This window comes from Xiphophorus maculatus, chromosome 7 (genome assembly GCF_002775205.1).
Source record: "Xiphophorus maculatus strain JP 163 A chromosome 7, X_maculatus-5.0-male, whole genome shotgun sequence".
Classification (NCBI taxonomy): domain Eukaryota; kingdom Metazoa; phylum Chordata; class Actinopteri; order Cyprinodontiformes; family Poeciliidae; genus Xiphophorus; species Xiphophorus maculatus.
Window position 1 is genome coordinate 17953356 of NC_036449.1, and position 228309 is coordinate 18181664.

The 228309-nt window shown below is 37.3% G+C and overlaps 7 protein-coding genes across 11 annotated transcripts; 4 read left to right on the top strand and 3 right to left on the bottom strand.

The window, feature by feature from the left end:
- Positions 1-2481: 2481 nt before the first annotated feature.
- On the bottom strand, positions 2482-12440 carry tank (TRAF family member associated NFKB activator). The gene is made up of 8 exons (XM_005805340.3): positions 12269-12440; positions 11352-11483; positions 9499-9607; positions 9296-9366; positions 7130-7188; positions 6912-7030; positions 4046-4437; positions 2482-3481 (listed from the first exon to the last, which is right to left on the bottom strand). The coding sequence occupies exons 2-8, from the start codon at positions 11448-11450 to the stop codon at positions 3314-3316; spliced, it is 1017 nt and encodes a 338-aa protein (XP_005805397.1). The 5' UTR covers positions 11451-11483; positions 12269-12440; the 3' UTR covers positions 2482-3313.
- Positions 12441-25235: 12795 nt separating this feature from the next.
- LOC102236851 (RNA-binding motif, single-stranded-interacting protein 1-like) lies at positions 25236-45839 on the top strand. The gene is made up of 13 exons (XM_005805339.2): positions 25236-25577; positions 29229-29407; positions 32631-32689; positions 34277-34368; positions 37830-37987; positions 39365-39438; positions 39969-40084; positions 40843-40892; positions 40997-41084; positions 41345-41395; positions 41978-42088; positions 42934-43014; positions 43085-45839. The coding sequence occupies exons 1-13, from the start codon at positions 25527-25529 to the stop codon at positions 43154-43156; spliced, it is 1182 nt and encodes a 393-aa protein (XP_005805396.1). The 5' UTR covers positions 25236-25526; the 3' UTR covers positions 43157-45839.
- Positions 45840-47674: 1835 nt separating this feature from the next.
- Positions 47675-55453, top strand: cd302 (CD302 molecule). Its single transcript, XM_005805321.2, has 6 exons — positions 47675-47856; positions 51355-51480; positions 51585-51698; positions 52018-52200; positions 53628-53648; positions 53754-55453. Exons 1-6 carry the CDS (start codon positions 47757-47759, stop codon positions 53954-53956), a joined length of 747 nt encoding a protein of 248 aa, XP_005805378.1. The 5' UTR covers positions 47675-47756; the 3' UTR covers positions 53957-55453.
- A 6358-nt stretch (positions 55454-61811) lies between these two features.
- On the top strand, positions 61812-95809 carry LOC102236591 (bromodomain adjacent to zinc finger domain protein 2B-like). 2 transcript variants are annotated; one of them, XM_023336362.1, is made up of 37 exons: positions 61812-61924; positions 72799-72960; positions 74334-74489; positions 75220-75351; positions 75569-75729; positions 75821-76000; positions 78312-78373; positions 78864-79291; positions 79423-79623; positions 80703-80763; positions 81045-81153; positions 81284-81385; positions 82330-82534; positions 83092-83184; positions 83267-83328; positions 83531-83596; positions 84762-84827; positions 85207-85251; positions 85440-85466; positions 85925-85990; positions 86392-86532; positions 86836-87090; positions 87510-87733; positions 88727-88801; positions 88899-89121; positions 89216-89278; positions 89682-89820; positions 89906-90498; positions 91489-91654; positions 91795-91950; positions 92919-93076; positions 93169-93374; positions 93546-93681; positions 94002-94139; positions 94238-94506; positions 94629-94772; positions 95463-95809. In XM_023336362.1, the coding sequence occupies exons 2-37, from the start codon at positions 72801-72803 to the stop codon at positions 95608-95610; spliced, it is 5616 nt and encodes a 1871-aa protein (XP_023192130.1). In that variant the 5' UTR covers positions 61812-61924; positions 72799-72800; the 3' UTR covers positions 95611-95809. The 2 variants fall into 2 exon arrangements, with proteins under 2 accessions (XP_023192130.1, XP_023192131.1); XM_023336363.1 differs by having other exon boundaries at positions 94005-94139.
- An 805-nt stretch (positions 95810-96614) lies between these two features.
- On the top strand, positions 96615-112762 carry LOC102232112 (WD repeat, SAM and U-box domain-containing protein 1-like). Of its 2 annotated transcripts, none has more exons than XM_023337222.1 (11): positions 96615-97177; positions 98796-98983; positions 99658-99744; positions 101703-101796; positions 102553-102586; positions 102731-102771; positions 103116-103240; positions 103679-103708; positions 105600-105776; positions 110005-110139; positions 110252-112762. In XM_023337222.1, exons 1-11 carry the CDS (start codon positions 96780-96782, stop codon positions 110401-110403), a joined length of 1461 nt encoding a protein of 486 aa, XP_023192990.1. In that variant the 5' UTR covers positions 96615-96779; the 3' UTR covers positions 110404-112762. The 2 variants fall into 2 exon arrangements, with proteins under 2 accessions (XP_023192990.1, XP_023192991.1); XM_023337223.1 differs by having other exon boundaries at positions 103116-103225.
- A 1315-nt stretch (positions 112763-114077) lies between these two features.
- Positions 114078-218905, bottom strand: tanc1 (tetratricopeptide repeat, ankyrin repeat and coiled-coil containing 1). 3 transcript variants are annotated; one of them, XM_023336942.1, is made up of 27 exons: positions 218799-218905; positions 207554-207647; positions 185333-185539; positions 173303-173407; positions 161902-162035; positions 158719-158908; positions 153421-153753; positions 144999-145121; positions 142094-142375; positions 141624-141778; positions 139278-139509; positions 138611-138777; positions 135165-135772; positions 132882-132990; positions 132386-132508; positions 130660-130896; positions 129200-129385; positions 128727-128805; positions 120942-121075; positions 120601-120724; positions 120338-120513; positions 119540-119672; positions 118898-118927; positions 118698-118789; positions 118108-118254; positions 116476-116576; positions 114078-116395 (listed from the first exon to the last, which is right to left on the bottom strand). In XM_023336942.1, exons 2-27 carry the CDS (start codon positions 207612-207614, stop codon positions 114883-114885), a joined length of 5781 nt encoding a protein of 1926 aa, XP_023192710.1. In that variant the 5' UTR covers positions 207615-207647; positions 218799-218905; the 3' UTR covers positions 114078-114882. The 3 variants fall into 3 exon arrangements, with proteins under 3 accessions (XP_023192710.1, XP_023192711.1, XP_023192713.1); XM_023336943.1 differs by lacking the exon at positions 118898-118927; XM_023336945.1 differs by lacking the exons at positions 161902-162035; positions 173303-173407; positions 185333-185539; positions 207554-207647; positions 218799-218905 and adding an exon at positions 161648-161747.
- Positions 218906-223928: 5023 nt separating this feature from the next.
- dapl1 (death associated protein like 1) lies at positions 223929-225780 on the bottom strand. The gene is made up of 4 exons (XM_005805319.3): positions 225637-225780; positions 224732-224813; positions 224541-224607; positions 223929-224427 (listed from the first exon to the last, which is right to left on the bottom strand). Exons 1-4 carry the CDS (start codon positions 225704-225706, stop codon positions 224311-224313), a joined length of 336 nt encoding a protein of 111 aa, XP_005805376.1. The 5' UTR covers positions 225707-225780; the 3' UTR covers positions 223929-224310.
- Positions 225781-228309: the final 2529 nt, after the last annotated feature.

Here is a 228309-nt window from a genome sequence, read left to right on the forward strand (position 1 = left end):
TGTATACAAAAATAGGTGAATGTGGTGTGCGGAAATACACACAAGCCCACAAAAATAATCTAGCTGTCAGTATGAGTTTCCTCTTCCAAATAACAACGGATGACAACATAATTATGAGCAAGCAGCTGTTCATGATCCCAGAGAGAAAAGCATGCAGGCGGCACAGTGTTCGGCTGTTCACAGATTAAGGAGACAGGATCATTAGGGATATGTATTTGCCAAAAAAAAAAAAAAACAACAATCTATCTATCTATCTATCTATCTATCTATCTATCTATCTATCTATCTATCTATCTATCTATCTATCTATCTATCTATCTATCTATCTATCTATCTATCTATCTATCTATCTATCTATCTATCTATCTATCTATCTATCTATCTATCTATCTATCTATCTATCTATCTATCTATCTATCTATCTGTCTGTCTGTCTGTCTGTCTGTCTGTCTGTCTGTCTGTCTGTCTGTCTGTCTAATTATTTTTACTCTATTGTGTTTTGTGGATTATGTGTCTCAATCAAATTAGACTTTTTAATGACTCATTAATTGGGAATGGCTGATAGAATGAAAACACTTTTTTTAAAGATGCTAAGAGAAAAGGTCACTGTACGATAGATGGATGGATGGATGGATGGATGGATGGATGGATGGATGGATGGATGGATGGATGGATGGATGGATGGATGGATGGACGGACGGACAGATGGATGGATGTGTTACCTTTCCTTCTGAAAAGAAGCATTCCCACAGCATTATGCTGCCACCAATATCTTTACTTACAGTTTTTCCAAATGTAAACATTTAGTCTGGATTTTAGAATCAGAAACATAAAAGGTATAACATTTATGAACGTATAGACATTTGTTGTAACTTGCGCATCAATGTTTCCTCAACCATTCTCAAACTGCATGGTAAGTGGTTCATGCAAACATTTTTAGTCAGCTATGCCAGACATCTAATTGAGAAGTTAAAAAAAGCATACCATTTTAATTGCTTTTTATTTGTAGTACAGCTTTATACTCTTGTATAACTATGTCAAGCTAATTCTATCTTTTAAACTGGAAGCTAAAATCTGTTTAATTGTTTTTTTTCTTAATTTATTCCTGCTTCATATCTTCTCATTTTCTTGTTTCAGTGACTTGACTTAATTTTGTTGTACAGCACTTCAGCCTACAGTTTGTGGTTTCAGAATTTAAATATTGTTTATTATCTATTTCTGTATTAGTTTTGTCTTGCTTTTGTTTTTTGGTTTTCTAGCAGTTTGTGTTTTTGACGTGTATATGAAAAGGTTAAAAAGATCAAAGTAAATAATTTTGGTACGTGTTTGGTTTTAAATGCACTTTATGAATTAGTTGACTTAATTATCAACCCCAATAACCCAAAGAAATTAAAGTATGTTCGGTTAGGTACAGCGATAAAGCAGCTTAAACGTTTTAAATATAGTCTCCTCCCCATTTATTGTCACTCTGAGAATTATGCATAAAAAAGACTTAGGACAAGTCCATCTTTCATTGCAATAGTATAATCGCACACTGCAAGTTTCATGCAGATCTCTAAGCTTTGAAGATGTCTTCTTTTTTTTTTTCTTTTTTTTAGCGTCCTCCTCACTGTGCGTGGTTGCAAAATAAACATGGGTCCTCTTCCAGCCTTGCTTGTCACAGTTTCACTTGTAAACTTTTTAATTATTGCTCTGACTGTACATATGGGCAAGTTTAACTATTTTTATTTAGCTATGTTCTAACTTATGAATATCCACACGGTAGCCTATATTGAATTGAAGGTTTTCTCACCTTTCCCATTTTGAAGAGTGGATAAAAAAAATTGGCTTCTAGAATATGTCCTATTTGTGCCCCAGGGAAATAGGAACATTTTGAATATGAACAAAATGTGTTTAGGTAGTGAAAAGCAATGTATACGGTAAAAAAAACTACACTTTTGGTTACATTTACATAATAATGTGTTAACATGATTTTTTTTCTTATTGTGACAAAATAATTGCACTAAAAATTTTTTGGGGGATTTTTCTTATTTTTTGTGAGAAGTTAAGCTAATGCCAAAAAATTCATGTTTCAGTGTCATTCTGAACATGTCCTTATTCACTTCAGTGACTTTAACTGTATCACATAATTTTTAGTTCATCAATCAGATTTTAATTTCATAGACTGATAACTCGAGTATATGCAAAAGGTAGTGTTCAAATTATATCATTTTTAAGATAAAAATACTATCAAAACTAACCTGGTTCAATGTGCAAAAAGTGCTGCCAAAACCCAATAACTGATTGTATCTCCCTTGGTGGCAACAAGAAGCTGCTACGGAGGTATTTTTGCCTACTCTTCTTTACAGAATTGTTATAATTGGACACCATTGGAGGGTTTTTTCAACCAGGAACATTGTGGTAAATGCCATGCAGTAGCATCTCAATCAGACTTAGCTCTGTAAGACATGGGTGTCCAGACACAAGCCAGCAGAATGGAAATCAGTTTTCCAAAAATTTAATTTAACAAGTAGAACCATCATTGGAAAACTACCAATCGTTACTTAGTCAGGTTATTGTTGTATCACTTTAAAATCTGATTGTTAATGTGAAACATGTAAGTATAACAACAGAGTAGGAATACAGAAAAAAAACATGTTAAAGGGAATAAATACTTCCATACAAAATACAGCTGAAAATGTAAAAATGCAAAATTGGTTTGAGCTGCCACTTCATGAAGACGTGGTATGAAATAGTTTAAACTGATCTCAAAGATTTCTCATTACTGATAAAAATTAATCGTTTATCAGGATTGAGTAGGATGGGATAAAACCATCCAGGAAAAGCTTAACTGGTCGAGATAATCATGTGATTTGTTGTGTACTCTAAAATATTTCTGAAACAAAGCACATGATCCAAAATGAAAAAGAAGAAAATTATTGCAAGTTGTTGACAGTTAGTGGTTCTTTAGCATGACATTCTGTAAGTTACTATATGTTGAACATATGTTATATAATCAAATTTCACATCTGGATGTTGAAAACAAGTCAAAGTATAACAACAATCAAGAGTAAATATATTGTTTATTTCCTCATATATACCATATGCGTCACTGTAAATTCTCAGTGTGATATTAGAAAATCAGTATGGACAAGAAAGTGTACCATTAAATTCTTCAGTATTAAATAAATGAATTCAAGTCTTATAGCAGTGTAATTTTCAAATCCTGTACAGCGCTTTGGAGTTCATGGCAAGCAGACTCACGCCTGCAAAGACCATAAAAACAGTCAAAAGTTCTTGAAGTAAGTTCAGACCTTTGCCTGTCAGTCTGCTGTCAATTCTCTGCTTCCTTCTTTGGCAAGAAGTGCAAGTAAAGATGGCTTGTCATGAGGTTCTGGGGAACTAAATCGGGACAGAATGCGCATTCAACGGGACAGCTGCTCAGAGGCTCCTGGTTGGCTCCCATGTCAACGGCGTCACACAGCTCGGGGGTCCACAGGGGCTGCAGGGTGGGATAAATAAAAGGAAATTAGGGTATTTTTACACCTCACTGAAGTAATAACAAGCTGTGTAAGGTATAACTTCCTGCTGCATTAGAGAGAAAACATGAACAGCAGCGGCAAAGAAAAGCAACATAATTCTCAAGTGTTTAATTATCTCCCTCTTTGTCTGAACTAACAAAAACAGCTATTTCTATCTTACATGTATTTGTAGGAGTAGTGGTTGGAAAAAAAATTAACTTTTAGATCTTACTGTACATAATTCACAATTACGTTTTAAGCATTTACACACATCAGCAATAAAACCCAACAAACCATCATACTTGATCTAAACTGCTTCCATCTGGCTCTCAATTTCAAACCAACATGCCAATTATAAGCAGAGCATCCATGCTCAAGTTAAAAAAAAAAAAAAAAAAGAGGAATCGGCACACATCGCACGGTAATATGTTTAGCCAGGGAGATATTTTTGGGCTTCTCACTGTTTTACTCCTCCATTAGCAGAGACCAATCAGAAACTGATAATTTGCTACTACTTTTCTCAGACCTTCCTCTCTGTTTCTCACCTGCTCGGGTCCCCGCACGCTCTCATGGGAGGGCGAGGAGGATGACGAGTGGGAGGGGGACGTGGGATAGATAAAAGGCAAGGGCAGTTCCACGGGCTCCTCCTCTGGCAGCGTGGAGGAGCCGAGGGGCGGCTTTCGAGCCACTGGCAGGCCGATGTTCCTCTCCGGAGCACTGTTCAGGAAGTCGTATTCACTGTCCGTGGGGGGCGGGAATTTGACACTGAGTTTGGTGAGAGAGTCTACCAAGTCTCTGTCCTCCTGGCTGGTGCCACGAGAAGCCAAGGGTGCAGGCAGGTGAGGGACATCCGCAGTTAACCTCAGAGGTGTAGGAAAGGGCCTCTCTGCTTCTACGGTTCCATCCGTGCACTGGATCGGCATGGAGAAGCGCTGGTCTGGGAGGTGGTGGGAAAGCAAGAGATGTTGAGCGTTTCTTTTTAAGTCAGCATGTTGGTAAATTTTGAAATAGGAATTTGAAAATATTTAGAGTACACAAAAATGTTTTAAAAATTTAACACTAAATACATTTTAGGCTGCTATTAGTTTTAGATTTGTTGCATCGACTATTTTGAACAACCATGTTGAATTATCCAACAAATCATCCAGCCTAACCTCCCCCCGGTCAGTTGGCTTAAAATTTAAATGTATTACTTGTTTTTACTCTTATTCGATTTGCTTGTCTTACCAGTGCCCTGTTTTCTGGTTTAACTGTTCCATATGGTTGGAATGATATAAAAACTAAATCTAAGTGGAAATGACATTTTATATCAGCCAGTGCTCACTGGATTACACTCACCTGTTTTATTTGTTTTGCAAAAATATTCAAACCCACTGAACTTTCAATTTTTACTTTGCAGCATTATCACAAACTAAAACCTATAAACATAAGGAGGAAAGAAAATGACATGTAGTTTTCAAATTTGGTTACAAATATAAATCAAACATGTTTTCAGCTCCCTTTTCTCTGATACACCTCGCCAAATTCCAGTACAGCCACACATGCAGGAGCACTCTAATTAATAAATAAAGTCATTCTGTGTAAGGTCAGTATAACTCCAGCTGTTTTGTGAAAACCTCAGAGGCTTGTAAAAGAACATTAGTGAGCAAACGGCATAAGAAAACCAATAAGTACAACAAACAGGTCAGGGAGAAAGTTGTGAAGTAGTTTAAAGCTAAGTTAGGTTATAACATCTCATGGAGTCCTCTTCAAGCCATCATCTGACAAAGGCAGAACCTAACAAAACGTCTATGTGCAACAAATAGCAAGCACTTACACTCCAAACAGATGGACCAGAAAGGTAGGCATTAAAGACAGAAACAGGTCTATTGGAACTGTTTAGTTGCTGCAAAGATCCACATCACCCTGAATAAAGAGTCCCTACAGTGAAGCACAGTAGTGTCAGCATCCTGCTGCAAGGATGCTTTTCTTCATAGGGACAACGAACCTGATCAGACTTGATGGGAAAAGACAGGATAGATGAAGCTAAAGACGAACCTTCCATTAGATGATGTAAAAGACTTGAAACAAAGGTTGAGATTCACCTTTTAACAGGTAGGAACAGGTGAAAAGTCCCAACTTAAATCCAAATCTGTCGCAAAACCTAATAGATGCCTTCCATCCCGTCTGACTGAGCTTGAGGTATTTCACAAATACCAATGGGCAGAAATTTTAGTCTCTAGATGATAGATGTAGCTCTACAAAGTCTTGTCAAAAAAATAATAATAACAAGATTGGGAATAGTCTGAAAAAAAGTACCACACTGTTCAAACTTTTTTCAAAAGTTTTCATATATATAAATAATTTGCATAATTGTGAAGTTCCCTGCTTTATAATTATTCAAAATTTTGTGTTGGTCACATTCAATCCCAACAAAATGTTAAAATTTGTAGTGGTAACATAAAATGCCATAAGTCCAAGATGTATACTGCTCAATGGCAGTGAGCTTGAGGTATTTCATTATACGTGCTGTCTGCTTTAAGAAGCAACCGTTTGAGGAGATTCACTGTGATTTTACATTCAATAACTATTATTACAGGAGTGAATAGATTAGAAAAAAAAACAATTGAGAATTTTCTGCCAAAAAATGTTTTGTTTTGTAATTAGGTCAAAAAATTACAATATTTGTTTTTCCAAAATCCCCCCTCCTTGAAATAAGCTGAGATTTTAAATTGGCCCATAATTTAGCAACAGTGACTGAAAAAGTGAACGTGTCTGCTAGGTCCGAAGCAGCAGACAAAAGGGTGCTCAGAGCATGAATTAGCGTCAGCTGAGCAGAGTCAAGAGTGTGTGAACGAAAGGAAAAAAGCTGTGGCATCCAAGCAAATGGAGGAGATAGAGGCGGATAAATGACATTTTAAGAAGGTTGTATTTATTTAAAAAAGGGGAAATAGTTTGACATTACATTTTGGACAGCTTTGGGCATTTAATAATATTTAATGAGAAAAAAAAATTAATTTATGTTTAATTTATTAAAAACTAAGTTTGAAAAGTTTATAAAATACTTTTCAAAACACTTAAATATCACCATCTTTAGTAATAATGTAAAAGAAGACACTTGTCAGTGTGATTAAAAATAACCAAACAGTCACAATTCAAAGAAAAGTGCCACCATTTCTCCCTGGATTGATTAGATTTGTTTTTCCATACCATCTTTGAGGAGTAATCAGCCATTTATAGTTAAAGAGTTTTTTGGGGTTTTTTAAAGAGAGCAAAAGCTAATACACTCATCAGTTGATGTGACATTTACAAACAAAATTATTTTATGACCTATACAACCCAATTCACAATCGCATCCGTTGCAGCTAATTAAGATAAAATTCCAAGAACAGCATTTCAGCTTAGACTGTGCAAAACTACTGTCAAATTTACCGTTTGAGTTGTCGTAACTTCCGTGGAACCTTTTCAGATGATGTTTCTGTTTTGTAGTCAGGGTCTGGATCTGTCGGAATTTGCCCTGAATTGCTTCAAATGCCGCCAACATGTCCTGACTGACCCCAAGAAATACATAAATACATAAGACATAAAAAAATACATTTGTCAGCTCAGTTACAGAAAAAAGAGACATTTTTAGGAGGAGAGGCACGTACTAGTCAGAGCTGCTGTTGACTGTCAAATTTGAGGCACCAGCAACGGTGGCCACATTCCCCTGAAAAAAAAAAAAAACACATTAAATTTTTTTTAGTCATCATTAACAACAATTATCCAAAGGGCAGGCTGTTGATGCATGTGCCGTTTTATTTATGCATCATGAGTGTGATGAGTCTGTTTCCTGGCTTACTGAAGACCAAGCAAAGATGGAGCTGCTGCAATGAGCAGCGATATTATCCTCTAGCACCATCTGGTGAAGTAAAACCAGACAGACACAGCAGGACACATGCAAACACTGGATGGGAAAATAAGTCACTTGCAGTGCTGTGAAAAAGTATTTATCCCCATACGGATTTCTTCAGTTTTTGCTGTATTGTTTAAGATCATAAAACAAATTTTAATATCACACAAATATAACATAAGTACATAAAAACAGCCGTTTTCAATCAATTTTTTCATCTAGCTAAAACAAACTGGTCATATGTGAAAAGAGAGATTAGCCTTTCTTTGTCAAGCTATAAGTTTACTGTGATTAACCAAATTCTCTGACTAGCCGATGACAATTTCACTAGCCACACCTAGACCTGAATAATACCAGACCTGCAAGAAATTATTTAATTACAATCTGCCTGACAAAATGAAGTAGGCCGAAAGATTTCATACTTAAGGATCTGGACAACTAGACAAAATAAGCTCCATAACCATTGGATTAGCCTTGGCAGAGCTCAAACCTTTACCGAACTGAGATGCTATGGCATGACCTCTAACATGGTCAAAAACTCTCAAATATGACTGAATCAAAAACAATCCTGCAAAGAAGAGTGGGTCAAATTTCCTACACAGTGTTGCAATGCTGCCAATGGATGGCACAATTAGGTTTAGGGACTATTTTTTCCCACATGACCAGATTGATTAGATTGTTTTTTTATAAATGCAATCCTCATTGGCAGTCTTTCTTACTTTTTTGTATTGTAAATTTTTCTGACATTAAAATTAGCCTAGAGATCTGAAAAATGTAAATAAGTCAAAGAAAGACATTGAAGAAAATCTGCAAGCGAGCAAATACTTCTCCACAGCACTGTAAGCATTGCAAAGATGCAGAAAACAGCCAGATATGTTTGTTAATTTGATATGTAGCAGCAATTGTTGAACTCCTGGTAAATTTTCTAATAGTAACAACTCCTGATTCTGCACAGTAAATGTAAATTCTTCTTGCTTCCTGTTGTACTATCCAGGTAATATCATTGAGATGCAATTTGTCTATCTCTATCCCAGAGCTCCGCAACCTCTGACCTTTTAGCCCCTCCACAGACACTCTGTCTTATAAAAAAAAGTAAAGATTATATTGTCTTTATAATTTAGAAATAACTCTCATCATTGTTCTGAACTGTAAAAACAATAAGAGAGCTTTTCGTAGCATTTCTGTATGTTTGTGTGATATCTGAAAAGAAATTGTAGAGCAGAATGGCTCTGTTACAAGGGATTTGTCAGTCATTTTACAGCACCTAGCTACAAACTGTGTTTTATCCGTTTAAGTAAATTTTTCTTAACTGCTCTACCAAATACAGTGAATATATTCACTAATCTTCTATCTTGTTTTCCCAAAGAGCAAAAAGGTTTTGCATCTCAACATAAATTTTATTTAATGTAGTTTAGTACCAAGGATGTTCTGCATCCACTAAAGGTAAAATGATAAGTATACTAATAAAACAATAAGTATTCCATGACTACCTTTTGATACATTTATACACATTTGATCTAAATTGTAATAATACTGAAAAACGTGTGTACACAATAATCATGAAAGAATTTGGGTTTTTTTATCTTTACGGCAAAAATTTCTGTTTTTTTCTGTTAAAAACATGAACAATTTAGTGGCTTTTAAAGACTATGGTGGTACACATAGCTATAAAGGAAGGTACACCACCTTCTTTTACCATCTGGATCATTTGCTAACTTTATTTTACACATCCTGCAAATGATGCTGTATATTGCAGGTACAATTTCCTTCTCTAGAATTATTCTGCACAAAAGAAGATGGAATTTAAGTAGAGTGCCTTTAAACTCTGCACACAGAGAGGAAGCTGTGAGCTACAGGATGCATATCCTTAATTTTACAAACAGAAGAGGTAGGAAGAACTATAAAGTTGTGGCTGTGAACATACCCGGTACTGTGTCTTCCTACTAGAGGCAGCCGCTTTGAGAAGATGGTTGCGAGGCTCACATTTCATCTCTCCTAAGAGTCACATGAAAATGATCAGTGCAACAAAGTACTGGGTGGAAAAGAATAAAGTTGATTCCTTCACAGTTTGTGAATGTAGCTCCAAAATATAACACAATTCAAAGGTAAATGGTCACAGAGACTAACCTGAGGGTTGCCTTGTTGCCGACAACTCAGTTTCAAGATCAGAAATCAAACGTTGCTGGTCTTCTATCTGCTTTATAAGTTCTTGAGTGTACTGCTCATAATGTTCCTTCTGTAAACACATGGGGGTCTGTTATTTCCTCAGACTGCAAACACACACTGTGGCAGCTTTTGCATAAATAAAGCCCTGGTTGAACCCCTCCTTCTGTGCCCTCGGCCCAACCCCTTTCCCTCTCAATTCTTAGCAACAAGCAGATCAGTGGGAGGTGCCTACTCACCACTCACTGGAAGGTCTATAAGCTGTATAAAACTTAATTTAGGGAAGCAAAACACAAAACTCTCTCAGCCCACCCTCGGAAGAGTTGGTGTTGTCCTCAACGCAAACCTTAGCAGTGAGCCATTTCATCAATATTAAAAACCATCATTTCAAACACAAAACACAACAACAATACAGTAGTTATCAGAGTTCTACATCTTCTTCTTCAACCTCTATTTAACCAGGATAAAACTCCTCGACATCAAAGATCTCTTTTACAAGAGAATCCTGACAATCATACACATTCCCATTAACAATACCAGGTTTTTATGACATAAAGAAACGTTAAACATTTTCAATCTTTAGTGTGACATATATCCTGTCCAACCTGACCGAAAAACAACAAAAAAATAATACTTCTAGTTTATGTGTAGTTTAATTTATTTAGATTTTAAAAACTAGTTCAGTCCTACGTAAATTAACTCCAGATCTAGATGTTGCTCTCCCCATGTTTTACACATTCTCCCACTAACCTATTTATTTTAGCCAGGTCTGGACAATTTCTTGTCTTTTTCATTAATTTTGGCGAAACATCGAGTTTTACTAATGTTACTGTTGCTGTATACAGTATTTCTCAAACTACTTACACCGGTCTTTACTGTACCATTGAATAAACAACTCGGCCCAAATCTTTCAAATCCCTGGCAGATATAGATTAAAAATTGTTTTCATTCCACCAAGACATTTGTTTATGACAGGAAATAAAAGTGAAATTTCTGAAGAAAACAAAACATTGGAAATAGAGAATTGATTTTCAAAATAATGTGTCCTTTTGTATTTTACAAAAAGATATATTATGTTTAAAATTATCATATCATTTTCAACAGTCAGTGGAAAAATCGGCTTTAGTATCCCAGCAATAAAATCCCTGTTATAATTACAAACCATTTTTTTTGCATGTTTCCCCTCATATTTGGACACTGCTTGGTGATAAGCTCCAAGTCTTTTGAGGTTGGAAGGCCTCTTTGCTATCACTCTAATTTTTATCTCCCTCTGTAGACTCTTTATAAGAAGTATGAAAGTTTTTATACTCTACTAATAATGAAAACTTTTTGGGGGGGTTTTCTGACACATTTTTACAATGAGCACTATTTGATCATTTGTCCAAATTCCTAAAGAGGATAACTTCGAAGTTTATCAGGTACATCAAATTCATCATAGTTTGTGCTAGATGTGTATCTAACAAGATTAAATGCACAAATCAGATCAAAAGATACATGAACAAAATATTTGTTTGACGCTGTCCAGTTTAACAGAACTATCATCCTTTTGTACATATTTTCTCTTGTTAGATTAGTTGTTTCGTTTTTGTTTTTCAGTTGAATTGCGCAAAATATGCCCTATTAAATAAAAGGTTTTAAACTTATTTATAATTAACTCTTTTTTTCTTTTTTCAACACAAAAACCTGGAAATTTGGCAGGGCTGTGAGCCTCATTTAAATCCACAACATTACAAAGTCTCTCTGACATAATGTTCTTTTAATGCAACACTTGCGCTGCAGCGGCAAAGACCAGCCCATTTGACCAAACATTTGCTTACCATTTTTTGCAACTCCTTTTGAGCATTGTCCTTTTCGATGGAGACCTGGCGATAAGCTTCAAAAGCTTTGTTTAGCTGGTCTCCAATATTCCTGTCCATGCCTTGTCATCACTGTCACGGCAGGCATGAGCCCTACATAATTGAAAACAACTGCTTATAAACATTTTCACAAGTAAAATCTGCAGATTGAGTAGCATTTTCCTGCTTTGTGATGGTTTAGTTTGCATTTGTACACGTTGAAATAACAGAACAATGGGGGAATTAACCTCAAAAGCGTTGCCTAATGTATTGGCAGGCTAAAATAAGCTAAATGTTGCAATAATAAAAAGTCTACCAACCCTGATTGAGTAATCTTACTATCTCCTTACAACTATGTTAACTTGGTCAAATGTGAAACAGTTAAAGAATGAATGTAACAGATATTGATTAACAGAGCCTCAACAAACTAATGATAAATAATTGATACCACTAATTGTGTAAATACACAGTTTTTACATTGTTTTCTTTTCTTCTTATCAACAATTATCGCACGTTTAATCGACTTTGAGACAAATACAGCTCGAAATGTGCAGCTGCGGACTCAAAAACTGGTAATAATGTGAGAGATCTGTATAATTTATTGATCAGTCTCCAGTTAAAACTGCCTATCAGTGACACTCCATACAAACAGTTCCAGGAGTACCTACTGCAACTTGAATGAGAAATAGACAACAAAACTTACGCTAAAACCATCCGGGATACATGTCCAACTGGTCACAAAGTGACATTTAAAGAGTGCTTTGCATAGTTCCGTATTCTTTTAACTGGATCTGCATTACCCGGTGTTTTCAGTAAGGCGACCGAGCAACAGCTCGGCAGATCCATCCGCCTCTCCGCCGGTGTGAGTGTGTTTGCGTGCGAGAGAGCGTCCTCCTTACCTTCACTTGAGTCCCCTATTATTTAAGTCGTATTTGTTGTTTTGACACCACCGCAGCATCGTCGCCCTAATCTTCAGATGCAAAGTTACGACGCGCTGGAGAGGATATGGCGCTGTATGTTTTACATAGCCCCAGTTTGAGTTGGGAACTTCCCTCGGGGAATCCCCCTGCTCTGTAGACTTCCGCCTTGACTCGGCCCGGACCAATCACAGAGTGGTTAACAAGCTGAGGGTTCTTCCAACCTACGCGTCTGCAAACCGACTATTGTGCATGTGAAAATTGGCCCCAAAGTCTACTTGTGCTTTAACTTTGCCTAAAAATTCACTGTCCAGTTTATAACTGCGTATTCAGCACGATTTTTCAATAGAATAACAAGCGTTTTAATAATGCTAATGGATTTACAACAGACATGAACTGTTTTAAGCTTGGAGCTGTTTAATATCTTATGAATGTTCCCAGTTCAACTGTGGAAATACTCATTGTTTGGTATGAGTAACGCATGCTTTAAATCTTCTACATCTATAAATCTTCATCGGAAGTTGTTAAATATCGCGATAAAGCCAATTATTATAAAAATTACAACACATCTATTCAATAAAATCCAGCACATAAAAAAGCCCTAACCCTATACAGTCTGCATTACAAGAGTCCAGAGTCTTTTAACGAAAACTTCTCTTGTTTTTACTTTCACGTTTTGATTGGGCAGCTAATTGAACTACTTACATCAAGCTGAATTTGTTCATGCAGCAATGAAAACGGGTCATGCATTTTCAGTATGATGGAAAAAGTTTTAATTCCTCCTGAGCATTTTCATGTTTTGTTAAGTTACAACCACAAAAGCTGATGTATTTCATGGGGGTTTATGTGAGATACAGATCACCACTGTGTAGTGCAGTTATGTGAAGGGGGAGGGTTTTCAAAATTCCTCACAAATAGAAAGCTGAAAAGCATACAACAGAATTCAGTTAGTATTTTGTAGGACCACATTTTACTGCATTTCCAGCTGTAAATCTTAAAAGCATATGTCTTTATACACTTTCCAAAAGTAAGCCACTTAATATGTCGTATTGGTCTATAACACAAAATCCATGCCATATCAAATTCCAATAAAATAGTGATATTCTTGGTTCCGATATGACAAAATGGGAAAAATGCAAAGGGAATCAATACTTTAGACTGATCTTAAAATACAACTATTTTTGAGGGAATTTTACCTTATAAAGCATAGAGACCACTGAGGTCATAGTGCCCTAAGCCAGGGGTGGGCACTCCTGGTCCTCGAGGGCCGGTGTCCTGCAACTCTTAGATGTCTCCCTGGTCCAACACACCTGAATCCAACAGCTGAATCTCCTCCTAAGTGCAGTCAAGTTCTCCAGAGTCCTGTTAACGACCTCATTATTTGACTCAGGTGTGTTGAAGTAGAGATGCATCTAAAAGTTGCAGGACACCGGCCCTCGAGGACCAGGAGTGCCCACCCCTGCCCTAAGCAGTTGCAAACTTTGAGTGACACTCAAACTTTGCAACTGCTTAGGGCAGACTCTAGGCTGACATTGAGTTAAATCCAACTTCATTATCAGGCATATTGGTTTTAGCTTTGAATTTAATACGGGATGGTGAAAATTATAAAAATCCTTACAGCTTTTAGTCTACAAAGAACCCTTATTGCATATTTTTAGAAGTTTGTTATCCTTCTGCCCTGAGAAACATAATTTAGATGCTTAAGATGTACAAAGAATCCTTTCTTTAGTAGGAAGTTGCGCAATTTGTGTGGACACTTTTGAGAGCAGATTTGTTTTTGCAAGAACATACATTGAGAGAGTATAGATCTCTGCTGACACTAACAATGTTCTCACTTCCAACTCTCTTATAAACCCCAACTGTTTTAAGTGAGTGGGCATGTTTTAGATGATTTATTGCTCTGGTCTGTTTCATTTCTTGAGGAAAAGCCAACCTGCTCTTGACTTTTCAAACTAAGTCAAGAAACAGTCAAGAAACCTAAAGTATAACCAGCAGATGGCAGCTAAGAGTGACTTTTGGAGGAGTAGTAACTAAGAGTAGTCAGAGTTGGTGATCCCATGTAGCTAAGAATTATTTTTCTTTTTATTATATATATATATATATATACATAATATACATTAAAAAATATGTATATATATATATATATATATATATATATATATATATATATATATATATATATATATATATATATATATATATATATATATATATATATATTTTTTTTTTTTTTTTTTTTTTTTTTTTTTTTTTTGCAGGTGCTTTAAAAGAAATGACACATAACTTTTTGAATTATCTGTTGCCATAATGTGTAGCTTTATGAAGTCTGTGACTTTTTCTCTGGTGTGAAAATATCACGTTTTGTGTTTGATCTCGCAGAAATAAACATGTTTTTTCTCCACCTCAGGACACATAATTTTTCTCCAGAAGGATCCATGAATAACAACGTAGAAAGAATAAATGAGGATTTCTTTTCTCCCCTTTTGTCCTGAATTAGTTGAGAACTTCTTGTGACCTGTTCATCTCTGTGCGGCTCCAGAGAACAGGAGTCATTTCCTCGAGTCCTGTTCCAGAGGTTTCCATCTCTGATCTGACCCCGCTGACATTCCAACCTCAACCTCTCCTCCGGCTGAGAATGACTTACAGACCCAGAGCACCACAAACAACCCCAAAACTTCAGAACTTCACCAAGAGCAGCGGGACATCTCCAGGGTTTCACATAAATATTCTCAAGGTCGCTTTGAACTTGCGGCAATCTGACATAACCGTAGCCTTGTGGTTCTGGTATAGAAAAATGTCACTCAGGCTGTGGTGTACTGATAAGCTGTGATGTTACAGCTAAACACTGAGCCAGGCAAATGAGTCATTTCATTGACCACACAATCATTCACCTCAATTACCATTTTTTCTCTCCATCTCTGTTTAGTTCACAATTCTCCCTTTGTTCATACATCCTGAAAAGGAAATTATATTACTCAGCTGGCTACACAGTACGCCATATGTTTCAAAGGGTTATGAAAAAATGCTTCCTGTCTTTGTAGCAATATTTAGGGGTGCGTAGCTGTTTAAGTTAAAGACCAGTTGACGAGATGGGGACCAAATGCAATTCCATTTTCAAACGTGTCATGCTAAATTATTATTATCATTTAAACTTTTTTAAACCTGTTAATATTTCAATAAACTTTATTACATTTCATTGGGATTTTTTTTGGAATAGACCAACATAAAACAACAAACACATTTGAAGGAAGATGGTGCAGGCTGTTAAATAGTTTTACGAATGAACATTTGAAAAGTATGATGTTCTTTTGTAATCATTTTTCCTGAGTCATTGTTTTGTAGGACTACCCTTCAAGGACTACCTCCTTCAATGAACGAGGGCCTGTAACCAGCAATTTTTACATCACATCACTAATTCTCATTTGGATTTAGGTCTGTATTTGACTGGGCCATTCTAAAGAAGTCAAATTTTGATCTCGACTGACACCAAGGACACTACCCCTGTGTGGCAAAACTGTAACCTTAAATGGCTTTGTTTCAAAAGTGGCTTTCTTCGGCTTTCTTCTTGCCTCTACTCCAATAGAGGTCGGATTTGTGGAGTGTACAACTACAAGATGCCTTGGCAACAGATTCTCACACCTGAGCTGTGAATCTGCTGCTCCAAAGTTACTAATGGCAACTGATGCTTCCTTCATTAATGTTCTCCCTGTCAAAGTTGCAGTGTATTCGATGTCTTTCTAGGTTTGTAGTTGTGCCATATGCTTTCATTTTCTGTTGAAACATGGAATATTGTTTTATAACCTAATTCTGCTTTATACTTCTCCACAATTTTATTCCTGACATATTTGTGGTGTTCCTTGGTTTTTATGATGTTTGTTCACCAAGGTTCACTAAATACTTCTGGGGTATTCACAGAGTATTTATACTTAGATTAAAGTACACATACATTTACTAATTAGGTTGCCTTTATTTGAAACTTTTATTTTACAAGGATAAAAAAACAAACAAACAAAAAAAAACAATACCTTTTTTTCAAGGGAGTCCAGCCCAAGAGACAGTTGGTTGTACTGGGTTATATTTAGGGTTTTGAAACTGCTTGAAGTTTGTGGGTACAACATTTGTAAACATTTAAAGAAAACGTAATGACTCTTGTACCTTATATTTCTTTTCAAAGCTTGCTAAGTTTTTGTAAGATAGAAAGTTAAAGTGAAAATGTAAAATTATTGGTAAAGTTAAAGTAAAAGCTTATTTTCCTCGGCAAATGAAGTTGTGATGGTGTCTATACAGTTACTTTATTTAAGTGGATCAGACACACACACACATACACACCCACCCCCACGCACAGATAGGTGGGTGAGTGCACACACACACACACACACACACACACACACACACACACACACACCCACACACGCATGCGCACGAACGCACACACACATACATTTATATATATATATATATATATATATATATATATATATATATATATATATATATATATATATATATATATATATCCTTGTCCTTTGAGTGTCCTTTGAGGTGACTAGTTTTTGAAAATGACACTAAACCTCCTGTAAGAAAGGGCTCTATTCCAAATATACATCCCACTGAAGTGTGGCTCAGCACTAAATCTCGAAGCCAATGAAGGGCACATCCGTGTTTCCTCCATGTCTAGCAAAATAAACAATTCGCTGTAGGTCTGCAGAAACTTGAAATCTGACAGAGGGCAGAGCTGAGGGCTCTGGCATGCACATGGGAGGAGGGGAGAGGAAGAATGCACTGTGAAACGCACAGATCGGATTTCAGGAGCCCGGAGGGAGGTGAAGCAGAATGAAAGCAAAACTGGCTTGTAAAAGGTATGCAAAGTAAATTAATAGCACCATTCATATAATGCCAAAATAATAAAGAATGTATTATGTTTTCAGTAAGGGGATGTACTCATGCATCATTTCTTAATCAACTTGTATTTTGAAAATATTTATCCTAATCAAATGATACAATGTATTTTTATTTATTTTTTTTTTTATGAATCAGTGAAACAACAGTGGTGAGATTCATCTGAAGCCAAAGCTGCAGACAATGCTTTTGGCCACAGCTCTAGCCTCAGGGTCCGTTTGAAGCCTTTTAAAGAGGGCGGTATGAAGCAAGGGGCTTATTATGCCAAAAACTCAAGGGCAGAATCAACAGATCAGAGAATTTCTTACCACCAGTAGAAATATTTACAGATTCTTTTCTAAGTGTTCAGCCTGAAAGTTAGACTTACAATTGCCTGATATAGGAATATTTAATATTTTCAACACCAAAGCCTTCTTACATTTTCCATTAGCTTTTCTAAGATTAACAAACTTTCCAATACAAATTTACTAAAACAAAACTTGGAATTTGGTTGGTTGCGATTTCCATACACAAAGTGATTGAGTATGCATTCAAGTACTATAAAATCTGCTTGTGTTCCAATACTGATATTTTATAGTCATAGAGATAAAATAAAACTTTTCTTTTACTTTATCTACAGATCTACATGTTGAACTTTTGGCTAATTTTATTTTATACTGGTATTCATTTTACACATGAACGATCCACACAAGCCAGCAGCTTTGCAAAGATTTCCAATTCATCAGTGTAAATACCTGAGGCTGGGGCAGAGATTTTCCTTTTACCAGCTGGAAAATGACTCCAAAGAGCTAAAGTTATTTTGGAATCTAATCTATAGCGTTTTGTTTCAGAGGGACTGAATGCAAAGATCTGCCACACTTTTTAGATTATTTTCTATAAAACATTTACAAAGGAATATTTTAGTTTAAATCACCTCAAAATGATGTGTGTTGGTAAATAAAATATATTGAAGTTAGTAATTAAGATGCAAAAAAAAAAAAGAAGCTATTATCAAAGTATACACAAGCAGTGTGATACATTATGAATTTCCAGTTAATCTGAGAAGGAAATGTTTGTATTTTTGTCCAGTTCAAAAGAAATGTTTAACTCACATTTGCGGAAAAATGCAAATGTAACTTTTCTGGGTTTATGCATTAATTGACAATATTAACTTAGATCCTTTTTCTGTTCCAATTTTTACTCTTGACCATCCCACATGTATAGATTTCATATGTATGGATGTAATCGTTCACACTTAAAATAACAAACCTTAACATTGAAAATCAAATGACTGCACTCTCAAAGTGTCAAAATATCTGATTTGTTGGTATTTTACTGCTGGGCCCTTTCAAATCTTAACCTATGTGAAATAATAAATTGATTCTGTATTAGTAACATTTATAAGGTGTGCATTTCTTAACAAGGTTTTAAAGGGATAGAAATAATCAATATGTATTCTACTAAGCCAGAGGTAAAGACAGGCTGCATGAGGCTTGCCAAGTTTGGAAAGTCCCTTGGTTTTTAAGAGCATACTGTTTTAGTTATACAACAGCAACAGCAGTCAAATTCTATCCATGTGATTCTCAGTAAATAAAGCTTGGCATCCAACTTTACAGATTATGACTTGTTTAAAAATCTGTGTTTCTGGCCTTAGGGTTGTGTTTTAGAACATATAAAACAAAATGAAAAAAAAAATGCCTGAAAGTTTAGAAGCTGTAAACTGATCTGCCAAACATATAGTGATGCCTAGGTTGCCGTCTGATGGCATGTGATCAATGGTATGTTAGATTTTCAATATGTTTCTAATCAAACATATCTTATTAAATGATACTATAAAGTTATTTTTTTCCAGGACCACCCACGCTTGTCTCATTAGAATTTAGCTTTGTTGTGAGAACACTTAGGAGGTCAGTGTTGTAAACTGTTCCCAAGAAAACTTTATTTATCAGACTAGGGTGTCAGGTGAATTTCCTGCTGTAGGGACCATGTACACAATGGCATTATGCTAAGCCTGAACTGCGCCATACAATGTTTACAATAAAGTCTGGAGAGTTGCCAGGCAGCAAAATCTACACAATGAGACAACCCTCAGGGGGAGCTGCTTAATGTGGACGTTTCAATCCCGAGAGAACTACCTTTGTGTCTGTATTAATCTTGTGGGACATTTGACATTTGCAAAATGACATTTAGACATAACATGCCACCATTTTCTCTAATAAAGTTGAATCAATTTAAATAGATTTAATTCATCAGCAGATACGTGCCTAGAAATCCCAATCACAGATGCAAATTAAAAAACAAACATCTACCTTCAAATTTAGATTTCCAAAATAAATTTAACAGTTGATTTTATATATTTAGCTGACAGTCTTAAAGTGCTATGTTGTCGCTTTAATGGGATCCTAAGCAAAATAACTGCTTTCCAAAAGATTTGTTTGGTTTGTCTTGTTTTACAAGATTATCTTCGTGTTAAAATATGCATAGGCTAATACTGAGAGAAGCAGAACAAGGGTCTCAAGTGTCTATTTTTCATTGCTATTTGAGCCCTAATACTTGCAGCAATGTTGATATAAAGCTCACATGATCTACCGCATAATTTAATAAAACCTTACTGATTTAATGGCATCCTCCAACAAGAAAATAACAATTTCAGCCAAAACTTTGATCTGCTACAGTTGAGTCAGCATGACATTATCACAATATAACTTTCAGTAAAAATATCCCAGTTGTTGTTGTTGAAATTTACCTAAAAGACTACATAACACATCTGCTTCTATTTAAACCAGAAAAAAACAGCAATTCAATTCAAATGCCCATGTATTTTACTCATTATTAGTTCAGTTAACATGAACAAAAATGTTCAATTATTTTATTAGTAATTGTCAAATGCCACATGTGTCATACTCAGAAATACTTCGGAAGCAGGCGGAGGAGGGGCTGAAATATCACTATATGCTCGGTCAGCCTGGCCTTTTCTCTGACATCTGTTAAATAGGACTTTAAACCACAACCACAGTGGAACAGAACATTTTGAAATTGTAGTTGTCTTTGAACTGTAGTACACCTTGCCAGTGTTAACTGCCTTAACCACAACCAACACTTTAACAGAAGACCACAGAGAACATCCTCACTGAAAAGCATCATTGCTGAGAATGCCTTTGTTATGAAGGGAACAGGTAAGTGTTAATTTTATTTCTTTCCTTTTGGTCTTATTTTATTTTTTGCAACTTATTGTATGATTCTTCTTATGAACTCATAATGAGCTTTACTGTCTATCCAAAACAGACTCTTACTTTTATCCAGGGAAATCGTGAAATAATATACTTAAAAAGTAAACATGACCTCCAATTGGATAAAACCAACATAGTGTGGGACAATTGCCAAAATTACAACTCTTTTACTTATTTCTTGGCAAAGAAAAAATGCATTGGGCAAATAAATAAGAACATTTTTGGCCATTGTTCAATTCAGACCTCACAATAACTATAAACAAACAAATAACCAACAATAGGTGAGATAAAGAGATCCATGTGACTACTTGAGAATTATGGGTATATTTGCCCTTTATTCTCTGCACCAGATGTTTGGCAAATTTTTAATAAATATACAAAGCTGTGGGGAGTTAAATGTTATGGGCTCTTTGCACCTCAGCTTCCGCATTCGGGGAAAAGCGGCTCAATCTTTTCCGATCTATTGAAAAAGGCACTTTACACTGGGTGTTTGCAGGGCTTGTCCAAGGTAACAATTAATGATGTACATCGAGCCGAAGCCCCGACAAATAAGCTGGAGAAAAGGTTTTAAGATGTTCGCCTCCTTATACATAGATATGAAGGTGAGTTTTACTTTCTTTAAACTTTGTGGCAAACATTAGCTTTAGCTTATGCTAGACATTTTTCTTGTAAAAATGTGCTATTTAAGTATATAAACATTTTTCATCCATTCTAACGGACAATGTTTTTACCTTGTTTTCAAGTATATTACCTGCGTTTATTGTCGTTAGTGTCAGAGACCAAGTAACGGGGATTTTACGTTCAGGCTTTTTGCTTCTGTAGCCTGAGGAACAACAAGCCCATAGCTTAACAGTAGAGCAGCTCTGGTGTCTGAGTTCTAGTTCAGCTGACTGTTCAGGTTCAAAGTTGTTGCTTTTAGAAAAATATAACCGTGTTCCTTAAGGTCTCCGTGTTACTTCACTTTATTAGTTTTGCATGCTTCTTGTGAAGCAGGACGGTTTTTACAGTAGTGTGTAAAGGCGGATCAGTTGCTCGGCTGTCTGGCTCTGGTCTGCTCTCTCGTTCCCATAAACTCTCTTTCAGGCTGAATACAGAAGTGATTCCATGGAAATAACACAGGAGGCTCCTTTACCTTCTTCTTTAGGCTGAAGAAGTTGATCCGGAGTGAAGTGAAGGCTGTAAACTTTGCTGTGCGGCCTTAGCTTTAACTGGTAGCCACGAATATTTACAAGCCACCGTCTTCTTAATTCAGGACCGCTTGGAAATCCATGAAAACTTAAAAGCCCATTATATTAGGAAGACAGCAATGTTCATAGTATTGTTTTGTTTGCGTCTGAAATAAGACTTTGTCTTTTCTAGCTGTCATGGTAACTCAAAGCGGAAAAAAGAGAGCAGCATTTGCGCATGCGGTTGTGACGTCAGCCCGGCAGGTGCAAAGAGCCCATTCTTAAGGCCTTCTTATAACATATTCAAGGTAGCCTTTCCTGCATTAAAAAAGAGGTGGTCACTAATTTACTTGCAAAGGTCAAACCTCCTGAACTCTTGCATTCAGGCATGAAGGCTTTTATTTACAACTTCCTGTAGCAATTAGTGCTAGTTGCCTTGATTCATCAACAGAGAGAGGCTGAGGGAAAATCTTTGGTGCTGATCTGACTGAACTACAGAATCAAGCCCCAAAATTCTCAAGATCTCTGCTAGATTTAGATTTAGAGCCACTTTCATTTATCTAAGAAGTTTATTTCTGATAAGAAATAGCCCTCACATGTCCTGAAGGATATTTAGACAAAATGCAAGTAAGGGTATAATTTTCATTGTTTGAGTATATTTGAACAATAAATGGCATGCCAAAAATTAGTTATACTTTTCTCAATAATCAAGGGAAAAGCCTTGTCTGGCATTACAGATATCACACACTTCTCATAATTGCTGAAATGTTTAAGCAGGTATTTTTGGCCATTTATCTTTTGCATGTCTTTGAAGTTACAAGCCCCTTTTTTTATCACCATAATCTTTCCTTCTCCCCCCCCAGATCCTCTATCAAATTTAAGTCAGGACTGTGGTTAAGCCATTCCAACAAATTAAGGAGAAACATGTTAGTAAAAGTTAAATCAACTAGGAACATGATTATTTTGGTTCCAACCCTAAATGCTGACACACACTGTGAGAAAGGCCCTTTTTTCACATACTTGTTTGCTGTTTTATGAGATCAAGGAAGAGCGAGTACAAGTAGCAAAGCAGCACAGTGTCTTAAAATAACCTCACAATTATTTCCCTTGGAAATACCCAGTGTGTATATGACAGTATGAGTGCGTGTATCTTTGTGTGTGTACTGACTTGTGATTTTTGATCTTGTAATCTCTGAAATTATGCAGGTGTGTGCCTGTTTAAGTAATTATCCCAGCACAATCTTAACTTGCGTAAACATATGTACAGATCTCCTCTGGAGCAAATGCATATTCGAATATTTTCCCCACTGCTTCTAAGTCTGTTATTATAAGCACATCTGTTAAAGCGGTCATCAGCTGGCAATATTTTTTTATGGGTAGGCTCTACTATACAGGTACAAATGCTTGTTTGAGATAACCTTTTCTTTCATGCTTTCATAAAAGGTGGTTCAATCGCCTCTCTGTCTACACTAAGCCCTCCACACCCTCTGCATCCTGGGCAGAATGCTGAATCAGAACTCACTCCCTTTCCTCTAATGCCCGACCTATTGGCTCTGGTTGGCCTAATGAACTTCTCTACAAGATCTTTTGTTTCATTTAGAGTGACTTCCCACACATCAGAATGACCTGGGCTGCTCATTACATGGATACTGATGTCACACTGGACTCCAAATGGCTGTTTCTATGACTTATTTTACAGCCAGCTCTTAGCAAATCTTCTATTGTATGACACTTTTGTGGTTGGATTGCTTAGTGAGACAGAATAACATGCACACAAGAACAACTGACCTGGTCTTAAATTAAGAAGATTAAGGAATGTGACTTAGGCCTTGTGTGGAGCTAAAAGAAAATTGGGTTTCTAATCAGGAGGTGTTAAATTGCATTTGATGGTCCATGTCCATTGAAGCAACACTTGCACTTATTTTACCCTCAGAGTCAACCATCAATCCTAGTCATGCCATGAGGGGGCAAATCTGCAGCAGAAGCAAACCTCTTTGCTTCTGCTGCAGATTTCTACTGTGCTGAAAAAAGGACCAGTTCACAAACAAGTACGACATAACATTTTTCCCCAACTTCCCTGATAAGTGTCTATTTCCAGGGGTTGTGCTGTGTACAGCATAGTTTTGTCTCCACCCAAACAATAAGGAAGTGGAAGTTTTAGTCTGGCAAGTTAAAAGCATAACAAATTAGAGAAAACAACGGCACAGTCACTAATAATTGTAAAATAATTTGAAGTAAATAATAGATGCAATAATTGTTACTTTACTTTTAGTAGTGGATAGATAGAGGCAAAAGCTCTCACTATCTAGTTTCTGTGTCAATATATAGTAAGCTGCTGAATATAGCATTGAGCTAATAAGCAGAGCAACGTTGGATGTAACATGTGAAGTAAAAATGTATTGCAACTTGATTTGGTTTCCACTTTTTCAAATAATGTGTGACATTCAAATAAATAAATAGTTACTAATGCTATAAAAGGCCACTTTTAAGACCTCATTTTGGTATTATTTAGTTCATAGTTAAGAAAAGCTTGGCTCAGTCATGCCTTTAAATGTGCTGCTGTTTTAGCCCAACAACGTACTGGAGGACTGAATGCAAAGAACTTTATTCACATTTTATTCACATTTCTTGTTTATTCTGAATGATCCTGCATATTCTTTTAAATCCTGTACTTTAAATCCTTAGCTTGTAGACGCAGTTGAGGGCAGATTCTGAGCTGTCTGGTGCTACTGGAGATTTTTTTTCTATGAAATGTGAGTTTTACCCTTGTCTGTCCTTTCCGAGATAAAAATTGGATTCAATCAACCTGACATGTGTGGTAGATTAAATTGAATATGACTGAATCTAACAGATTTTTGTTCTGAACATTTTCTTAAGCAATAACCTTCGACCTCTTGGTGTTGCATGATTGACTAAATTTAAATGAGTGAATTTATAAATAGGTTAAACTAAACTTGGCAACTGAATTTTATTTTGAATTAATTGTAATAAAACAATGCATAGAGATAAACTAATTTGAAATAAGTTGGTTTGAACTAGGGTGAACCAGCTGAAACTTTAGGTTTTAAGTTGTTCACTTTTTTTTTTTTTAAACAAAAGAAAAAGAAACACAGCTTGGCATTGTATGATTTACTGAGTCTGACTGTATGAGTAGAGTTTGAGTATTTGTTACTGGGTTTTTCTGAATAAGATTGAACTGTATAAAAATGAACTGGATCGAACTGAATTAATCTGGGTTAAAATTTAGTCTCTAAGCGGTTACTTTCTTGTAAATTGACAATAAATATAACTAAACTAAATGTCATTGAACTAAACTGGGCATTTTTAAACACACAACTTAAATTTTAGGTGCCAAATACTACACTACTCTTCTAAAGTATTACAAATACACGAAAATAACTCCAGGACCACCTTAGACATATTGGAACGATTGGTATGCATCCTTCCATAAATAAACAACACCAGAGGTAGAAGCTCTGTTTTGTAGAAATAGCTTGAGCAAATAATAATAGTAAATTAAGTATTAACATTTTATTTCTTATTTCTGGTATAACATAACATCTAATCTCACACGGATTACACAAAATATATAGCATTTTCTCATATGTTTAGACTACCTTTCCAAAAGGTTCCCCCCTACAGCAAAAACCGAAATGGTTTCTTCCACCGTGGAAGCCTCGTCTCGGTCCAGCACAGCGGTGACTGCAAATCAATGAATCCGCCTGAGATTACTAGGACACGGACCGAAGTTTGGATCATTTACCGAGGGGGATTCGTTAAAATCCGCACACTTGACAACAGGGACATGTATACAGCAAGTATGGACAAAAACTTATTTTCGTCTCCTTTAGCGGACTAGAGAGGACGCATTTTCTTTTTTTCAACCAATATTCAACTCAAAAGTGGAGTTTGGTGCATTTTTGCTAACTAAACGTAACTAAAAGTAACTCCTTGTTCAGACTGAGAATGATTTTTGCAAATACTGGAAACCCACTAAGGACTCCGTATCGCAAACAGGTAAGCGCACTCAGTCTGCCTTTTTAATAAGAAACTCCCGACTCCTCTAAACTGCCTCTAAGTTAAAGTCGCAAAATTAGTCTCGCAATTTGAGAGCTCTAATTGGGAGCTTTAAAGTCGTATTGGTGGACGGTGGTTAATTGTAATTGCTGCGTTGTGTTCTTGCTAATCATTTGACATGAACTACGAATAATGAAAATCCCATTTTCTCTGGCAGTAGACCAGGATACGGGACACAAACAGTCGGGGCACATAGTTACGTAAAACACCAGTCTCTAAAAGCCTCTCATCATTTAATTTGTTTGGCATTTCTTTAGAGCAAATTAACTCTTTAAAATGCATAAATAATCATACTTTGGACTAGTTGGTATAACTAAGGCATACGTTTCTTTAAAATCTATTGTTTCCAGATGTTTACATTGTACAAATCATACATTACAAATCATACATTCATATTATCTCCATTGGTTATTATCTCACACTGTGCACGACTAATAAACTCATGTTCTCCAGTTTCCTTTTGTTTCTTTAAGATGTTTTTATTGGACGCATATACTCTGCATTGCTCAGGGTGTTTTATCCGGTGGCTGGAGCTTCATGGGCGAGGCCTGTTACTGGAAACCCTGTGTATATTTCCGGCGAGCCCATGACGGCCCTGCTGGTCTGGAGCTGGCTGATAAGATGCCATCCTCTCCCTCCCACCACCACCGCCATCCAAGCACTGCTGCTTCTGAGCTGTCTGGCAGCTGTATGAAAACAAAAATTCCCTTGCAGTTTCACAGGAAAAGGGGATGTTGTAATTCCCGAATCACAGGCAGGGAAAAATAAGGCTCAGGTTTCTTCGGTTCCTCCCTTTTTTTACGACTGCTTTGGCTTGGGTATTTGTACATTTGCTATAAACTGTGTAACAGCCATAACTGTGTGGTGTCTCTTTTAGATACTTTAGTACTGCTTTAATTCCACACATTTATTTTGGTTATTTAGTGTCTGTTGATATATCTACAGCTCGCTAAGGCTGCTTTCACAATAGGCCGTATACAAAAACATACATAAGAAACGTTCAACAAGGATTTTTTGCTTTAGTTTTTTTTTAATGTGTAGTTAATTGCATTGTCAGGACACAATATACTCAATATCCCATGATGTTCAGCTTTATTTAGCTTTTTTATGTGCTGGATTTTATTGAATAGACTAAGAAAATATGTTGTGATTTTTACAATAATTAGCCTTACGACTATATTTAACAATTTCTGATGAAGATTTAAAGCATGCAGCATCATTGTTACTCATAACAACCAATGAGTATTTCCACAGTTGAACTGGGAACATTCATAAGACATTAGTTTGTCAGGCTTGTTTCATGCTCAAAGGCATGTGAGGCAATTGACCAGTCAGTCACAATAAAAGGTCCTCTGGGCTGTAGTCTCGACTTAGGTTGCTCAAACCCAAGTCCCCACCTCATGCATGGGATTCCATGAGCTTCCTCTCGGCTTGGGATTCCTCAGAGAATGGTGGGGGTTGTAGGGTTGGAGATAATCAGTATCAGATAGTAAGGAGGAGGACAGATCCCTAAAGGCGAAAAGTTCCGCCAGACTAGGACATCTGGATTTTGTAAACAGAAAGGACAAAGTTGTGCAATTATAGCCCTCTCATCTGAATGGAAGAAATGCCCAAAATACATTCCGGAGACTTTGAAAAAATCTTGATGTATACAGCTGAAACCAGATATTTAGATACACAGTATATAAAGACACTCTTGTCTATGGTTCGTCATTGTCTGACATTAAATCAGACTAAACATTTCCTGTTTTAGCATGACTCAAATTATTTTGACGTGGTAAGTGCCAGAATGATGGGCAGAATTTTTCTGTTGCTTTCTTCATATGGGCAGTTTACTTGCATTTTCTCAATATTTGTTAGAATTGACTTTTATACTATATATCTCGTTACAAGCTAGGCACAAAGTTTTGTTGGAATTTGCCCCATTCTTCTTCCCGACACAACTGGCAAAGAATGGGGACAGGTTTGAAGGCCACCTTGTTTTCACTACTTCTTTTCAGCTCTGCACACATATTTTCTATGGGACTGAGATCACCGTTTTATAGTTACCGTTTCAAAACACTTTCTTCCCTCTAACCTTTAGGTTGACGTCTTGAGAGGTTGCGTCAGTATTTCCATATTAGGTTCTTTCCTCATGATTCCATTTTGTGAATTGCCCCAGTGGCTCCAGCAGCAAAATATACTAATAAATATACTAGTCACTATGGTTAAACACTTCAATTTTAGTTTCATCAAATCACAGGACATGTCTCCAAATATTAAGGTTTTTACCACTGAGAGTAATTTGACTTTTCATTTTGCTCTTTGAGTGATGGTTTTCTTCTTCATTGAATGGCCTTTCAACTAGTACTGAACTAAAATGTGAACTAAAATGCGAATATCAGTCTTGCCAGTTTCTGCCAACATCTTCACAAGTTCTTTTGTTCTCTGGGACACAGAAGCCATCTTTCTTTTTGAACAGTATGGTGGTTGGAGATTCTCATGCTGTTTATACTTGTGCATAGCTGAACAAAAGAACATCTCTTTCTGATATCCATATGCTCCTATTTGATTTTCTTTGATAATGTCACACAGCAAAGCAGTGTGTTTGGGATATTTCCTTAACACATTGTCAGGTGTGCCTCCATTTAACTGAAGTATAACATTGATTTCTCACAATTTTCTACCATTTTGTCAGATGATTAAAAATATTTATATCATCCTATTTGACCTAGAACAAAAAGAATTTAGTGTGATTTGTTGTTTTGCAATGAGAAAAATGGTTATGTATATTTATTATGCACTGTATATTAAAGATTGCTTTCAACAGTTGCTTTTTGAACTCAAATATTCTGAGATTAAAAACTATAAAGCAGTCTAGCTCTAAAATAAAGGAGAAAAGTCAGCCATTCTCAATAAGCAACTATTTGAACCTGCATTGAGAAGTTAGTGTAACACTTTTATATGTGCTGCAGGATCCTGTGGACCTGTTCTGTGACTATAGAGGTGTGATCAGAACCGCTCTGAGCATTTCTGCTCACTGAAACATTACCTAGCTTTACTCTAACGCAGGGGTCTGCAAACTTTACAATGCAAAGAACCATTTTTTTCTCCCTCAGTTTACCTAAATAAAATTAATTTAGCAAATTATATGTTTCATTACCATCAGAAAAATGACAACTTATAATTTTGATGCATATCTAGTGTAGGAAATTTGTTGTAATAAAAACCCTCACCATTTAATGTATAGGTTTTAAAATAGAGAAAAACATAAAACTTTTGCAAAAATAAAAAAAAGGGTGCATAAGGCATGTTGATAATCCTGGAGAATTTTATTTAAAAAAAAAAAAAGCAAATTGTTTCCAGTTTTTAAAAATTTACACTGCTAGCACTTTAGGTGTTCTTCGGTTGTTCAAATACTTGTGGCTCCGGAGCCACAGTGATTTTTATCTTTTCCATATCTGCTACAGTAGAACAGCAACTGAGTAACGTCATATTCTCATTTTAACCTTGGTAAATCTCTCACTGTATTTATCACCTAAATGTACAGCACAGTTGGTTTTTTTATGCGGATTAAATGTCGAGCTGTTATTGTATGTTTTCACTCTTCAGCCACCTGTTGCCTCATTGTCCCACCCCATGGCTCCACCCAGCCCAAGCACCAACAGCAGCACCAACAACAACAGCAGCAGTAGTTCAGGAGGCTGGGAACATCTCAGCAAAACAAACCTCTACATCCGAGGCTTGTCCCCTTCAACCACAGACCATGACCTGGTCAAGCTCTGTCAGCCGTGAGTACTACACTTCCTCTCTCTGTTAGCTCTCATTGATTAGTTATTGATTTTCTTTTTCTTCCTAAGCCAGCTTCAATTTGCAGTGGTTATCACTTATTGACATAAATTGGTAGAAATGGAAGAAAGTGAAAAGGTTAAATGGTAGATGTATTAGCTTTTCTGTGAGGATTGTGAAGTGCACAGATGTTAAAATGTATTGTAGAGCACTATAGTAAGAACACCAACTAACATTTATAATAAATTGTAGCCTTTTCCACAGAAAGCTTTTTAAATATGTCCCAGGTTCTATTGTTGAGATGTGTTGAAGCTGATGGGTCTCTATATGCTTAAAACAAAAGTAACTTCAATTGGAGTTGGTATGTTCAGTCAACCTTCTCTTACCAAATGATACTATTATAACTGAGCTAATTCTGCAATGTTGGATTAGTCTATCTAAGTTCATAAAGGCATTTCAAAATAAACTTAGACCACACTGTCGTCATTTTCACAGAAACCGTTTTAAAATCTGCCATTGTCAAAACGTGCTGCAACTGATGCTGTTAAAAAGTAGTGATGGTGAGATGAAGCCTCATGAGGCATTGAACCACATGAGCCAACTGGTTCGAGAAAGGGTTCATTTCTTGATGCTTCATGTGCACACGAAACCACCTACTGGCCAGGTGTATAATCACAGCCAGCTGTATCTTAACACGTGTGATGCATTGAATTTTTGTCTATTATGGCTCTTGGGAATGACGTCACAAAAGGTGTAGGACAAAATCATTTGTCTACATAAATTATGTATACACATATGTGTATAATAAAATATTGTTTGTGTGTAATTATTCCCAAAATAGTAGTGTCATGTGATATGGCATGTTGTGTAATAATGTTTTTCTGTGACTCTAGAAAAATGGCATGGGCAAAATCAGGCAGAGGACAGTGAAAGTGCTTGTGGAACTAGGGAGGGGGTAGTGAATAGGCTAATGCTTGTGTAACTTGGATGATTTCATGCATTTTTTTATTAAGAAACAACAATTTCTCCACAGTTTTTGGTTTCAAACGATTTCTCTTTTTTGACACTACATGGATGAGGTGTTATTATTGTACCCCAACTCCTTGGAGCACAATAAACACCTCACCTTTACAGAAAATAAGAAACAGTGAAAAATACAGTTCCTCATAAGCAAACCTAATGCATCTGCAAATGTTCAGTTCACCTTACCTTGTTAGGGCTTATCAAATCGAAATGTTCCCACATAGGAGAAATCCTCCTCTTTCTCGCCAGCTCCATCCTACTCCTATCCTGTCCTCGTGCTCCTAAATCTATCTATCTATCTATCTATCTCTCTCTCTCTCTCTCTCTCTCTCCCCCTCCCCTAAACTCACCAAACTAACTGTCTCAAACTAAATAACCACTATCCAAACTTTGCTATCAAAACTCTATCCACTCTCTCAACTGACCGCAACTCGCCTACAACAACCCACATTTTGAATGGAGTCTGTGGGGTTTCTAAAGCTGTCAAACCCCGCACCAAACTCTGAGCCACTTCCCGAAGCAGTCACGTGGTACAGCCGGGCAGCGAGGCTTCGGATGTCATCGTTTTCGGCTCCTCCCCTAAATGAAGCAAGCCTCGATACGCGCTTTACGGAAACGCCGCCTCCGTTACTCGACACACGCCTCGAAGCCTCGGCACATCACGTAACATCACTATCAAAAAGAAAAACAGATAAAGTTGGGTGGAAGTGAACAAAAGCTGACAGAAATTAGAATGAGTAATTATTGAATGAGTAAAATCAGAGATGACTGTGGTGGCCTGCAAATATTTTTGAAATAAAAGGACGTTGAGACTCCTTTTATTTATTTATTTTGAAATAAAAGGAAGTGTCAATCTCAATCAACTCTGTTTGGTATTTGGCAATTACCAGGAATCAACAAAAGTTGAGGTTGGATAGAACTTAAACAATGAGCGATAACCGCAGATAAGTCAGTGTTGCGATTCTCTGCAAAACAGGTTTACGGTGATCTTGTCTGATTTGTACTTGGGAACTAATGTAGAGAAAAAGGACACATTAGAAAGTGTGTTTTTTAAGGCTAATAAGCCCCTGTTTACATTTAAAAAGGGGAATAGATGGCATTAGATTTACCTTACATTTGAATTTGACAGGAAACAGGAAACAAAGAAGATATGTCAGTGCTGAGCCGATCTCCAAATCTGCTCAATGTAGGAGAGAAGTTTCAAAGTGAACATCAATTTCAGTTTAGGGTTATTATTGCATGTAAGCAAAAAAATATTAGACTTTATAAAGCGTTTCTACTTAGATTCTTTTAAGTTTATCTTATTGTAGATAGTAAATCTGAAGCGATGTCAAAACAATGTTATGTACCCTACACATAAATGTACTGCAATATTCTGTTTAGGGCACTGCAATGGCAAACATACTGCCATTATAAGTTAAGAGATTGTAGTTCACAAGACAGAAAGGTCAGCAGTTCATGCTCTTTCACCTGGTTTGGATCCACTATGATTATTTGCTAAAGTGTCCTTCTGACTGATTGCTGAGTGCATTGTGTCTCCTATCAGCAGTACCTGCATCTGTTTTAAGACAAAAGGCAGACTTTCTCTTTAGATTACCCTAATCTTTTTTGACATTTTAATCCACAACCTAAAATATGTTATCTTTTGAGATTAAAGTCTTTGACGTACCTTGCGAGCTCTGAAAAGCTGTTGTACAAAGCATGTTCTATGAGTATCACTTACATTATAAAGTTTACTAAAAGAAATGCTAATCAGTGGCTGCATCATGCATAAAATATCCTTAAAATGACATTGGTGCTCCTTTAGATGGTATCATCAATACCCTCCTTTGTTCTGCAAGCAGCCAATAACAGGTTTGAAACTGTGGCATAAAATAGTCTTTGATCACCCCAAAGTGCAGGGGCTTTACCAGGATGATACCAAAGTAAGCCGGCTCCGACTGACAGAGGTTTTGTTTGAAGAAGCTAGATAAGATCGGTGTAGTTTGGCATGAGAAAAAAAGGGACAAGTTGAGATTAGTGTTTTGCACACATGCTGGGGTTTTCAGCACCACATGGAAACCACTTCCTGTTTCTCATATTTTTGCAGTGATGTCATGGATTGTTGCTCAATCCTCCCTCTGTGTGAGTTTTATATAACTGTCTGCTTCTGGTGTATGGGCCTGCTAACTAAAGGCCTCATTTCTATTCCTCCTTTTTTAGGTACGGTAAAATAGTATCAACCAAAGCCATCTTGGACAAAACTACAAACAAGTGCAAAGGTGTGTGAAGTTTTAATTGTTCCTTTTTTTCTTCTCAAAGAAAATATAAATTGACTTTCTTTGAAGTCCCCAACATTATAGATACCCAATGTGAGGAATTTACCAGAGCATCAGGGCTGTGGTTTTAGGTGATGTGGCCGGTTCAGGAAACAGACTACCAAGCTGTTAATGCTGCCTACCAGCTCAAGTTATTTTCAAACACAGCTCTGGTGTGTGTGGATTACGGTTGTTGCCTGCTTCCTGGGAAGAATTGACCACATTTCCTTCTTCCTGCTGAGTGGCATGGTTGGTCTTTGTCCAGTTCTGGTAGATTGCTAGGCAAACTAAAAATTACATAGTGATTGCTTTGTCAGTCTTCCTTGGGATTATATAGGCAATCGGCACCCAATGGCTTTTAGCAGAAATTCACATTATTAGACTTTTTTATACACATTAGAAATATCTTAGTAAATTAGTGTGGCTTTTAATTTACCTAAATTCCCCACTATGGTAATAGCTTTCATGATTTTGTATTAACCAAAACAAAACATTTGAGTAAAGCGCTTTGAAATAGTCTGACCTCTGTCTAAGCTGGGAGTGCATTTCTCACAATTGATTTTTATTAAGGTTAAATATAACAAATGCAGAGGAAGACAAAGCGTGTAGGTGCACCCTGTTTGTACCCCACAGGACAAAGAGCTGACCTGAGCCAGCAGTATCTGCATCCTCAGCTGTTTTTTTTCTTTCAACCAAATGAACACAACAGGGTCACACACACTCACACACAGCTGGGATGTAGGGGGGCGTGTGTGTGTTTATAAATATACATAAGTATATAGCGAGAGAGGCAGAGAACGAAATATTTGGTCATTCTTCTATCTGTAATAGCTCAACCACAGTCAAACTGGATGAACGGTGTCTGGGAACGGAAATTTTCAGATTTTGCTTCAGAATCTCAGTTGAGTTATGATTTGTGCTTTCACTGGGGAATTCTAAGTCATGAATATGCCTTTCCATTGGGGCTCCACCTGAATGTATATAAGCCCGTTGTCCTGCTGGAAGGTGAACTTCCATCCCCACTCTCAAATCTTTTGCAGCCACTATTCATCCAGTTTTTAGCTCCATCAAATATCACATCAACTTTGAACAGCTTGTTTGTCTATGAAAAGCATCCCCTCTGCATGATGCTGTCACTACCTTGTTTCACTGTGAGCTCAGTGTGTTCAAAGTGTTAATTTTCCACCATGCATAGCACATTGCATAAAATGTATTGGTTCTTAAAAGCTATCTATTTACAAGTGATACTAATACTTCTGAAAGCAGTTGGTTACACTGGATTTTATATGAATATATCTGAGGGAAAAGAGCTAAATATCCTGCAGAATACACCTTCTATATCTTTTTTTTATATATAAAAGTAGGAAAATTGTGTATACTTCCAATTTTTAGGATTCACATCCTACTTTGTTTTAACCTTTTACAGAGAATTGCAATAAAATACATTGAGGTTTGTGTCATGACAAAATTTTAAATATCTGGGAACATTTTGCAGGACATTTGCAATAAAAAATGGAAATTTAACACCACCCTAACTGCTGATCCCCTCAGGATACGGTTTTGTGGACTTTGATAATCCTGCTGCAGCCCAGAAGGCCGTGGCTGCCCTAAAGACTTCTGGTGTCCAGGCTCAGATGGCCAAGGTAAGAGCTTTTGGCAGACTAATCTAGGTATCTGACATAGACACAGTAATGCTGCTGTCCTCCACACGATCAGGGACTCTCTGTGGGGAAAAACAGCAGCACATGATTTCTCAACTGTATGTTTTGTATGTCCTGTGCTCAAACGGTTTGTCTTTAAACTTGTCATCATGGTGTCAGAGTTGAACCATGAAGGGAAATGATGTACTGTGTTATTTGTGCATGTGTTGCATGACTTAGCAGCTGTATTTAATTTGCCGAGGGCTATCTTTATTAAGACATGGACAGTTATCCCTTTGAAAACCCAAATAAGTTCCACATTTATTGCAGCTGACATGTTTCAGCATAGATTTTGAGAGTTAGTCTGATACACTGGAAGCAAAGGAATTAAGACAGTCGAAAACTCTTGAACTGTGTTGTCACTCTTCTCTGTGTATCTAAATATGTTCTAGTTGTGGAGTTGTTCTAGCCTGCATGTGAGGAGGATTTCAGACAAAAAGTAAAAATATGACAAAAATTTTAGTTTTTGTGTGTTTTTCAAAGATTTTAAATTATATTAATGACAAAGTGGGATTAAAAGGCTATAAAATCAGAACTTGCAAAGAGAACCTTTGAACTTCTGAAAGCAGAATAGGAAGTAAATATATTTGTGTTTATAGCAACAGGAACTAGTAGGGGGAAATGAGTTCCCTTCATAGCACTAACCAAAAAATAACCTCATTTCGCCCTCTGTAGATCTCTCAAGTTACATGGGACGTCATTGTTTAAATTTTAATATGAAAAATAATCTATATTAAATATATAACATTTGAGCTTGTCCTGGATGATATTTTGATCTAACAAGTCATCCTTCAGTAGTGTTACTATTTCAGATGTAGGTAGTTAGTGTCTGTGAGTCCGTCCATGTAGTGTCTACACCTAGGATAATATCTGTCGCGTTTAACAAATATCCACTGTAGTTTAGCTCTCTGTTGTAGCAGCCTAAAATATCATCCTGGATATCTCTATAGAAAATAGTTTTCTTTTCAATAATTTCCCTTGTATTTTGCACTCTCTGACCTCATTTCCAAACATGTCAGTAACACTGAATACAGCTAGCCTTTCCTTCCCACAGTAACAACTTCTATGTTGAAGAGTGCTGCTGTTAGTTGGTAGCACTTAGAAAAAGATTGCGTTTCAAGCTTATGTCTTTCTGAAAGTTGGTTTCCAGGAGCAAAGGGGGAAAAAATTACCTTTCTGTTTTTGAAGATTCACCAGTTTCCCCATGGAGGTTTTATGTAGGTAAATCTAGGCTGTATTAATAGTACTGTCAATGTTAATTCCTTAATTAAGGCCAATTTGTTTCAATGTTGTCAATTTTTTACTTTCAATAAACGCACAGGGTTCTGTACTTTTTGGACCTCGCCTGCACTGCAATGGATTATTAATCCCTTTTCTGGTTCAGCTGTTTTTCTATGGGGCTAATCTACCTTTTCTTTAAAAAATTGTTTCTCCTCCTACTTGGCACCGTTTTGTCCTGTGTGAGAGCACTCAGAGCAGCTGTCGGCGCTGCTCAGTTATGGCTGAAAGGAAGAGAAACGGGAAGAACACAGGAATTATTTTACTGTTATAGACAAAAATAATTTATCATGCAATTGTTCACTACCGAAGCAACACTGAACTTGTATGAACAAATGAAAAATAATAAATACAAAAGAAACAAAGACATAAGAAACTGTCAGTCTGTTACGTCTGTCCTGCTTCAAAAGGGATTATATTGATTCCAGGTTCATTGTTGTTTTGTCCCTTAGTCTCTTTCTTTCACTAGATCAGCCTTTATCAGTTTTACTTTAATTAGAACTTTCTTAGTGATTCTAGAAATGACTAGTAGAATAACTAAGACAATCGCTGTTCTATTTAGTTCTTGTGTCTAGTTATTCCAAGTTATTCTAGTTTTATGTTCCTTATGTCTACTCATTCTTTAATGTTAGATTTATTTCCTAGTCCCCTTTGTACTCTCCCTCACCCGCTGTGGCACTCGCTCTCTTTTTCTCCCTCTCTCTCTCACCTCAGTCTGCCTTCTGCTCTCTGCCCTCACACCTGCAGTCAGTTAGCTAATCAGCCCCTGTCCATTGTTCCAGCATTCGCTCTTTCAGTATTTAAGCACTTCTGCTGTCACTCCTCACTGCTGGCTCCTGTCATATCACTGTTAATTCCTGGCTATTGTTTTTACCTGGATTTTGCTCTGACTCCCTGTGATTTTTGTTTATCTATTTTTTTTTTTATTAAACATTCTTCATCCATTTGCTGCCTCTGCCTTTCTGCATTTGGGTCCAACGCAACCACAGCACACCAGTGCATAAGTTAATTAAGGATTTCTGCTTTTAATAAGCTCCTCCTAATGAATCTTCCTCGGGAAAACAAAACGTGTCATAATTATACAGGTCAGTTTTTTTTTTTGAAAAGTCAGACCTTTCTGTTTTTATTAGAGGTTTGCATCAAACAAACGCAACACGGGAAAACAGCATGATAATAAGTATTCTTCTAGCAGCACTTTATAGGATAAGGCCCAATTCTGTCATACTCCTCAATGTCAGATATCAGTCTTTGGACTCTGTTTCTTTTTTGTAATCATTTGTAAAATCTGTTAGTTTTCCTCCATGATAGGTAAAATGAATTTATCTTGCTTGAGGATATTCTGCATAAGAGTACTTCTGGCATATTGATGCAATTATAATAAACATATATTTGCATAAAAGAAGTATATTTGTCCATCCCCAATGATTATAAGAATATTTTAAACATAAAAACCGTTCTGTTGCAGTACACTTAAGAACATTTGAAAAAAATCTACAATTAATTAGTGATTACATGGTTTAGTCAGGTGACAGCTTGAATTAATAGCTTTAGGGTATTGGTGTTATATTTTTTCAATTAACCATTTGTATGTGTGTCTACAAACATATAGAGAATCACAAATGTCATGCTTTTAGTGACTAATTCTTCCTATCAAACTTGTTAGTTACTTCACATCTCTAATGTAGTTTTCTATTATGTTTATTTTGTGATTAAAAAAAAACAATCCTGTCCAAATCCAAGTGTCACTGATGAATATTAATGACTTGACTTCTACACAAGGGCTCATGGCTGTGTCTCAAGTTTCTGCTGACTGTGTTAAAACACAGCAGGAAGTCAGCTGAACAAAACCTCGTGCCACAGTGGGCTGCATGTACAGATCTCCTTGCCCAGTGACATTTCTTACATAACCCTCCACCCCACTTCTCCCCCCTATCCCAATTAAAACTGGGAACAGCATAAGATGATCAACACATGAAATACCCCAAACGGAGAAGTAAATTAAATGTAAAATCTTTCAAATTTGATTCAATTCTCATTTTATGACCTGTTGTCTGACACATCATTAATACCAGTTTTACACACTTTATTTTAGTGACTTTAATTTTCCCTCTTTTGTCATCATGCAGCAACAGGAACAGGACCCAACAAACCTATACATCTCCAACTTGCCTTTGTCTATGGACGAGCAGGAGCTGGAGAATATGTTGAAACATTTTGGCCAAGTTATATCCACGCGCATTTTGAGGGACCCCAGCGGAGTCAGCAGAGGAGTGGGCTTTGCCAGGTTGGATTCTTGTCGTCTGTCTAATATTATATGTTAAATGTAAACATAGCTTCTGCAAACATGTCAGAAAGGTTTGGTGTCTATATATATATATATATACAGTACAGACCAAAAGTTTGGACAAACTTTCTAATTGAATTCAATGAGAAGGTGTGTCCAAACATTTGGTCTGTACTGTATATATAAATATCCATCCCCGTTTTATCTTATACCCCAAATTAAAATCCAGAAGATTGTATTCAGAAGTCACAGAATTTGTGTATTTGATCCCAGTAAAATCCAGCTGTTTTCTGAAAACCTGAGAAGTTTTTTTAGAGAACAGTAGGGAATAAACAGTATCATGTTGACCAAGGAACACACAAGATAGGCCAGGCCAGGTGTGCTAAATTCAGATACAAGCCACACTTTTCAGATCTTTATATGTATAATATTTTGAAAACAATTTATTTTTCTTCACTGCACAATTTTTCTTTACCTTGTGTTGATTTGCAGCAAATATTAGCAACAAAATGCATTGAAATGTGTTTTTGTATCCTGAAAAAATGACTTAAAGGTTGTAAATGCTTCAGCAGGGCACTGTATCTATCTTTATTACGGATTCTTTTTCCATCACTTGATTTGCATCTCAGAATTTCCACCTAATATATTTGACATTTTTTTAAGGTCAGAAGTTCTTTTACCAGTAAACAGGAAGAGATCAGTGCAGCAGATGCAGATCTTGAACCAGGAAAAGAGACAAGTAGGAGTCTCGCCTTCACAAAACTTTAAAGCAGAAAACAAGACCAGGATAATTTTGTATTAATCTTAACTTACCTCAAACTATACCACTCACTGATATAAAGTCAGCTACTAAGGCAGTTAGCTGTTTTAAAGTTTAAAGTAATGTAGTAATTATCAAGAAAAAAAATACTGGAAAAAAGACAGTAAAATTTAGACAAATGAGAAGGTGCCTTACATGCGTGTACAGATAGAAATTCACTAAGAATTGTTTCAGAATGAGTGTAAGATTTAATTACTGTCTGTAATTTCTGGTTTCCACCAGTCGTACTTGTACAACCTGACATTTGAATGCCCTCGCAGACAAAGCCTGCATTACAACTGCAAAAGCAAAACTCATTGGGTGTTGTTGGGTGGAATGGTGTGTACCTGGGTGTGTTCCTATAGGTGTGTTTGGATAAAATATGTAAGACTATGCGTTTCTGCCCTCCACAAGTTACGGTTTGCATTGTAGGGACAAGACCGATAAAATCTTTTATGGTGCAGCGGCACTTCCACCAAGCTGCACAGGAAGCTGGTTCAGGAAAGCACCTGAGTTGCTCTTGTTGCTGGAGTTATTTGCTGATATGGTTATGGTCTGTTTGTCTTCTTTATGCGCAGGATGGAGTCAACTGAAAAATGTGAAGCAGTCATTTCTCACTTTAATGGAAAGTTCATCAAAACACCAACAGGTGGTAAGAAGTTAATAAAGGATCATTTCAGACTTGGACTGGTAGTAAATGTTATAGTTTAGATGTCATGCTGTTAAAAATGTATCTAAAAGTAAAGAAGGTTTCATCTGCCATAGTTATAGTCTGTGCCGTCTAAATGGGTGGAATGAATGTCAGGGGAACCACGTGGTTAAGTCACATGATTAATGCATCCAAAAGGAGTCAGAGAGTCTGGTGGTGAAGAGCTCATAAGCACTCAGCTTGGAGTGGCAGACCAAAGACAAGAGTGAAAGCAGCTACCACTCCCTCTCTAAGCTTTTTAATTGGATTATTAGACCGAAATAGTCTTTGCTGGCCTAGCCTCCTTCAGGAAGGGGAGGGGATTACAGCTCCACAGCTGCTAAATTAAATGTATAAGTTCCCAGGCTGCTTAATAAAACTGCAATCCCTTGCTTCATGGGTTAAAAGGCTGAATAGAAAGGACTGACACCAACATGTTGTGTTTTTAAAAACAGTTCTCTCACAATATGTCCTCTACATCTCTCTTTCTTTAGCGGCATCTGAACCTCTGCTGTGCAAGTTTGCTGATGGAGGACAGAAAAAGAGACAAAATCATCATAAATTTGGCCAGAATGGTCGAGGCTGGGGGAGGGACATGGATTCCAGATTGGTGAGTGGGGCCCAGAAAACATAATGGGCAAAGCTAAAATGGTGAGATGTTGCGTTATGAATAATAAAAAAAATACATATTACATGAGCCAGCTTTAAGAATAAGTGTTTATTAAAACAGCTTGAAAACCTCTTAAAAAGGACAAACTTAAGAGTGTAATTTTGTAGCTTTAGTTTAATGTTCGCCACAGTAGCCATTTACCTCCATGCAAATGCAAAGAATTTATGAGGCTCTGATAACCAAATCTTGTTCCTGGCCTCAGTATGTAACCTTTACATATCTGTTAAGTCCGATTAACCAAAGGCATGTAGTCAAACAAGTCACATTTCCGGTAATATGCGTTCAGCCCAGTCAGCAGGCGTTTGCTTTTACTGTTCTCATTCCTGCTAGACTGCCTGACTCAGGACAGTTCTTTAACATCTTTTGATCTAAGTGTTATTTTGGCCTTCTATTATTGAAGGCTATTAACTATACCAACAGGCTCCTGACTGGTTCAGCCATCTACACTAAAGGCCACCACTTCTCAAGTTTGAATGCTGTAAATTCACAAATGTTGACGCTTTCTTCAGAGGAACTTGGTGTTGGACTTTGATTTAAGTAATTTTCAGGTTGGGATAAATATGGAATAGAACATTTAAGTATGAATATTTTTTATTTAGTAAAAGCCTTGAATTCTGAAAGGCGAATTTCTGTAGGAACCATTTTTGTTGCTACAAGCTAGTGTGAATGTGCTAATCTTGGAATGTCTTTTGTCTCAGGCTGGAATGACGCTGACATATGACCCCAGCGCAGCTGCTATGCAAAATGGGTAAAGCTACTTTAAAACACACACCAGTACCGTTGCAATTATCACCACCGACTAATGCCCGCCTTACCATTTCAGAAAACATTTTCTCAATTCTCTGCTCACAGATTTTTTCCAGCTCCATACAGTATTTCTAGCAGGATGATAGCTCAGACATCCATGTCTCCGTTCATGTCTCCAGTTTCAACATATCAGGTTCGGGTCTTTCCCTTTCGTTAATAATACTTGCAGTTCTTGATCAACATTTTTATTACAGAAGCTATTTTGGCAACTTCAGTGTGAGTGGATCAGGTGTGAGACATTGAACAATGTGACCTCATATCCTTCCATATTGTTTACAGTGACATGTAATCACATCACATGTTTGTTTATTTACTTTTGTGATGTGTTGTAAGCACATCACATATTTATTTATTTACTGTTACGATGTGTTTACTGGGTGTGTAATTTTCCAGGTGCAAAATCCCTCCTGGATGTCCCATCAACCCTACATCATGCAGCACCCTGTAAGAGCAACACATCTCCATGCATTCTGTGTCAGTTTTCTCTGTTCTTTACCATTCTCCCGATCACTCTCCTGAAGCATCTCCCTCTGTGGATGTAGCAGAACCGAAACATTTCTCTGTAAACAGACACGGACGATTATGCACAAGGTGAAGCTAAAAGACTAAACCGTCTGTGCAGGAATGTGAAAACAACTTCCTTTGGAGAGTCTTGATAAATAAGTGCATTTAATGACAGATGCTTAATATTTTACAACAGATGGCTCTAAATTGAGAGAAGAGCCTTTTTCCAGTTTTGGTAATTAGCCAGCAGATGAGAAAACACTGTCTAAGGCATCAGGCCAGCCAAGATGCTCACAGATAGCTGTCAGCTGCAGGCATGGGAGAACCCAGATTCCATTTTCGTGTATTCACTCCTACAAAACTCAGATGTGACGTGCAGTGTTAAAACAATATATGAGAGGATTTTTCATGACAGGTTAGTCATTATAGTCGAGGCTTGTCTTTTAGATATAGATTAAACTTGTCCTTTTATGGCATTTTGTGAATTTGTACACCTTCCTCTCCTATCTTCTGTTATTGCAGGGTGCAGTGATATCGCCATCTATAGACCCATCTGTGTCACTGCAGCCTACTTCAATGATGGCCCCGCTCACTCAGCAGATGGGTCACCTGTCTATGGGCGGTACAGGAACGGTGAGAGATGGGTTCGAATACCTTGGGAACCCCTTTCTACTAAACATGCTTGCAACAAATGTTTGTTTTGTGAACCCTCACTGTATTTAAAACTCTACCTTTATAAGATATTTTAGCTTAAACATGGTTTCATGATCTTCCTGTCCTTTAAATAAAGTGCATTTAGTAAACACACTAAATAAAGTGAACTGAAAGAAACTGAAAATAAACTTAGGTAAAACCTGCAGACATTTGAAGTGCCTAGAAATAGGGCCCAAAACAATTAGTTTTCTTCAAATATGAATGTATGTTCTCATCAGTATTACTTTGTCTTCAATAACATTCTGCCTGTGTTTAGAGGCTGTTCCATATATGTGCAGTATTATTCCCTGCCCAGGATGACATTGTTGCTGCAAAACCACAAGGAAAAAAAATAGTTATATATGGCTCTTACTTATTTTGTGCAAAGTGTGGGCACTGTAAAATACGGCAGCACACCTTGCCTGGTAAGAATAGATTAGGGAGTAAACTTGAACTGTATTCATTTTATGATGCATAAAACTTAATGTCGAACAGATTGATATTTTTAGTCCCTAGTGGTTCTGATGTACGACACAAAGTTCCTGTTTTTTACAGAATTACCTTTCTTGGGGGGTTGTCCACAAGTGGCCACATTCTGTGGTAATATCATATTTTGCATGGAAGTATATTGTGAAGAAACGTCCAGTTTCACAAATCTGGTCACGTTTTCCAGATCACAAAAATCTTAAGGCCCTACAAAATAGTTTTTGGGCTTGCTGACTGCTGTTGGTCCATTTAAACCAAGAATATATTCTGCATGTTTATCTGCTTCTTTTCTCTTGCAGTTCATGGCCGCCAACACAGCTATGCAAGGCGCATATATCCCGCAGTACGCGCACATGCAGACTGCAGCTGCCCCTGCTGAGGTGAGTTAATGCAATTTTCTTATTTAAGACAAAAAGTCAAGGCTTAGATTGATATCATGCTCTCTTCCAGGAAAATGGTGTCCAGGCTCAAGTGGACTCAACTGGCAGTCACTCCCCTTATTCCTACCATCAGACCAAGTAGTGGTCTGCTGGTGTTTGGACAACAACAAAAACTATCTATAAATCCAGTGGACGCTAAGGAACTTTTAACTGTTTTTCACATGTTTCGTTAAATAAGAGGGTTTTTTTTTCTTGATATGATTTCAGAGTTTCTCTGAGATCAACAAATAATTCATATTCTATTAAAAAAAAAGAGTTTTATTTTCATACAAAAAGTTTTTTTTGTTTTGTTTTTTTTTACAGCAGTTTCTCACAATATGCACGAGAATCTTGTGACCACTTGTGCAAAGTCAAAGGTTGTAAATATGTATTTTGTTGTTGGGATTTTTTTCTTTTTCGATTTTTCCCTATTTTTCTGGCAGACATTTTGAAAATGTTTTGTGCTTGCTGTGTGAGTATTGCTAAACTGAAGTGTTCAGTGTTTTCTTCTCTTTGAAATAACTTGTCATTACATTTTCCTACATCGCTTTGACACAGCTACCAAGAGAAAAACGGAGCTGTAGATGTGGAGAGATGAACAGCACAAAACATTTTAATTATGAAAATATAATAAAGTGCTCTTCCCACTTAAGCCCAAATGGGGAAGTAGAAAAAAATGTCCAAACAAATGGCTTGAATCAACTGACTACATGTAATTATATTATTGAAATTAATATTTATTTTTTTAGCTTGAGGCCTTACATTTGTATGGATGTACCATCACATTTTCCCACTTTTTTAAAATCATTGTATTTTAGGGTAATTTAAATTAAACTTGTCGGGGTAAAAATTTGAACAGAACAAATCTACTTTGCTCATTATTTTTTTTTTTTTTTAGTTTTTTAGGTGATATTAATTGTTAATTTGGTAGTATGTTTTTTTTTTTTATTTAATTGAAAACAACTAAGGAAAACACAGACGTAGGATTGTGGGGGAAAAAACAATCAAAGCCTTATGGAAAACCACTACACATCAATTTTATCTGGGTATTAAATTAGACTTAAAAGGCCTCACTCTCTGTCAGGAAACAAACTTGGCACTTTTAAGGTTAGTTTTCTTTCATCAAAGACTGTAACATTTGTCTCTTTAACCAGGGTTTTAGGGCTTCAACAAAATAGAGTGCTGTTTGGACTCTGTGCCTTTTTTCACATTTAGTTGTCGTGTTAAGAGTTTGGACCTTTATGAACATGAATTAGTGTACCAGTAAGTGCCACACAGAGCTTTCATTACAGAAATAACTAGAAAATGTTTCATTATAAGAAAAAAAAAAAACAGCTGCAATTAAAATAAACACAACATTGTGCTTTAAAACGAAAGGGTTGGATTTAAAGACAAAAACTAAACAGTGGATTTAAGCGAGTGTTCTGCTTAAGGTTTCCTCCTATAAGTCTGTGATTTGAGCTGGTCACCTGCCGGACCAGTTATCTACCTCAGAGTTTGTTTTCTCCTCTGTATTCGGTCGGGTTAGCAGGTCCAGCCCGTCCTTCCAGACCAAACGCCACCCTTAGGAGCTGGCCGCAGATTTTTACTTTTGCCTCCGTTATTTTTGAATAATGCAAAGTTATAGTCAAAAAAGGGGAAAACTGCAACAACAGATAGAGTCCTAGGGTTGATTTGGGACAGTCCACCATTCTTGCTGCTCCTGGTAAAAGTGTGTAATATCTCCTTTGAATAAATTACTCCTTTTTTGCAGTGATATATTCTGACACTGATTTTTAAAAAAACATTTTAAACAACATTGCCACTGCCAGAATTATTGACTTCCCTCAGTGTGACTGAGAACTCTTAATAAGTTTGTGATGAGTGTTTCTCTCAGGCAGACTATTTTTTGCAACTTCTTTCAGCAATTCATCACAATGGGAAAGACAAGCCAGTTAAAGTATGGTGAATTTCTCTTATTGTTTATAAATAACTGGAAATTATTAATAAAATGTAGCTACATTCTCACATTTACACCTAGAGGAATAATGAAGTTTAAAATCTGGAATTAGGAAAAAAAAAAAACAAGGGTGGAGACGTTCCTACACCTTACCGTTTGGGAACTGCAGCAGAGTAACTTCTTGGGATCATCAAGAGTTCAATGCGACAATTTTTTTCAAGGCTTTTGTAGGCATCTTTATTTTGGTGTGTAATTCTCAAGGACATTAGAAACTCTTTGAAACCTACAGAAACAAAGTATTGTGGTGGTAAAAAAAAACAAAAAAAAACTTTTGTCTTTTTTAATATAAAGGAGTGTTTTCCCCTGTAATTTGCTGGTATTTAAAATAAATGTCAAGGGCCAACTATGGTTATACTTGAGATTTCTATGTAATGCCTAAGACCTGAGGAGTAATACTGTCTTAGTGAGGTTTATGCTGCTAGTGGTGTCTGAATCAAGTGCCATAGTCTGGGTTAAGAGCTAAAGAGGTGCTTAAGAGAAAAAAGCTCATATTAGTAACCACCATATTGAACATTCATTAAGTTATATGAAATTGTTCTAACTTATGAAGAGTTTTGTACAGACAGATTGAGGAAATATGAGATTTTCATAGAGCTGTTTAAAGGTTGCTTTTTTATTTGTGCCACTATTACCAAAGGTAACATGTATGAATGAATTTCTTTGTTTTTGTTTTACTAAGTTTGTTCATGGCAACAAGTTCTTTTTTCTTCCTTTAGATTGTTGCCCATTGTGTCTCCTGTTAATGTTTTTGAACTTCTTTGAATAAAAAAAAACAAATTTGCTTTTAATTTTGTCTGATTTTATAGCACTGATAAGCCCCATTAATTTTTGCAAATGTGCATGAATCAGTTAGTACATTATACCATACACTAATTTGAGAGGAGAGGAATGTGATAGAAATTCAAAATATAGTATCTATCTCTTTATTTATTTTGCCTAAGATACTAAGTTTGTGATCTTTTTGAGCCAAACTTAGAATGCAAAGCTCTAGTCTTAAATAATAGTTCAAAAATATATAATAATTTAAGAGTTTTTTAAAATTTAATTTAATATTTTTATTAAATATGCTAAGTAAAAAATAAAACTGGAAGAAAAAAAGACACCTGTTACCATTTCTGTTAGTGTGGCAGCTGTCTAACGTCATCTCATCCTCAATTTTTTCCAAATAAAAAAAAATGAGAGTCTTTAATCTACCTGGCACATTAAGTTATTCAGACTTTATCACAAAGAGAATTACTTAGAAGATGTTCTGCAGGTGGCTAAAAATGTATCAATTGTGAGGGCCTTTTGGTATAAAAGGAATAGGATAGAATGTGCCTTTTAAATGTAGTCTTCAGATATTAATCAGAAGCTGAACTCAGCTTTGTCTTGATAAGTTAAAGAAATTCAACAAACCCATTCTTTGAGCAAAATCTAAACCAGCTTGCATGTTGAAATTGAATAAAAATGTTTATGATCCCCTTTGCTTTCAACCCAGAAGGTGAAGACCTGGTAAGTACTTTATCAACACTGTCACATTTGATTGGTGACAACATGCATGGCCTGGACGGGGGTGGGATTGGGTATCAGGAGGGTACGGCATTGGTGGGTGCACGGAGGCACTAATTGCTTGGACGTACCCGACTGTGAGCAGGCCTCTCCATGGCAGATGGGTCCCCCCACAGTAGCCCGCAGAGTGTTGTGCCACCCTACGGGAAGCCACAAGCTCCAGACGAGGAGCAAAACTCACGCTCCAGCTGTCTGTGTTTGTGCTACATGCGTCTACAAGCAGTGAAGTTGAAACCCCTTTTTTTCCACTAAATAGCAAGCTTCCGTGCCTCCATTATACACTCAATAGGAAGGCAGCAGACATACTTTTTTAAAGCCTAAGTTACCTCTGAGGCCCTTCATTTAGCCAGCACTGTAATAGCACAATGTGATAAATTATATAAATGGGTACAATAACGCCACATGAATAATCTGACTTTATTTTGGACACTGATTAATTCTGTAATTCAAGTCTCTGTATAGGGTATGAATATTTTTTATGAGGAGATAGACAACAGCAAGTAGCAATATTGGATATTATGCATGGCTAGAAAGTGACAAAATGCAATTAAGTTCTTGACTGTTTGAACAAGGCCCCTTGTGTTTATTTTAGCATTTATTCTAACCTAATTATGCTGTGGTAGATTGTAAACAACTTTCGAGATGCAGCCCATTAAACTCCCTAATGCAAATCATTTTCAGCCTGAATTTAGAAAATACACTTTAAAGTGGTTATTTTATGTTGATCGCTGTGCCTGCAGCGCCATCTACAGATTGAACCGTGCAAAATCGCTTTGTATGTGCAAAAATCTTATTCTGGATCATCGATTTTTTTTTTATAACAATAAATGACTTTTTTTTTTTATTTATCACAAATTTGCACATATATTTTACTTAATTACTTAGCCTAAATGTTAGAAATCAGAAAATGCTTCTTCTAGTTCTGTTTACACGCTCAACACTAAACATTGCACATCAGCACAGATTAAACATTTTGGATGTGGGCCGTAGTAACGTGTGCGGTGTGTCGTGAAGCGCTAAGGCCGTGTTCGCGGACCGCCTGTGTCGTGTGGAGGTGGGTCGTGGGTGGGATTTCAGCTCGCGTTATTGTCGACGCGAGAGCAACAGTCGGGGAAAACTCTGGAGGTGCTGCTGGTGCAGGGTTGGTGGAGCTGCCATGGAGCCACGGAAGAAAAGTGACCGTCGTCCCCAGTCGCTGTTTCTCAGCTGCTTGGCTTTCGCCCTGTGTGTTCACTTGAGGACGGTTTCAGCTGGAGGTGAGAGGGTGAAATCTCAGTAAACGCCGCTGCTGTTGAAAGACGCTGCTTCCTTCCGAATATTCAAACCGACTAGGCCTGTTTTTTTTTTTTTTTAAAGGGTGTTAAACTTTGTTGCGTGCTGTGGGGATTTCAGTCGATAGGACGCGTTAGAACACATTATCGCAGGGAGGCACGTAAATATACTGTTCGCTCTCCAACTTTCCTGACTGTTGACATTGTTGTTGTTTTCCTTAAACGTGACCCCGCACGTATTCAGGACGCAGAATGTTGTCTATGTCGTGTTGCGAAACTCGTTGGAGCTACACTAAACCAATCTGAGCCATTTGTTTAAAAGTGTATCTTCAAAGACGAAGTCAATATAAAACATACACGACGATAACCGTTTTTTTTATAGTTATGGCACTGTTTTCTGCACACAAGGACTGAAAAGGGGAACAATAGTCACAAATTGAAACTGACGACTCAGAAGTTGTCAGCTTCCTATAAATATGCTTGTGGAAAAATGTTAGGGTGTATTTCTATCTCTTTAATTCAAGTAATTGCAAAGGGAAGATACAACCCATAACTAGTGTGAGTTTTGTATTTATTCTTCTGGTTAATATTGAATAATTGACAGAAGCAGGTGTAGAGTTTTAACTTAAAAGGTTATGTAAGCTATGAAAGCACTGTTACAGGCCTGATTTGTAGAGCTCATATTGCATATGTTCATGGACCTCCAAACAACCTCCAACTTTCTTTTCAGTGTTCTATTTAAGGGCTTTTGATATATTTTGGCAAAATAGTATCATTTAAAAAAATCCAGTGATGTTGCAGCTTTTGGATTTTATTTAATTCTGATTTTTGTGGCTGTTGTCTTGGCCAGGTCTATAATTTTATAGATTCTGATCTCAAAAGGACTTCTTGGATAAATAAAAATATAATAATAATATTGGAAAAGGCATGAAAGTGACTCATCTGTACTAGATGTCTTCCACAAAAAATTAATTTTTAGTCTGAATCTACAATCTGGACACTTTTAAGGAAACTAGTGTTGTATAGGGTGTCCTTTCCTCTGCGTCTTCCGTTTTACACACAGGAACCAGGCCAAGGGCTGAAAAGTTGCAAAACAGTTGTGAGATCTCCTGATGTCCTGCATTTCTGCATTCCTGGTATTATGTTTGTATATTTTTCTCAGTCATCACAGCAACTCTTGCAGCAGTTTCAAGGTTATTCAAGCACTAAAATGTCAAATGTCTGCAGCCTGTTTGAAGCTTTAACAGTGCTGGAGTGATGTGTAGATATATTTCCAAACACTTGTGCCATTTATTTATTTTGCGCATGGCTGCTTGTTGCCTGACATTTTGACATTTTCTTTCATGTATTTCAATAAAACTTTAGCACATATTTCAGACCAGAGAAACGTGGATTATTTAAGGACCTTCTCTTAGATTTGTTGTGTAAAAAGCAGTGTTGGTTTCATATAGTTGCATGCATAACTGGCACACCTCCAAACTTTCAGTGCTGAATCCTGTGGATTGCTCCATTGCATTGTTTAAGGTACCAAACATCAACATCATCTTGATAATTCTCCTGAACTCTCGCCTCTGGTTTGTGAAAATTGCCCTAAATAAATAACTGAACAACTAAAGTTCTTTTCTCTCCCTTTGTCCCCAAAGTCCACAGTGCGCACAGTGGCACAGAAACGTGTCTAACCATTTCTGATAGCCAGTTTATAATTTGTCATTGAATGTGACTTGCAGGAAGTTATCTAACATACCAGTGAAAAATACGGTATTTATTCAATGACTTCTAGGGCTTACAGTTTGTATGACATGTTTATACTTAAACACACCTACATGCTATTTTATGTAAGAATGGAGCTGTGTGATGTGGAAAACCTTTCTCCTTCTGTTGTCCAAAGTAAATTAATGTACATGTCTGTTTACTTTTGTTTCAGAGTCCAGCTTTGCAATATTCAGCTGCACTGCCATGTTCTGTACATGGCCGTGCAGAACATGACAGAGTATTTTATTTGCTGATGACCTTTTAGAAAAGTTATGCAAAAGTTTGTTGGGGGTTTTTTGACATAGTTTTGCTGTCACATATTTTAGTAATTAACAAGTTGAGCTCTGTTGCGCCTGAGAAGCAAATCCTGGGATTTTTCCAGTTTTCTGTTCATTGCCAGTCTGACTTGATGGTGAACTTGCAGTAATGTCCACCCATGAGAAGATTGGCAGCTGTCTAGAAGGTTTTACACTTCTACCTACAACCTTTCGCAGACTGATGGGCAGCCACAGTTGCTTTTTTTTTAAGTTTACTGCAGATGTCTTTTCTCTTGATCATTGCGTCAGCATCCACCTACATGCATTAGACCATTGAACCACCAAAATTTCCGCCTCTGTAGAGGTGCCCGCCCCTGGTGACAACTATTTCATCAAGTGCATTGGCAGCTCACTGAATTAACTACTGTCTCTTTCAAAAGTAGTTATTCCCCTTGAACCTTTTCACATTTTGTCACATTGGAGCTTCAAACTTGGATGTAATTTAATCAAACTTTATGTGATAGACTTAAGCTACATGATATGAGAACACATAGTTGCTGAATGTTGCAGTGATTACACTGATTGATTAACCTACATCTACCCGACTCTTTTTAAGGCAAAAATATGATGGGCATAGTACTTGAATTATGATATCCTACTAAATATTGCATTCAAACATTAATATTGCAGTGACTATTGCAATTAGAAATATTTCGCAGCTGTATGATTAGTGAACAGAGAGTAGTGCATAGAATGTATTTGAGCATCAATCTGTGAGTGTTGCCACATATGTGCAGTTGGTTGTAGATTCTGAATTTGAATAGGCTATTCTGAAAATAATTATACTTTGATCTAAACATTTCTTTGTAGCTCTGGCTGTGTGTTTTTGGTCTTTGTTCTGAATCTTCACTCTTGTGTCAAATGTGTTTTGTTCTTGTTTTTTGCAGCCACTAAGGGATGTTATTCCATCATTCTCCTGTATTTACAGTGCAACGCTAAATTACACAACGCAAGGGCTTTTTTTTTATCTATTTGAACAAACATTGGAAATACAAAATAATTTATAGCTTTTATGTAGTCAATAAAAACCTTTACTGGCATTACAGCAATCAGCCTCTTCTTGTAATTTCAAGACAAAATTGTAAGTCAATCCAAAGTTTTAATATTACTTTCCAGTCAGATGAAATGTGTTGGCAAAATTAAAATGTCAATTTAAACCTAAATCTGTGAGTGATGTGAAACATCTATGGCTTAACTGTAGCTCCCTAAATCTGCTCATATCACTTTTCTGTCCTTACTGAAGAAAAAAAAAACATGATACTGCCATTACCATGTTTCACCATGAGGGTGACTTTGTTCTTGCTTCCCCAGTTTGTTTGAACTCTTAAGAGTTGGTATTCAAGTGGAAAACCCATTTCAAATTTAATCAACTAAACAATAGTTTGTTTTTTTTCTTTTTTGTTTTGTTTTTCAGAATGCCCAGCTGACGGACGCACTTGGGTTCCCTTTGGAGATAGATGTTACCATTTTGTCCATGGAGAAGAAGACAAAATTAAAAGCTACACATTTGAAGCAGCACTTTCTCACTGCATAGGATTTGGTACTTCTGATGATATCAGTTATTTCACTGCTTATCACCAAGAAAATGGGATACATTCTATTAATGTCTGTGATTATGATGCCATAATTGTGCTTTTTTTGTAGGCCTTTTGACAATCCACAGTGCCGAAGAAAATGATTTTGTCATGAGATATAGTCCTGAAGTGTGGAAAGGTGGCGATGTCAACATTTGGCTGGGAATTGAGTATGACATAGACGGTACGGGTCATGTAAAAAGACGCTGGTTGGTGTGGGGGTTTTTTATGTTATTCAAAAGTATCCAAGCCAAGACTTGTTTAGAGTTTGTCTTTGGTGTTGGACAATATTTGATCCAACAGATTTAAACTGCTTAGTTTAAAAAAATACCAGGAAATCCTTGTTGTTTTTGCTTTTAAGATATTCGAAAGACACACATCAGGTGACACATAACAACCAGGCCTACTGAAATGCATTTTCTCCCATTTCCAAATGAAACTTTTAGAAAATAAAAGACTTCCAGAAATGACAGAAACAAGTGCTGACTGTTGTATCTTTTCAGATGATGTCATGAAGTGGTCAAACAACAGGTCTGTAACCTTCACCAACTGGGAGTACAGCCCTTATCCTGCTGACATCCCACGGGGGGATATCTGTGTGGCTCTGCACAGCATCTCAGGAAGGTGGGAAAATGTGAGCTGCCAGGATGACGTGGAGAACGGAGTGGTCTGTGAAACAGCTCAGAGTGAGTCGATTTTCTGTGCAACTAAAAGTTAAAAATATTTTACATCTGTGAATATTTCTGCCTTTGTCATGTAGATGTTTTTATAGTTAATGAACAGAATTTGTTCCCCATTTTGTCACATTAGAACCACAAAGTGGATTTTTCTATAATTGTGAAGGGAAAGAAATTATAACAGATTTTCACATTTTCCATTATATCAGGAAAACTTGTTAATGGTTGTGTTGGTAAATGTTACAATGACAAGGTCATCTGGTTTTTTTTGGGTTTTTTTTTGCAAACTTAGGCCACATTCACGCAGCAGGCAAATGCAACCCATATCTGACTTTTTCATCGCAGTCTGAGCACAGTTCTGATCTTTTCTCCCCCTAAAATCTCTAAAATTTGTGCCTAAATCAGACACATATCCAATTCTTTTCAAAGCATGTGCAGTCAGAAAGGTCATGTTGCATCTTATCCAACTTCCTCTGTGTATATGTGTATTCGGGTCGTAAACTGTTCACACTACAGTCTAATTGCAGTCTCATTAAATTAGTAGCATAAACAACCATGCAAAAAAAAAAATCTGATGTCTGCAAAACATTGAATTGAGCATCAACACCTGAGCCTTAGACTCCACACAGGGAATAGTGTGTATATCCAGAAAAAGAAAAATGTTATTTTTCTTCTAATGCTGTTTCATTGAAGATATCACATCTTGCTATATCTACTGTTTTGTCAATAAAAATTAGTTGCAATTGCTTATTTTTCCTGAACATCAATCATAAGCTATTTTCTGCTACATTAAACAAGCATCACCAAATGTTCGAATCTTGATTGCTTGGAGCTTACATGGCTCACCAACATTTGTTTTAGGGCAAGCAGTTATTATGCAGTTAAACTTCAGACCTACCAAGACATGGTAGACCACAGTAGTTGACAGGCTGGGCAAGGGTGCCATTTACTAGAAACCTCCATCTCCTCCAGACATATCTGTAGGAGCTGGAGAGTTCCACTGCTCAGGTGAGAGAACTTTATAGTGTATTGGTTTCAGTTTGCAACAAGCCATGTAGGTCACATAAGCAAATATGTGGAAGCCGTTGAGACCAAACTTGAACTTTTTGGTGTACAACCAAACACTATATCACAAAGGTAACATGTTACATTTTACTGCAATCTCTTTCTTTACTGTTTCAATTTCTTTTTGCAAAAAACTTTTGAAATCATATTGTATTTATTTATTTACAATTTTTATTTTTTAGAAAAGATTGTGCTACCTTGTTATGGACTATCACCTAAAGTCCAAATGAAGTTAATAAAGCTTAACTGATTGCACATACTTTTATAAACTACTGTAATATTATATGCACTCAGTGTGTGAGCTTTGAAGCTATAGTATTTGTTTCATTGTCTCACCTCACTTTCTTTCTTTTTTTTTTGTGCTGTTTCAGAAGCGGAGCAGCCCAGACCCAGTAAGTAAACCTTTGAGCTTTCTGTTGTTGTTTCTCTGTGTATTCCTCTGTGATCTTTGTCTTCTAAGCTGAGACCTTCCCTGCATTGTTTCTTCTCCTACTCAGAATCCAGTGCAATGGTCTCAGCTCTGGTCATTCTCAGCGTGGTGGCTGTTGTGGGAGTCTCTGCTGTGATTTGGTTTCTGCACCAGAAGCACAGCTTCGGTTCAACTATGATCACAGCATTCGAGTACCACCCCCCGTTCCGAGTCCTGGATTCGGACCAGTCTTGCCTGGTGGAGGCTGAGGAAACTGACACTGTTCCTTGAGAGAACGTTCTCCCTTTTATCCAGAATTACTGGCTGTGTGCTTTATGCAACGATATGTCCACTCTAAAATCAGGTTAAGTAATTTGGATTAACATGTCACTGACCTGGACCCAGAACAATGTGTTCTCATTGGAAGAATACTGGTGCCAAGCTACTAACAACCTCGCTCAGTCATACAGAATTATCTGCTTTTTTTAATGATCAGCTCTAATTTTTGTTATATTTTGTTAAACTGTTAGTGTTAACCACAGATCTTTGAATCAGATGTCTCTAAACAACAAAATGCTTAGCTATTTTGGGGATTACAATTTCTCTGTCAGTTATAAGCTTACTTTTATATCTCCCCAGAATTAGCATTTCTACAAAAGGAACAAAATTTTTGAACTATTCATGTCTGTTTATTCCTGTTAATCGATTTTTAGAGGGCTTTGCACATTAGTACATTCTAAATATCTACAACACAAAACTAAAGGAAGTCAACGAGGGTCATTTTTGCCACCAAAACAGATATATAGATATATTAATATCAAATAAAAGTGCAGTTGCTGTAGGTAAACTGCCTTTATTTCCTCCCTCACAGTCACTGACTCTGCTGCGTCAAAGCATCCAGGCTACCTGTTGCACATTTGAATACTGTTTTTTTTTAATTTTTTTTTTTTTAGAATGAGTCAAATCTTGTCCAATTCTTTTGAAAACTTACAGATATGCTGGTTTACATAGTTCAAAATCTGTTAACATGTTTTGAACATATTAAGTTTAAAATAAATCAGTGTAGTTTTCTTTCAGCCAGTGTGCTAAGTCACTCAACTTTGTCACAAGCTCTAAATGACGGATATAACTACCAAAATCATAAGAAGAACCCAGCTGAACCATGAGCTGATGTCTGGTTATTTTATGCATGCATACGCGGTGAATGTTACTGTAACCAAAAAGCTAATTTTTCTAATAGTCCTGTACCAGAATCGTCAGAGCTGCTTCCATGCATTGTGTTAATTATATACAAATACATTTGATCTTTAAATGATTATTTTTTTCTATCAGTTGCCTGTTTTTATTTGTCTGGTTTAAAAGCTAAGCCATTCTGAGTTAAAAAAAAATATCTGACATGTTCAGTGGTTATGAATCTAATTAATTCAAGCATATTCTGTATTTTTTTATTTACAGTATCGGGAGATATAACGGTGGATGAGAGCCTTTTATTACTATGCTTGCTTTTTGATCATGGCTGGTGTTTGAGCTTCACACAAGCATTTCTCATTTCCTTCATAAAGCGAGGGAACCTTTCATACTTTAAATCTGTTGTGGAGTTTCATGGAAATTATTTACATCTGTTTGTGTGCCATTTTTTGTTAGTAGTTATGGCATGCTTTTGTGTGTGTGTGTGTGTGTTCTCTTTTTTTTAGAAGCGAGTCATGTTTTTTTCTTACGTGAAATGCAATCTTATAATTGGAAATATATGACCTGTGAATGAATAAAGACAATCACTATTTGCCTGTACAATGTCTGGATTTCAATTTTGTCAAGTTTGTCATTCATTATTCAGGATTTTTCTTTTTTTACATTTCATAAGATTGAATTCTGCTTTGCACAGTCTCTAAAGCAGGGCCACAGACCTCTCCCTGAGAGATACAGTCATGCAACTTTCAGATGCATCCCTGCTCCACATTAATGATGATATGACAGGAAATATTTATTCCCAAACACCTGATTGGAATGTAGATTGTGAAATTATCATGGCGACGTTGTGACTCAAATATGTCACTAAGTTTCAGTTCCACAGCAGTGAACTTACCGATTTGTTCACCACTCTCCTCACTCACCCAGTCTGCTGCTATTGATAAACATCACTGGCACTGTATGTGCAATTTGTCAAATCAATTACTCTCACCTTTATAATGATAATGTCATTGTTTTTTGTTTACTTTTATACTGTTGACTGACTTCTAAACAGTCCTAACTAGTTGGATGGATAAATAATGTGAAATGGATAAATTAGGACACTGAACTTTAAACACAACCTATGTGATCTAAATTTGGGTCATCTGGAACAATACACTCTCTCTAGAAGGCCAGTGCATCTGTTTATGTCTCTGCCTGAATTGAGATGAAACAGAACTAACAGAAGTGTGTTTGAAGTGTTTTGTTATCATTGCTTTTTAGAAATATCTAATTTTAGCTTTCCATGAGGTCTCTCATCTGCTCATCTGAAAAAATGTCTCCCTAAATCTAGGCCACAGCCTCTTTCTGTGTTTTTCTCAACATGTGGTGAATGACTGAAGTGAATCAATAATTCTGTTATTGTTTATTCATTGTGTGTGCCAGGTAATCTCAATGTTTGACCACCAGATGGGACACAAACACATTTGTGTTGACTCTGCTTCTTGAAGAAGGGAATTGCATCACCCTAATTGTGATTCTAAAACGGATTTACTTATTTACTCATGTCTAAAGGTGAAATATACATGATTTAGATAAATGATCATCACAGCTGACAAAAAGTTTAAGAAAGTGTGTTTCATCTTGGATATAATTTGATCTTAATGTGTGGTGAGTATCTGTTTGGACATATATTTTAAGCCAATAAGAAATTAATCATATTTCAATAAACATTACATGTGCATCTCAGTTAGTTTGATATTCATACAAAGGTGCATTTATTATCTTATATCCATCCATTGATTATATGAATAGATTTTCTGATGGCTGACTTTGCTGAACCTGGACTTGAAAAACATTTCCGATAAATATGCAAATAATACTGCTCCAAAGATCAATCTTACCATGGATATCTCTTGTCTCTCGAAACTCACAGAAATTATCTTTTGTTGCATGCCCTCCTGTCGAAGCAGAGTCTATACAACTTTGAAGTCAGGAGTTTTAGTCATGATTGTGTTGACCATAACATAATATATTTTGAATTAAATGTTTTTGTTGTTGTTCATCAACAAAATAGAAAGAAAAAATCTGAATCTGTTTTCCTAATTTACTTTTGTCATATATATATCGATATACAGTATATACACAGACACATACTCTTTCATCACTGCTGCCTTTTCTCACTATAACTGGGACATCTGTATTTTATTGCCACACAGGGGACTGTTGTCTCATCACAAAAGCCAGGATGGCCTATTTTCCCTCAGATATCAGCAAATGAATTTCCTTTTGCACATCTGCTTGGAGAAGAAGGTGGGGACACTGTCACTGACACTCTTTAATATGGACATGGGCATGCATGTCAAAGATAACTAGAATTTAACTGTACATTTGAGGGAACCTGCACATTTGTGCTGCATTAATATCATAATTTAGCATACGTACTATTAGTACCACTACACACAAATATGCTACATAGAATTTGATCTGAAACAGCTTTGACCTTTTTAAACTATTGATTCCTCACAATTAATGGTCGAGGGATGTTTTAGCCTGAGTGAAATCATTGCTGTTTCCTCTCTTGTGTGCATGTTTTCAGCAATGCATGATGAACTCAGTGCAGATTGTAGTTTCTGTGAATGCAAACACTGTAACAACACATAAGAGAGGAAAATAAATTAAACACAGGATATTTCAAAAGCATCCTTAAATCTACAAACGATGATCAAATTGACTTTTTTTTTTTTTAACAATGGCTACAATAAAGAAAGGTACAATACTAATGAAGAAACTGCATTTTGTATCATTTTGCCATGAATCCTACAAGAAAAAACAGTAAGCAATAAATTCAAGAAGACTCTTACTTCATAAACTTAAATTTTCACTTGCTGTAAATGAAATACATCACAAAATTACTCTGTTATTTCTTAAATGCTTTATGTGAGCAAATGTTTAGAGAACCCCGAATGGTTGCCATGGTGATTCAGGGATTTAAAAAATCCCTTATCATGCAGCAGAACGTCCGCATTCTGTTTTTCCATTGTACTTTCTGGGGGGTGAGTGTTAAGATGGAGGAATTAATCAAAATAACTTTTTGATATGTTAATGATGAGAGAGGAACACAATAACATAATATGAAGCTCAAAAAGTTGATTTTACATAACTCCTCTTTTAAATGGAGTGTACCTGTGGTAAATTCAGTTGATTGGACTTGATTTGGCATGGCACACACCTGTCTCTATACGGTTGCAATCTGACAGTGCAGGTCAAAGTGCAAACACCAAGCATGGAATAAAAAGAATGGTCTGTAAAGCTCTGAGACAGAATTGTCTTGAGGCACAGATCTGGGAAATAATACAAAAAAAAACAACATTTCTGCTGATTTTAAGGTTCCAATGAACTTATTAGTGGACTCCTTCAATGGTTAATCGAAGAAGTTTGGAATCACCACTCAACCTAGAGCTAGCTGGCCTTTCACCCTTAAGGTGAAGGGCCTTAAATTAGGGAGGTGAATAAAAACCCAGTGGTCACTTTATCAGAGCTCTATAATTTCTCTATGAAGAGAGAAACTTCCAGGAGTCAGAAGAAAACCACTCAACAAAAGGCTCATGGCAGCCCGTCTGGAGGTTTACCAAAAGGTAAGCGGAAGGACTATACAAGAAACAATGATTGATTTATTTGGTGTGAATTCTAGAAGTTGTGTTTGGAGGAAACCAGGGACAACTCATCACCAGGCCAACACCATCCCTCAGGCACGTGCAGAGGGGGGGGCTGGGGGTGCTTGAGCACCTGCCCTTTTTGCTCCTTGCCCTAAAGTGCCCTTTTGGTCCAATTTTTTATTTTATTTTATTTATTTATTTTTTAAAGTTAATTTCCCAAGCCCTCCTCTGATATGTACTAAAATTATTATTTTTTGTTGTTGTTGTTTTTATTTAAAGAAAAACAACATAATAAGCCCTTCGGGTCACCTTGTTACCTTTGACCTTTTGTCCGTGACGCATGACGCAGCTGCCTCCCGCTCAGTCAGTGAGACTGCGCAGTAGCTTACTGCGGAGCTCAACGTGGAGGAGGAAGGAAGGAAAAGTAAGGAAAAACTGTTCTTATCTATCGATTCAGTATTTTATCATACAGACATTAGGCTGTTGTTGTTGTCCTATTAGCTAGCTGTTAGCTAACGAGTTTGGTAGCAAAGCAAGATAACTAAAAAGCTTCTTCCCTGTATCGCTAATGATAGCGGTCATTCTTCATTATTGCTGATGGGGCCACATCAACGATCCAAAACCGATCATCTCTCTATAATGAATATATGTCCGATTATCTAATTTCCTTTGCTGCATAATGTATATTAATTGCATTTATTCTGGCATTAGGTTAATGTATCTTGAAGGGGAATAGAATTTACAAAACTGCTTGAATTATAATGATTTATTTTTTTTAAACAAAAAGTTTTATTTTAATTTTTTTAATTAAATAACTAAATTTTAACTTAAAAAGTTCTTTGCAAAACAAACTTTTATTTGCACACATCAGAATTCTTTTGTTGCAATTTTCGGCCCTGCCCACGACGTCATGTGAGAAGCAAGCAAAACTTTGAATCACAAACAAAAACTTACAATAGCAAGAAAAGATTTATGACATGAGCAAATAAGTTTGTTCACAAATAATTTTTCTCACTTTGAGACATAGATCTCTGATTTTAATTTAAAAAAAAAATTTTTAAGCAAAACTTTTGTTTAAAAATTGTTTCAATTCAAAATGTATTGATCACAATTGTATTTTATTTAATTGAGGTTATTATTATATTTTTAATAGAATAATTGTGAAACATATTGAGCTCCACAGCAGAGGCCTCCTTTTCTCTGAAATTAATATTATGTTGTGCTAAGGACTGAAAAACATATTGGTTTAAACACAAAGGTAAATAATTGGTAGTGTGGTTAATACAGTGTTCTTATCATAATTCATTATGTTTTGCTTTTTTCAGTTCAAAGATGCCACGTAAAGAAAGACGGCAGAAACAAAAAAGAAAAGAATTGATAGATGCAGCAAAACTAGTCGGTCACTAGTTGTTGACCGACTGGGTCAGAACGAGTACTGCAGGTACGAACAAAAAAAAAAATGTTCTTAACATTATCAACATGTAACTTTTGGTAGTGAACAATATATTTAATATTACAGGGCATCTGTTGTGTTTTTCTTATGCTAAGATGTACTAAATTTAGGTGTAGAATAATGATTAGTTTGTTTCTTGCTCCCAGATGGACAGAAGGAAAGTGATAGATCAGAGGAGGAGACAGAAATGCAGTCAACAACACAGGAAGACAGGCAAGGAGAGGGACAACAGTCAGAAATCAAAGACACAGAAATGCAGTCAACACAGGAAGACACAAAATTGTGAGACATTGTATGTCTCACAATTTTGTAATTTATCATTTTTATTAAGCTCTGAAAGCTGTGTGGTTTTGTTAATAGTCTTTCCTAGAATGCGGTTAGATGTGCCCTTTTTTTTTTTTTTGAGCACCTGCCCTTTCAGTGGTCTCTGCACGGGCCTGCCATCCCTACAGTGAAGCATGGTGGTGGTGGCATCAAGATCTGTGGATGTTTCTTCAGCAGCAGGAACTGGCAGCCCAGTCAGGAAAGAGATGAATGCAGCAATGAATGAAGAAATGTACAAAAACCTGGTCCAGGGTGTCCTTGTCAGAGTGGAGTGAGGACAAGAACAGCAGAACAACGACCCAAAGCACATGGCTAAGATAGCAAAGGAGTGGCTTCAGAACCACTCTATGTTTAATATAGCTACACTTTTCTGATGTAGGTCTTAATATAATATTAAAACATGGAAATGGTCATTCAATTTTATCAACAACAATTTAGTCAATCCACAACATCCCATCGATCTAAATGACCTATCGGCAATTATTTCACCGTTAATAACAGCCATAGAGGAACCTCTCGTTTTCCATTGTATGGCAAGCAATTTATGATATAATACTGAGAGAATATTTTCAAAGCAATTTCAATTTTAAGGTTCTTTCAATAGTTGCAAATATATGTCGGGTCACCTGAAGGATTTCTTCTCACCCACAACCAATATTTCAGATATTTCAAAGATCATTATTTTGATTGGGCAAAATATATTATAAAAATTATACAAATAAATTCATTTTTCCAAGTTTCCAGGTCACTTTCCACTCAGGACAATAGAAAACTGCCTCACAAAACTGGACAACTCACTGCTGAGCCCTAATATTTGAAAACAGATTATTCTATTAATATTCAACAACATCAGAAAATAGTAAGAAATTCAAATACTACTCAGACAGAGATGGCTTGTATTTATAGCACACAACACAAAGTGACTCTATATCTAAACACAGACAAAAATCTGCCTTTTGGTCTTAAACTTAAAGCAGGGGTCAACAACCCTTGAAAAGCAAAGAGCCATTTCTGCAATGATCATCACAGATCATAGCAAAAATTATCTATAATGATCATAGATCATCACAGCTGACATAAAGTTTAAGAAAGTTTATGTCAGCCGTGATGACATAAAGTGTCATCACACGTAACCCTTAAAGTTAAGAGTTACACTTAAAGTAACCAAAAAATGTTACGTTTTTGTATTTGGCAAAAAGTGTCCTTTTTACCAAATACATTTACTTGCTTTAGTAATGTCTTAGATTGTTTTGGGACTCTTTGCTTTTAAATAAAAACAAAATATGTTGAAGTAGTGATTTATGTCAAAACAGTGCTCAGTTTGAAATGCATTTTTGGCCAAGTCATTAAGCCACAAATACCTACATGTAAAGCCGCATGCTGAAGAGCTCTCTGCACCGCGATTCAATTAAAAGCTACAACTGCATGCCATAAAAAGGCGACCGATTGCTCGTGTAGCCACAGATCTGGGATCAGAAGTTCGCACTGTAAAAAAAACAAAACAACCTTTTCTGACGTCACTTCGCTTCATTCGCTCAGATCCGAGTCTTTTCAATCTGCGGTAACAGAACATCACTCTTCAATCGGACTCAGTTAATAACCAGCACCCGTTTTATCAGCGAATCCTCCAAAAAAAAAAAGCTTCAAAACTGGAAAGTAAGTGTGCGTTTTTCCCTATTTAAGAAATGCGGGGATATTTTTTTTGGTGTGTTGCCCTGAAATTTGGGCTCCAGTGTTCTTATTATCTCTGTATTGTGACAAACGTATAGCCTGTCGCCAAGGCGAGCAGCTAACGCTCTCTGAACTCATTAGACCAAAAGCATCCTCCTCTGCAGTTACCTCATTTTTGTAGCGCAGCTGAAGTTTAACATGACAATTTTAAAATGAAAAAGTTGTAATTACTAATATAAAGCGTTGTGTTGCGCTAAACTTTGTTCAGAATACAGCTGTTGTCATGTGGAAATAGGTACTTGGATACAAAATTCTTACCCCATGTAACTGCTGGCTTTAGTCATTATTTAAACACGACACCGGTGTGAGCTGATCCAAGCAGCAGTTACTTTCAACTGACAGAAGACATTTTCAAATTTAAGTCTGACTCAGTTACAACAGTACTGTCAGAATAAATGGTATGAAATTTAAGGGAACTGTTGTGAGGAGACTGTGGAAGGATATTCAACATGTTGTGATTCTACCAACTCCCGAGGAACTATATGAAAACATTTTAATGTGAACAAAGTAAAGGTAATTTAATTATATAGCACGTTTTCAGCAACAAGGAAATACAAAGTGCCTTACAGAAATTTAAAGGAAATACAAACAAAATAAACCAAAGGAAAGAGCAAAAGAAGAAAAAAGCTAATAATGTTGTTCCATAGTAAATAAACTAGATACTCCTATTCAGGGTTGGTAGATAAGTATAAGTAAGTATCCTCTGGTCTAATTAATTTTCTGGTTTGGAAGAACAGGAGTCTAAAAATAGTTGCTAAGGTAGGTTTTTCTGGGTTCCAAGTTCTAATCCCTGTTCTGGGTTGCTAAATAAGTGTAAGTAAGTAAGTATCCTCTGGACTTCTGGGTTCTTAGAAAGTATAAGTAATCTCTAGATACTCCTATTCAGGGTTGGTAGATAAGTATAAGTAAGTATCATGTGGTCTATTTCCTTTAGTAGAAAGTTCTCTCTAAAATACTTTCTGCTACTTAGCAAATGTTCCCTTCATACCATAAACATATTTTTACAGTAACAATTGCCAACAAACACATACACACATGCAGTGCATATTCATTCATATACTCCTTACTTGTTGTTTTATGTAAGTGATATCATTGCTTCATTGACATGAGGCCTCTAGCACACTTTGCATTTGTGTAATTTTTATCCTATTATCCTTAGACACTAGATTTTTTTTCTGTCACTTTTGGTCACAGTTACCAATGTGATTATATAAATGTATCTAATAACCACATGTGTAACTGCCTTAAGATAGTAGCTTCATGTTTTGTTTTGTTTTTAATATAAATGATTTAATAAATGATTTATCAATGGTGTAAAACTTGGTGTTTAGTTGGAATCACCTCAAGTATATCTTCACATTATCTCTGAGTTCACAGAAAGTTTGCACTACACCATGTAACTACTGTCTTATTTTTCATTATTTTGTTTAGGTTATTTAACTGCGTGCAAATTAATGCCTTGAAAATCCTCTTAACTTGTAGATCCAAACTGTGTTCATACATTTGCTTGTAAGGTTGAACCATAAGGATATAAATACATGTTTACCTGTTTTTAAGGGTTAAAGCACAATAATATACAAATCTTCTTGAAAATAATCCTGTAAATAGAATCTGCATAGCTTATTCTGCATGAGCTCAGATATCACTTAGGCTGCTTTGTTTGTCATCTTTTATTTGCTGCACATCAGAGCTGATATGTCTCTGGAGATTTAGTTGAGGGGTAGTAATAAGCGCATGTGTGTGTATCTACGGCATCAGCACATTTGCAGCCTCAGTGAAATGGCAGCCGGCATTAGTTGCTTTAAAGTTCATCTTCTAAATGACTTCAGTAGCCAGGGCTGCTGGGTAAATCAGATCACATCCTTGATGTGCTATGCATGCGTCTAGTAGCTGGCAGTAAATCAACACACAGGTAGAAGGTCACTGCATTTGCCTCATATTTATTCAGCACACACGTCCTTGTCCACAGCAGATGCAGTGTTGTCATTCGCTCCTTTATATGAGGCTTGTGAAACAAAAGGAAATTGATATTAAAGTTTTGCTTTAAGCTCTGTAGATCATTCCTTTATTCTAGCAACTCTTACAGATTGCTTGATTCTGTATGGCAGTACTGCATATAGATTAAGTAAAACATGTTTTATGTGCATATGAACTGGGCTGAAATTAAAATTAGTCTGTTTAAATTGAATATGTACATTATTGAACATTTGTCCTTGTTTTTCTTAGTGTCTCGAGTTAAAATCAAGTTACATTTTTTTTTTCAGCTATTGCATCCTCTTGTTGAACAGGAGAACATAATATTTTCATATCCAACAATTTTTTGGGGTCTTTATAGAAGGCTCAAGGAATAAAGTGGGTTTGCTAATAATTGTGTTTCACTCATTTTCACCCTGTCACTTCTGTTCTTATCCTCTCTGCAAGTTTGCACTCATTAATCAAAGATGCTGCTCTCCTGCTGAGCTGCAGGTTCATCAATCTGGCAACCTGCTTTCTGTAAGGAACAGGACAAAAAGCTCTCAACACACAGGCATAAATAAATCTATAGTCTTTATATGCAAGCCCTGAAGGTTAGTGCTGCATAATTTGATGTCCTCCTCTTTGTCTGCTGTGATTGATGTTTTTAAACCTGTTAGGGTTGACTGGAGTTGTGCTTTGTAGGTCAGTGTTGACACTTTATGATTGGGTGAGCTGGAGGGGAGCAGCACACAGGAAGTGGATTATTAGGAATATGTCAGGGAGATTACACTTTTTCACTGTTTTAATTTATCTCCGCCTGGAGATGCATGTTGCGGGCTTTGTTTAAACCACTGATGCATTTGAGATGGAGTTCTACCTGCTGTGCTAATGGGGCTGATGTTTAAAATGTGGGTGGCTTTTTGATGGCATTAACCCAAGCTTGTTTTAAAAAAAAAAAAAAAAAAGATTTTAGACCAATTGAGGATGACTAAACTGAGGTCATATAATTCTTTTTCAGATGGCTGCTCCAGTGTTGACTTTTACCTTTGGTTTGTGTAAGCTGTTCTACTCTCTCATATTTTGCAAGTATTCACAGCGCTTCATTTTTTTCCACCTTCATTTTTTTTTGTTATGTTACAGCCTTATTCCAAGTTTAAATTAATCTATTTCTTCACATTTTTACATGCTCTATTATGTCAATGAGGAAAAATGTTTGCAATTTTGACAATTTAAATAAAAACAGAAAACTAAGAAATCACATTAACATAATTAAAGCAGAAGAATTAGTTTGTTGTAAATAAATTGTGTTTCTAGGCAGTGATTACCTTGACACTGACTTTTAAATTTCTGGAAAATTCAAAATATTTACAACACATTGACGCTGTCAGGACTTACTTCAATACAGTTTTATTTATATAGCACCAATTCACAACAAATGGTAATTTTATTGTCCCCAAAGGGAAAGAAGTTTGCAACATGTTCACGTATCAAACAATACATAGATTACACACAGAGAAATGTTGTCTCAAGGCACTTTCCATAAATTGTTTCACTTCAATCATGCATACATTCCAATTGATCCTAGTTATCAAACAATACAGTAAGCTCAATTAATTAGTCAAAGCAATTTAAAGTTTTATATCTGATGAAACCTATCAGTTTTCATAGTCATTGACTTGGAGCATTCACTCCTCCTGGTCGTGAATGTAGGAACAGCAGACATTGCTTCCATTGTCATTCACTTTAAAGCAATCCCTCATGCTAAACATGCATGCAGCAAGAGTGGAGAGAAAAAAACTCCCCATATTTTTCAGGAATAAATCTTCATAACTGACTGGGGGTTTGAGAAGTCAGATCAGAATCCACAAGAAGAAACAGATTAACTGTTTCTTCACTTTCGATTTAGTTTCCTTTCCATGATGTGTCACAAGAAACCAGTGTGCTTGGGATTTTACCTTAAAATACATCCACAGGTCTTTCTATATTTAACTCAAATGTTATAAACTGACATATCAAAAGTTATCAAAGCCATGATATCATCATCTGGGCGTTCCCATATTGTTTAAAAAAGTAGTTATTAAGCCTGGATGACATGGCTGAAAAAGGTATCACAATATAAGAGTTTCATATCAGTCGATTAAAAATAGATTTTTTTTTTGTTGTTTTAAATATTAAGTACTGCTGAATACATTTTTAAGTATTTATTTTTAAGCAGTTATGTGGCACAGTGGCAAAACCTGAAACTGCTGATGTGCAAGTTACTTAACAGGTTGTTGCTAGGTAACCACAGAGTGAGTGAGTTAGTTGATGCCATCAACTTTTCTTAGCTGGCTGTTAGAGGTTGAGCGGCTAAGCCTTTCCTCTGCCTACATCTCCCAGAATACTGTGCAGTTCTGGAAGGGAGTTCAGTGAAATTATTGAATATTCTATTTGACACATTTTTCTGTTGTCATATACAGTATATTGTTATCAATTCATTTCCCAGTCCTAGTAATCTCAGTGTATGTAAATTTCTCATGTTTTTTCTGTAAACACTAATAACATTAATAGATGTAATTGTGATAATGCAGTCTTCACTAATAGTCCACATTACATTTCTGTGTGACAAAATTTCCATGAAGCTGTCCCAGATAGCTACAGTGCTCTTTTAGTAAGTGTGTTTGTGTGCTTAGGTTTTCAGGTCGTCAGCGGCGATGCCATAAAACGCAAGTATTGTCTTATACATTAAGTGTTTGAATACATTGGGAGCTCACAATCCCTTTCTACCATTTTGTTCTCTCAAGTGCTTCTTATCATTTAGTGTCAGGAAAAAACTTATCTGCTTTGTTAAATTGGAGAATGTAACAGCTGAATAGAAATGCTCCACTGTGCTGAACATCTAATTTTAAACTCTAATTTCTGTATAGGATTAAAATTTCCAATTAGGTTAAGACTCAAAAAGTCCTCCTTTATGAAATTAGTTTGTGCTGCATTACACTTTGCTCTCATTTTTGTGCATTTAATTAATTCACATCTTTCTTTGAATTAGTGTTAAACCTTCAGAGCATATTAAGTCTCCTGAGGATGGGAAGGAAAACTTTTCTGACCACAGGGTATTTGAAGATAAATTACTGTGAGCCAACAGGAGTAATTTATGAGGTTGGAGCCATTGTTTGGCTTTGTTTTAAAATTTAATTTGGGTGACTTCCCTTCATTTTTATACAAATGTATCTTAGATGCTATTAAAAATGTAATTGCTGCCTCAAGACACAATGAGTGGGTGTAACAGATCCACGGTGTATAAGTAGCAGCATACCTACTCCATCAGATTTTTTAAATTTTTTTATTACAGCACTTGGAGATAAATTATAAGTTATTTTCTGCCTTTTTAAAAGCAGTTAATCATCCATGGCTGTTCACTATGGGTTTTATGACCAAATATTTTATAGGAATGAATAAGAAGACAATTGAAAATCATCTATTTGGAGCTTGAAATGTTGCTACCTCTCCTCCCGAACACCAAGATTTCTGAACCACAAAATATGTGCAACACATTAAGACATCTTGGACTGTCATGATATTGATGATTTGTTCACTGCGACTAACCTAAGATAGAGGAAATAACATGGCTCTTTATGTCACAGACCCAGCTAAGATGCAGGTGATCTGCAGTGCTGCAGATGGGATTAATCAAAATGTCAAAGGCAAAATGGTTGTCTCCACAGGAATCCCATCATTCTCTAAAGCCAACATTTTCCCTTTCATCTGAATGTAGTAGAAGCTGTGCAAGGGTTTAAGACAGAAGTTTTATATTACCTTCTGCTTTTCTACATTAGGAATGAATTAAGAATGATTTTTTCTTTTGAAGTTGGTGCCCTTTCAGTCTATATTGATGCTATACTGACTTCTCTGAGAACAGGGAGACTGTTGTCCGAGCAGCTTTCTGTTTGTGATTGATCCGATCCTTGGCGGTTTCTTGTGTTGCTCCTGAATATTATAACCAATTTACTCTCAGCTGAAGATGATATTGTGAATCAGATTTGTAGAATTTAGACAAAACCGGGTGTTTCAACTGTACCAAAATCCCAAATGCATACCAAAACTGGATTTAGAATGGAAAAAGGAGACTAACATTAAGCTTCTGTAATGGCCTTCCCTTTGCCCTTATTGAAAATATGAGGATAAAAGCTGATTTGTGCTAGGGATAGTAAATTTAAAAGAATTCGAAGTTGAGGTATTTTTATGACTTCTATGACTGAGTATCTGCTACAGAGTTGACTCGTTTTCTGAAATAGTATCAAAGTGAAACTCTTCTTTGAGCTTGCTGATGAATAATAAAAACAAACATTAAATATAATTCCACAAACAAACTAAACTCAAAGATTTTCTTTCTGACACTTGAATATCGTTAGTGCTTGTAAAAATATTACTGTTCTTGGTGATAAGAAATGCAGCGTAGCTGAAAGAGTGTTTCTGCCACCCTGCACAGAGGATCTGTTTTGTCAGCACTCGTACAGACTTGGAGGTTGTGTCAAGGTGAATGCTGAGTTGTAAAATCATAGGAAATCATTGAGATTCTGGTTCGGCTGATGGAGTCTTTTGTCAGGGAAGAAAAATGGCAACTTGAGAGCATCGACAATATCCAGCTACCTCCGCTCTACCACAGCAGCTCTGACCTTCTGAACTGCAACACCTGATAGTAAAGTTTACATACAACTTTTAACAGCCATTGAATTAAATTTTTAGAGTAAGAGGATCTCTGTAAGTGTTAAATATTTGTTGCTCAGTCATATAACAATATTTATAGAGTTCTGCAGGTTGTGACATTTCATTTTTTTTCTGTATATAAACTCTAAACATGATCAAAGTAGATAAATGAGGTAAGAAATAAGATACCTGTCTTTCCATGAAACTAGGAATAAAAATATTTTATGTTTTTTCTAAGAAATTAGAACAAGAAGAATTACATTTTTTTCCTTCCTATTATTTGTAAATAATTTTGTTCCTTTTTAAAATACAATTTAATGCTAATAATAGTTATTTAAGTCTTTTCTGTTTTGTTCCGTGGTAGGAATCTACAACAAACGCTATGAGAATTGACAACCTTTAAGCTCTTTGTGAAAATTCACAAGACTATGCAATTGCTTTAATTATCCCATTTTTTCTTTTACTTATGTTGTGTTCTTCCATTTTAAGGAATAGCATCTTTTGCAAATGCATCCTTAGTGTGAAGCAACCAAATGACTTAGTATCACTCAAGGCTTCAGTGAATAAAAATATGTCAGACCCAGGGGAAAACAATCTAATTTACAGAAGAAATGTCTGAGGAGGATTTATGTATCGCTTGGCATTACTATGGCAAATGGTTTATTTATATCAATTATAATATATCGGACGAATAATTTGTTTGGATGAAAATGTTCATAAAAATTCTAATTGTTTATGCAAATGGTAATAATTTAGGAATGGCTTCTCTCACCAACACAGTTAATTCAAATACAGAAGCAATATGCTCTCATTGTTCTTCAATATAAATAAATTAATGTAAAATACGGAAGGAAAAATGAGGCAAAAAAGAGCAAACAATGCAAAAGCCAAATGACATTGAGACACCAGTTTAATATGTATGTGTTTCAGCTTGATGGTCGATTTCATTAGCCAATCTCATTGTTATGCACTGACTGCCTTCCTGCAGTAAAATGAATATTGCATCTCTGCAGACTGAATAATCAGCAGGAAATATTTGTATATGAGTGACATGTGTGGGAAGAAGTATCTTCCCTGCTGGAGATACAGATTGTTTGTTACGACACATTGATCTTCATTTGTTCCAAACATTAAACATTTTATTTGCAGGGTTTTTGAAAACTGAAGAGTTAAACTGAAAATAAATTTAAATGTTTTATTTAAAATAAGGTTTCTGTTTTAACAGAGCGTGTTGGTCATTCACAAAGAAAGAGAAGGAGCTGCATTTTGAATTATACTGCCTGCCTGCTCTTTTGTGATCATGGAGCCTTGTTTATGTGAAGATTCTTTCAGATATTGTCTCGACTTGGCTGTTTTGACTCGCAGCAGAGGTTGGACATCAAACCATAATTTGTATGGCTTCTCTTTTGCATTCGTTAAATAGCATTTAGTTGTATATTGTGGCTATTTTTGGCACTGAAATGAGTCACTCGTTTATTTTTAATGGTAGTTCACAACCTCTCTCACAAGCCTTCATATGAAAGACATGTAGGTTTATGAAGTCTTCACAATCAGAATAGATGCCTAAACTTAATATTAATAAAATTCAAAATCTCAATGACTTGGAAAAATGCTTAGGTTGATTTCTAGATACGTTCATCCTTTAAGATAAAAACTATTTTCATGGACAGAGCTTGTTACTTCCGTAGTTTTTAATCTGACTATTTGACAAAGATTGAGGTGCTAGCAGCAGGTTCTAAAAATATTCACCAAGCAATAGAAGCAGAAAATAAGTGTTTTTCCACATTTTCATCAAAATAAAAAATAGTCTGAGGATCTCAAAGGATTCTCCTGCATCTATTAAAGTTAGAGCTTCTTGTGCCAAGTCTTTAGTGCCTAAATTAAAAAGGCTAGATTTATTCAGAAATAACAGATTTTTCACTGACCTTAACCAACATGTGTATGAATTTTGCTCAGGCTTTGTGGGCTTGGTTATAATAGGCTTCCTGCATAGGACTTCCTTGGGTTGACTAAATCTTGGCAAAACTAGTTTGCCATCCTTTCTTTTTATAGCTTTGAATAAGTATCAAGAAACTCTTTTTAAGTTGTGCAGTGTAACAAACTTTACGTACATACTGGCATTTGTACAGTCATCAACTCTGTTGTTACTCATTTTTTAAAATGGCATTTACACTGTCATTATAAACATTTATTATAAACATTATTTTTCTATCTACCATATATGCTATATTGTAGATAGTTTTTTTCTTTTTCAATGTTCAATACACATGCACATGATGTACATTTTTGAAAAAGTGATCTGACTCAGTTGCAGGTCCCTTGGATCATGAGTCCAATATGCCTATTTCTAATAAATGCACAGTATTTTCTGTAATAGTCTTGTACAGTATGTTACTGTTAATCTTGTTTTTTTTGTTTTGTTTTAACACTTTAAGAACTTTTGTGTGAACCTTTATATCTATTGCTGCTGTTTTAACTGAATTTCCATTTTGCAGGAAAAAATCTATTTCTGTTTTGCTTGTAAGATGCAAACGAGTGTAATAAAATTGAGCTACTCACTATGAATTGTCCCACGACTTCGACATAATCCATTAATTTAAATATGCAATTGCAGGATAACCTGCAGTTGTTTGAAGCACAATGAAAAAAAATACATTTTTCTGTTAGGCAGCAATAAAAAAGGCTTGTTTCTTGAAAAAATGATGGCATATGATTTGTATAAGTACAGTATTGGTACAGGTGGAACTCCACATAGAAACACATAGATGTAAAATGCAAGATTGCATGGACACAAAGGGAGTGGATTGCAGAGGGAAACCAGCATTTGGTTGATGCTTGTTGTTTAGCACCTTAGCATCTTTGACCATAATTAGTGTGACAGAAGTGGGACTGCTGTATAGTCACAAAGCATTTCATGTTTTCTCCTCCTTGCACACCAGTCATGATTATTGAATACGTTCCCTGTAGATTGGATGTTTATGGCCAGTATTCTATGACATCTTGTTAGTTTTTATTTTTAATAATAACCAGTCAGTAGTTCATAGTTGGTCTATCTGGGAATGACATGTAGCCTTCCCGAAACCTTCTTCAGTGCTGCTGGGCCTCAGCAGCACTCAAGAAACATTTCTCTCAGGAACAATATTCTTGGTAAACATATGCATTCATGTCATAAAGGTTGTCTGATATCTGTGTGCATTGTCACCACAAAAGTGAAGCTGCAAAATTTGTAAAACAAAAAATTTAAAAAATCATTGTTTTGCTCCTAATTTTTTCAACCATACTTTTGTATGAGATGGCTAAATTATATTTCATGCTATGCAAAATAATTCTGTTCAAGGTAGTTGCAGTAAGAACATGACAAAGATTTGTTTTATTTATTTGTAAAGTAATCTGTTCTGTGCGTGCACTCTAAGCACAACTGGTGCCCTTTTAAGCTGTTCAGCACTCTGCATGTGACCAAACCTTGTTGATGTGTCTTGATATATGACCCAGTTATTACATTAGCTGAAAAGAGACTGTGTTTGCAGTAAAAGTACTGCTGATCTTTGCTGATGACTGTGTAGCTAGATTATTAAGATGTACATCAACCACTTGTTGCAATGCAAAAGGACTATGTCAGGGACAAGAAGAAACAGTTTAAAGAGAAAAAAAATTGATTTTTGGACACAAAATATTCTTTTTTTTAAAAATGTGTTTTTTGGGGGGGGGGAAATTATATATATATATATATGATTATATACATTAATCCTACCCTAATATCCTAATTCTACTCAAAGTAAAAAGCTCACCTTGCAGAAAGATAACCCAAAGCATCCTTACAGGTTGTATAAAAGTATTTGTGTTTTACTGGATGACATCAGTCTGTTTGTTTTGCTTTTTGTGCTCCTTAATGTTCATGTTTAGTCAACACCCAAATTAATTAAATCAAGTCTGTGTTAACCACATTTGTGAATTTTGAGAAATTTGAGAAAAATGTCTGAACATAGTCAAATGATCAAATAAGTCAACATACTGTATATTTTGCCCCATGACATGTGGAATAAAACAAAAGGGAAAACACTCTAAAATATGAGGAATCAAGTTTGAACAATGATTGCATCTTTTTAACTATTTTCATCGCTTTCATTTATAAGTGCTGACTGAATTTCATTTGACAGATATGGACTCCAAACTGGGGCTGGCCTCATCATCTCCTGTCCCACCTTCCTTTCAGAAGGGTTCTCCTGTACCCACTTTCTCGTGTGCTCCACCTCAACCAACCTCAGTCAAGTACAGTCCAGCATGTAGTCCTGAAGGCAACATCCCTTTTACAATATTTGGTATGTGCATATTTAACAGCAGGTTAAAAATCAAATGTGCTTTACTGCAAATCTGGTTGACTCACCCACAGAGAGATCTTTTCAGTAGCTTTTCTTAACAGTATGTATTGTATCATTAATCTGACTTTATATAGCACACTTTATTTGAATTTTTTAAAAAAAGGAGTGCTATTTGGAGAATTCAGCACACCAACTTAATGAATGGGAACTATTTAAAAACCAGTACATGCCCTTGTGGATTTCTTTAAGCTCCAGTTTATATTTTGTGATTTAACATGCCTGTCAGCCCCACTCTGTTTATGCAGCCAGTGGCATCTCTTGTTTTCTCTGAATACTAACTGTGGCCAAAGCCATTATGTACTGAGCAACAGTGCTGCACACACTGACACACTGTCAGATTACCCATGACCACAGAATAATGTGCAGATTTACATACAAGAGGTGGTCTTCTTCTTTTTTTTTCTTTAATGATAAGATGCCCTAAAAACCTTGTCTTTTCCCTCTGCTATTGTAGTGGAAAAACACAGTCACCATTATAAATTATTTATGTTTATATATATTAACTGAAAAACTTGAAAAGTTTTTATACCCATGTTAGATGGAAGGATACACTCATATTGATGTAGCAATTCAGTAAACTGAGATCTGTTGCAAGGCCAGATGTCCATCAACTAGCGACCTCAAAAACACATTATTGTGTTCAGTTCCTTAGAGGTTAAAATAATTGTTTTCGAAGGTGGTACTGTGGGTGCAGACAAGTTGTAAATCTCTTGTATGAAAAACAGTTGGAAATATGGACTAATTACATCTTTAGTTTTGTTGAGATGTATTTAAAATACTACTGCATGTAATAAAGTACTTGCGGTACACTAAGCTGTCAGTTGCTCAAATATGCATATTTCCCTGGTTGGAAAAACAATGTCATTTCAAGTTTCCTACTGGGTAATCACCAATCATGGCTAGTCAAGGTAAATTTGTAGCTGTTCTGGTCATCAGATTATCCTGGAGGACAATAATTTTGTTTTGCCTTTAAATAAACATGTTACCATCTGGTCTCTTTAAGTTTTCATAATTTTGCAGGTTATGCAGTACTGCAAGTATGGCTTTTGGTGCTTCATGTTGCATATTAATGTTCAGTGAGACAGCTTATTGTTTATGTTACATCTGCTGGACATCAGTCTACCGTTTTAGCCCGCAAGCACAACTGCAGGGTGTGATGATCTCAAAGTCAAATCTGCCCATATAATCTACTTTTAAGTTCATAATTGTTGGGGTTCTTTTTATGTCCATCCACTGTCAATCAGTTAATCTGTTAAGGTTTTCAGTTGTTTGTTTGTTTTTGTATTTTTACACTGTGCTCTTTATTCTTATAGGTCAAACTCACCAGACAGGAGATGAACTTTCAAATATGCAGAGCTGTCCTGCTTTTGGTCTTTTAACCTCAAGTACAAACTGCTCTGAGTTTGTTCACCGAGGAAAAACAGACTTGCCGACAACACCTACACACACACAATTCAAAGTATTTCCAAGTAAGGAATGCTTAAGGTTTCAAAAGTTTTGAGTACCAGAATAGAGCAATTTTTATTGCAAGTGATTAAATATAAATATCATGTACAATTATTTCATGGGTTAGTATCAGATTGTCATGCTATACTAAATAATAATAATAATAAAAACACTATCATGTTTGAACAATAATTTAAAATAAAATGTATAAACTGGGTTAATTCAGATATTTACTCAATGACTGTCTTTACTTCTTGAGACCAGAAACTTTCCAAACTATTAATGTTTTTCTAATAAGTGATGGATAGACCATAGCAGTACATTGGGGGCAGCATTGTGTTGCACCATTCTATATACATCCAGAGAAAACTATTATTCCCAGAGTTTTTTTGACATCACACTATAATTGTATGACAAAATCTTATGTGTTTTGTAGCTGGAGCTTTGTAAACAGAAAATGTCTATGTCAGAATTAGTTATGGGGACAAAATAAGTCTCTTTCCAGATTGTTTCATATGAAACAGTAAAATTAATGGCGATGTTTAAAGATGCAGATGCCAACAACCCTAAACGTCCAAAAATATTTTACATTCTTCAAAATCTACAGTGTTGTACAACAAATGCAGTTTGAGTAATACCAAATATCATTGATATTTTACATAAATTTAAGTTAAGTTCTTCTGACTTTCTGCTTATTGACAGAATATTTACATGTTTATTCTTTATACATGACAAACTGTCTTGTTCACTCAGAGCTGTGGCGGCCTACTGAGATGGATAATTGCAGAGCAGGAGCCGTCTTTCACCCTCTCCTGGGTCTGCATCCTTTCTCTGTACCAGTCTTCAAAACCCATAATCCTGCTGATCCACAACTTTGCTCCTCAGGTAATGAAGTAAAAAAAAAACTGTTGCTCCATCATTGGGTATTATGCAGTACCAAGCACTATTGAATATAAATGACACCTAAATCACAAAGAAACATGGAAGTATTAACTAGTAATATTTATTATCAATACTCAAAATTGACCTCTCCGGGTATCAATGTGGTTCACATTGCACACCCTATACTCTCTTAAGACAATTAAAATGCTACTTTGTGCAGGTGTGGACAGATGGAACACGTCCTCAAACAGGAACTTGAGCAACTGTCTATTACCACTTAAAGAAAAAGAGAAAACTAAAATCAACTCAAGTTGGAGTCAAAATTGCCTTTCTGAGCGTGCACAACACCAGAACAAGACCATTCTCTCAGCAAAGGAAAAGGTTTGTATTAAGCAAATTTTTTTCTTCTTTTTTATCACTCTAGTATGAGGTGAGTGTAATCTTTTTCCAATCGTATTTTGTTGCCATTTAGGATGTCATAAAAAGACCGCTAGAGACACCCAGGTGTAATGTTCGCCTATCAGGATCCTTGTCAGAAAGCTCCAGTGAAGAAAACAGCAGTGATTCTGACAATATGGAGAAAGATGATGAGGATCTAAGCAGCGACAGCGATGACTCTGACTCTGAAAAAGAAATCCCAGTTGGAAAGAAAGTCAGTGGAATTGTGGATGTGCTTTCATAATCTTTGTGTCAAAAGATTTGCATATGTACAGTTTGCTGGAAAATAATTCATAAAACTTGACTTTTCTACATTTGGCACATTGCACACACAAATTTAATTATATTTTAATGGGATAACAGAAAGTATTTCATTAAGATACTTTCTGTTATCCCGAAAAACGATACATGAAAATTTTCCAAACATAAATCTGATAAGTGTGGTCATTTGGGTGACCACAAAGCATAAAGCTTTGTAGAATAAGATTTGCGAGCAAGTTTTTTAGTCTAATTTTAAAAGTTTTTCAAACCTAGATACCAAAATTTTGCATATTTGTCGTTGAAAAATAGCTCAAGCTCAGTTAGATTGGACAGCTTATGTCTATAACGATTAAGATTCAAGTCTTACAGCATATTTTCAGTTGAATTGAAGTTTGGAGTTTGACTTGGCCATTTTAACACATTGATATGCTTTGATCATGAATAATGAACTCCGATAATGAAGAGACTTCTGTGTAGAAGCAGGTACAAAAACATGCAGGATACTGGCTCTCGAGGGCTGGAGTTGGCCACCTTGATTTAAACCCATTGGAGCGCAGGTTGTATATTTAGGGTTGTTGTCTTGTTGTCCCGAACCTTCGGCTGAGTCATCTCTTCTGCAGCATCTTAACAGTTTTTTCTCCAAGATGGCTCCATCCATCTTTCATTAAATTAAATGATTTCCCTTTCCATGTACAAGAAAAGCATCCCTGCAGCATGATACTACCACCACCATATTTTCCTACTTTGTTTTGATCTATCGCTTAAAATATCATTACTATCTATTGATCTTTGTGGTGAATGACAATATGGAAAATGTTTGAGGATAGAAATATTTTAACATTTTGAATTATGCATAAAGAAATATAGTTGGAGTGACAGAACCAACTTTGATAAAGTGTATTTGATAACTTTATATCTGCTCTGGATTTATCAACAATCATGCTCAGTTGGTGGGTGGAAGGCTGGAAGCATGTGTTGGATGACAAAGCTGCTAGTGTAAGAATCTCACAGCAGGAGCTGACATGATGTTCTGTCTTTTTGTTGTTTTCCTCCTACTCAGCATCTGACACAACATTTCTGAGAGTAAAGAGAGGAGACCTTTTGCTGGTGATAGAAAAGCTTGTCAAACAAGTCTTTGTCACAGTGTTCCTGCGACTTCCTCTGATCAACTTCAGTTCCTTTCTTGTCCTGTTGGTCTCCCTACTTGCACAGTCCTGTTTTTCCACAGTGCAGTGACTGCAGAGGAAAAAAGCCAACAGCATAGCAGTGTCGTACATTCCACTGAATTGGCTATTGACAACATTTCTTTAACACAGTCCCACAGCAAGGCCTGCCCTTCACACTCTAACTCTGTTCCAAACCCTATTCTATCAAAGTACAAGTCCACCCCAACACATCCAAAGCACCAAATTCCTTCATCAACTCCAAACCAGAGTTCCACCTTTAAACATAAGTGTACTGGTTTTCTAAAACCTCTTAGAACCAAACCACCTATGCTTTTTTCCACAAAACATTCCTCACATGAATGTAAACCTTTTACACATTCAAGTGCATATACTGCAATACAACTCTAGATATAGAGTGATGAAAGTCGCACCTAAATCATGAAACACCTGCATCAGGTATATATATATATACAGTATATACGTATATATATATTAACCCATTCACCCTTCACTCACCTCACTATTTTCTGTTGTTACTTCTGTTGTAACTGAATAACTGGCATTTATTCAGTTACGACTGAATAAATTCCACTGGTGTTATCAAGGATTTTATTATTCTTCTGGAGTGTCTGACCGCTATGGGACTGAAAATTACAGTGCGTTTTGTTTCTACAAGATTAGCATCACAAAACGGATCACCAATTAGCTCTCTTATGCTTGGGGTTGGTTGTTATTATGGAAAGTAAATCTCTTTTACAGTGTATAGTGATTGTCACCATTGTAAAAATAAGGGATAATGAAGGACTGTGTATTAGGGGAGTTTGGATCCATGTAACGGTTCCCAAGAAAGCACAGCCTTTTGATTGTCAAAGTTTGATAATAGCAACACATCCAACTTGTCAGTTAATGTCTCACAGTGGGAGGGGAGGAAGCTAAACAAATTTCAAAATATTTTTATAGCAGTTTGTCTTCAATATTTGACAGACACTAGCCTGCTTTTCTTTGTCATTTTCCTTTATTACACCTTCATTCGCAACCCACTGCAATACAATGTGAGTGACAGCGATTTATTTGTTGTTTTTCTATTTATTCATAAAGGCTGAAACTCAGATAGATTCTGTGAAGAAGGCTTCCTTTGTACGACCCAAGAACCAAATTTGGTAAGAAAGAAATATTTTACCTCTCTGTTCATGTTTAAAGGCCACTAGCTAACACTGTTCTTTTTAGAACATATTTTATATAAAAAAGAACTTGTTCATTTAAACTGCTTTTTGTAGTTTTATAATTATGCACTTTGGGTGCTGTTGTTAATTAATAATTCTTATAAGGGGCACCACATGGCTAAGTGATTGAGCAGGTGCATTGCACAGAGGCTATAGTCCTCAATGCAGTTGTCCCTGGATTAATACCTGGCCTGGCATCTGCTGCAAGTCTTCCCCTTTTTTTTCTCTGCCCTTCTTCCTGTCAGGCTACTATTGAATAAAGGTCTCTAGTGTCTCTAGCCATAAAAAACTTTAGAAAAATCCTGATTTGTAGGTTTCTAGTTGGAATTTGCAAAAATATGTATGCTCCTCAGACAGTCAAAGTACTGTTAAAATCTTAGTTTGTCATTGTTTATATCCATTCACTTTTGTTCTTTTCATCTGACAGGAACCCAGAGCTGTTCCTGAACCCCCACTTTAACGGAATGGTCAGCACTGCAGATCAAGATGCACCTTTGGCTCTCATAACAAAACCTCGTATCCAAACCAACTCTCCAAGCAAAAGGCCGCTCTTGCCAGCAACCAGCCCTCCCTACCACACACCCGTCAACCTGAGCATTGGCAGCAAGAAGTTGTCAGACACATCTGCTTTCCCATCTAAATCTGCCCCATCAGGACTTGTTCCAGGATCAGCTAAGGCTGTTTCAGTTCTGCATGGAGGGTGTAGGCCAGCAAAATCCAGTTCCTGCTTAAAACCTGTAGACTTAACCAGAAGCAGTGGGTTTGATTTCCACAATAGCAGAGGCTCGGAGGACTCTTCAGGAGACATTGAGGATGACGAAGAGATTAGTCTGAATTCTGGCAGTAGCCTTTCAGGTTAGGTTACAATGCAATAAATATGTTTCTGAAAAGAGCTTAGAGAAATCAGAAAAGAAAAAAAATCTGAAATCAAGTTTGAATGTATGATAGGAATAGACTGAGCCTTCTCTGTCTACAATTACCCTCAGACTCTGGGAGCAATCCTGAGAGTGACAGTGCTGAGGATCATGGGAAGGAGTTCTTTAAGGCAGAATCACGTCTCCCTATTGATGCCAACAGGAGTGCTGCCTTTCTTAACCTGCAGATTCCAAAGCATTTAGGTGTACCAGCCACCAATTCACTCCACCACCATGGCAACCTCCGTGCTCCTTTAACATTTGCAACAGCAGGTAACAAATCTATCTTTTACATACAATATATTTCTAAAGGTTGTCTAGTAAAATTTCAGTAGGAAAGTTTAATCACTATAAGACCCTCCCAAAGTCTGTCTTTTTATTATTATTATTACCATATTTTCCGGACTATAAGCCGCTACGTTTTTCCCACGCTTTGAACAATGCGGCTTTTAACCCGGTGCGGCTTTTCTGTGGATTTTTCTTCAACCGCCATGGGGCTCTTTAGCAGGAAATGAATCATTGGAAGTCAAAATTGGAAATCAAAGAAGTGCTGATTTTCATTTAGAACAAGCACATGCTAGCAGCAGGCACGACGGAGAAATGTTTTCAAACTCATACCCCCTCATCATGAAAACAACATGAAGAAGTTCACATGATGGCGCTTTTAAGTTGAAGGCTATCAATCTGGCAGTACAGATCGATAGCCGCTGTACGTAAGCTAGGTGTGAATGAATCCATGGTTCGGAGTTGGAGACGCAGGTCTGCGTCCTTAATAGCAGATTTATTAAGAACGCAGCCGTCTGCCCTTTGATCTATTTTGTTTTGCTCTAAAATGTGTGTATTTTCCCCTCTGGGCAGTCTAACAAAATTACCCCACTTTGACACAAGATAAAAAAATAAAATAAAAATCTGTGTTCACAATAGAAATATATAAATAGAATGCTGTATTACATAATAAATAGAATGCTTTATTACATAATGTTGTTAATGGTAGTAGTACATTTATAAATGTATATAGATATATATTTTGTGTTTAACAATATTTAATAATACATTTAAGTAATTGACTAAAACCCATCTGATTTTTTGTTGTCTAGAATTGTTTAGATCAGATTCACATTTAAGATGCACTTGAATAAATGAGAAAATGGATTCAGTGACTATATGTTTCAGAATACTAGACGACAAAAACAGTTTTCATTTACATCTATTAAAATTATTAAGATACATCATTCTTGTTTGCAACAACATGACCACCTTCAATTTTTCCACTATTATCCTCCTCTATTTTAAAAACAATAGCTTATATTTAGTAAATGAGAAAAACAATAATTTTCCCTTCTGTTTTTTAGGTTTGAAGAAAAAAAGGAGAGTCACAGATGAGAGAGCTCTGCAATTACCTCTCAAGTTTGGGTGAGATTTTGCAGCTAATCCTTTGTTTACATGGTTATTTGCCGAATTGTTGATATCAAAGCCAATTTTTAGGTAGAATTAGGGTTTCTCACTAAGGTCTGCATTTATTTTATAAAGAACATTCTTTGATGTATGTCCAAAATTTTAAAATCGGATCCTATCTCTGGCTCAAATATTAAATTGATAAAAATAATTTTAAACTCCGTTTATTCCAATATATTTATTATAGGATATTAATATATTTATTTTATAACATTTTTGTTCTTGATATTCCTCTTCAGATGGGAGAGAGAGACCCGGATGAGAACTATTACAGGCCGCTTGCAAGGGGAGGTGGCTTACTTTGCTCCGTGTGGGAAAAAGCTGCGTCAATATCCTGATGTAGTGAAGGTAAATAAATGATGTGTAGTGTAGCTGAGCTTTTCTAAAAGACTGAGTTAGAGCTTTAAATTGTTTGAGTTTGAAGCTTCTGTTGACAGTTGAGCTGAATAATTACTTTGTGTTACTCTGTCCTCCACAGTACTTGGTCCGGCATGGAATAACAGAAATTTCCCGGGACAACTTCAGCTTTAGCACAAAAATTAAAATTGGTAACTTCTATGAAGGTAGAGAAGGACCAGAGGTAAAAGTTTTACGTCCAAGCTCTATTTATTGAATTTATTATTAAGTTAAGCCCAAGATTATTTGCACCAATGGCAGATTAAAATAAAAATATTTAATGGGATTACAACAGTTAACCCCATTTTTAATTACTGCAAACCAACATTTTGCCTGTGTTTTGAATATTTTATCTTTGGTGATGAACTCAAAGACTTTAAGGTCAGAAGTCCTCCTTGCCATCATCCTAAAGTTTATCTCTCTGCTGAGATTTTCTATTGGTTTCAAGTTTTAACTGTTAAAAACCACACTAAATCATTCATAATATCTACAGTTAGTAAAACATATTGGAAAGTAATAGTTCGAAAGAACATTTGCCAGGTGCATGAATAATTTTGGACTAGAGTACATCTAGTCATCTAAATAGCAGTATTTGAGGATATGTTGATCAAATATATGACTAAAACTGATGTTGACGCTTTACATGCATTCATCATTTATACTGATGTCATATTAATTTAATGTTTTTATTTAAACTGCTATTTTTTTCTGTTGAAAAATGATCATGCAACCAACTTGGATTTATGTTTTAATATAAGACTTTCTTGCACAGGTTTGAATTCACCCCATTAATATTTAGCTGCACCTTGACCACATGATTTTTGTAGACATAAAACAGTTTTTTTTTGTCACTTAAAATGTACAGCATAGATCTTTCTCTTTTTGTCTGTGGATTAGAGAAAATGAACAATGCAGAAACAATCAAGCTATACATTCTATTATTAATTACTGCTGTGTTGAAAAAGATTATACACAGTTTTCATGAAAGCTGCTGACCTCAAATGAGTTTCCATGGGTTCTTGTATTAAACATGCTAACTGGAAAAAAATAGATCTACACTCTAATGAGAGTGCAGGTTATTTTACCCCTTGTTTGTTTTCCATCTCTGACTTTCCTGATCTTTGTCAGGGTTTACAGTGGTTCCTGATGACAGAGGAGGATATTTCTTCTTGTATCATAGCAATGAATGGACAGCGCAGCCGACAAACAAAATCCAAACACCAGACTGCAAACAATGTTTTTGCAGCCCAGCATCATCATCCTGCATATTATAGTGAACCTCCTCTTCAAGATATTAGTGACTCAAAGTTATTACGTAAACTGGAAGCTCAAGGTTAGTTTGCATCACTGAAATACTCAGCATGCAGAAGCTGTTCAACTTTTCGCTGGTGTTGCTTTAGACCATCTTAAAATCCAAATATCTTGGTTACTTTTTGTCTTACTGAAAACTATGTACCACGTGACTGTGGTTATCTCTAATTTCATGCTTTTTACTGTGTAAATTTAATTTTGCTTTAGTGCATTTGATAGCAGTGCAAATGCAATGTCTAATTCCCACCAGTTTGACCAGTTTTTACTGGGACTCCTCTTTACAATGGTAGAAAACCAGACCAAGATGTTTACATGCTTGCTCTTATTGTTACAGCTGAAGACTGAATGGAAGAATAACCTTAATCTGAGTCTGAGCACAAAAATCTTGTAAAAAGTTTTGTGATCAATCTACTGTCAATATTTCTTTAAGTCTTAGCTTTTTCAAACCATAAGTTTTTTTTCCTCTGTTAAAATTATTTACTAATCAAAGAAGTTTGGATTGCTCTGTTTATTTGTTTTTTTTTTATTATTCTGTATTCTTATATTTTGCATTTTATTTGATATTTTGTCATGTTGCAGAAATAGCTCGACAGGCAGCTCAGATAAAAATGATGCGAAAACTAGAAAAACAGGCCATAGCACAAGCCACCAAGGAGGCAAAAAAGCAACAAGGTAAACAGTTGCTGTTCAATCAGACTCTCTTCTAATTCAGATTAAAAGTTATGTTCAGAATTTATTCCTTTGAATATTCCAGCAATAAGGGCTGCTGAAGAGAGGCGGAAGAAAAGAGAGGAGATGAAGATTCATAAACAACAAGTATGTTTTTTTTTGTTTGTTTTTTTCTGCAGTAATTCATGTTCCTATGAATTACTCCTATGGTAATTTATATTGCTGCAACTTCCATATTTGCATTAACACTTTGTAGACCTTCATTTCCCATTCTGCTTCTCCTCACTGCTTTCTACCATGCATGACTTAACAGTTAATCCATTTGATCTTGCCCTCATCCTTTCTCCAGGAGAAGATCAAGCGCATTCAGCATATTCTTATGGAGAAAGAACTCCGTGCACAGCAGGTTCTTGAGGTTTGTCCTGAAATTTGAAACACCTCCTATCTGCTTTGGATAATAATAATAAAAAAACCTACTAATGCTAACACTTTCTTTGCAAAAGTACAATTAGATATGAAAAGCCCCCCATACGTGCTGAAGTTTAATGAAAAATAGAGTATTCATTAATCAAGAGAGGAGAAGAATTTACACGGGAATGTGTAATACACCTATTTTACACTCCCTCATTAATAAAAGCTGTGAAGTATTTCAGCCTTTCTAAATCAAATTTCAGCTGACACGCTTAGTAAGAGGCTCTTAATAGGATTCCATTAGAGCTGCAATCACTGATAAAAACATTGCTTAATTTGCACTCACACTGTTTTTTTTTCATTACTATTACGACAGTTTTGTATTTTGTAATGAATGAAAAATGAGAATCTCAATGCCTAGAATTCCATATATTCAATACAATGTTATCTGGAAACTGCTGTGTAGAATCAAGCTTACTAAGCAATGTACAGTAGAGAAAGCTTCCTCAGTCCTGTCATTTCATTGTAATGATGATGGTGATACATTTTAAAATTGTTTTAATCTCTCCAAAATAAAATAATTACTTTGGTGCTGGTGGTCTGACCCAAGTGTTTCAGTTGGGCTGGATGAACTCTGCTTTGTGACAAAGTCAGACACATAAATGGTGTCACTGATGCATGCCTCAGTCCAGCACCAGGTTATCTGTAATATGTTGCCTAGGTCCACCTAAATTAATCATACAGCAATTTGAAGTAGGATAAAACGTAATCACACTTGCATCAAGCTGGATCTACACATAGAATCTGGTACTGCACACTACATGAAACAGCTCTTCCAGAGAAGAAACCCACACACCTCCAAATTGTCCAAGTAAACTGGATGTCTAAGTCCATGGGAAACTATGAAATCTTAAGGCTGCAGTTTAATTTTAAAATATATTTGACACTATCATTGAGAGCCCTATGCTTCCGATTTTGTCATATGGAGGGGGGCGGTCTCTAAAATCCTGACAATCTTTACTATTTCTTTTGTACTTTCTGTACAGCACTTTGGTCAATGTAACAGATGTTTCTAAATGTGCTAAATGCATAAGTTTGAACTTCTATATGATGTTAAAGTGACCGTACTCCTATATTTTGACCTTGGCTGTGTGTGTTTTTGCTTACAGGCAAAGAGAAAGAAAAAAGAAGCTGCAGCCAATGTGAAAATGTTGGAAGCAGAGAAAAGAAACCAGGTGAGGTAAACTTTAATTAGTGCTGTTTTGGTTTACCAATTCTTTTTACCCATTTGCCCTTTGCATACTGGAGGCATCATCGCTCTAGCATTGCTATTTTCTGACTTTTCTACAGAGTGTCAGTGTCAAAGTTGTTGATTGCCTTGCAACATCAGTGTAATTACAAAGAGGCAAACTAACCTCATTTTCATGTACATGCACTTATGATTGACGATGTCTTCATTTGCACATTTCATTAGTCAGTGATCTTTATAGGGTTGGAAGTTTGACAATAAGATTGTTCAGTACAATGAACCAAGCTTGCCTTTTCTGCATGCCATTTAATTATGGTTATTTATGTGCTCATGTTTGGGTTTCTAATCGAATCCTTTGTTTGAAGGAGAGAGAGATCCGTAAACTTCAATCTTTCTTACAGAAGCACCAGGTAGGATTTTTGTCCAAAACTGACAGCAATATTATTCTTAATCTACATAATGTTCCAAATGAATTTAAGTTGTTTTAGCTGTTCATTATTTAATCTTTTTTTTCCCCCTGTTCCATACGTGAATTTTCTGGCTTTGGTTTTACTTGTGCTTTTCTGATTTCTAATTCTATGCCAAATCTTTCTCCCAGGAGCAGGAGAGGTATAGGCTAGATATGGTACGGGCATGTTATTGTTTTGTACATTTAGAACAACAAATGCATGTGCTATATGAATAGCTAATATCATATTGTTGCATCCCTCTGCATGGCTTTTCCAGAATAATCCACTGCACACCTCTGCTATTGGTCACTCTGTATAAATGCATCCCTTATCTTTCTAATATGATTAAAATGCACTCAGGATTAATATCAGACTGCCACTGCAAAACACTGAGAATATATGTATGTTGTGTGTATGTTTACCATCATGTTCTCCAGAACGGTTCATCCTTGCATGAGCTGTTAAATGTAGCACTGAAGTAAACAGTTTTCTCTTTTAACTTTGAGTTCTGCTTCCCATGCTTCTTATTTAAAGAAGCTGTTTATCATAATTGTCATTGATATTTCTAGGATTTATCCCAATAGATTGAACAGTTGCAAATTAAGATGAAAAACACTTTTCTTTTGACTGGTAGGAGAGGGAGAGGCGCAGACAGCACAGGATTCTCATGAAAGCTGTGGAGGCCCGGAGGAAGGCAGAGGTGATGAACTACTGCTTACATCTTAACCTTTTGCACCCTCCGATAAGGTTACATTTCATATTGGAGAGTTAGTTTTAGCCATACTTGTTTTTAAAAATAATAATTTATTAAGTATCCACTTTCAAAATTTGAAAATCTTCTTAATTTAATGTCAGCTTTACACTTCTGCACTAAATTGTCAATTTTCATGAAATAAAATTTCAGTAAAATGTACCAAGCTTTATAGTTGTAAAATAACAAATGTTTTAAAATGCACAAGAGATTTACATACTTAGAAGGTACTGTATATTTGTGTTTTAAATGATGTAGTTGCATTGTATCGATTTAAAGCCCCATCAAAAAATTTAGAACAAGCCTATGGTGCTTTTGTTGGGATGGTAAATCTAATTTCTTTGTTGCAGGAGAAAGAACGTCTGAGAAAAGAAAAGAAAGCAGAGAAACAATTAAACAAGAAGAAGAAACTGGAGCTCAGAAGACTGAAGCAGAAAAAAGCTAAGGAGCTATTGAAGCCAAAAGAAGACATGTGTTTACCAGATCATAAGGTATGCATAATGTGAGCTGTTTATCAATGCCATAATCACTGTAATGTTGCTGAAGCTGCATGCTTGAAGATTTGAACAGCTCTTTGTGTACTTGACAACCAAACTACACTTAAACTGATTTAAATTGAAACGGATGTAGATCACAACAGTGCCATCAAGTGGGTACTCTTGGTATAACCATAAACCAGATATCACTGCTTACATAATTTATTTGAAAATACTTTGAGACTTATAGCAACGTGTACATCATTCATTTTAATCCACAATTTAAAAAGCTAAGAATAATTATGTTCCTTTCCCCAGCCTCTTCCAGAATTACCTTGTATACCTGGACTGATTTTACCGGGAAAAACATTCTCTGACTGCCTGATGGTGTTACAGTTTATCCGTAACTTTGGGGCGGTTCTAAAACTCGGATTAAACTCAAACCAGATCACTATAAGCGACCTGCAAGACGGGTTGCTCAACATTGGGAACAGTTTGCAGAAGGTGCAGGACCTGCTGGTGAGCATGCTGTCTGCAGCTGTGTGTGATCCGGGTATACCAGCAGGCCATAAGGTGAGGGCATGTCTTTTCACCTGTATCATTTCTGCAAGTATTTAACTGCAAGAGGCTGAAAATGAATGTCAAATATGCATATAGTATTAAATGGGGACAGATGCACAAAAATGGCAAAATACAACATACTGATGTTCTTGTTTTGCTGGAAGACATAGGTAACTAGATTTGGTCAGGAACTTTAGCAAATGGCATCCTAAAACTTGATATGTGCTGTGACATATTTTTATTTTCTTTTGGCCAAGGATTTAATTCACATTGTGTTCTTACAGTCTTCCAGGAAAGAAGTATTTTATATCAGTTTTTATCCTTTGTAACTTAGCACCACTATCTTAGTTCGAAAAAGTCAACCGGTTTTGAATTCTTCGTGAGTTGGAACCAGCTAGAGATTTAAAAAAAAAATTGTTTGACTGTTTCAGTGCAAAACCCTGTTGGGAGACCATTTGACTAATGTGGAGATCAACCAAGACAATGTGTCTGAGATCCTGCAAATCTACATGGAAGCCCATTCTGAACATACAGAGGTGGCTGCTCTGGCCCACAGCCTTGAAACCAAGGCGTTCCAGGCTCACAGTCCATCAGATAAGGCTGCAATGCTGGCGTTCTTGGTTAACGAACTCTGCTGCAGTAAGGCTGTGATCAGGTAAGATTACCTTCAGATTTATTTTTACAATTAAAGTTAGGAAATGTTTGTCAGAATTGCTGCTTCACATTGAGTTTTTCCGATTTGTATGTTTCTTTCCATCTATTGATGTGGATCAAGTATTTATGTCACTGAGTGAAGAAGCCTAATTGACAACGCTCAACATGTTGACAAAATAACTCTGTAATCTTTACTCTTCATTTCCCGGTGTGGTACTGATAGAGACTCTGGCTCATTCTTTGTCCTGTGTTTTCCTTCAGTCAAAAATTTTCTGTCTGTATGTATTTGATCAAGAACTCCAGAAAATTGTTAATTTGCATTGACTTTAGTGTTTTACAAAAAAAACTAAACATCCTCTTTTGAAATCTGTTCATGCTCACAAGTAAATTAACCACTCCAGAAATGATCCTCACAACATTTAAAAGCAAAAAAAAAATAAAAATTAAAAAAATTAAATGAATGTAGGAATTTGTTCTGTATCAGGACAGTAAAAACAGGGGCTCTGTATGCTAACAAAACTTTGGAAATATTTACAATAACAAGTTCACTTAAAATGTTAGGCTAATTCATGTCCTTGACAGAAAAAAAGCTTAATTTATTTGTAAAACTTCTTTGTTGTACCAATATATGTATGAAAATGTCAAATTCTGGCTGACAGGGACTTTCACCAGGTTGCATCAGACAATGCGTCTTGCTTTAAAGTATACTTTGCACTCTTTGATGTGTTAAAATGCCTCAGATCCTTCTGTTTTATTGTTTTATTATGAGCTACACAAAAGAGGTAGAGGAAATGTGGTATAAGGGAGCAGGTCTTTTAAATCCAGTGTAGATAATTGGGAATCAGTCCAGGGATTCACTGCTAGAGGCTATTTTCCCTTTTATTATTAATGAAACTGCTGGGTGATCAGACTGCTACAGATACTCACATTTAGTCAACTAAATCTGCACTTAGCAGGCAAAAAAAGGTTGATGGTTTTGCCTGATGTTTTTCAGCCACATCGACAAAAATATAGATTATATGACCAACCTGAGGAAGGATAAGTGGGCATTAGAGGGAAAGCTGCGCAAGTGAGTAAATAAGCCATCTGAGATGTCTTATGGATGTTAGTTGAATATTGTTACATTTGTATTGAAATCAAATTTTGCCAACTTTTTGTTTCTGTAGATTGAAGAACATCCATGCAAAGAAAACAGATACAAGACACATTGATGGAAGAGAAGAGAACCATACCTTCAGCAGTGTCACTGTCCAGAACACATGTAAGAGGAAAAGCAGGAGCAGCGAAGAAGAGGATGAAGACAGCAAAGACCGAGGAGAGGATTATGATGGACAGGAGGAAGAAATGAGGAGAAGGAAAATGAAGAAATCAGAGACATATGGAGAGGAGGTCAGAAATTGTATCCTCTAAGTGGAAAATCATTGTTTCAAATATTAACTATCAGCCCATTCTCTAGCGTCACAAATATATATATTTCTCCTAGGAAGCTGCTAGACATTCAAGAGACATTACTGAACTAGAGACAAAGATCCAGAAAACATGCAAGGTAAAAGAAGACGGTTCATGTCTTCATGATGAATGCCTTTACAGAAAAATAATCATTAAGTAGTTATTTTGTTTCAATTATTCAATTCACAAAGAGAGACTTGTGTATGATCGAGATTACATTACACATATATACCTGTAAAAAAAGCATTATAATTGGTAACCTTCAGCTTGTTTGGAATCTTGGCATTTGTCTCCCAGTATCCTCTTGACATTAGTCTAAAGGCATAAAATTTAACCATAGCCATCATAATCACAACTGAAAATACATCAGACTGAGTGTATGTGTTTATATATTACTTGAGTTTCTCTTTTTGTGTTGAATTACTACGACTAATATTCACTGGCATTGTAATTCACTGAGATGCATTTATCTAAATTTAGATTTTGTTTTCTCTTTTAAGTTGCAAAGTGAAATTAGTCAGAAGCTGTTTGAAGCATCTCACTCACTGCGCTCGATGGTTGTTGGTGAAGACCGATACACGAGGCGTTACTGGCTCCTCCCACATTGCGGGGGCATATTTGTTGAAGGAGTAGAGAATGGTAAATGTAAATTCAGAATTGATGATTGAATTCTTAGTTATTGTGTTCCATATTTCTTAGTTGGCCAAATGTTTGTCTTTCACAGAGTTGGAGGAGGTGGAGAAAGACGGGGGAAGACAGAAGGCTTCTGTCAGAGTAAAGGAGGAGCAGCAGAAAAAGATCTCACAACAGAGGACAGAAAATGTTAAAACCAAGGCAGAGTGCCAGCAGAACAATGATGACAATCTTCTCCAAAAGTCTTTTTCTAAGCTCAGCAAACTGTTTGAAGCAGCCAAAATGGATCAAAACTCAAACATTGATGCTGAGAACACCCATCATAGTCAAGTTTCTATCACAGAGCCTTATCATTCCTATTGTACCCTGGAGACAGATAAAACTTCAGCTTCATCTACGCTCAGTGCTGTGCAACTCAACAATAACTGCATGACCCGCAGCCCTCAATCCATCCTGCCTGACAATCAGCCGTCTGCAGTATTGACTGAAAAAAGCAGTGAGTGGTTTAGCCTCCTGCCCCGCGCTCCTTGTGATGGCTCTTCTGTGGTCTCGAACATCAGTTGTCCAGCTTTCGTCTCCTCCTCACAACTTGTCAGGACCGAATCCTCCTCATCTCTCCTCCCAAATACCCCAAAGAAAAACACCAAAGCTGGGATTAATAGACTACATTCAGCTGACTCTCAGGTCAGTCATTATTTTATTGCAGTATCAAACAATTAGGTTTGCTTTGTTGAGATTTAGTCAGAATCCAAGGGAATGTTTAAAGGTGGCCTATTGTGCTTCCTTGAACAGGTTAGGTTAGGTCTATGGGCTATTCAAAACAGATTCATTATATTTCTTGCACAAAATCATTCTTTGATAATGAGATTTTAGTCTGCTCAGTTCTGCCTATTTAGAGCTCTTTTAAGAATGAGTGTGTTTAGGGCTTCTTGTCACTTTAAATCCAAATAAGCTGATGCTGGCCACACCACCCCATCAGCCCCTCGGACTCATTTACTCTGGCACATGAAAATGGTTACAAACAGATGTGTAATTATACAACTGTACATATTTGGAAAGCAGAAGTAGAGTCTGCTGTTCAACCAACAGGAAAGCAAATGGTTTCTGGATGGTAAATCAACAGCAAAACACTTGTTTTTTCCAGCAGTCATTGTACAGCAAATACAAAGGCAAAACCAGCTGACCAATCATGCTGGAGCTCCGCTTGGGTTGCCAGAAAATGGGCTCGGCTTCGCTGAGGTTTCTAGATGAGGTGCAGTGCCTGCGGATTTGTGACGTTACATTAGGAAGGTCTTGCTCATTCTCTAGACATCCAAAACCATGAACTTATTGTCCAAAAATGGCTAGGTGTTTTTTTTTTAAGTGCTAGAGGTATTTCTAGTAGCAGTAGAGGCCCAAATTGATGTGCAAAAACTTGCAAAAGGTGAATTTTTAAAATATTAAAATTTTTTATTTTATTACTTATTTTAATACTTAAAATTACATTTTTACTTTTGCTGTATGTAATGAGAAGTGAAACAAACTTTTGTACTGTGCATTTTATCATCTCATAAAGTAAAGTCTGGCATTCATCTGAGCAGTCTGACACTGTATGACATGTTCATCTTAGCAACAAGTTCCAGCCTGTCCCCCTCTCCCTCCTCTATAACCTCTTTGCTGGATCTAACCTCCCAGGAAGCAGAGGGTAATCGAGACAAGGACCTCTGTCTGGCAGATTGCGACTCTGTCGACAAGAGTGAGACCACAGAGCCTCTGAATAACAAGCCTGCTTGTGCGTCATTCTCTCCTCTGGAGGTAGTCAAGGCTCAGGACTACATTTGTCCTCAGCCAGTTCCTGAAGGTAAGAGGGAAACCTCTCTGGTATGTGGGAAGTTAAATATTGTGGACTAAAAAGCCATCAGGATACACCCTGTGATAATGTGATAATTGTCAGCCCAAAGAACTTGAAGAATCGTTAAATCTGAATGCATGTTTTGGCAGAGATGCTGAGAGGCTGGTGGAGAATTTCAGATGCGGAGAACCTGCAGAGTCTGGTCAATTCTCTCCACAATCGGGGTATCAGAGAGAGGATGCTGCAGAAACAGATCCAAAAAAATATGGAGCACATGAGCCAGATCTACGCCAACCGAACAAATGGTAATTTAAACTTCAACTAATATATGAACAAGCTGAAATGTTGTATTTTGAGATACACAAATTACATTGGCTTGAAAAAGTATTCATATCACCTTTTATCAAAATACATTCAATAAACAAGTCAGGGCACCATCTGGTTATCAGGAATCATTGGCCATATACATTCACTGTATCAGTTTATGAAGGAGTGAATTCAGTGTTACTTGACAGTGGACACTGTACCCATACCCCAGAACAATCAGAAACAACTTCTTTGCAGAGGGAAAGTGTATGTGTGCATAGGGACGTGTGTATACGTGAAACACAAGACGGATGAAGGGTGTCATCTCTATGTTGAATATTGGCGCCAAATTACCACAATGGGACAAATGGCTAAGCTGATGAAGAAAACCTGTCAGTAGTTGGAAAAGACTTGAAACTGGGGCAGATGTTCATTGAACAATGACTCCAAACATACACCCAGAGCTGCAAAGTAAAGATTTATCAAACTTACTCTTGTGTTGGAATGGCCCACTCAAAGTCCAAGCATAAATCCAGGTGATTATCTTGCAAGACTCGAACATTTATGTTAACAGATTCCTTTCATCTAATCTGACTCCACTTGAAACATTTTTTACAAAAACAAATAGTATAGTTTTCATTTTCTAGTCATGCAAACCTGCTAGATACATAACAAAAAAAACTTGCTGATGCACTTCTCCAAAGAAATGGCTCAGAGAAGCTAAATACAAATACACCTCATTTTCTGGCTCTTCCTTTGTAGTTAACTAATAATATAAAACAAACCAATCATTTTGTTTTTGCTTCACAGTTGCATACTATAACATGTTAATTTGTTGGATAAAATCACATTAAAATATACTGGGATTCGTGGCTGTGATGTAAAGACATTCAATGGATATGAATACTTTTACAAGGCTTTGCAAGTTGACTGTAGATCCTAAAATATTTTACTATGTCTGTGGCAGCAGAATTTGATACAAAAGACCCAGAAAAGCAGAAGATAAGCAGGGAGATTTTTGAAGACTGGTGTGTTGAACAGCGAGCCGTAGAGGTGGACAGCAATCTGCTGCTGCAGGTAGAAGCTCTGGAGAAAAATGTAATATCTGCCAATTTACACATTCAGGTATGTATCTGTGTCTGATTTATAAACTCCAAAATAAAATAAGATTCTTTCAGCACCATAATGGTTATAATGCACAAATGTATCTACTTTAGGGTTGGATGCCTAGTGAACCCAAGTACAACAGTGACGATCTGGTCTATTTTGAACACAAGCCCTTCTCTTCTGTTTCTTTGGAAAACAAAAAATGGGGAGAAACTCAACAGGAGACACTTTCAGGCTTTTTGATGCGACGCTCCAACAACCTTCTTGACATAGCAGTCATCAGGCTTGCAGAGCTGGAGAAGAACATTGAGCGAAGGTAGACCTCAAACTACACACCTCTGATCTGACAGCACAATGTGATAATCATGTTTGTATTTGAGGTAAAGTGAGACAATGGATGGTGCTTTGTAACTAAAAATTACATGGTCTGCTGCTTATTCTTTTTTAAAATAAATTCTCCAATGAGTCTTATATTGTCTCTTTACAGCAACAAAGAGGAGGTTGCTCATGGGATGAGACAGTGGCATAAAGCCCTCGGTAAAATCCGCAATTCAGCACAGCTGTCTCTTTGCATTCAGCATCTGCAGAAATCTTTTGTTTGGAAACAAGACTTCATGAAAGTGGTTGGTGTTTTCCTGATATCTCTGTTTGGTTATATGTTAAAAAAATTTATTGCAACACTTCGACTAGGGAGCATGTGCTTTGTAAACATCCCTAATAGTCATTTGTTCTGAGCTATCTGAAAATAGGCTGTTTAATAGATTAATGTATTACCATCTGAAATGTTAACAGTCATGATTAAACATTTTAGACTTAGACTTAGACTGACTTTATTATCATTTTGCATGCACAGGGTGTATACAGAATGAAATTTTGTTTAATTATCATTTGAAACTTTTCAAAGTGATTATGTATATTTGTCGTTATATTTTTGTTTTACCAGCAGTGCCAGCTCTGTCAAAAAGGAGACAATGATGATCTTCTTTTACTATGTGATGGCTGTGACAAAGGCTGCCACACTTACTGCCATAATCCAAAGATAACCGTGGTACCTGCTGGAGCATGGTTTTGTTCTTCTTGTGTGAGTGAATGATTCCTTTTGACAATTTGTTCTTAATTTTCAACAGACAGATGGTACATTTTTAGATCTCCTAAAATCTTCTGTGTTCCGTCATTCAGGAAAGTGGTCAAATCCCTCCCGGTGGGAAGCAACAAAACCAAACAGCTGGAGGAAAGCATAAAAGCAGTGAGGTAAAACAAAACTGTAAGCCATCTGTGAAGGGAGAGCTTGTCAGTGAGGAGGTTGCCAGCAGCAACAACATGCCAAAAAGAGGTTCCAAGGAGTTCAAAAAGAGGAAAGGAGAAGACAGCTCTGAGCCCAGGTTTGACAGCCTTGTCTCCTGTGCAAAAAGGGCCAAAACACCTAACAGTGAGCTGGCTGTGTGTAGGTCTGTACATGCACATTCAGAACATACGGCATTTGTCTTTTTTGTATAAAACAACCATAATATTTTGTTCAAGAAAGTGACACTTGATAGAAAAAGGATGACCAGCTGTTTCTTCCTTTCAGAGTGCTGTTGGCTGAGCTGGAGGCCCATCAGGATGCGTGGCCCTTTCTGAGCCCAGTTAAGCTCAAGTCTGTCCCTGGATACAGAAAGGTCATCAAGAAACCAATGGACTTCTTTACTATTAAGGAAAAACTCATCAACAACATGTAAGTATCAATATCATTGTGCCAAATTGGTCATATGTTTTTTTGTTGTTTTTTTTTACTTATTATGGGTATATACAGCACATGTGTATATACATTCCCTTTCAAAAGTGTATATGTCCCTCATACTTTTCCACATTATGTTACATTACAGTACCAATTTTCATTGAGTTGATCCATTAGATAAAACCCTAGGTTTTATATGATATGAAATTTAAAGTAGTGCATAATTAAAAAGAAAATGTTTCCAATTTTTTTTTGGTTTTTACAAATAGTCTGGAAAGTGTACTTTGACTAAACAATTCTAATGTATACTTATGCTCTGATCTAAATTCTTGCATTGCTATATGTTTGGGATTGGTATGTTCCGTCTATCTTGATGATGCTCAGTAATGTTCTCAAGCAGACCTATGAGGCCTAAAAGCAATATTTATGTTCTGACTCAAAACTGGATTGAATCATATTTACTTTTGATTTTGGGTTGAGTGTAAAGCCAGTTGAAAACAGTTTTTAAACCACTTCAAAATTATGCCCCATTTGAAGTTGATCTATCTCAAAAAAGTCATTAAAATAAATTTAACTTCTCAAAATGTAAATAAACGGCAAAGGGTAGGAATCATTTTTGCAAAGTACTGTAAATAACTATATATAAAAGTCTGGTGTGTAAATTAAACTGTTCTTTTATGATTACAGGTATTTAAATCAGGAGAACTTCATTATTGATGTGAACCTGGTTTTTGATAACTGTCAAAAATTTAATGAAGACGACTCTGAAATTGGACAAGCCGGCCACAGGATGAAGAGATTTTTTGACAAACGATGGACCGAGTTACTGCATTGAAAAAAAAAAAAAAAAAACACCACAGTTGACGCAGCAATATTATTCTTTATAATTAAAGCTCTGGCTTTCACTTTTGACCAGATTGCACACCTTTTGTAAACACTGATGTGCAGAGTCAATAAAGGTAACAGGAAAGACTTGTGGAATGTCTGGTTGTGTTGAATACTGCTTTCTTTAATAAAATACACTTCATCCTGAACCCAGTGTTGTCAGAAATCCAATTTATCAAGTGGATATATGTGTTTTTTTAAAGATTATATTCAAGTTCTTGTCATTGGGTATTGGATTTCACAAATATTATTATTATTATTATTTTAGAAAACGTGATATACAAAGTACATGAACTATTTGACTCTGGACAAAAGAACTGCATGAAACCGCAGGATTACTGACAGGTAGCTGCATGTGAAAGTGAATAGATCCCCCCCCCCCCCCCCCCCCAAAATTGGCCACAACAAAACGCATGAAATTAGCTTAGGAGGAGCAGCAGAACAGACTGGAATGACCCAATTCATTGATAATTTCTAGGGATCACATAAGTGGCAAATTCACAGAAAATGTATACATTAGTCAATGTTTCACAGATGCTGATCATACTTATATTCATTATCCACAGTTTCAGGATCTGTACCATAATATGTAAAGCTAAAACTGCTCTTCTGCCTGCTTAGTTTTGCGAACCAATCAGCCAATTTCAGTGACCCAAATTATGCAGCGCATTAGTTGTGTTTTTTGTTGTTTTGTTTTGTTTAGTTTTTTGTATTTGGTGGAAAAACACCACTGGATTGTACCTTTAAGTAGTTTTTAACTGTGAACTACACTCTAAAACAGCAACTTAGGAAATTAAAGGGGAAAAATCTTTGTATAACTCCTGGTTTCTGCTTACATGGAGTCAACTATAAACATTGTAAAAAAAAAAACTATAAACATTGTGTAATGCAATAACTAAGCGTCACTGGACTGATAACAGGCAAGTTAAATTTTATTGGTGTGCTGTAGGCGGAAGCAAGTAAATACTTCATAACGAACAAAGGTCTCATTTCTTGCTAAGAGTTTTCAACAGCGACAGAACAGCAGGCAGAAAGTAGAATAGCGTCTTCCTGCTTGTTCATTCGGACCATTTGCGTCACCCTGAGACTGATTTACGGCCAGAATCAACATTTGCCAACATGGTCTCTTTAATTCATACAATTCGAGATCATACAGACGAGATCAGCTGCTGTGCCTTCTCTCAGTCTGCTCTGGTGACCGGATCAGCTGATAAAACTCTCCGGGTGTATAGCACGGCGGACTTTAAGGAGTTTCCCTTCTCTCCTCTGACGGGTCACGGCTACGGGGTTCACCGATGCTGCTTCAGCTCCTGCGGCAGCTACCTGCTAAGCTGCTCCACGGACGGCTCCATCATAGTTTGGAGCTCGGAGACAGGTGAGCTACTCTCGGCGGTGGAGCACCCGGGCCGCAGCCCGCTCCGAGTCTGCGCGTTGGCGCCGGACTCCTGCCTCCTGCTGGCGGGTGCCTGTGATGGCACCGTGGCCCTCTGGGACTTCCCTTCCAAGACACTGCGCAGGTATACTTGGGCCTTACTCGTTTCTGATACCAGACAGTATTTGTCTGAAAGTATTCTTAAATGATATGGGCTTGTCCACTGCTGACACTGCTGGAAATGTGCTATGTTATCACAACAGCAACAGTAACATTTCTTCATCCATTCATTTTTTTTGTACTTTCCTTAAAAAATAAACAACCTCTTTATCTCCTCATTGTTGCCCTACTTGCTAGAGAATTGTAAAGGGGAAAACAAAACATACCGGCAGAAAGAAAAACTACTTATATATATATATATATATATATATATATATATATATATATATATATATATATGAGTCCAAAGGTCAGCAGGAGGTCATCCAGATTTAATTTAGTTTAATTATGGATGCTAATCAAATGTTTAATTGAAGTCGGCAGACCCAAAAAGGAGCCTGAACCACAATAATGTACATGTAATGAAATAACTTTTGATTGAGAAATATAGACTTAAATGTTACATCTTAGCATTTTTATTCGTCTTACAAAAAGTCTAACTAAATAAATCATTTTGTTAATGAACACAGTTAGAAAGTGGGTTGATTGTAAAGTTCATTAAAAAGAACTTTTAAATCACACCAAGATTGCATGTGTTGAGCTATACACATCTAATCTTTTCATAGATGTAGTTCTGGGGTAATTTTTAATGCTACATTTGAAACCTCTCAAGTTGACCTGAAATAGCAAAACAAATCATGTCATTTCCGATTTGGATATTGCCAATCAACACATGAGCTGTGTTAAATTATGTTGTTTTGTGTTTGTGTTGAATATTACTGTAACTAGTAACAATCTTCCTATCCAGCCTAACGATCATGCTTGTTATTGTATATTATGTATTAAAAAGACATCAGCATATTTACATTTACACCTTGAAATTAAGATTTTAATATATTCCTGACTAAATGGGATGGCAGCAGATACAAACTCCTGAAAAAACTTATTGCTTTCAGTTTAAGTGTGGCTCCCTCCAACACTGTAAGTGACCCTCATCTGAAAACCTTCTGGAATCACCCCTGATGGTAGAGTGCCTGTTTTGTGTTGGAGTAGTAATTAAAAAAAAATAAATCTGACTGACACCTTTAATTCAAAGTGAGACTCAAGGTTAGCTCTCAGCTCTGAAAACCACAGTTTGACAGACGAACTGAATCAAAAAGCTCTCACACTTGTCGCTTTTGGCAACATCTCTCAGCCTTCTGCAGCAGATGGAGTCATCGTACAGCTGTCACAACTTTCTCCTCAGCAGCTTTTTTCCCCCTCCCATCCGCGACAAACTTTAAAGCAGAAAATAATCCTAAAAGTGTGTTAAAAAACAATGCACTCATTAATCTAAACATTTTAGGACACTGAGGACAACGTCAGTATTTTTGAGCTAATAAAGTTTAATATAAAAACACGTATTCATTTCAGGTCAACTTGAATGCAGACAACGTATACTTATTTTCAAGAAAAATGAATGCTTCCTTCTTGTCGGAACTCTTATTGAGCTCTGTCTCTCCGATTAAACCTCTCATCTCAACAAAATTGTACAAGGTCAAACATTTTCACAAAAGGCCTTCTTTATCTTTTAAACAAACTGCTCTAATAATTTTCTCCTGCAGATGTGCTGCAGCAAGTGAAGCCAGCATTGTGGCCTGCAGTTTCTCTCCCTGCTCTCAGGTTTTTGTGACCGGCTGTACCCAGGGAGACCTCAAACTCTGGGATGATCACATCAGCCTTCTGCTTGCTCAGAAAGACGCACATGATTTGGGCGTCACCTGCTGCAGCTTCGCACCTCACTTCAAAATTGGTGAGTTAAGTAAACTGGAAATAGTTTTAAAAACATGTTGCAAAAATGTATATGCCTAAATATTATGGAAGGTAAAGATTTCTTAATACAGATATGGAAATTATTTGCATATTCATTGCAGCAATAATTATAGCCACAGGTTTAACAACATGGGTTGAAAAAAAATCTTTTTGATGTTGAAGTTATTACTGTAAACGTGTGGGGTCACCTGAAAGTTGTGCGTGAGAGATGTATTCGTAATCTAAACAATTTGAGGATCTTGGATAAGGTGGACCGGACATATTTTGTTGAGTCAATATGTAGGGTTTAATAGTCTTACAAAAGAGTACTGTCAAACTGAATAAAAAAGATCCTTCAACAAAACACACCTTTTAAGGGTGTCTACACTTTTACATCACAAATTAATCTCGTGTGTTTTACAACTCAAGTCATGTTCCACTTATTTATCTACTCCTCTGACAAATTGATAGGGAGCTTGGTGTCCTCAGTTTCTTTTAAAAATCCAACATTGTTTTTAGTCCACTAATCAAATGTCTCTTTTCAAAACACTACTTTTTAAAGAATATTGCTGGTTAGTGGTTTCTATACTAACATGCTGTCATAACATATTTGTCTTCCTCTGTTGCTGGTTTGATCATGCATGAACGCTGAGTTTTTTCCCACTTACTCTGCAGAAGACTCCTGTATGGAGCTTCGACTGGCCTCCTGTGGACAGGACAGTCTTCTGAAAATATGGATTGTTTCTCAGCGTGAGGGAGCAGGTAGGCTGACCCCCTGAGCCCTGCATGCTTCCTCAACCAAACACTCCTTTAATCTGTTGTCCAGGACAGAGAGAGAGAGAGAGAAACACCCTGCTGACTGGGACAACCTTGATATCTCTCTCTGCTGAATACAATCATTTTATGGGGTTTAAATCAGAGATGGACTCATTAATAATGTATTAAGACTTCCTCCTTAAACACTGCAGCACTGGGGGATTCTCTGTTATGCGTGTGTGTCCATATGCAAATGATCTGGAAGGTCACCAGGTGCAAACAGACACATTTTGTTGTTCAAGCTCCAGCAGAGGAAGCAGAGTTCACATGTCCTTCACGGGTTGTATAACCAGGTTACAAGGTGCATTTTCGTAATGTGCTTGGGCATACAACTGTGCTGGTTCCTTCGATGCGTTGCCGTGGTAACGGTCATTCTCTGTAGGATTTGTTGGCAATGCATGGCAACCCAAGTCCATGGTGATATACGTATGTATATATATATATACAGACCAAAAGTTTGGACACACCTTTTAATTCAATGAGTTTCCTTTATTTTCATGACTATTGACATTGTAGATCCACATTGAAGGCATCAAAACTATGAATAACACATGTGGAAATATGCACTAAACAAAAAAGTGTAAGACAACTGAAAATACCCCTTATATTCTAGTTTCTTCAAAGTAGCAACCTTTTGCTGTGATTACTGCTTTGCACACACTCTGCATTTTCTTGATGAGCTTCAAGAGGTCGTCACCTGAAATGGTTTTCACTTCATAGGTGTGCCCTGTCAGGTTAATAAGTGGGATTTCTTGCCTTATAAATAGTCATGAAAATAAAGAAAACCCATTGAATTAGAAGGTGTGTCCAAACTTTTGGTCTGTACTGTATATATATATGGTTTGTCCTTGTTTCAGTTCTTTGTCATGCTGTTGCTTAGATATGAGACTGCAACTGTCTTGCATTTAAGAAAAGTGTATTTATTCTTTTGCATGACTATGAAACAGGAATTACAGAATAAGGTGATTAAAAGAAGCAACTGGTCAACTTTAAAATTGGGATTTATGCTTTTGTGGCACATTACTTTTGAACATTTTGACTTGCAGCTAGTGAAATCCCAACGTGAACCTTCGAAAGCTAGCACATTGAACCATTTTGAAAGGGATTATTATAATGTTTATTGTAGCCTACACAAATGACAGTTGTCCAGCAGACAATCCCACCCTCCTAAGGAGGGTAAGCCAAAAGAAGTCATTTTTAGAAGAAGCTGACTGTTTAGAGTGCTCTCTGAAAGTATATTAGTGGAAAGTTGAGTGGAAGGAAAAAGTGTGGCACAGTAGGGTTTAGATGTGATGTGTGTCCACACTGCCAAATATATCATTATCTGGTTCCATAAACATTAAACCAGGAATAATTGAGATTCATTTGCCAGAAAATTCTCCTAAACCCCACAGAGAATATAAAGTGAGATGACACACCAACAGCTCCCTCTGGCAAATAGAAGAAGCGCCTCTCTGGTTCATTAGTACTGTCGGAGATACAGACTACCATGCATACTCATACTAATGCCTACAGCGAATCTCAAAATACTGGTGAATAAAACATGTCTTTTGACTGTTCAAGGAAGCTGAAAAAGGCAAGACTGAACAAGTCTGCGGGAAAACAGATTAATTCAGGGATACCAAAAATCCCCTGAAGATTGCTTTTCAATTAGTTATAACCCATTTTAAAATTTGAGTTGAAATGTGTTCAGTTTATTCCCCAAATAGTAAAAATCTTTTATCTCTGGACAGCTGACAGCAGGTGGCAGAGCTGCAGCACAGAGGAGAGTTAGCAGAGAAATAAAAACTTTATTCTGTATGTATAGGGGGAAAAAAGTGTCAAGTCAATAGTTTAGGATGTATGACAATTCTAAATCCCTCTCAGCCTTTTCTCTGTGTACGTGTGTTCATGTTCACCTGCAGTGTGGACCATGATGCTTCTTCACATTCTCACTGGTCAAGCGGCTCCAGTTCTGTCCTGCGCTTTCTCTGCTGATGGAGAGCTGGTGGTCTCTGGGTGAGAACCTCATCATACCAACGTAAAGCCTGTTGTGCTAACATGCTAACTATAAAGAGTATGTAGACATGGCCAAAATTGTTGGTACCCCTCTATTAATGACCAAAAAGCCCTTGATGATAACGTAAATAACTTGAAAATGAAAGTAAAGTAATAATGAACAAAAATTTACAGAAAATTAATCAATGACAATCAGACATTACTTCTGAAATATTGTTAAGCAGAACTGTTTTTTTAAAAAGTAACTAATGAAACAGGCCTAGACTAAATTGATGGCACTTCTAGAAAAAAAATTTGATAAGTTTTAACATAAGTCTTTAATTTACAAGCTAATATCGGAGCTGCATGATGTGTAAGTCTCTGATAGCCATTGCTGTTCATTAAAGGCAATTTATTGCTCCATACGTAATTGCATTACTCTTTATTGTCTTTTGAATATATTGTTGGCTGCCTTTGCTTCTGTGAAGGATTGTTATGTTGTTTTTTTGTGAGTAAGCAGCAGATGCTACTGCTGAGTGTAGACCTTCCTGTTCTCTCAGTCAGCCACAGGAGGAATGCACTTTATTATAAAGCTGCTGTTGGTTCCTTCTGCTGCTCTTGGCTCAAAGTCAAACACACTGAAGATTAATCTGTTTCTTATTCTTGTCTTCCTCAGTTTTTATAAACTCATACATGACTACATGATTAATCTGTGGTGTAAATGCATACATATGGATTCTGAACACGAGGTGACCTTATTTACTGTAATTATTACAGATCGGTGGATAAAAGTGTAACAATATACAATGCCGTAAGTAATGTTCACAAAGTGTCTTTTTTTTAATTCCTTCTCAGTTCACAGTGATATAAAGATGACTTCTGAATCAAACATGTTTCATCCCTGTAAATAAGAACTCAAAACATTCCAGTTGAACAATTTGCACTTTGTTCACAGAACCTGGGAACCCTGCTCCACATTTTGAAGCAACATGACAGGTAAATTACCCAGCCTCCTGCTGCGATGCAATCTCTGCAGGTCTCAGCCAAGCAGCAAAATATGGAGCCCGGGCGTTTCAGATCAAAATGTGCGATTTTTGCTTGATTAGTTTCTCCCAGAAGCGCTGGGTGCAGTGATGCAACAGTATATTTCTGCTTTCTGCACAGTCATTGATGTGGCACTGCAGGTAAGAACCATCAGAGCTCTTTGAAGTGTTTGAAAGGATTTAGGGATCTTTTTTTTGTGGCTCAGAGAAACAGATTTTTGAGGCTGATCTCTTCCTGTGCCACTTTCAGGTTGTCACAAACACCCTTCACTTTCCTGTTATGTCGCCTTCCTATAGATATGTGACAGCGGTCGCTCTGTCTCCTGCCTATGGCCTGATGGCAACTGGCTCAATGGACAGATCAGTAAATGTGTGGAAGATTGGAGGAGATGGATATGAAGAAACTGGTAAATACTGTTGCAGTTGAGTTTGTCACTTTTTAATGTCTTGAATAAACCTGTATTTTAAAATTTGATGGAAAAAAAACCTTCAGAGATCACTGCATAGTTAAAATCCAAAGTTCCTATTTGTGTACAAGAGGAGTAATGATGTTTATATTATGATGTAGCCGGATAGACTATCTCTGATCCTTATAGAGCTGTTGTAATGGAGGGAGAAATGCTACTATAAGCAGGAACAAGAAGTTTCTGCTTATAGTGAAAGAAAACATGCATTCGATAGACATCTGAACAGTTCTTCCATCTGCCGTTCATCAGCATGATGTTGATAAAAAAAATTCCCTCTCCTCTAAAACCTGTCTTTTAATACTCCTCCACCGCTGCAGCTCCACGTCTTCACTTTAATCTTGTTTCTCTCTGTCTTTTCACAATGAACTTATTTCCTTTCATGTTTTTCTGCAGCGGCTGAATCACAGCAGGTGCCATGTCAGGGTAAATAACCGTCACTGTGTTTTTCTGTCTGAGTCCATCAAGTATTCAGGTGATTTATTTGAATGTCTTATCGTAAAACTGCATTTTGTGTAAATTGCTCACGTAGTGGTGTCTCGCACAAGCATTTGTTGACCCCCTGAAAAATATCTTCTTTTGGTGTGTCTGACTAGAAAATAAATCTGTGGCTAGTATTCTTTTTGAACACAAATTCTATTTGTTGCTCAAATCTTGCTAGAGTTCATATAGTCCGACTTATTTATTTCAACCACAGCCAAGGTTTCTGAGGTAAACACAGCAAACAACATGTTGAAATGCTGAAGAGGTGCTTGCTCCATAAATCACCAGCGCTGTATAAACTCTTATCTTGAACTGCACAGTGGCGTTGTTGACTTGCAGCAAGAAGGTTCTGGATTTGAATCCTGGTTTAGGGTCTCTGCATGTTCTCTCTGTGCATTCATGGCTTCTATACAGTTATTCTGGTTTCCTCCCACAGTGAAAAAAACATGACTAATAACAATCTGAAAAGTGTGGCATATCTCTTAAGGTGTATTGACAAGATTTTCACATCTATTCTGAACTGTTTTCTCCATCAAGTTGGATGGAGAGAGTCTCTAAAACGTTAAGATTTCTTAAGCCTTTCCACAGATTCTCAATTAGATTTAGATCGGTAACTTTTCTGGGACGTGAGCTCTCTGCTCATCATCAACTCTGATCAGTTTCCTTGTGCGATCTGAAGAAAATTATCCTACAGCATTCTGCTGCTGATATTCAGAGTTGGTTTTTCACTACACGCACTGCGCAGGCCAGAAAAATGTTTTAGTTTTGCCTAATCAGAGTGTCTTCCATGTGTTGCTGTGTTCTCTATATGGTTTGCAAGCTAAAAAGACGGTTTTCCATGCCTTTTTTTCCAGATAACTTTTATCTTGCTATCTTGCTATCTTCCATGAAGGCCCTATTAGTGCAGTGTATCAGATTATCAGATTCTCCCACCTAAGCTGTTGAGGTCTAAGTACCCTCCAGTTACAAGGGGGCTCTTGGTTCCTTCTCTTTCAATAATGCTGTCCTTACCAAGGCTGTATGCTTGGGTGAATGACCAGAAAAATGCAGTCTATTTTGCATGTAAACATTTTATTATAAAAATATATATATATTTAATGAGATGTCCTTTTTTTAATATAACTATAGGTTTAAGTAGGTACATTCATAGATTTTTTTCTTTGTTTTCTTTTAAAAGTGAAACAAAAAGACTAAGATCTAAAGGATGCAGTCTGGAACTGCTCTGACTCCAGTGAATCTTCCCTGATTTTGGCTTAGTGTTCCAATGAGTCAGCCCCTTAGACTGGGAGACTCCAGATGATACACTGTATCAGCCAGGATTACACCAAAAAAGGCCTCTTGCTTTCCTCATGGCTTCACAAACCTACAAAGTTAGCATTTCTCCATACACTTTAAGTGTTACGTCTTGGGAAATCTGTGCTTTTGCGTAAACTACATCACTGTAAAAGCTTCTTGACAAAAAATGAAACTACACTGTTAAGGATTCTAGCTGTCCTTCACTACACTGTTCTATAATGATGCCTCAAACAACAAAAGTTTAAAGATTACAGATCTCTTGAGTTTCTGTGCCTTCACTCCATAAAAAACTTACATGAGATAAAATGTTAAAATTACAGTAGAAGGACTTGATTTAAAACTATTTTACAACAGTGTTTGTGGATTTTTATGGGTGGGTGCAGATGAAAGTAATTATCACTCCCATATCGGATTGTGTCATAAGGGAGTTTGTCCTTTCTGTTGAGATTGGGAGGAAACTGTTTGTTTGCAGGAGATTGGGCTGTAATAGCTCAGCACTTCCTCCTAGCTTGTTGGGTTGTTTTTTTTTTTTTTGCAGGAAGGAAACTGCCAGGTCACTCCAGGTTGCTGCTTGCTGATTGGACAGAGGAGGATGTGCAAAGCTGGCTGTGCGAAGAAAAACTGGATGAGCTCGTCATGATTTTTAAAGCCAACAATATTGATGGGTCAGAGGTGAACCACATGAGCAAGGAGACTGTGGCTGAACTGGGAATAGGTGAGGACAGAGAATTGATAGGATTAAAAAGCACCTTACTGTTTCTCATAACAATTATCATCTCTATTGGCTATCATGCCACCTTAAACATTGTTCCCAAAAAGTTATTCGATCTGTAGTGACAAAATTCCCAGAATTGGATGCTTTCTTCTGCGGAGCTTGATGAGAGTTGAGCTAAAATGTCCAAGTTGACATTATCAAGCTATGTTGACATTATCAAGCTATGTTTCCATTCTGCTGTCAAGATCAGCTGAAGCAATTAGAGCATTTTATACATTACCCAATTTATTATAATAGAACAGACAGAGCATCTGCATAGCTAGACATGAGATTATGCACTGTTGTGTCATTGTCGAGATTTAGAAACTTATTCTTACATAGAGTTTGGATAAAATATGCAATTTTGTCATATTGTTTATTATTGTCAGAGCTTGCAACAGCTCAGAAATGTGATGTTGCATTCAAAAATGATTTTGTGGTGTTGCTCCAGTGACACTGCCTGCTATCACTCTGCATGTCCTTCAAAACAGTAGGCAGGAAGTTAGCTGAGAGCAAACACTCTCCATATCAAATACATTTGACCTGCTCCCGTTGTGCTGTTATTGAATTAGAGTCAAACGATCAAGGATAAATGCTAACTTTCCTAATTGGTCAATTTAAGGTTACTAGCTATGCATCTACCACTGCAAAATGGCCAATAATTCCTGTAGCTTGAAAATGTATCTCAAACAATTTGCATTTCTGCTTCATGCATCTAAAACCCTGTAAGGTATTTCTTAAAATGAGCCATTCAGCATTAGTCACTTCATCAGTTTAATTTTGTGGGGTTGGTGTTAAAGGTAAAAGCAAAACCAAACTCTCATTTCAACTTTCAGATCTTAATCTTTATGTCACACATTAGTGTTAAAACATAGAACTTCTGTCTCCAGTCTAAACACAAAAAACATCTGATTCTAATTACAAAACTCACTGCATTACAATCCTGACTGTACTCAGACTAAAACCCATTTTGTTTGCTTTAATTGTAAAGCAGCAGACAGCAAACCAGCTTCGCATGCTGCTCAATGATTCAAAGCATGCCCCATAGCATCGCTACATGTTTAGTATGGAGGACAGCTCTCATCATTACCGCAGAAGAAATGGACAGATTGGCACATTTTTTGTCATGCTGTGCGACCTACATCCCCACAGTACAACACATAATTTTCTATGCATGCAAATAGTGTGTGCATTTGCATAGGCATACACTCACCCTCTCTCTTTCTCGTGCAGACACACACAGCAAGTGAGATTTCAGTAAACTTTATGAAATATTCATTTCGCCCTCCACCCCCACTCCATCAAATTATCAATCTAAATGTAAAGTGGACGGTATAGTACTTGTGATGAAAGATGCTGGAGTGTATAGAAATCCTAAACGAAGTATTACTTTGAAGTGCAACTTTTCTAACATTGTTTATTAGCTCAGTAACAACTTGAGGGGTTCAAGGAGTTCAGCCTGATTGAATGCTGTCATTTTTCCAGCATGATTCAGGCTGGCTGTACTGCTGTCTTCTGTTGCTTGTTTTTTTCTCAACACATTAGCATCTAAGCTGCCTTGTTGATATAATCATAAGCTGGATCAGCACTTGATGGGTTAACTGGTTCGTAGCAACACACATTTTTTTTCTGTAGTACTTCAGTCTTTTTTCCTCGTCCGTATTGATTTTCTGCTTTATGAAAAGTAAAGGCGCTATTCAGTGCAAGACTAGTTTCTGTCTTTTAGAAGTTGATTGGAATGATGTTTTCAGACTAGAGGCTGAGTAATTTCTCCTTGAACATAGGTAAAATGCCTACGAGTGTAGCCTTGGTACGTCATTGCTTTCACTACGACATGTTGGAGAGCAATACACAGTCAGGAGCATCAGGTTAGATTGAATAGTATCTATTCAAATAGAATGAGTTTTCCAACAGACCAAAATGTACGAAAAAAAGGTATTTCAAATGCTTTATAGACAGTTTTCAAGGAATTGGAACTAGTAAGTTTTTCTTGTACTTGGAAGATAAATTAAAATCTAGGACCTTGAAGAAGAATGTTTACAGAATATGGCATACAGCTGGTCTTTATGATTCCCTCTTTGTTCTCCATCAAACTAATGAGGTGTTCCCAAAACGGCTGGATTTATACTGAGATTAAACAACATAAAACAGTTAGTTAGTTATAATGACGTAAAGTATGAAATGATGTATAAGTGTGAATACTTCTGCAAATAAGACATGAGCAAATGTTTTCTTTATCTTTGTGTACAATTCAGCTCCAAGCCTTTTTACAGTGATCATCAGACTGCGCCTAACAGATTGCATTAGCAAGTCCAGAGCACTGATGGTGAAAATACATTATAGTCAGCATTTCTGAAAAGGTTGCAGAGTTTCAGAAGTTAAGTTCAGGCCATAGATTTTGCTGTTGCCATTGGCACAATCCACATTTCACAAATTGAGAGAAAATGTTTTTATTTGCTAAACAGGAGCAGATCATAAGCTTTCATAAAGAGGATGGATGATACAGCTCCTGCAACAACCTAGTGAATCTAAACATGCACTTGATGCCTGTAGTTTTTCTTTCTCCATGTTTCACAAAGTTCACTTTCTACCTCAAAGAAATGGAGCGTAGAAGTCTGAGTATCTGAAATCAATGTGCTTAAAATTTTACAAGGTTAAGAGAAGCACAAAAAATAAAATAAAGTGCCTCAGTATCTGTCCACCTAGCAAGCTAAACATCTATATCAGTCTTAATTACGTTTCTTAAGATCCATAGCATAAATTAATGTAAAATGAAAGCAGGAATAGGTTTCTGACAGATTTAGACATTGGGATTGGGGGCTACAAATTATACAGAGTAACAAGTGGCACAAACGATGGCAGTTCATTTGCACTAAAAATAATAGATGTGGTTCAGATGAAGGGTATCAAAATGGCACATGGGAAGGAAGTGGCATCTTTCACATCTCTTCATATACAAGCAGCAGGAGGACCTGCTTAAGAGACTTGCATTTTAAAAAACCTCTAAAACAATCATCAGCAGTATTTGGTATAATTTGTATTTTAGTAGTTTCAGTATTTGTTTAAAGACGAATATACCAATATGAGTTGGGTCAAACAGTTTGAGTTTCCTTTCAGAAACTTCTCACAATATTTAGGTGTGTGGGTCGCCTTTTTCACACAGTTTTTCAGTTCAATCCACAAAGTTTCTATGAGACTGAGACTGAGAACAGGGGTTTTGTGATTGTCACTCAAAAACTTAACTAATTTGTCAGGTGCTTCAGATCATTCTCCATTTAGAAGACCCATGTGTTCTTTAGCTTTAACTTCTTAGCTGACGTCTTGAGATGTTGCTTTAATATTTACAAATTATGTTCCTTCCTCAAATTGTTAACTATTTTGTAAAGTACACCCATCCTTCGTGCATCAAAACTCCACTTCTCATGCTGCCACCCCTGTATTTTTTGGGGGGGGATGGTGTTCTCAGGCTTCCTCCATTTTTCTTCAAATGTTATTTTGATCAGTTTGGAAGATCACTCCAATTTTAGTTTCATCAAACCACAGGATATGTCTTTGTAAAATAAGATCTTTGTCCTTTTGCCTAGCCTTTAAAATGAAACGAGATGTGCATGGTGTCGCATTAGTATCATGCAGGGAAAATGGGTTTAAATATGTTGAATCATTCAGTGCCCTTATTGTAATAAAATTGTCAAGACTTTAAAAGTCATGCTAGAAAATGTCACTGCAGCTGCTGTTACTGCCTGAATGAGACATGCTTCTCAGTGGCACAGCCATTACCCACAGACACGCAACTAATCATGTGCAGCCATAAAGGTCGGCCCTCCCTTTTAGCTGTTCAAGAAATTTGCTGCAGATGACAAATTCAGAGGCTGCCGTCAGTAGGCGGAGACATGCAGCTGCATGTAGAGAGATTTTTCCTCTTTTGGACCTGCTGGATGTTTACTCTCAGGCAGAATAAGAGGAAATGTTAAGTTGCCGGAGCTGAGGACCAAAAACGTCTGGCTCTTCGTGACTCAGCACAGATTTATTTCTGGTTTTTGTTAAGTCAGTTTTAGTCAGTCTGCTGTGATTTTAGTTAGCTCAACAGGAAGTAACGAGATTAAACTGAGCTCATGTTAGAAAATAAAAATTCAAAAATGTTCATTTTCAAATTCATACCGACTGAAACTATCTGGTTGTGGTTTTGCAGAGTCTGTAGGTCTTCGTGGACGTCTCCTGAGGAAAATTGAGGCCCTGAAGGCAGAGCAGAGCGGCTCAGAAGCTCCGAATGAGTTTCTGTGTCCAATCACCACAGAGCTGATGAAGGATCCAGTCATAGCTGCAGGTTTGTTCACATTAAAACCGTTGTCCCCTAGCATGTGCTTCATCAGACACGGTAACTCAGTTCTCTGCCACTGCTGTAGTTCTCAAACATAAACTGGGTGTCTGTTCCTCAGATGGGTACTCCTACGAACGAGAATCTATTGAGAGATGGATCGGAGGCAAGAACAAAACAAGCCCAATGACCAACCTGCCCCTCCAGACGACTCTGCTGACCCCCAACAGGTCCCTGAAGATGGCAATAACCCGCTGGAAGTCCAGTCAGTAAACCAGCAGCTCATTTTACATTTTCTGAAATGCCACAGGTACTTAAACTACTGTAATTGCGAGAAAGGTAATAAGTGTTCTCATTACTGAGTCAGTTTGCTGCTTTGTTGAGTTTCACTTCAGAAACTGATATAGACAATTACCAGATTTATTTCAAATATATTAATCAGTCAGCTTGTTTTTTGTGTTATACCGTAGAGCTTTCAATGTTACAATATGATTCTAATGATAATTTATTGAATTCAGCACATTGAATGTTTATTAGAACTTTGATCAAAATGAAAAAACAGTTTATTACCGGAATTTAATTCCAAGAGTGAATGTGTTAATTTTGTCTGCAATGGATTATAGCAAATAAAAAAAAGAAAATCAGAATACTTCAGAGCACCAATAACGAAATAGTTTTTTAATGTAGATTTATTAGCCTACTAAAATGCGTACAATACTTGGCTAGGGTTTCTGTTGCATGAATTACTGCTTCAATGTTGTGCGGCATGAAGTCAGTCAGCTTGTCTAGATGCTAGAATATTAAGAAAATCAAGTTGTTTTAACAGTGACCTTAATTTCCAAATGAGGCGCAACAATTACTGACATGCGAAAATAAAACTTTGGACCACTGAGCAGCAGTGCTGTCCGTTTTTCTCACTCTTAAAGTTGTTCCAGGTTTAACAGTGGCTTATTGCAAGGAATGTGACACTGGTAATTCCTCTCTGCACTTCTATGGCTCTGGGTACTTCAAACGAGCTTTTCTGCTTAATGTTCTTCTCTTGCATGTCTTTTTCCATCCACATGTTTAGATACAGCACTCTATGAAAAGCCATATTTGTTAGCCATTTATATGAATGTCTGCTAGACAAACATCACATCAGGAATAGCTTCAATTCTGTTGGCCATTTGTGCGTTCAAAATTCTTGTTTACCATGTTCAAAATTTTTGTGAAACTGGATTTAGTTTTTTCTCAACCAATTCTTAATCATCAACTAACAGCAATAAACTATGTTATTTTATAGGGAAGCTATACAATTGTAGTTTGACTTTTGTGCTGAATTATGGAAATACATCTACAATGGCAGTAGTGCTCTTAAACAGTGAAATAGAAGTTTAAAGATGCATGCACTTTTGTTTCTCACTATCTGAAGTTAAATCGGATCAAACTTCTCGTTTTTAGCTTTGAATCGCCAGAAAGCTTCTGAACATTTTTTCTTAAGAGAAGTTGTAACTTTGAATTCATAAGTTTAATTTCAGTGAGAAAAAAATGTCTCAACAGTGCATGTAAAATTCTGGTTTCAATTTAATTTTGCATGCAGTTGAAACCAGAATTTGTTTCATATGTGCAATTTATTGTGCGTATGAAAACGACAACTCACAAGATGGCTTGTAGTCAACCTGCAGTTACCTTCTGTTGCCAAAGATGGTGCTCTGCATTGTAAGATTGTCCTTTTTTAAAACCTGTTTAATTACCTTCAGCAGACTTAATAGTTGTATATTTAGACATTTTAAATACTGCAGTAATAATGTGTATGTATTTAAGACAAAAACCCAGGAGACAGATTAGTCTTTTTTTGTTTATTTTTTTTCCTTCCTTTATTTCACTCTCGCATGGTGGCAGTAATGTTCATTACAGTATGTGATCACGGCTAATAAAGCTCACAATACTGAAAACATGGTAACAACTGCATTTAATGTACATCATAAAATAAAGCTAATGGCACCGAGCCCCCAAACCACCTCTTTTTTTTGATATTCCTGTTTTTCTGTTATATAAACTGCAACTGTAGCATGCGTTGAATTCTCATTACTGAGAGTCAAATGCCTTTGTAGCTGTGCAAAAATAACTATATAAAATATATTGCTTTTACAATTAACCAAGCCATTGGCACTGTGAATAAATTAACTAGACAGCAACAACAAGCAGATACAGAAATGATTCAGTGTTAATGATGGCTTATGCAATGTACAAATTTATATTCAACACCATTTCAACAACATTGTGCCTAAAACTCAAAATACACAAGTCTGAACTTGTCAATACACTTAACATAACATAGACCTTCACTAAAAAGAAGAAACAGTACATATTTATATAATATACACATGAGGATCTATAACATCCTTCATAAGTCACAGGAATGCCCATCCCTTAGTTGTTCTTTCAGACGTTTCTCAAAGTACTCAGACCGCATCACTTTTAACACACAGTGTGGTGATAATATTGCTGATTTTTAACTGATACTACAGTTTGGGTATTTTTGTCCACCAACTGGGTTCTACTCAACAGAACAGACATTCAGAAATTACAGTAATTGGTCAAAGTCTCAAATTATTTTAACATTCAGACTAAAATGGTTTTCTATTATGTTCGCCTCATCTCCCAAAACAGACTTACCTCAAACCCTCAATTTCACCATGTTATTTGGTAGCTCACCTTGCTCATCTTTTTGGCAGTAGAACCACAACTAATACATTTTGCCAAACGTGTTTTCACTCCATAACTTATGTAAAGTCACTCCAAACTATTAAGTGAGGAAACAAGCATACATCACTGTATCTGTGTTAGAGTCGAGCTGAACAGGAACTGATCAGAATTATACCACAGCTTTTTTTTTTCCTTCAATAGTGGTTATAATAACAAATTACCTTCAAACTCTGCAGACATCCTTAAACAGTTGCTTAAACAATATAAAACATTGCAACAAATAAATTAAAAATTATTTAGACAGAATGATTCACTCAACCATGTCATCTTCATATTAACCAAATAAAACCAAAGTGGTGCTGATTGTGCTGCATTTTTTGTTTGTGCTACTATAACATTAAAAGATTCTTAAACGGTAACAATCTCAACATTCAAGCAAAAGAAACTTCACAAACTTTAAAAATGATTGCATCACCAAAAATCACCAAACTAAAATAAATGTTTATGTTTTTGTTAGCTCTAAGGAATTTGGTGGGGCAAAAGGAAAACTTAATTGAAATATTTTTGGGGTTTTTCTTTAATCCCACTTGTTGGCCTGTTCAGATTCAGGAAATTTACTCTCAAATGACCCTCTGAACCCTTAGATTGTAATCCCATAGAGAGGACTGTAGCAACAAAATCATTGGTTGTAGTTTTTCTGCCAGAAATTACGCTGTACGTTATGAGCTGGTCCTTTCTTCTCCCCTCCGAAACTTGAGTCATGATGGTCAAAGTTCACTGATTACGCATTTACACAAAGCTTGGAGTGACTTTACTTTGCTTTTGAATCATGACCATAATAAAACTACTAGTTTCATTAATTGAGCCCTGCTGATGTGAAAGGTGGAAATCTGTGTTCTGAGATCACCAATGCAACAATCAGCAACATTCCTGCATGAGACATACAGTACAGACCAACAGTTTGGACACACCTTTTAATTCAATGAGTTTCCTTTATTTTCATGACTATTGATATTGTAGATTCACACTGAAGGCATCAAAACTATGAATGACACATGTGGAAATATGCACTAAACAAAAAAGTGTAAAACAACTGAAAATACCCCTTATATTCTAGTTTCTTCAAAGTAGCAACCTTTTGCTGTGATTACTGCTTTGCACAAACTTTGCATTTTCTTGATGAGCTTCAAGAGGTCGTCACCTGAAATGGTTTTCACTTCATAGGTGTGCCCTGTCAGGTTAATAAGTGGGATTTCTTGCCTTATAAATAGTCATGAAAATAAAGAAAACCCATTGAATTAGAAGGTGTGTCCAAACTTTTGGTCTGTACTGTAAATGACATGAAACAGCCCAGTAGACCTCAAATTTGAAGAGAAAATGTTTTCTGTGTTGCATAATCACAAGATTATTATTCCTCCATCCGGATGAGCTGTAATCTACCAAATGTTAATGTCTTCCTTTATTATGACACATTTAAAGTGTTAAAAGCTAGAACCAAATAATACTTAAAGTGAACAAGAAAGACCTGACAGGAAGTCTAGAAATAGTTTTTCTCTTTTTAGTAATGAAATTATTATCTTTTTTTTTTTTAATGTGCAAGTGTGTAAAAAGTGAATAGGTCAGAAACTTTTTGAAACTAGCCCCTCAGCACCATAGATGTGATGAACACATTTTAAGCCTAATTTCTATTCAAAAAGTGTTCAGTAATAACATATCGTAACTGTGTGAGCCGTTGGAGCACTTGCTTGGCCTAAGTGCATGTAACGTGCTCCATGTTGATCAGGATTGTAAGTCATGTCCGCAGACCTTCAGTGCAATGTTTCCAGCTTGGCTGAATGATGCCGGACATGCTGTCATGTAACAGAAGCTGCAGACTAAGAGGAATAAAACTCTAAGCTGCTTGTTTGTATGCACAAGCAGCCAGCAAACTGTACTCCTTAAAATCTCAGAAAACTGGAATCTGGCGCTGGTTTAAAAAAACAAAACAAAAAAAAAATAAATCTGCCCCTCATTTTGGATTTTTGCTTGTGTGCATTGTGGACAGTGTAGAGAGATGAACCATTTCTACACATTCGACTCTATAAAGGATCGCTTTGGTTTCATTGAAGCTACATGAATGGCGGGATTATCTCGGCCCAGGCCAGGCTGCTTGGAGTTACCGTCTATGAAAGTATGCGGCATGGCCAGTGCTGGCTTGGACTCTTTGTAGCAGTTGGCCACTTGGCAGAACTTCTCCAATTCCTTGGCATGCATCCCATTGTGTAAGCCACTCATCACGGCGCCACCCTGCGGCAGCTGCGCTTTGTGCTGCTCCTGGTAAGTGCTCACCGATTTGCTGTAAGACGGCTCACAGTCAACCGGCTGCAGACCCATCGTCGACATGTTGTGGCACATCAAGCCGTCAGAGGAGTGGTTAAACCAGCTGCGACTGACGGACTGAAGGCTAGGATGACACGGCTGCTGTTGTTGCTGAAATCGAGCTGTTTTGTCAGTTATGCCCATGAACGGTCTGGGTTTATACTCCCCTGCAGCGCTGCCCTGCTGACTGTGCTTTTTCTCTGAGATTTTGCTGCGGACGTCGGGTCCCAGTTTGCCGCTGTCCGACAGGCTGCTGCTGGACGCCAGGCTGCTGGTGGAGCTGGACACACGCATGCTGCTGATGCTTCCTCCCTGAGGTCCAGCTGCAGCAGCATCGTGGTTCCCCAAGTGTCCCTGGCCAGAGCAGGCCAAGCCCTCCAGAGAAGAAGCAGAGTGGGCAGACAGCCTCTCCGGGCCCAGAGCTTTGGAGGAGCTGCAGGATACGTATGAAGCCTGGGAAGAAAGCAGGCTGTCGCCATCACAACTCTGACCCATGAAGGAGGAAGCGGCCCCCAGCAACATGCGGTTCTCGTACACTGGCTCATCAGCCGGAGCAGGCAGGGGGCTTATGTCAATACCTGGACCTGGCTTCAGCTTGCTGGACATGTGTCGGCTGGGCAATGGGCTGGAGGGTGCGTACTGAGATTTTCCTCCAGCAGAGCGGCCCCCCACGGCCTGCATGGAAGTCATGTGCTGATTGGTCTTTATTATCTGAGCCTGCTTGGTGGGCTGCAGAACCAGCGCCTGCTGGGCCAGCGCCTCCCGGTGCTCTCGAGGGTATCGGTGTGAGGGGAGTCTGCTGGGGCCCGGAGGGGAGATGGGGGTCGCACAGTTGTTAACAGCTGCGGATTCTCTGTTGAAGGAGAAACTGTTCTGGGACCAGCAGGCTTCACCTGTCCTGTCACGCTTCAAGGCCACTGGATCCTCCTCATCGTCCTCCTCCTCTTCCTCCTCCTCCTCTAGAATGTCTCTTTGGGCCTCCAAGCTCCTCACTGGCCTGTGCTCTGATGGGTCAATCTGGCTCTCATTCTGCTCTGGATCAGATTCATGGCCTCCTGATGCCTGGCTGCAAGCAGCCGTAGCGAAGCTGCCTTTAGTCTGCGCTCTCTGCATCTGTTTGCACTCCTCCTCAACTCGAGCCAGGAGACGACGGATCTCTCGATTATTCGGACACAGTTTGGCTGCTTCGTGCAGGTCGGCCAGGGCTGCAGTGAACTGTCTGTGAACAGAAGAGGCAGTGTTACCGGATACACATCAGGAACAATTAGTTACAGCTGGTTTAGGAGTTGAACAGTTTACCTGCTGCTTCTTTTAGCCCTGGCTCTGGCATAGTAGGCCTCGTAGGATTTGGGTTTCAGCTCCAGCGCTTTTGTTGCAAATTCCTCAGCCATCCCAAAATCCTACAAAAACAAAATAGGGTTTTACAAAAAAAATGTAAAATTATAAACAAGCACACCCAACACTTAATTATTTTTTTCAGGATCCAAAGCTCCGTCTGTTCCTATCAAAGCAGTTTTAAATTATGTGTGTACTTCTAGTGACTGCCAACCACACCCTAAGGAAGCTGTGTGGCTGTTTATTCAGAACTTTATAAGTTGTGACTGCTGATCTAACAACTGAGTTTTCTATAAAAAGATCCAGATGTTGTTTCCCCCCTTCACCATAGCTTTTGCAGCAAATGAGAGATTGCACAGACTGCTGCAGCTCTTACCAATTTAAATTTAACATTTAAATTGGGTGTGCTCACTGTGTTTAGATATTCCCTGAAAGACTCAAGTTTTATGAAGACATGATTATCTTGAAGTTTTGTCAACAAACAAAACTTGAGTTGTTAACTAGCCGGTCAGAAACTCAAAATCATCACTTTTTCTGATCAGTGAATGCACCTTGGAAACGTGCTAAAAGGTTACGCTTACAACACATTCTTCAGTGTGAACGCTGTTGCTGAGTAAAAATTCAAAGATAATTATCTATAGAATCAGTAGGGGCTTTATTAAATAAAATCATTGAGATGTTTAAAAATATGTCGTTACATGACGGACATTTATTTAAGCTTTGAACTGGTGAGCGAAAGCAAGACTTTCAGCAGATAACGAGAAGGCCGAATAAAGTAAAGCAAAGTTGCTTTGTCTTATTCTTTTGAGCTTTTGCTCCATTTACAAGCCAGATTATCAACAATTTCTATAAAAACATAATAAACATGCTAATGTTTGACTAGCATGAAAGCCAAGTGCTTAGCATGAAAGAGTTAATATTGGGGGAGGATTCTGACCACAGGTTCCGCTGCCCTGCTGAGTTAATTATGAGGGATGCAGTCACAATATTGATGTAAAATATGTATTGCCGATAACATGTTGTGTTTTCAAGGTCTTCTGCATATACTTAAGTAGGGAATCCATGCCACATGTCTACATCACAAACACCTGGTAAAGTACAGTAGAAACTCACAGGAGACATGCATCTGAAATGCTTGTCTTAAATCGCCTGCTGCCTCACAGAATGTGATTACATAAGCAGCTGTTGGAAAACAAATGTCTTTCCTATTGGACTATGTCTGTAAAAACAAAGTCATTCTGCAAAAATAATTAGGAGGAATAAAACAATGCAAAGACCATTTAACTTCTCCCCAATGTTTTCTTTTCGGTCATCTAAAAAAAAAAAAGGAAAAGTCTCAATCACTGAAGATTTTATTTCGAGTCTGGCAATTTTAAAGTGTTTCATCAGAAGACTAAGCATTTTAGTCCTCCGTCTCCCCTCCATTCCAATCTGAGTTCATACATCTTTGTAAAATAAGTTTAGGAATTTGTAGACAAACATTATTAATAATTTCATTATACTAACAAAATTCTGGCAAGTGAGATGCCGCTTAGTTTATTGAGGGGTCTTGATAAAACTAACAAATCAGTGATTTGAGGGTAAAGACAGACTTACATTAGTTTTTCTGCGACAGCGGGAGAGATTGAGATACAAAGAAACCCGCAGGTCTTTAAAAGCCTTCAGGTCATCACCAAAGCCTTCCCGAGGAAACTTCCTGAGGGCGTACTGGTACCTCTGGGCCGCCTCTTTCATCTTCCCTTTCTGGAGGACACAACGAGGTCAGACGTGCAAAAACAAGAAAAGAGCACAGGACCAGGAGGAAAAGTGAGAAAATGTGGGAGAGAAGGATACAGTGAGGAATTTAGCAGGTATTCCTTTCAGCATCTGTTTTCTTACTCCTTTTTCTCTAATCTATCACAGGTTTAATACAAAGGCAAGCTCTAACACAACACAAATAAGTTCCATCTGACAAGCAGCTTTTGCTACAAGCCTCACTCTGTTAAATGTCAACCATCGATCATGAGTCTTTCACAACTCACTTTCTATACCACAGAGATCATCATGAATAGATTGAGCTTTGATTCACGTTTCTCTTCAGAGAAACAATCTTGACATTATCAGCTAGCCCCATTAATGAAACATCTCTTTTTCATGAGTAATAAGGAAGAAGTCATTAAAATATCACTCTATACGCAGCCTTTTACCTTGTATAGCAGGTTTCCCTCCTCCATCAGCTTCTGCAGAAGAATGATGAGGATATCAGGCTTTGAAGTAGCCATGGCCCAGGCAGCATTCCCTGTGGAAACGCAAAGCATCCTGTGAAGCTTTTTTTCTTTTGTGGCAAACCAAGCATCAGCGTATTCTCTTGAAATTGGTACAAGTTAGAGTTACCTAAAGATTGTACCTGATCGATCGTAAGGAGACGTTCTGTAGCCTTAGTTTATTGAAGGCAGTTAGGAAAGAATTGGGAGAGGGAGAGGTAAGACAAGCGAGAGTCGTCATTTGCAGCGAGGGGAGAATGTGTTGCTAACTGCAGCGTGACAATATGCAATTATGTGTCACTCAGCCTGAAATGGGTTTTGTGTTTGCAGCTGCAAATGCACGGGGAGCAAATTTAAATGTTCGGCCCATTATCAGTTTTGTTCTGAGACAGCAGAGAGCACCACGGATAAGCGACGTGCTCTAGATAGCTTCATGAAAGTCATTGGGGTGACAAGTCATTCTTAAAGTTAGGGCAGCAGCACACGAGAAAGTAAAGGACCCGACACACACACACACACATGCCAACAGACTGAAGATTTAATGAGACATGCAGCGACAGGAGCAGTTTTTCCCACAACATTCCTCTACATTTGTCTGGGATTATTCTTAGAATCATGAGATACTGAGAGACACAAACAAGCTGGAGACAAGAGGGCTTTTCTGTGTTTACCAAAAGATGTGAAACAACCCAGAAAGCCAAAGAAAACTACATGTACCAAATGTCAAACACTAAATTTCTGTCAACCTCAACATGGGGGTGTGTTTGTTAGAGAGGAGCTCCTACCCAGCTTGGCCCCTTTCTTCAGCAGAGTCACCACCACTGACGTGTTCCTGCACCCGATGGCCCGGTCCAGAGGTCTCATCCCACTGTGGTCCACATGCTCTATCACTGCTCCTCTTTCCACCAAGTACTGGACCTACAGGACCACACACAAACTTATATCACTATCTTCCATAACACAAGGTTTATTCACAATTTTTTATTTATTTATTTTTTCAATGTTTCATGATTTTCCAGACAAATATTTGCAATCAGATTTAGGTCTAGAAAGGGATTAAATGAAGCATTCATTGTAAATTTAGTCGTAGTTAAGCTTTAAATGTGGAACTTACAAAGATGGATAGATGACATAGTATGACGGATGATAAATTGATTGGTGCACAAATGGATACAAAGTTGGTTTTTTTTGTATCTGTTTACTTTGTAAATAAATAAATTATTATCACATTCATTATTTAAACATCAGAGTTTTTAAACAGCATTAAAAAGTAATGAAAGCAAGTTTTACCTAAAATGACAGACAAGACTGTTGTGGAAGATGAAGCAAATGAATTTGATGTAAACAGAGCCATGTGATCCTTTAAAGCAAAATCCACCATAAATGTACACAGACAGAAGCATTCTAGGTTTAAAGATGTAGATATTTGTCATCAGGCTGATGGGAACAAAGTCTGGAAAAATAAATATTCCTACATTCTCTATTTTTTCCACACCTGGAAGAAAATTCAATTTAGTCCTTTTCCAGATTTTCAAACTGTTGGGGCAAATGATAACATCATTAGCCATCATACTTCCACTTACAATCTCAGCATCTCCATAGAAGGCGGCGAGGTCCAGCGGCGTCCGTCCATTTCTGTCCGTGTGGTCGATGACCGCGCCTTTCTCCACCAAAAACTGCACCACATTCTTATGTCCTTTCAAACACGCCCAACTAAGAGGCATCAGTCCCTCTTTGTCCATCGAAGTTAAAGAAGCACCTTTCAGGCAAACATTACCTCATGGGTTATTTTTTAGCACTTTTTAACAGACATTCATCTTAGTGGTGTAGAGTGATTGGTGTTTACCTTTAGACAGCAGAAACTCAACAGTACTCAGGTGACCCTCGCAGGCAGCCACCATGAGCAGCGTTCTACCCTGCTTGTCGCTGATGTTAATGTCAGCACCATGTTGCAGCAGCAGCTCTGCAATCTGAAAAATGACCCAAAAAAAGCAACAAAAAAAAAAAAGCTAGAATTAAAGCAGCTATTACAAATGCTTTAATTTAGCATGGACACTGACTGCATCCAAAATCTATCAGGCTGGAAAGCAACTGCTGTGATGCCTTGATGCAGGAGATTTACTGTGGCAGGTTACTGCGAGTGAAAACAGTTTATCAGGAACAAACAAGCTGCTCAGCACATCTTACCTGCCAGTGTCCCTGTCTGACAGCGCAGAACAGGGGAGACACCCCCCGCCGGTTCACCTGCTGCACCACCGCCCCCTGCTCCAACAGGAAGCTGCACACCTCCATCTTCCCCCGGCCTGCAGCAGCTGTCAGTGCTGAATTACAAAGAGGAAGAAAACATACAGGTTTGTCAGAACTTAGAAATCCACAGGAAGGATACCGAACCCTACAGAAGTATTCACACCGCCTGAGAATTTTCACATTTCTTCATGTTTTATGTTACAACCACAAACTGCAATGTATTTTACTAAACGTTTATGTGACGACTTTCACAAAGCAGAGCATGTAAGGTGGTGTGCTCTATTTAAAACATGAAAATCTAAAAAGTATGCAATTTTATTCAGCCCTCGGCTACTTTGGTGTCCCTAAATAAAACACAGTGAAACCAGTTTTATTTCTGCATTAGTGACTAAAATCTGCCAGTGTCCAAATTAACTATTTTCACCTGTAATCTGAAGAATAAAGGTGAAGTAATCCAAGGCTTCACAGGTCACTGTTCAAGCCATGATTGAAAATGGAGACAGTATGACCAGAGTGTAGACATGCCAAGATATGGTCATGCATCTAAACTGAAAGACTGAACAAGGAAAGCAGCCAAGGGGCCAAATTCATCTCTAGAGATTTTGCTGAGCTTCATTACTCATGTGGCAAGAAACTATTAGTGGTAAATTCCACAAATTTAACCTGTGTGGAAGTGTGACAATAAGAAACTCCTGAACAGTCTCATTTGTAGTTCGGCATCCGCCATATAGGAGAAACAACAACCGTGTGGAAGAATGTACTCTAGTTACATGAGACCAAAGTTTCTGGCCTAAATGTGAAGGATAAATAACCTAGCACATCTTAGGAAAACACCATGGTGGTCACATCAAATCCAAATGAAATACATTGGCATTTGCATTTGTAGTATGACCAATTGTGAAAAAGCACAAAGAGTAAAAATAGTTTTGCAAGTTATACTGCTGAGAACCAATGCCTTCAGTTGCAACACAGGGCATGGAAAAAAGGAAGGTTTGGCTATAAAAAGTAACTCCCATTCTTCACAAACTAAAGACATGCAGCTAATTGAGTTTAAATCAGATAATGTTTGTGCTTATTAAAACTCATTAAATTCTTGCCTCGTATTCCCCAGACCTCATAGACAGAGACGAGGACTCAGTCATTTCATGCACCAGCAGACAAACACAAGCCGACAAAGCCAACCAGCTCTGTTAAACACACATTCCTGTTTGCATTTTAGGTCCTCTTCAAACCACCATTCTGATGAAAAAACAACAGCTCAAGCAGTGAATTACTATAAAGAGGAGACACAGTTATAATGTTGGATGCTTACAGAGAACAGATGGATCGGTCCTAAATGAATGCTGGTTCTCCAAACAGAGCGAGCTCCACCAGAGGAACTGGAGCAGGTCTGTTCTCACATTCACCTCGGAGACGAAAGGTGCCGCAGAGCCTCCATGTCTAACTGACATCATCCATCTGGATGAACAGTCTCCCCAGCCAAAAACAACCCCACCCGCCATCTGTTAAAAACGTGGATATCCTCACACAGTTCACACATGGGAACAATGACTCTAAAACAGCTAAACTTAGCCTGGGCTCCAGGGAGCAACGTTAGCAGCACTCTGGAAGGTGCACGCTAGTTTACAAAGAGCAGACACGAGAGCAGCTGTTGACTGATGGCTGTTTATGCACATCTCATTCAGCTATTTTCAAATATTCAGGCCAAAAATGCTAATATTTATGTAAGTAGTAAGAGTAATCTCAACAGCACTTCCATTGCGCAGTACCTGAACTTTTTAAAATTCTTAATCCACAGAGAGGGAGCTCATTTCCATGAGTTGGTCTCTGAATGTTCATGATTTGACATTCTAGCAGTGTTGACAAAATGTTGGTGATCTTGATGAATAATAAAATGAAAAAGTAGAACTTTTTCACTAACTCTAAAAAAAACTGTCAATTGAAAAAGTAGTTGTTGCTTTTTATAATTGAATATTTTTGAAAATGACAACCAGACAAGGCTCAAGGACCATCACAAACATTTATGTATACTAAATGAAAGAACGCTCTGTCTGAAAAAGTAGCAGATGATAAAAAGCAGAAAACAAAATACCATGCTACACATACTGTACTTATTTAGCAGCACACTCATCTAAAAGTTGAGAATTTAAGTTATAACTGTGGAAAGTGTTTCTGAGCCCAGTAACACTTTCCGCATCTCCACTGAGTGACAGTCTGCAGCTGTAGGTCACCACTGAGTCGTATTTCTTCATCTAAACACAAGAGTTCATGGCCGTGTTTTCACCTATAAACAAAGAAGCAGGAAATGGCTTCCTGTACAGAGCATCCGAAAAGAACTCACAGCTCTTCAGTTTTTCCACCGTTTGTTTTGTTGCAGGCTTTTTCCAAATTTAATTTAAATAAACTTTGTCCAAAATTTTACACACAAATACCCTATTATTACAATGTGGGAAAATGTTTGTGGCTAAACAATCAAGGTAGTCATGGCAAACATATATATAGCTGACTGGATAGCTCAATAGATAAGGCATCAGTATATCACCCGAGAGGCAAGACCCTTCAAGCTACTGCCTACCTCATACTATGAGAGATACTAAAATGCATAACATGCCGGCTCAGACGTCGCCCAGCCAAACAAGGTCTGCGTCAGGTGTTGGGGAACCAGTTGTTGGGGAAATGGGCTACTGGAACAAGACGGAAATGGGCGAGAGATGCTACTACTCAAGTAACCCTAATCAGAGAGGTTACATGCAAAGACTGGTGAAGGAATGGTTACTTCGACATCCCCAGTCAACACTAAGCACTAAACAACTAGTAGCTCAGTGTTCCAACATCACAACTTGAGATTGACGAGATACAACACAAATGCTACGGCAAAAAGGAGGACCCACCCAGTCAGGGGATACATGGCCCCATTGAGCGAATCAGAGCTGAATCACCCGAATGTCAACCAGACCTCCTTGGCGCCAATTACAACGGCTGAGTGAAAACCATCACCATCATTGAGAATGTGAATGCAGCATTGAGAACGATCCCTACCAACACCATAACAGAAACCAATGAGCTAATCTACAACTCAGCATTAGCTTAGCTTAGAGATGTATAACATCAACTCTGTCATTGCAAACTTGATGAGGCCAACTGCAAACCACTTGCACAAGTGTCCATCAAATGTGGCATATACCAAGGAGATGCTCTGTCCCCGCTACTGTTCTGCATAGGCCTGAACCCCCTCAGCCAAATTATCAACAAGACTGGCTACGGATACCGACTCATGCCATCCTTCTCTACATGGATGACATCAAGCTGTATGCCAAGAGTGAGCGAGACATCGACTCACTGATCCACACCACCAGGATCTACAGCACGGACATTGGGATGTCATTCAGACTAGAGAAGTGTGGTCGGCTGATCACAAAGAGGCAAGTCCTGAGAAGCCAGATCAATGGCAAGAACAAAATCCATGTGATAAACAGCTATGCCCTGCCAGTAATCAGATACCCTGCTGGAATAATTAGCTGGCCAAAGGAGGAGATAAAAGCCACAGATATTAAGACTAGAAAACTACTAACAATGCATGGAGGGTTCCATCCCAAATCCAGCACCCTGAGACTGTACACGAGCCGCAAGGAAGGAGGCAGAGGACTAGTGAGTGTGAGAACCACAGTCCAGGACGAAACAACTAAGATCCATAAATACATCAGGGACAAAGCCTCAACAGACAATGTGCTCAGTGAATATCTCAGACAACAGAAAACGGAGGTTGAGGTGCCAGAGATACCATCATGGGAGGACAAGCCCCTACATGGGATGTACCACCAGCAAATAACCCAAGTGGCTGATATCAGTAAATCCTACCAATGGCTGGAAAAAGCTGGACTCAAGGACAGCACAGAGGCCCTCATCCTGGCCGCCCAGGAACAGGCCCTAAACACCTGAGCAATAGAGGCCCAGATATACCACAACAGACAAGACCCAAGGTGTAGGTTGTGCAAGGAGGCCCCTGAGACAGTCCAGCACATAACAGCAGGGTGCAAGATACTGGCAGGGAAAGCGTACATGGAACGACATAGCCAAGTTGCAAGTCCCAAAGGTGGCGGAGAACGCCAGAGCTAAGATCCTGTGGGACTTCCAGATCCAGACAGACAAAATGGTAATGGCGAACCAACCAGACATTGTCGTAGTGGATAAACAACAGAGGAAAGCCGTTGTGGTAGATGTAGCAATACCAAGCGACTGCAACATCAGGAAAAAGGAGCACGAGAAACTAGAGAAATACCAGGGCCTCAGGAACTGGAGAGGGCCTGGAAGGTGAAGACCACAGTGGTGCCTGTGGTCATCGGGGCCCTCGGGGCAGTCACCCCCAAACTGGACCAATGGCTACAACAGATCCCAGGAACAACATCAGACATCTCAGTCCAAAAATGTGCAGAACCCTCAAGCTCCCAGGCCTCTGGTAGAGGACCCGAGCTCAGAGGATAAGAACCACCTGCGGTGGGTGAGAAGGGAATTTTTAATATATATATATATATATATATATATATATATATATATATATATATTCTAAATTTGTTGTACATCGTTAACAACATCTTTCTCTTTTCCTTCCAACAAACCAGCTTGTTGGTCTTTGCTTTAAACCCGGTTGTTGAAACAAGAATGATCGTCTGCATTTAAATCACCTCTTCTTTGCATAAGGAGGAACCGCACTGCATCCTAAAAGAGGGATTTTTAAAAGACGGCGCTTGAACTGAGGAACAATCTGATCTACCTCTATTTAAACATAGTGGGATCATTTGCATAAGTATGCAATATACCACCGAAGTAAGTGTGACAGGAGGTCTCACGGGTTATCAGGGAATGTTTTCAGAGACAAAATGAATGAATGATTTTGATCAAGATATTTGAGAAACTACACCTGCTTTTGAGATTTCAAACATCAGAGCAGGATTGGATTAACAAACCTGCAGCTGAGAGGCAGAATAAAGACAAGAGGTTAAACTGAAATTTAACCTGTTGACAAGTGCTAAAAATGTGGGTGTTCAAAACACATCACCAGATCCATCCAGCCTATCTTCATCCAATTTGTTTTCACTGATTAAGTAATTCTGAATGCAGATGAGCTGAGATGTCTGACAGGTAAATGCAAACATACAAGTACATGCTCAAGCTACATAGTAATAGCTTTAAATAGTAAAATAATTACATTATTTTAGGAGGAACAACCAGATGGATCACTTTGAAAGCTGAGTAATAACTTCTGCATTTCTGTCTGCACAGTAGATGAACGAAAAATAGACAGCATGATCACTATTTCAAGTAAAGGTTTGTGCAGCACCAGAGTTAGAAAGTATGGAGAACTCTGGCAAAATAAATTCACAGTTATTAAATCAGTTTCAATACGAGACCTAAATGATGTAACGTTCATCATCTGGGAATGCAAAAAACTATGTGGCCAGCCGGAGCTACTCTGTTTCTAGTCAGTTGGATTCTGCTCAAATTAGATCATGTTTCAAGTTAATGTTACTGCAGTACAAAGAAACTGATATGTTAATGTTTCTGGAGTGGACTTGTAAAATATAAGCTTCAAACTATACTAAGGGTTGCAGGTGGCTGTTTTTGTAAATGCTGGTGTCATGTTACTGAATCTCATGTCCTGTTAAGGTTTCTGACAGATTCATGGAGAGGAGCTATTGCATCATAAAAATATTCCAAGAGAGATTATGTTTCAAAGAAAGCAAACATCTATAAAGTGGTTAAGGGGTTAAAAAAGATTTATTTCCCAGAAAGTATCTTTACAATCAGTTATTGTAGTCATTTCCTCAAAAACCTTTTCTCAAGCTGAAAGCCAGGACTAAATGTAGCGTCTGGCACTTTGTAAGCCTCCTCCTTTTCCTTTAATCGAAGCTGACAGCTTATCAGGTCTACTTTGATAAGTTAACTTCATTTAACTACAATCAAACATATTTTTGGTTCAAGATCATACAGCACACATAATGGTCTTACACAAAGTCAAACAAACATTTGCTCTTAAATGGGAGCCAGCTATACCATCAATCACTGGAGTAAAGATGCAAAATAAAGACGACCATTTAACTAAACAGATTTGAAACCGTTTTTGAATTGAGAGCAAATATATTTTATGGTTGCATTTAAAAAACATACGTCAATATTTATATCAATCCTACTTACAGGGTCTCAAAAACAAGAGGGGAAAGCCCTCTGTAAAAACATCAACAAAACTGTTTATGGTCCAGCTAGAAATTACTGGATAAAACACAAGATCTGGAAATATGAAAAAATAAATTCAAGAAGACACTTAAGTGGTATATAGTTAGAGTGTATGATTCAGAAACTGCTTTTTGTTGCCTGCCCTAAATAACCTGCGCACAAAGCAGTGGCAGCTAAATCCTGATAGCTTAGAACCAAATAAGACACAAAGAAACTATTATTATCGTTCTCTCTTTTCAGGCTCAACTTTTTTATGATCGCCCATAAATAACTTCAAATACTGGTTTCAAAAGTACGAAATAGCTGTTGAACATTTTTCACCTCAGAATGCAGACGTTCAGAAAAAAAAGGAAGGCAGTGTTTTCAAACATCACAGTGGCTGTCACTGTTCACTGATTATTTAGATTTATTTCAAGCTCCTAAACTGTTCACTTGAAAACAAAACTGATGTTCTGCTGTTGGTGCTTCTCATTTCAAATATCAGAACCGTGTGAACATGTAGTTTTGAGACAATAGAGTGATGCTTCATTTATCAGCAGAGGTTGATCAACTTGCGCTAAGAGAAATCTTTTGCTGAAATGTAGCAGCTTGCAGAAATGTAAAAGTCATTGAAAATGCTACACACTTGAAATTTGAGGCATGTATGAAAGTGTAAACACAAAGCTGCCCCTAAAGGTCTTCTAGGTTTGCCAGCAATATTCAGAATTCTTAAGATGTTTTTAATATTACAAATTACATAAAAAATACTAAATGATTCAATAATCTAATACAATGAATGAAGCCTACTTTTAATGAGACCTGCCATCTCAAAATTATTCAACCACTTGAACAAAATTCTTCACACGTTTGGAAATCAGACATGATCTCTGGCACACATGATGTAACTAGAAAAAAGCTTCCTTAGTTTCTTACATGTGCCTAAGATTAAAAAAAAAGGGCCTCATTGCAAAGTCAAAGGAACATTTAAAAAGTGCAGAGAAGAGATCATAATCTATCACAAACAAGGTAAATGATACAAAAAGAAAACAAAAGTCTCAGAATAACCCTAGAGATACAGCTGGAAAAATAGTTTGCCATTTTAAAATACAGTAGAAAAGCCACCTGGTGGCAGGAAGAGGAAGTTATCAGTGGCCGCCACCAGATTCCTGAGTGGACAGGTGATCCAAGACTCCAAGATTGACTATAATGGACCCACAGCAAGATTTTGTGGGCTACATTTTTACAGTGAAGCTCATATGAAACGGTTAGTGCCTAACCTACCATTTTAAAAAAACATAAACCACTGCTAGTTCATACATTTTGCCAGTAAACCTAACTTGCGACGAGAATAAAGTCTAACTGTATAGGCATCTATCTGAAATGACCTCTGTGAAAAGAAAAACCGCAAACTCTTTTGTTGTAGCTTTCCATTACAGTAGCCAGGTTGGTAATGGTAAAACAGCAGGTCATCATACAAACGAGCCACATAATGCAAAAAGATTGATGAGGACATACCTGTCTCGCCCCACAGAGTGTCATGACTATCAATTTGCACAGCATGCTCATTTTTCAGCGCCAGCAGGGCTCTCACAACCTGCCAAAAAAGAAACATAGATTAATGGTGTACCACTGCAATATAAAATATCAAATAAACCGTCTATATGATGCAGCATGCAAAACTTTGAAGCAGAAAAAAAAAAAATCAGCAAATTATTATAAATGGATCAAAGCAGAACTGAGGAGTTTAGGTCCTCAAATAACCAAATAAAGGGAGTTTTAGCTCTGTTTACTTTAAGCTGAGCATTTCAGCTGATGAGAAATGCAAAACAAACCTAAAGCCTAAAAGCAGCCCAGTCTGCTGGCTACCTGTTGTGTCAAATAATTAATTCATCACCACTGAGAAAACTTGGCCCAACTTCCTCCATCTTCAAATTCATGAGAGCGTGCAGTTGGTTTGCTAAATTAATATGCATGCATGTTGGTCAGACCTGTGTGTGTCCCATGCTCGAGGCTGCGATCAAAGCCTGCTGCAGAGCTTTGTTCTTCAGAGAAGAGTCCTGCTGCTGCCCCTCACCGCTCCATTCAAGCTCCAGCAGGTACTGAATGATCTCGGTGTGTCCACGTAATGCGGCGTGGACCAGAGCACACTGGCCGCTCTTATCTACGTGATCCACCTGGCATAAATGCAAAATTCTTGGATTTATTGCTGAGAAACAGAAAATATGCTTTACATGTGAGGTCAATTTGGTGCAGCAGCCATAACCACCTGCACTAAAGCAGATTGAAGTTCTGTAAAATACAAGGATTGATGCCTGAGAATTTTTATTCATTTATTTTTTTTTTTTTTAGATTTTGTCTTGGTGTAACCACAGATTTTTATATAAATTTTGAGGATTTTACATGATAGACAAACACAAAGTAGCACTGTGAATTCGGAAGAAATTATACTTGTGTTTTTTCTCAAGCGAGTTTTTGTTGCCATATCAGCACAATGCATTTTCTGGTATGTGTTTGGCCATTCCTTTTTTGAAAAGGAGCTCAAGTTAAGTCAGACTGAGTAGTGACCACATGAACAGCAATGTTCAAGTTTGACCACAGATTCTCAATCAGATATTTGAACTGGACTTTAACTGGACCACACTGTAAACGCACATCCTGGTCAAGAATTATGACACTATTACCACTAAATTACTGGTCCAGTCACAATAACAAATTTTGCTGGACGATAAATTGTCCCAGACGTTATCACGATAAACCACAGTATCAGTGTCTTGAGACCAATTTTAAGTGATATAATGGTAATAGACCAGTAACGCAAGAGCACATTCTGAAACATCAATGTGCTTTAATTTATAATTAACATTTAACGCTGAAATTGGGAGACATTTTAAATAAAATAAACAAAAACAACAAATAAAATGAAGTATGAAGTTTCTGTCAACAGAATTATTCTTTAAAAAAGGGCTAGTTGAGTCCAATAAACTAGGCTTTTGACATCTAATTTTTAGTAGAAAGAGAGAGAGAAAAGAGAAAAACGACAAATCATGCAAATGGAATTTCTTGAGCTTTATAATGCAATTAATTGATTCATTGTTGATTGTGACAGGCAACATGAATCTCACTGTGAAACAACTAACCACTCAGTCATCCTCTAGTTTTACAGCTTGGTGCATAATATGAAACTTATGGATGGATTTCTATTTCTATTCTATTCTATTTTTGTTAATATTGACTTTACAATAACGTGTTACTTTGTATGAGTCTATAACACAGAATCTCAATAAAAAACAAAACAGTGAATCAACTTTGCAACTGTATTTTGACAAAATGTGTAGATACTCATGATCTGAATACATTATGTATCAGAGAAGGTAGCCATGGCTGCAGGTTTAAGACATTTTGTCTTCATTTTAAGAACATTTTCATGCAAAAAATATGGAGTCTTTACCTTGGCCCCCCGCTTACAGAGCAGCATGACTAAACCCAGGTGTCCTCCAGTGGCTGAGAAGCTCAATGGGCTCATCCCATTTTCAGACACAACATCAACGCTGGCGCCAAACTCCAACAGAAGTGAGGCGATCTCATGGTGACCGAGGTGACACTGAACACAAAGCACTGGGGCATTGTTCAGGACTTCTGTTCGGTAGTTCACGTTTGCCCCTCCCAGCATCAGGAGACGGCTCACCTGACCACAAAGATGGAAAATGTGAAGAAAAGTCAAAGAGGATGGTGAGAGCCCACGTTACCCAGTCCTCGTCTTTCATACCTCAAATCAGAACCTTTTCCTATTACGAACTAGATTTCAATTCATCATTATCATAATTGTTTTGCCCCAGACTCTTATTTTAATATTTTACGGCATAACAAATTTTGATGCCTATATCAAAAGATATCAATGTTTTTTGTTGTTGTTATATCAGTGTTCCTAGTTTAAAATTAATTAAAAATTTTAAAACAACAAAAGAAGAGGAATATGCAGATAGCTGCAGCTGGAACATTATTCAAAACTCATGTCCATCTTTGTGCTACTTTAAAAATCTAATTTTCATGACAATTTATATTTAATTGAATCAGAAAAAAATTATTAAATGAAAGTCTGAGGGCATAATCAAATTTCAAGAAAAACATTTCAACAATGTGAGCCACTGTGTTCCGAGAAGTGACTCAATGATTTATTGATATTATTGAAAAACTGATGAAAATCTCAAAATAAAGGTCAGAAACCAATTAAAGTAGCTGAATTCAATTATAAGTGTTTGTTATTCTCTTCCCTAAGGAGTAAATCAATAAAATCATCTTGTCAAACAAGTTTGCACCAATAAGGATTCTGCAACCTGAGAGAAAATTGTGTTTGAATCCTCGGCTGAATCAATTAACAGACTATTTTTCCCAAAGGACAAACCAAGGTCATTCTGCAATTGTCTCACAAGTACTGACTCACAGCAGACAAGTAATAAAGCCCCACTGACAGCAGCTTAGAGGCAAAGAAAAAATAAATAATTCTGTGGTATGGTAGAAAACATAATGATATGCATGTAATAGCCTTTCCAGTGATGGCCAATGATTATTTCTCCAGAAAACAACTCATGTAGAGGGTAACACACAGATAGTTGTCACACTATCAGTTTAATGAGCCCTTCTACCAACATTAGTCTAATTAAGGAGGGGAAACAATGATTATGTTCTGCACCGGTTGCCACATTATTAACAGTTGTGAAGTAAGGGAGAAAATCTATATACATAATACAGACTTCTAACTGAGTGAAAACATTTACCTTTTCATAACTCTCCAGTCTATATTCTTTTGTTCCCTGCATTTCTTATTTGTCCTACCCAGGAACATATTTCCTCAGTTTCAACCTTCCAGTGCTTTTAATTTTCAATGGATTTTTTTGTTGTTTTTTTTGTGTGTGTGTGTGAAACTGGGAATTGCTGGTCGATTTTAGGACTATAATTGAAATATCACTGTGTGCCGGGAATGTGACTGGTAGGACTCAGTCACTTGATGTGATATCATGCACAAGAACCAACCAGTGAAATGAATATGGAATTTGCTTGTTTTGCCAGAGAAAATCATTCACAAACAACTCACATCACAGGGGCATAAACAGAGAGCATGTCTGGCTCTAGAAGGTCTAGCTCACACACAGAGAGGAGATAAAGAGCCTCCTTACCTTGACATTTGGTGTGTAGAGGTTCCTCAGGGAAGCCAAGGCTGCAGAAAGACCATCAGCACTGCAGCTGATCCATAAAGCTTGAAGCACACTAGATGGAACGCCTGTTTTCTTACTCAGACCCTGCAGACAAGTCAATACATCATACAAACAAACACAAGTAGGGAGAATTGTAAATGGCTCTATACTCCTTTTCATATTAAAACCATAAACTTTACCACATTTTATTGGGATTTTTTATTGAGATTTTCAACATACAGCCAGAGTTGCAATACAGTGGTTGGGATCTAAGCATATTTATGCGCAAAACATCCCAGTCAAAGTATAAATAAAGAAATTGACAATAAAACCATTGCAATTTGTGGTTGTAACTTGAATAAATGTGAAAAATCTGAAGGGGTATGAACACAATTTCACTGCACAAAACCAGCTTGAATATAAATATTTTCTGCAGAAAATGGATTTCAAATGTCCAAAGATGACTCCGTGGTTTTACCTTAAAGATGTGCGCCTTCAGGATGTGGTGTCCCAGCTCCATTGTCTGCTGACGGTTCAATTTCCCCTCTTGGCGTGACAGCATAAATGCCATTAGAGCATGGCCAGTCCTGAGTTACATATCAACAGAAAGATTACTCTGCTGTCCAAATGAGGGAAGCCTGCTCATCTGAACCGTAAACATAAAAGCACTTATTGTTTTATAACGATGAGTAACTTGGCATCTACACAGAAACCTCTCCTATTCAGGGTTGGTGTGAATTTGATGCAAAAGCTGGTCAGGGACCCACACAGGGCTGGAGTAAAATAAAAAAAAAAAGAAATAAAACAAGTTTGCTGGATCTTTTTTTTTTTTCCTTTTCCCCACACAGGCACTCTGGCACCAATTAATGCAGAAAGTCATTAAACGGACATGCATGATTGCGGATCACTTTGATCTGGTTACAATTCCCTCTATTTGAACACAGACACTGAAAAGTACTGTGCAGCAAGCTTTTGTCTGCCCATGCCAGACTATAACCGTTTGTTTTTTTAATGGAACTGGAAGGCTGTGAATGACCAGAATGTGAAGTTCAGATCTGGTCCACTTCAGAGTCATCAGTATGTGAGTAGAGGTGCACGACAGGGGAGGGCCAGACCGATATCTTTCAGCTTATTAGGCGTGCATGGCTGATCCAAAGAATTTCAAATTAGGCAACTGTATCATATCTGTCAGGTAGAGCAAAAAGAGCCCAGCAGAACGCACAGATAGGTGGAATATCTGCTATATACCGGGCAGCATGGGATTTGTAAAACATGTAAACACTTAGGAGCACATAAACATTCAAGCATTGATTATCCATGTTTTGTGTCTTTATTTCTATTATCTACATCCTCTATCTTATCCATTTTATACAGTGTATGTGTATTTAACAAACTGGTAAAAATGTGATTTCTCAACTATTAAAATCATCCATAGCAGAGTCTTGACTGGCTTATTAAGACTCTAAAGCTGCAGCACAGCACATATCTAAATGCCAATTACCAGCATCCACATTTACTGAGGTTTCAAAAAGTTTCTTTCATAAACATTTCATATTGGTTTTATGGTTTGAAGTTCTTTTAATGAGTTGTCTGGGAAAGTGCCTCAATGGCTGCAGTTTTCTCCAGCTGTTTGAAGCATAGAGTAAGCGCAGCCTCTTCCTCACCCTCACCTGTTGCTGTGCACTGCTGGTCAGCTGGAGCACCAACAGTCTTTCAAGTGAAACTGCTAATTATTTCCTGTCTTGAAAAACCTGGATTCTGATTCTCACTCATCACTTAAAATGGCAACACTGTTAGAAGACCAGAGTTGGAAAACTACAAGCTGCAGCAGACTGCCTAAGGAGAAATTCGACCAACTGGGGGAACAAAAGGATACGTTTCAAAAACATAGTTGAGACATCTGTGCTTGACAGTTAACCTGTAGCATCTCAGGAAAGGGGCTGAGATGCTGAGCCCAAAAACAAAGCACAAAATATTTTAAGCAGAAATCCAGCCTTACACACCTCAACTCCTCTTTCAGCAAGTGAAAGCATGATAGTACGTCCAATCAATGTAGCCCAGTTTACTTGTAGATAAATGGAGTTATAATTTAATAGGTGTGTGTTTGTATCAAACCTCCACAGTGTTTATGAGTAAAGACTAGCTTAAAAACACAATAAAATATCAGCTTTGATTCAGTACATGATAATTTAAGCTTCTGTAAGCAAAAGTATTGAGTCTACTTTAAGTGGAGCTATAAACAGTTTTTTTTACTTGATACAAACTAGAAAGTTGTAAAGATAATCAGAGTACCTGAAGCATTTCATACCCAATTACTTTGCTGAGTCAGACATGAGTCGTGCTGTGTGTATTGATTAAAGCATTTTGCTTCCTTTTCACACTCCATTCCTCTCCGCATACTAAATAACCAACAAAGATTCATGGACGCCTCGAACAATTAAATGGGAATCATACTGTGAAATAAAAGTTTGCAAAGAAAGAAGTGTGTGCCGTCGTAGAAATGCAGTTTTCAAAGAAAGACTTACAAATACAGAACGTTTTGTTTAAAGGAAACCTCTTTCTTTCCTGATACTTCTTTTATTGCCTTCATGTTATCAGTGAGCGTTAGTCGGACTCTGTTGCGGACTGTTTGAAGTCTGTAATCCACAGAAAGAGGACTGCCTAAATGCTTTACAAGCTTATCATGCATATAACAGAGGCCCGCATTCCTAAGGAAGAGCTGCTGAGAGCAAAACATTTGCTTACGGAACAGAGGACTGACCTGGGGTCACAGAGGAAATCTGTGCTCTCTCCATCAGCTCTCCACACCAGCCACTCTCTGAAGGAAGGGTGGCAAAACATGCGCGTTTTATCTCGCCGTTTGATGAGAAAGCACGAGAGCAGCTCCATGCGCTGCTGGAAGTCCTCCCACTGCAGCTCCCCTCGGACGTGGCCGGCATTGATGGCCTGAAACAGCTGATCGTCCGTCATTGGGTGCAGCGACGCCAGAGCCACGTTGAGGATAGGCAGGGACCGCTCAAAGGCCGAGTTGGTCATGAACTTCATGTTGCACTGGAGCTGGTACAGTTCAACTAGCGAAACAGGCACTACTTTGTAGCTGGCACTTTTGATCACCAGGTGGCCTCTCTCAAAGAGATCCAACGTGAGCTTCAGATACAGGTAGGAGCCCTGGCTGCGAGAGGTCAGGTGGCTGCTGAGCTTGGTCACAGTGCCAGGATCGGCCTTGCCATTCAGGCTGATGTTGTTCATAATGTCCTTGCTGCTGTTGATCCGGTACTGGATATAGGAATTGAGGTCATTAGTGATCTCTTTGTTGTCCGTAAAATCATCCAGGGAGATTTTCGAGAATGAGAGAAGGCTGGTGATCTCCTGCAACAGACAAGATAAAGTTGGTAAAGATGCAGGGAAGAAGATTCGTGCAATATTGCTGCCTGGATTTTGCCTCAATTTGTTATCGATTCTATCCATCCATCCATTCATTTTCTTACACCCTTGTCCCTAGTGAGGTTGGGAGGGGTGCTAATCCCTATCTCCACCGAGACATTTCGGGCGAGAGACAGGGTACACCCTGGACAGGTCGCCAGTCCATCGCAGGGCATTATTGATACTAATATAATCTAATTTTATTCACAGCTATATCTGACCAAAGCATCCGGTGAAACTTGTGTTGGCAGCAAGGGCGTAGGTTTGGTCTAAGTTTTGGTGGGACCTTACAACTTACTGACCAACACCGTTCCGCGTGTGGCCAGCTGGCCGCCGCCTTTTGCAGCTAATCAAAGAACGTAGATCCAAGTTCTGTGAGCCAATAGCGACATGGGTCGTCATAGTTCAGAACAGCGAATTTTAAAATGAATGCTACCACTGCGTAGTATATTGAAATATTAAACTAATCAATGTAGATTTTCGTTTATTTATTTTGTTTTTGTTAAAAAATACATATGTTTTTTTTTAATTAATATGGCAAAAATTGGTCGGGACTATTTTATATCCCTTGAATATTGGTCGTGACATGTCACGACCGTCCATACCCAAACCTACGCCCATGGTCGGCAGCATCATGCTAGGGTGATGGATTGTTTTTCAGCAGGAACAGGGAAGCTGGTTAAAGCTAAGTACCGAACACTCCCAGACAAAACCTACTATAAGGTGAAAAAACCCCAAACTGCAGACTGAGGTAAAAGATACACCAAACAAACAGGGCTAAAAATACAGGCCAAACTACAGTGTAATGGTTTAGATCACAGAGTATTAATGTGTTGGAACGGACCAGTCAGAGTCACACCAAAATCTTTGTCAAGAATTAAAATATTATGTTCACAGAAGCTCTTGATCTCATGTGATTAAATTGAATTCTGGCAGAAAACTATTTTGTAGAAAGTTTGATACAAAACCTTCCAGATATGATTTAGTAAAAAAGACTATACCTGTTCACTTACCACATGAAATTCCAATAAAACACAGTGTTTTTTTTTCTGTTTCAGTATTAACATGATGAAGTGTAAAAAGTTTCCAAAGGTTAGCCTTCAAAGGTTATGAATACCTTTGAAGGCACTATTATATGAAAAGAGGCTTTTCGAACAGCAGGGAAGTACGCTCAGTAAGCTATCAGGCCAAAGCACAGACACCTGCTACTATTGGAAATGGATGACAGGAGCAGGTGAAGTGAGTATTAAGAGGCAGGGGATGGATGGGATGGTGGCTACTAGTAAGTAAGCACAAGTCTTAGCCAGAGCTCACATTTCAATTCATATCCCGGAGGGTCAATGCGTCTTAATCCTCCAATCCTTTGCCTGTCTGAGGCCTGAGAAACATTGCCTGAGTGAGATAACGCTTATTTCTTCCTCATCATAACAACACAACCAGAGAAACACACACGCTATGCACAGGTACACACTCCATCAGGTGAAGTGAAGGCAATGCCTTGCAGATAAACTTAGTGTTGGTATCCAACCCAAGTATTAAGGAAACCAAAAAAACAAAAACACAAAAACAAACTGACAAGCTACAGTACAGAGCTCTAAACCTTTATTCACATTGTTCAACATGGTGCTGTCAAATAAATCATAAAAAGCATTCAATCCTGAAAACACAAATGATCAATGTTTCCACGTAGTGATTTACCACATTGAGTGAGCTGTGACGATACCAGAATTTTAAATGCTTGGCAGGCTAATAAATAAACAAACTGAATTGGCAGCACAGACTGATGGACAGCAGTCAATATCTGGCTCCTTCCTGAGCATTAATAACCCCTATACTGGATGTCAGTCAGCTACCACATTATTATTCAAGACTCAATCAGCTGTCGCTTGGCTCATCAGGCCTGTCAAAGCTTCAGCTGCCGCCACGGTGACCCTAACACAGCCAGAGAAGATCTTTACAGCTGTTTAACTGAGGGTCATCAAGACAGGAAGCCCAAAGTTTTAGACTTCTCTTTCCTGTCATACAGACTTGAGTTCTGGGTCACCATCTGCCAATTCTTCCAGGAAGTGCTGGCTTCTCTTGACAGGGTGTCTCACATTTGTTAAAGTCGATTGAGCATCTCGAGAAGTGACAGCAAATCAAACTTCAAGTTTGCATATCTAAAGATCTTTGTAAAATAACTAAAGATGCATCTTAATAGCTTAAACATACATTTTCAAACCTTTTCACGGATTCTCTATTGAATTTGGGTCACAACATTGATGAGATCATCACATAAGTACATTTTCATTTAAACTATTCTCTTTCTGGCTCTAGCTGGTTATATCCTCCTGAAAGGGACAGCTTCTGTGTAAGTCAGAAACTTTTTCAAGTTTCCAATAAGGTTGCCTCCAACGTTTCCCTGTATTCACCTCCATCCTTCTTTAAGTGAACATAAAGAACACAAGTGACGCCGTGTATTTAGGTCAATATCAACTGGAGCATCATCTTGTACATGTTTACAGAGTCCATTACAAAAATTTATGTAAAACTCCAAACAGGACTTCCCGTGGCTGCCATTAAACAAACTGGTTCTGCTTAACACATTTCTATAAAGGTCAGAAGACTAACACTTCTTCTGTCAATAGATTCTCGCATCCGAGTTTTGATTTCATGCAGCTCCCTCCGAGGGATGTTGTTTTAATAAACTAACCATGCATAAAACTTCTCCATGGTGTTAAAAAAAAAACATTAAAAAGGTTAAAACATTAAAAGGTCTCTTTCATATCAGTGTTTTTTCCTTACCATTAAGTTAACCCGGACAGTGACCAGCAGCTTCAGCCAGGAAGGAAACTTGGGAATGATCTTAGTGATGAAAGAAGCTATGGTGTCTCCATAGTCAGGCTTATGAAACTCCGCTTCATTAAGTCCATCTATCAAAATTATATGGTCTTCCTCTGAAATTCTCTTCTCTGAAAATGTACACATAAAAAAAACAATGAGAAGACAATAAGTAGAGAACAGCAACTGAGACCAGTGTTATTTCAACTAAACTACCCAGCTGTGAGAGTTTTATGATACTGCAGTGGCATTTAGCAGTTAAACATTTATCAGCACTTCTACTAACTGGTATGAGCTGTGAAAAGAAATAACCCCATTCTTAAAATGTCAAAGTGCCGTAGTTTTTCAAACCTAAATGTCTAGAGTCCTCAGTCCTTTTAAAACACCTTAAAACAATACATACAAAAATGACACATTATGGAATATAATTGGACAGTGTTCAGGCTTAAAAAAACAGAAAGAGAAAGAAAAAGATAGATGGCAAAGAAGAGAGAAGGAAATGAAGAAAGGAAGAGAGAAAGAAGGAAACAAGAAAGGACAAAAGGGTGGATGGACAGAAAAAAACTAAAATAAAGTCACACATGAACAGGCCAGAAAAAGAAAAGAAAACCCTGGAATGTAGCGTTCTTACCATTACGAAGGTTGGCCAGCGGCTCCAGGACCCCCCTTCGGAAAGCAGCCATGGGGTCTTGGACGCAAGAGCGCAGACTGAGCATGCTCTGGAGGTGGGGCTCTTTCAGCAGTAGCTCTCGGTAGGCAGTGAGCTGATGAGCTCTGCACAGCAAAGCTGCGATACTGTGCACAAACTCTGGAACCAGGCAGGTGTACGTGTTGTCGGCCTGGCAATAATGATACGCAACCACCTGGAAAAGTAAGAGAAGGCAAATGCAGAATTTCTTAAGCAACCAGGATACTTGACGTTTTCCTAAAAGCTACCCAGAATCTCCTTAATTAGAGAGGCCAGGAGAAAATAACTTAAAATTGTATTATTCTGCATATAAAAAACTAGGCAGAAAACAATAATTAAGTTATTGTAAAATTCTAAAAGCAGGTTTCTCTATTTCTTAATGGAAGTTGGGTCTATTAGGTAAAATACGGGAAAGAGGTGAGAAGAAAAGTGACCTTGGGGATGTGTATTTGTACTACAGTAATTGCCATCCAAACTAAAGGAACAGACTGCCATTTGATATCCTTCAACACTCTGAAAGAGGTCTTCACATGATCGCCAGAAATTACATTAAATTTAAAGATGTCTGCTGGCAGCATTTTTTTTTTATCAATCTGCTTTATAAACACACCATCAGTGTTTGCATATTATTGAGACATCAAGTTTCTGTCATTTTTTTGTGGCTTTGAATATAAAATATTAGGAAATATATTACAATATAATAAATATAATATAATATAATATAATATAATAGAGCTATTTAAAAACAGATCTGAGATGTGGTTGTTTATCCCACATGAAGGATACAATTGGCCTAAAAGCAGACTGTGGAGAGCCCTTTGCAGTAAAGATATTGCAGCGGCGCATCCAAGTAAAGATGAAAAAGGATGAATGGATACAATAAAGCAACCTGTGTATCAGCAAACAGTTCACTAAAGTACATGAGTCATGCAGGCTGCTGCACCAATAAACAATATAAGACAAGCTGATGCAACACTGCAGTAAACCTGCAGCCGTTAATCTACAATAACTATAAATTTGTGTTGAAGAAACGCATCTGAAAGAGTATTCAGTCACAGCAAAAGAAAAAAAATATAAAGCTTGTGGTGCATCATAACATGTAATAGCCTCAGAGCGCAGATATGAGACTGCTTTTAAATCAGTGATTAAAAAGAAATGGCTGAATTTGACAGAAGCTGCTCAGCGTTGCATCAGTGTTCACACATCACAGGAACAGAACCCCGGAGAGAGCGCCGATTGGAAACACTTTACACATTAATTGGCTCAAGAGATGGTTTTGGGTTTCACAGACGTTTAGAATCTCAGTGCATAAATAGTTAGAAATGGAGTTCATGAACTGTCCCAATAGCAGGAGAAAGATTTATAATATCAATATGTAAGGGTTCAAAAGGCACCCACAACAGGACGTGTTTAGTCCCAAACAAGACTAGCAGCATTTAATAATTAGACTAATTGCAAAGCAAAATCAATGGCAAGAGTTTAAGTTCAGAAAACAAATCCGATAAGATATGACCTCACAGTCGTCCATCAACAGACCTAATCTAATCGAGTAAAGGTATGCTGGTAACTGGTCATGCCAGGAAATCTTGGGGAAAAAAAGTTCAAGTCCTGTTCCAATATATTCTTGTATCATAGTTTTTAAAAAGCTATCAGAATTGGTCTGAAATCTGTGTCGGCTTGTCAAAGCTTTATGAAAACCGGGTTTCTGAAACTGGTCACAGTTCAACTCAGCATAAATCATGTAAAAGAGGTGTAGAAAGAAAGTATTTGCCCACTAACATTTTAATCTTGAACTATTAATATTAAGTTTAGTAAAAGAGGGGATCTATGACATTCCTTGTCAAACATTAGGCTTCAGCCAGCAGCAAATGAACATTTACAAGACAAAAGCTCCTCAAATACCACTTGTACCTCCACTGTTTTAATAACTACAGAAATAAGTTTCTTGCTAAAACGTCCCTTCACACAGCAGAATAATGTCATTTCACCTACATACTCCCGAAATGTAGTAAAACCTCAGCTTTTAGGTCAGTAAAACCTTTTTTTAAACGCCACACCACTGCATGAATGCAAAAACAAAAGCAGGAATGTCGTAAAAGATTTTAGAAGCATTGTTTTTACCTTTATGGGTTTTCTGTTTTAATATGAGAAACCGTGTAGCTGGAAAACAAATTACTTGCGCCACAAACACTTTTTGGAATAATTAGTCTTTCTAAAGTGGCCTTGCAGTGTTTCTATGAAAAAAAAAAAAACACTACTATTTCCTCTTCAGCTTAAGTTTATCGCTACCTTTGAAGCCAGCCGTTTGACAGCCTCCTCTCTGCGCCGTTGCATCTCAGGAGTTCCTGGACAGCTGTTGCTGCTAAGGGTGTTGGTGGCACTGGATGGTGGAGTGGGCTGCGGGGGCTGGCTGAGGGGGAGTTCTGTGCCTTGTCCCGCACTACCTAAAAGAAATAAATCAACCATATACTTCTGGGTGAAAACAGATATTTGCATATGCTATACAAAAAGAGAAAACCCTTTTCCCCTCCCCCCATCACTTTCTGATATTAAGTCAGTCAAAACTTTTATTGTTTTAGGTCAGTTAAGGTAAAAAAAAAAATCATATCACACAATGTCATTTTTTAAATAAAATACATTAAAAAACTTTTAGAGACATTTTTAATAACACACAGCATGACACAATTTTAGGTAGTTTCATAGTTTTCCATTCACACTCTGCAAGCTCTTACCCAAAGGAAACCAGAAAAACTGCTTACTTTTAGGCGAGGCACTCGGACTGTTGGAGGCAATCTGGCGCATGCGTCCTCCGTGACAGCTCAGCGCTACCAGCCGGGAGATAATGGCCGTCTTCCCATACCCAACGCTGCCCACCACCACAACTCCGTGGTTTTCACTGGACTCGCTGGCCTTCAGCATGTCCTCAAGCTGCTGAAACAGCCAGTCTCGGCCGACAAACACAGAGTCTGTAGTGATGCTGGGTACCTCAAACAGCAGGGGCTTGAGCATGATGTCTGAAGGTTTGTAGGGAGCAAAGCGTCCTAAAGTAAATGGGGGGGAAAGGGAACCAAATCATAATTAGTTGTGGTGTTAATTATTAAACCTTGCAGCATTAGTGTGGAATGATTAACTAGCTACATACAAAATGAGTCCTAATATATTTATTTTTTTCTTTGGGTATTCAAATATTTGGCCAGTACAAAACATAAATGGCCCAAGGATTTTGGACTTGTAATATCGAAATTGGCTGATATACTTTACTGGCCCTGATCTGTGAATTTACTGAAATCCTATTTAACTGCAGAGTTGTGTAACACCAACTGCTCAGTTTCTCTGTCTCACACACACAGTAATATATTCCCTCTGGTCATAATATAAACAATTATTTATCTTTCGCATAAAGGCTCTTTAAGGCTACTGTAAAGCTTTAATAAGTCAACAGTCAGAGTTTCTTTTAAAATATCATTTTTGGAAACATTGTTTATTTAAAAAAACATATGGTAGAAAATATATATATCTTGTAATACAGCACACCTAAACATTTTGAGGTGTACAAAAAAAGGAAAAGAAAGAAGTTAGTGACCTATATTCTGTTTTGTAAAGGGGGTGGAGGGCTGTAATTCTTTTGAGCTGGCATCATGATTTTTGGCTGTTTGTGAGAATTAGTTTCACAAGACAATAAAACAAATGTGTTTTTGCTTTCTATAGTTCTTAATTAGAAACGGGGGCTGGTAGGTCAGAGCTTTGCAAAATTGGTGTTTGGAAATCAGCCACAAAATCCGTGATGGGTGCATGTTTGGTATTGAATAGATTTTCTAGAGCTAAAAATTAAGCTATAATTTAAAAGAGATATAAAAATAAAGTAAAACATTTTGTAGCAATTACTCATTATTTGTGCCAAATGGAGATTCTGCATTTTGACAGGACATATCTCCTCCTACTACTTTTAACTGGATTTCTACAAAACTCAAAGTACTAACTTAGAGTCTGGTCTGTTAAATCAGCTTCTAGTTTGGGTTCAAAAAGCAGAAACTTTCTTAACCTTTCCTGAATAACCATGAAAAGTTGCTTTTTACAGAATCCTGTAGTTATAATTGCTTGGGTGACCCTGAAATATTTATTAGTTATGCTGGTATTAGCCTAAGGTCCTGCAGGGCCTGTGTTGATACACACCGACTACCTCTCCTCCATTCCTTGTGCTCTTTTTAAAAACTATTAGACAAGACATACATGCTTTCCCCTAAGATTGAGCATTTTAAGTTTATCTTCAACTTCTTTTTAAGGGTATTTCTGAATCTTATTTAGTATTAACGTGTCTATCTCTCTATATTAGACAAAGCTCCTCAAATGCAATTGAATTTTGTCTATTTATTGTGAATCAGAAGTGGATCAAAAAATGAGTTGAGCTGAATTGACTTGAATCACTGCTTCTGTCCTATTTTCATTGTCACTCAGAGTTGAAAATCTAAATGCCAAAAACCTTTGAGTTACAGCTAGTTTTCATCAAATGTTCCTTTTGAAGTTTTTCTAATGAACTCTGCAGAGCTGTGTAACACCAACTGCTCTCTTTCTCTTTCACACACAACAAACAAGATAAAGATAGCTGGACAAATAAAAACACAACACACTGTTTTTAATGTAGAACATAAACTAAAAACCTACCAATCTGCATTTCACAAGTCCTGGATGTACACAGAATTGTTTTGTTTCTGTGGTTAGACTCTTTCTAAACTTTGGTCTTATGTTTAAAAGTGCTGTTTGTATGCAGTTTTAAACAAGGCAGCATTCAATTGAGTATTTTTGCTGATGTACAGGAAAATATTCAAATGTATTACTGCCTTCTAAAGTGCGCTTCAGTACAAAGTATCTAACGAAACCTTTGGAAAAATTAAGGTTTAATGTGATCGATCAAGTTAAGTAGGAAGAGAAAGAGCCATAAAAATCTGTTTAAATAGGAAAAAGCTGATTACTGCAGTCAGCAGTAGACAGATGTGGATGTTTTTCTTCAGCAGTCCTGGAGAAACTAGTTAAGATACATGGAACTAAATACAGAGAAATCATGGAGAAAAAGCTGGAAAAGACTTTAGGCTGAAACAGAGGTTTAACTTCCAGGAAAAACATTACGTAAAACTACATCTAATTTCAACTGAAATGTTAAATTTCAGAGTCAAATTCAATACAGGATATATGAATAGATTTGAAAATTTATCTTTGAGGATACTCTTGATTCAATCTGTCTAAGTTTGAGCTAATGGGCAAAAAATGTTAGCATGTGTATATCCAAAGCTAATTGAGACAGAGAATTGTGATCCTACAAATGTTGATTCAAGGGGGCTGAATAGAATGAATGACACCATTTTCATATTTGAAATATTGTTAATGTACACTTTCCCTTCCAGTTTGCAAATATGCACTACTCTGTGTTGGTCTATCACAGAAGATTCTAATGCAATACATTAAATTGTGTGGCTGTGACATGACAAAATGTGAAATGTTGTATGTTCTTAAGCTCTACCAAAGAACTCTACCTAAATTAAAAGAAATTTGGTGTGATAATGGCAACCTAAAAAGAAAAACTTAACTATCCCAAATCTGGATATCAAGTAAGCCCAACAATGTTCAACATCCAGCTTATTTGCAGTATTAACGCATACTGTCAGTCACCTTTAGGGTCATGAGGTGGCCTCCCTCCTGTGTTGTGCCAAGGCAGGCGAATGGAAGTCCTCAGGGGCGTGTTGCGCTGTTCATCAAGATAGCTCAGATCCTCCAGCTTTGTGGAGCTGGTTGCTGCGAAGAGACACACGGGTCCAAAAACAGACAGTGAACAACACTAAATCAGGAGGACTGCTTTTATTTCAAAAACTGCAAAATGTGAGATGGGAAGAATCAGTAGTTGAAGATTTTGTTGCACACAGGCTATATCTCCCAGCAGATGAGTGATGGTGATGCAAGCCAGTGCGCTTTGACATTTGACGATTCCTAGAGGCAGTACTAGTAAACTGCAGCTGAAAGGAAAGCAGTATCTTATAGTTAAGACAGATGCGCTCTGGTTGTCTGATTTCTTCTGACAGCTATAGCAATAAGATGTCTGTCCCCTCAAACAGCACTTTTGTGCTGTAGGGAGAGGACAGACTACCTTTGTTTCTCCTCAGAAAAAAGAATAAATCAATCCCATGCCAGTTGCGACCGCTTAAAGAAGCTTTTACTACTACAGGTTTACTCAGATGTTCAAAAATTACCCATTAGCAACAATCTGCTGAGCATATATTTATTATCCACATGCTATCAAGTGAAGCAATATAAATTATTAGTAAACCAATAAATATTACATTTTTATTTTATTTTTTACCACCTTAAAATAAATACATTTTGTAACTTGGATGTTAAACTTTCTCGAGATTTTATTTAATTTCAATCCGACTTTGTGCAGAGAGGAGTTGAGGTCTCACAGCAGGAGATGATTTTGATCCCAAAAGTCTCCAGATTAACTTGTGGATGAGTCAGTGTGATTGCGCAGCAATTTAGCAGAAGGTTTAAAGTATGATCTATGCCCTGTTAATGTAATAAAGATGTGCAACAGTGCAACAAGGTCTCTACTCCAATTGCAACTCATTTTTCAATCCCAACATCATCAAGCTGTATTCTGGTTTGGCCTTGCAGAAGAGCAGAATCAAAGCCTCAGTTATCTTCTTTATCTGCTTCAGATGGGAGAGACAGTCACAAACACTCATCTTCCCCTCTTCACTTACTCTCTCCCACACTGAGCTGCGAACTCACTCTCTGGAATGTCCCACTAATTAAAACACGTCTGCTGCAACTGCGACTGAAATGAAAGAAGGCCCCAGAGTTACTTTTATTACAGCAGACTGTTCCTGGACAACCACTCTGGAGATAAACCAATTTTCAGCAAATTAAATAAAACGACAACCACACAAAACCGATACAAAAAGAAAAATAGTCGGTGTAAATCACCACATGTTGAAAACGTGCACAAATTCCATTATGATGCTACAACTACTCACACCCAGCAGCAACGGCAGGAAGCACAACAGGAATTCTGGAAAACTCCTCCACAACATGGAAATACCTGGACAGCAGCGCTGATGGAAAACCTGGGTCCACACCCTTGGCTAAAGGTTTATAAAACACCCACATGGGATGAGCTTTCCAAGGGTTCAACAGCAATTCCTCACTTATTTCTCACATGCAGAGCCGGTGGAAGCAGACAATGGCTGTCTTCTTTCTGGTGCTCAGTCAGTCACAGCACCCACAACAGTAGGCACTTGCTAAATGAATGCAAAGAGTGTCACCCTCCCCATCTCTTGGTACTTTTAACTCACGGGTTTAAGACATCATTTCTGTCCATGAGCCTTATGAATTTGAATTTACATACTACCTTTGATAAGGAAGCAGCAGAGGGTGAAAAATTGGAGAATTAAATGAAACAAAAAGGTCAGCTAGGAGATTTAGTCTATGGGCTCTGAATACGTTATAATTGGTTTTAAATATACTATTCTTAAACAGACCTTGACAATAACACTCCTGAGTCTGGAAGTTGTTAGTAAGAAAAGTTAAAATTATTTGTCAGGCTCGATAAGGTGTTTAAGGTGAAGTCAAAGGCAGTTTAAAAGAAACTATTTTCTACAATGTGTCAGAGGCTCAGTCTGTCAGCAGAGCACAAGACTTTAGGCAGATAACAGAAAGGCTAAATGGAGAACAGAAAAAATGTTGGAAAGGTAAGCCACCTTCTGGGAGTCTCATAGAAAGGTCTACATTTTGAATATAGAGCTGTTGATATACAGTGCTAACGTCAGTCGAAAATAAAAGTCAAGTAATACTTTCTTTGTTTTAAAGTATTTGTGAAACTATTTCATTATCGCTTCTCTCTCATGCATGCTGTTCATATATCTAGTTATTATAGAGTTCTTAAATAGTAATTGGAACCTGCTAAAACCAGGTAAACTTTACAAAAACTGGATACCTGAAATCGTCCAGATAATTCTGATCAGCACATTTCTAAACAGAACAACAAACTTTAGTCAAAGTTACTGATATGCGAATGTTTTAACATTGGCACACCATTATCCCTGTCTGATATCATCTGTGCTGCTCATACATTCTCCATTTCTCCTTTCTATCAAGTCCCTTTCAGTTTTGTCTACAACTCCTTTAAAGCCAAGCCATTCCTTTAAATGAAGATCACATTCAGCTGTGAACACCGTTCTTTTCCATACTGTCTGCCTTTCTTCCCATTCATGCATGTGTGCTTATTTTAAAAAAAATCCCATTTGATGTCTTGAAGTTTGAGTTTGCAATGACTTTGAAGTTGTAAAAATGTGTCAGGCTGATGAAAATGTGACTCGTTTCCCCCTCAAGCTGGTTTGCACTTTGAAATCTTCAGTTTCATGTTCCTCATGCCCGAACAGAGAATGAGACAGAAGCACCTTTGCTCTTAGATACTGCACCTCTCAGTTTCTCAACCCATTCACTTTCCTTGACACCACTCCAAAGATGTGACCAAGACGATCTCATCAAGTTCTGAAAAAAAAGACTTAGCTTTGCTCTCTAATTCTGTGCATTCTCTCCAAGGGCCAATTCAAAATATTTGTTCACTTTAACACAGATGGAGATCTGAACGCCCGCTGTGATAAAGCTGAAGGCAATAGCAGCTAATTATTACTGCCATAATTATCACAGCCTAATCCTCTAAATATAATTTTTCTAAAGCTCACTACAGTAGAAAAGAAAAGTTTGAACTAATCCACACATTTTAAATTAATTTTTATGAAAGTCCTAGCATTTGTGTCGAGGCCTTACGAGCAAGAAACTTTCTAGAGTGATGAAAATATTATATTTCCAACTGGATGTTCTTGTCTAAATAGCATGTGTATTAAAAAAAAAAGATGTACAGATTTGATCCCAAGTATCGGAACAGGGTCCCAAACAAAGCAATCCCTTTACCTGCTGCAGGTAAGCATATTGAGGCTATTCTACAGAAAAGATCCTGTAGCACACTAAGCATTATGAGCTGGCAAGTGGGACAAAATGACGCCTACATAAAGCGGATCAGACAGATGAAATGTAGTATGTTATTTCACGGCACTTTTTAGGTACGTTCAAGCTATTATGTGACAGTGATTTTATTGTCATCAACATATGTTTGTCTAATTTCGTGCAACTTGGATTAGAATCCATGAATAAAAGAAAATGGGACATCTCTCTGGCAAAAAGAATATGCATGGAGGTGATGATGTCAATTTGTCATGTGATCCTTTTGCTTATGCTAATTAGCCATGTGGTGTAGTACTCCATATACCCTGATGCAAATCGAAAAACAGTAAAAATACACAAGAATAAAGAGTTTAAATTTTGTGTAGCTTCATAAGCTCAAGGCTGTTAATGTTGGTGCAATAGAATTATTAGAGTTTCATGAATATGTGTTGATAAAGATTGATAGAAGATAAATTATCAAATGGATCTTGTATCTATACTCAGTGTACAAACAAAAAGGAATACAGTTTGTGTACTGATAGAGCTCATGCTAAATATTATATATAAATAAGTGTCCTTCCTTTTTCCAGGTATCATAACTTTTTAAGGTGCATGTAGACTGGCTAAACTAACTGGCTTAATTTTATCCGTTATTGTTGGTCTTTAGCAACCAGCTGGAATTGAGGGTACTCAAAATAAAGTTTGAATAATATTGATTGGAGTACATAAATACTACAAAACACCCCCCCCCCCCCCCTTTCCCGATGTAATTATTAAAAATAATCAAGAAAAACAAACTTCATACAAGAGTAGAGGCTTATGAAAATGTTTTTTTTTCTATAGAATTGCAAACAGTGGATGTTGTCTGTCAAACTCTAAAGGAGAGACTTTATCCCACACTCTACTATTTTAAGACTGGGCATTTAACAAGTCCTGATCTTTCAGACGGGTGCCGCTGAGAGGGGTTTGCAAACTCAAAAAAGATTGATCCCTCAAAGAGTTTTTCTTTTCCTCCTGCTGTGACACAGAGGCATCAAAACAGCTCTGAAAATGGACATTTTTGAAGATGCCTCTGTGACCTTTCTGAAATGTGCCGGAGGATATGAATGGCTTATCTGTTTTTGTTTGACTTGTGAACTAAACAGATTAGTGACTACATAAAGCTATGGCCGGATGTGAATTCCATGGCTCCCTGGAGACATCACAAACAGCCATGATATGCCGTCTTTAAACATGGAAACAAAGAGCAAATAAAAACAGCAAAAATCATAAGAGCACCCAGCATTCAAGATGAAGTGAAACTATGTCAACCTGCTGCACTGGAACAGACTGGTTCCAGCGTATATTTGATTCAGAAAGCTATTATTTTTTGTTTACGCCTCAGTGTTGCAGAAATTCAAGACACTTTTGTAATTACGATCTGACCTCTGCAAATACTTCAGAATCACAAATTAGATTCTCAAAAAAATGAGCCGAGGGATTTAATTATGTCTGGAAAACAGAAGGAATTTTACCTTTTCAGACTCTTAGCAGAGAGATAAACCTGTCAGAAAATCTGGCTTTTCATTCTCCACATGCTTATTTTAAAGAACACAAACGAACCTTGGCCCCATCATTTTTTGATAAGGTAAGCTCAGAGCAAGACTGCTGCCAAAGGAAGAGGCAACTTCAGAATACAAACAGTGAGTGCATGCAAAAGCCAATACACAACATAAGAACCTGGAAGGTAACAAATCACTGCTAAATTAAATAAATGCACTGTGATGTCATTCATCTCCCACATAGCAGGATTATTTCACGCTCCAAATTTGAGCAACACAATCACAAGCAGCTGAACACATGACTTAAAAACTGTGGAACTCATTTGTCCTAAATTAATATGGATCTTTGATTTTGGTAAACATATCTGCTTTCTAAAATATTTAACCAAGATGCTTCAACAAAATGAAGCATCTCAAATTGTAAAATTTAGATTTTCCTAAGCAAAGCACATGCTATATAGGGTCATTAAAAACGGATACATGTCAATGCAAAGAAGCAAAATCATAGACAAGTCAAGCAGCACATTTTACAACATCAACACACTGTCAGCACAAAGTCAAAGAAATTATTAAATACGGAGGAGGAGGATTGATATTATGGGAATGCATTGCAGCCATGTTAGCTAAAATCTTCAGTCTTACTGCTCCTAGGGTTAAAAGTATTTTTACTGTGATGCCATATAAAAGGATGTTATGATTAAAGTTTTCTCTATTTCTATGAACATAGCACTACATCTCCCCTTTAAATCAGCAAAGGTTGAGGTAAAATCACTATTTTCACTTATCTAAGATCACACACAATAACAAATTGTGTCCTTAAAGTGAATGATTGTCAGCTTTACACCAGGTTACTTAGGCTTATTATTACATTGTTTTTACCCCTGTATCATATTTTTCTTAATGGTATTCGGTCAAAGTTTAGACAGAGAACAAAGATGAATAAAAACATTAATCACTGAGATTCTGAGTCAATGCATCAAAAACAGGAGCAGCGTTCATTAAAATGAGCTCATCACTATTTCTTCTCTACATATAATTTTCTTCAGGAGAGGCATCCATGGCTCACTGGGGCACCTACACAGCTCAGTCGCAGCCATAAATGAAGTCGTCTTACTGCGTCCTTGATGTCCTCTCCCATGGTTTTGTCACACAGCGTAAAATCTAAGGTGTGAATTGTCAAGGGCCCCAGAGGGCAATGCTGCATAACTATGACATCAACCCATAAAACAAACACACGTATACTGCCAAATATTTCCTGGTCTGCTAGCTTTATGAGCCACAGTGCGTCTGGCCTGTTAAGCTTTATGGTACAAAACATAATGGATAAGAAAGATGCAATCCAGTTAAATAGGTTAAGAAAAACAATTAGCAGTCAGTGGACACAATGTGCTTTTTGTTGTTCCAGCTTTAGACATGTGACTTATTTTTATTTTTCCAGCTGAAAACATATCCGCTCTAGCAATTTCAGTTCAGCTACCTGCTTCTAAAGTGGAAGGTGGCATATTTCAGTGGCAATTCTGTACACCAGATGATTTTGTTCTTTGTCCCCGTGTAACCTCACTTTGTATGCAATGTATCCCTTGCCGAAGAAATGTTTCACCCTCTGTACACAACACATACTCCCGTCTGTCAAACAAATGCTGACGTCATGACCTTAGTGTTTATGTTGTCAGTTCAAGCATCTATAAACCTGACCCTTAGCTTGCAGACATTTTATGTCTGGAAAAACGAAATCCAACTGTGCATATAGTCCCTTACTTTTTCACAACTTGTCATGTTACAGCTACAAACCTTAATCTATTCTATTGCAAATGTATGTAACAGACCAAAATAAAGTACTGCATCATTGTTTAATTAATAAAAATATGAGAAATGTGACATTTTGTAATTCTGAGCTTCTTCCGTTGATATTTTCACTGTAGATACTGATGTAATTCTTTTCCGGTATGACTCTCCCAGGTACAACCATTCCACTTTGCAAAATAGCTTAAGCTTGTTCAGATCAGGTAGTAATTTTCATGGTTGGCCTGTCTCAATTAGGTTTCGGTCTGGACTTTGACTGGACATGCTACACAGGAATCTAATCTATGCAAATCTTGCCATTGAAACTCTGGCTGGATGGTGAATATTACCATAAGTCTTAAGACTTCAGCATCCGCTAAAAGGTTTTCTTCCAGGATTGCCCTGCATTCAACTTCATCCACTCTGTGCTCAAGCCTCCCCATAGCATGATGCTGCCACCTTCACGTTTCTGCAATACATGGTGTTTTGTTCGTCACACCAAAGCACCTTTTTCCACGTTTTCCCTCTTCATTATTTGTGGCAAACTGCAAAAAGGAGTTCTTACAATGGCTTTCTTTTTGCCCCATAAAAAGCAGAATTTTGGCATTCACAACTAATAGCTGTTACATCAACATATTCTCCCACCTAAGCTGGGCAGCCTCTTGGCTGCATCCCTGATGCTTTCCATGTCTGGCTTGTAAGAATTAGGTGAAAAGGCTTGCCTTGATAGGTGTACAGTTGTGCTATACTCTTTCATCCTTAAAACATTATTTTCGAAGATTAGGATTATAACCTAACCCCGGTTCTCAACAACTTCATCCCTGACCTATCTGTTGTGCTCCTTGGTCTTTAACGTGCTGCTTCTTCACTAATGTTCTCTAAAAAAACTGGGGGGAAACTGAGGAACTTCTGCATTTATGCTAAGACTAAAGTACAAATAGGTGGACTTCAAACATTTGTTCACACCTATTTTATTTTTAGGGGTTTAAGAGTAAGCCATTACAAAACAAATGGCACGTTTTTTCAAACATTTATCTGTAAAACATTTTAAAAGCTGTGCATCATTTTTATGGTTGTGACAAGCGATACACGCACCTTTCAGAACCGATGTACTTGTATTAAGAGCTATTAACTATATCATTGACAGTATATTATATAGGAGAAACCAAACACTAACTGTGATCTAATAAAATCTTGGTCCAAAATAGAGTAGAAAGAAATAGCTCATGAAGACCAGTTTAACAACAGGGTCAAGGTCAAAAGCAGGAGCAACAAAAACAGAAGCGAGGTGGAAGGGTGAGACCAGGGAGTAGGAGAAGGGGGAGACATGAGTGGAGAAAGGGGGTACCGGGGAATATCAACAACTGTGACAGCTGTGTGAATATCGTGAGCCAAACCACAACAGGGAGCTTTAAGGGAAGGAATGCAGAACAGATCAACCAGACAGCAGGTTGTGCTTGGAGCTAACATAGCAGCCAGTGCCGAGGCGCAACACACAGCAGCTGCCTAATCCTAAACTTCTGCCTTGACGCCCAGCTGTGAAAAGCAAAACCTGTACCGATTTCTTTTATATCACTTCCTGCTCCTGGCCATTTGTATCGCTCACCTACTTGGACTAAAATGACATTTCACTTGCCAGCCCCCAGGCAGAGCTCTCTCTATCAGAGTCAAAAGAACTTGACTGACAAAGCTTTTCACCAAGAGAGCTACAGTAGCACATTCACACAGATTGTTTATTTGTAACATTTTCCAAAAACAGAGAACGTCCTTACCAGCGACAGAGTTTGGCCTCGGCATTATGAGGGAAGAGGACGTCTGCGGTGAATATGGATTAGACCCGTCACATGTGTGACCTAGTGGTCGTGGTGGCCCCTGTGCTCCTGCTGGTGTGTGGGGCTGCTGCTGCTGCTGGTCTGTCCTCGACGGGGTGTCAGCTGGTGTTGCCGTGGCACTACTGGACTCTTCTTCCACCACGGGAGAGCATGTGTCAGCCCGCACGCTCTGCGCCAGGCCATGGCACCCGGTGCTCCTTAGGCTGCCATCTTTACTCCACTCGAGGCTGGAGCCACTGCGGTCGTCATTCTCAGAGGAACTAGTGATGGTGGCTAAATGGAGATAGAAAACAGAATTTGAGCCAATGAGGAGGGATAATAGGAGAGAAAGAGGCGAGATAAATTAGAGCAGTGTTCTTTGTGTGATATGAACATTTATCAGTCTTAATCTTCACCGAGACACTGAGCTGTAATGGAACTTTGAATAACTCATTGCTGCTGCTCATTGCTCTTATCAACGCTGCTCAGAAACTCATTTTCAATCGACAGCAACAGTCTCTGTGCACTAATAAAAAGTAGGAGGCATGGCAGCTTGGATTTGTTAAATTAGTTTAAGGATTTAGCTCAGAGGTCTTGATTTAAATGAGACTATTCATTCAGCTTTAAACGGTGAAAACAGTAATTAGATATAGCACAAACAAAACAAATCCACACCCAAACATTGAGCGAGACAAAAGACACAGGTCTAAAAACATTCAAGTTTAGACTGGAGTTCTGTTTAGGTGAGAACAAATCCTCCAATCCTATAAGAAAACCATCAAACACAAACATGTTCTCTGAGTAGAGAGAGACACACAGAAGGAAAAAAAAAAACAGACATGGACTGAGAAATCAGTTGGCGACTAGAACTGCATGATTTTCTTGATTGCTCATGATGGGTGATTGGCCATTCAGAAATTGAAAAAAATCTGATCTGCTTTGTTTAGAGAATGTATAATACATTAACACCATCAGTTCACAGTGACAGCAATCTTTGGTTTAGGTGTTGCTACTGAGGAAAGAATACTCATTGTGGTTTTTTTCTGAGTTTTTCACAAATTAAAAGAAGGGCTGTATTGTGGCACAGTTGGTAGCAGTCTTGTCTTCCTGAAAGAAGGTCTTGGGTTTGAATTCTGTTGTCCATTTACATGGTTTGCATGACAGGTGTGTGCATGCGTGTGTTTCTCTAAATTTTCCATAAGTATCAGTATGCATGTGCATGGTGGTTTGTCTTGTATGTCTGTGTTGTCGTGACTGACTGTCACTACTGCACTAGTTTTCACCCAATGATGGGTGCTGGATAGGGAAACTGTCATTTCTCCAAAATAAACCAAGACTTTTACCAGATAAAAGAAGACTAATAAAAGTCTTGCTTTTATTATCTACAAAGTCTTGTAGAAAGGCTGAACATCTTACAGTGAAATATTTGTTTTATCCCTTTGAGCTTTTAAACCTTTGTTGTGGAACCCGCTAGCTTCAGAAACATTGACCATCTTTTGGAAACCTTACAGTTACTAAATGTTTAATTAATGTTAACCACATTTTTGCAGCTATAAGATCCAAACAATATACGGTAATAGTCGACACAATGTCGTCTATATTTTACGATAGTAAAATCATGTTTAACAGTGAGACATCTCCACAGCTTTCAACATAAACGGACCACAACTGTTTAATCAGGAAGAACAAAGTTTTTTTGGAAGGCGCTCCAACGTGTTCTTACATTACGAGTGTTAGAGGAGCAGTGTTATGCATTTTCCAGGCACATAGTGCCATTTCCAGTCTGTGGAATGGGATCGCCCAACTACATGGATGAGACCGACTGCTTGTCAAAATTTCATAATGTTATATCTCTGTGTCACTATTGGTAAAGGAACCCAATTGAAATCATTCATATGTACAATAACATCTCACCCTGCTCTGGATTACTTGGCATCTTAAACTAAAAAATGGTTAATTATTCACATCTACACAGACTTTTCTTTTAAGTAATTTAAAAAGCTTTTTTCAGTAATAACTTCAAGTTCCCATGTCCCTTTTTAGCCAGTCTATGCTGCTAAAAAAGGAACTCAATTCAGTACAAAGTCAAATTATTGTGCTTTTCAAACCAGTCAGAGTGAAACTTCAAAGAACACGGAGCATTAATCACTGACAGGAATCTGACGTGCAGCACAGCTTTGTTCTTCTTTTCGTTAGAACCACTTTATCAAGGTAGGGGACAGAGATGTCTCAGCCCAGTGGTTCTGATCATTTCCCAACCCCCTCTATTTGCACACAAATTAGTAAAACACTGAATTTTAATTCAGCTTGATGCCTATGAAGGAACAGTCATTACTTGTTGCTCTTCTAACACGTTAGGTGTTGCTAATGCAGCTAAGATGAGGAAGAACTGTTTAATCTCGTTCTTAATGTTCATGTATTTCACAGCTCCTTAAAGTATAAATTATCTCTAATATTTCTGTATTTCGGTACCTTGTCTTGAAACTAGGGGCAGTTGTTCATCTAACAGCTGCAGTGTTTTCTTCTGTCTGCACAGAAAAGTGTGGGTCATAGACATAGTTAGAAACAAGAAATGTGGGCTGAAGCCAGGGATGTTATTTGTATTTTAACTGCTGAAGATTTAATGAGGGCAGAATTAAAAACATCTATTTATTCACTTGGCCCCAAATTACAACTATAACTCAATTTGTCCCTGCCACCAATGATGACAGTTTACACTGTCTGGGTTTCAAAAATGACAAATTTAGACAAGTGAAGAACAAAAGAATTGTTGGACTCCACAAACTCGAGGAAAATAAAGCCAAACGCAAACCTCACACGGGACATAAAGAAAGTGTCGTTGTTAAAACCTCAAAGACAAACAATCAGATAAAATGTAAGGCCAATCAAGGTGTGTTCATAGATGTTGAAGCATCACTTAACCAAGATTTGAAATAATTTAGTGTAAAGGCATCACATTTGGGATTATTTTTGTTCTGCTTTTTTACTTGATGAATAGTTTGATTTATCTGAATGAATACTTAATTCACTGAAGATGAACTATTCAAGAATTATACAAAATCAACTCAGATTCATTCAAACTACTAAAACATCAGGATATTCCCTCAGTTTTACATTTCTGTAATTAATACATTTTACAGATTACATTATGTGAGGACTTCAAACTGAATGTTTTCTGAAAATTGAGGAACCTCTGGTTAAGGTGCACACTTTTAGACCATCATCATTTTGCAGAATTCCAGCAAATGTTTAATCATGATTTGCATCGGCACCTCTGGCAGGAAGATACTATATCACAGCCTTCATAAATTATTCAGTGCTGAGAAATAATATTACTTTAGGGGAGGCAGAATGACGGACTCATGGCAATCAGTTATAGAAACCCTGCAGAATTGGAAATCCAAATGTTGTGTAATGAATGGCTTTGACACATATTGGTTTTTGCTGCAAACATATCAAGTCAGTCAGTTTCAAAGCGCCATGGTGTAACTGTTGTGAGCATTAGAATGCATTTTGCTTCACCTGTGTGAACTGTAGAGTACTTAAAAAAGACAGACTGCAGTAAAAAGAAAACTTTATGGTACATAGCCAAAGGTCTAATTACAATTTGTTACTCAATCATCCTTAAATACACGTGACGCCCATTTTCAGAATAAGACCCTAACATCTGCGTGGCCATGTGAGACATTGTAGGAGGAAACGGTAGATGAATTAATGCATCAACAGACTATGCCATCTTCCTGTCAGCTTGCATAAATCCCTCGATGTCTTATAGGACTATTACAAGAGATCCAGCCCAACGTCAAACTGCTACAACTGTGAGGATGACGCTCCCTCCTGCTGAAGCAGCTTCCTACAAACCAACTGACTGACACTCAGGATGAATATGTCACACATATGCTGCTCAGTCTTAACAAGCTTGGCAGAGTGACAAATGACTGACATTGCACAGGTACGTTTTCTTTGTTCTGAAGCAAGTACGACACACAAGGTAACAATTTTAACATAAAGGGTTTTTTTGTGAAACTCTTTACTTTCTGAGACTTTAGGGATATAGGTGACAAAAAGTTTAAGAGTGTTTACGAGTCATTACTTGCTTTGGCTTTTTCAAGGTTTTTCTAAATTTACTGGAGGTTTTACCATTGATGAACTGAAGGGGGTAATTCTGAGGCTGCAAAGATTCTGGTCACTTTTCTAAGCTGTGCTGCTAATTTATAAAGACAACATAATGTATTACATATCACCGACTATTTGAGAAAAGGTAATTTAAAGCCTACTTTGGCCTGTGTTTAGCTTTAAGCAGAAAAAAGATGGGATCTTTGGCCCCAAAACAAATTTATTTGGGGTAAAATGTGCAAATCAGCCCCAGAAAAAAAATGATGAAACTTGTGAAAAAGTGTCATTATTCACAATGAAAAAAGTCTAGAATTGACTTGGATTGGAAGACCACTCAGAGAGGGTGAAGCTATTATTCCAAAATTAAAATAAAAAAGCCAGATTACATATGCACTTAAGGAAAAATGACATTCACAAGTTCTGTTGTCTGTTGGGATAAAACGACAAATATTTCCCATAGCTATCACTGTTACTTCTGGAGGAGAAAGAAGAAAGGTTAAAAGTCTAAATACGCCATCTAAATTATGAACAATCAGGAAGTAGTATCATGATGTGGGATCATTTTGCTGTAGGATGGACCATTTCCATTGACAAAATGGATTGCACCACATGAGAATATCATGTGGAAATTGAAGCAAGATCTCAAGACATCAGCAGGGAAGTTGATGCTTGGGATTTCCAAATGGACAATGACCAAACATGCTGCCAATGGGCTTGCCAATGAGGCTTAAGGACAATAGATTCAATGTTTTTGCATTGTCACAAAAACTTTATCTCGGTTCTTTAGAAAATTTGTAGGCAAAGTTGACAAGGTGTGTGCCAAGAAGGAGGCCTACAAACCTGAATGGAACAAAATTAATGCAAACTATTCTATTTTATTGTGGAACGATACCTAAAAGATTAGATCCAAGTTAAAAATCAAATTCTACCAAATGCTGAACAAATGAATGAAAGCTGCTGGATTTAAAGGATATGTTTAACCTCTTAAAAACCGTAATCCTAACTGAAAAGATTTAGTCGCAATCAGTAATTTTAAAAATCCCAATCAAAACATCCCTGCTAAGAGAGCTTTTTCCATTCTCACTATTTTCCCTTGAACTCTAAAAGCTTGCTGTCAAAGGATGGAGAGGTGCTGTATCGTACCTATGATCCCGCTGTCCTTGCTCTCAAGAGTGGAGCTGGGGCTGGTGATGGTCCCACAGGGGCTGGAACGACTGAGTGGGGGACGACTTGTCGTGCTGTTGAGAGTGGAGCATGGGCTGTCGGTGCTGGGAGATGCCGTGCTGCTGGTCAGGGTGGAGCAGGGGCTAATTCCCTGGCTGGTCAGAGTGCACTGAGGAGAGAGAGAGAACAGAAGAAAGGGCTTGGATACAACAAGAAGGTGTTCTGAGATTAAGCAAAATCAATGAACGTTCAGGTAAGCTTATCACCAGGACAAGAGATCACATATTTTGTAAAACAAGCAATATTTTTTAGTTTTATCCAGAAGGCAAAATGCAGCATTTAAAAAAAAGGAAGCAAAGAGAAAAGGTCAGATTTGATCTAACTTCACAATCTGTTTGACCTGAATCATGTGAAACCAATAGATGACATTCCTTAGCAAATAGGCATGGGTTTCACATGTGAGCATGACACACAAGCCGAAGGGTGTAAGCTCTATAAACGGTACAAGCTAAATCAAAATACACTGACATCCATGTGCTAGAGAAGTCCAAATAAACCCAAAGGAAAGTGCACAGAATAAAAGACTGTCGTGACACAATAGACAGCTTTCTAAAGCCATCAAGGTTGCCTGACAACCATACAACAGGCTGAATCTCTGTTTGGAACAAAACAGAAAAGAGTACACATCCATATTAATCCTTGTTTGCTCCATTTCGTCATTTTCCTTCAAGTAAATGAAGGTCATCATTGATTCTTTGTAAGAAAAGCCAAATCACTGCAGACAACAGAGGTAAAGACTAATTATCACTCTGCAACTTTTCTATCCACTATTGCTAACATGAACTTCAAGAAATAAAATATAGATTTTTTTTTCTTCTGTGGAGAACTTTACAGACGACGGTACACATCACTAGGTATCACTGGGTGGCATTGTTTGCATATGGAAAACAATGCCTTATGCAAAGATATCTGTAAATGAACCTCCGCACATACCATATAATAATCCCAAACAACGCATTTAACTAAGATTTAATGTGATAGCACAATATAAAGCAGTACAAAAATGGGGACATGCAAGCTAACCGATTTGCGGTTCCCATACATTTCTGCAAATAAAAATCTGAAAAGTGTGGCACATTGCAATTATGAGGATTGACCCTAACCCTACATCTAGAGACCGGAAGCCATCTCAAGATGATGGATGTTGTTTGACCACCTATTTTTAAGTTTTACTGCAGATTCTCAACTGAACTTTGACGTGGACTCCAATGTAGCACCAGAAGCATGTTAAGAGTTTCTGCTCTGCTTGGAGTCTCAAGTCTTTGAAAGCCTCTAGCTGGTTTACTTCTAGGTTTTCCCTGCATTTAACTCCATCCATCCTCCCATCGATTCTCTCCAGCTTCCATGTCTCTGTCAGAGAAAAGTATCCCCCACATTATGACGCTGCCACCACTACTATTTCATAGTGAGGCTAGAGTGTTTAGGGTAATATATAGTGATTTGCAGGTAGGCCAAAAAGTTCACTATTGCTCTGATCTAACCAGAGCACCTTCTTCTGCATGTTTACGGCATCTCCTAAATGACGAGTCACGAACTGCTCTCCAGACTTCTTATGGCTTTCTGTCAACAATGGCTTTCTTCTTCCCGTTTTTCACGATCGATCAAGGCCAGATTTGTGGCGTCCACAACTAATTGTTGTGCTGTTGACAGATTATTCCACCTGAGCTGTGGATAACTTCAACTTCTCCAAAGTTACAATGCGTCTCTTGGTTGCTTCCCTGGTCAATACTCTCTTTTAGGTTTTTTTTGAATGATGGACTCAACAATGCTCTGTGAGATTTTTAAAGCTCAGAATGTCATGTTATAACCTGAACCTAAGTGTTAAATCTCCCCATAACTTCATCGCTGACCTGTTTGCTGTGTTCCTTGGTCTTGATAATGCATTTCAAGATATTTTGCTGCCTGAATGACTTTCATTGTTTTTTTTTCTTAAAATGAATTAAATTGTAAAGTTGTAAACTTTTCAAATGGTCACTTTGAACCTTAAACCATGTTTCATCATTAAAATTATGAGCTCCCATTTATTCTGCTTGATACATCAGTGCAAGACTTTAAAATTATTTACTCTTAAAAGGAGAAAGAAGAGAGACTGGACTAAGTGAATTTTTTTTGTATTTCAAAATCTAAGGTTGAAACAGTAGATATAGAATAGTCAGACTAATAAATAGCTGTGACAGCATGATTAACAACTTGTAGAGCCGTAACGTTAACTACATGGCATTCTTTCTTTTTATATCCCTCCTTTCTGTAAACAAACAACCCAGTCGGAGACCAAACTGAGATTTTATAATTAGCTCTGAGGCAATACTAAAACACGCTGAGTTAAAGACGTGCTGTAAAACAGCGTCATGGAGGAAAAGAGAACTGCTTGCAGATGACAGCAACATGGTCTGGGAGACCCAGGCACAAAAAGCACCTCAAAGTCTAAACCATTAACCCACTCGTACTGGCCATCCCCTCCTATGTTACCTCCTGTAATGACTATGATTTATGAAACACTTTCTAATCCTCTATCACGTTCCTAGAATCGCCAGCTCAGCGTCAAAACATGTCCCGGACATGAGATGGATGAGGAAAGCGCAGCATGCTGGGCTTTGCTCCACACAAAGTCCCAGCTTAATTAGCGGAGCCAAACAAACTGAGGCTCAGACCTAACATAACTATTTCTGGACCCAGGCTCAGATGCTCTTGTTACATTCTCCAGAGCCGCCCCTGAAATAGCACTTAAGTTACAGCACGACACTAAAGAGCTCGCACAGAAATAAAGGCACATGCAACCAATTTAAAATCTCCACTTACTTTCCCTTGCACAAATTTAACACTTCAAGTTAAGTAGTCTCATAGTTACCATTGCTTGTTGGAAGGGAAAAAATGTATCCAACACATACAGCTTGCAAACTTGTCCATAATTCACTGAGGAAAAATAAGTCAAGTAGCAAAATAATAATCCATTTTACTATTGGAGTGTGACAACTATCGTCTCCTCTGATTAGCTTCTCTATCTGAGAATCTTAGTGCTGCAGCAGTGGTAGCAGCTGCTGCTGGGTGAGGGAGAGGTGGGAGAGAGGTGGAAGGGAGGGAGGGAAGAAAAAAATTAAATACCTTCTTTTCATTCTTGTCGTCCATAGGTATGCGTGCTGTGCCAGGGATCCCTTCTCCCAGTAAAAAGCCCAGCCTTGTCATCAGTTCCTGAGTGGCAGGAGAGGAGGAGCTTGGCTGTTGCTCCGCTTGCAGCTCTGGAGATGACAGAAGGGGTAAAAAACAGAGGGAGAGAAGTGCAGTTAGCCGGGAAGATTCCCTCTCTCTCTCACACACTCTTTCTTCTGGCTGGGCCACACAGGGCCACGCTGCCTGCCCTGCCCTCCTCAGCTCTGCTTTGAAATGCGTTGCTGCACTCCTCCAGCAGCTGCTGATGTGCTGCAGACCCGTAGAGGGCGAGAGGAGAAGACGAGTAAGGGAGAGAGTGAGGAGGGAGCTGTGGCTTGAGTGTGTGTGAATGCATGTGAATGTCTGGCATTGTTAAGAAAGCAGAGGCTCTATGCATGTCTAGCAACATGCTTTGAGTGCCAATTCCAGGGCTTTCTGCTTGTTTACAGCTCTCACTCATAAAGCCTCTGAATATAAATGAGGTGAACCAAGGCTTTCTGAGGCAAAGCTTTAACTAACTTTGTTCAAGTATTTTTTTATATATATACAAACCTTTTGACAATTATTAAAGACTGGAGTGACAGCAACACAGCACAGACAAATATTGTACATTACATAGGCTATTCCTAACTAATTTTTAGTAAATAGTACATATATAAATATATATTAGTTAATTTAGTTGTATATATTGTTATTATTATTATTGTGTGTTTGCTTATTTTTACTGTATATATTTGACCTTTTGCACGGGAGCTGCAATGGAAATTTCGTTGAATTCTGTTCAATGACAATAAATGCTATCTAATCTAATCTAATCTAAATCTTCACATTCAGATTTGAAGATATTTAAATATCCAGACTTTAAATGGAGCTCCAAAACAATACATTCTATTATCAGAATTAGAAACAAACATGATACACAAAAAAAGTTGTATGAACACCAATGTGCCATGTTTTCAAACAGTAACTCAAAAACCTAAATGTCAAAATATAGATAATGTCCAGATATTTATTAAGTTAACTTTTCTCTGCTGGTTTGCTGGAGTGCTGGTTTCAAGCATATTAACAGAAAGTTGAGTGGAAGGAAAACTGTGGTAGAAAAAGGTGAACAGCACAAGCAGCAAGGATGACCGAAACTCAACAGCCTCAAGGACAAACTGCACTGATGGCATAACTCATGTGAAAAGAAGCCCAAACAAAAACTGAGCATAAATATTACATTAACAAAATGCTCATATGGATAACAATTCTGTGATAAATTACCTTTTTTTATTGACCTTGTGGAATATCCAAGTTGTCATAGAAACTGAATTTGAAAGACATTCACCAAAAAGAAAAAGAGACACTTGAAATAAATTAAGATTTTAAACTCTTTTTGAGACTAAGTTCCATTACCTCGTACCCCGTTTTTTCCCTCCACTCAAGTTTTCATTAACATGCCTGGAATAAACTTCTTTAGAAATAACCTTATGGGACTTGCCCTCATGGTTGAGGGTTTCAAAGACTGTGCACTAGACAACTGTCAAATCAACGAACGCCCCATGACTGTGTGGGTCATAACATGGTCATGACATAATATTCCTGTATTAAAACTTTAGTTTTATTGGCATAGTGTAATCTCCATTTTATGAGAAATTGGATTTGATGCTTTCATTAGTTGGACATCTCAACTATTAAAATTAAACAAAATGAATACTTGCAATGCATCAAACAGGACTTTAAATTTTGTAGAAGAGGTCTTGTACAATGAAACTGGCTGTAACTGGTTGTGCTCATAAGTCTTGATCTAACTGCAAGTACAGCTGTTCTTCCAAAGATTATTATGCATCACTGAGGTTGAAAATTACGGCAATTCTTTGGAGCATTTTTTAAAAATCACTTATTTTCTGAAGCACAGTCTGAACACAAATGTTTTGTCCATAGAAACCACACATTTGGAAAATATTACAAGCAAATTTCATACTTCAAAATCTTTTCAAGACTATGTAGAAGCTGTGAATAAAATGGTAGGGAAACATAGTTATACATATAGCATGCAAATTAAGTCAAAGCATCATCATAGAGCAGGCGGACCGTTCCATGGGTGAAAGATTTTGAGAGAGCAAAGCACAACCGCTTATTATGCAGCTCTCTCTGTTTCATCTTAGTTTCATCTTTTGCAGTTTTTTCTTTGCCCTCAGTCTTCCATGGTTATTAATAATGTTGACAGTAAATCTGATTAAATAAGAACAAGTTCAATGGCGGAGTGTTTTGCCAGGTCCAAACATAATCACAATAAAGGCAGGACATTGCACTTTTGGCATGAAAGTGGCTGTAATAATAACATCCTCTCCTTTTAAGAACATAAATAACAACTGTTGTTGTTATACTAAAAAGAAAAGCTGACTGTTGGATTTTTTAATGACTGCAATGCAAAAGCGAGATTAGTGCTTCCCGTCTCAAGTAATCTTGTGACCAGCTGTTTGTTACTTTAATAACACTGAAGCAAGCTGGAACCATTTGTTGAAAATACTAAGATACAAATTTAATTATCAACAAAAAAGCATAAGTGCAGTCAAAGACACTTGCAGGGAACAGCCATACTGAGTGAATCAGAACCAAAGCAAGTACTGGAGAAGACCCAAACAGTTAGAATACACATTTGACAATGGACGTTATTCCCAATTGTAGCATTATGCCATAAATTGTTGTTCTTGGTTTAGAATTGCAATGCTTTTATATAAACTGGCAAAGTTGTTGTAACATGGGGAAAATGTATTTAGTTTAGTTTGGCGTAGGATAACATATAATAACACCACTTAGGCTTTGTGTTTGGGAACTTATTTTGAACATAAATGTAAAATACAGAGTGTGTGATTCACCCTTCAGTCTGTTTATATATATATAAATCAAGATGGACATTCTGTAGGAAAGTTAAGTGGTTATATCTGGGGAACATTTACTTTATAAATGTTTGTGACATAATTCGTTTCTCCTTACTGTAAAAGCCAAATGCATTAAAGCCATCAACAATATAAGTGTCAGTAAAGTTTAACATCTGGCTCAAATAAGAACAAGTTAAAGTATTCATATTGTCTCACCTTTGCTTGCAAACCAGGAAATTTATAAGTGTCCAGCTCAAACAAAACTCACTTGGGGTAATTTTTAAGAACTATTTTTCCCCATTTTCTTTCAGCATGTTTATGAACCAAATTGATTATCATTTAACTTTTTCTCCCTTGCCCGTAGGATAATAGCATGTAAAGCCTTACTGACCAATTTAACTGCAGCATAACATTTACCAATACATGTCAGTTTATGCACCACCTAGGACAGTCTCAGGACTAAAATTTGTTCAATACATTGTGATTGTAGTGCCATTATTAATACAGATTTTCTAATGAATGATTTTTATGATTTTGGTGTTGCATGGTTAAGATAAGCACATTTATTGCAGGCTAAACCAGATGTTGAAACAAAGAAGCCTCCTAGTTATAAACAGTAGTCTTGTTATGGGTATGCCAATGTCATACAGTCCACATCTGCTTTAGGACAACATGAAACATTTTTGAATGATGCACCAAATGGATACGTACATGTTTGTATTTCCTTCCCTTATATTTATTTACCTTTCATGCCTTTGTCAAGATAGCCATTTTGATAAATCAAATGAATAAATGAAAAACAAATTACCTAGAAAAATGCAGACAAACTAGAGCTCTTTGAGGTTGGAAAATCTTGCAGAGTTCTCATCTGCCAGAAACAAAACAAACCACAACAAGAAAGTTGGGGGTCCAAATTATCACAACCCAGTTGGAAGCATTGTTGAGGAACAAAAACGGTAACCGCTGTTTATATTAGTGTTATTAAATGCACCGTGCTGAGAGAAAATAAGACACTGAGAAGCATACAGTCCATAGAAAACCCATTATCTTGCACTTACTTGGAAGTTGCAAATACATCTGAGGAAGATTTAAAGAAAACAACTCCAGTGTATAGAAATGTTTTGGGTTTTTTTAGGGTTACATTCCTTAATGACAATCTAATAACATATATTTTCTTCAGGGAAGCACTCATAATATTTTGCTTTTCCAACTTCACATATTTTAGCAGCTTTACTCAATTATGTGAGGAGTAATTACAATTATTTGTCCATACTGAAATCACATAATTTAAAATAGAAGATTGCACGGCGAACTCCTACCGCAGTCCCCACCGTCGCCCCATAAAAGCGTCATAACGTGATGTATATATTATTTTAAAAAAACATTTTCATTTAATTGATTTACAAATTGTCAATAATGTGTAAGAGAAGCCGGCCAACATTTTGGACACATGATTTATTGATTGTAATGATCATCCTGGGAGGAGACTACAAGCTGACAGTGAAGGATGGGTTTGTAGCTGAATATATTTAACAATACAGATATTAATCCTTGGGGAGCATTTAGATGGATACCGCACTGTCTTTAAGGCATCATCATAGTCAATATTTCAAGTGAATAATGTGATGTTTTTTGTTGGATAAACTACAGTTTCAGTACATCCTAATCAGTACCTTTATTAAGGGGAGATGTCTCAACAAATAAAAGAAGTGCCTCATCCTGAGGCACTTCTGCATTTGTTGAAAGAGATGTACAACAATGTTGAACAACTTGTCAAGTCCTTGTATTTACATATCTCTATCTAACTTAGGAGGACCTTGATCTCATGTCATGAAGCTCGTCTTTCCACATGTGAGTATCATTTTGAAGTTGTGTTTCAGAGAGAAAAGTTCACTAGTCTATCTACACAAAGGCCCTAAATTCACTAAAATCTCTCAAAAGTGGGAGTGAATCCCAAAAACAAGAAGAGTTACGCTGGAACACAAGCAGAGAGCTAATCTGCACGACTCATCATTGAAGGAAGCTTTCCAGCCAAATAACATCATAAATACACTAAGCTATTGACAAAAAAAAAGTGCAACATAGTTAAGCATATAATTTGTGTTTCAGCAAATCAGCAAAATTTGCAATGTCTAACTCTACAGTGAGTAGATTAAATAGGTATTTTGGGTCCATACAAAGTGGTGAGTAGTCTAAAAAAAATGCCAGACTCAGAAACTGTTTAACCAAGAGAACAAGGAAGCTATTAGTAGAGGCAGACCGTGCAAATTAGGAAAATGCACAAATGAGCTTTAGATTACTCCACCAACATCTGGTAGTAAAATATGCAAGGAAAAGGGCGACAATAGATTTGGAAAGTGTCTAATTTTGACAAACTGTTTCTAGTTCCACAGCGAATAAAATAAAGATCCAAACCTAATTGGATAGAATTAAAAATGATTTGAAGAATTACAAGCAAGGCTCTCATTAACTTCACTCATCGTGATTGGCCTACTTTTTTAATTGGTACCCTCTGAATGGACTTCGCCCGATACAATGACTTAATATGTGAATGAAGAGGAACATTCACAAGCCACTAGACATTTTATGATTCATTTTAAGAGTTTATAACAGAAATTACACGATTAACGATTCTCCAGCGGACAATAAAACTGGGGCACGGGGTCAACTCTTTGTCAAAGGACAAATGTAACATCTCTTTTCCAAATGTGAGATAGATATTATGTAAGATAGTAGCCTAAAGAGAAATGGTAGCCTGTTGGAGGAAAAAAAGTATCGGATTTGTTCTCTCATAGGTACAATGCCCTGGAGCTATGGAAAACCAGGGATGTAGCTGGAACCAATTTGGTATTCCAGTAACAGCACTGAACAGAGAAGGGATAACAAAACAACATCGTTATCTGCTGCCGGAGGAAGTTTATGAGCAGGTGTGAAATAGCAGCCGTGTACTTCCGTGATACAAGAATGAAGGAGGAAAAGGAAGGGATGAGGCAGGAGAGGAGAATGGACAGAGAGGAGGAGGAAGGCGAAGAGGAGGAGGGACACCTTGAACAGACTGGCTCCACAGAGCTGTCTTAACTTACTCCTGCCAGGAAAACAATCCAGACGGTCCTCATTAGAAGCCGGAGTTTCATTACCCCGACTGCAGAGGCTGTTTAATGAACCCTCAACGAGAGAACGCATCCTGCTTCCCCCCTTTCAGTTCAAACCTACAAGGTGACATGCCCCTTAAGCAAACCGAGCTGTCCGATTGAACATTCCAGTAGTAAAACCATAAATGTCCACTAATGCACAGACAGATGGGAGAGTCAAACGAGAATTTGGTGGAAATTAGGATGATATTACTGACAATACAGAGTCTGCAAATAAAATAAGGCTTGGGGCAAGGGATAGGATGCAAGTAATCATCTCTGCCTTTATGTCTCAGCTTGACAGTATAGCCTGGCTGCAGAAAACATTGTAATTGGAGCCAGATGGTATTTGGTTAATTATTAGAGCAACAGTTGCACATTTTCCCGCACAAATTTAGACCAGAGGGGCTGTATTTTAGGGACATAACCAAACATAGTAATGAAGCTTTAAGATTAAATGTAACATTTAATAAAAATCAAGCTGAAATGACAAAATTGATATATTTTACTTGGATTTATGTAATGGAGAAACATAAATTAGTGCAACATCTTGAAGAAGGAGGAAATTGACACATGCCTTCTACAAGTCTTATTAAACAAAAATCACAGGTGTGATGAGAATTTGCATTCAGCCTTCTTTAATCTGGTACCTCTAAAAAATTCAACCAATTGCTTTAAGAAGTAAGCTAATTTCTAAAAGTACACCTCTGCATAATTAAAAAATGTTCATTTGTAATCCCAAATCCCAATTAAAATCCATTTAACTTTATGGCCGTAATGTGAATAAGATCCAGCTGCATAAATATTTTTGTAAAACATTGTACATGAAAATTTGTCCTGCATATATGAGTGACCTGACTCATCAATACTCGTTTTTGAGCTTTGAACATTCTCTCTATTAATTAGTGAAAAAGGATCTTTTTGAATAATATGATATCTGCAATGCTCCAAAAGCTACTAAATATCAAGCAACATGCATCTTGCAGGAGATTATTACCACCTTAAAAGACAAAAACAACAGCAGCAGTAGAAGCTACTAGACAAACCTGTTTATGAAGACAGGTGTCAAATGTTTGGCTCAAGGTTAAATTGGGAAAGAATACAATTGTGTAACAGGACAGAACCTGTGGCTCATGGATGACTGATAGAGACAGGGCTCTAAGGCAGCTGAAACAATTTTGTGTGCCAGAATGCGGGCCGCCTCTGGCAACCAAATACACACATACAAAAACATAGATAAAAGGGTTTGTCATCATAAAAATATATTCTGCATTCATACTCTGACAGAGGAAACCCAGTCCATCCACACTGACAGTGCCATGTAGAAAAACTCAACTCGGGTCAAAATTATGTTTCCTTTCTTAACCTACAGCCCATCCTGCTTGTCCACAATACAGAGCATGACTACACTGAAAGTCTAAACCAAGAGGAACAAATTAGATCCATCTGTAAATCTGCCAACATCTGTTTTATAGCCAAATGAAACACAGGGACACAAATCAAGTTGTATTGAAAGACTGAAGTTTATTGAAGAGTAAAAATCTTTGCAGTCCTCGATTTAACAAAAGCATGTAAGCAACACACTAGTTGCATTCAAAGATGACAGATGTGGACAATGGGTTATTTGACATTCAAGAGAGGCATCACTCAGCGCCACCACCAGCAAACCCTCTATAAATCTGTTCCCTAAATGTCACATTTTCCATGCTGGAAGAATTTCCAACTCAAATTTCTTTGGCTCTCTGTCAACAACCTCTGATGACGTCAAAGCAGCAATCAGTTCATAGTGTCGCAACATTAAATGACAAATCTAGCATAATTCTGCATTTCAAGAAGACAGCATAATTGGTAATTTATGCTTTACTGTAAAAAATAAAACAACTAAAATGGCTAACAGGACAGAGTCTCCTACAACTTTTTTCTTGCAACTTGGGAAAATAAAATATGTAGGTAAAATGCCACTTGACATGCTACTGCAAAACAGCCAATCCAAGAGCTCCATTTATTTTCCTTGGCATTGACTGGCTGTACCAAGAGTGAAAATAAGGGAGACAGTAGGCATTAGGTTCTGTGGTAGAGCCCAGACAGCTTGTGTTGTGCGCATTAATGAATATAAAGGTAGATTTGGTGTTTAAACTATTAAAATAGGCAGTTATAAAAAGATCTGAAGTATTCACAGACTTTAGATACTCAAAGGCAGCTGTGATGCCTAATGCACACAAACACTGAGGGCCCCACTGTACTAGGGGTGCACTGATTGCAGTTTTCTGGCCAATTGCTGATTACCAATCTTTAAAAAGCCTGACCTCCCAATTTCAATTTTGACTGATACTGATTTTTTTTGTCAGTAATGTTGTTAAATATAGTAAGAAAGTCACTGAGTTGGCAACAGTGGGGTTGCTAGTATTCTAGTATTCATAAATAAGGTTTACATAGCTTTTAAATTGAAGATGAATACTGAAAAAAAATCTAAATTACGTTACTACAACTACGGAAACATCTAGTTAAATTTAAGAAATGACAACCACACCAAGGTAGACTGTACAGCTGCATGGCATCAAAGTACATTGAATACCACATATATGGTGATAAATATGAACAATTTAACCTCCTGTGTGCTTAAAAGTTTACCTTAACCTCAAAGGGAAAGAAAATCTTAGGTCACAGACAGTAAAGGGAAACTTTAAGAACAATAGCACTGGACAGATAGTCTGACCCCACCTATAAACTGTGGTACCCTTCTGTAAACTATGGTTCAGTGCATTCTAAAGTCTCTATGTCTTTTTAAGGAGCAGGAAAAGGAAACGGATGGCATCTCAATGTGTGGTTCCAACCATGGAGGAGGTGGGAACATTATTTTTAACAATGACCCAGAAGAGCTCATCCAGAATATGCAAGATGCAGATAAACAGACATTGCCAAATTTGGACTGCGGAGTAAAAGTAAGGCAGTCATACAGTGCCAAGCAGACCAGGGTACTCCTTTAAAATTTTCAAAAGAAACATTTCAGTTGATGACCTCAGGAGGAAGTTTGAAGGAGTGTCTAAAACATGAAATGGAAAAGAAAAATGTAGCTGATATCCTGTTTCGCTGAATGATTTAAGTAATACCCATTAGTTTATCTTTTGGACAAGTATTGACCTGAGAGGCAGAAACAAAACATATGCTTAAAATAAATTCAACTCCAAGAGAATGTGTTTTAAATCTGTATTTTCAGTGTGTGAATTTATCCAAATAAAACAAACTATGTTGATATCAGAGATCCATCAGCTGTGTAAAAGCTGGGCTCCCATGATTACCAATCATTGGTTAAAATCTGTAAAGTCCCTAATTACACATAATTAGTTGAGTCAATTGGTTTTCTCAGCACAGACTTTTCCTCACTGAAGTATTTTTACTTGCTATTATGGTTGTGAGTAAAGACAAAGAACAGTTCTCCTGACTGATACATTGACTTTTCTCCTGCATTTATTGAATAACTGTACACAGTGGTAATAAAAGGCACAAATGGGAAGCTGTCTGACCTTAAAAACAGGCTGGCTCTTTCTTCTTGCTCTTTGAAGGCTGAGTCAATATTTGAGAACATGTAACAAGTCACTCCTGGAGAACAGAACCAAGATTATACCCCTCCGGCTGCACAACCAGAGAGATTTTACCATTATTTACTACTGCTATTGGTGATAAGAATGAGCTAAACTAGTCTTGGAAGTCTACACTGCACAACATAAAAACAGAAATTTGCATATTATTTGTACATGGAAGAAAACAAATGTATTTTACATAGAACACTTCATATCAATATACACATATTTGCACATTTTTATAAAAATTTTATGCCATAGATATTTTTAATCTGTAGACTTGTACAAAGTAAAAAAAAGTTTAGATTAACATTTTAGGGGGCGGGGGTTGTAATTTTCTTTTTGGTAATTTGTATTATTTACCCTTTATAGAGAATAATCAAGGTTTTTAAGAATATTGTTCTTAAATTTTTGAAATATAAATGTATTCAGTTAGTAGAAATAGCAAAGAACATTTAAACTAATTTTTACTGTTCAGTTTTTCCCTCTTTTATTTACTGAACTGACCCAGCCAAGAGCATCACCCTTCTGGCAGCTTTTACATATTTCTTTACAGTCCTGGTGAAGCTATGCAACCATCTCAAACATCCCATTAAATACACTTATTCTAGCATTTTTCCTAAATAAATCTAGTTGTGAAGAAAAGTTAGACACTACTGTCAGCACTAACAGACTTGATCACATCAGAACCTCAAACTAAAGTCATAATACTATAATAAACAACATGTATTATTTGTAAGAACATCTTGGTTTTTCCATGACTCTGTTCTAACTTTCTCTACAACTTTCTTCCTGACCTGTCTGCTGTGTTAGTTGGTCTTCATGATGATGTTTGTTCACTGATGTTCTCTAACAAACCTCTGAGGCCTTTACAGCAACAACTGCATTCAACTGGATCTTTTAGACCTCACAACTAGATATATTCTCCAGCCTTTCAAAGTTCCACTCACATTGAAAATAAATATCCTAAAAATTTGCTCTAAGTTTGCATCTTCTCAAAATTAGCTGACCAGTAGCATCACTCCACCAGCTGTCATGAGATAACTTTTATCAGGTGCCCGCTATCTACTGGTGGCTTTCTTTGAGTTGTGTTTCAGCCAAATGTCTGATACCCTTATGTCTCGGTATGTCCCAGTCAACAGCGACCAGGGTGCAGCGGATGGCTGTGGTCTGCGTATACAAGCCATGTACAGTCAAAGGGCACTCTTCCTGCAATGCCTTTTGCTAAAGATAACGTCTTCTCCATCTCCCACTTAAGCCTTGTGGGAGGAATCTGAACCAGTCCTGCTCTGTTGGAAATCAAAACAAGACTACTTGGAGGAATATTACCCATACACACACAAACACAACGCCCAACAGGAGAAAGGGGGAAAAAATAGGCTGCAGTACCACTGAAGGCACACCTCACAGAAATGTGGAAACACGAGAACACAAGTATGTGGAGCTTCAGAGAGATTAAAACAGATCTCATGGGATTCTTGTGATAAAAACTGAGCACTTCAGTCAAACAGTGCTTTCATACAGAGTGGAAAACTGACTCCATTGTAATATAAACACTCTGTTGAGGGTAAACACAGTACTATTGTGTTTGCAAAAGGGACTACATGAAGTAGAGGAAGGCTCAAATGCAAAAATTTTTACATCAACTTTTGCAGGAAGACACTTCAAACAGTTGTGAAGCTGCAGGCATCAAACTGAAAGGGGCAATTCTAGATTCTATTTCTTAGATGTGAATGCTTTCTTTATGTATAAAAACTAAAATAGCTGAAACAAAACTCACCATTGTGGGAGGAATCCTTGTTATCAGCCACCTTTCTGAGTGCTGACATGATGGCATCAGAAGGAACGCGAGGGCTCTCTACATATTTGGGCTTCCTGATCGGACCTGCCGGCACCAACAGAAGAGAAGAGCGAGAATGAGGGAGAGGGTCCAGCAGAGACACTTGCAGAAGTGAAAGAGACAGAGAGACTTCTCACAGGATTAATACGTTCCAAACGGGACCAGAGATGAGACACAGCAGTGTCTTAGGTGGACAGCCTCTGCAGCACTCCACAGTTCACGCAAAATTCTCTCTCACACGCACACACACACGCACTCACACACAGATAGCAGCCCTGGTTTGGCTGACAACCCTCAAGACTCCGCATGGCAGGAGGCTTCCAGTTAAACACTGCAAGCTGGCTGTGGGAATGTAAACTACAGCAGGAAACCACAACAATTAGTCTCTTAGTGGACTAAAAATGAGTTCAGACACACTAACATGTTCAGAAGTAATAAGACAGTAAAAGCTTTTGTGTGTTCATCTATCAGAGCAGGTATTAATTCAAAGAATGTCCCATTTCTGCAAAAACTGCTACATCACATAGATGGATTAAGGTCCAGGTGTGCTGATGTGAGAAAGAAGATGTATCTGGGACATTTGTAATGTCCTCCGAGGATAACCTTTGTGTTTAGAGAGTACTTGTAATGTAGTTACTCTTGCAAAATATGTACAGTCTATATGTAGAAGATTGGTCCCTGTTGTTTTTGACAAAGAACATTATGAAAATGTACATGTACCCTCAGATTTCTTTTGGTTTTGCTTTTTTAGTCACAGATAAATATTTTTTAGCAAATAAATTTTAATCTAAGACATAATCTGAGTAAATCAAAATGCAGATTTTATATGTTAACAGAAAAAAGCTATTCAAACCAAACTAGATGAATAAATGTATAAATGACATATTTGTAGAAAAAATTAGTTTGGTTTCACACATAGGCCTGATAATTGCCAGATTTGTAGAAATAAGAAATCACTTAAATAAAAGCTCTGTGACAACATGAAATTGGCTAAAAGATTTTAAGAAGCAACACATAACACATTGACTTTATGAAATCCAAGATGTGATGGGAAACAGTTATTGACATGCATTGGTGTGTAAATGTTCATAAAGGAGGCCTAAACAACATCTACAACTGTTTGTGTGTCAGTGTGTGATTCTACAAAAGAAAAGAGGTGTGGCAAAACACGATTAATGGGTTCCAAGGTGGAAACCACTGCTGACCAAAAACGAACAGAAAGACCCACCTCACATTTCTTTTGATCCTCAAACTTTGTGGAAATATTCTGTGCTTTTAAAAGCCAAAAGGGGAACATTTTTGAAAGGCGGCAATTGAGTTACATCCGATGTAAAAGCACAGCATTTCAGAAACAAAAGATCATACTGACAATCAAACATTGTGTCGGTAGTGTGATTGTTTTGAGATACTTTCACCATCGTATTAAATATTTGTTTATAGAATGCATTTTTAAATTTTTATCTTTATTGATTAGATTTATATTGTGTGCCAAAAGACAAATATATGGGAGAACATTTTAAGCTCAAATGAATTTGGGTAATGCTGCAGAACAACAATCCAAAGCGCACCAGCAAGTGCACCTCTGGAGGTTAAATAAATAAAGGTTCTAGAGTGGCCTAATTAAAGTCTTAACTTAGATTCAATTGAGATGCTGCAGCATAAACACAATCAGACAACTCATGCTCAAAGATCCTCTAACAACTCTGCAAAGAGTGGGTTAAAATTCCCTCGCTGCGACATAAAAAAGACATTGCAAGTTATTGAAAATGCTCAATGACAGTTACAATATTTGGAAGGCTACTCATTTATTACTGTTTCTAAGGTTGTTTTGGATAGCCAATTATAATTTGAAAACTGTCTGTGTTTATTCAGGTTATTTTTGTCTGACATAAAAATTTCATAAACTGTCTGAAACATTGAGGTGAGACCGAAAAGCAAAAACAGAAGAAATGTGTAAGGAGGTGAAAACAGCACTGTAGCAATAGAGAGACTACAAGTAGGGTTGCTCAGTCGAAGGGCAGCTAATCTTTCTTTAAAGGCCACATAATTGTTTATATAGTGAGGTCCAAGAAGAACACAAGTCTAAATATTAAACCGTAAAACAAACCATCGCCCTGGTAACTGGCTGCCTTTCATGCCCTTTTAAGTTCTCTTCTTAGAGACGACCATTTCCTGTGCAAAAAGTAAATACAGCAAAAATAAAGAGGCAAAAAATAACCTAGAAACAAGAGATGGGTGCATAATTGTATCCATAAATCCATAAGGAAACAACCGTCCCTGAAATGCATCTCCAGACATGACCCCATGTAACCCAATCCAAACTCCCTCCTCTAAACTCCCATTATCAGATGACTATGTGTAACCCCAATCAAAAGATATAGCAGAAATGGATGTGCTAAAACAGGCATTCCCCATTACCTATTTTGATAACCTGTCACTCCGATCTCAAAGAATTCCTGAGAATCAGGCTCAAGATGTAATCTTAAACCTGTGCAGCTTGATGCACAGTGCCATCTATGGATATCCAAGCTGAAATGCATACAGAATAACAGTTTTGATATCTGAGAACTTCTTTGGATACAAATGTTGCTGTTTCTTACTGTTTAAATAGAAACCTTAAACAAAATTGAAACATCGAGAGCTTCAGCTGAAAAAGACAAGAAAATTCAACTCAAACAGGATCGCAGTGAAGATTATTATGGCTACCACAAAGGTCAGATGTTAGAGACTGTGGTCTCTGAAAACTTTTTTTTTCTACACATTGCAGCCACACAATTCCGTATTCTTTACAAAACTGTGCATATTTGTAAAGTGAAATGCAAATGAAAAACTGCTTTCAAAAGGTTTTTTGTGCTAAAAAGTATTTTAGAGTATGTTTACACATTTAGAAATCTAAACATTTTTCCTATCCATCGTTGCAAAGTGGCTAACTGTCAGTCGGAATGGAAACTGAGCATCTGTGAGCAGCAATTTTTAAAGCTTCACACATTTTTCAGTTCACTTTACATCTGGACTTTGACTGGGCCATTCTAACATAAATATGATTTGACCTGAAGCATTCCTCTGCACTTCTGACTGTACACTTTTTTTAATCTCCATCTATATTCGAATCACATCTGATCAGCTTCTCTGTGCCTCTCTCGCCACTGCATTGTGCTGCCGCCACCATGTTTTCACCACGGAAATGAAGTGTCAGTTTTCCACCACACACATTTGACATATAGGCCAAACAGGCTCAAATTTGTTCTCTTCTGGTTTCAGCACCTCCATCCTGTGTTCTCTGCAAGGCTCATGGCTAATTATGGGCAAATTTGTAGAATGCATGACTAATGGTTTTCTGGTAGATCATTAGTCATATTCTGTGGATCTCCGGAATATGCTTTTTCAGAGTTACCATGGTCATTTCTTCATGATGCTATTTCTCTACTAATGTTCTCTAACAAACTCGTCGGGCCTTCAAAGAACAGTTGTGTTTATATTAAGATTAAATTACTCACATGGAAACCATGTAACATTTTCCTTCCACTTTGTAGCAATGCGCTATTTTGTGTTGGCCTATTACATTAAAACCCTGTAAAATATATTGCAGTTCATGGTTGTGTAGGCACAAAGTGTGAAAAAGTTCAAGAGGGTTTGCATGAAAGAATGTTGTGAAAACAACAATTTATCTCTGGAGGGTCAGCCACAACCCATTAGCCAGGAGTCACATGCCACTGCTTAAAGTCAGACTAGAGAGACAGTGGGAACTGTTTACTACATGCTTAGATCAGGTAAATATCTTGTCTAGCAAAAAAGCTGCCTGATGTGTTTCATGACGGTACTTCACTGAAAACAACAGGAGGCATAGCTTGAATAATCGAAACCATATGCGCAAGTTCATATTCAGTTTACATAAACTCCACAGAGGAGCAGAAGATAAACACATTTAATAACAAACATGTGGCCTGCTATTAGAGGTAATTCTGAGCCACTTCTAAGGACGGAGGGGTTAGCAAAGACATAAAAGGCCTTCTGTCAGGACTCTTGATGTCCAACTGTCAGACGGGACTCAGAAGATTTCCTTCTTCCTTGAAAATCTAATTTCAAAATTTAACAGGGTGCCATTACCACTCTGCCCTTTTAAATGGAGGCGGTGATGGATAAGCGATTGCGGTTCATAACAGGCATGAAAAGGTCACCTAAATGGAATCGCCAGATATATGACCCCTGAAGGACGGGTAGAGATGGGAAAAATGAGACGCACACTTGCGTTCATCTTACCTAAGGAGAAAAATCCAGAATAACAACCTCTCAATTTATACAAACATTGTTTGCAGAATAATCTCATCTATTATGCATCATATATAGGTTAATTGTCCTTAATTATTCATTTTCAGACTATAAAGCAGCAGATGAAAGTTACAATTCTCATGTAAAGAGATTACAGCCCCACCCATTTATTGCTTCCTGAGTAATGATATGTAAAAACCATCAGAAAGTACCATTATTTTTATTGCAGTAATATAGTTCAAAGGTGAAATAATTCTTCAGATCTCCAGCAGCAAGCTTTGGAAAACTAATTTTGTTGTATCAAGAAGAAGTCATATGGATGAGGTTGCTTAAAAATAAAAATTATGATGATGTGTAGAATAGGTCAGCTGCATATTATTAATATGCAAAATATTCATTAAAAGCATTAAAAGCGAACAAAACAAAAAAGCAGTAAATATTGATAAAAGAATCAAAAATGAAAAAAAAAGATTCTCTTTATAGTAAATCAACATGGTGAGATGCAGCTGTAGAGAACCTGCTGATGTTCACTCTCAGAGTCAGGCATCCATGACCATGAGCCATCAGTCAGCAGGCACACACATATTCATGCACATAGCAAGCAGTCGCATACCTATCACCAGAAACTTGCACAGTCCAGTCAAAGCCACTGAAAGGGAGGATTGTTATGGTTAGGAAGTCATCAAGGAGCTTTCCCCAAAAATTCTTCAACATGGACTCTGACTTCTTCACATTTCAGCTCATCAATGAGACAGTGTGTAGTCTTTGTGCAGCCAAGGAGAAGAAAAACAGCCTCACAAAGTCGTCTTTATGCTCATAAAGTTCTGAAAGCCCCTCTAATATCCCTCTGAGTTCTGCATGACAAACAAAAACCAAGGTTACTCATTTTGCTCCTGTCAGTACATGGGCAAATGAAATAGCAGTTTATGTTGTTTGACAGAACAGGGCAGTTCTAACTCTACTGACTGGCAGAGGAAGCAATGGGAATTTATTCAGTGAAGATCTCTGAGGCAGCTCAAGATTTCATATTTCATAGTAGGGAGGTTCTGTGTGATAAGAAACACAAACCTGGAGTCAAGTCAAGTGCAGTGAAGTAGAGAACAGAAGTGCAGTTTCCAAAGTATGCTCATCACAGTTTTCTTGTAGGCTCACAAGATCTGGTACAGCACAGCTCCCAGAAAGCTTCTGATATGCCCTTACGGTTGTCTGGTTGGTGTCGACACATATGAGTAGATTTCAGAGAAATATCACCTCTAAGGAGCATCAAAACAGCTTTGGACAGAGTTTTTGCACAATTTGATCAATCTCAATGTGCAAAAACAAAATGTACTCTTGGATAAAATAAGATGAACTAACACCCACCAACAACATGTCAAATGCATATTGTTGATTGTGTTGTATCACAATTAAAAGTGCCGACTTGTCCAACAACCAGCTGAAGGGTCAACACACAGGCAGCAGCCATGGTGTAAATTTTCCATCATATTTTTTCTTGATAAATACTGGAGCATCAATCTTCCCTGTTTTTAGGAAATTTTGCTCAGACAAAGACATTTTAAATTATTTGTTTTAATTGAATCAATGATCCTTTAGAGGCACATATCAGACTAAGTGTAGCCTAAATGTTTTTTGTTTTTTATAATGTGAAAATAGCAACGCTGGGTCTCTGTTGGATATTTTTTAACCTTCTTGGCTGATCAATGGATGACTCATTCCTTGAGCCCACTCAAGACAAAACTCCCATCAAAGCTCAAACTAATTAGGCTTTTTTGATATACACTTTGACCGACATGAGATAGGTCCCCCTGTAGCCACTCTGCATATGAAAAGACTCGTTAATTTCATACACCACCCGTGACAGCAATAAATTGTTATGAAATGCCTTTTTATTATTCTGCCAAACAGCTAAACATGAGTGCATAACAGCATAATCAGGGTCACCTCTGCTTCTACACACCTTCAAATGTAATTTAAAATTAAAGGTGCAAGCAGCCTCAAACGGTCCATGCAGCACAGCGCCGCTCGGGTGTGTTTTGTGACCCCAAGGGTTTCACACCGCCAACTCAAAGCCTTCATAGAACCCATCAATCATTTCTGCATGTCCCCATTAGGCGGTACAAAGCCTTCAGGAAGGGGCTCATTGAAGCTTTGGTTAGAACAATTCAAAATTTGTAAATGGTGAATTTACTAAAACCTGAAAGAGTAGTTCAATCAAATGTGGAGACTTCAGACGAGCAAAATTGGGTCAAAATCATTGTGGATTAAACAAGTTCAATCCAAAATGGCAGACTAGCCGTTTGTTGCTACTTGTTTTGCAACTTTTGCAAAATCTTTCAAATACTTGAAGTTCATGCACAACTGATGTGTCTGCAAAATTTTATTGAGTTTTTCAAATATGTTTAGATCAACAAATAGCCAATTCATTTGAGCAAGGAATAATAAACATTCAAAAAATCACAAGTGTCAGGGCTTTTGCTTTTTAAGCCTAAAAACAACTGTAGCTGGCATCTAATCATCAGACATTAACCTCCCGTGCTGGTAGACTGCATAAAAAAAATCTCCAGTACAAACTCTTCCTTTCAGTTTGCAAAATGCTGCATTGAAGAGACTCGTTCTGTTAAACATGCAAATGACAAATAACTTATTCTAACCAGTGGAGGTCACTGTGGACATACCCTGGAGACAAAATAAGGAGCATAGAAAGTTTCTGTTGTTGAACAGGGCTTAAAAGCTCCTAGTCTCTTATTAACTGTGTACATTAAATTAAAGTTTTTGTTTTTTAAAGCATCTTTGACCCTTTTTGTAGTCACAGCAATCAAAGGGGGAGCAAGACAGGCACCTCCGAGGGGTTATGTTAAGCCAAAGGGGTCCTTTGGGGGATGAAGGTGTGTTTGTAAGAAGACAGTAATGTGTAGGTGCTGTTCAACACATGTCGCAGCGCAATGTTTCATGCTGAAGTTCTGGGCCTAACTGATCAAAGCTGCACCACTCAACGCCACCAGACTCTGTGGCTCAGGCATCCGTCACACTCCTAATTAACTCAATGTTTTCCTGTTGTCCCCCTGTGAAGTTTCCATGAAAAGAACAACCACCAAGTTAGAGCCTTTCAAACTGCAATAGATTATCCAATGTGTCGGGAAACAAAACCCAGCCGCAAAAACTGCCTTCTGAGTCTGTGAAACCACTTCCTTCCAGAGACATCCCCATTGGATGAGAATGAGATCAAAGAGTGTGGAATGCATAGAAGAATACTCTGAAGGTTTTAACTGAATGGTGGTAGAAGTTTTGTGTGATCAGCAGAAATTATCCTGGGATGGTTCTTAAATATAAACTCAGCTAACTGCACTTCAGTATTACTGCAGATTAATTTTGCTTAGACCTTTAGTGATGTTGTGTCTTGGTGCCGTTTAAACAGATATGGACAAGCAACCAAGGTGCTGTGACCCACACTGTCACAATTTATGTTCATACTAGTGGGCTTTATTAAACAGCAGATGGACAGAAAGTAAGACAAAGTGACGAGGGGAAGACATGCCATGAATGAGCTGGGTCAGGAATAGTACCCAAGACATGTCCAAGACTGAAGATGTAGAACTTCTATCACTGAGCCACACGAGGCCCTTGTCTTCATACTTTTAAGTACAAGATTGATGTAATGTAATGGGCAGCAATCATTAAAATAAAACATTTATTTGCCAATTTTAGTCGAGCAAACTCATGATGAAAATGTAAAAAGAAAAGTTTCCAACAACCGAACGGCAAAATTCACAACCGCAGTCTCTATTTTTATCATTTTGTAGATTTGGAATATTCCTACCAGGTTTTTCAACCAGCTCCCGACATTTCTAGATAAGAGTTCAAATTTTAAAAAATATATAAAACAAAGCAATGCCCTAAAACTTAACAAAGTTAACCCTTCTGTTGCTGCTAGTTTATTCGTTCCCAGGCATCACTGCAATCACCTGGCTTATCTTCCACTGTAAGTATGAAACACTTTGCAAACACCAAAGTTGTGCTACTCTCCTTTACAAAACACAAAAATATCTCAGAAAAAAAGTGATGGTGATTAGCAACGTGCTCTCTCAAGGTTTCCATAAAAGCCAGCAAATATTTCATTATCCATGGGTGCAACATTTATTGGTTGAGTAAAGATTTGTGGCATCTGGATCTGTAAAGGGAGCAGTCGCCACAACCCAATATCTGATCCAAGAAATCCTTCAGCGTGAAGTCCGAAACAGATCCTCTATGCAAATTACTAGCATTAAAATTTCCCATTCATAATGCCAAGACATTAGTCTACTTGTGAATAAGATTATATTGTGTGTAAAGTCTGTCCTTGCACAGCTCTAGGAGGAAGCCAAAAATGGACTTGAGGTAATGTTCAAATTACAGCTCCAAAATATATCAACTCATAATTGATTTTGCAAAATCATTGCAATTTACAAAAATCATTTTTGTTGCAATTCAGGTGCTCATTTACACATCTCCAGTGATCAGAGTCTCTGAAACCAGCACTTTTTGAAACTAGGTCTCAGAGTGAAACTTTTCGAGAACACTCCCGTGGAGGGGTGAAGTACTCCACAGATGTGAAAGTGCACATGCGCAGAAGGTTTGTTGTATGCAGGAATGGGCAGATAACAAAAACACCATTGTGCTATGTGTCCTACTTTACCTATTTATACGACTTATAAGTTGGAACATATAAACAGCTCTGGAAAAAAATAAGAGACTACTTAAAATGATCAGTTTCTCTGATTTTACGTTCCATAGGTATATGTTTGAATAAAATTAACATTGTTCTTTTATTCCACAAACTACTGACAACATTTCTTCAAAATTTCAAGCAAAAATTTTGTATTAATTTGCAGAAATGGTCAAATTAATGAAAAAAGATGCAGTGTTTCAGATCTCAAATAATGCAAAGAAAACAAGTTCATATTCATTTAGAACAACAATGCTAATGTTTTAACTCAGGAAGAGTTCAGAAATCAATATTTGGTGGAATCACCATCAGGTTCAGTGCAGTGGTCTCTTAATTTTTTCCAGAGCTTTATGTTACATGAGCACTTGGTTCATCTGAGATGTAGGTGGGTTACTATTGGGTTTTTATTGTTCCGGCATGACAGCTACAGCAAATTCAAGGTGTCTTGGCGGTCTCGTCTAAATGTCTAAATGGAACTTTTCCCCAGCCAGCATCCGAAAATACCAGCAGTTTCCAGACAGCGGTCTCGTATAAAAACGTAGCCTAAATGTAGTATTTCAAGTTGCTTCTCCGGCTCCACAGGAAAATAGCATTAGCGAACATGTCGATTTTGTCACCAACTTGAGACATTTCCTCCAGCATGTGTTTATTAACTACAGGTGTGAGCTCTTCCCTCTAAAGGGTTTCACAGGCACCTGTGAGGACAGTCCATGAGAGCCAGACCCTGCCCCCAACATCTTTCAACTCTCAAACCTATCCTGTCTGCCCATTTTTTCTCTCATCCATGCCTTCTAGCACTCCAAGAGCAATATGCTTTTAATGAGTCTTCCCTTCTGTGTCCACAGGGACCCGTTCACCTTCACAAATCATACCCCTTCTCTAAATCTCTCCCTCCTTATTTCCCTCTATCCATTATTTTGTGGATTCAACAGTAATTGCCAATTTAAAGCTAACTAAATTACCATAAAAATGTAAACTATAGTAAATTGCGTTTTGCTTACATTCTTCAAATGCAAGTAAAATTTTTACAAAATTCAAACATGCAAGCAATATATCTAAAAATTTAAAAGAGATTTATGCCATAAAATAGCACAGGTTTGTATGAGCATAAAACCACGCTATCAGCTTCCCATCTGCTGGTCTTTACACTAAGCAGATCAAAGCTGCAGCCTCTCTAAACAATAGCTACATAGCCCACAGATGAGTGCCACATGTGAGTGGGGGCCACATTGACCACTTAAAGGATTTCTCTCCTCTTTGCCAAGTCTCCAGAAGACAAAGATTCAGGTTGGAACAAGTTCAGCTACAAAAAAAAAAGCATTCATGGCTTTGAAGCCCTCTACAGCTGGTGACAATGTTCTCAACATGTCAGAAAAAGTCCCAGAGGAGTTCGATCCAGAGTAAATAGACGCCTATTACCATCCACTGAGTGTACACTGTGAGGTTCAGGGCACCTTTTATTTGAATCACGGTAATCAAATAAAAAGAGGAAGCGACACAACAGTTTTCTGCAAGCAGATTAACCACACATTAATCAATGAAGAATATTCACTCAAGATATGAGTGATTAATGTAGTTATGATAAAATATTTAACACATTCACAGTTAATGAAACTTGTAAGAGAGTCTTAAAATAAAAACATCACCTCCAACACTGAAGATTGCATAAGGGTACGAAAATAGAGTATTTAAGGATAATTTATCTATATTCTGCACCTAATCAGCATAATGTTGCTTTAGAAACTCCAGAGGTGACTCCAGGCAACTTGAAAAGCTTTCCTGCTACAGACAAAGACTTGACACATATGATCACCCACATTTCTATACCCTTTTGTATAGAAATGAGAGTAAAAGAACTGTAAAATTGAAAAGTAATGACACTTTGGCATGGCAGACCAAAAATAGAAAATGAAAAGTTAACAACTGAGTTGAAATAAAGAACTGGAGAAACTATACAAATTACAGATGCTATTATTTGATCCCTCAGGGTCTGAATCAAGACATTTTTACATTATGAATAACAGAGTCTGAGAAACTCCACTCCTGTTGATGTACAGACAGTATCAAGCCTGTTGATACTCATCAATAGGCTTATATTGGCTGTTGATGAGATTTATGTGAGCTGCATGTCAGTGTCTAATATACAGTAGGCCATGCAAATTATAAAAGTTTATCTAATGAGTCAGGAATTTAAGTAACAAAGTGTTTTACACTAAAGATTAGGCAATCAATCAACCCGATGTCAGAACTGTCAGATTTGCCATCGGTGGGCTTTGACTGGTTTGTCCAGTTTCTTAAATACATCAAAATTAAGGAGTTAGGAACAACAGATGCCAGAAGAATAGATAAAATCCACAAGTACTTGAGACCCATTGTAAATATATATACATAGATATAACTGCCTATTTAAATTAATATGCACAGTGGAAACCATCTTGGTATTGCAGATAAAGTTCAAATTAACACTATTCCTTATCTCTGCTTTTGGGGTAACAGCCAATCAGAAGCAAGAAAAATCAATAGTGCTCCTGAATTAGCTGCTTTGCAAACAGCAGTCAACAGAATGTCAAGTAGAATTGCTCCTAGGTATTTCCAAAAAAATATTACAAATAGGCAAATTTCCCACAAATAATTTGGAATTACATAGTTCTGGAAAATGTGCAAATCCAGTATATAATTATTAAAGCCTCCCCACAATAAACCCAGATACTTACAAAAACCTTTTTCTTCAACACACAATGAAATTGTGTGTCTCGATGTACAAGATGGAAGGTATTTTTTATAAATTAATATCTCTTATTAACAGCCATTGCATGCCACAAATATTGCCATAATATCAAAAACAATTATCATGCAGCATAAAATATGAAACTTGTATCTTAAAGGACCCACAAAATTAGTAAGTACTACAAATATTAAAATAGAGAGCTTCAAAAATGGAAAATTCTGAAATTTTTTCAGAAGCAGCAGGAGTTAGGACCAGCTTATTAAAAAAATACCTGGAGATCTCTTGTTTTGGCGTAAGGGCATCATGTAGGACTGTCGTGGAAGAAGAGGTGAGGAAGGAAGAGACATTGATACTCCCTTGGCAAAGCCCAACTTCAGTGCATCATCTTGTGCATAAAGGTGACTACTGCCAGGCCCCTGAGGCAGGAGGTTTCCTTCAGGTGGGAATCTTCTTTGAGCACCGTGGCTGTTGACATCACCTGTTGAGGAGAACAATAATTACCTTTTGTCAAAAGAAAAAGCAATGAGGTCAAAAGAAGAGTTGGAATCAACTACATTTTGATTTATGTACTGGTCTTAACACATCCACAAAGAAACAAATCTGTTTCAGATTACTGTGGTTGTGCTTTAAACCCCATTAAACACAACAAAACAGAAACATTTAAGGAGAAAAGGAACACACCTGTACACAGATTATGATGATAATCTGCAAATACCAAGGAAGCAGAGAGCGTAAATAACTCCACAAATCTATGAATTCTGACAGTACAGACAAGTCTCTCTTTAATTAGTTTAAATCTGATGAAAGAGTGGCTAATATCTGCATTCTCAAAACCATTTCCCAAATTTCTTTTATGTAGCCCCTGTAAGATTCATGTAGACTGTATAAGCACCCAGGATCGTTTATCTCCATGAAGTGGTAGTCCACAACTATGAAGAAAAGCAACAATGTTCCTTTCTTAGACTACTATTTAATAAATGATTTCAACATCCATGCCAACTTAATAAAAAGGAGGGAATTGCACTGACTAATAATCAACCTCAACCTCCCACAACCCTTTAGAAAAATTTAAAAACAATCAGGGTTTATAAATAATCATCCCACACCACTCCATAATAATAATATACTAAGTCAAACAAAAGATCTGAAAATATACAAAGTCTTCAAGATTATAATTTGATTTTAATGCCTTATAGTAAAAAACTAATGTTTCCGTTATGCAAGTGAACTTTCACGTTTTCAATCTTTAAAGTTCTCATTGATTTGGTTTGGACATTCTACTGGTGGTTGTTGCATCTTCAAGGCCCACCCCTAAATCATTCTCCAGATCAAGAATCCCCTGCATGTAAACAGGTTAGACTTGGAATGAAAGGCCACAGGGAGACATGTTTTTCTAATTACTGCTCTCACCTGTGGAACAACCCTACAGCGGACCTGAGACCAAGAAAAACTAATTGTATTTTCAAAAGCAAACTGAAGGCAAATTCTTTTGCTTTGGGAATCAAGCTTTTCTTCTCAAGATTTCATATAATTTATGTTATTCATCTTTAATAAATCTAAAACTTAGGAGAGTATTTTTGCATTTAGTTTGACTAAATGTAAAAATACTCTAGTATTAAAAGATATTCCCCATTCATTAAACAATAAACATATCTATTAGATTAGAGTAGATTAGATAGCATTTATTGTCATTGAACAGGATTCAACGAAATTTCTATTGCAACTCCCGTGCAAAAAGTCAAATATATACAATAAATAAAATAAACAAACACACCATTATAATAATAACAATATATACAACTAAAATTAACTAAAGGCACTCAACCACACATTAGCATTTTAGTCTCTCACTGTGAGAGACACTCAAAGTGATGTATAAATAAAGATTATCAGGCTGTTTGAACAGTTTGTCAAAAACAATAGGAAAGTATAAAATTGATGTATATTCTCATATTAGAACAATTCATAATACTTCTGACTTTTGGTGTGTTTGGTATGTTCCATATTAACAAGAAAATAAGAGATATTTTCCTTTATTTTATTTGAGAATGCTGTCCTTTGCAGTGCATAGGGAGTACAAACATGCTCAATTTTTCCAGATGCAAGATCTCAAGTGGATGACTTCTTTCCTGCATGTTACACATTAAAAAAAGGATTCTTCTTGATGACGTGAGGACAGCTGGTGATGAAACGTCTGCCCCCGTTTTTCTCTCGGCACCATCTGATTGTTTTTTTCCTCCGAGTTATAAAGCAAACATATCATTGTGCACATTTTTTTCATCAGTCCTGGTTTTCCAAAAGAAGAAGCCGTAAACTAATTGATAGACATTTAAAAGCCCTTTACTTCTGGGGAAATACTGTTTGCTTAGCAGCTCAACAGATGGACACACAGAACTCTTAAAAAATGTGATGGACCATTGCAAATTGTTTGTAAAATGATTTACCTCCATACACTTAATTGTTGCTACTATTACACCTCAATTTCCCCTTTGCGAGACAATAAAGGGTCTTTCTATTCTGTTCAGAAATCATTATTGAGGTCAGCCAAAAAAAAAAAAAAAAAAGATACATTTTTAAAAGTAAAGTCTTGCATTTTTGAAACTAGTTGCACCTCTGCCTGAAAGATAACTAAATACCATGCCTTCCAGCCGTTCCAGCAACAGAGTTGTGAGCCAATATTGGAATGTGCAACAAGACACCGAGGTTAACTGAGGCTGATGATTTTGGCAAATACTTTAAAAGAGTGTAATCTGCATTTGAAAACCCTGTAGGTACATGCCAATAATAAGGTTAAAGTTACCAGAGTTAATGCTTTGTATAACCAAACTGAATGAAGGAAAAAACAGTTGATGTAAAACTCCAGTGAACACACTGGGCAGATAAGCCTATTAATAAGTTCCTGGGGACACAAACAAGGATGTCTGCTAGAGGTGGAAATAGTAAAACAGACCTGAACATGGGAAAAACAGGACTGTTTAATGTGTGTTTAAACCCAGAGGTCATGGGCCTTTGAGCATTTCCCATGCTTTTATGAAACACGAGAAGGACATCGAGTTAGTGGAACACTAAGTCTGCCATTCACAAACAGCAACGATTCACTGATGACACACTGAATGTTCCTTGTTGTATTTAAAGTATTTCATGGGAAAAATAAATTTAAGTTTGTTTCATTTTTGTCAGATGTCTTCTTGTACCATTCTCATATGCTCTTCCCCTGAAAGCTGGTACCAGAGGAGAGACGACCAAACCTTACACACAAACTAATAAATGTCTAAGTCAAAACAAACATCCCAAAGCATTTCTACCTAATGAATCAAACAGGAAACCTGGAGGAGCTCTAGAGCTTCATACCTCAGGAGAACCTTTTGGCAGATTGATTGCTTATTCAAGGGCTGCACAATATATCACAAGCTGGCTGTAATACTGTACACAATATACAGATCCCATGATAGGTAATTATTTAGGTTCCACGCATTCAATCCCTCCATCCTGAGAATATACTTGGTGGCAGCATTAAATGTTTTACAAGGGATATAAAACAGTGGGCACCATACAGAAGTAACTTGTTTTAATAAAACCTTGTTGTTGAGATGGAAATATCAAATTCTGTGACCCTAAAGCAGAGGGACATTTACACATTTGCAGTTTTACCAATATTGTTCAGCCTTGGTACAATCCACAAATTTGCTCTTTGAAGAAAAGCAACAAAAAGAAAGCAATGAGAAGGACAATGTGCAGCTTCCCAAAACGTTTGAGGGGACACAGTGGAAGATTGTGTGCTGCTCAGATAAAACCAAACCTGAACATTTTAGTCAATATGCAAAGAACTATATGCTGCAGAAAATGAATAGTGCACATCAAGTTGACAACACCATTCGCACAGTTAATTGTCATGGCACGATTATGCTATAGGGATTCTTTCCTTCTTTAGGGACAAGAAAGCTACTCAAATTTAATGGAGTATGGATGGAGCTAACTAAAGAACAATATCAGAAAAAAATCTTTAAGAAGCTCCATAAGATTTGAGAATGGAGTGGAGGCTCACCTTCCAGCTGGACAAACAGAATAACCAACCAAAATACAGACCATAATCCAATTTGTGTCTAGACCTGTGCATCAGACTGAGCTAGAGTTATATCAAAATGATGAATGGGTCACAGTTTTCATCTCTGCAGTGTACAAAACTGGTAGAGACATATCCTAAATGACTTGCAGCTTCAAACACATTGAAAGATGATTATTTTCCAGTTTTGTGTTTGTGAAAACATTTAGCAAACAAGCATTTTTCATCCACTTGCAAATTATGCACCAATTTGTATTGGTCTAAAACTACTCCAGAGGAATACCACTGAAGTGTGTGGTTGTAACAGGATCACATATTTAAAAAAAAAAAAAAAATCAAAGGACAAGAAATTCTTTGGCAAGGCGCCGTAAACTAGTATGATTTGACTTCTCTCTCCAGCTATCAAGCCCAAGTTTACAGATGCTGAACACTTTGCAACATCTGCTAGAATACTGTATTTTGTTACAAATCACAAAAACATTCTCTGAAACTATGTACGAGTGCCAAAAGAGGCATAAATGACTTTACCTGCTCACAGTATGGAAAATGATTGAGCTTCACCAATAACATTGTGAGAGTCATGACGCTAGCTAACAGCACATTAATCTATTCTCCAGAATCAAAGCTGCTCACTCATCATTGCCACAAATAAAATGGATAAATTATAAACCTCAAAACTACATCTATTACCTCACTAATAAAACAGACCATGCATCAGTAGACCTGGCTAAATATTAAATGGAGATGTGGTGAGCCACATTAATGACACTTTGGTTCCATTCTTTGAGCTTTGGCTTATTTATGCAGCCTACTCACTAAGGGCTCTAATGGGAAGGAGGCATGCTCCTATTATCACCCTCTGGATCTGCTCAGGAGAAAACGGTCGGGTACCATGAGGCTGCCGGCCTAATCAGAAACAGAGATCTGTTTTCTGCACTCCTCTGCCAAGCCAGAATGGACACAAAGTTGTCCTGTGTTTTAGAAGCTTTGAAACAAAGAAGAATGCCAGCAGCAGGAAACGGAGAGGTCCAATGACGCCTCTGCATGCCTCCAGACATGGCACAAAAAAAAGAAAAACTGTAAATGAGTCTGAGCCTGCAAAAGGGCACGACCTGCAGTCACCTTGATCTAACTAGAACATTCAGCTCAGACAAAGAGCACAACTTTTGTATAGACACTCATTCTATTTAGTTTATAGTATTCCATATAGTCTATAACGTTTTGGTTGGGTTAAATTTTGATAAACGCATCTCTGGATAGACAAAAACTACAAATTTATAGATAAAAACAAATTATGACTTATGACAAACCTCCCCTGAATACATTGCTTCAGCTTCTAGTTCCATTTACTAACATTTCATTTCACAATTTAGATTTTTGAGTCATTTTAGATAGACCGATCAAAGAATTTTGAAAGATTAAAATTGATTTCTCTTTTAAAACCAACACTATTCAAAATACTTATTTCAAATCTCACAGTAAGGCATCCTGGTCATTTTGCCTCTTCACCATTTTGAACTTTTGATTTTCTTTTGTTTTTTTAAAGGTCTCTTCAGAGATCATAATAATAAACAGAAATAAATCCTAAACCGCTGCATGTCTGTCTTTTTAAGTTGTTTACATCAATACTTTGGGCAATGTTAGCCATCAATAACAAAATGGAACCATTACTCTGAGGATATTGTGATAAAAGGCTTAGTTAGAGAGGGTATATTTTAACTAAAAACCTACACATTTATACATCACCCTCTTACAGAGGGTTCTTAACTTGCTGAGGCCACATCAGATTGCGGCAATAAAGGTTTCCTTCATGCTGCTTGCTCAAGGGATTGAGATGCAATTTTGATAGTTGGTTCTGAAAACAAGAGGCGCCACATAAAAGCTCTTCATCGAAGTGCTGGTAGATGTGCAGCAGAGTGCTACGGCGACCGAACTGCCATCTGACCGATGCTATAATACACAGATGGACACAAGGGCAGAAACTCGCCAGGGCTATTTCTGTTACTTTCCAAAGTCCTGGATGGAACAAGCCCTGCAATTTCAGGCCCTTCTGTGGTCGAGGAAATCGGCTCTTTCTAATTATATGGCACTGGCCTGGGATGATGTAAAAATGATTACAGTCCCTTACATGCTCGTTCCTCCTCATCAAAAGGAAAGGTCCAGAGCCCACAAGGACATACCCACCCTATAAAACAGCTCAATATTATTTCAAGACATTGATTTACAACAGTTTGCCATTAAAGGAGAAATCAATCACTTGCAGTGTCTTGAAAAAGATAATAAAAACCCTTCCACCTTTTTACATTTTGTCAAGTTACCATTAAAAACTTTATATTTTGTTGATATTTTATAGGATAGACAAACAAAACACTGGGCATAGTTATGAAGCGGAAGGTAAATGTTAAATAGTTTAAACACTGTTTCACAAATAGTCATCTGGAAAGTGTGTTGTGTTTGGTGAAACAGAAACATTTTGCTGCAATTAAAACTTCAAATCTTTTGTGTTATGTTACTAGCAGCTTTGCAAATCTAAAAATTGAAACATTCCTTTGTTGCAAAATAACTTGAACTCAGTCTCATTGGATGATATCTGAACATCAATTTTCTGAGCTTGTACAGATTCATCATTGGACCTTTGTCTAGACAAGGAATCGTCAAATCCAGGAATCGAGGGTTGGTGTCCTGCAGGTTTTAGATGTTCTCTGTTTCAACACACCTGGATCAAACAATCAAGACATTAACAGGACTCTTGAGAACTTGACTGCACAGAGGAGGTAACTGAGCCATTTGATGTTTTACCACACAGATGGTGTGTCCAGGATGATTTGCTGTGTAAAACGTTTGCCAAACAAGGCAACAAGTTAAGTGAATCTCTCATCTGATAGTTGTGTCCCCTATAAGGCTTGTAGCAAACACTGATCTAGACTTCTTTCAACATGGCTTCTTTTAGCTACTCCTCCATAAACAGCACATTTTGTCCAAATATGTTCAAACATTGTCCTTTGCACAGATTATCCCACCTGACCAGTTGGTCTGTACAGCTCCCCTATACTTACTATGGGCTGCTTCCCGATTCGACTGATTCTCTCCTTCCATGAGTCAGCCAGTTAATTTTGGAAGGTGGCCATGTCTTAATAGGTTTGCAGTGTGCCATACTATTTTCATTTATGTGTGACATATTGAATGGTGCTCTTGGGATATTATTTTACAACCTCACTCTGCCCTTAACTTCACCACAACTTCATTTCTATCCTGTCTGCAGTTCTCCTTGGTCTTCATGATGCAGTTTGTTTGTTCACAAATGTCCTCTAACAATCCACTGAAGCCTTCATAAAACATCTGGATTCATACTGAGACTTAATTACAGTAAGGTGAACTGTACTAATGAGGAGACTTTTAAAAGTAATTGGCTATAATGGATTTCATGCTATAATATCACATCATACACATGCACTCCACACTTTTCAGATCATCATTTGTAAAAGATTTTGAAAAGCGTTTTATTCCTCTTAAAAATTAAGTAGTAATTTAAGTTATTAAACCACGTGTAACCAATACAACAAAAGACAGAGAATGACATGTTTATTTACACATTTTGTCTTAAGTGCTCCAACCACACTGCAGTACTTAAGCCAAGTGCAAAATCACAATCTAATTTGACAAATAAAACAACAAAAGAAAAAAAACACAAATGCCCCAATTTCAGGTTGTGTTGACCAGCAGAGTTCATGAATAAAGTCTGGACAATGTCCTTAGCGTCTCCTGTAAAGCTGTGCTGTGGCTGGTCACTCCTTCTGAGGGAATGCAAAGGCCCCATGAAAGATGCAGGCTCAAAAATATGGAATCCATTCACTCCAATTGGCTTTCCAGAACAATCATCTACCGCTTTTGTTTTGAAACAAATGACAAGACAAGTAAAGTCCTAAGTGTATGAACTGTGCTATCATTTCTTATTATATCCATTAATGTTCACTGTACACAGCAAAGAGAAATTGATTGGCTTGCAACTAGTTCATCTTATGGCCTAAAGAGACAAAGGAGACTATAATTAATGCATACTCTTTCAATCAAAGCACAATGCCTGATGGTTAACGGACAATTCACCAAAGAGGAAAATTCTTTCGCTAGACTGAGTGCCAATGAGGAGTCTCTGTGTACTTCCGAGACCAGTGAGACAGTCTCACAAAAGCTGTCATGGTTAACCCACAGTGACCCACAGAGAGGAGAGAGAGGCAAACAAAGAAAAGAGTGGGGGAGATCCCACACTGATCCATCCATAATGATCAAGGACAAGGACTACAAGGTTATTGTGATGCAAAATCTTCAGATTTTACAATAAATTGAAAATAAAAAACAGTTAGAAACCATTTTGGAGAAATTTTATTTTATCATGTTTTGTAGTGACATACTATTCTAATCACCCAACAGCTGTTATAAAACTTGTTAAAATATGGTACAAGTGAGCCAAGAAAAAAAAGCCTACAAATCAATATTAATAAGTGAGCACTTTATCCTCCAGCAGGCTGTATTTTTGGTACATATTAAATTCTTGGAGAACTCAATCTTTTCCTCCTTTTTTGTTTTAATTTGAAGTCTTCTTATGGCAATTTTGGGCATTAGATTTTTTTTTTTCTGTAAAAAATTAATTTCCTTAACTTTTTGTTCCAACATATACCCCTGGGTGCTTAGCGGATTACTCATCTTAGCTGGTGGTCCATGAAGGAAGGAAACCATCCTGACAATGTCCTTTTAGCTCCTCAAAATCCAAGAACTCCTCCATCTTTGTGAAACAACCAGCTTAAATGTGTTCTCACACCTGATTTTTTCCCCCACAAAATTGAAAAGACTTCATAACATTTTGAATCTAAAAAGACTTGTATTGTGCTCAATTTTTGTCCTCTGCAGTAGCCTGAGCTGTGGAATGCTTTCCTCGATGGCCCCAAGGGAATAGACTGGCAGGGACGGGTACGTGTGTTTCTAGGGGATAAGAAGTAGAAGAGGGGGAGGAAGTGAGGGGCAGCACTGGCCAGGCAGCATGACATTTTCCATTCCTCTTCATAAATTGGCAATTTAGGCACATATGGGAAAAAAAACTACGTGTCTGAGACTGACTTAGCCATGTTTTATCTGACGGTTTCTGACAGAGGAGATATATGAAGGCTAATAAAAGAGACTGACAGATGAGAATTTCTGTATGCCACTTGAGAGGAAAAAATGTCAAGTGAAACAGATTTTAATTACATCATTCTGACCATGAGGATATTATTAAAAATGACCATGACCTGCTTGGTCTTTCTCATAACAGCCTATTGAGAGGACAGAATGTGCTATAACTATCAACACAAATATTTCTACAATGTGGCTGGATACATTTGTCACTCATATAAAGGCCCAGTTTTTATCCCAAGGATAGACTGAACTCAGTACTTCTCTTTTAACCCAAAATGAAAAGTTTGGTCAAATTCAAGTTTGGTGCATTTACATTTTGCTCCCCTTACTGTGATGCTCCTTTCACAAAGCATTGACTCGGGAAGTTTGACTACATTTACATTGCACATTCATGAATTCACTTACTTGCTTATTTCGCTGTGAAAGGCAACTCAAAATTATTTGAGAAAGTTTGTCTACTCAGCTTTTTTATTAAAGCATATCTAAAAGATTGAAATGAAAATACAGCTTGGGAAGTTCAAATACACAGGCACAATGCAACTTGATACAGTATTGGCTGGATGTTGCCAAGTAGCCAATCCCAAAGCAGTACTCATTTTCCTTGACACCGATTAGCTGTGTCAAGGAGACACAGCTAATCAAAGAGAGAAGATAGGCAAGACTGTGGATGTTATGTTCTATGGTAGTGCCAAGACTGTTTCCATTGTTTCCAATTAGCAGTGGCCATCATGTACGTTCTTGCACCAGAGTATAATTCCAGTTCAGGATATTCAATTTGGAAGATCGGTAATTGGCCAATACTTTCCAAGTGAAGCTGATATTTTTCTTTGATCTTATTTACCTCATCAAAGGTCTAAAATCAGCCACTGACCTCTGCTCTTCCATCAGAGGTTTGCTTGACAAACCAGCTCATGTCTGCACATTTGCAGTTAACAATAGTCACCCCACTGTTTCCAGCTCTGTGACTTTCTTGCTATGTTTAGCAACATTTCAGACAAAAATAAATCAGCCAAAATCAAAATCGGCAGGTCAGACTTTTTAAAGATTGGTAATCAGCCAAAAAAGTGCAATCGGTGCACTGCTAGTATTCAGATGTGTATGTATTCAGAGGCTCAGTTGTAGCAGCTATGCACCATATCTTGTAAAATGTAACTTCATCAGTGCACGTTTATGGAATTGAGCTGTTACAACCTGAATGTTTATCGAAGTTCTCATTATATGAAGCTGACTTATGCACACTGCTTTGGACTCCAGCCTGGTATCAAGATTACTAATTGCATACAGATTTTTCTTGTGAAATTTCCAGGAGAAATAACACACATGAATAGTAGGACACCCCATTTAGTAATCCAACTATACTTTGGTAGATCAAACTAATATCTATTCAGACCAACAGTCAATTACTTTTTATAACGCAGATAAATTGCTTAATCAGGGAGTCATTATGACCATTTTGCCATTCAGAAGCTTCAAAGAAATGCAAAACACAAAATTATGCAACAGTAAGTCTCTACAAATAGTGATTTATAGAGCAGAGTGATAGTGGTGCAATAAGAAAAACAGTCCACCTTTTTTTTAATCTCTTCTACAGTTATTTTTATAAGTGTTTGTTGTTGAATCATTGACCAACAAAAAGGAGAAAAAAGGAATATTCACATTTTCTTTATAGCACAACTATTAAAAAAAATCCCTCATGGGTTTTTAATTGGGTTAATGAGAATGTCAAAGTCACAGCTGTTAAGTCTTTAGGACAAAGGGATCCATGGACCCTCTCCGATCAATCATATTAATGCAGTGAACAGCTTTAGGTCAATATTGGATCATGCATGAGATTCCTCTCCATCTGGATGTTTCTTTGAAAAATGTCAGAAACTGAGGATCTGCAAAGTTATGAATGAAGGAACTCAAAGCCACATGGGACAGAACGCAAGGCAAAAGTGAAATGTGGTTTTCGGTCCTGTGTTACCATGGAGATTTGGCTTAATGATAGATTTGGATTGCCATTAGCACAGATCATTAGGCAGAGTTGCCTCTGAGGCTAGGTGAGGTCATGAGAACACCAGTAACCTTTAGAAACCAGCCTGTTCAGTAATACTAAATGGACAACAATGTAGTACAAAGGTTATCTACAGAGACTTCTAAAGAGTAATCCCAAAAACAAACACGAACCAGGAAAAATCTTGTAGCTTTTGAGTAATTATGAGAATCTCAGATAATGGTGGAGTTTTGCAAAACTAAATAATCAATTGTGCCTTAAATGATGGGTAGCACTGACCAATGAACAATTCTTTTCACCCACTACCACTGTTCTAAAATACTGAAAAAGCATTTGCATTCTTGCTGGTTTCTTTCATTTTCTCTTTTTATGGTCCCACTGCTTCAGATCAAACACATTTTATCATCTGGCAACCATAACCACTGAGGTCTAAAAGATTTTGAGTAGTTTAACTTTTTCAAAATTTCTGCTGTTCTTGAATCATTCTACATTGATGCACAATGTGTTGTTTTCTGAGATCATTTAGCCTACTTCACCTTGTCAGACGGCTTCCATTTAACCAATTTCTTATTTGTACAGGTCTAGAAGTAATTATGAGTGTGCTAGTGGAACTGAACTTTCAGAAAGCAGTGATTGATCACAGGCAATTTTGTGTGTTTAATAATATTCTAAAATTATGTTTCTGTTAACTAAATATCTGTCTCAAAATGGGGCACGAAAAATAAAAAATGAGAAAAACGGAGTCCCGCATCCAAACTGCTCCTGTTGGCAATCAGCACTAGTACCAGTTCTTTTGAAGGAGGGCACAAAAGCGCTGGGGTCACTAGTTCAACCTGTAGAAAGTCTCACTGCATCAAAGATACTACATGTGGCTGCCAAAATCTGCTCTCAGAGACCTTGTGAGCAAACTAAGCTGGACAGAGAAAGAAAGACAACAAGTGGTTTTAACAGACAACCACATCTCCTCGTCAATGAGCCTGACAGTGTGATGGCACCGAACAGTATCAGCATAGCAATGATAACAGACAACCAAGACAAAACTGTTTCAAGTTATCGGAAAAATATTGGAAACTAAAGCATGAATAGCTATGAGGTGGATGACCATCTCTTCCGACAGGGCCTGCGGAAGGTATGAAAGCTTATTAGGGAAGAAAAAAACAGACAGAAGGAATGTGCCTGCCCAGGAAGGTCATGCTGTAATTAGAAAAACCTGTGGCCTACTGACTTCCCCAGCCAATGAACTGCTGTCACAACCACCATCACCTTTCAGAAGATCATCTGAAACACCCTGGCATGTTAAGTGATAAAATGTTTTTCCTCTGCTTTGAAGTCTGAGGCGGGTTGTGAGGGGTGACAGGCATTTATTGTTGTCATGTAACAAATGAGATCACTCGCTGCTTTTATCAAGTCCTCATGTGTGTGCTTGGCTTGTTATTCATTGCTGTGCCAACCTTCCAATGTCACAGGTAGGGAGTCGGGGTAATTAAAAACAGTGACAATTACAATACACTATGGGCATGTGGGGTTTTTTTCTAAAATTTCTACATATTTTCATTTTATAGCCACAAACTTCAATGAATTTTACTGTCTCCTTAAAGTAAAATTGTTCAGTAGAAGGAAAACTACATGTGATTTTCAAAATATTTTACAATTTAACTTCAGCCTCCTATTTTTTGATACCCCTAAAATAAATTGTGCACCAAATGCCTTCAAAAGTCAGATTACATTTCACTTGTGTTTTAGTAAATCTCAGTAAAAATTTTGATGATGCATAAAGGTCTCAGAGATTTGTTGGAGACAATTTGGTGAGCAAAAGGCATCGTAAAGAGCAAGGAGCAGAGCAGGAAGGTCAGGGAGAAAGTTGTGGAAAAGCAGGATTATGTTATGAAACAATATCCCAAGCAAAGCTCTGTCCAATCCATCATCTGAAAACGTGAGTAGTGTTGCACAACTGTACACCAATCAAGATAATGTTGCAGGGAGAGGGTGAATATTAATGCACAATGCACTGTAAATAAATTTAGAAAATAATTTATTTTCCTTCAGCGTCATGTACTTTATCACATAAAATCTCAAAATAAAAACAAAGCAGCAACCACTCCTGCACTGAACCCATTCTCAAAGGATGTGAATGCTTTTGCTAAACACTGTAGTTTTGTGTTTAATAATTGCAAAATTTCAATGAAAAGAGAGAGCAAGGTGAGGTTTAACCGCAATTTATTGCTTAAACTGAATCGTGCCTGTCTTTACAGAGAGGTGTGTACATGCATGTTACAGGAGTGGAAAGAGAAGAGAAAAATTATTAGCTTCATAGTCTTCATTCTCAGACATCTCAAATCATGCAAAGTATATAATGGCTGGCCCCAAATATGCCACATTAGACTTAAAAAAGGAAACAGACTGCCCAACCAGGTTCACTGGTTTCCCCAAGAGCCCTTATTTTGCTTTCCAGTAGGAAACACTGGGCGTGTCTAATGTGGATACACCTGAGGTTTGCGGGTGAGTGGGCGTGTTGGGGTGTGTGTGCGCGTGTGTGTGTACGTACACGAATGTGTGCAAGTGAAAGATGTGGTTTTGAGCTACGCCCTGCTAATCGTTGCCTGCTGGCTGCATAGTGCTTTGATAGCCATGTAGGTCTGCATACTGAATGGTCTCCTTTGTAAAATCAGGTGCATTCCTCTCCAATTTTATAAGTCCTGCCATAACTGTCTGGACATGAAAATCTATATAAACATGACTGGTAAATAGAAGAGCAAACAAGTCACAAAAACCCACTGAGCAACTGTTACAAAACCATTTTGTGTTTATTCAATTTAGAAAAGGAGAATCGGCTAGAAATTTTATCAGAATGTAATTTGTTGACGTTTTAGAAACAGTTTACAAAAACCTTATTCGGAAACAGAGACAAGTTAACAATAAAAGGACACTAAAACCACATAGCTGCTTGAATTATATCCTAAGGGGTGCCTGAATCCAGTCCTCGAGAGCTACTATACTGTAACATTTAGATGCACCGCTTCTCCAACACACCTAAATAAAATTAATTGTTCATTATTTAATATTTTGTTAAAATAATGTGCTATAAAATTTCTCAATACTTATTCTGTCCGTATATATTAGAAAATAGTATATTTTTATTCAAGCTCCAAAGAATATGCAATTTGCCATCTACACAGTTTTATTGAGAAGAGCAACTTTTTCATCCATTTTATGATTTTGAGGACAAATGATTGTAAGAAGATTCATAGCTAGAAGATCCAAAAAATGTGGTAACCTGTATCAAAAAGTTAGTGGCGAGACACATGCATCAGTTCCCATTAATAAAAGGACAGCCAGGTGTACAATGTGCAAACTAAGCCCCCTGGTGCTTTTCCATAACATTTTTTAAGCAGACATCTGACTCAAGAGAACTTTGTAACATGAACATATCATTTTCAGTGTGATGCAAGTCTGAACTCCTGCTATCTGTAACAGAGACAGACAAACTGAGGGGATAATTTGGCCTTTAATTTGCTGTTCAGAGAATGATAGATGGTGTTCTTCATATATCAGAAAGTGAAATGCCTGTCCAAACTTTGTTTCTCTGTTACAAAACAAACTATAGTTGTGGCATTAAAGAGCTTCCAGGGTTCTTAGTTTCATATAGCTTTTAATTTGACAAACAGTAATAAGAGTGGGGGTGATTTCCTAATTCATAACTACTGATTAAATTATTTAGTATATTAAAAAACTGCAACAAAAAATCAGGAGAATGAAATAAATGTTGATAAATGCCTTACGCAGAAGGAAGTTGATATTCGCTCTCTTTCCTCTATGATAAAAATGTCTTATGAAACAACTGTATATTTGGCATGTTAATCTCAACTGTTGTGGCAATATGACATCCCATGAGAAAAGTCAGACTACTTCACACAACTTCCTTTTCTAAGTTAAATTATGAAGTACTGCTTAATGACATACAGAGTAAACAAACAGAAGGTGGCACCACGGCTCATTGACCTTCAGACTGAAATGAATCATGAGTAAAATGAGTTTCAATGCAAATCCTATGAATTAAAAGGGTTCAACAAGCAATCAAGCATTGTATGGCCTGTGTTAAATATTTTAGCACGTAATCAGTTCCTTTCTTGAAACTTGTTTTTAGAGGATCATTGCTTACAGGTAATGAAAACCCATAAATGTGGATTGCCACATAAATGCAATAAAAAAATGCAATTTCTTTTTAAAAATTGTCAGTCTGCTGAATGTGTTGTACTGTATGTGTACTCAGTACCTTGAGGTACTTTTGCATTAATTACTGCATCAATGCAGTGTGGCATGGAGCCTCAAAAGTTTCCTTGCAGAGACGCTGCACTTGGTAAAACAAGTGCAACAAATGACAAGAGTTCCCGAATCATCACTGACTGTGAAAAGTTCAGTCCTGAAATCTGTGCCCCCAAGAGTGTGCAAATATGATTTCAAAATAAAATGCATCTGAATAGAGAAACTTGGACAACTGAGCAACAGCCCAGTTAATCCAGGTAAAATGCTTCCAATCTGTTTTTGGTTGAGGAAAGGAAACCCTTCATCCATAATAGTAACAGCAGACAAGATTTGTCAGAAATGTTTTTTGTTTTGAAAAGTAACTGCTCAAAACAAAAAATACCTGCAAAAATACCTGTCCTTTTGTGGGAAATTCTTCCCACAAAAGGGAAAGAAAACTCCTCTCCTGGTTGCAGATGAAGAAAGAAAGCAGACGACAGTGTAGGAATGTCTGCAATGTCAGCTGTTCTATTGAGCCTAACAGCAAGAAAAATAATGCAAAACAGGAATCAGCATAAAATATTTTACTTTCAAAGAGGTTCAATAAATTCAGACCCACAAACCACAACCTCAGAATTATCAGCTTTAGCAACACCTTTGGCATTAGAAACGTGAACAACCACTGGAAAAAAACACAAATACAACGTTGCAACCAATTTGCTTTGGCCTGACCTTTAGCAACAAATCACTGTTTTGTGTCAAAACAACCAAAGAGCCCATGGAAACTGCAGAGACAGCATGTACCATTCCCCGCCACAGCTGAGGCAACAGAGTGCTTAGGGGTCTCTCCCTCATGCTTTTACTTTGTACACAGATCCTCTAAATCATGAACATTCCCTTCATTTTTTCACATAATCTCTCTGAAACGATGCTGGCTTTAATTAAGATTTACTTGTTGGGTAGAAATGACATTTGAGTCTGGAAAACTGTGCAAATCACCAAATAAGCAATGCATTATATATATATATATGCTCTCTTTTTGCAGTTTGGCTTATCATCTATTGTTTCTCATTAGAAAGATTGTGTCTCAGCTGAGCCATAAGGTGAGCTTTGGAGCACACAGATGTTATCAGAAATCAACACGATGAATGCAATGAAAACTGCTCGTATAGATTCTGTATCCAAGCATCTGCCCTCACTCATTCTCAATAATGAAACAGTAATCCCTTAAAAAGATTGCCTTCGGGTCTACTTGAGAAATGTTTACCCTGTTGTAGCAGGTGTGTGTGCAGCTCCCGTTTCTAAGCTGTTAAACAACCTGTGACAACCACCCACTGTATGGGTGACGTTTGAGAACGCAACATTTGTGTGTGCGCGCGCGTGGGGGTGGGTGTGTGCGTGCGGGTTGTATGTTGGGATGCAGAGGAACAAACAGCCGGAACTGTTATCAGCCTCGGTGAGACCACGACAGATCATGTCGCTGTGATTAACCCTGCGTCTGACAGAACAAATGTCTGGCAGCTGCTTCAGGCTGCCGCCCTCATTGAGTGAAAAGTCTAGTGTTGAGTTTAACCTCCAGAGGCATACCCTGCCTCACAAAGTAACACTAAGCAATCAAAGCTGGGTCAAAAATGGCATTACTCTTGGTCACCTGAGGGGCCTATTAAAGATACTCCCATAGCAACAGCAATGGTTTAATGCCAGACACTTAACACCAGAAAGCCAAGCTTTTAAGAGCGAAGGATTTCTTTAAAAAGGGAAGAAGCAGGTCCCATGGGTCTGTTTGTTGAAGGAACTATTAAACGTTGATGGGAAAATACATCCATAAAAAAATAATTGACGAGGGTTGAAACATAAGGATGCGTTATAAGATTTGGTCTGTGTTTAGACATGAAAATGCCTTTTATGTTGTTCATTATTTAGAGCATATTGCGCCTATAAACTAGTAAGCATCTCTGAAAGCCTCTACTTTTGTGCTTTGTTTTTTTTGTTTTTATTGTACTTTTAGTGACCAATAAATCAACTGGTCTTTCTGAAGTGCAACTAGCTGGTCCCAATTTTCTAAGGAAACATAGAAACTCATTTGTATAAAATTTATTTAGTTCAACAACTGAATATAACTAACATAATTAATATAATATATAACTAATATAACCAAAATAAAAAAGCTATAGCTACAGTGGACCCCCGGTGTTTGATGGGGTCACAGACCACAGCCGCCTATGAATAGCTAAAATCTGCAAATAGGTGAAATCCCCTCTAAGAAATATAATGAATGCCCATTTCAATAGTTTAAAGACCAAATATACCTTAACATGCATTAATATGCATAACGGAAACTGTGTCAGCACTACTCCAGAAGCTAACATCTATGGACTTCCTAGAGTTGAAAATTAATGAGCAGCAGGCATGTAAAAGAGCTGACAACAGATTCAACTGAGCAAGTAGCACAGCTACCTAAAAATCTAAAGTAGGCCTGCTTTATATTAGAAAATAATGAAAACGGCAATAATATTTGTAAATATTGTGACGACATTATTGGCTGTGGTGACTATTTTCTTCTTTACTCATTTATTATCCGTGATTCTTAAACCTCGAGACTCTGCCCAAATGGCTAAATATTAAATTTGAATCAAAATGAAAGTTCATAAGACTTAGAATGCATTAGTCAGCAATTAATGCACTTCACACTGTCCTTTTTATATATGAATATTGCAAATACCGACATTGTGATGAAAAAATATTTGCAGTATATTGCCCAGCTGTAGTTAGAAGTCAACAAAAATCAAAAAAGACAACAAAAGTTACAGGTAATATTTTAACTATAATAATCAAGATGCTTGAGTCTATATGCTATGGTTTCATGCTGGTCTGTGTGATGTCAGAACCAAACCATAGGAAATGGCAGATTTCTATATATTGCTCCTTGATCTTTTGCTACTGAAAAGTACGAAGAAAAAAGCATGGCTGCTAATGTTTGAAGTTCTGAAATTTCTGCATAAAAATAACCGTTTTTTTAATTCAGTAATGTAACAAACCATAACTCTGCTTGCAACTAGAGTTACAGAAAAACCTGATTTTAGATTGTAAAACACCACCGCAAAAGAGCAGATACCATAAACTAAAAAAAGAAGTGAATCTGAACATAGAGTCCTTGCAGGATGAAAATTTCCAGAAGCAAAAGGGAAAGAAAGATCTAGGAGGAGCACAAGATGGAGAGACTGAATTAGCAAAGTTTGTGTTTTTGTGGTCTTGGCAATGGGGAGATCCCAAAGGAGAGCTAATGACTGTAGTGGTATCTGGCATGAGGACCAAGTTTCCTTGACCATATTTAAGTTGCTTTCGGTCCATAGCCACAAAGTCATAAGCAACATCTGCTGAGGTATCTTGCAATTATAGCATTATCAAAGTCTTTCCTCCCATTTATTTCCACTGTGACTTATATTGCTTAGATTTGCCCAACATTTTGCCCTAGTTAAAAAAAGCCAGTTTCATTTTGACTAATGAAAACCATTTTTACTGATGGGGTGAAAATTATATTTGTTCTATCATGTAATAATCTTTAAGAGGGGGTATCATATTTTTCATGCACACAGTGCCATTTTATAGCACAATCAAGTAACCATGTTACCTTCAGTTGTTACAAAAGTTTTGTATATGTGAAACAACTTAAAAGAAATTTGACTTTGCAAATTATCATTTCAACATTTTTTAGCTTTATGTTATGTTATGTTATGTTATTCCCTCATCAAAAATATAACTGAAGTGTTGCTTTGATTCTTTCAAGCATATTTGAGAAATCTTTTAATCTCCCATGGCAACCATTCAGCAGTACAAACGCTTAGTGCGACCGAGCGCTGCCTTTAAGGATGAAGGTCCTTCTCGGAACTGCAGTTTCAAAGTTTTGGCTTCACAGAGCAGCCCTCGCCTCTGACTCCCCCACTCAACTCCTCCAGACTAGCCAGCAGTAATTAGCAAACACCTGGTGGAACTGCTTATCTACTGGGCTCATTATGCAAGCTACTTCTCAGTGCAATGCTGGTAAAATCCTTGTCAAAGAGTTAATAGAGGAGCAATGTTGTGATGACTTTCTGAAGGCGGCATGTCAGAAACAGCAAGAGTTTCTTAAATATATAGAGGCCCCAATTTCAAGGCATTAAATTATATATATATAACACAATTGAAGATAACATAGTCACTTGATTGTGTTATAAAATGATTACATGTAGCTGGAAAACAGCCTTTGAGAAGCTCTTACTCTTTCTGATACAGGACCTTCAGGATATCATCTCAACAAAGTTTCTCCCTGATTTACAATTGTTCTTAGGCACTTTGGACTGAGAAGTAGTTTGTATGGCAACATTAGAATTTGCGTAGTTCCACCAGGTGTTCGCTAATTTCTGCTGCCACTCGTCTGGTGGAGCTGAGTGGGGGAGGTATGAGCTCAGCTAGGGACAGGAGCTATACTTTTTTGTTGGTTTTAATTTGTACCGATACATCTCACCCATAACCTGATGGATTTCAATATATTTTCAGTGTTTCAAAGAGACAGCTCTATAAGACTGTGCTCTTTAAAAGAAACAATTGTTCTTTTTTTAAATAATCTTTTTAATTGTTCAGGTTACTCAAAATGTACACACAGAAAGTAGAAAATAAAGTAATTTGTTTATTGCAATTCTTAAAGAGAAATCAGCATCAGCTAAAATTGGCACCAGGAGGTCAAACCATTACTATACTGGTGATCAGAAATAGGCCACTACTACTTCTTTTCACACCTTTTGTCTTAATTTTTTTTTTTAATGGGAAAATGGTGAAACCATTAGAGGATCACAGGTTAAATTTTTTTTTAAATTACAGAGTTTAACTTTAAAAATTGAGTTGAAAAGAAGAGAGCTGTCTGCTAAATGGAGGAACAACAATAGGGCACAGTGGCCACTGCTCAGAGCTGAAACTCTGTGACCTCTCATCTGTCTGAAGTGACCTGAACAAGAGAAAGGAGTGACCAGATTTTATTGTCTCGGCATGTGAAAAAGACAAGGAGCTGCTTGGGCTTGATAGATGGGGGCCAAGTGAGAAAAGTGACACTGGGAATAAAAAGAGTAGTATCCCGCCATGAAACATTCGACCCTCCCAGATTTCACATGCTCAAATTCCCTTGTATTCAAGTGTAGATGTGTGTTAGTGTGTCCTGGATAACAGGGGAGCTGTGTATATGCAAGACAGGTTTCAACAGCCTCATGAAAAGCTTTGCATGCACGCTTTTATAGTCGCTTCTTTTGCTGTTGTATGCTAGAAGGCAGTGGAGGTGGTGTGACGGCGTGCACAAGCAACTCTTTCCCCTGTAATTTCAATACTGACTGAGTTAAACAAAAGCAATGAAGACAGCAGAGCTATGAGACATGTATCTACATCAGAACTGCTGAATCAGTCTGTAGAAACCACCACCGAAGTGATGGAGCAGGTCGGGGCTGGTAGATGGAATATAAACACACAGTGTCACCATGGCCTGCCAAGATGGATCATTGGAAGAGGCAAATTACGTGTACAACAGACTAGTCTTCAATGTACAGCTAAGGATGATGCATGGTCACAGTGGAAGGCTAGCATACAAATTTCAAAGAAAAACATCTGTTCTGACATAATAAGGGTGTACCTCAAGTCAAAATTATAGCTAAACAATGGGAGGTATACTAGTCTCTGAGTGTGAAGCGTTTAGCAATAGCTGCAGGAGTGTGCAACTAATGACTTGTTGTATGTGAGCAGTTCATTTTCTTTTCTGCATTTCTTTTTAGAATGACTAAACTCCTAGCATATCTAGGGCATTTTATTTTGAGTTTTATTTTAAATATAAGTGCTGTTTAAAAGGCCAATCAACAGTAGTTGCCTCCAGTTAAGAACTGGAGGCATAGCTTCAAAAGACTGTGATGCCTTGATTGGCATTGTTTTGCACAGGCTCAAATAATGCATATGAGATTGTGACCATGTATGGAGGTTTTCAAACTTTTTTTCAGGCTTGGAGCAACTCAATCTGATGCAACACGATCTGGTAGATGAATTTTAAAGTGCGCAAATATATAGATTTAGGTAATGGGACAAAAAAACAATTTATTTTTAAAGTATTTACTATTAAAATATCTTCATTCCAAATATAGTGTATTATTTTTTTCAAACAGATATTTCAAAACTACAGCATCCTATGTTTAGCAATCAGTGCAGCTCAAACCATTAAACGAGAATGCAGACCTATTCCAAGACAGACATAGATCCAAATCTCAAAAGGATAAGACAGAACATTTCTGAAAACAGCTAACATAGCTTCAGCATAGGGTTGCTTGTTGTGCTATGGTGCATTTACTGACTGAAAACGGATTAGATTTAGGCGTTTCCAACTAGATTCAAGGCCAATAAAGCTGAAAATCAGCTAATCTCTAAGTTAATTCTTTATGTGTATCTAGTTAAAAAAGTAAAGTAACTTATGATTAATCAAAGTGAAAGTAACCTGGTAATGAGAACTCAAAGCTGAAAGAATACCAAACTATTGACACTGGCCATGTTAAAGTTTAGGACATCATCACAGACAAAGAAACAACTCCCTTTATGGATTTTTGTAATAGCACAGTTAAGTTTACATTACAGACAATGATACCAAAATATAGCTCAAAGCCATTATTTACAAACGTCTTTATTAACTAAATTTATATTTTAACAAAAAAGAAAAATTAAAAGTCCAGAATTTGTAGTCCAAGCCCAATATTATTATGCAACAGTGACAAAAGGAAACACACACTGATCTTTATGTACAACACCATAGGGTGCTTTTTATGTAAGACTTAATATATTTATGAATATAAATCCTAAAATGAAACTTTATTTGATTTGGTTTCTTTAGCTACTCTATGTTATTGCATTAGTTTGTCCAGTGTATGCATTAGTTTTCTTGTAGCTTTTTATTGGTTGTCCAGGTAAAAACCTCAGAGTTTAATCAGGAATAAATAACATGAAACAAACAGATGTACACATACCGGATTCCTTCTTGTTCCCTTTGCCTCCATCTCTATTCTTCTTCAGCACAGCCTTGAACATGATGAGGTTCCTGGAATCCTCTCTTTAAGGCCCCTGAAGGAAAAGTGTATACAGTGAGTCCCTTACAAGCAGAGCCACAGCTGTAATGCATCCATTGTTCCCTAATGGAACAATGAGGAAACCGTCCTGCAACACAACCAGTTTCATTGTTAAATATATATTATTGTCCATGCACCTGCAAAAAGGAGACTCATTTGATGCAGGATGTTTATCCAAAGCAACCTCTACAAGTTAAAGTTTCTAAAACCTGATAACACTGTGGGTAAATGCTGTATGTGTCAAGTTTTCCCACCGCACTCCCAAACCTGCAGGTCATCAGCAGAGGGAAGCATGGAAAGAATGCTTCAATATTTGAACAGAAAAGGACAAGTTCTGTTATCGTCTTCTGCAGGAAAACACTTGGTCGAATGCCCCGAATTCCACACGTAATTGATGTTATGTGCCTGAGCTACAGGGCTTTCAATTAATATCCTTGGCTTTCTAAGACTGCTGTGTCTTTGGAGTCCTCAGAGTTAAATGCTAAGAAATAAAGTCAAGGTCCTGTCTGGTTGTGCTTGTTTGCACTGGAACTATTCTTAGTCTTATGTTGTTGCACCATGGTTAAAACATTCCTAATGCAGCAGCAGCAGCTCTAACAGTTAATTGTAGGGGATTTCTTTTTTGTTTCTAACCCTTTAAAAATGCATCGTGACCTCCTGCAGTTTATGGCATTTTAATAGTAATTTCAGAGATTTGTTTCCCCTCTGAAAACATTGTTTTTAGCCAAATAAGGACACATCATCTGCAAACAAAAGCAATTCTGAGCCAGAAGCCAGCCTCCACATTATCTCACTGCTCCTACTGTTGCTGTGGGAGATGCTATCGATTTGCCCTTTTTCATCCATGACGGTGTTAGATGGAACTCTGAAGCAAACCCTCTACCTGGAGTTTGAGGAGGTGCATGGCAAAACTTTAAATCATTCCAACTCCTTCGTGACCAATCAATAAATAAACTTTTCATTGATTTTGAGACTTCATAGACATGCTTTTGATCAACACTGGAAAAATGTACTCTACTCTAGATTTAATTTGATCATTTAGCATTTGATATGATTGGTTAGATGTGTTTGAGAATGCTTGAACAGCTGGGCAGTATGCAACATTCAGCCTAAACCTAAATCTACTGATATCCAGAATAAAACTGAAAATAGAGATAAAATTGGCCAACTTTAACCTGATAAGCTCTGTTTGATCAAGAGGTGAAATGCTGAAAAATCTAACATTTTCCCTACATATTAAATGCATCAAAAAAAGGAAATGTACCATCTTCAGTCAATGAACACATTAAGGAAACACACCTTCCTGAATCTATATCTTATTTTTATTAATAATGAAAAATAAACAAAATGTACACATGCTTTGATGTATAAATGGAGGTTAATCCTGTAGTTCCTTTAGTCTCACGATTACTACTTCTATACAGGAAATGTTAGAAAAAGCAGACTGGCCGTGGTAATGCTTGAAATCAGTATCTACAAGAAAAAGGTTAAATCAGAAAACTCTTCAGCTCTAAAAATGACTAGAGAATCAGAGACTCAGCTCATGTTTTTAGATTAAAGAATCCTGATCAGTGACTGATACAAACGTAAAAATAATACTAAAAATTCAAGTCTTTCAATGATCAGTGAATGCACAACGCCTAAGAGCTATCCGATCATGGAAAACGAAACACTTTTTAGTGTCCAAGTTTCTACCTAAGGAAGTATATTCAACACTTTTTCTATAAATGAAGTCAGAGGAAGTACATTATACATATTTAATCACAAACTTTGTTGAAATATCATTGTGCACAATCACAATTGCTAGGAATGCTTGGATTCAATATTTGCTGTGTACCATTTTGAGTTGAATGCATTAAAGTTCTGCCTAGTTCTACTATATTTGGACAGTTGAATAGACTCTTCTCTAAACTTCTCTAAATGCCCAAATAGCAGTATTTTGTTCAATGGCTTAGTTCCTAGAGTTAGTGGAGAGTGGTGGGGACAAAATAATAAAGCAAATGTCTTGAAAATTACAGTTATTCACAACGGATATATTTATATTTCGATATTTTCCTTAAATTATGCAGCCCTTGTAAAAAACCATAAAGGAGCCAATTTTCTACATCATGTTGAAACAAGTCTGCGGTTCATTCATTGTTATACTATAGAGACATCAAGACTTATACAGGTTGACGATGTAATAACACATCATCAATCATGCTAATTGGCGATATTAGATGTTGAAATAGATTACAATGCCAACTCTGTGATAATTATGTCTGTTTTAAAATAGTAAAATCCCTTTTTTCCAGTCCCTGCTTTGAACCGCTTCGTTCACATCCTCCACTGCCATTGCTAAAACATAGCAGACAATCAACTTCATCATTCACAACTTCTCCTTCTGTTTGCTGATTGGCCCAGTAAAAAATCTACCAGAGGGAATCCAAGTGAAGGGGAGAAAGGCCAATCTGTGCTACAGTCGAGATTTTATTCAAGCGGTATTGCACAGGAAAACAATAGTCAAGCTACTATCACCAGGTTCAGCACATTTTCTGGGGAAAATGCCTGATATATTATACAAATCTAATAACTGTGCCATTCTGTATTCCGACTAACTTGTATAGAATGGCACAGTGCACTACATTGGCTACTTAAACTGTTGAGTGATATCATATGGGAATATGCTGCTCATCTCCACAGTTACAATGAACAACACCCAAAGGAAATGAGATACACCCTTTTAAAACCTTAAAAATAACAACATGACTAATTTTTTCCCCCCCTTTCAAAGGTTACCAGAAACAGACTCACACGCATTATAAAACTCAAAATAAAAACTGTCATGTACTGTACCATCACATTTTATTCACAGTTAAGCCACTGTCAGGCATTAATTTGACCTATGTAACAATGACACAAAGATCAGCACATACCATTGAACAAAACTGCTTAATTGGGGACATAGCTGTGACCTTTCAGAGAAAGGCTCCTTAGAGAGGAGCCGTGGACTGTATGGTATGCAGGATGATGGGATCAAGATTCCTCAAGCTCAGGTCCATCCAACTGCGTTTAAGACGGGTTCAAATACATACAAGGCCCCCTTAGAAGGGGCCTCTCAATATTACCACACAGCAGTGAAAGCAGCTCAGAGGTTCACAGGTTTGCAGACACATGCTGGTTGAACAGACATAACAGACTGTAAACATTCACACCTACTAATAGAAACAGCAGAAAACCATGGTCGCCTTGCCCTCTTTGGTTATTTAAACAGAAACAACAATGTAGCTGTTCAACGTCTTCAGGGACCTTGTGGCATTTTTATCCAGACATATTTCAGCAGGGAGATGGTTACTTTGAAAACGCCTAAAGTAACAATAAAGTGCAGTGTTAAGACGGGTTCTTTTCAGGAAAGAGAAATTGAAGTCTCTGCTGGTTCAAAAGGTGCCGCCGGTTATCAACGTGCGTGTTTTCTAGGTCATTCCTCATGTGATGCAGTTCAAATCCAAACAAGCTGAGTAGAAAAGATCCTCACCTGCACAATGTTGACATGACATGGGGTTAATAGGGCTATGTGGCTACTCCAATTATCTAAGAAAAACAGCTTTATAGAGAAAAAATTGGATTGTTTGCTCAGAATGCCACTGGTAAGGAAGCATTTTACCTCAACTGGATGCTGGTGAGTAAGAGTGAACTTTGTCCTTTATTAGGTGGCACACAATAATGAAAATACTCCAATCAAAACCACTCCTCTCCAAGTAAACAGCTATTTCCCACTTTAAGCGTTCGCTTTCCAGTTGAAATGCTATGCCAGCTGTCTTTATCGACCAGTTTCACATGAATAATCATGCTCAGATTTCAACACAGTTGGCATAGCAACATGGAAACTCTGAAACTGGTGCCGACCTTCGAAATGCTTTGATAAATGCTGTCGAAAAGTGGAACATTGAAATTCTCATGTGAACGCTGTAATTATCTATTCTCTTGTTGTCCATTCAACGAGGGCAGGAAACAGAACCGGCCTGGTCTGTGAGTTCAAGTGCTTCAAAACAATGGCGGAAAAAAAAAAAATCATCTTTTAAACAGGAAGTGTGGGGTGTAGGTACAAAGGAGAGCAGTGTCAGTCACTGTAAACAAAAGGTTATTATTCACACCAGAGCTGAAGGGAAAATACAAACGAAGTGATATTTATACTGAACAACTCTACTGGTTCAACTTCTCCTGTATTCATGCCAGCAAACAGAGACAGTCCTTGCACAGAAGGGAAATGCATAACCTCGGAAAAACCTCACTGCCTCTCAAGTGTTGTTTTGTTGGTTTTTTTACATATTTTTTCAATTGCTTATTAATTCATTTCGCACCAAATATCACATTAAAAATACAATTTTAGGGTTATTGATTATATTTTTCTGATTTTTGCTTAAAACCATTCTAATTTAAAAATAATTGTTAAAAAAAAAACACTCTCTTAACATTGGTATTTACTTTAGTGATAATTCTTACCCTGAAATGAGTCTGTTTTTGGTAAGACATGGACATCAACACCAGAATAACAGGGAATGTTCTTGTAGAGAGGTTGACTGAAGCTGTAACAGATATGGGCTGAAAAGCCAATCAGCGAGGAAGAAGTCAACTTCAAAAAAGTTCCCTTTGAGGAAATACACGGACCCAGGAGATTAATATTTGGAGACAAGTCCTGTGGGCTGATGAAACTAAATCTGAAATGTGTGGCCATGATGATCATCACTGCATAAAGAGGAACAAGGGAGAATCTTGTGTAAGAAAACGTTTGATTATACAATCTTGAAAAGTAAATTATGAATTAAAATTATGGATGTTTGATATTTTGTTGCTAACTTTGGTGCTGACCAATATTAATCATTTTTTGAGCATTTTGATATCGGTCAGAAAAAACTGGGCCGATATTAACAGCTAATATTTATTTCTAACTTGTTGCCATTTGTTTTGTAAATTTGCTTTATTTGTTTTCGTAAATGTCATATCGGTGGATCCCTAATTAAAACATTTGTTTTATTTACCCACATTTCAACAGTAGCTTTATTTCTTTTCATTTAAATTATTTTCTTTTAATAAAAATTAAACTGAGGCAAAACTCACACCTAATTAGGTATAGCAGAGCAAAACCAAACATGAAATTTAAAGGGATCCACATTTAATAAATCATAGGAACAGACTAGGAAGAAAGTTCAAATTTTCTTATTTTTTTAAAGTTGCTTAGACAACAGAGCAAAATAAAAAATCATGAAGGAAAGTACTTTCTAGAGTTTCCCTCAGAGGACACTTATTCTTAATCCTACTTAATGCGCAGGATGAATACTGATATTCATCAAAAAAAAACTAAGTACAACTTGTCATCTAACCAAGTGCTGACAGAAATCTATCAGAGAAAAATAATTCTTCAATTATGTAGAATTTGACAAGCTCCCTTTCTAAATTAATTGAAAACTGAAGAACATCTTTTAAAATCACCAAATATTTTAATGTTTTTGGGGGGGTTTTGGACAGTGTTTTCTCAAATTTCATAAATTTGAACTTCATGGGATTTACTACAACCAAAACACATTATCCCTGATGAGAAATAACTGTTAGCTATCGAGAAGATTGAGCATTTTTTGGTTGTTTCTCACGCCTAAGACGGTAATTAAAAGCTGCCTCAGCTGTAGCAGTGACTAAACCTTTTCATCTGCAAGGTTTACCTCTAGAAAATTTGAAACAAAGCAATCATGACTGAATCACTTTGTTACACCCCATGTAAGAATAAAGAGAGACAAATGACTAAACTGGATTCATTTATTTGTCCTCCTCTTTTCTTCCCATCTTTAACAAACAAAAATGCACAACTTCATTCTTCATCCCCTCAAGAGAATTGCTGCCACTACCTTCTTCCATTTCAACATATTAAACTTGATTGCACTAGTACTGATTTGCAGTACACAGTTAATGAAGCTCTGGAGAGAAAAGGAAAAAACAAAACGATGGACCACTGAAACTTCAGCTAAATTTGACATTTGCCTCCTAGGAACTCTGGTATTTGACCAAGAGTAAAACATTGACAGGAATGTTTTAAAGTCTAAAAGGAGGTTCCAGCAACAAACCATTAATGACATTTTAGTTTTTTTTAGTGAGGACGTTATTTATTCACCTCATCGTTCATATCAAGAAAACCTTTTCTATCACTAATCAATTCTTCCTTTATCAGTTAAAATACAATCAAAAACTACAAAAAAATTCTATTTAAATATCATAAATTAGGTAAAGCTAGCACTGAAAACACTAAACAATACAATGGTTTTATAGCAACATTATTGCAGAAACATAGTTAACTGATGGGGCAATCTAATAAAGCCAAATGAGATCTTTTTCATTGATTCATTGTTACATCAAGAGTACATCCAGCTGAGGACAAACATCTTGTTTGCATGCCTTCTTTGTTGATGACTGATTTATTAGTAGCTCAGTCACTCATCTTAATTGCCTCCTTCCCACATGCAGAGATTAAGACCAGAGGAGCATTAAAGGAACCAGAGAACACATGTTCTACACAACAGTGACATGTGGAGATGGTAAAATTGTTAACAAAAGAAGGACATGTTCAGTTTTTAAGAGCTTTATCTGCAACAGTCTTCCTAAGAGATCACACATATGTTCTGCAGTTTGTGTGTTGCACACCAGCAAAGCAAGCTACCCATATTCTCTTTAAACTCTATGGATTACAGACCCTAATATGCATCTGCATCCCAAACATGTTTTCACTGAACAAATGACTATATTAATGTAACAAGTGGTTAAATTAACACCACTAATCAGTGCTCTCCTAATCTCCCCTTGTCCATTTCTGGGAGTTTTAGAAAGTCTGAACTGAAGTGTAAATCAGTAACAGGTGCGACTGAGAGATCCTTCCAAACACAAGTCAGAGGGTAAACATCCACATATGGGGTCTTTGGATGTGTCCATGTTGAACCTTCTTCATGGTCATCAGGACATTTAATCCTATAGAAGATGGCTCCATCTTTATGATGGACCATCACAAATATGCCAATGTGGAACAAGCCAGCAATTTAATTGCCAGCAAACATTTTCTACCATTCTCGTTTTTAACTTTTTAATAAGTGGCAGAGGGTTTTCTCTGATCATACACACATATGGTAGTGTAGAGATGCTGTTCCTCCACCTGCTGCTGTGCACTGCCAGACAGCTGGTTAAAAGGACTCCAAATCATATCCTAATTTACACTTATCTACTTGTAGACAGTAAAGGAGCACCAGCTCTGTTTTGAAGCTTTGAGCAGGATGTCCATTAAGCATCTGACTTCTTGTATATGTGTGACTCCATAAAAAACAAAACTGCAAAAGGTTTTGCACAATAAACACGTTGAAAATATTACATCTAGCTGGTGTTCACAGAATAGTTTTGCCTGAAGGAAAAGCTTAAGTAAAATAAATGTTTTAGCATTAATAATTGAACTTTTAAGTAAGTTTGAGGAATAATCTTTTTTTTTCCAGTTTTCTGAAACAATAGCATAACTTTACACATTCAGGATTTGACATTTTCAGGTTAGACATAATGCCATATGTTTTAGTTATCATACCATAAAATGGGGGCAATCGGTTCAATTCAAAAGCACAACAAAGGCTTCTGTAAGACATTAATATTATTACATAATACCATTTTTTTCAAAAGGGGCTTGTTTATGATCCTCCATTCCAAAGCTGTGAATACTTTCCTGAGGATCAACATATTTTGCAAACAGAAAACCCAGCATAGCAGACGAGAGAACAAAAACAACCAGTAGGGAATCATCAATTGTGGCTGAAGCTTTACAAATAAAAATCAATAAATGATTTTTGAGTTTGGCTTTGAGGCAAACTGACAGATAATATGTTAAAAGGTACAATGAATAATAATGTGATCGCACAAGTTATTTTTCCTATTTAAGTTGAAGGCCATTGTGCTCACTGAAACACTGACTTATAAAGAATTTCAAAGAGTTTTCCTCAGACTGTAGCTCACCAAAGCAAACTGAGATAAAAGTAACATAATTCGTTTAAAGCAGATTAGAGGTGATGCAACATAATGCGTTCCAGAGTAACACTCTTTGCTCCATAAAATACCACACAGTCACATGGCTAGGCAGGAGCAAAGATGTTTGCCCCATCTACAGCAGGAATCCGCATCACTCCACTAAGCGGACAAACTTTTTAAATCTGGACTTTCTGTTTGGGAGAAGCTGTGAAGCTGCCTTTGAAGGACAAAATCATTCAGCAAAATAACAGCAACGACTCAGTATGTACTTTCTGTCGGGTCACTGGTTCCCATAAGTTTCCCTCCTCAGCCATCACAATGCAACTTGGATGCCAGCATCTTTTATTGGCCAGTTGGCTGTGGACCATGGGAACCGGGCTCTGCATAGACTGAGAGGGAAAGACACCCCCGTCTTCCCCCTCTCTTAACAAGATGACTGCTCTGTAAAGCAGGCATCTTCCAACAGACAACTGGGACAAATCAAGCTTTGGCACAAAGGCATGCAAATCCATTCTGATGGTTTCATCATCTGTGTAAAATTAGATGAAATTATACTAGAAAGTTAACACAGCACAGTCACATGATCTGACCACAATGGTTTTCCGTAACATCTTTCCCACCTGTTGAGTTTCTAATGAAAAACAAGCTCTGTCGAGGTAGAAAGACAGGAAGTTGTACAGACAAAAACTTTCATAAATCTGATCAGAGAGAACTGTGAATCAATGAATTTATGAGCTAAAATCAAAGTCAGCTCCCTTCTGATAGGCTCTTTAAAAACGCTGAAACACAACTTTGATTTTTAGAGTACCAGACTGAGTACCACTCGTTATCTGACAACAACCAGAAAACTGCTCCGGTTATATACAGGGAACCTGTCTGTCGTCAAACTTCAATGACTCAGTTTAAGTGGGTGGACAAAATTACTGTACTTTAACCCTCATATAAATCTGGGCTGGCTTCTGCTTTTATAAAATGCCCCATCCAGTCTCAAAATACAGACAGGGATGAGCATCAAACAGGTCAGCACAGTTGGAGGAAGTATAACCAGTGTCTTCAAATATCTCGTCAGTGAGGCATTAAAATTACTATTTCTCTTTATAATAATATGAATCTAACTAAAATGTCTCAATATGATATACTTATATAATTAGTAGTTCCTTTAAACTGACACCAAGTTAATGTTTGAGAGCAGTCAGAAGCAGAGCAACTTTGACTTGCTGAATCTTGCCCAGTAATAATGCCAGAATCAGATTAGTGTTGTTGAGCTTTGTGGGAAATACAAACTCTAAAATTTCAGATCTAATAACAGATAGATTATCCACCAAATAAAATAACTCTTAATTGCAGCACTAATATTATTATTGCAGCTCTAGTTTTTATTTGTATGAAGCAATCACCATATAATATCTATGATCTCTATTAAATAGCACACTATTAGTTGATGCTTTGATAGAAATTAAAAGTAGGAAATAACAGAAAAGGTTGCATTTTTTTTGTTATTTTGGTATTTTCCCAAACACATAAAGGCAAAGGGGGAAAACAGCGATTTCAATCACTGGCCAGCTGATTAGAGGATCCCTGCTTTCTTTTAAAATTTGTTCTTATCCTTTGGTACATCTAATAGATTTTCCCTTGTATGAACCCAAGCATAGTGTTTCTTGTTATGACTAACCCTCAGTCAAAACAAGCAAAACCTATGATGCATTCATGAGGCATCATAGACTAGGAGGCTGAAGTCTTTGTAGATGTTCTGCTGTCTGGGTTTTTGACTTCTTTTAGAAGACTATTCAATAAACAATGTATGAAACATATATTTTTGTTTCAGTGTACAAAGTACCTTACTATCAGTACATTTGCAGTTTTTGCTCCAACTTTTGGATTTGTGATCTTGCAACTGGTTGTACTGTCGGCCTTGTATTTGCCATTGAAGGTTGCAGTTTAAGGAATTTCTGAATTTCAAAATAGTATTCAATCACAAACAGGGTGCTGATGGAGGGCAGTTCAATTGCAGTTCCACTAAATATGTGATGGTTAAAAATTCATTTACAGAGCAACAGCAACATAAACATAACAGTGACACAGAAAATTTATAAGATCAATCAGTGCCAGCTTTTCCAACCAAATGACAAACATTAATAGGTGAGAGTGTCATAGTTTGGAGATGCTTTGCTGCAGCAAAATCTACCCAGCTCAGCATTAAATATTCACTGTAAACTGTATCAGAGGGGGCACGAGGAAAACTAAATAAACAAGTAAATAAAAAATTAAAATTAAGCTAAAGCGGAATGGAAACTGTGCAATAGTAATTACGGTACTCAAATATGCAAGTTGGTCCAATAGATGACTAAGTGAGATTTAAGAAATGTGATGATTCAAGCCAGAGTCAAAGCCCATATCTTGATCTCCTTAAGGTGTTGTTGCCATGACTTGAAACCGACTAAACACATCTCCAAGTGGAAATAATTAGGAGGGTACGGTGTCCTCACTCTGACTTGACAAGCTCTTTTGAAAGATGAGATTTACTTTAGTTGCTTAAGTTCAACTAAACCACTTTATACATATAAACAAAAATATAATTAAGCCTCACTTTGGAAATATTTTTAATAGAAAACTAAATATTTAGAGGTGTGTCCTCACATTTTTCACACTGCTGTATAAACCACACTCAAACTTATCCAGAGGAATGACCTAATTTAAACTGCGTTCGTTAATAAATAATCCAATTAAAGCACTGCTACTTTGAAGACTTGTATGCGCAACGCATTTCTTCATGTTAGCGTCCTAAGTGATGAAACAGCGGTGAAACGCTTTCATTTAGCGCCAGTTTTGGAGTTTGAATGGTGTGTTCGCTGATGTTCAAAGCAAACTCAGCCTCAAAGTTCAGCGAGTTTTATAGCTGAAACAAAAAACAACGAGAATCTACAGAAACGAGGCAGAAGTATTTAATTGGAGTTACAGTGAGTCAGCTGTCTGCCCTGCTGCATGGCTCCTCAATGGACATGTCTCGGCATTCCTCCTCCTCCTCCTCCTCACAAACTTCCAGCTAAAACGTGACACATCTCCCCTGAACTCTTCACACACCCTCCCCGCAACAGTCTGCAAAGTAGCACTTTTAAAGTCTTACCTGGTAAATGTCATGGAGATCACAGTGCTGGAAAAGGGGGAAGAAAAGTTCTCCCGGTTCTTACAGCGTACTTCCACGCGAACTCAGTCCCAGACCCAGTTTGATTCAGCAAGGTAGACTAGGAGCACGCCGGACTCCTCCTTCTCCTACTTTTTCTCCTCCTCTTTTCCCCGCCATGAGGTCATCTGGAGGCAGAGCTCAGTGAACAAAGTCCCCGTCCTCCCTCCTCTCACTGGAAAAGCCTCATGGACATGAAAGGAAGCAGGAGATAAAAGCTGCAGGGTCACAGGAACAGAAATATAGTATATAGTTCACACAAGATTTCCGGAAAAAAAAGGGGGGGGGATTAAACTGTTATTCACTTTCCTGATCCCAAATAAATGCAAGTTGTAATACAATTTTAGCTAAGTTTGTGCGTGGAAAATTTGTTATATATTGTTTAAAGCTACTCACCATTGTTTCTCTGAAATCAGTCACTTTCTTGATATAGGTAATCATCTAAAAAGCAAGTTATAAAGGTCATTTTTTTTGTTTATTTTATTATTTTGTGAATGTTGTAAAAAGCAATCATAACTCTAGTGACATCACATAAGGCTGCTGATCAGCTTCCTCCTACACACTTGTGTTTTTCTAGCTGTTTTCTCCCCTTTATTCCCAGTCCATGCCTGTTTTGGTTGTCAGATTTTACTAAGAAAAATGTGGGTATTTGATTTAGTATTTTGAAGTACAACATTTTATAAATATTGTTATACTGCACACCTCAGCTTGTACCTATCATTTACTTTATGTTGCCCGTGAGGTCACTGTCCATATAGCGTCAGGAGATTGTTTTTCAGCATTAGGCACATAATGCAATAAAAAAGTATTTTTTGTTATGAAATCCATATTCAAACTCATGAAAATTCAAATATGTATGTATTCTACTTTTAATTGTTCAGTGAATGGGGTGGGGGGAAAAAATAGATGGGACAATGTTTTTAATGTTTGGTGTTCAGAGGAACCACCGCCTCCTACAGTTCCAGTATATAATAGCTGCAGGCTTCAAAGAATTAGAGCAACCAAATTAAAATGTCTGCTTATCCATATTTTACCTGAAAAACTTTTTAGTCAGTGTAAGAGTTTACATTTTACAACCAGAGCGTATGTTTTAAAATAATACCTTCTTTTTCATTACTGGTTTATTATAAAAGTATCACATCACAAAATATACATTGGTGACATCATAAAGGCAAAAAGCAGCAGAAGCAAAAAGCAGAGATCGTCTGAGTATGTTTTGATAATTTCATTTTCTTTAATGAATGTTTTCAATATCCATTTTTCAACACATATTCTTGTTCAAGCTCTTAGGAATTTTTATTTATGTCATTATTTTTTACGCTTTTGTTTAACCATATTTGTTTTACGATAATAAAAGGTATTTGACAAGATTGACCCTGATGTGAAGTGAAGAAATTGTGTCTTTCACGTGAAACTGTACAATAGCCGTAATCAGTTGCTCATCTTGAAATATGGAAAAATTCTGTTATTCTTTCCCTCCCTCAACAGTTTATATGTGGTTATTAGTTTCCATATGAAAAGAACATTTAAATATTATTTTCTACTCATCTGCTTTTGACCAATAAGGATAAAATCAGCTGTATTTCAAAGCCTGTATGATGAGAGCTTTCAAACAGCACAATATACAGTACAATGGACCATTGGAATTTTTTTTAACAAATGTACAGTTTTATGTGTTTTAAACACAATAATAATACACATGCAATGTGTTGGTGGGCAGATTTCTTCACCAAAAGACTTTTGATGATCACAACAGTGGTAAATATGCACAGAAATCAACCAGATAGAAAAACTGTAACTGGGTTATACAGTTATGGAAAGTGAACAGTTTACGTTCTGCGGGCAATCGTCATTTTGTTCAGCTTTTCTATCCAGAGTGGTTCATAATATGGCTTTGGGACTCATCTGAGTCAAGCTTTGACTCAAAGATTTAAGTCTGAAGCCCTGGAACTCAAATATAGCTTCACTTGCATAGGTTCATTTTGTTTCCACAGGCCCCTTAGGTAGCTTGATTTTTGTGTGATCTGTGATCAAGCCAAATAAACAAAAAACAGAATTTGCTTCTTATTTTTTTCCTTCAGAGTCCTGTGGGACTCTTATAAGAGCTTATAAAAGCTTGGAATCAAAACAAAAAAAACATTTTTTTGTTTTTTCTAAAAATATGTTGTTTTAGAAAAACAACATATTTTGCTAAATGTTGTGGTGAAATCTTTACTTCTTTGAAAAATATATCATAGATCATAGCAAAGAAAATCTGTTAAAAAACAAAAATACCCATGGTTTGCATATGAACAATATCTTCAAACACATCTGTTTTTCATTTATACATTGAAAAAATGTGTAGTCATGCCACAACAAATAAAATATATAATAGTATAGTAATTAATCATGCAATGTATGCTCACATAATATTTATATATGAGGCCTATATGAATATAAGAATTTACCAGGAAAAAATGGCCCTAGATCAAATTGTGCTTATTTCAACGGGTCATTGGTTGAGAGGCCACGAGTCCATTGTAGGTCAGACAATCATGCACACACACACACACACACACACACACACACACACACACACACACACACACACACACACACACACACACACACACACACACACACACACACACACACACACACACGCACACACCCACAAGCACACACACACACACACACACACGCCCCCATATACACACACACTCACACTATTAAGGGCAACTTACAGAGACCAGTTAATGTACCAGTCACCATTTTGGACTATGTGATGAGCCTATAGTACAGGGAGAACAGGTATGTTTTATGTGAAACCTTCGTATTGCACTGCAGCATAGCTAACTAATGCATCCCAACTTCTTACATTTACTCTGTCCTTTCAAGATTTTCAAGCACACAATAATACAATACAACCTTCCTTAGCGAACACATTGCTTCTGTGTTTGAAAAAGAATGTATTGCTAACAGTAGTTAGTTTGTCACTGAAGCTCTTCCCATTGTTTTTTTAAAAATGGAATATTATAATTTTGGATGTAGCTAGTATAGATTCAGTATCTCCAGGTGGATCTGAATCTTTTCAACCAACCTATTCTTTTCGCTCTTGATTGCATTAACAGTTAATGCTCAAATTAACTGTTAATGCAATGGACTGTAACAATATGCTCGATTGTCATACCAAGTCTAAGAAAGATGTAAAATTAGCTGTTACTTTTGTGAATGTATATAGGAGTGTTTAAAAAAGAGCATTATTGCCTGAAGTGTGAACAACCAAGGTGTCTCTGTAAATCCACCCATGCTGTTCTGTCCTGGTATATGGTGCCCTCTGGAGGTAATATAATTGTATGCAATTTGAAAGAATGATGGGAATATGTCAGCATCATATTTTTCTCTCTATCATCCCTTGTGACAAAGCCACCACAGGGGGGGGGGTTTCTCTGCCGTGCCGATGCGAGTTCCAGGGCCCCTCATGGGCCCTCACTGGCAGTGAAATGCCCCGTGCCTGCAGGTCAGGGGACCACCGGCTGCTCTGACTCCTCAAACAGACCTGAGGAGGTCTCTCAACTTTGCACACAGATGGCATCAAAGGCGTGTACGAACAGCATGAAGGTCACAGAGGGTTCTGATGTCAGCACATTGTGTTCACCAGGCGACTGTTGGGTTTGTTCCCAGCAAACAAATGAGCAGATATTGTTTGTGGATCTGTTCACAGAAACAGAAATGAGGCAGAGACTTCACAAACACATTTTGGGGTTGTGTTTTGATGAGCTAATGTACTTTCAAATTTACAAGGTTTTGACTAATCCTGTCACATAGAGCTTCAAAATGAGTGTCGCCAAAAAGAGTCCTACAGGTTTCTTATAAAAGCTTGGAATCAAAACAAAAAGGTATTTTTTTTATTACATTTATTATACAAGAGGTGGGATTACACTACAGATAGGTTTACAGTTCATAGTAGAGCCACACAACCATCCACAAACACACTGAATGAGAAGATGCAACCTAACATGCCAAACAGAATATAATTCTTAGAGTTGTAGAACAAATTTTATGGTGTGATTTTTTTTTCTTCTGATTTGCCACTAAAAAGTGGTTCTGATGCAAAACTGACAGTCAAATAAATTTTCTTGAATAGAACTGAACATGAAAACAATCAGATAGCAATCAGATTTTGTTGTGGTAAAAATCAGAAACATCATTCTGTATCTCCCCATTTTTTCATGGTCTGTTTAAGACCCTTTCTTTGGGATCTATACCCCCCACCCCAATACTTCAGAAATTACTTATTTTACTTAGCCTTAACAAAGCAAATGGCTTAAGCGCAAATTCAAAGCATCCTTTTGTATAGCATTTTAAAAATTCCTTAAACTTTACACTCTTTGTCCTTGTAAATCATAAAATTGAATGATCTGGCTAGCTGTCACATGTCAATATGTTTAAAAGATCAAAACTTCCAAGTCTTGCATTTTTGCCAATCAGTTATTCCATGAGCCTCTGCAACAATAGCTAAACAGTTCTAATCCAAATATTTTTTGCAGATTTCGCATGGAAGGTAAAATCTGAACATATTTTATATCTTTTCTTTGTGTCCACTTGACTATAGTTAATCCCTAATTTTATATTTAACCAGGAAAGTCTCACTGATATGAAAAACCTCTTTTTCTTAGATCTGGTCAAGAAATGGCAAACGTCAACTGTCCTCTCAGATTCCCTCTTGCTAAAACTAAGCTAGCCTGTTAAAAATCTTCGACAGCATTTTCTGCAACACATTTATTTTTTAGAAACCTGCATGATTTACTTGTCAGATGTATTGCCCAGGTTTATGAACATAAACAAAGAACTAAACTTCCATTTGACATCGAATATAGTGTTCTCCACTCAGATTACTGGCTTATGCTGAGCTGATCCAGTCATTTCAATTCCAAGTGTTGGAGCAAACATGCACCATACTTGTAGGGTACAGGGTTAGACGTACTGTATGCATTTTGTTGTCGGTCCCAGCTTAGAAATTGTATTTTGGCTCCATCTAGTGGTCATCTTGACTCAATGCAAATTGCACACAAAAGACAAAAAAAAAAAAAATCAAACTGTGATAGCATATTTATTTATTTTTATACAAATCTACAATGAAGAGTTATACATAGACAGCCTATAAACAAAAGAAAAGGCTTTTTAAGCTTCACTACATGCCTCTAATCCATTAATCAACTTACTTTAACCCATTTCCCATGCATTTTCCCACAATAAGTTCTCAAGCAAAACTATGACATTTTCAAAAAGATACAAAAAACGCTGATCTTCATGATTCTTCTTCAAAAGCTTAGCACAAAAGGAAAGTTGTTTTTCTTCTTAACGGTAAACAGCTTAAATCAGCACCTCACAGAAAACCTGCCATTTCCCCTCAAGAGTTTAACGTTTGACAACAGACTGAACACAATAGACTCTGGGGTATTCTTAGGCAAATTCAAAACTTCCTGGGCTGCTGGATGCAGAAGTTCCGGGGGCAGTGAGACCTTTCCACAGCAGGGCGCACCTTGCTGTGCCTCACGCTCACAGGGGTCTCTGGAAAGTCATGACTCAGCTGTAAAATACACAAGCAGGGGTTTTATAGTTAGCAACTATGGAAATCTAGATGAAGTTAAATTTAATTAAGCAAGCCAAAGAAATAGATTCGTTTTCTCTTTTTTTTTTAACCTTGTCAAGAGTCCCAGTCAGAAGAAGCCCAACTTGTTGCATCCTGTTGGAGGTGGCAAGAGACCGGCTGCACAGGTTTGAAAAAAGAAAAGAAACACAAACAATATTCACTTAATTAGCCAAGGCTTCTTAATTTAGTCAGGGTGGTGGCGTGTTCAGTGAATTGAGGGTTGTATCTGAGTTTATCAGACCTCTTTGTCTCTTTCTCAGGAGTCCCATGGGCAGATCCATCCTCCAGGGTTTTCTTGGCAACTCGTTTTCCTCCTGCCTTCACTAACGACGATAAAATATAAAAGGGGTGTTTATTTCAAATCTCACTATATGCATTAGATATATAAATAAATGTAACTTTTTTTAAAATGTGAAAATCTTAAGGTATTCTGCTGCATTACTTGAAAGTTTGAAAGAAAGAATGAGTTTTAAGACAGTGGGCGGGGCTAAGATGGATACAGAGGAACCAATTGGTTTGCAATAAGGTTTTCGCAAGGTGAGTATTTGACGAGCCCAGAGTCATTTCGAGAAGGACTGTAGCAAATAAAAAAATATGTAGTGAACAATTTGTTTCATCTGAGATGAACTAAACTGTTTTTAGTTAATGGATTTCTGAAGTTTTGTGCATTTCAATATTTTTGTGTATTTAAATATTTGCACAGGTTTTATTTTAGCTGCATGTTGTATAAATAAATGAGTAAAGTTATATTTTGGATTTTGGCAGATTTGCCCCTCGATGCATTACTGAGAATTAGAAACTAAGCTGCTCAGTAAACTGATTAACACCTTGTGTGCAAACTGCGCCTGCAGGAGCGGAGTTGTCACGTTTTTACGCCACAAGGCCTGCCTTTAAAATGAAAAAACATCCGCCAACATCCGGACGCTTTTCAGAAAAACGTCTTGCAGAGAGGTAGATGAATAATAATGCAACCCAACAAACAAGAAAACCAGAAATATTTCAAACCGCAGCAGTAAGGCCGAGCTAGGGTTTGTTTTTCTGCATGACTGTGTATCTGGGTCAAACGGCACAAGAACAAAAACGCTTTGGTTAAAACTAAAACAACAAAACAAACACCTATAAAAGTTGATGTGAACACATGTTTACCTGCTGGTGGGTGCCCAGCTTTGAGCAGACGAGCCTCTTTTGCTCCAGATTTGGAGAGTTGTTGCACCATTTTGTGGAAAGTTTCCGCAGCGCAGAGAAGATCCGCAGCAAACTGCTGTGAACGCCCACTCGCTTGTTTTTATGCTCAAACGCGGAGGAGCGACCAGCAGAAACTGCAGGAAACCACAGACACGCCCATCATTTCAAGCTTTCTCTGTCTCCCTCTTTTTAAAAACAAACAGATGTTGAAACTATTTAAGAAGAAATGAAACCAGAAGAAGCTGTTCTCAAACACTCAACCAGTTTGTTCCACTCTTTGTTAATAACGTGTAGTTTTATTTCAAAAGTCGCTTTCCTCTCATCTTAAGTGTTTTTCCTCTCAGTGATATTCTCTAGACATTATGATCATAGACCACCAAAGTTGTGGCATTTTCTAATGAGCCCATAGAAAAGTAATCTTATTTGGAAAGGTTCCCTTTGTTCATCTTCTGACTTTTCCACACATATAATTAAAATGTCCATTTGACATATTTCATTTAGATCTGAAATCTTATGAAATGAGAGGCAACTTAGTAGTAAGAAATGGCAATTTCACCATTTTTCTTTGATCTCTTACCCACAAACCAGGTTCAGTTCAGAGCTATAGAATATATAATATTCTATAAAATAAGAAGTGTGAGTTATTAAATATTTATTGAACTCATGAAGCTAACATGGGGGCTGAATTTGTTCATTGTTGGCATTTAGACGGCAGTGACTTCCAAAATCAAGAACATTCCAACTAAAAGGTTTGACTCAATTTAAAAAAGTGTATTTTACTTGAGTTGTTTTGTTTTTGATTGTAAAGTTATACATAATTTTGAAACTTCTTTTTATTTTACAAGTAAGCACTTGAAAATTTTCAGCTTTCACCTTGGTACCCATAAAGTCTAGTGGAACCATTTTCTTTAAGTGGTCACCTAATAAGTTTATGGAATTCAACTCAATAGGAATCCGACTGTTTTCTTCTGGTACCAATTTCAATTCCACTTGATGTCAGTAATGTACATTCACTGTGGCTGCCTAAAAACATGCATAAAAGAGGAAAAAGGAGGCAGTCCTGGAAAAAAACATCCAGTAATTTTATGAAGCACTCAAGTCTGTATTGATTTTTCCTAGAATTTTCTTTGAAACAGGTTTTGGTCTGTCTAACTTATATTGTTTTCTTCTTTTTTTATTCAAAAAAGGATGCTTCAGTGTTCACGTGGGGCTTGATCTGATGAAAGACCATAAACGACAATGTCGTAGTGTATCTCACTTCATTGCATCGATATTAAATCGTATAAGATAAGTTTTATTAGATGTAGTTATATATGAAATTCCTCGCTCATGTCACTCCATTTCTCTGAAGAAGCTAAACTGAAAGCATCAGTTGGACATGAGCAAGTTGTTAGAAAGAGACCTGCAAGTGGATAAATTTCTTTTTGGTAGAGTACAAATAGAACCTTACGTATTTTATCATGCAAAGTCATAATTCCCTTCAGCTCACATTTCTTTCAGCCACACCTTTTCCAGAGCATCTGTCTGCCCTCATTAATCAGGCAGCTGATCAAAAGCAATGCTAAAGAAAGTTCCTCTTCATTTGAAGCAATCTGACAAAAAAAACAAAACAACAACAACAACAACAACAAAAAACAGCCGATACCAAAGAGCAAATACAAAAAATTTAAATGGAGCAAGGTGGAAAGCTGGTGTAAAAATTTGTATTAACAAAATTTTTTATATGGACAAATCCCTGCTTTTGTCAAATAAAGTGAACAATTTGTTTTCTATTTGCAGTCATGATGAGCTCCAAATGTTTCCCAGGTTCAGTCAATTGCTTTGTTGCTATTGCACAATATGAACATAGATCAGGGGAAGATTAAGAATATTAGACAGGACATGGAAACTAAAACAAATATATATTTCATAGAAAAATACATGAAAAATTTAGATTGTCAGGTAAAAAAAGACAAGAATAAACAGGCATGAAACACATCTAGGGACACATTGTGGTTTTATAGGATAGTTCTTTGAGTCTTTGAAGGAGCGCAGAAGCGATTAACATAAACTGATGCATGTAGAAATAATGAATTTCCAAGTGATGAATTTAAGGAGAATATACCTTTGTTACACTGCTAAAGTATTTTCCATTAATATGCTCTCTTTTGCTTGCACAGCTTTTAAATTGTCTTGTTCGAGGAGGTAAATGACAGGTTTGTGTTATTGTAGAAAAGCAACAATCAGATTTTCTAAACATTTTCTATTTTTACTTTCCAGACGTTTAACATATAAGATGTGTCGTTTAAAGAGAAACTGGCCCAGAGCATCACAGATCCTCTGCCATAACAAAAAAATGCTTTCCCACTAAATCAAGTTGGTTTGTTGCTTTTAAAGCTCAATATTAGCCTCATCTGACCAAAGAACCCAGCTCCAGTTAAAAGTCTAAACAGTTTAGTAAACTATGTACATTTACATTTGTTATGGTAGAATGGGAACATCCCAAGCAACTGCTGGACATACAATAGGCTTACATTGGTTGCTATGGAGACTTAATGACCTCAAGATGCCACGTTTTGCTGCTGAGATTATCTGTCTGAAATAAAATATGAATTACTGCTTTTAAAGCATCTTTAGCAGGGCTGCACAATATGT

What these genes read in the sequence shown, in the direction of transcription:
- dapl1 (XM_005805319.3), bottom strand. Translation starts at nt 225,706, where the DNA reads ATGGTGCAACAACTCTCCAAATCTGGAGCAAAAGAGGCTCGTCTGCTC. An exon ending in AGCTGGGCACCCACCAGCAG is followed by an intron (nt 224,814 to 225,636) that starts GTAAACATGTGT and finishes TATCGTCGTTAG; the next exon opens with TGAAGGCAGGAGGAAAACGA. An exon ending in TGACTGGGACTCTTGACAAG is followed by an intron (nt 224,428 to 224,540) that starts GTTAAAAAAAAA and finishes TGTATTTTACAG; the next exon opens with CTGAGTCATGACTTTCCAGA.
- cd302 (XM_005805321.2), top strand. Translation starts at nt 47,757, where the DNA reads ATGGAGCCACGGAAGAAAAGTGACCGTCGTCCCCAGTCGCTGTTTCTC. An exon ending in TTCTCACTGCATAGGATTTG is followed by an intron (nt 51,481 to 51,584) that starts GTACTTCTGATG and finishes CTTTTTTTGTAG; the next exon opens with GCCTTTTGACAATCCACAGT. An exon ending in AATTGAGTATGACATAGACG is followed by an intron (nt 51,699 to 52,017) that starts GTACGGGTCATG and finishes GTATCTTTTCAG; the next exon opens with ATGATGTCATGAAGTGGTCA.
- tanc1 (XM_023336942.1), bottom strand. Translation starts at nt 207,614, where the DNA reads ATGTTCAAGGCTGTGCTGAAGAAGAATAGAGATGGAGGCAAAGGGAAC. An exon ending in TCAAACGGCTGGCTTCAAAG is followed by an intron (nt 139,510 to 141,623) that starts GTAGCGATAAAC and finishes TTACTTTTCCAG; the next exon opens with GTGGTTGCGTATCATTATTG. An exon ending in AGGGAAACCTGCTATACAAG is followed by an intron (nt 118,255 to 118,697) that starts GTAAAAGGCTGC and finishes TGTGTCCTCCAG; the next exon opens with AAAGGGAAGATGAAAGAGGC.
- LOC102232112 (XM_023337222.1), top strand. Translation starts at nt 96,780, where the DNA reads ATGGTCTCTTTAATTCATACAATTCGAGATCATACAGACGAGATCAGC. An exon ending in GTGTAACAATATACAATGCC is followed by an intron (nt 102,587 to 102,730) that starts GTAAGTAATGTT and finishes CTTTGTTCACAG; the next exon opens with AACCTGGGAACCCTGCTCCA. An exon ending in TGTGGCTGAACTGGGAATAG is followed by an intron (nt 105,777 to 110,004) that starts GTGAGGACAGAG and finishes GTGGTTTTGCAG; the next exon opens with AGTCTGTAGGTCTTCGTGGA.
- LOC102236851 (XM_005805339.2), top strand. Translation starts at nt 25,527, where the DNA reads ATGATTTTTGCAAATACTGGAAACCCACTAAGGACTCCGTATCGCAAA. An exon ending in AGAGGAGTGGGCTTTGCCAG is followed by an intron (nt 37,988 to 39,364) that starts GTTGGATTCTTG and finishes CTTTATGCGCAG; the next exon opens with GATGGAGTCAACTGAAAAAT. An exon ending in GGGACATGGATTCCAGATTG is followed by an intron (nt 40,085 to 40,842) that starts GTGAGTGGGGCC and finishes CTTTTGTCTCAG; the next exon opens with GCTGGAATGACGCTGACATA.
- LOC102236591 (XM_023336362.1), top strand. Translation starts at nt 72,801, where the DNA reads ATGGACTCCAAACTGGGGCTGGCCTCATCATCTCCTGTCCCACCTTCC. An exon ending in CGACCCAAGAACCAAATTTG is followed by an intron (nt 78,374 to 78,863) that starts GTAAGAAAGAAA and finishes TTCATCTGACAG; the next exon opens with GAACCCAGAGCTGTTCCTGA. An exon ending in AGTGAGCTGGCTGTGTGTAG is followed by an intron (nt 94,507 to 94,628) that starts GTCTGTACATGC and finishes TCTTCCTTTCAG; the next exon opens with AGTGCTGTTGGCTGAGCTGG.
- tank (XM_005805340.3), bottom strand. Translation starts at nt 11,450, where the DNA reads ATGGACAGGAATATTGGAGACCAGCTAAACAAAGCTTTTGAAGCTTAT. An exon ending in GGCAACAAGGCAACCCTCAG is followed by an intron (nt 9,367 to 9,498) that starts GTTAGTCTCTGT and finishes TGTGACTCTTAG; the next exon opens with GAGAGATGAAATGTGAGCCT. An exon ending in GCGTGCGGGGACCCGAGCAG is followed by an intron (nt 3,482 to 4,045) that starts GTGAGAAACAGA and finishes CCCACCCTGCAG; the next exon opens with CCCCTGTGGACCCCCGAGCT.